Source organism: Drosophila melanogaster, chromosome 3L (genome assembly GCF_000001215.4).
Source record: "Drosophila melanogaster chromosome 3L".
Taxonomy (NCBI): Eukaryota; Metazoa; Arthropoda; class Insecta; order Diptera; family Drosophilidae; genus Drosophila; species Drosophila melanogaster.
Genome location: NT_037436.4, coordinates 22,706,073 through 22,978,309, shown reverse-complemented (window position 1 = coordinate 22,978,309; position 272,237 = coordinate 22,706,073). Strand labels below are relative to the sequence as shown.

At 42.0% G+C, this 272,237-nt stretch overlaps 32 protein-coding genes, 7 long non-coding RNA genes and 9 other non-coding genes across 102 annotated transcripts, besides 63 other annotated features; 19 read left to right on the top strand and 29 right to left on the bottom strand.

The window, feature by feature from the left end:
• Positions 1-895: 895 nt before the first annotated feature.
• Positions 896-1,131: a mobile genetic element.
• A 51-nt stretch (positions 1,132-1,182) lies between these two features.
• Positions 1,183-1,357: a mobile genetic element.
• An 8-nt stretch (positions 1,358-1,365) lies between these two features.
• Positions 1,366-1,678: a mobile genetic element.
• Positions 1,679-2,043: 365 nt separating this feature from the next.
• Positions 2,044-2,176: a mobile genetic element.
• Positions 2,177-4,213: 2,037 nt separating this feature from the next.
• Positions 4,214-4,346: a mobile genetic element.
• A 182-nt stretch (positions 4,347-4,528) lies between these two features.
• Positions 4,529-4,657: a mobile genetic element.
• An 89-nt stretch (positions 4,658-4,746) lies between these two features.
• Positions 4,747-4,823: a mobile genetic element.
• Positions 4,824-5,581: 758 nt separating this feature from the next.
• Positions 5,582-5,643: a mobile genetic element.
• A 90-nt stretch (positions 5,644-5,733) lies between these two features.
• Positions 5,734-5,794: a mobile genetic element.
• Positions 5,795-6,826: 1,032 nt separating this feature from the next.
• Positions 6,827-6,913: a mobile genetic element.
• A 2,444-nt stretch (positions 6,914-9,357) lies between these two features.
• Positions 9,358-9,565: a mobile genetic element.
• A 584-nt stretch (positions 9,566-10,149) lies between these two features.
• Positions 10,150-10,277: a mobile genetic element.
• A 1,767-nt stretch (positions 10,278-12,044) lies between these two features.
• Positions 12,045-12,528: a mobile genetic element.
• A 2,581-nt stretch (positions 12,529-15,109) lies between these two features.
• Positions 15,110-15,246: a mobile genetic element.
• A 1,395-nt stretch (positions 15,247-16,641) lies between these two features.
• lncRNA:CR45758 (long non-coding RNA:CR45758) lies at positions 16,642-17,380 on the bottom strand. Its single transcript, NR_125053.1, has one exon. It is a non-coding gene; the product is annotated as a long non-coding RNA:CR45758 (long non-coding RNA).
• A 3,040-nt stretch (positions 17,381-20,420) lies between these two features.
• Positions 20,421-20,709: a mobile genetic element.
• Positions 20,710-22,559: 1,850 nt separating this feature from the next.
• Positions 22,560-22,624: a mobile genetic element.
• A 383-nt stretch (positions 22,625-23,007) lies between these two features.
• Positions 23,008-23,889, top strand: CG32461 (uncharacterized protein). Its single transcript, NM_168981.3, has one exon. It carries the CDS (start codon positions 23,025-23,027, stop codon positions 23,781-23,783), a length of 759 nt encoding a protein of 252 aa, NP_730770.1. The 5' UTR covers positions 23,008-23,024; the 3' UTR covers positions 23,784-23,889.
• Positions 23,890-24,069: 180 nt separating this feature from the next.
• Positions 24,070-24,470: a mobile genetic element.
• A 1,591-nt stretch (positions 24,471-26,061) lies between these two features.
• Positions 26,062-32,653, bottom strand: Mes2 (Mesoderm-expressed 2). Of its 2 annotated transcripts, none has more exons than NM_168979.4 (3): positions 32,370-32,653; positions 31,740-32,040; positions 26,062-27,778 (listed from the first exon to the last, which is right to left on the bottom strand). In NM_168979.4, exons 1-3 carry the CDS (start codon positions 32,521-32,523, stop codon positions 26,920-26,922), a joined length of 1,314 nt encoding a protein of 437 aa, NP_730768.1. In that variant the 5' UTR covers positions 32,524-32,653; the 3' UTR covers positions 26,062-26,919. The 2 variants fall into 2 exon arrangements, with proteins under 2 accessions (NP_730768.1, NP_730769.2); NM_168980.2 differs by lacking the exon at positions 32,370-32,653 and adding an exon at positions 32,126-32,315.
• A 449-nt stretch (positions 32,654-33,102) lies between these two features.
• mir-9388 (mir-9388 stem loop) lies at positions 33,103-33,194 on the bottom strand. Its single transcript, NR_144679.1, has one exon. It is a non-coding gene; the product is annotated as a mir-9388 precursor RNA (primary transcript).
• Positions 33,195-33,591: 397 nt separating this feature from the next.
• Positions 33,592-33,652: a mobile genetic element.
• A 4-nt stretch (positions 33,653-33,656) lies between these two features.
• Positions 33,657-33,937: a mobile genetic element.
• Positions 33,938-33,991: 54 nt separating this feature from the next.
• Positions 33,992-34,231: a mobile genetic element.
• A 972-nt stretch (positions 34,232-35,203) lies between these two features.
• Positions 35,204-35,278: a mobile genetic element.
• Positions 35,279-35,327: 49 nt separating this feature from the next.
• Positions 35,328-35,535: a mobile genetic element.
• A 524-nt stretch (positions 35,536-36,059) lies between these two features.
• Positions 36,060-36,289: a mobile genetic element.
• A 1,852-nt stretch (positions 36,290-38,141) lies between these two features.
• Positions 38,142-38,232: a mobile genetic element.
• Positions 38,233-38,473: 241 nt separating this feature from the next.
• Positions 38,474-39,387: a mobile genetic element.
• Positions 39,388-39,910: a mobile genetic element.
• A 5,131-nt stretch (positions 39,911-45,041) lies between these two features.
• Positions 45,042-45,516: a mobile genetic element.
• Positions 45,517-45,550: 34 nt separating this feature from the next.
• Positions 45,551-45,734: a mobile genetic element.
• Positions 45,735-54,777: 9,043 nt separating this feature from the next.
• On the bottom strand, positions 54,778-67,819 carry CG12768 (uncharacterized protein). 4 transcript variants are annotated; one of them, NM_001275302.1, is made up of 5 exons: positions 67,738-67,819; positions 66,555-66,720; positions 66,077-66,476; positions 64,011-65,046; positions 54,778-54,948 (listed from the first exon to the last, which is right to left on the bottom strand). In NM_001275302.1, exons 3-4 carry the CDS (start codon positions 66,382-66,384, stop codon positions 64,065-64,067), a joined length of 1,290 nt encoding a protein of 429 aa, NP_001262231.1. In that variant the 5' UTR covers positions 66,385-66,476; positions 66,555-66,720; positions 67,738-67,819; the 3' UTR covers positions 54,778-54,948; positions 64,011-64,064. The 4 variants fall into 4 exon arrangements, with proteins under 4 accessions (NP_001262231.1, NP_649431.1, NP_001262229.1 ...); NM_141174.3 differs by lacking the exon at positions 66,555-66,720; NM_001275300.1 differs by lacking the exons at positions 54,778-54,948; positions 66,555-66,720 and having other exon boundaries at positions 63,552-65,046; positions 67,755-67,819.
• Positions 62,011-62,508: a mobile genetic element.
• Positions 65,626-65,965: a mobile genetic element.
• Positions 67,820-68,622: 803 nt separating the features above from the next.
• Positions 68,623-68,992, bottom strand: lncRNA:CR45661 (long non-coding RNA:CR45661). Its single transcript, NR_125052.1, has one exon. It is a non-coding gene; the product is annotated as a long non-coding RNA:CR45661 (long non-coding RNA).
• Positions 68,993-69,695: 703 nt separating this feature from the next.
• Positions 69,696-69,759: a mobile genetic element.
• Positions 69,760-71,941: 2,182 nt separating this feature from the next.
• Positions 71,942-72,336: a mobile genetic element.
• Positions 72,337-72,615: 279 nt separating this feature from the next.
• Positions 72,616-72,825: a mobile genetic element.
• Positions 72,826-72,839: 14 nt separating this feature from the next.
• On the bottom strand, positions 72,840-76,398 carry BoYb (Brother of Yb). The gene has a single exon (NM_141173.2). It carries the CDS (start codon positions 76,304-76,306, stop codon positions 73,127-73,129), a length of 3,180 nt encoding a protein of 1,059 aa, NP_649430.1. The 5' UTR covers positions 76,307-76,398; the 3' UTR covers positions 72,840-73,126.
• Positions 76,399-78,047: 1,649 nt separating this feature from the next.
• Positions 78,048-79,566, bottom strand: CG11131 (uncharacterized protein). Of its 2 annotated transcripts, none has more exons than NM_001275299.1 (2): positions 79,040-79,566; positions 78,048-78,899 (listed from the first exon to the last, which is right to left on the bottom strand). In NM_001275299.1, the coding sequence occupies exons 1-2, from the start codon at positions 79,040-79,042 to the stop codon at positions 78,213-78,215; spliced, it is 690 nt and encodes a 229-aa protein (NP_001262228.1). In that variant the 5' UTR covers positions 79,043-79,566; the 3' UTR covers positions 78,048-78,212. The 2 variants fall into 2 exon arrangements, with proteins under 2 accessions (NP_001262228.1, NP_649429.1); NM_141172.3 differs by having other exon boundaries at positions 79,040-79,136.
• A 163-nt stretch (positions 79,567-79,729) lies between these two features.
• On the top strand, positions 79,730-80,119 carry lncRNA:CR44689 (long non-coding RNA:CR44689). The gene has a single exon (NR_125051.1). It is a non-coding gene; the product is annotated as a long non-coding RNA:CR44689 (long non-coding RNA).
• Positions 80,120-81,690: 1,571 nt separating this feature from the next.
• Positions 81,691-82,183, bottom strand: lncRNA:CR44688 (long non-coding RNA:CR44688). Its single transcript, NR_125050.1, has one exon. It is a non-coding gene; the product is annotated as a long non-coding RNA:CR44688 (long non-coding RNA).
• A 2,305-nt stretch (positions 82,184-84,488) lies between these two features.
• Positions 84,489-97,265, bottom strand: slif (slimfast). 3 transcript variants are annotated; one of them, NM_168977.2, is made up of 3 exons: positions 96,912-97,265; positions 85,815-86,945; positions 84,489-85,747 (listed from the first exon to the last, which is right to left on the bottom strand). In NM_168977.2, the coding sequence occupies exons 2-3, from the start codon at positions 86,941-86,943 to the stop codon at positions 85,062-85,064; spliced, it is 1,815 nt and encodes a 604-aa protein (NP_730764.1). In that variant the 5' UTR covers positions 86,944-86,945; positions 96,912-97,265; the 3' UTR covers positions 84,489-85,061. The 3 variants fall into 3 exon arrangements, with proteins under 3 accessions (NP_730764.1, NP_649428.1, NP_730765.1); NM_141171.3 differs by lacking the exon at positions 96,912-97,265 and adding an exon at positions 92,873-93,135; NM_168978.2 differs by lacking the exon at positions 96,912-97,265 and adding an exon at positions 88,915-89,047.
• Positions 87,499-87,723: a mobile genetic element.
• Positions 93,292-93,510: a mobile genetic element.
• Positions 93,572-93,725: a mobile genetic element.
• Positions 94,781-94,867: a mobile genetic element.
• An 81-nt stretch (positions 97,266-97,346) lies between the features above and the next one.
• Ssl1 (Suppressor of stem-loop mutation) lies at positions 97,347-99,221 on the bottom strand. Of its 2 annotated transcripts, NM_141170.3 has the most exons (4): positions 99,162-99,221; positions 98,880-99,104; positions 98,485-98,826; positions 97,347-98,432 (listed from the first exon to the last, which is right to left on the bottom strand). In NM_141170.3, exons 2-4 carry the CDS (start codon positions 98,942-98,944, stop codon positions 97,523-97,525), a joined length of 1,317 nt encoding a protein of 438 aa, NP_649427.1. In that variant the 5' UTR covers positions 98,945-99,104; positions 99,162-99,221; the 3' UTR covers positions 97,347-97,522. The 2 variants fall into 2 exon arrangements, with proteins under 2 accessions (NP_649427.1, NP_001262227.1); NM_001275298.1 differs by lacking the exon at positions 99,162-99,221 and having other exon boundaries at positions 98,880-99,064.
• asRNA:CR45970 (antisense RNA:CR45970) lies at positions 97,911-99,051 on the top strand. The gene has a single exon (NR_133314.1).
• Positions 99,222-99,325: 104 nt separating the features above from the next.
• Chro (Chromator) lies at positions 99,326-104,608 on the top strand. Of its 5 annotated transcripts, NM_001275297.1 has the most exons (7): positions 99,542-99,676; positions 100,085-100,159; positions 100,292-100,373; positions 100,435-100,860; positions 100,922-101,853; positions 101,920-103,186; positions 103,611-104,608. In NM_001275297.1, the coding sequence occupies exons 3-7, from the start codon at positions 100,316-100,318 to the stop codon at positions 103,706-103,708; spliced, it is 2,781 nt and encodes a 926-aa protein (NP_001262226.1). In that variant the 5' UTR covers positions 99,542-99,676; positions 100,085-100,159; positions 100,292-100,315; the 3' UTR covers positions 103,709-104,608. The 5 variants fall into 5 exon arrangements, with proteins under 5 accessions (NP_001287150.1, NP_001262226.1, NP_730763.2 ...); NM_001300221.1 differs by lacking the exon at positions 100,085-100,159 and having other exon boundaries at positions 99,326-99,676; NM_168976.2 differs by lacking the exon at positions 100,085-100,159 and having other exon boundaries at positions 99,542-99,607.
• Positions 103,241-103,385: a mobile genetic element.
• asRNA:CR45968 (antisense RNA:CR45968) lies at positions 104,587-105,930 on the top strand. The gene has a single exon (NR_133313.1).
• Positions 104,608-106,110, bottom strand: CG11109 (uncharacterized protein). 2 transcript variants are annotated; one of them, NM_168974.2, is made up of 2 exons: positions 105,964-106,110; positions 104,608-105,875 (listed from the first exon to the last, which is right to left on the bottom strand). In NM_168974.2, the coding sequence occupies exons 1-2, from the start codon at positions 106,027-106,029 to the stop codon at positions 104,622-104,624; spliced, it is 1,320 nt and encodes a 439-aa protein (NP_730761.1). In that variant the 5' UTR covers positions 106,030-106,110; the 3' UTR covers positions 104,608-104,621. The 2 variants fall into 2 exon arrangements, with proteins under 2 accessions (NP_730761.1, NP_649425.1); NM_141168.3 differs by having other exon boundaries at positions 104,608-106,052.
• Arf1 (ADP ribosylation factor 1) lies at positions 106,079-109,930 on the top strand. 8 transcript variants are annotated; one of them, NM_001104197.3, is made up of 6 exons: positions 106,258-106,386; positions 108,016-108,095; positions 108,160-108,468; positions 108,536-108,645; positions 108,839-108,964; positions 109,064-109,802. In NM_001104197.3, exons 3-6 carry the CDS (start codon positions 108,321-108,323, stop codon positions 109,226-109,228), a joined length of 549 nt encoding a protein of 182 aa, NP_001097667.1. In that variant the 5' UTR covers positions 106,258-106,386; positions 108,016-108,095; positions 108,160-108,320; the 3' UTR covers positions 109,229-109,802. The 8 variants fall into 8 exon arrangements, with proteins under 8 accessions (NP_001097668.2, NP_001097667.1, NP_730759.1 ...); NM_001104198.2 differs by lacking the exons at positions 106,258-106,386; positions 108,016-108,095 and adding an exon at positions 106,079-106,253; NM_168972.5 differs by lacking the exon at positions 108,016-108,095 and having other exon boundaries at positions 108,245-108,468; positions 109,064-109,930.
• Positions 106,203-106,497, bottom strand: asRNA:CR45969 (antisense RNA:CR45969). Its single transcript, NR_133312.1, has one exon.
• Positions 108,688-108,765, top strand: snoRNA:Me28S-G764. Its single transcript, NR_001980.1, has one exon. It is a non-coding gene; the product is annotated as a snoRNA:Me28S-G764 (small nucleolar RNA).
• Positions 109,931-110,066: 136 nt separating the features above from the next.
• EMC4 (ER membrane protein complex subunit 4) lies at positions 110,067-111,135 on the top strand. 2 transcript variants are annotated; one of them, NM_001316459.1, is made up of 3 exons: positions 110,067-110,213; positions 110,274-110,403; positions 110,456-111,135. In NM_001316459.1, the coding sequence occupies exons 1-3, from the start codon at positions 110,158-110,160 to the stop codon at positions 110,768-110,770; spliced, it is 501 nt and encodes a 166-aa protein (NP_001303388.1). In that variant the 5' UTR covers positions 110,067-110,157; the 3' UTR covers positions 110,771-111,135. The 2 variants fall into 2 exon arrangements, with proteins under 2 accessions (NP_001303388.1, NP_649424.1); NM_141167.3 differs by having other exon boundaries at positions 110,456-110,822.
• Positions 110,775-113,710, bottom strand: CG33170 (uncharacterized protein). Of its 3 annotated transcripts, none has more exons than NM_001144528.2 (4): positions 113,385-113,710; positions 112,486-112,539; positions 112,350-112,432; positions 110,775-110,910 (listed from the first exon to the last, which is right to left on the bottom strand). In NM_001144528.2, the coding sequence occupies exons 1-4, from the start codon at positions 113,397-113,399 to the stop codon at positions 110,847-110,849; spliced, it is 216 nt and encodes a 71-aa protein (NP_001138000.1). In that variant the 5' UTR covers positions 113,400-113,710; the 3' UTR covers positions 110,775-110,846.
• Positions 111,198-112,271: a mobile genetic element.
• A 103-nt stretch (positions 113,711-113,813) lies between the features above and the next one.
• CG33169 (uncharacterized protein) lies at positions 113,814-114,446 on the bottom strand. 2 transcript variants are annotated; one of them, NM_176390.1, is made up of 1 exon: positions 113,814-114,446. In NM_176390.1, exon 1 carries the CDS (start codon positions 114,325-114,327, stop codon positions 114,151-114,153), a length of 177 nt encoding a protein of 58 aa, NP_788568.1. In that variant the 5' UTR covers positions 114,328-114,446; the 3' UTR covers positions 113,814-114,150. The 2 variants fall into 2 exon arrangements, with proteins under 2 accessions (NP_788568.1, NP_001137999.1); NM_001144527.1 differs by having other exon boundaries at positions 114,051-114,446.
• A 2,373-nt stretch (positions 114,447-116,819) lies between these two features.
• On the bottom strand, positions 116,820-117,523 carry CG13239 (uncharacterized protein; the record flags this gene model as incomplete). The annotated part of the gene is made up of 1 exon (NM_141165.2): positions 116,820-117,523. One exon carries the CDS (start codon positions 117,521-117,523, stop codon positions 117,065-117,067), a length of 459 nt encoding a protein of 152 aa, NP_649422.1. The 3' UTR covers positions 116,820-117,064.
• Positions 116,857-116,919: a mobile genetic element.
• Positions 117,524-122,250: 4,727 nt separating the features above from the next.
• On the top strand, positions 122,251-123,727 carry CG32459 (uncharacterized protein). Its single transcript, NM_168968.2, has 3 exons — positions 122,251-122,518; positions 122,572-122,763; positions 122,812-123,727. Exons 1-3 carry the CDS (start codon positions 122,315-122,317, stop codon positions 123,481-123,483), a joined length of 1,068 nt encoding a protein of 355 aa, NP_730752.1. The 5' UTR covers positions 122,251-122,314; the 3' UTR covers positions 123,484-123,727.
• A 148-nt stretch (positions 123,728-123,875) lies between these two features.
• On the bottom strand, positions 123,876-128,199 carry asRNA:CR43426 (antisense RNA:CR43426). 2 transcript variants are annotated; one of them, NR_048314.2, is made up of 2 exons: positions 127,938-128,199; positions 123,876-125,899 (listed from the first exon to the last, which is right to left on the bottom strand). The 2 variants fall into 2 exon arrangements; NR_048315.1 differs by lacking the exon at positions 127,938-128,199 and adding an exon at positions 126,116-126,169 and having other exon boundaries at positions 124,542-125,899.
• Positions 123,911-124,119: a mobile genetic element.
• CG32462 (uncharacterized protein) lies at positions 124,798-126,040 on the top strand. Its single transcript, NM_168966.2, has one exon. It carries the CDS (start codon positions 125,062-125,064, stop codon positions 125,914-125,916), a length of 855 nt encoding a protein of 284 aa, NP_730750.1. The 5' UTR covers positions 124,798-125,061; the 3' UTR covers positions 125,917-126,040.
• Positions 128,200-129,663: 1,464 nt separating the features above from the next.
• Positions 129,664-129,694: a mobile genetic element.
• Positions 129,695-130,513: 819 nt separating this feature from the next.
• Positions 130,514-130,585, top strand: tRNA:Glu-CTC-2-3 (transfer RNA:Glutamic acid-CTC 2-3). Its single transcript has one exon. It is a non-coding gene; the product is annotated as a tRNA-Glu (tRNA).
• A 2,510-nt stretch (positions 130,586-133,095) lies between these two features.
• Positions 133,096-133,532: a mobile genetic element.
• A 1,431-nt stretch (positions 133,533-134,963) lies between these two features.
• On the bottom strand, positions 134,964-135,046 carry tRNA:Leu-CAG-1-8 (transfer RNA:Leucine-CAG 1-8). Its single transcript has one exon. It is a non-coding gene; the product is annotated as a tRNA-Leu (tRNA).
• Positions 135,047-137,007: 1,961 nt separating this feature from the next.
• Positions 137,008-138,017, bottom strand: lncRNA:CR45659 (long non-coding RNA:CR45659). Of its 2 annotated transcripts, none has more exons than NR_125048.1 (1): positions 137,008-138,017. It is a non-coding gene; the product is annotated as a long non-coding RNA:CR45659 (long non-coding RNA). The 2 variants fall into 2 exon arrangements; NR_125049.1 differs by having other exon boundaries at positions 137,008-137,412.
• A 2,122-nt stretch (positions 138,018-140,139) lies between these two features.
• CG11226 (uncharacterized protein) lies at positions 140,140-141,242 on the bottom strand. Its single transcript, NM_141163.2, has one exon. The coding sequence runs from the start codon at positions 141,162-141,164 to the stop codon at positions 140,574-140,576; it is 591 nt and encodes a 196-aa protein (NP_649420.2). The 5' UTR covers positions 141,165-141,242; the 3' UTR covers positions 140,140-140,573.
• CG45428 (uncharacterized protein) lies at positions 141,240-141,755 on the top strand. The gene has a single exon (NM_001300220.1). The coding sequence runs from the start codon at positions 141,288-141,290 to the stop codon at positions 141,573-141,575; it is 288 nt and encodes a 95-aa protein (NP_001287149.1). The 5' UTR covers positions 141,240-141,287; the 3' UTR covers positions 141,576-141,755.
• Positions 141,756-143,115: 1,360 nt separating this feature from the next.
• Positions 143,116-189,077, top strand: jim. Of its 7 annotated transcripts, none has more exons than NM_143699.4 (7): positions 143,116-143,141; positions 144,511-146,373; positions 176,569-177,460; positions 177,526-178,369; positions 178,862-179,059; positions 179,120-179,508; positions 179,832-189,077. In NM_143699.4, the coding sequence occupies exons 3-7, from the start codon at positions 176,996-176,998 to the stop codon at positions 180,396-180,398; spliced, it is 2,463 nt and encodes an 820-aa protein (NP_651956.1). In that variant the 5' UTR covers positions 143,116-143,141; positions 144,511-146,373; positions 176,569-176,995; the 3' UTR covers positions 180,399-189,077. The 7 variants fall into 7 exon arrangements, with proteins under 7 accessions (NP_651956.1, NP_001262221.1, NP_001262223.1 ...); NM_001275292.1 differs by having other exon boundaries at positions 179,832-182,333; NM_001275294.1 differs by lacking the exon at positions 143,116-143,141 and having other exon boundaries at positions 144,922-146,373; positions 177,526-178,285; positions 179,832-182,333.
• Positions 158,234-158,557: a mobile genetic element.
• Positions 158,672-166,040: a mobile genetic element.
• Positions 166,080-166,394: a mobile genetic element.
• Positions 166,936-174,543: a mobile genetic element.
• Positions 189,063-189,871, bottom strand: CG14448 (uncharacterized protein). The gene has a single exon (NM_141161.3). The coding sequence runs from the start codon at positions 189,787-189,789 to the stop codon at positions 189,172-189,174; it is 618 nt and encodes a 205-aa protein (NP_649418.1). The 5' UTR covers positions 189,790-189,871; the 3' UTR covers positions 189,063-189,171.
• Positions 189,872-190,204: 333 nt separating this feature from the next.
• Positions 190,205-190,236: a mobile genetic element.
• Positions 190,237-190,678: 442 nt separating this feature from the next.
• SPoCk (Secretory Pathway Calcium atpase) lies at positions 190,679-228,866 on the bottom strand (the record flags this gene model as incomplete). 8 transcript variants are annotated; one of them, NM_001275291.1, is made up of 6 exons in its annotated part: positions 193,075-194,522; positions 194,575-194,890; positions 195,072-195,245; positions 199,486-201,199; positions 217,501-217,521; positions 218,070-218,333. In NM_001275291.1, 6 exons carry the CDS (start codon positions 218,331-218,333, stop codon positions 193,823-193,825), a joined length of 3,189 nt encoding a protein of 1,062 aa, NP_001262220.1. In that variant the 3' UTR covers positions 193,075-193,822. The 8 variants fall into 7 exon arrangements, with proteins under 8 accessions (NP_730742.1, NP_001262220.1, NP_001246887.1 ...); NM_168961.5 differs by lacking the exons at positions 195,072-195,245; positions 217,501-217,521; positions 218,070-218,333 and adding exons at positions 190,679-193,050; positions 228,318-228,866 and having other exon boundaries at positions 193,558-194,522; NM_001259958.2 differs by lacking the exons at positions 195,072-195,245; positions 217,501-217,521; positions 218,070-218,333 and adding exons at positions 203,173-203,572; positions 204,594-204,774.
• Positions 191,780-191,914: a mobile genetic element.
• Positions 197,672-198,201: a mobile genetic element.
• Positions 211,496-216,864: a mobile genetic element.
• Positions 216,996-217,431: a mobile genetic element.
• Positions 219,164-219,286: a mobile genetic element.
• lncRNA:CR45961 (long non-coding RNA:CR45961) lies at positions 220,982-221,514 on the bottom strand. Its single transcript, NR_133311.1, has one exon. It is a non-coding gene; the product is annotated as a long non-coding RNA:CR45961 (long non-coding RNA).
• Positions 222,055-222,094: a mobile genetic element.
• Positions 226,580-234,739: a mobile genetic element.
• Positions 229,696-236,517, bottom strand: CG7369 (uncharacterized protein). Its single transcript, NM_141158.4, has 5 exons — positions 235,759-236,517; positions 231,424-232,924; positions 231,211-231,354; positions 230,947-231,149; positions 229,696-230,878 (listed from the first exon to the last, which is right to left on the bottom strand). The coding sequence occupies exons 2-5, from the start codon at positions 232,831-232,833 to the stop codon at positions 230,593-230,595; spliced, it is 2,043 nt and encodes a 680-aa protein (NP_649415.2). The 5' UTR covers positions 232,834-232,924; positions 235,759-236,517; the 3' UTR covers positions 229,696-230,592.
• Positions 233,331-233,395: a mobile genetic element.
• Positions 235,239-235,355: a mobile genetic element.
• A 404-nt stretch (positions 236,518-236,921) lies between the features above and the next one.
• Positions 236,922-239,708, top strand: l(3)04053 (lethal (3) 04053). The gene is made up of 4 exons (NM_141157.4): positions 236,922-237,791; positions 237,858-238,654; positions 238,848-239,038; positions 239,098-239,708. Exons 1-4 carry the CDS (start codon positions 237,134-237,136, stop codon positions 239,207-239,209), a joined length of 1,758 nt encoding a protein of 585 aa, NP_649414.1. The 5' UTR covers positions 236,922-237,133; the 3' UTR covers positions 239,210-239,708.
• Positions 238,876-239,602, bottom strand: asRNA:CR45163 (antisense RNA:CR45163). Its single transcript, NR_125047.1, has 3 exons — positions 239,460-239,602; positions 239,079-239,226; positions 238,876-239,022 (listed from the first exon to the last, which is right to left on the bottom strand).
• Positions 239,709-239,889: 181 nt separating the features above from the next.
• CG11241 (uncharacterized protein) lies at positions 239,890-246,297 on the top strand. Of its 3 annotated transcripts, none has more exons than NM_001316460.1 (4): positions 239,890-240,062; positions 241,544-241,868; positions 242,327-243,401; positions 244,722-246,297. In NM_001316460.1, exons 1-4 carry the CDS (start codon positions 240,041-240,043, stop codon positions 244,854-244,856), a joined length of 1,557 nt encoding a protein of 518 aa, NP_001303389.1. In that variant the 5' UTR covers positions 239,890-240,040; the 3' UTR covers positions 244,857-246,297. The 3 variants fall into 3 exon arrangements, with proteins under 3 accessions (NP_001303389.1, NP_730741.2, NP_649413.3); NM_168960.4 differs by having other exon boundaries at positions 244,722-245,158; NM_141156.4 differs by lacking the exon at positions 244,722-246,297 and adding an exon at positions 243,574-243,874.
• Positions 240,818-240,870: a mobile genetic element.
• Positions 244,864-250,199, bottom strand: CG11367 (uncharacterized protein). The gene is made up of 4 exons (NM_141155.4): positions 249,217-250,199; positions 246,170-246,293; positions 245,568-245,729; positions 244,864-245,390 (listed from the first exon to the last, which is right to left on the bottom strand). The coding sequence occupies exons 1-4, from the start codon at positions 249,897-249,899 to the stop codon at positions 245,271-245,273; spliced, it is 1,089 nt and encodes a 362-aa protein (NP_649412.1). The 5' UTR covers positions 249,900-250,199; the 3' UTR covers positions 244,864-245,270.
• Positions 246,710-248,544, bottom strand: CG32454 (uncharacterized protein). Its single transcript, NM_168959.2, has one exon. It carries the CDS (start codon positions 248,499-248,501, stop codon positions 246,897-246,899), a length of 1,605 nt encoding a protein of 534 aa, NP_730740.1. The 5' UTR covers positions 248,502-248,544; the 3' UTR covers positions 246,710-246,896.
• A 321-nt stretch (positions 250,200-250,520) lies between the features above and the next one.
• CG14450 (uncharacterized protein) lies at positions 250,521-252,076 on the top strand. Of its 2 annotated transcripts, none has more exons than NM_141154.4 (2): positions 250,521-250,778; positions 250,833-252,076. In NM_141154.4, exons 1-2 carry the CDS (start codon positions 250,594-250,596, stop codon positions 251,764-251,766), a joined length of 1,119 nt encoding a protein of 372 aa, NP_649411.1. In that variant the 5' UTR covers positions 250,521-250,593; the 3' UTR covers positions 251,767-252,076. The 2 variants fall into 2 exon arrangements, with proteins under 2 accessions (NP_649411.1, NP_001262219.1); NM_001275290.1 differs by having other exon boundaries at positions 250,521-250,782.
• On the bottom strand, positions 252,076-257,107 carry mael (maelstrom). 4 transcript variants are annotated; one of them, NM_001316461.1, is made up of 5 exons: positions 256,835-257,107; positions 253,625-254,117; positions 253,381-253,570; positions 252,768-253,324; positions 252,076-252,705 (listed from the first exon to the last, which is right to left on the bottom strand). In NM_001316461.1, the coding sequence occupies exons 2-5, from the start codon at positions 253,742-253,744 to the stop codon at positions 252,193-252,195; spliced, it is 1,380 nt and encodes a 459-aa protein (NP_001303390.1). In that variant the 5' UTR covers positions 253,745-254,117; positions 256,835-257,107; the 3' UTR covers positions 252,076-252,192. The 4 variants fall into 4 exon arrangements, with proteins under 4 accessions (NP_001303390.1, NP_524217.1, NP_788566.1 ...); NM_079493.4 differs by lacking the exon at positions 256,835-257,107 and having other exon boundaries at positions 253,625-253,826; positions 253,898-254,077; NM_176388.3 differs by lacking the exon at positions 256,835-257,107 and having other exon boundaries at positions 253,381-253,579; positions 253,625-254,077.
• Positions 254,628-255,408: a mobile genetic element.
• Positions 254,739-255,151: a mobile genetic element.
• Positions 255,889-256,064: a mobile genetic element.
• On the top strand, positions 256,219-257,080 carry CG14451 (uncharacterized protein). The gene has a single exon (NM_141153.2). It carries the CDS (start codon positions 256,269-256,271, stop codon positions 257,061-257,063), a length of 795 nt encoding a protein of 264 aa, NP_649410.1. The 5' UTR covers positions 256,219-256,268; the 3' UTR covers positions 257,064-257,080.
• Positions 257,108-257,211: 104 nt separating the features above from the next.
• Positions 257,212-257,791: a mobile genetic element.
• An 11-nt stretch (positions 257,792-257,802) lies between these two features.
• Positions 257,803-258,291: a mobile genetic element.
• A 75-nt stretch (positions 258,292-258,366) lies between these two features.
• CG32452 (uncharacterized protein) lies at positions 258,367-260,582 on the bottom strand. 3 transcript variants are annotated; one of them, NM_001300219.1, is made up of 2 exons: positions 260,422-260,582; positions 258,367-260,335 (listed from the first exon to the last, which is right to left on the bottom strand). In NM_001300219.1, exon 2 carries the CDS (start codon positions 260,330-260,332, stop codon positions 258,608-258,610), a length of 1,725 nt encoding a protein of 574 aa, NP_001287148.1. In that variant the 5' UTR covers positions 260,333-260,335; positions 260,422-260,582; the 3' UTR covers positions 258,367-258,607. The 3 variants fall into 3 exon arrangements, with proteins under 3 accessions (NP_001287148.1, NP_730737.1, NP_730736.1); NM_168957.3 differs by having other exon boundaries at positions 258,565-260,335; NM_168956.3 differs by having other exon boundaries at positions 258,565-260,582.
• A 150-nt stretch (positions 260,583-260,732) lies between these two features.
• ArfGAP3 (ADP-ribosylation factor GTPase activating protein 3) lies at positions 260,733-263,997 on the top strand. Of its 7 annotated transcripts, none has more exons than NM_141152.1 (7): positions 260,733-260,819; positions 260,947-261,339; positions 261,418-261,741; positions 261,896-262,012; positions 262,108-262,254; positions 262,312-263,155; positions 263,221-263,997. In NM_141152.1, exons 2-7 carry the CDS (start codon positions 261,259-261,261, stop codon positions 263,364-263,366), a joined length of 1,659 nt encoding a protein of 552 aa, NP_649409.1. In that variant the 5' UTR covers positions 260,733-260,819; positions 260,947-261,258; the 3' UTR covers positions 263,367-263,997. The 7 variants fall into 7 exon arrangements, with proteins under 7 accessions (NP_649409.1, NP_001097663.1, NP_001097664.2 ...); NM_001104193.2 differs by having other exon boundaries at positions 260,961-261,339; positions 263,221-263,902; NM_001104194.2 differs by lacking the exon at positions 260,733-260,819 and having other exon boundaries at positions 261,034-261,116; positions 261,244-261,339; positions 262,105-262,254; positions 263,221-263,902.
• A 652-nt stretch (positions 263,998-264,649) lies between these two features.
• Positions 264,650-266,155, bottom strand: CG11370 (uncharacterized protein). Of its 2 annotated transcripts, none has more exons than NM_141151.3 (3): positions 265,927-266,155; positions 265,638-265,808; positions 264,650-265,572 (listed from the first exon to the last, which is right to left on the bottom strand). In NM_141151.3, exons 1-3 carry the CDS (start codon positions 266,003-266,005, stop codon positions 264,782-264,784), a joined length of 1,041 nt encoding a protein of 346 aa, NP_649408.1. In that variant the 5' UTR covers positions 266,006-266,155; the 3' UTR covers positions 264,650-264,781. The 2 variants fall into 2 exon arrangements, with proteins under 2 accessions (NP_649408.1, NP_001262215.1); NM_001275286.1 differs by having other exon boundaries at positions 264,650-265,557.
• A 2,236-nt stretch (positions 266,156-268,391) lies between these two features.
• lncRNA:CR46227 (long non-coding RNA:CR46227) lies at positions 268,392-269,374 on the top strand. The gene is made up of 3 exons (NR_133310.1): positions 268,392-268,591; positions 268,648-268,800; positions 268,864-269,374. It is a non-coding gene; the product is annotated as a long non-coding RNA:CR46227 (long non-coding RNA).
• Positions 269,375-272,237: the final 2,863 nt, after the last annotated feature.

The following is a 272,237-nucleotide window of genomic DNA, read 5'->3' as shown; positions in this document are numbered from 1 at the left end:
TCTTACTCAATTAATTAATAAATACATATTTACATAACAAAATAATGCTCATATTTTCAAGATTTTTATAGAAATTTGACTAGTGTTACTGGGCAACTCGCAATCAAGTCTGCTAAGTAACAATATTTATAAATATAGTTTGTCTACTTTTTAATTTGATCTTTATTACCAGCATACCATCAAAATACATAATTTTGTTTCATTTTGATTGATAACATAAATATTAAACTATATTCTTTCTGGGTCTATTTCATTACATTATTGCACTTACACGCGACTAATTTGATTACATTGTACTATAATCGATCTTACTTGTAAGAAAATTTCTTTAATTCGATTACAATTATTTATATTATATTTAATATTATTTAATATACCCAAAAGGTGTGCGAAATTTAAATAACTGCAACCTTGCATATGCATCAAATAAAAAATATAACTTTTTCTTAATGTAGAAGAGACAGTACTGCATAGCTTTAATTTTCTTTTTAGGCCAAAAAAGTTGTCAAATTACTAGTTCGCCAATAGGTTCGTGACGAAAAGGGCGTAGGCCAGGGCTAAGGATAAAAGGTCGACAAGTTGCGCTCTAGACACGCGATGGCTTGTACCGCAAGCGTAATCCCTAAATCATATTTAAAACAGCAGGCAAGTTGAGCTCCCTGAAGGAATCCAGTTAATTACACTGTGCGGCATTGCTTACATAAGTACACGAGTAGGAAATTTTGAAAACTGATGAAACTGTCTTAAAGCGTGGGCGTTACGGTTTTGGTCATTTTTTAGGTATAAGGAGGGTAGTGGGCAGTGTTTTTGGTAAACCGACCGAAACTGACAAATTATTCAAATTATTATTATAAATATTCAAAAGTCTGAAAAATTTCAAAAGTGTGGCCCAAGAAAATCTGGGCGGTTTTTGGGCATTAGAGTGGCCGTGTCAAACATTTTTTTGTCAAATCAATAGAAATTTAAAATCTAATAAAAACATGAAAATATACCCAAACATTTTTCGAAAGTCTGATCGTAACAGTAAAAGTGGGCGTGGCAACATAGGTCAATAAACTTTCGCTACGTCTATGTCTCTCGAATCTGAATGCTTAAACTTAAACTCAACCTTCTGGCTTTTATAGTTCCTGACAGACAGACAAATCAATTTTTTTTTCAAATGTAGGATTAATTAGTCATTCATTGTGGCTTCGCGATTGAGCTGACAGATGCACTTTTGTGAATTGTAGAGCATATGTTGCCGCTCAAGGGAGAGGTGAAGATGTACGCAGACGAGAGGAGGTCAGTGTGAAGGTCGAACTGCAGTAGGTGTTTGAAATACCGGTAGTAGCAGAGGCTGGAATTTCACTTTTCCGGCATTTTACTGCACTCGAGCAGGTACCATGACAGGCTGGAGCGCCACAGAAATCGGCTGGCCAGCGCTATTAACAGACCACGCCCACCAAGGAGGCTCAACAGAAGGCAACCGAGGGATCTCATTTCCCGATCTCCTTTGGCGAGGGTCAGCAGAAGCTGAAACCTATTTGATTTATGTGTTTGTTCTGTACTGTATTATTATTGTAAACTAAAAAAAGCTAACTATAGTTAGCCATCGCTCCCAAATGGGCAGAAATAATAGAAACGAAGGACACAAAGGGGCTCCAAGATTTCCCCGTATGCCTTAAAAAATAAATTTAATTATAATTTAAAAAAAAAAAATCATTCGATTTTGATCAAGTAAAGCATTTCGACGGCGTCCATGGCTAGCCTGGTAATCATATTGTAGCATACTTATTGGGCGAGGTGCACAGCCTCCTGTGCACCTGTGAACAGGTGAGCTTTATGATCAGGTATTCCCCTTCGCAATCTGTCGACCGAAGGGCAACATTAAAAATTAATTTCAAGCAGAGAGTGGGTGGGGAGAAATAAAGGACATGGGTAGATGCTTGCGAGCCCGCATCTAGCTCGTATATTAAAGTTCGTTCACTAAAGGAGACAAATCTGCTGTTTTCTAAGTTTCTTTTTTTAATTTCAGAAGCGTACTTTAACAGCTTGTCAGCCAATGTCGCCATATCCACTCTGGCGTTCACAAAAAACTGCCACGCACACACTTAAAAAAATTTGTTTATTTCTTTTCATATTTTTATTAGTCTTGTAAATTTCTATCGATTTGCCAAAAAACTTTTTGCCACGCCCTCTCTTCAGCCATTCCATGCATTGCCAAACACATTTTCCATTCCCAGTTCATCCAGTGGATTCGTTCAATTCAATTTGACCCCCTATTGCTTGCTTTCTCACCTGCGTGTTTTGTGGAAATTTAAATTTAATAATCTTACGTAAATAATTTCAATTGGTGTTCAACCCCTTAAAAATTTTGTATTTCTCACTGGCAACATGTGTATGTATGTCTATGGAACAGCACTTTAATAACTTCCACAAGATTGCATCAAAGGCAGCGATGTACACTGGTAGATTATAAATTATAAAAGCAAAGAAATAAGGGATAAGGAAAAATTAAGTCCGTGATTTACGGTGGAATCAATTATTAAAATTCAGCAGTCGAGGTTTGATAAGCTTAGATTGCACGTATGTTTAAGGATCTGAAAATTAGATAAATTCCGAAAGGAAGAAATCAAGGTTGACGACCCAGAGTTGGTATGATGTGACTGCTGCTTTCTGCCTTATTTCCTACAGCCTAAGTTCGTACCCATCCGTTTAAAAGCCCCTACCATAATCTTATTTCGTGCAAATCCGTTAAAGCAATGCCACATAATTTTTAAACGCCAAGCCGTGCAACAAAAATTGCACGTCCCCTGAATTCCGGCACACATTTTCCTTATTCCGAGAATTGGGGAGTCCTGAATATAAATAAACAAGTGGGAGGAAGGCAAGGGCTGATGTATTCAACATACACATATACAACATACATACATATGTAAGTAAAATTTCACACTACGTGCGTACAAAGCGATCAGAAATTATATAGATGCCGGAAGACTACCTCAAAACACTCGAAGCGACGGCGAACATTATCAAAATGCTAAGTTCTTAGTTGGGTTCTTAGTTGCCAACGCAGGGATGGAATTCGTCTGGGGCAAAATCTAAAAAAATGATTGTCAATCGCAATTTAATGTTCATAGTAATAAGTACTGCCTCGTGTGTTCTCCTTCGATATGTAGTCGCATTGCATTTAACATGTAACCATTCCCGTCTTCCGTTTTATTTATTTATGTGTATTATCTTAAGAAATAAGCTGCAGAGCTTCTTTGAACGAGTGATTTCTGTATATACTTAAGCATTTGTTTTAATTGATTGATTGTCTGTCGTGAGTCAATTTTATGCACCAAAATCAATTTGAACATTATCATACGAGTCGAAAGGGGAGATAGTATGCCGGCAGCTGAGTCCTTTCCTTTCCTTGCATCGGCAATCCAATTGCCGGTGATACTTTGGTGCAGACCTCTGAAATGTTTTTTGAGAACAGACTCGGTGTGCTGATTGCATTTCTAAGATTTCGAACATACAGGCGACTATTTTTTAAAACTTGTATACATATTTAATTATTCTTTTGCCCAGCTGGCAGATACATTAAATCATTGATCATTTAAAAGTTTGTTTTATCGACCTAGTCCTTTGCGGGGTATTTTTAAAGCCATTTTTTCTTTTTCTCGTAGTATTGTCTTTTCTTTTAAACTTTTCCACTCTCAGGACTGTGCTTCCATCAAAGTAAACACAAGCTAGACAGAAGTTTAATTTTTGTGGTTACTGTGGTTCTTGTTTCTGGTTCCGTTTTAGTTTCCGTTCCGAAAACTTGCGGCGTATTTAATTTTGTAAATAGCTCAAAATGGCAACAGGATATTGATGCAGCGCGCTCTCACCTATTGTCCCGGGTCAGCACGGTGTCTCTTGTACGGGTATCCAGATAAAAGTGGGGAGTTTCTTCCATGCGGAACTTTTCCTTAAGGCGTCGCAAATGAAGAAAACTTTGTCCAGGCACACACATACTTCGATACTAAGTAAACTGCCCAGAATTGTAATCGCAAAGAAATGTCTTTTCCACTTATTGCCGAAAGGTGCTGCTTGGAAATAAAAAGCCAAAACGAAATTTGTGTGCCAGCAAGGATGAGATGAATGCGTTGAAGCAGCTACTTGCACCCTTTTCCGATGTCTTCGGATCCCTTTGTTGATGTATGTAACATCTCTTTTCATTTGTGGCACGTCTTCTTCCCATTGATATTTTCTTGATCAGGATCAATAAGCCAGATCGACTGGCCATTTCCGTCTGTCCGTATGAACGATTCGATAAGAGAATCTATTAAAGCTAGAGAGTTGAGATTAAACATGAAGATTCCAGAGGCATAGACGCAGCGTAAGTTTCTTTCTAAATGTTTCCATGCCCAATCAAAAGCCCACAAACCGCCAAAAATTTTTAAATTTTTTTCATTATTCCCCCATTTCTACGGATATTCCAAAAAATATTAATATATTATTATATATAAATAATTACATTTTCCGTTCACACCTCCAGCTGAATAACAGAGGCGAGTCGGGGAACTCGAGGCGTTCATATGGTCATGGTCAGATCGACTCGCCTATTGACCCTGATCAAGAATTTATATACTTTATATGGACGAAAACGCTCCTTCAACTTGTTATATGCTTTTCAACGAATGTAGTATACCCCTTTATTTTGTCTACGAGTAACGTATAAGAATAATTCAAAATATCTTAGATAACCGTAACTCAAAAGTACTGAAATAAAAACAGGAGAGAGTCCTATAGTCGAGTTCACATACCCATTACTGATGTAGTGGAACTACGAACTTCAACATTTTTCTGGGATAAATTAAAAAAAATTAAAAATAGTTCAAAAGTGTGGGCATGACCGTTTTAGGTGTGTTGTACTCGTGGAGTAAAACGGTAGGCAAGGGAGACCGCTTAGTACAACTCTTGGTCCACCATACGAGTACGCTTATATACAAACAGCACAGAACACAATCTCCAAAGCAGACACAAATAAATAACTATAGACGCGCTTTAAAATATGCCTGCTCAAGCCTCCTTGAATCCTCGACCTCCTGCTCAGCCCACCTGGCACCCACCAGCACTTCCGTTCTGTTCAAGGGCGCCACGGTTAAGTGCCGATAATTGCTCACCTCTGGGCGGCCCGGCGAACTATGTTGGGAACTCACAGCTGGCGACGGACATCCCCCAATGTCCCACAACATCTCCAAGCACCAACGTAATCAAATGACATCGCCTGGCGTTTTGTGGGGTGCATTCACGCTGACAGCAAATGCAAGTACCAGCCGCGTATATCAAGGCTTCCTTTGAAACCTGTCTTCATAACCTGTAGTACCGGACGACACTATTAGACATACTCTAACTGGCTTCATCGAACATGACCAGCATGTAACTGACCCTAAGGTAAACGATTATTGAACCACCAAAAAAAAAGTACCCACAAACCAGAACAGGGCAACGATCTGAAGGTCTAAGTTTTATTGGCAATAGAGCTCCCCGACTACAGGATACCCGCTATTCAGCTAGTGGATGTGGTAACGACAAATTTAAAGTTTCCAACAACTTGAAAAAAAAAACCAAGAGAGAACCCTGTAGTCGAGTTCCTTGTCTATCATATGTATATCCGTTACTTCGTTAGTGAAATATCGATTAAAATAGGCAAGAAAAATCATAAAACGAACCAAAGTCAAGCAAAATTTGTGTACCCGTTACTCGTAAGGTAAGAGGCTATACTAGAATCGTTGAAAAGTATGTAACAGGAAGAAGGATGCGTTTGTGACCGTATAAAGTACAATATGACGAGTATTCGGTGCTCATTAAAGTTAATAATCACACTAACATGTTTCGCTTAATATAAATAATATAATAAACAATTATAATAATATAATAATATAAATACAACAAAACAATTATTAAACGGAACCCTCATCAACTACAAAACCTAGAGAGTTGCGATTGAACATGCAGCAAATGTCATCTATAGAAATTAGAATTGTCAGATGATAAAACGAGATCCACGACTATCAAAAATCCAATACTCAGTTATTGGAGGTGCAAACGAAAATTGTAACAATTTTTGGCATTCGATAAAAATGGGGAAAACAAAAATAAAATGTAAAAGTGATAAAAAATGTACTCTTCGCATTATCAGGTTAGCGCCCGTTGAGTAAAAATCATTGATGTGAGATATTTAGAAATTTGTTTCATTCAAACGTTGAATAAGTCTTTAAATGAAAAGTTTATTTTGGATGAAGTTTTGTGTCTATAGATTTTTATTTAAAAAAAAAAAAGAAAAACAATCCAAATTCAAAATCAATTTCAAAATTGGGTCTTCAGGATAACGATTCATTTCGAAAAAATTCAGTTTTTAATACATAGTTTTAATCTATTGCGTTAATTTTTGGTGTTAAAAACTGCAATTCACAGGGGCCACGATAGGATACTGAACCAGACTGTGAAAGCGATCCAAAATGTGCTCCTCTTTACGCAAATCAGGATAGTAATGACTACAGCCGTCTGGTTACTCCAGATAATTTTCTTCTCTCCCGAAAACACAACTCAGAAGTGTTTTTTTCAGCTTTTAGTGTTATAATATTTAGCTTTCTTAATCACCCTTTGAATCAATGATTTACTCGGGTTTTTTCTCGAATTTTGTCAGACGAGTCGGGGGAATTGCAAGGTATTCGGCGATTGGACGTATACATAGTTTTTCCATATAGTTATAGTTTATAGTTTTTTCCATAAGTTTACTTGTATTTAATAAAATTGGCTACAGTTTTGCGATGCCTACCGGTGACGCCCAGGTATGCTTATATAGCAACTTTCAAGAATATACATACATATATGCTTTATATGATCGAAACCATTTCCTGATACGTGTTACATACTTTTCAACGAATAAAAGGGTATACTCTTTTATTCTACGAATATCGAATATAATACTATGACACCTTTAGCAATACAAACTATTAATACCCTTTCCAATAAACCTGTGTTACTGGGACCCATATCACTAGTACGAATTCGTTTAGTTTAGCCCATTCGAAACTGAAAATTCTAACATTCTGCATTTATCTAAGAAAAATGTATAAAATGCATGTGCTGGTTTAAAAACAGCGATTTACGCCAGAAAAATAACTTTAAAGGCCCACGACGAAATCTGAAGGACCGATGAACGGAAGTAGCCGTGCCCACACACAAAATTGATTTTTGGGCAGCTTACTTGTTGTTTATGGATTGTAACCAAGCCAGAACTTTCCACCTTAAACTCTGCACATTTTCCCCTGATTAAAAAAGAAACATTATAATTCACTTTTTAGTGGTGGCTGGCAAGACATGGATTTTTATTGCCGACATATGCAATATATTCGGTTGGCAGCCAGGAGAATTTAAGATGAAAATCTGATTGACTGCATGGACATGTGATAGTAGCACATAATTAGAGATTCATTACGGACCTTTAAAATATATATAATAAATGAGACAGAGACTAGACCTTCATTGCATTTCGGCATTTTTAGAATAATTTAAATTATTTTATTAAAAATAAAAAAATTTTTTTTTTAAATAAAAGTTGTGCCAGTCAAAGTGTACATTTTGAAAAAAATATTTGCATATATGCATAAATGTATTAGTTGGCATAGCGTCGTTACATAACATTCTAAAATGAAGTATAACAAATTTATATGAGTTGGGAATATTTTTATGACATCTGTCATAAGATTTAAATTTGGGATAACATTTTTTAGGTAATACTTCCAGGCTCACAAAGTTTTTAAACGGCTCTCGGCGTTTTTAACCCTGTCGTGCTTACCAAATTTGTATTGCCAGTTTGATTCACAAGGTTGCCACGCCCAAACCGTCCAAAGGTATCTCGCCCTCACTTCGGTTTTCCCGAATTCTATCGATATGCCAAAAATATTTTGACCACGCTCTAACAGCACCAAACCGCAAATCTCGGTGCCGATTTATATCACTATGCCAATGCCAACATATCGTTATCTTCCTAGCACTCCAAGTTTTTTATTTAAGTTAAATCAAAATAAAAAAGCTTGATTTGCTTTTGTATTCGTTTTATTATCTCGATTGCCACACTTTTCATCACCCCTTGACGATAATTTCTCACACTCTCCCATCTATTTAGTTTATATGATAAATTCTTACGAATTAGATTACCTGAGCATGCCCGATTATATAGGTCTCCTTGACTGCCTTGAAAATGAAATCAAAACAGTCTCGCAAGTGTTTAATAAACTTAAGTATGTATGTGCAATAGCCGAGTAAGGGGTATCTGATGGTGGGAACACTGCGAATTTCGTTCCGTTTTTATAGTATTTGTAGGTAATTAAAGGATTCACTTTTCGTCACTCAGGGAGGAACTAAAAGTTCTTGAACGTTTTTACAGGAAGTAGCTTGCCTCTTACATAAAGGATATTATTTGAATTATTATCTGAATTGTATTCCTCTCTGGCGCAAGGCAAAGCCAATTTGAAGAAAAATGGTTTATGTTCTAATTTAAGCGATTTGCAAGATTCACGTGACCATGTTTTATAGCCACCTTCGGAGGCGTACTCATGCCTCCCTTCGACCATTAGTGTGATCATCGTAAAATGAGTAATTGCCTAGCGTGTTTCGACATTCAGCATTTATGGCCTTTTCTTCCTTCCACTTTTTCACACAATCCCTTAAGCAGTTCCGTCGTCAACACCTTAATGAGCTTTGTGTGTGCGAGCTTCCATTTTGATATGTGCAGCATTTTTACGTTTAATCATTTTTGGTCACTTGCCTTCGTTGTTTTTATTACTTTCACATTCAACCTCGCTCGAGAACCAGCCTGAATAGAAGAACAAAAAAGCAGTCGCAAAAAACACAGTTGTGACTAGTAAAAATTTGGCATTTTACAACCCACACATTTGCTGAGAGTTTCGCTTAGTCCCGTTTCCGTACTGTTCTTTGCGCAGTTCTCAATACTAGTCGTTATTTTGTCGCGCTAAGAAGCAAGTTTTCTGCTTTAATGGCTAATAAACATATTTTTGACATATTTTATAACATTTGAAAGTAACCTGGTATTAAATCTTCTTCCTAAGATGCATATTAAACTTACAACAATAAAAATTTTAATTACCTAAGACAGTGGAAGTGTTGGAAGACCTTTCAAATTTTTGTGGGCATAGTGAGAGGAACTGGAAAGAAGAATACCAAAATCAAAAAGTGTTTTTGGCATATCGATAGAAATGTGCACGACAAATAGAAAAAGTCTAAGAATATTGAAGTAAGCCAATTGGTATTTATAATAATGTCATCTTCAGCAATAAAAGCATCAACATATTCCTAATCGCCGGTAATCGTTATTTTTTATACCCGTTACTCGCTGAGTTATGGGGTATACTAGATTCGTTGAAAAGTATGTAAGAGGCAGAAGGAAGCGTTGTCGACTATATAAAGTATACATATTCTTGATCAATATCCATAGGCGATTCGATTTGGCCCTTTCCGTCTGCCTGTATGAACATCGAGATTTTAGGAACTATAAAAGCTAGCAGGTTGGGATTCAGCATACAGATTCTAGAGACCAAAAACGGAGGAGGTCCAAAAGTGTTTTTCGTAAATAAGGCTATTTAATTTAATAACTTAAATGGTCAAAGTGCAGTGAAAAAGAAATTGCGAAAATCAGAACTAAAACTGTGAAATGGCTTTTCCTGGCTTCAAAACAAGCAATTGCAAATAAAAAATGTTTTTTTTTCACGTTGTTTGATTTTGACAAAAAAAATTTCCGTTTTTGAGCAGCAAGAAATGAAGAATTCCGATGGCAAAACGATAGCATATATTTTGCGAAAACCAGAGCACCTAAGGACGAAATCGAACGATTCTGCCCACATCGAAATTGAAAAAAAAAATTACGATTAACGGAGCATGCCTCAAAATAGCAGGATGAGTCATGAAGGTCTTAAACAGCTAAGGATGCTCTATTTAAATTAGTTATATACTTTTTTATTATACTTAGCTATTTTGTATACATTATCCTTGATATTACTGGCCTAACGTACCTTTTTAATACTATGTTTAAAACTTTTGGCTTAATTTCATATAATGTTTTCTTCAGCTTTTTATCTACTTAAGTATATTAACGAGTTTATAATAAAAACTAGAGAGGATGCTATAGTCGAGTTCCCCGACTATCAGATCCCGTTACTCAGCTAGTGTGAATGCGAACGTGAAATTTCATAATTTTTTCTGGGATATCAATAGATATTGGGGAATACAATGAGAAAAAATTTAAAAATTGTTCAAAGGTGTGGGTGTCACCGTTTGGGCGGCGTTAGGGCGTTAGGGCCTTTAGTATACCTTTTTACTATACTAGTAAGGGGTATAATAACATTTTTTTTAATATTATAATTGTGTCTTGATATGGTCACCTTAGTGTTACAATTTTGCTGCCAAAAATTTGATGTTATTGAGTTTAGTAAGTAGAGCTTAGAGCTCTGTGTAGTGTAGTGAAGTATATCTTAAGACAGCGGGTATTGAAGTTTTACTATTGTTTTTTTTTGGGTGGAGAAAATGACTGAAAGCAGATAAAACAAACAAAATCGAAACCACAAATAAACAGAGGGTGGCAGGAGAAGTCCGCACAATTCGTCCAACCTAGCCGTGACTCCGCCCTTCAATTGCTGCTCATTGAACATTCACCCACTCACATGTCTATGGGCTGGGACTTCCGAGAATGGGTCTTTGACAGAGTCACGTCATCGTCGGCGGTGAAAGGACAGCATCCTCCATGCTTTCCTGTCTCAGCCTGTCCCGTCGATACTCAAATATTTTTCGTTGACAGATTTCACAATTTTCCACTTTCATACCTTTTTGGCTGTTAGCCATAGCCAAAGACACAAGGAAAGCCTTTTACTTATTGCTCAATCATGCTATCGCAGCTCCCTGCCTTTGCTAGGTTAACTTCAGTAAGGCTGCCACATTTGTTTAGTGGCCAAATCGAAAAATTCAATGGGATCTGAATGTTGGCTTAGAACAATTGATGTGTAAACTTTCATTAGATTTGTAAAGTGTGGTTCGGAAGAACAAGGAACCTTTCACAGTTTTCTTTCTTTCAGTCTAACTCGAACGGTTATTTTCCGAATGGATTTGTAACTAATATCTGCTATGACAGAAATATGTTTTTATAAGACTACTTAATATATACTCATATATGCGAATGTCAATGCTCACGCAGGTACCCTTAAAATTTCAGAAGTAATAATGAATGTTGAAAAGCAAAAAATGGTCTGGTGACAGTGTGCGTAAGTCTGCCAAATCTAAGAAGTGCACATCAAAGGCATAAGCTTCGAATATCAATGAAAATCGCACATTAGCAAACCTACGATTCCTATGTATATTACTGGAATCATGTTTAGAGCTATTCGCCTGTCAATCAATCGCCTATTGCTTTCGAATGGTAAAGTGTGCGAGCTCCTTATAATTTTCCAGCTCGGAAGAACTTGCAATTTACTTAGGCGCATATTTTACCAACAGCCTACCGCCTGGCGTCTTCACTCGAGCCAAAAAGTGTCTAATAGCGTATTTTCTATACAAATTGCAGACCGTAGGGGTGGCCTTAATTGTGGCGAACGAGTTTGTGCTAGCTTTGGTGGGGAGCCAGAATTGCATGTAACGTAGGTCCTCCTGTTAGTCTGATCCGGTGCCACGCCCGCAACCACTACCTTTTACCACTCAAAGCGATGTCTGACATGCCAAAAGTTTAAGCTGTTTTACCAAGTTTTTTCCTCGAGTTTGGTTTCGTGCTAATGTATCTCTTGTTGCTGTCGATGTCGTTGTTGCCCGACTGACTGTTGTTTCTGGCCCGTTTGGCCAGGGGTTAATTGAAGAGCAAACGCCCACGAAATTTATACCGTGAAATAGCAGTGAATTTTAAAATGCTTTGAGTCTGCGGGTAGGACAGAAGCATCAACAGCGCAGCGCCGCGCACTTGTAATTTATTGCGTGAAACAGAAAATCGATTGAGCTACTTTAAAGTTGGTTGTTAAAAGCAACATAGAATGCCATAAGCGAGATCCCCGACTATCAGATACCCGTTACTCAGCTAGTGGAAGTCAGAAAGCGAAATCTCAGAATGTCTCTGGCATATCGAAAGATATTGGAGAATATAATGTGAAAAATTGGGCGGTTTGTGGGCGTTAGATCTTGGTAAGAGGATAGCAATTAACAAGACTAATAAAAATATGAAAAAATATAATATTTTGCAAAATTGTGGGCGTGGCAATTTTAGCATGACTAATAAAAATATACAAACAAATAACAAAACATATGTTTGGGCGTGGCAGTTATGTCAGGTTTGTGGGCGTCAGAGTTGACAGACTTGCACTGCGTCTATGTCTCTAGAGCATAAATTCTTAATCTCAACCTTCTAGATTTTATAGTTTCTATATACCTTATATGGTCAGAAACGCTTCCTTCTACCTGTTACATACTTTTCAACGAATCTAGTATACCCAATTATTCTACGAGTAACGGATATAATAAAGTCCGTGCCAGCACAGCCAAGCTAACAAAGTTTCAAATACAAATGTATATGGGCAAAAGAATAGCAACGTCTCCCAACCAAGCCTAAGCTTCAAAACGAAAAAATAAAGAGCGTACAGATAGAATAATCATTTTAACGTACATTCGTAGGAATAAGCCCTACGTACATATATGACAACCGGAAGGAGCCAGGCTCATGAATAAAATATACGACACTAGCAAAACGGTGGGTGAGGTGGGCGGAGAATGCGGTTCTTGGAGGCGTGCTGCAATTGCCATTGTCGTTTAAATGTTCATCAAAAGGCCGTAAGAAATGTTTTTATTTTCACCGACACTGCATCCGGACCAAGACACATCGGCACTCCGACATATGCATATTTAAGTGCAGTTGCATTCTCCATACGCCTTGTCTTAGAAACGTTTCCAGGAAGTCCGAGAAAAACTAGAAATCTTTATCTGTATGCATCCCCGTAGAAATACGCCGGTCTCGTAAGCTTATCCATTGTATTTGCGTATAATTCCCGCATGTCATCCCATCCCGCATTTACACTGTGTCCACCCACCAACTCCTCTTTCCGGTTCCGCGCCGAACGAGCCAGCGCAAACTAGGAATAGCAGGAATTCGTGTTATCTCCGGCCAGACGAACTTCGCATACCCTGGTTTTCGAAGAATTACTGTCGCTATGGCCAATATAAGCAACACGCAGATAAACAAAGGTCCAAATACCGTCCGATTGGTCTTAAAAAAGTTGTAAATTTGTTTCAATTCTATTCACTTGTGTTGATATCTGATATTCTTTTTTTTACAGAAAGCCTTCCTTGAGGAAATGTTCAATGTACTTTTGTTTGGGGAATCTGCTGTATTTTCTTTTTACCGTAGGCTTTCGGGGAAAAGCGGAAATATTTTCGCTATTTGCGGCTTACTCAGGAGGGTGAGTGGCACGTTAGTAGCATAGAAAGCGTTATTCGCTGTTCATGCAGGATATGTAATATGTACTAGGTGACTAAGCAGCGAAGGGAAGGATGTAGAAAACAATTACACTGTCTGCCCTCAATCGAATTTCCTTTTTCGCACTTCTCCGGGTTAAGCCAACGCCATAAATTAATAATTGTCAATTCGACACAACAAAGAAACATCCTGTATGAATGTATGAATACTGTTAATTATTAATGCTATTGAGCATCGTATCAACGTATCTGCTTAATAAATTAATTATGTGAGTCCTTCGGAAGAAATCCTTTGATGATTTCTCACTCGCCTTAACCAAATGAATATCTGTCATGTAATTAAAATTAGTTATTCGCGAATTTTCCGTATTTACAATTACAGATAATTCTGTTCCATTATTGACACAGTAAGAACTGCAGTAAATTTTAAAAAGCTCCATGATCATTCATATAGAGAAAAATGGTGGATGTTCGCTGGGAGAAATTGTGTAGAAAGAAAAAAATTTTTACGCTTATAGAATTGGGCAATAAAAATTTGTGAATTTTTCCAAAATGTTTTAAATTATTTGGCGAATACTCAAAAGTAAAAAATGAGTTCCTAGCTATTTCGGGTGCGGGAAGATGACGGGTTTCATTTTCATTTTTAGCATGAAACTGTACATATACCAGACAACCGGGCTCACCCAACCAACAGGAAAAATGATAAAGGGAGCGTAGAGGCCTGAAGATGCCACAATGGTTATTTTTATTACAGGCTGCGGAAACCCAGGCAAGCAAAAACTGATAGATGATGAGTGCAGAATTCGGCTAGAGAGCTTCCGCTGGCCATCAAGTTGGCCATAATGCTGGGAAAAATCGGAACGAGCTGTAAATACTGTAAATACTGCGCTGGTAGTCGTATATTGTGGCACAATGCAACCGCATCCCATTGGAGACCTACGCCCTCCCAGACCAGGCCATTAATAATACGCTTACGCGCTTTTGTTTCCGAACCCTTTTGTATCTGCGATGCGGGATCAGCTACCAAGCAAGGCAGTGCGCAGTGCGACGGAGATCTAGGATCTGATCTATTCGTTTGGATATGGAAACAAAGCGTCCAGAGAGTTGTACATTTAAAGACTATTTTCTCACTTTTTGGAACGAGAACATAATTTTTTAAATTCATTTGATACACTAATCGACAAGAAAACATATAAAAAAGGCATGCGGCCCTTAGTCGCCTGATAATGAGCTACTTTAATAAAACATTGCAAATGTACTTAAATGTCTTAAATGTCCTTAAGTTTAAGTTATGGATTCGTAATTCTACTCCTGGTCATAATTTAATTAATTGTGGTCCTTATTTAAATTTGTAACTCATTTTTTTGTGTGTATCCACTACCAACGCCATGCGGGGAGTGTTCTTAAAAACGGACCGCGTCAGTCTGGTGTCCTGTCACGATGCCGACGTCATGCAAACGTTAAGGTACGCTTTATAGACGGGCAACATGGAAATATGTCTGTATTCATACTGCGGTCTGTTTCAAATTACATTACCCACTTACAATTCCAAACAGGAGGCATTTTAAATTTCAAAATCAATAACCAAAATAATATATATTGTATATTTTACTCGTAGAGTAAAAGGGTATACTATATTCGTTGAAAAGTATGTAGCAGGCAGAAGCGTTTCCGGCTATATAAAGTATATATATATATATATTTTCGATCAGGATAAATAGCCGATTCGATTTGGCCCTGTCCGTCTGTCTGTATGAACGTCGAGATGAACGTCAGAAATTGTTGGATATTCATAATTCTATTAATCTCTTAAATTTCTATCGATTTGCCAAAGATTGTTTTGCCACGCCCACTCTAACGCAATAAAGCCACCAAACCATAGCATTCTCTCTTGTTTTTTTGTGTTATTTCATTCGTCGTGACCTTGTCTCAGGAATAAGCAGCATGAAAGCTGGAGTTTTTATCTGTAGTTTATTTTTTTTAATATCGTTTAAAAAGTAGTTCAATTTATATATGTACATCTGCACTAACTAACAAATTTTGAAACTAATATTTTTATGTGCACGGCTAAATTGATTTGGCTATTGATCTACGTGTTTCATTGTAACACTGTAGTTCTCTATAGTTTCCGAAATCTTTTACACGACTGAACCGACTATACCCTTTGCTGCCAGAGGATTGGGAATGATGAATTTATGAAGAACATATCCAAGTGAATTTTTTTCTCGTATATTTGCTTTGTTAAAACGCTTCAAACAATACAGAAACGAATACCTTTTAAACATTGTTAATAAAGATGCCGTTTGGGTCTGTAAAAATTATTAAAACAAAATTTAAGGTAAACCAGATGAATTCATCGACATTTTTCCTTTTTTCCTTTTAAACCAAAGCGGCAATACTCATCCTTTCCTGATCCTTACTTTCAGTCACGCTAGTTTTTCGTTCTTCAATTTTCTTCTTTTAGGACATACAAAGCATCTGCAGTTTGTTGCCTCCGCCTTTGTTTCCCTCTTGTCGCTTCTGCTTGTACTAGGGGCTGGAATCTTTCCCATCGCTTTTCCTTTCTGCCGGGCGCTTTTCCACTTCAGCAAGAAGCTATTCTTTGGTGGCACTTATACGGCACCTCAATTCGCACTTCACCTGAAGAGGAGGCGCCCTTCTCCAGCTCCAAGGGTCCAAAAGACAATCGATGGCTTACACAAAACATGAATTTCGGAAGCCTCGACAATTAAAAAAGGCTCCGCCAATCTTAATTCGAGTTCTTCTCTCGCCTACTCTTCCGACAGAGCCTGTTTCTTATTTGTGTTTAATTAAAATTCCATTTGTATTGTTCCGCACATTGTGCATTCGTAATCGTATATTTTCAAGAATTTGTACTGTTTTTTGCTTGCTGATTGGCATTCGACTGGCGGCCGAAATAAGTTGCTAAACTTTTTTGCAACTGTCTTTGAATTGCACTGTAAAATGATATGGATTTCCATCATCTTTATACGCCGTACTAGAAATCGGAAGTTTATAATTTTTATTGACCATTATTGCTTTGAATGCTTACATCATAATGGCCAGACCATTGGTTAATACTCCGCTTACATTACTCACATTATTAAAATTTCCATTAATAAGTAAACAAAATAATTTTTAAGATTGGCACTTACCTGTCTTGAATTAATCGTCTTTTTCTGGTTTCTCAAGTTTGCAGCTGCTCTGAGGCCATCAGCTTCTGTTTAATGTTTTAATACTGAGACCCATATCGGTGTTTACAATAATAATTTCCAGAGTGGATTTTACTAGAATTCACTTCGAGAAATATCAAGGCTTAATAATTCACACCCTTCCTACGATTATAAACCCATTACCATCACTCAGAACTATTATTATCCAACAGAATCTGATGGGCTTCCGCCCAAAGTTCAGGCACGTGCACAACTTTTCAACTTAAAAAGAAATCTTACTGCGAGTCTTACTTGCCCAAGTAATGTTTTTACTCTGGTTTACAAAAAAATTTGGAAAACATTTTCTTTTCCTATCCCTTAAAGATTCCGAGTAATCCTCCCGATGCGAAGCTTGCAAAGCTCTACAGCCTCCCTACGGCCATCAAGCCCTAATACATTTCCTAAAAATTTTAACTTTCTGTCTTGTTGGGTACATTTGCATTTATTTAGGAAGTGGACGCGAAACACGCTGCACAAATGGCAATTGGCAAGCACCGAGCGAAACCGAAACGAAAACCGGATGCGGGCACGCGTACAGATTCGGCTACATGGTCGGTCCGCACTCCGAGCCGGGTTTTAGCGCGTGCGAAGGACTCTGGTCCGTATATTTACGTTTTCCACTATTTCTGGACTGCAGTTTCCGCTTTTACCACGAGCGAACTCAGCGTCTGAAAGGTCCGTTTGCAACTGAACGCAACGGCGGACGAAAACTGCACAGCTCTTTAACAGCGGCCGTCGGGAATCAGATTCGAGTCCTCCGTCGAAATCGGGCAAAAGTCATCGCAGTAGTCTTCCAATGGAATCCGACTGACCGAAGTATACTGACAAAGGTGGAGAAACAGGAGGAATAGCTACCGGGTCCACTTATCTGAACGAATCGGCAGACTATTTCTTAGTTTTACCTTCCTCTCTACATATTTGGATTGCATAAACCATTAGAAATTGTCCCAAAAACGTGAACGTGGGAAGGTTCCGGCAAAAATGGAATGCACCGAAAAGTGCGCTTTAGGAGAGTACTAAAGCCTGCTCCGCTCTCTTTCCGCTCTTCTGTACACGCGAGCCGACTGGAAAATTTGGAAAGCCGTGGGCACGCAATACACTCTAAACAAAGAGCAGAGTGCTGAGCGCTCTTAGTGCACTCTTGAATAGAACGCTATAAACTAAGCGAGCCAACTTCCAGTTAAAGAGTCCGCTATAAAGCTTTTATCTGAGAGTTTGGTTTGGCAGCCGCTTTCCTTCCTTACTGTGTCGCTCCTAGATATGTGCTCCACATTTCGAAGCCACAAACTGCTGACAGCTGACGTTATTCCTTCGGCAGGCCGCGCAACGCGATTTATGGCCGCAGTTATCGCGGACGCAGCGGATGGCTAGTTGGAGCTCCAGTCCAGAGCAGCATCCAGAGACTGCTTCAGTAATGCTAATATCTGATTTTAAAAACCTTTGTTGGTTTAAAGCTAGGCGGAAACGATCACAATTCTATTGGACGTAATTTTAAAGGCCAGAAACACTAAAATCCAGTACTTCATGTTAGAGTTTTGCCAATAAATGCTATGTTAAGTTTTGATTTATAATTTAATTGTATGTATTTGTATATTCTGATATTTTATCGTACGAATGTACGTTTAATTCCGTTTACCTATGTATTACAATGTAAATGAACAAAGAATATAAAACTGATAACAACTTTTGTGTTGAAATATAAATTTCCGGTTAAGTTTTTAAATGTTCTCATTCGGCATTTAACTGATATGTCGGGGTGCAAACATATGTATATATTTAATAAAGTCGATGCAAAGTAATTTGTTATACATTTCCCACCGTTTGTTTGAATAACTTCAATTATATGACCAGAGGTAGTTCGCATAAGCGTAGTATCAGCATAGTATCAGTATATATTAAATATCTATAGTTAAATTTAAAAATAAAAATAAAACTTTAGAGCAGTTCCAACCAAAAAGGTGAAAAAACGAACATTTCCTTTCCATTGAAGGTATATTAACAAAAAAATGATAGTAAGCCAAGATTGCATTTGAAAACAGCTTTTCTTATATTCCATGTATAATATATAATTTTTTAGTTAAACTCAAGTTTATTTCTTGTTCTTTAAGAAAAAAATTATTTAAGGATTTAAAATTTATAAAAGCCCAATACAATTTTCATTTGAAATTTCATTTGAAAATTTTGTAAAACTCTTGTCTTAACAGTATTAGAACTGTTTCACATTAAAAATTGTATGGCTATATGTTAATTTTTTTAAAGTGGCTTACAGTTTTAGTTTTATAATACCTTTTGAGTGATGTATCAGTCGATGTGACCGGACGTTTACAGGTGACTTAGAATTATTCGCCTTGTGCGCTACATGTCACCAGTGAAATAGAGCGTACAAAAATCAAATAAGCCCATCGAAGAACAAGACTAGCGCACAACAGAAGGCCCCTTCTTTCACACAAATCTCATATACAATACATATGTAGTATTCCTGTTCATCCGCTTACAACTAATGCAACGCGACATTTGCTGCTCAGAACCGCGGATGGAGTCCGGAAACAGCAAATCAATTGCTCGCAACAATGCAAAATCTTTTGGATACATGAATTTGGTTAGTATGTTTTACTATGGCGCCCTGGGGGGCTACTTCGATGTGCAAACATGAAAATAAACGTAAGGGCTTCGGAAAAAACGGTTGGGTTATGAGGCACTAGGTATTGATTACAACAGACAATTTTTCCTCTTGTCGCTCAGTTTGTGTACGAATGTTGCATGCCACAATCTGGCTGGCACAGTCCAGAAACAATATAGATTTTCTATTAGTGTCCGGAGCATCCGGTTAAGTTGGATATAACGTCAGCTCCAGCACTTCGATAACCTTACAATCGCAAGTAACTTACGCATATTAACGAATACTGCTCATATTTATGTTCTTCGTTGCGTAACCGTGATAAGTATGTACATCTTTAAAAAGGACTACATTTACCAATTTTTATGTCGATATGTATCATTTGATATTTATCTCCAGCCGTCCAACCACATATATGTACATACTATATACCAAAATAGGTGTTTGGTGTTTAGGAGTTTCTAAAGTTTAAACCTTTTAAAAGTTTAAAAGTTTAATGTCTTAAAATTTACAAATATAAATTGAATATTTACATACACTTTACATATCACTTTGAAATTAATAAACCTTTAGAAATAGATGGCGAATACCGATAACCTACGGTGGCGCCTCCAGTCAAAAAGCCACCTAGTTTTGGATATTAATTCGGGTCTTCGATCTTTTCCATGTCTCGTATGTAGTAAAAATTAACTTAACTTATCCTTTCTTTTCTCACGGACCCAATCATAAACAGTAATAGTAAATCCGTAGACAAATTCGACATGCCAATAGCACTATTGCCGGAATCGAATAAAGACACCGACGATTCTTTGAGCCATCTGCATGATTCAGGTATCGACGTTATAGGGGAACAAAGAACGTGTACTAGCATTCAGACTCGTGGATCACCCCAGTTTCAGTTTAGAACTCAGCCTAAATCCCAGATTCTTAGCCTTCACTGTTTGTCTATCGCATATGTATATATCTATCTATGCTTCTATTAACACAGTTCTAGATTCTAGAGACTTGCAGCGCAAGTTTGATGACCCATGTTGCCACGCCCACAAACAGCCCAAAATTTGAAGAATTTGTTGATATTTTTTTTATATTTTTCTTAGTTTTTTAAACTTTTTGCCAGGCCCTTTCTTTCTCCAACAAACCGCCCAAAACTTCAACGACGACACTTTTGAAAAATGTTCCGATTTTTCTTCGTTTTATTGTTTGCCTTTCCAATTTCTATCGGTAAACCCAAAACACTTTGGCCACGCTCTCCATATACCTACAAAACGGCCACACCCACACTTTTAAATAATCTTTACAATTTTTATTATTTTATTCCACAATATCTATCGATATAACAGAAAAATTAAGAAATTTCGCGTTCGCATTTCCACTATCTAAATAACGTCGGGGAAGTCGACTTGTTTAATTTGGCATGCACTAAATATTATAATAAGTTCAAGAAAATGCTTAACGAAATGCAAATCTGGGGCAACACTTCCTGTGCAACCTATCATTATCTACAAAAGTATATATTTAACGCGATTCTTTCCTTAAGATCCTCGGCATGATATTCGATAAGCGACACACATTTAAACGACATTGTAATGAACTTCGCATAAATCTCAATAGCAGACTAAAAATTTTTAAATTCTTAATATCTAAGCTTCACTCATCCTCACCACAACACTTATTACAAGATGCTATCCAAAATTGAATCATACCCCCCTAGCACAGAATTGGTGCATTTCCAACGACCCCAACCAAAAGCTTCCTGCCTGAACTCAGCTCATTTTCTCAACGAACTCAACGATCCTTCAGAAGGACTTCCAAATTGCCCTGAACACCGATGTAAATTCGAACTCTAATCTTGGAAATTACGTTCCTCGACCATCGACACTACACTAGACGATTTTTAAAATCAAGAACGCCTACTTCAACAATGTTTAGCTACCCATAAATACGCCGATCGGAAATGGTTTTACACGAACGTCTCAAAGTCCGACACATCAACTACCTTTGTAGTAGTAGACTACTCCCCACTACTTCTCTCTTTTCACCGCCGAAGCAGTAGCCAATCGATTAAATTGACTCTTGAACTTAAGAAAGACATATCATCTGCAGTGACAGTCTGTCCACCCTGCAAGAAATCTAAAACCTCTACTACAACAACAAACTTTAATGTGAATTTAGTCACCTGTGCACAAAAAATATTAGCAAAATTAAGCTATTACGGGCCCCACGGTATAGGAATCAATGGAAACGAGTTAGTCGACAAAGCCGCAAAGCTAGCCGGTCGCGCCGTGCCCTACAATTATACCTGGAGTGCAACAGGACAGCTGGAAAAAACATCAAAAAGATATTGCCCGACATCGAATTGGAAAACTGATATAAACAATTCAGCAACAGAATCGTGCAACAGATGGGAATTTGCCATTCTTACTCGTCTAAAAACCGGACCCACACACTTTACACGGAAGGACATTCTCAACGGCGAAAGGCGACCAAGCTATATATTAGATATTATATATATTATATTATATAATTTAATAATATATCAACGTCGAAAGGCGACCAAGCTATATATTAGATATTATATATATTATATTATATACTAGATAAATGCAGACACCATCATAACCTAAGAACATATCTTTTCGGTCCCACCCCGCCCTCAAATATATTAGTTAGCCTAACATCAAATAATCTTAACCAAATATTATCTTTCTTAAACAAATGTTAGGTTATACACCAAATTTAACACAACCACCGATTTAATAGTAAGTCGAGTCGATGGCCACAGTAGCTAGTTATTCCTTTCTTTAGTTATTAATTATTATATACAAAATTTTTTTATGTAATACAATTTTAATACCCGTTACTCCTAGAGTAAAAGGGTACAGTAGATTCGTTAAAAATATGTAACAGGTAGAAGGAAGCGTTTCCGAATAAATATAATGTATATATATTCTTGATCAGGATCTGTCCGTCTGTCTGTCCGTCCGTATGAACGTCGAGATCTCAGGAACTATATGAGAGAGACATAGACGCAAAGCAAGTTTGTTGCCACGCCCACTCTAACGCCCTAAAACCGCCCAAAACTGCCACGCTTTTTAAAAATGTTTGGGTTGTTTTTCATAAATTTATTAGTCTTGTAAGTTTCTACCGATTTTTCTACTTTTTACCACGACCATTCTTACGTCCACAAACCGACCAAAATCGCCACGTCAAACTCCAATGTTCCCAAAAAATTATGAAATTTCTCGTTCATATTTCCACTCGCTGCGTAACGGGTATCTTCTAGTCGGGGAAGTCGTCTATAGCATTCCCTCTTTTTTAGTACATCTTTACCATGGACCGTCATGTTTTTGAGCACGGCTGTTTGTCGACCGTATAAGCGATGTGATCTCGGAACTTTAAAAGCTTGAAAGTTAGGACTAAGCATGCATATTTAACAGACGAAGACACAGCCCAAATTTCTTTCTGAAGATTGTCATTTCCATTCTGAGCTCTACTCTAAAAATATTAAATAAATAAATACTAAATGCGTACTGTTGTCAATGCTGTTAGAGACACTAGTAACATGCTACATCATAATACTATTATAAAATTGATATACGGAATACGTTCAGTAAGTATTCTACTCATTCATTCACTGTCAAAATAAAATTGCTTATATATTTCCTTAGCTTTATTCGAAAATATAAAGTGTCAATTTTCAGGAGTCTGCACAGATCATGGGTAGTATTAATAGTGAAGAGCAAAATGTCGCTGTATCCGGATGGACAAAATCCAATTCACCGGAATTAATTGAAGAGGAGCGACTTTACACCGAACTTGACTCGGAAGGTCGGATGATAAGCAGGACTATGACGCCATATGAGTGTCAGCTCGAAGGCGAAGTGGAGCAGTTGCAAGAGGCGCTTTTCAAAATCTCGTCCCATTATGCCAAAGTTCAGTTCGGACTGCGGCAAATATCCTTGGCTTCAGGTTCCGAGAGGGAAAATCTGTTAAAAGATTTGGAGCGATTAATAGCAAAAGGACTAGATGCGACTGGTCCCATACGGGGCGAAAAATTCTCCATGCCAGCCAAACTTCGCGTGAAGCAAGACAAGATTCTTTGCCAACTGCGTGGAAGTCTCGGAGACTTGGTCGGTGCAACTGGAGTTGGCTTTCACGCAAATCATTACCCGGCCACAAACAGATCTCTTAAGATTTATACAGGTGCTTCCAATAAGACTCCCCGCAGCAAAGGCGTCGGCCAGGATTGTGGTATAAGCCGAAGATGCATTGGTCATGCAAAGGAAGAAAGCAAACCTGCCACTGGATACATGAAACGCACCTGTGGTGATTTAAGTACGGAAAGCAAGATACACCTTTACCATACCAAGTCAGCCACTTATTCGAAGATTCGCGGTAATAGTAAAACAACGGAAGATGGAAAAACTCGTACAAACAATAATTATTTGGAGCTGTTAAAGTCGAATTTAATTTAAAAAAGATCAATAACAGCGTGTAATATTCACACATGAGAAGACAGCGATTTTAAAAACTGAAAAGTTAAATTTATATTTATTACCAAATAAAAAATGCTTAATACGTAATTATTGCGTTTTATTATTAAGATTTTACACTTTTTTTACACTGTAAGCCAAATAGAAACAAAAAGGAGTATGGTATAGTCGAGATTCCCGATTCAAAATTGTGGCCATTTTGTGTGTGTTAGAAGGGGCGTGGCCCAAGTGTACCAATAGAAAATGGCAAGACAAACAAAAAGCCGAAAAAAAAATTAAAGCAATTTATAAAGTGTGGGCGTGGAAGTTTTGAAAGGTTTGTACGCGTAAGAGTGGACATGGCAAAAAGTTTATTGGCAAATCAAAAATTATTAACATAAATAAAAAAACTTCAAAACATTTTCAAAAAGTGACATGTAAAAGGGGCATTACAGTTTTTGCCGGCTTGTGGCCGTTCGAGTGGCCATTGCAAAATTTGGAAATAAGCTTGCGCTGTCTCTGAAAACAGCATGTCTAATCTAAACTCAATAGATTTATGAGATCGCAACGATCATACAGACCGACATGGCCAGTTCGAATCGTCTATTGATCCTGACCAAGAATATATATTCATTATATAGTTAGAAACGCTTCCTTCTGCCAGTTACTTACTTTTCGAAGTGTCTAGTATATCCTTTTACTCCAAGAGTAACGCATACAATTTTCTTACGACACGTCGGTGGCATCGGTTATTAACTGTAATAAAAAAGTTTAATTGGAAATTTGTAAGACGGTACCATTCGTGTAATTTATAGGGTAGACCTTAAAGAAGTTTATGTTTATTTTTACAAAAAGAGAATAATAATGCAAATAACAAAGTATATCACACGATACTTCTGCAACCCGACGATTATGTACTATGCTGATGTTGATGAAGCCTAGCACCAGTTTTTCTATTTTCTAAATTTCTTTATTATAGCAATTTGCTATAGATGTCAAATGTTGATAAAACATATGTCAAAATTGTTAAATAGAAGTAAACGTTTCATAGAAGAGGCGATTTAGTAATTGTAATTTGTGTGGTTTTTGAAAATATATTAACGTGTCCTGAGTATTGTTATTCACCGATATGGTTCTAAGCCATTTCATAACTTCCACTGGGTATACCATGTCAGAAGTTTGCAGTGAAAGATAGTAGTATATATGTACATATGTTATATTCGTAATAAGTATCAAAAAGTATCTGCCAGTCTGCTGCAGAAACTGGTCTTGGCTTTAAAGCTTTCTACAAACAACTTTTATAAAAGTATTTTCTATTTCAGGCAGTATATATGTATGTAAGTTGCAACGGGCCGGATCCGAGAACTATATTGCTGATATATAGTTGACATACTCGGTCCAATTTTAAGTTCCAGTTTAACGAAAATGTTGGCTCTTTAAAATTGTAAACAGCCGGCCACGGTCATTGAACCCGCTTCTTTTAGCAACAGAGGTGCTAACGCAGGCAGCATCCCTTAGGGGCACTGCATTACGGCCTTCAATGAATTCATTCAGCTATTATTGCGTTGAAAAACCAGTTTTGGGCTGCGTCGAGGCTAGGGCTGAGTTTTGGCATCTTCTGCGCATGCGCAACGCTCTTTTTGGGTTTAAGGGTTTGAGGTAGCTAGATACCTTGGCCAGGCCGAATCTCTTGATAGGGGTTGCTTACCGTAGGTTTCGATGTGGCTATGTATTTATCTTAATAAATTTTTCGGTCATATGCAGCGATACCCAGGCTCGATTCGCCGTTTTTTTTGGCTAGGCTTACCCACATCTGCCTGCCATGGTATTTATACGTTGTTGTAGTCTTTTGTTCCTTTGTTCTTCGCCTATACGTCCTCTGTATTAATGAATTGGAATTCCTGCAGTCTTACTTGAGCAGAATTGGCAGGATGCTATATGGATGTGTTACAGGCCCAATGTGAGTGCTTTCCATTGTCGTAGGGCTGTTGTTGCTATTTGAGTATCATATTCAAATTTTGTTTAGTTTAGGAGCTTTAAGTATGTAGATTTACACCGAAACCAACAAGAGGAAAAAAATCCCCTTTCGCATTATTAATAATTTGTATACCTTTGCAGAAGGTACATTGATTTTAGTCAGATATTTGCCACACAGTAAAGGGGGCATTTGCAACCGTAAAAGTTATAAATGCTCCATCAATGTGAACTGCCTAGTCTATAAAGCTAGTCAGTCGTGAATGCCATAGCAATAATCGCAAGAATAAAATGGATAACAAAGTTTCCTGATTTGGTATCGATATAAAATATTTATTCCTGACTATAAATAATTTCGGATTTAAATTAATAAAAATCGGCTGATTATGTTCATGTTCGGTAGACACGTTTGATTTTTTTATATTTAAAGGTACTTTATTACTCAATATCCACCGAAAAACGGAAAACTTTTTCAAAATTTTTGATTTAAATTGGGCTGAATGGCCAAAACATTGTCTGCGTACATCGATAGCAAAGCATTACTGCCAAAGATGGTGTTTTATTCAAAAACGACAAATTGTTAAAGCTGTTCTCATTTAGTGTTCAGATATTGTTAATATTCATATCGCTGTATATGAAACTATGAGTAATATGCTCGCTTTTTTAAGTTAAAAACTTTTCTTTTCTAATTTCTACGTTTTCAACTTAACAAGAAGTTATATTATATATAGGCGATATAATCTGGGTAAAATAAAAGGTTATATAAAGAATTGTTTCATGTGATGAGACGTTGGCATGAGTATGAACTACAGTTGATCGACTTAAAACGAAATTAACATTTAAAGCTTAATTAATCTATGTTTCTTATTTTGCTATTTCTTGGTTTACGTCTTTGTGTTGTCTTTTCGTTGAGTTTGGTTCATTTTTGTTAATAGGAGCGAAAAAATTAGAGAATGTTTTAGAAAATCATTCATATTTGATTGATCCTTTTGGTATGGCACAGATTTGGCATTGGCAAGTAAATTTGTATTTCTTTAGGAAAGTAATATATAATGGCAAGAAAATTCAGTTATAAGTGCTCTGAGCAGCAACATCATTCCATTATGTACTTTTTTTTGGCTACTATAATTACACCCGTACACTTAGCGCTCTTCTCCTCCGCTGTCTATTTCGTGGACCCTTCGCACTGCTGCACTTGAACCAGTAAGAGAAGAATGCGATTCATTAAATTGTCCGCGTCCGAGTCCTCCATGCTGTTTAGCTTGGCTGAAATAAAGCCGCAGAACTTGGAGTTCAAAACCTCACGTACAGTTTGTGGGGGCGGCAGATCCAACCCTCCGCTTGCGACGCCCTGTTGCTGCCGGAGATGGCGGTGCTGTTGCAGCATTTGTTCTTCGTAGTCGTCACCATCGATAACCGCATCGCCGTGACCGTTTCCTTCCTCCAAAACATCTTGATCGACGTTACGGCGAAGCTTGCGGGACATGACCACATCGTCCACACCAACATTGGGGCTACCGCGTGAGTTGGAATCCAGAATCAGAGGATAAGGGAAATCTGCATCGATGGCATCCAACTCCTCCACTACGTCGGATGCGTGGGCGATATCTTCGTCCCCGCTGCGTATCGAGCTGTCGTCCATGTCTTCATAGCTGTGATGCTGTGCCCTTTGCTCGTTTCTCGTTGAGCTCACCCGACTGTCGTTGTGAGCCTGGTGAGCGGGCAGAGGAAGTGGCCCGCCGCCGGAGCTACTCCCACTTGTGCTACTTCCGGCCCCACCGCCCACCGAGAGATCCAGCTCCGGCTTCACATAGTAGTCGCAATAGTAGTGATCGTCGCTTACATTGAGCGAGGAGCACTTTGAGAGATTTAACACTGAGGCGGACTCGTTAAAGGAATTGGACAGCTTCAGGGTCATTGCCTTTCCCCCTGCAGCCAAGCTGTTACTGTTGTTGTTGTTGTTGTTGTTATTGTTAATATGGCCATAGGTTGTCAGGCTTAGATCGGTTGCATGCGAAGCGCCCCTATAATAGAAAGAACATATGTTAGAAGACTAAATTATTTCACATTTTAACGGGTTTAAGGTTGGGTTTTACTTTTGCGTCATATTCAATATTCATATTCGCAGCAAGTCTGCGGTATTTTTTTATTTTGTATTGATGTTAAGTTGAATACTAATAAAAATTTGATGAAGGAGGTTGTTTAAAAGGGCATACAAAAAGATTAATAAATTTATTAAATACAATAACATATAACCGTGACTAGTGGTTATGTACATTGTTTTTAATACACTTTAAGAACCGCCTACGTTCTTAAATTAAAAGTAGAAAGAATACTTTTCTTTGTCTCTCACACATCATTTATAGTATAACAGATTTTCTTTCTCTTATCTTAAATTATATTAATTACAATAAATAAAAAAATATTAAATAATGCTGGCAATAATCATTTGCAAAACGTTGGGCAAAAAATTAGAAATAGAATAGTCTGAAAGACAAATCAATAAGTTCGTAAAACTTTGCTAGGTTGTCATCAACTAATTAGCTTTGTTTTATGCCGACGGACATTGCGATCGGATAGTGACCCTGATAAGGAAAGCATGTTCGTATTAATTGTGAGTTCGAAAACACACAAAAATATAATTGTATTAGCCTTATAGAGTTCATATGTTTCCTGTGACTCAACGATTCATATCCCCATTTTGAAATCTTGTCTGTTTAAGGCAATAACACAAGAAATGCATAAACATAAATGTCTTTCAGTGTAGTATCGCTTCCTGTCTCTCTCCTTACGCGTCTCAAGTTTCAAGAGCATTTTCACAGGCAATGCAGCTGCCTGGGCCGGGTGCTCAAAGAACATCTGAACGTGGCTATTTTGGGCCTCCCCCATACCTATAGTTATTTGCCGAATGCAAAGACCTGGCCTAGTGGTAGGCACGGGCATGGGCGACCTAGAAGACAGCCTTATCACCGCAATCGGCTGCAGGTAGTTGACAATTGTAAAATTTGAAAACTGATACTCGCTCGCCAGCCAAGACCAAAAAACTCGCAGGACTAATCGAGTCGAAATACATTTTCACATGTTCCACAATCGGGAATGGCTTTATTTACTTCATTATTTTGACTTGGTTTCTTTTCGGGGTTTGAATCGCTCAGCTTATCATTATTTGCTTCCGCTCTTGCTTAGGTCCCAAGCCGTTTTCCGAGATTGTTTATGGGTTTTTGTGGTTTGAATTCGTTTTCTAAAATCTCTATCACCTGCACTTGGAAACAAATCTATGAATATTAATATAATAATAACATAATTAAATATTCCAATGGTCCGAATGAGATTTTAGATTTTTGCAGACCTAGAACTTTTTATTATGATTTATTAGGCAAGAACTAGCTCCATGCAAAGGCATTTAAAGGTACGAGAATCAAAAGGCAAGCACGGACTACCGCCCACTTTTCTTCTTCCGTGACGCATTGGCTAAAGCATTTCAATGCGAAATACGGCGGACAGTGATTTCAGGGCGTGGGGCGAGATTCGGATTGTGGGGATGACGGACAGCCAAACAATTTCAGCAATTTCGCAGCACATTTGCTTATTAAATCATAAGCGTGACACAGACAGAGCCCAGCAGAACTTTCACACCCAAGTGGCCTCGTGTGTGTGAGGGTGAGGGTACGAGAGCCCCCCATTAAGAGAGGACTGAACGACGAAAGCATGTGGGCCAGGGCAGCCTGAAAGAGGCGTCCAGACCCCGACTCTGGGTCTCAGCAACCCCTTGGCCGGGACGCGGCCGATGCGGCTGGCTAATGGTCGTGGGCATATTTTTAACCCTGGCCGAAGTCAGACCAAGCTATTCGTTCAATTACTCAGCTCACCCATACAGCGATCTTTACGAGTGTTCGGTGCTCATGTCATACACACACAGGCAGAACCTCGCTCATTTTCCCTTACCAGCCCCTTTCTCGCTCACGAGCTACCAGTCTTTCCCAACTTGGTCCACTCGCAATCCGTATTCTTCGGTGCTGATTGTCATTTTCGTAGTGCTCTCATTAATTTATCGCTCTCTCGGCGCCTTCCCATAGTCCCCACCCCTCTCGCAAGCACTATTCGATGGACTTGGTCTTGCGTTTGCAGCTTCCCTCAATTTCGTTTTTGGTTCAAGCAGCGACGATGCTGCGACGTTGTATAATATTCGCCGCTTGGCGAGATCTGTGTTATGGCTATGGCTGTGGCTATAGCTGCGGCTATAGCTCCGGCTCAAGCGCTGCCCGACTGGCCGGGCCCGTTGAGCTGTCTGTTATCAGCTCACAATAATAAAAATTTAAATATATACACACACCATGGGTGAGTGTGCGCGGGCATGTGTCGGGGCCGTCGACTGCTTGTTGCCCATGTGGGTACAGTCAATTGAAAGGAAATGGCCTTATTTCATATAAATATGTACATAAAGTACACACACTCACACACACACACACACCCGCAGCTCGAGCACGGCTCCATATGAGCCAGAACATTGGACGGGGCAGACTCTCGACTGAGACCATTTGCGGGTCTCTGGCCCGGTCATTCCTTTGTTCGGATTGGTTTTTTCCACATTACCGCTCCTTAGTGTCCATATGCCCCCTTGCCTTGTTTTTGCTATTCTTTTTCGCTGGGCAGATGTTTTCTCAGACACGGTGCTGAGATTTGCTCGAATTGTTGGGCGTTTATGCAAATCGACTGGGCTAAGGGATGAGTTTTGTACGAAGGCTCGAATGGAAGTGGAATTTCGTAGTTACGGTTCGAATAACTTTATGCTAAACTTATCACATGTTTTTTATGTGACAATTGTATGTATTGTCTATTCGATCTGAACATATTTCCGAATTCTCAATTTATTTAAATTGTCAGATCTTTACGAAGTCCGTGATTCTATGATTTTTGAAATAAATTTATTGACATATTTTGTCCAACATTAGATCTAAGCCATGACTCACAAACTCATACACTTCTCAGTGTACATAAGCTGAAGTGGCTACTCGCATAAAATGATAAGATTCTTGGAATTTCCTGCAATAATTATTTTTGATTGAGCCAAGCTAAACAACATTGTTCGCTTGACTGACTACTGACAAGCACACATATTTTTAGGGGGGCAGATTCGGAAAAACCTCTTTCAGACACAGGACTGGAAAGCATACAATACCTTCGACCAATGTAAATGATCGTTGGAAAGGTGAGTCACATTATTATTGTGTATAAGTTAGCTAGTCTTCAAACTGATGCATGTATTTGTTTCGCATGAATCAATCCGTGTATGACCAAAACAGAAGACCAATCTAAACCGAAAACTGTTATTCACGACTCAAGCCAAACTTTGACCGTTGTTCGATGGTTGTATGGTTAGTGACGGCTTATCAAACTCATTGTAATATAAGTAGCCAAATGTACTCCTGACACAAATAATGTTCAGAGTGTAAGACGATATTATTGAAGAACTGTAGTCGTAAGGGAGCATTACTTTTGAGAAATAACGGTTCCACTTTTAGATTTGTTTTGGTATCGATCTCCAAAAAGCAGAGGATAAGAATAAGTACGTTAATTAAGATCATTTTGGGAAAGGTAAATATTGCCTAGAAAGATTAAAAGAAAACTTGGAAATAAGTGCAATACGTTCTGTAATAATTATTCGTTGATATAGAATTTCATGTACTTTACTATTCGATTATAAGAATGACTCGTATTTCTGTCAAATTTTAAATTTAAGCGCTCTTCTCTCGTGTTCTATTATTGCTTTTGCTTTTGTAAAGCCATTTGGATGAAGATCATTTTTAGTGACATGATTTGTGGTGTGGCAATAATGGGTCAAGCAGAGAATGCAAAATTCATAACGGGCTCTATATTACTGGTCAACCCCAGGAGTCGATATTGGCATGAAACTTCCTTGACGGTTTTAAATTTAAGAGAATCACCTGGTCACCAGTTCACTAAAATACTATTCCTTATACTTACTTTCGTTCTCTGATGACATCGCGCAGGAAATCCATGGCCTCATAGAGACTCCACTTGGGCTTGAAGCCATTGCCCATTAGCTTGACGTGGGCGAGTTCACGGCGGTAGGATTCCCTCAAGGACTTGAAGGCCCGTGCAACGCGACGCCCGGGAGCGTTGAACTCGCGGCCTATGTGCTCCCAGGCTCGGTTCTTTTCTTCTTCGGCGCCCTTGAAATTCGGGAGACGGGAGTCCCAGAGAATTGGATTGTCGTGCACCATTTGGATGAGCTTCAGCTTGTCGGAGGCGTTGCGCCGAACCACTGTTGGGACACAAAAATGAATGCAAATAATATAAGTCCTCGAGTCTCGACAGTCGAATATTTTAAGAAAGCACGGTACAGGCACCTCAAAACTTCTATAAGTCGAACTTTTTTAACCCAAATGTACATACATACGTATGTACGTATATGTATGTACATTGCACATAGGGTGAACCGAACTATTTGAATAGGCAATGAAGAGATAAAATAAATTCTACTGCTTGTTCGACGTATCGACTTTCGACTGCATTTTGCATAAAAATTGTACATATATACATATGTATGTACGTATGTTTGCATGAATGTGGGGAATAAATCTGTGTACGCACATTTCTTTATCTTCTGAGAGGGCATGGCAGTTGCGGCGGCCAGGGGGTGGGGCTCCAACTTGGGCTTCATGTCAAGAGCGATTGCCGCGGCGGCAGCACTCATGTCCTGCAGCGAGTGGGTGGCGGTGGGCAAACAGCCGCTCACGGGCGCCATCAGAATGTTCTGGAGGATTTGAAGGCTTGAACTGGCCAGGGCTCCACAGTACTCTTTAGTTCGGACGCGATCGCGGTCGGCTGATAACGGGGCTGCTACCCTCTCACGACCAAGTTTAAACGGCAACTAAAAACCAAGACCAGAAAATAACAACCACCGCGGCAAGCGGGCTGCGCTCAGCCGTCGTCGACGCCGAGCCGGCAGCGCAGTTGGCAGCAAGCCCGCATTCAGAGCCAAAAAATCACGCGCATTCGACATCGACATGAGAGCCAGCTATAGCTCTTTGCGCTCTCTGTCTCTCTCCGGCCGTGGCTCGCTGCCACCGTTCCCGTTATCTGATCCAGACATATAGGTCTAAAGCGCTCTCCGGGCGCTGCCTAGAGCGCGACTCGCCGGATGGAAACCCCGTTTAATCGCAATCACAAGCCACAGAAAGTAAAAGCAAGCGAAAAGCGGCGTCGCACACACACACACACACAACAGGGAGAACGCGCAGAACGAAACAACAGAAAATGTGTGTAATACAAAAATCCGTTGACGCGTTCGCATTTGGTTTTAGCAGAGGAATTGTCGAGCGTTCGTACGTACTTGCATACATATGTATGTATGTACTACATGAATGTACCATATACACATGTATGTACATACATACATACGTACCAAAATACTTGGATAGCGTTTCTTGGCAGAATACGCTGCACTTCGGCCATATCAGCTTCAATTAATATAGGGGGGTCGATTCCCGTATCGGAACAATTTCGAGGAATTTAAAGAATTCATGACTATGTACATATGTACATACATTTATTGTAAATCTCCAACGCATTAAGGTTTTAGACTAACATAATAATTATAAGTTTACTGGAGTACACACATACATATAATCTTGATCTGTCCGCCTGTCCGTTCGCATGCAAGTTAGTGCGTTCGCAAGCCTATCCAGACGCCATGAAACCGTTTATTGGCCAGGTATCCTGCTCTCAGTTGTGAAAAGGGATTTGATTTTCATTTCATTTTGTTATATAAATGTAAATTTCCATCGAAATGACAAAAAAAATCTCAAAATTCGCTGAGTAACGGGTATCTGATAGTCGAAAGTAATCGACTATTGTTCTCTCTTGTTTTAAATAAATAAGAAGAGAGAACGCACGAGTTCCCCGAATATCAAATACCTTTTACTCAGCTAGTGGAAGTGAGAACGCGAAATTTCATAATTTTTTAGGACCATCGATAGATATTGGACAAGAAGAAATGGGAGGTTTGTGGTCGTTAGAGTGGGCGTGGCATAAAGTTTTTGTAGCAAATCGATAGAATTTTACAATACTAATAAAAATGTGAAAAAAAGATATAACATATTTTTCAAATGTGTGTCCGTGACAGGTTTCTGCGGCTTACGGTCGATAGTGGGTGTGGCATAATCGATAAAAATTTATAATTAAAAAAGATGAAAAAATATCAAAACTTTTTTAAAAGTTTTTTTGCAAAACCATACACATTTGCAAGACTAATAAAACTATGAAAGAATATCAAAACAGTTTTCAAAAGTGTGGGCGTGACAGTTTTGCCCGACTTGTGGGCGTGGAAGCAAACTGGCTCTGTGTCTATGTTTCTAGAATCTGTATGCATAATCTTGACCTTCTAGTTCTTATAGCTCCTGAGATTTCGACGTTCAACGGACGGACAGGCTATTGATCCTGATCAATAATATGAATACTTTCTATCTGTTAAATACTTTTTAACGAATCTAATATACTCTTTTATACTACGAGTAACGAGTATAATTACTGGAAGATAAATAATTTTGTGTAGAATTTACGATATAAGAGCACAAATTTGTTGTTAAATGTAAAGAGGGCTAAATATACTCATCGGACGATCTGATTCCATCAATGGCTGGCTGCTTGACTTAAAGATTTATAATTTTTTTCCAGGGGGCCTGGCCATAGCTTAAGCAATGAATAGTTGAAGAAGGGTGGGTTAGTGTTCTACCACAGTGTGTTTTTGTGGACTCCGCCCGTGGCTGGCTTCGTTCGCTGCAGTTGTAGAGTCGAAGTTCAGTTCATTATCGTATTTCCCCGTTTATAGAATTTACAAATGAACATTTGGATCACACATGTTGGTCTTGCCAAGGAGTGACAGGGAGGCACCGAGAGTGTTAGAGTGAGAATGCGTTTGAGCGAATGCGTGTGTGTGAGTGGCAGCACAGATAAGACCGTCCGAGGTTGTCTATTTTGTCCCCCGATCATTTAAGCCGCTGAAATCCAGTAACTGCAATCGACAACCGCGTCGGTAGGGAAGCAAATGGCGAACAGAGAGCCAGAGAAAAATGAAAACGCTTTGTCTGTACGTAATTTATGCCTAATGAACTATTTCCGGCCAAGTGTCAATTAATGTATTCTGTTTTGGGACAACAACAAGCAGCACAACGTGCCCGCACAAACGTTGTCACGATCATTTTTCTGGCAAAACTCTGCGATCTCCGCCCTATATCAGATTCCCCACCCTCCTTACCAAGGCAATAGCTTGCTTCCGCTGCTGTCTTCTCTTATCCACAGCTACATGCATATGTATCTGGCCAGATCTGAAGATTGCCTGAGCTATTGGACCGTTTGTTCACAGAGCGCAAGGGTATACAAGGTTAGTTTATCCACAATTTACTTACATACACACAAACTTGACATAGACCTGATATCTGGATTCCATCAAATCGAAATAGACGAAAGGAATAGACGAAAGAAATATAACATAATTCTCAGATTCGGGCGTTATAGTGGTCGTGGAAACATGAGTCAACAAACTTGCGCTGCGTCTATATCTCTGGAATCTCTAAGCTTAATCTCAACCAACTTCCAACTTTTATAGTACCTGAGATCTCGACGTTCATACGGACGGACAGACGAACGGACAGGCCAGATAAACTCGGCTATTGATCCTGATCAAGAATATTTATACACCGTATATGGTCGGAAACAATTAATTCTGCATGTTACATACTTTTCAACGAATCTTGTATACCTATTTACTCTACTTGCTGTCTCTCATAGGTCTTAACTTTGATTTTACAGACTAGCTTGCATTCAATTTATGGACCCCCGAAGAGACTATGTTTACATATAGAATTTAGATCTATTTCGAAAATTTCTTACATAAAAATTGAGAATTCTAAAACAACTAGTTATTTTTAAGCTTATTAGGTAAAAAATTAGATTTTAAATTGGATTATGTTGAAAATAAGTGCATCTTAAGCCTTCGTGATATGAATACTACATTGGCTTAAGTACATTTTCTATCGGGGATTTCTCAACGAACATTGAAAAACTGACACTCAAAACAAAAGCCTGGGACGGAAAAAAAAGATGTCCAACGATCGTCTTCTGAGGAACTTAAGCTCGGTTAGCCGATTCAAAACTGCTAAAGATATAAGATTCGAGTCGACACCAAGGTCTGCAAGATTAGATTAGATTGTGGCCTCAGTAGTTAAAATAGTTTCGAAAATGTTATTCATTGAGCTTTTTGTTGAAAATACAGAGGATCTAGTCTTGTCCGTATGAAGGCATCGATCTCAGGAACTATGAAAGCTAGAGAACTTCAACTAGGCATGCAGAGCACGCCTACACTTTTGAAACATGTTTCGATTTGTTTCGTTTTATTATATTTTTTCCCAATTTCTATCGATATGTCAAATAAATGTTTAAATTACTCTCTAGCTGAGTAAAGGGCATATGATAGTCGAGGAACTCGACTATAGCTTTCTCTCTTGTTAAAAAGGGTTTCCATGGTAACTTTTTGCACCTTGTGGCGAAAATCTTTTTGGCACACAAGAACAAACCCTCAGATGTACGGAGGGACGAATATGGCAAGATTATAGTTTTTAATTTTATCTTAAAATTTAACCTATATTAAGTTTTATAGGACAATACGCTACTCAACTGTAAAAAAAGTTTGCCTGCACTTACTTTTTAAAGTATTTGTTGATATTGTACATATTGTGGTTAACGGCCTATCTTTCGCCTCGGGTCACTTATCAGAATGTGTAATCGATATTTAATGCAAATAATGTATTGGCTGTAAGTAGAAAGCTGATAAATATTGACTCAGGTCAAAATGTCAGAAGAGAGAGAATTTTTCAAGGTATGAGCATTAATACGTAATAAAATGAACGATGGTAACTGTATTATCTTCGTCTTAGTAACCATTCGATAAGACCGAAATCAAACCCCAAATCGGGCGTATTTCAGAAACGAGCCTCACCCAAATCGACTCAAACCGGCCATAAAATTAATAAACGCTATCAAGCGCTTGAGTTTTCTGATGGGGGATCGTGAAGTGTCAACAGCATGTGAAGCAATCCAGACCATTTTGAGATCAATTTTAACCAAATTTTTCTAATGAACCAATAGACTGAGACGCCGCAAATAACAGCGGCATAGATACCGAAATTCCCAAGGGGGCAGGAATACACATTCGGCTTGGACCCCTGACAATTCAAGCAAAACGAGCCCAAAGCCAATACCAAATCTGAATTCAAGTCGAGACTGAATCGATATCTGAATTGAAGCTGATCGGACTCGGGCGAAAAGTCAGTTGCCGTAAAATACTTTGTTGTTATTGCAGCCCGCTCGGCAGAATATTTAAATTTTGACCCAACCCCATTCCAATGTGTGTCGTAATATTCAGCTGTGTGCGCCTTTCAGTTTCAGTCTGGTCGAGCGCTGAATTTCATTCTTTTTTTGACTGCTTCCTTTTAACAGTCTCTTGGGGTCAATACAATCGCATATCTTTGAACAACCAATGAAGTCTTGATCAACGACGAGGCAGTGTCGGCAGTGCAAGGAGGGACACTATAATCGCGTGCACTTGCTACCAGTCAGTTCGTTACTCACTTACTCAATTTTAAAGCAAGTCTAATTCCTCAACTATTTGATACCCGTTACTGTTCTTAAGATCGCTCGCTATATAAAGGCTAGCAAATAACAAATCAGCTGTTTTACACAAGGGCTACGGCTAATTCATTTATTGCTTGCGATCATTTAACGTGGTAGGTCTTAAAATACTAATTCTGTGGGCGTTAGAATGGGCGATCAAATATTTTTGCCATATCAATAGAAACTACCAATACGAATTGGTAAATAATAAAAATACAATACGCGCTGCAAAAATGTGCCAAAGAAAGCAACACGCGGTGACATTAGATGCTAATATCATGTCAATCCAATTTTAAGATTTTGGCACCTACATAAATGGCTATATTAAACAAAGAACCGTTTACACATTTATGCGTGAAATACTTAAGCTACAAATACTTAGGACATACATAATATGGGCGCCAGATGGATTTTGCGTCATGATCTTCATTGTTTGAAACAATGAAGAATAATGCCTTAAGATATAGATGGCGTCATGTGATATTCTACATAAAAATTTACACAAATATGTATTTATCACTGCGAAAGACAGTTTCTATTTATTAAAATAATAGAGAAACAACGGAAGTGTGTTTCGCGAATTCTTTCAATATGTTTTAAAACAAACTAGACTTTAACGACCTTTGTTTGTTGTTTTGTTGTTCTTATATACCATCTTTGTTTGTTGCTGAAACGACTTTTACTATATAAAACAAGGGAGAGTTCTATAGTCGAGAGTCCTGGACTCAGCTAGTGGGAGTGCAAATAAGAAAGTTCAACATTCTTTTTGGCATATCGATGGATATTAGTAAGAAAGACATTAAATATGGGCGTTAGAGTGGGACATACTCGTACATACATACCGGGTTTAACAGTTGAAATATTATAATTAACACCTTCGCCTCCTTGCCTCCTAAATGATTTCCATATATGAATTTCTTTATGGTGGTTGTACAGATTCGACAATATAGGGACTAATTTGGGGGATTAGGGATTAATTTGCTTCCCAAAAATGGGATACTCGTTACAAACGTAAAATAGCAGTTAATCCGATCTGGATAGTATTCAAAAGAGGTACCGTGATAACGTACTAAACTTAAATGGCTCCAAGTGTAAAGTTATGACCTTTTGTCGTGTCAACCCAATACACACGACTTACACTCTAAGTGGATGCCCTTTGGACAGAATAACACGGGTTGATTTTCTTGGTGTTCTTCTGGACCCTAAACTAAAATTTTCTGACCATATTTCGGCTATTGTCAATATGGCCAGGGGTGTGCTTGGCTTTGTAAAAATGTGGTCTAAGGAATTTGATGATCCTTCTTTGACTAAAACCTTATTTATTTCTCTAGTCTGTCCGATTCTTGAGCATGGATCACCTGTTCGGAGTCCACAATACGCAGTCCACTCGGAGCGCATTGAATCGGTCAAAAAAAAACTTCTTACTTTTTGCCTTGCGGCGCATAAATTGGGATGCAAACCGTATATTACCTCCATATTCCAGTAGCCTACTTTTAAATAATTTACCCTTCCTAGCTAACCGTAAAACGATGCTTGTAACAGTCTGTACAACTGTTGGAACAACTTATTCGTGGAGAAGTTGACAGTCTCGACTTGATTAGCCGGCTTAACTTCTCGGTTCCAAGTAGATTCACTAGAAACTATATACCCCTTATCTTAAATCATTGTAGATCTAACTATGAGTTGCATGACCCTTACAGAGTATTATGTTCTGACTATTATAGACTTTATCCTATTATCTGTAATCTTGACTCTCTGCCGCTCTTAAAGCAAGAGATTTTAACTTTTTTTAATCCATAATTAGATCCTACTAACAATAATATTTATTAGAGTTTTTACATTATATTCATTTCCTCGCTTCTGTTTTCTTTTCTGTATCGCGTCTATCTTCTCGCGAATCGAGTCGTTCCTCGGTCGGTTGTGCGGGAGGTGTGTTCGTCTGTCCCTCTGTCCGTCTGTCCATCTGTCCGTATGAACGTTTGGATCTGAGGAACTATAAAAGCTAAAAGTTGATATTAAGAATGCAGATTTTAGAGACATAGACGCAGAGCAAAGTTGTTAACCCATGTCGCCACGGCCACTCTTACGCCCATAAACCGTACAAAACACACACACATACATTTATGAAGGATTTTTGGATATATTTTTATAATTTTATTAGTCTTATAAGTTTCTATCGATTTTCAAAATAAAAAACTTTTTGCCGACTGTAACGCCCTAAAACGTCTTAAGCCGTGCGAAACTGTCACGCCCCCACACTTTCTTCGTTATAGTGTTTGTTTATACTGCTTGTTTGCCCCGTCTCTTCTTTCACTGTTAAGCAATTTTTAAATATTTACTCATTTTATTCTCAATATCTATCGATACCCCAGATAAATAATGAAATTTCGCGTGTGCATTCCCACTAGCTGAGTAACGGGCATCTGTTAGTCGGGGAACTCGACTATAGCATTCTCTCTTTTGTAATTTATTTTAGACTTATTTAGAATTTATTATTCACTTGCTTATGTGCAAGTGAAGTCGACCCCGAGGGCTTCTAAAGTTCAGAATCTAAACACAACTGGAACTATATTAGTATGATAGTCCGCGGTGGCAGCGGAACATGCTTATTTTTTCCTAGAAGATTATCTTAAAATAAAAATACGAAAAAAGAAGACAGCTCATGTAGCCACTCAGTTTCTGGCCACCCTTCTCGCCCGTCCTTCTGTTTTTGTCGCTGCAGTTCGTCCCTTCGGTCAACTTGCCTGGATTATGACAGTCGGGTTAACATAGCTAGGAACATAGAATGAAAACAACTCTGTTCTTCTTGCCATATTTTTAATATCATAGATAATTGAATAAATTTAAAATTCATAATTACTTAATTTGTAAGTCTCTTTCCTATTCTATAGTATTTTATGTAAGAATGTATGTATGTAAAGAAAACGTTTCAACGTACACTACAATAAGTATTAGGTGCAGCATAATTTCGTACCCTTATGCCGTCCTTTAGAGAATAAGAATGCAACAATTTAATTAACAATTTAAAGCTACACTCGGACTACCAAAACAAAGACTGAAAGCCAACGCCACCGCCACCGCGGTGCTGATGACGACGCAAAAGTCAAACTGGGTGGTATGGTGAAGTGGTGTTAGCCAGCAGCAAGGAAGCGGAAGGGAATGGGCGCGTTGTTAGATGCAAGTGAAGGACCCTCCGCTCGAGGAAAAGCTGTCATGTTCTGAGCAGGCAACAGACAACAGACAACGGACTGCAACAACAACTTATCACTCAACAATCGGAGGCAGGCCGAAGAGCATGAAGGACCACCCCTAGCCAACTGAGGAAACTGGCAAGTAATTACAAGAGAACATGCCAAGAAGGCGCCCTCTCATGTGATAGGAATTGGGACGAAATGGGAGCCTAGGCCAGGGCGGAACAGGTCTATTGCGGTTACCATCGCCGCTTGTATGCGGAATTGTTAGCTGAAGCAGCGAGGAGAAATCAAAATTTCTTGGCCTCCGTTGGGTTAGCATGCGAGGACTGCTTCCATCCTAAGATACATATATGTATATACATGTGTTACGTCATATATAGCGGAATTTATGCCAGTGACCAACTCACAAAAACAAGAGCTCACTCCTTCTGGCCGAGATGTTGTTGCGGCTGCTGTTGTGGTTCCTGACATCTAAACCCGACTGTCATAATCAAGGCAAATTGCCCGCGGGGACGAACTGCAGCGGCAAAAACAGAAGGAAGGCCGAGCATGTTGAACAGGAACTGGGTGGCAGCATGTGTCGACTGCTGCTTTCGTACTTTTAAATTGGGGGAAGCTTCTTAGAGAAAAAGCAGCCTGTTCCGCTGTCTCAGCGAACTAGTTTCCTAGTCAGAGCTAAAGTTCATTTCCAATGCCCTCGGGGTGGACTTCACCTGCACATGAGCTGTTGCCCATATATCCCTGCCACGCAGCATCAATCCAAAGTAATTCCGCGTTGTCACTCCCTTGAGAAAGTTGCCAGCCACGAGGACAAGAAGCTTACCTCGGGGAATCCATTTGGTCGCGTTATTGTTGTGGCTATGGAAAAGGTAAACGAATTCGGAGCCAAAGACCTTGAACTGCAATGGAACACACACTCTTACCAACGATTGCTTTGGCTCTCCATGTGCTTTATAAGTTTTCTCCCTGTTCTGCTTTCCTTTTGCTGGGCGTCCTGTTGCCTCACTTTTTTCACGGTCGCTCGGTCTTTCTCATGATTTTTTGTTACAACCCGCCAAAGTAAACGCCCGGAGTGCAATCTAATTAAGTGAAGTGTGGTGGTTGGACGATGGGACGGAACGATGAACTAAATTTACCCCGATCTCAGTTTTTGCCAGACTCCGAGCTTAGTATGTATGTTGCTTGGATGCGACTCGGGTCGCCGCAAGAGATTTGCTTTGCTTCTAGATTGTAACTTTTCCATTCTTGTCTTGGCTTTTATCCCGATCTTGTTGGTAACTCGGTTTGTCTACTATATATCGATGCGTTTGTTTCTGTTTCTGTTGCGGCTTGTTCGAACAACCTTTAAATTGGCTAAATGGTTTTCCTCTTGCTTAACGCAAGCTACTATATGTATCTTCTTGCCCCTATCACGCCACGCCCATCGAAACGCATGCAATTTATACAGCATGTTTATTTACCGCAAATTGTTATAAATCGAATTTTAAGTAGGAAAAAAGTGCTTGCCATGGTGGAAAAAGCAAATAAAAATGCGTGTAAAAATATGATAAATTACGCATACGCCATGTCTGCGTATGCAAGTGTGGGCGATTGAGTCTGCTTTTAATTGCCATTTTTATCAGCATTTTGGTCGATGAAGTTCGCAGTATTGCCATCATGGTAATGCCATATATGTGTGAAATGCCTCTGTGGGTTTCCTGACCAGCTTTGTTCAAAAATATTCTTTCTTTAGTTGCCAGGACCAGGGCCAGGACCTTTATGGTTGGTGCATTACAACTATTGAAATCTTTAAGCAGTTTACGCGTTGTAATCGGATGATAGCCACCAAATAAACTAAAGCTTTGGTGGAACAAGATATATGGCCACCGCAAAAGTTTGTAGTGGCTGCATCTCTTTGCTATAAATTATAGAAATAATCATGAATGGCAAGGCCGAGCAATCCGCCCTGCCTGCGTAGGATTTACTACTCAGTTTTGGCCTTGCAATCAACAACGACGAATTAAATCCAGCTTTCCTCAGTCCGGTCTTTTCTGTCGGAAACTTCACACCCGAAACTTTTTTGCTTTGGCAGCCATAAATTGTAAATTTAATGTGCCCAAAGTGGCTTCCTCAATTCCCCCCAAACAAAAAAAAAAAAAAAACGACCAAGCGCACTGGAAAACACGGCTTAATTTGCTCGCCGCCAGTCATTGAGCTGTCAACATTATATTGGCTTTCTATACAAGTGGTCTATACTCTGTCCGAGACCTGTTCTGTTAACGGAATAAAAACACTTGCGTATCCAGCAAGATCCTCCTCCCTCGGGTCAATGGTCAGGGCAGTTTGGAACTTACAATCGAAAACCATACTCCTGCCATTCAGCACCTACATGAAATATATTAGAAATCTTCGTAGTCTGGCCGGGCGAGGAATAAGTTCTTTAGAAAGTTATCACGCTGTTGACGCCAGAACCTGAAAATCAGAGGCATCTTTAAAATTGAGTGAGGCAGCCACAAGCTGGCAAACTTTCAACCCTACGCTTTTGCTGGTCGGCGTCCAACTGTTCGAGTTGCAACAGCAAATTGACATATGGCCACCAAAGTTGAGCTGGGCCCTCAAAACTTTCGAAACTTGCCGCCTTCCAGTTGTCAATGCTGATTTTTTCCGCTTGCTTCTTGCCTGCTTTGCTTATGGTAGTGGTCAGAAGAACACTTTGATCAACTCTCCGGCCGGGTAAATGCCAATCTCTGCTGCTCCAATGTCCCTCAGCGTAAACTTTAAAGCCAACACGAGCGGCAAATGTTCGGAGAAATGAGATTCGTGCTTTAAATTAAATTACACATCTTAGCACGTTAGTTGGGGATTACTTATCACAGCAAGTGCCTGTTACCAGAACGCAGGGTTTCCAGCTGCGACCGCTTGACTGCTTCCTCTGAATGGGAACCGCATCATTTCAGTCCGTTTCTGTGATCATTGGAAATAGCGGACTTGGATGATTCTCTCCTTTGATTGGTTTTATCGCGCGGAAAGGAGTATCTTCAAATGCTGCTTTTAAATCGACGGATTCTACGACTGGACGGGGTTAGGAAGCGCTCGGCCAGACACGGATGAATTCGAGCAAATCGCATCGCAAAAAAAAGGAAATTTGTAGCCCACGAGACGGCAAATGCTTTGACGTGGTTTATACTGATTAGTCTGGTGAATTGGCTTAAAACGCGTGGTTAACACTTGCAAAGAGCGAAATGCAGAATTGCCTGCCTGCGAAGCGATGTTAAGAACCCACCGAACGCAACTACCAGCTCCCTTGAAATCTAACGGCAGAACCGGAATGGTGGGTGCCGTTTGACGGGATGCGAGTATGGTGCTCCCTTGCTTACTGTATTGGCATCGCATTGCTAATTGGTGGTTTTGTATTTGCAGCTTGCAATGCCTTTGTAAGTTCGGGTGGCCCAATCACAGGTCACCGACCGACGATGGGGAATAGATTCCAGCCGCCATTCCCAATCCAATCAAAAAAACGACAGTCTTGGCGCGAAGGCACATTTAGATAAACGTCGGCACTAATGATGATTGGCAACTGTTAAAATGATTAGAGGGTGCACAAGTGTTGATGTGCCGGCGGCCCTGGCAGTGCAGTGTGAACATGTGCAGGACGCAGTGAAACGGAGGTGTTGCTCCTGTTAGGTGCAGCTCCTCTGCGTGTGAACATTTAAAAGTTTTGCCCAAAAGTGAGGAAAACAGCGAGAACGCGGTGGGGGGTTAGCCCTTTTAATGAATGGGATTTTTGTGGGCGAAAAGTAATTAGGAAACGATGCACTCAGGTGAAACTAAAACAAAAAGCTACATATATAATTAGTTTAGCTTTGCCCTTTAACTTTAAACTTTTACTGTACGAGTATTGCATAAAAAATTAAATTTGTAGAGAAAGAATGGACTTTAGGCCGCGATCGAAGATTTAGTAGCATACGCATACGTCTTTTTCCAAGCTCTTATTTTGAAGTCAGATATACAGATACATTTAAGACATCAACAACAACAAGGCCGCAGAGGTAAAACCAATTACTAACATTATTATTATTATTATAATTATTATTATTATAATTATTATTATTATAATTATTATTATTATAATTATTATTATTATAATTATTATTATTATAATTATTATTATTATAATTATTATTATTATAATTATTATTATTATAATTAATATAATAATTATAATTATTATTATTATAATTATTATTATTATTATTATTATTATAATTATTATTATTACTATTTTTTTTATTATTATTATTATTATATTATTATTATTAATATAATAATAATTATTATTATTATTATTCCTATTACTCGTTAAGAAAAGGGTATATTACATTCGTTAAAAAAGAGGTAACAGCTAGAGCATACCATTCCAAGCATATAAATTATATATTTTCCTAATTAGGACCAATAGGCGAAACAATCGGGGCCTGTCCGTATGAACTTCTTAATTTAATAACTATAAAAGCTAAAACGTTTTAAAAATGTTTTCATATTTGTCCATATTTTTATTGGTCTTGTAAATTTCTATCGATTTGCCAAAAAACTTTTTCACGCCCACTCTAACTCCCACAAAATGCCCAAGCCTACCATGCCCACAACTTTGAAAATGGATTTGATATTTATTTATTGGTCCTGTAAATTTCCATCGACTTTCCAAAAAACGTTTTGCTACGCCCACTCTAATGGCCACTAACAGCCCAAAGCTGCCACGCCCACACTTATGTAGAATGTTTTGATTTTTCTTCGTTTTATTGTTTGTCTTCTAATTTCTATTGGTATACCAAGAACACTCCCTTCTTACACCACAAAACCGGCCAAAACAGTGACGCCCACGCTTTTAAACAATTTTTAAACCCGTTACTCGTAGAGTAAAAGCGAAAACACTCTAACGCCCACAAACCGCACAAAACTGCCACGCCCACACTTTTGAACCATTTTTCGATATTTTTTCATAATTTTATTAGTCCTGTAAATTTCTATCGTCTTGCCACAAAAATGTTTTCCTAACGCCCTAAAGCCGCCGAACCGGTGACGCCCACACTTTGGAACAATTTGTAAATTTTTTCTAGCTAGAAGTGTACCAATTTACTTCTGAATCTGTTTTGCGGGAGAAATTTTCAATTAATATGCGCGCAGTTGCGATAGAGCAGGGGTGCAAGTGCTGCCGCCACCAGAGTGTTTGCATTTTTCGCATAGAAATTTGTTGCTCGGCAAGCCCCGAAACTCGCCCCACGATAAAGCTCCAAGCATGCCCGATAGATATGTTTCCGGTTCAGGTTTATGTTTTCGTTTCCTTTTTTTATAGACGGGACTACACACGCAACATTTCATATTCAAGTGTAAATTGCATTGCAGTTGCAGCAGCGACGGAAATTTTGAGAGATTTTGCATTTTTATTGCAAAAATGAAAGAAGAGTGTGGCCTCCATTGCGATCTCTAGGAAGCTTCATAGAAGATAGGGGCGACCGTGTTGTGCCAGGTGGCGCCATTGTGTCGCCATACGAGTATATGGTGATGGAGCTCCGAAAGTTGTTTGCTACATTTGACAGTCCCACCAGCAGGCATCATTCATCTATCCGACTATGCTTCCATCCGCTCTGTCGTTGGGCACCCCTTTTTTCGGAGACACTTGATAATTTACAATTCAAAATTCGCGGAATCTTCCTAAGTTCTCCTCTTGCCGCTTTGCAGCGAAATTATTTGTCAGCTGTTAGGGGTTGCAAAGTGGCCTCAGTGCTCTAGCCCAAGTAACAAAAGTTCAGAGACATTACTTAGACTAAGCGTTCTAAGACGGACTTAATTACCGCAGAAGAGAATACTCTCGTGTTTCACTTATCTTTTCAACAAGTTAATAGTAAGTACTAATCTTCAACGTAATGCGACAAAATAACCACTATATATCAATGTAACTTTAACCCCGACTATGGAAAAAGATTATGTGAATACATAACGGGACAGATTGATTAAAACCAATTACTGCTCCAGCAATCAATTTGAACTCTTTGCACTTTTATGACATTCGAGTCTGAAGCAGTGCCGCATATTTGGTTGTAGTAGGTCATTGAGGGGACCACAATCGATAATATGATAGACTTATAATAAAACTTAAATTTTAGAAAGTTTATTCAATTTACATTGAATTATTTAGATATTTTGAGAAATTTGAAGAAAAATGTTTACTTTAATATTACTTTATTTGTTCAATATATTTATTCTATCTTTAAAAATTGACAATTTAAGCCAACAAAATCTGATTTCTCCGATGAATTAATATTTTCCCGCCTATCGTAGATAGGATGCTGCAGACGAGGTCGTCGACAATGTCCGTTGTACAGCATATAAAAGCGTAAATATAAACGATTCTAGAAGGTCCTTTTTACAAAAATGTTTTAAAAAAAAGGAGTAGTTCGAGCATCTAAATGAGCTCCCTACGCCAAATTTATTTGTTTCGCGTACATCCGACCTATGGGTTGCACTTTTCAGAGGCATTCATAATTTCCACACAATTGGCTTAGCTCGTAGAACTCTTCCCCTCCTCCATTTCGCAACCCACATGATACACGTACTAACTTCATGATTTATGCAGTGCACTCCCAACGATATCGATACTGGGAAAAATATGTAGGCAGCACTTTTATTTTCTGTTAATTTACATGCACATGCTGTAATCGTAAAACATAAAAATGTTGTGTTATAAAAGGTGGAGATATGAAGGAGGCTATAAAGCACTCGAGCAGAAAGACATTACTATCTTCAAGAAGAATTGTGACAAGATTCATGGACAGGCTTTCAGGCTTTAAAGCAATGATCGTTTAAACCCTATTATCAGTCGTCATTAAGTGGCTCCACTGTGGATGTGAATTGGCAAAACATCGAAAAAACCCGGCGAAAATAATACAACAATTTGTTTTATTGATGACAATTTCTATCTGCCACTCGACCGTTTTTGTGCATACAAAATCAGTTCGACATCTGCATCAGCATCACTCTCATCAATACAGAACCAAAAGTATCCCAACAACTGACAACAATGGCGGACCGCGCACATATGGCCAAGCATTTCAATTGCATTATGAAGCCAAATTCGGTGAACAACCCACAAAAACCATTTTTAGCTTGGGGAAGGACAACAAGTCAACTTACTGGCAGCCACCGGAAGGGATACTCTTTTTAGCCAGGACCAGGCCAAATCAGCGAGGCTTCAGGCGGCCATCTGAAAGCAAATGCAGCTTTGCACAAATTGCAGTGCATGGGACATCGTTCGTTCACATGGTCATGTATATTTTGGGCACAATAATTCGTGGAAGCTCTTTGAAGCGATGGTTTCACAGCCATTGTTGAAATTTACAATTGCGATTCATCAAAAATAGATTAGGTTTTCATTGCAACAATGCATATGCATATCCATGGTGATACAAGGACACATGAACCACGGACTTTGTTTCCACTTGCTGCAGCCGAGCAAGAATAGTGCACTTATTTGTGATCAAACAATGTTTATTATAAAACAAGTATGCAGCATCATTGAACTCTTGGGCAGCAACAATTTTGATCCCCCTAATGGCTCCACCACGTTTTTTATGGTATAGGTCGTTTGGGCGAGCTTTAATATCCAACCGGAGCAAGAACACCAAAGAGCAGTGAAATAAAATAAAAGGGGAAAACTTTGAACTTTAAATATATTTTTTTGACTTTGCCATTGCCTTGGAAAAGTTCTTAAATAATATAGAATATGAAAAGGCAAAAAAAAGCGCTGTTAGCTGAGATGCTAGCTGAGGTGCCCGAAAAGCCGGAGATGTAAGCGGCAGCAACTAGCACTCCAGTGTGCAGCGGAAAATTTGGTGAAATAATGGGCCAGAAGCCTTGGCATTAACTTGGCTTAAGCGGGTACCAGGCGCAGTCATCCAGATTCGAGTGTGTATGCGATGTGTGTGTGTGTGAAAGTGCATCAAATTTAAGAACCCTGCCCCGGCTTGTTGGCAAGTTTTAGCAACAGTTTCTGAAGGGAATATGTCAAGAAGGATGGTGCATCCTCGACTCTGTTGCATTATGAATGTCGCATAATTTAAGCGCATTCACTGCAGCACAAAGAGGCGTACGAAGTTTGCCCGAACTCAAGAGGGGCATCTTACGCTTTAAGGCCCGTGCTGTCGCATCTCGTAACGACTCCTCGGACCCGGCATTTGGCAACTCAACTTGCCACTTGTATGGTCGACGCTTCGAAGACCCATCTGGCGAAGGACTTTCCTCCTCTTGGACGGGTGCAACTAGAAGCCTGCTGCTCATCGACAAACTTTGCCATCTCAGGCCGCCGCAAGTGTGTTGCGTGCGTGCCGTGTCCTCTTCCGGTCAATCGCTTTGTAATGTCCTGGGCACTTGACCTGCAACTCGGGGCTTAAGTGCTGGAATTGAGTCCCCAAAACGTGCCCAGCGGCAGGATATTACGTGCATAAGTGAGTGGTGACGGGAAGATGTTACAGCGTGAAGGCGCCGGATCGCGTGCGATCATAATGTGCCTGTGATTTGACTGGTCCTCCAAGAGTGGAGCATGCATATCCTGCACTCTGCCACTATAAGTGCCGTATTGGCCCACCATCGCAATCAATCGCAGATGTGAGCGCCGCTTGGACGCCGCATCTTAAAGTACCCCGCCACCTGGACGACTAACCATCTGCCACACCCTCTCCGATTTTAAGGACTGACACTTTTTCCTTCAGTTTTACGCGCTGTTGAAAGTCATGGGAAAAGAGGAAAACAACGCACCCAGGACGCACGTCGCAGTTTCATTCTCAGATTCAGCTGCCTAGCTAGGCATCTTTGAATTCCTGCATCCTTGACTGCCTCTGTTTGGTGCACGTGCTACACGTAAAACTTAAGAATGCCGCACCATCAGCTGCAAGCAACTTGCCTGCTCCCGCACGCCATGCTGCACCAACTGCAACTGTTGCTATCGATACCAGTTGCCATCGAAGGCGACGTCCTAGGGCACTCCCATCGCACACTCTACACGATGGGGCTTTTCAGCCTTATCGGGCCATTTGCGATGCCAGGTGGCTCCTTGAGATTTCCAAGCCAAATTTCGAAACTTATCGAAGCAGCTCCACTAGCGACCCACTCAGACCAGGCGAGCTGCGAGCTGCGAGCTGGAAATTGGCAGTGAATCGCGTTGCAAAGGGCATTCGCGCTGCCTTGTTTGTTCGCTCGCAGTTCATTTTCCACCTTGGCTGGTTGGCACAAGTGGCCCGAGTGCAGCCTGAGCGACGGCACTTGCGTTTTTGCGCTTTGCGTTTTGCGATTTTGCATGGAGCACTTGCACAGGCTGCCATCGTAATTTACCAACTATATCCGCCCTGCTGCCTGCCGCATGTTGCCTCTACCTGCTACCTGCACCAATACCCGGCCGAATTACAATGGATGCAGCGCTGCTAGCAAGGAGCCACCTCCGCTGGCGGGAACCGGATACGGAAGCGTGCCGTAAAAGTGGCATATTTGCCGCATCCTGTTGACAATAGCTGGTCCATGGCAGCGGCACACAGCCTTTGCCCGTGCTGCGGCTGCAAACAGTACGCGATTTTTTTCAACTTCATGCGAACTGTGCCCTCGGTGCTCCGTGCTGGGTTTTGCAATCCTCGTCTTCGTTAGCCAGGGATTACTGCCCCAGTGTACTGATGAGTTAATTTAAGGGTAAGGTACATGTTTTTTTTAATATCCTATTACGAACATAACATGGAAAAATAACAGCAATGATGATTTACAATACTAGTAACTAGTTCTCTAGTCCCTCTTGTCGAAAGGTCTCCTGGATGACACCTCTTCAGTCTTCGCCTGGTCATGGGGTTAGCTAGTGAAGCCGCTAGGTACTATGTATGAATTAACTGAATGAATTAACTGCCATTAATAACGAGGCCAAATCAGATCGTAACACAAACTCTCAGGAGACTCGGCCTAATAAATATGCCTAATTGAATTAACTGCCCCTTAGATTGAGGAGCCAAGACCTAGGGAGCTAAACAAAAACAGGAACAACGGTAGAATTGGTGTCGTAAATTTCCCAAGTAAAAGGCGTTGAGGGGCGGGGCAAAGCTGGCGCACAATTAAAACAACAATAAGTGGGCAGACAAACGGTTAAGATCCCAAAAAGACAGGTGTGACCAACCTTAAAGAGGTAGACACCTGGTTGCTGGGCGGTGGGTGGTGGGTGGTTTTTTGTGGGTGGCGAGTGGTAAGTCGTGTGAGGACGCGCCAACTTTATTATCTGGCAACGGCTGGCTGTCGGCACTTCATCAACTGCCGGTGGCATTTCTCAAGCATCTCCCCGACTTTCTCCTTTGCTCACTTGGTTGTTGTTGTGCTGCTCTGCTTATTGTTATTTTTGAGGGCGAGGAAAATGTGGCCTTGGTGCCCAACCTCATCCGCCCCATAACCCCCCATAACCTGCTAGGCAGGGGGATTGGGCTCCATGTATTGGCTCCAGAGGGGCCTGTGAGAAGGCGAGGAAAATGATTATTTATAAACTGTTGATTTCACCTCTCTCGCAAGACAGAGAACACCTAGCAGCGGGGGCATGCCTCCTTTGTTCTTTGAGCAAAGTTACCGCCGCCAAAGGGCCAACTTCCCGCCCCAGCTGCCGCCCGTGCCGCCCCTCCATTGTGCCCAACCTTTTGTCTGATAGTTGGAAAACATTTTGCACGCTTTTGGCATCTAACAGGGAAATTATTGCGCCTGCTCTGCCTTGACAGTTGGAGTGCACTGTGCCCAGCTACTCTGCAGCTGGTGAAAGGCGGGCAGATAGATGTGCTCGCATTTTTAATTAAATTTAGACTGCTCCAGCTGCACAAATAAATGGATGCGCGCAGGAGGCGGGAAGTGAACTTCCAGTTTTTCCTGGCGAACACTTTTTTCGTTTCAATAAACAATTTTTATTGCCCCATCGCAAATTAGTCGACTGCTTTTGGGCGTGGTCTATACTTTGCCATTGCAACAGTTTTCTTTTTCAGTTCTTCTGCGGTTCCTGGAATTTTTTCCTAATGGGCTTCGCTTGATTGAGGCTGAAACTCCAGCAAATAATATTATTTCAGCAGAACTCTCAGCTAAGGAATAGCGCTCATCGTGGGGCAATGTCCGTCCTATCCCATTATCTACTCCAAAGGCCCATGAAATGTATGTATGTTTTATTTGAATTTCCAAATTGAATGTGCTGCAGTCCTCGGGGCCGTACATGAACATCCATAATGAAATTGTGTAGAAGCCGAACGACGACGCAAAAAGGAGTCGCAGAATCCGAACGAGATGGACACCCACTTGCCCTTCGGTCATAGCTCTGTCACGTGCCAGCAGTCTGCCAATGGCCCAACTGCCGCTTATTCCGCCTAGGAAGTGCATGCATTCGGGTTCGGAAGGAGTTCCGGGCAGCCCAGGTCCAGCTCCAGGTCGAGCTCCTTTTCCGGTTGGTGGGACAGGCCTACAGCAGCCATCCTTGCGATGTCAGTTCTGTTTGCATTTTCCGCATGAAATTGACGTTTCATTTGTTATAATATGCATCGAGGCAACGTTTCAATACTCATAAATATTTAACAGGCATTCATATGTTGGGCGAAACGTTGGAGGAGCCAGCCACAGGCACGCTTGCATCGAGAGCCATTCGATATCTCGCGTCGAGAGAATATCGGGATACGCGGTGCCTGGATGTCGAGCATGGTAAAGCGGGGAATGGCTGCTGGACCCCGGACTGGGTTCCGGCTGGCAGGCGGCTGTAAGTGTATGTGCACGCTAGAGTCGTAAAAATGCCAGTGCCGTCAAAAGGCTTCCCCAGACGAAACTTATGCGTTGGACATGGGCGTTGACACATGCAACAACAGAAATAATATCAAAAGCGGGGCTAAAAACAGGAAAGGATGCGCAAATGTGTCGCGTCGCAGATACCCCAAAAAAAAAAACAATATATTACTCCAAAAATATTTTAGGGCATGATAAGACCATTCCATGAATGCCAATAACAACGCATATCTCCATGGCGGTAATTTGTTTTGTTTGCAATATAAAAAATAATCATTTTCAAATTGTATATTAATTAAAAATAAATGAAGGAAGCAGACCTCAACTACTGGATCATTTAAATTTACTTTGATTCAGTTTTATCTTCCTAATGACGGCCTTTTTTCTGCATTCGAAGTCTATTATACCCTTGGATTTGGTGGTTCCGGGTAGAGCAAGACGACCGCCACATCCACCAGCCGGCAATCCAGCTCGTTCACCGGCTGCAGTCAAGTGCATCAATTATTTATTTAAATAATACTTGACTGTGGAGCTGGACCGCTGCTCGTCCTTCCCTTTAATTTGACTGTTTCGAACCAATTGGAACGAAGGGATATTAAAGCACGACCTCTTAAAGTCTACCAAAGCGCACACGCAATGTTCGCTTTCTGTTAAATCAAAACAATCAGCACTAATTGGAATTTTAAAAGTTCATAAAAAAGCCGCTCACATGTACACGAAGTGTAGACGCCGCTGTTGACCCAAAAACCTATTGAAGGTAGCGTTATGGCATTGCCAAAGCTTGTGGCAGTCGTCGGTGGATGGGGGGATGGGCACACCCATTTGCAGTGGATTAGCACGAATCTTTAAAACCCACCAACTTTTTGTGAATTAGTGAAATAGTAAAAGAAAGCGGCAGCTTCACACATATATATCTATGTTAGTTCCAAAGGCTCAATAGATCCCCATCTGCCCCGACGCTGTAGCGAGGCATCGACCTTTGCTTCGGGTGGCAAGTTTCAACATGGAGCGGGTCGTGCTGTGCTACTGATGAAGTATTTTTTGCAGGTGGCGGGGCATCTGCGAGTGGCATTCATACATCCACAGATACGAGCTCGCATTTAAAAACTATCAGGGTGTGTGTTTCATTTCACTTACGAGCTGCTCTGCACTCCGATCTGTTCGTGCCGCTTTTCGTCTTCTCTTCAGGATAATACTAATTTTACACCACTAATTACACTTTTTCAACAGCCTTTCCCACCCCGACACTATTCCGTAATTATGCGGAGTGAGTTTTGCTACTTAACTCTGCTGGGAAATATCGTTATACAAATTAGACCAACCAAGGGCTGTTTGGGTTGCACTGCTGTACAGCTAAAGTTGCAGCAGTCCTTCAGTCCGGATTTCCAAATGGATCCAAGCCGAAGCCTTAAGTGCACACTAAAAATGCTGTATTAGGCATGCCGACTTTTGCGCAAAATGAAGTTACCTTCTCCTGGCATTCAAGGATAGCAAATTATTAGTCTCACGTAACACATCGGAGATGCCGAATCAATTCGAATCCATTGGAAGATATGTCGGCAATTTGCCGTCCTCAGTACGCTGAGAACATGGTGCATGTGGAAACTATGGGGGCCAGTTGCTCATCAGCCACAGAACGACCTTTCCGACGAGGTACATCCGCAAAACAAGTGAGAAAAACTTTTCTATGCCACACGTAACAGTTTTGAGCTCGCCCCAGTTGCACCAAAAGCCCTTAGGCCCGATAGCAAAAGTCGCGCGGGCAAATGGAAAAAGTTGGTGGGTTTTAAAGATTGAAAATAAGCTGACACGGTCCCAGGAACCTAAGATTAAGCAGCAAGCCGAAGACGGCAGAAGGAAAATTGGGAGCCGGAGCATAAAAGCAAGAAAGAGGCAGTACACCGCCGTAATAATCGCTTTAATAACAATTAAAACGAGACTGCAATCATTTCGCCATATTGTTGTTATTGTTTTCGCCATTAAGATGAATAGCTACCCATCCATCCAGACACTTCAGCAGACAGACGGGACTGGCCAGAAGAACGGCCAGCGGGCACGGATCAGGACGAACAGAGAGGTGTGTTCAAGGGAGAGCCGGTCAAGGCGCGAAAGTAGAATGGTACTATAATGCTAATGACGTTTAATCGCTTTTTGGTTGAAGACTCTAGGGAGCAGCTTAATTTGCATAAAGTTCAACCGTTTAGTGGCCAGGTGAGTCGAACTTTCCCGACCTTCCACTCACTTAAAACCATAAAAGCTGGCGGACTGCCAGCCTACTCTGGCTGAGAATCCAGAACGGGAGAATGGATATTAAATTAGTAAATGTAAGACTTGAGTTCGGAATGATACAATTTTATTGGTCGCATTTTTGTAACTTGTTTGATTTAAAGACTTATCCATAGACTATCATACGCCTTAGAGAGATGCTTAAATGGCAAATTGAACAGACTTGATTTGTGCACCTTAGTATGCTATCTAACACGATGTCGCCTTGGTGATGGGAGCTGCAAAGAGACAAGAACGTGATATATTAAACTATTAAACCGGACATTATTTAGGTAGTTCAGAATGGAGTTGAATGGCTCACAAAGTTACTCCGTGTTATAGCCCTTTACCCATCGCAAAGACCCCAATTAACAATTCCCATTATGGGCAATAAATCAATTTTTACGACCATTTCGCCTAATTAAAAAGCCTCCGAAAATATTAGCAGTAAAAGTTTATGACCACACTCGGAAAGCTCCAGTCCCTCTGTCAAAAATGCTGCAGAATGTAGCAGGCAATTAGGCGCCGTATAAAAACGAGGACTAGGAGGAAATGACACAGAATGAAAAGCAAATATTATTCTGGGGACAGATGAGAGTAGAAAAAGAATGAGCATGAAAACTGGCAAAGATTAAGGGTAGGTGCAAATGGCGAAATTGCATTGAATTTGGGGGGCTTCAAACTTGTGGGGGTAGCGGAATGGGAGACATTGAAACGCACCTGTTTCGGCATCAAGACCCTTTTGACCCCGCTCATCCCGCCCGGCGAAGATAAGGCCAAACGTCTAATGAAGTGGAGCGAAGTGGGGTCCTAACCGCTTGACACGTTGTTAACTTTGAGTCTACAACAATGCAGGATGGCAAAAAATGTGCAAAGACAAGCGGAGCCAGGGGGACGGAATAACAGAATATCCTGCTCCTTGACGTGTATGTGTACTCGGCAAAAAGAGACCTGCAGCTTGGGAGCAGGGAACAGGATGGGCTGGTAAAGGACAGTGTGGATTTTACGCATTGCTAAATAAGCTATTTGCAAAATGTCGAAGCCAATAACATAACAAATGACAAAGTGGCTTCCCCAGCCGCACCAACAACAACCACTTTGCGGTGAGAAACGATCGGGTTGCCAGCGCTTTGAGGAGTAAGAAATTGCAACTAATGAAAATTAAAGGTGTGACTTTAGCTTGTGAGGAGAGCGAGTGTAAAAGGTTTTTTAGTTGGCAAAATATTTGGATTTTGCCCTCTTGGAAACCATAAAACAACCTTCGAAAAGTACCTTCCAAATGGCCATAGATATTTAAAGTAAATAGAGGGTAAATAGGAAGAGCCTAACTTAGACTTTTCGCAGACCAGCCAGCACGAAAATTTTGCTCATCCATCCTTTAGAGGGCCCTTGTTGTCAATGAAAAGCCATTTGTCTTCCCAACCTTGTCCATCGTTTGATGCTCTCATTGCAAAAGTCTCATTAATTGGCTGGAAACCGCAAAGCGCAGGACCATAACATGTCAGAGGCATAATGGACAAGCTCCAGGCTTAAAGCGTACTTTAAATAATAAAGCTAAGCACCTGGGAGGCCACTTCTTCGCTAGGCTGCTCATTTCTGAAGCGAGGACTACGTGAACACAACCGCAAAACATCAAACTGCAGGGTTGGAGAAAGGGATTCACTGGAGCTGGACCAGACTTCGAGGTTGGAGGCTAAACGCAAAAGCGTATAATTTACATCACACCTCAGGGGGAAGGGCATTTGGCTGGTATATGGGCCATCCAGGCGGGGGGCGTGACCCACACCTTCTGCCAGGAGGCTGAAAATGGTGATCACCGTCATGACAATGGAGGCGATGAGGATGATAAGTGAAACGGGTGGGGGTGACTACGGCATTGACAGCTGGGAGCGTCTGTTTATGAATACAACGTTGGCAGGAACGGAAAGGGGATACAGTGGAGCTGAACGCATAATTGGTGTTGGACATCTTGGACAGAGTTATGTGAAAATGCAAGGAGGGGGCATGAGGTCAGGGCGTGGAGCAGACGTGCCGGAAATCAACTTAACACAACCGCAAAAGCACAATCCATTTTGGCCAGCAACAGCAGCGACCACATCCTCAGACCCCTGCACTCTTTTTGTTTGTTGGTATTTTTGGATAATTGGTATGTCCATTTCGGGGACCTTTGCGAGTCCGTCGACGTGTGTCAGCGTTAATCCCTGGCTGGACATTAAATTGTTGCCTTGGCTCTCACAGATGCACTTAATGACGCTCTGGTGCATCTCAAATCCTTCAACCGACCCCAGTATCCACTGTTATGGTGCCATTTTGTTTGCTCTTTGTTTTCATGCATTTGTATTCCGATAGCTTTTTGTCCAGAATTTCCTAAACCGGAACTGCAGCTGTTGGCCCTTTTGGAGGTCAAGTTGTTCCCGGCGGTATCGTAATGATGTGGTAATGTGTCCCACTGACCGTTGGCAACTCAGCGCCTTCTGGCTGGGCTTCCGGTTTGCCGACCTGAGACCTGCTCTGGAAAATAATAATAAATTTCTTGTGCTGACCAAGAGACGTGTGAATATACAAAGTGAATCTGCGGTTGCCATTCCAGCGTGGGAAAATAAGAACACCACCGATTTGAGGTTTTAGCGGCGCCCTGACCCATGATCAGGGAATGTGTCCAGCTGGATGAAACGCTCCCGAACGAAGTCTTCAGTAACACGGCTAAAATATTTCCCTCCCGGAAAGCTCTTCTTATCTCTTCTAATCAAAATTAGTTTTGGTTAGTTAAAGATGCTTATACTGATTATACTGATAGCAAGACCCTTTACTCTACGAGCAACGGGTATAAAACCCGTCTACTAAGCTGCCCAATTTTTTTCTGTTAGCTATTAATCAAAGCAAATAGCTGCAGGAGAAAACTAATATTTAATTACCACTCACCCACCACGGCAAAAACAAGTATTTCCGACAAGAGCTCTTTTCAAATTTGCATTGCCTATCGCAGAAAGGATAGCTCGAGCGCTCGGCACATAAGCAGTGAACCAGTGGCCCTCCCACAACATGCTCCTTTCGCTCCCTGTTGCTCGATTCTTAAGAGTCGGTGCAAACCTGTAGGCACAGCCTGCTCCGTGTGCTGTCAACATGTTTCGTGGTGATTTGTGGGCCAGATTGCCGAGCTTTAGAGCTGAAGAGTTTAACAGTCGAAGTCTGCGTTATTGTTGAACATTTTGATTAAGTAGAGAGACAAATTGTTCTGGCAGCTAATGTAATTAGTCTATTTTCCCCTCGCAGTTCCTACTAGTTAGTGGTAAATAGTTGCGAAACTCCGAATAAGCCATCTTCCAAGTCAATGACAGTTAGGATTGCCGTCGCTCCCATTTGAGGCGCAGTACACTTGGGTGACGATTAAAGTAAAAAGTTTAATCTGTAGGTGTGAGAAGAAAGTATATATAGTAAAATCATTTCTATCGATCTAAAGATGTGGGTATTTTCAGAGAGAAATTATAGTAAAGCTCTAAATATATACGAGCCCTAATAATATTTATACGTATATGTAAAGATAGCAAGTTCGACAGTCAAAATATTACCATCAAAATAAAAGGTGTCATTATCCCAGGAAACAAGAACAGAACAACAATTTTGGAAAATTGTTTTTCATTTTTGGAAAATGATCCATTCTTCGCTGGCATAACTAGACAAGTAAAATCAATAAAGATTTCCTAGAATTATAACAAATATGAAGAAATATTTGTTGTTGCCTTTCCTTTTAAATTAAATTTTCCGTTGTTCCAAAGGCAGCCATATATTGAAACGCTTAAAAGAGAAGCAAAATGTGTGCCTTCATTAGTAACTGTAGGTCTAATTAAAATCGGCAGGTATGCACATTTCCATTTAGTCTCTGGGCATTTAACTAAGTTTCAATCTTTAGTTTTATTTTTTAGCTTATTAGCACATGCTTTGCACTCGAAACTTTGCAGCCAGCGCGGCAAAGTAAGACCTGCGCAGCCCCTTGATTGTCAAAGCACCGTCAAGGAGACAAGTTTAAGCCCTAATGATAATATTTTGAGAAAAACTTAAGCAACAGAGGCGGGTAAACTTCGCTGCAAATCCATGAGGCAATCAAAATTATTAATTTAAAGTATTACGTTGCCGCTTGGCTAGGCAAATGCGAAAGGTAAATCCCAGCGATTATTTTGGCTTCGCCCTTTGTGCAATCTGGCGCCAGCTGGCGTCGATTTTATGCCCGATTGATATGCAAGATAATCCTGGGGAATCTAATGCGTCCTGCAGTATCTGAAGTGGGCCGAAACGGGGTGGAACGCGGGCCGGACAATAACTAGATGGAGATGTGACACAGATAGGGCCACTGCAGAGTTTTATGATTTCAGTCAGCGCACGTCGAGCTGGAGTCAGTTCCTGTTCCTTTGACATGTCCTGCGACCATTAATACCAAGGAGCCTCGGGGCATCGGTGTCCAAGACGGGTCGTGAGTGACTTGGCGTTTCCGCTTGCTCTTCCGCTACCTCTCAAATTAACTGCTCTCTCCTGCCGGCTGGCAAATTTCCAATCGCAGACGAAACCAGTTCGCAGTCAGCAGCCAGCAGGCACCAAGCACCAGGCAGCAGCGGAAGCTTGGGCACGGCGCCTCCTGCACTGGTGCTCATTAAAAATACAGCACTGGCAAGAGACGGAGCCAGTCCCAGACTGTCCCCAAGCCTCCCACTTCCAGCCTTCTATCAATGTATCAGCTTATTGCATAAAATGCCATATTAATGGCTGTCAATATCGATACTGCTCATAGTTATAGCCATCGACATGTGCTCTGGCGCAGGCATTGTCACCGGCTCGGCAACCTTCTGGCCACGTTCCCTACATACCAGCATTGTTGTACACTGAGTACTTGGATTTCCCAATTTCCCAGGACCAACGGGTATTCCGGACCGGTCCGGGCGTCTGACACACAGAGGAAGTTGCCAGCCAATAAATTATGTATGTAAATTCGATGGTGATGGACCTGGGAGAACAATGAGTGAAATATTGGGTATGCATGAACGTACGAATAAATATGGGGTATCTGACATTCGATCACTATTACGAACTTCCTGAACGCCGCTGCTTCTGTTGCTATATATATGTCGGATTTGCTTCGTGCTTGTTCTTGTGCATATGCTCGTGATGACTACATCTGGAAACTGTAGTTTCGGCCGCCATTGCTAATGCTATTGCTATTGGCTCTGCGGCTTGGCCTGATTGTCCCGTTTTTGTCGCCTTTTCAATTTGGGCGTGGCCGTGCAAGAGATTCAAAGATATAATAATGTTGATTGGCGTATGTATTTTATTAGATGATGGAAGCGACTCGACCGGAATGAAATGCATTCAATCACTGCAGAAATTCGTTTGATGGGCTTGCAACATATACGTACGTATTATATTCGTATTACACATGTAAGTCTTGCCATGTTTGGTTCGGTTTCGGATTCCATAATTTGTCAATTGGAGTTTACTCTTCCATCTTAATGAATTAGTTTTGCCACTTCATCGGAAACGTGTATCTCGAAAGGACCAGCAGTGGCGAGCTCACCTCAGTGTTTATCCATAGCAAGCCACAAAACATTAGTACACCAAAATCATTGTACAACCGAAAATTCACATCCCCGACACCAGCAGGTAAACAGAAGGGGGGAAGTGTTAAAGTCAATATGAAAACACGGGCAAATCCCTAAAATAAAACCAACAAAACTTGCTCTTTATGTTTCGGAAAAGCGTAAAGCGGGAGAAAGATGCCTGCATATTAACCAAATAAATGCATTTTGATTATACAAACAGTGGCAAACTTTGGGCTCCGCTCGAAGGGGGGAATGGGCGTAGGATTTTGTTCACATCCTCCAACCTCCCTCCACACACACACACATGCGCTTGGGCTTTTACGCCCATCACTTCGCACTGCGTGGCATGCCCCTTCGAAAAAAACTGATTTCGAAAGTTACGATCCTAAGCCGCCGTTTGCACCCCTGCCCCGCCCAGTGGCTGGAAAATCCATTAAACTTTTACGACTATTGTAAACATTAACTTGCATATGCATTTTATGTGTAAAGGGGAACGCGCGCCGCAGGGTATGCAATACTTTTTAGCGCTGCCGTTTAAAACTTGCCACATTGACTAGGTCGCCGCGCTACTCTATGGCTCAGTGGATGGGTTCGGAGGAGCTGGAGGAGCTTGAGAAGCTGTAGGAGGCATGGATTCGTATATCAGCTTCCTCAGACATTGTAACCAACAGAGAATTGATTTTTGAGCGGAAATTCAAAGGGGACGGTGGAAGTGAGAGCAGTGCTTGGGAAATTTGGCAGGCTGGCACTTGAATGCCAGAACTCAGCCTGCCAGCCTGGACGCAGACAAAGATCCATTTAGGAGTCGCTTCTTGGTATCTAGTCAAGGAAATTGTACGGGTATTTACTGCGAAATTCGCAGGGCTGTGATAAACGTGCGTGGAATGGCAGGGACGAGTTGCATGTGGGGGCAATCTGGTTGGGATGTCAGTTTTGTTAAATTTATCGATCCCCTAAAAAATACTTCCAAAATGGGAGCTTCGGCAGCTGGTGGCGATACTGCTACAGCAGCCCGTTTAACGCTCATTTTGGATCAAAAGTATCTTTTTAGCCTGTCGTGCCATCAGCTGTATCCATAAAACTATAATTTATGGCAAATTTATAATGTTGTAAGTGCCAACAAACTTGCTGTAACTATCCATAAAAGGTCGGACATGCCACCCACAGTGACAGCAAATGTCTGCACCGCTCCCAACCAAAGCCCCCCTTGCTCGTAAAGAGACTTGGCCAAATCGTAGATAAGAGTGGGAAAACGGGCTTTGAATGCAGAAGGGTGCTCGCGCGTACTGTCCTGGGGTAGGGAAAAGTGGTCTGAAGCCGCAATGCCATCCAAAGGGCACACACCAAAGGCGTCGCACCATAAATACTACAAAATCGTAAATACACAGGCCCCATGACTGCGACGCTTTGAAGTGCCGAGTGCTAAACCATTCACACAGTTGGAGTTACTAGATACAGATACGGATGCAGATACAGTTGAGGGCAGATGCGTTGATCCTGCAGTCTGAATTAGCAACAACGCTTTCCTTGCAAAACCCATTTAGGAATGTAAAGGCCTATAACATGTAATGGCTGGCTATTTATTTACTCTGAAAATCACGTGAAATGCATTGCTTATTGAGATACTCAATAAAAATCAATGCTTATCAAAACTTTGGTTTAGCAATCCTCTAATGTGCACCCAGAGTGTTTCACTGCCCCATAATAAATAATAAAGAATGCTATAGTCCACTTTCCCGACTATCAGATACCCGTTACTCAGCTAGTGAAAATGAGAACGCGAATTTTTACAATATTTTTGGGGCGTGACCGTTATCTGCGTTTTGTAGGTGAAAGGAGGGGCGTGGAAAAAGTTATTTTGCAATTCAATAAGAAAATTAAAAAGTGAAGAAAATATAAAAAAAATGGCAAAAGTGTAGGCGTGGCAGTTTTGGGCGGTATGTGGGCGTTAGAATAGGGGCAATAAGTTTGTTGATAAATTGTCAGAAATTTACAAGAGTAATACAAATATCAAAATATTAAAATATTTTTCAAAAGTCAACCTTCTGGCTTTTATAGTTCCTGAGATCTCTACTTTCATACGGACAGGGCCAGATCGACTCGGCTATTGATCCTTATCAAGAATATATATTCTTTATAACCTTCCTTCTACCTGTTACATACTTTTCAACTAGAATGTATACCCTTTTACTCTTCGTGTAACGGGTATAACCAAGACTCGTGAACGGGTAAATGTGACCGTACCCAAGTCCAAATATAAGTCCAAAGGCAACGCTTGGAGCTGTATGCGAAAAAACTGGACCCTTTTTGTTTTAATTCTGATTTTTGGCTCATTGTACGCAGTGTGTCCGCTCCTCGGCCTCTGGGAAATTGATGGATGGGGATTGCCATTTACCATGGTCCTAGGCATTTTATTTATGCGTAAAATGCTCTCAAATCTCCAAACTTGCATCGTTCTGTGCCATTCTGGGCAGCAGTCCGTGTGTCTGTGAGTCAGTGTGAATGTCTGGGGCCCACTTCAGCGTCCGGAAATTAAAACTTTTTTATGGTCCTGGTATTTGCTGTGTAAATTAAACTCAAAATTTAAGTATGTGTGTGTTGCTGAATAAATTGGTCAGAGCAATAAATTTGTACAGCGAGCCACGATGTTCAAGAATTTCCGGCGCAAGCACCAAACACACAACATATTGCAATTAATAAGAACACTCTTTTCCCAAGAGGAAACAAGCTTAACAATGTTAAATGCGGTAACAAACTTATTTATAATTTTATAAAGTTTGTTACCTTAAAATATTAAAGTAATCATAGATCATTACTCAGCTAGTGGAAATTACAAGAAAGTAACACTACGTTTTATATTTTGTATGAATAGGTTGGCAATCTGGAGAACTAGTAAATTTCATTTTCAATTTAAAAACAAGAACGTAAGCTAGCTTCGTCAAGCCATTGAAGTATGCAAACACTCGTACAAATATGGTAACAAATGGACAATATGATTTCATTTCCAATATTTTGAAACATTTTCTATGGCAGAAATATTCAATAGTCAATGTGTTGTATATGAAAAGATAAATCGATAAGTCCACCAAAAAGTGATAACAAAATTAACAATGTAATGTGTAAGAAGGACATAGTAGGTCAATTTTCATATTAAAAAGGAATATCGGTAGATATTGGAGAAACAAATTGGAAACTAATGGGAATATTTATGCAGATAGCTTTAAGGTTAACAGTTAACTGATAACGCCGAAGTTCATATTTTTACTTTATTTATTAAAGAAAAGGCTGTTTTTAAAATTAATTTTTATAAACATCGTAATGAGTTTGTTATATTAAACTTTAAAACCAGATGTAAGTCCTTCTATTGCCAGTTTGTATTTCAGTTGGAACGGGATTGGACAACTATATTACATAGCCACAATATGAGCTTTTGAAATACACAACTGTACTTCCCTTAGTTTTCGGTATGATCCATATTTTTAACAATATATTGGTATAACTTGATCGAAATCGGACGACTTTATAATATAGCTGCAGTAGGCGAAGTCAAAAAATTATTTGCAAATCATAGAAAAGAAATCAAAGTGTTCTTTTCTTATTCGGTAGTCATCCGTAATTTGTAAAGCATCAGCTTGCCGAGGCAATCTTACTTACACGCTTTTATTTGATAGCTGATTGTGTAAGATGGCATTTCCATATTTGAATGCACTTACCTTACGCAACTCTAAATTCAATAATTTTAGAGGCGACATCGGTCCCCGCTTTTCTCACTTCTCTGCAATTAGCAGAAGCATCTTGTTCATCAGCTCATTAGCTACAGTCTCATGCAAAGTGTTCAATCTGGCGGCCAGAAAGTCACCGAATTTCATGTAGAGCAGTTCTCTGGAGGTAGGCACGTGTCGCGCCTGAGTGTGGGCTCTACCCATACCCCTTCCGCAGTCGCCACCGTCACCGATATAAATGCTTCCGACCGAAAGTCTGCCGTCGGCACCCATCGTCTCCGACTGGCCGACGATTGGTGAGCAGCGTCCGGTCACGTCGTCGTCCTCGTCGAAGTCGTCCAGATCCTCCTCCAGGTCCCCGGCGTCGGTGTCAATAAGCTCGTTGTTGGCATTGATGATCAAATGGGGCGGCGACGTAGCGTACGATGATGAGTTTTTGGGCGTGGGCAGCTGCAGACGCGCTTTAAGTTGCTGTTTGGTCTGCGGACGAATTGTGGCCAGCTTCTTCCTTGTCGCCTCTGGTCCATTTCCGGTCATCACTTCTTCCGGACAACCCCCTGCCGGAGAACACGGCTCGTCCTTTATATAGATGGAGGGCGAAGAGCTGCATGAGCGCGAGCTGGACAGCACCTGGGCGGGCGAGGTTTGTGCTAAGGGCGCGGGTGTGGCATTGGTAAGGGAAGTGGGTAAAGATTGTTTCTGCAGGGAAGTCAGCGTCACGTCCGGTTGCAACTGTAAGGCTTGGAGATGCTGGGCCTGCTGCTGCAGAGCCACCGGCAACTGGCTGAGGGTGAGACTTAGACTGGGAATAGTCACTGGCAGACTACTCTTTGGTTCGGGCTGCAGCTGGGGCTGATTGTTCGGGTTGTTGGGGTCGCTAGGAGCAAAGTACTGATATTCGTCTAGGGCCGCACTGCTGCTGTTGTTGTTGCTGCTATTGCGGCTTACGCAGTTGTTGTTATTGTTGCTGCTGCCTGTGGCTACTGGTGCTGAATCCAAAGAGCCGTGCTTGATGCGCTCGCGAGATCTAAAAAGCAAAAGTTGTAATTAGCTTTTTTGGAAAGCGGGTGCTTGCCTCAAGGTTAGCAGATAGGTGCTATGATGCAGATCCGCAGGCATGCATTTCATTCTTGCCTGTTGGTCAGTTCTGGACCGACCACATGAAACAAATTCAAAGTTTTAATAGAATTTCTATGTATACCCTTCCTAAATGCTTAAATTTAGATTTGACTTGCACACAATCCTTGTGAATTATCTAGACATTTATATTCTTATCTGCGTCATTGTTCTTATTCGGTAGACAACAGTTATTTTCTTTAACTAGTTTTTATTTGATTTGATTTCAGTAAAATCAATGTAAATTTATTGTAACCGAGGAAGGTGACTTGCGTATTATTTTGAGAACTATCTCGACATTTATATTCCCAATCCCTTACACTAATCATTCTTCTTATAACAATAAAAACTTAAAAATCGCGTAAAATCAAAATCTAAATGTTGAATATGTAAATATGTTTAGGCTTTTAAGTGACGGTGATTATTTCGCGGTCACCTCTCTCCGAATTTGCTCAAACAACTTTTTCAGTGATTATAATCGGAACACAATTGCTGTAGTCGAAAACCCGACTATCACATACCCGTTACTCAGCTAGTGCGAACGCGAAATTCTATAATTTTCCTTGCTTGTCGATAGATATTGGGGAATTAAAATTGTTGTGAGCGGTTTGAATTTTTCAGAAGAGGCGTAGCCAAAGTGTTTTTGGTATATCGGTAAGATAAAAAAAATGAAACCAAGAAAAATGAAAACATTTTTCAAAAGTGTGGTATTTTATAGTTCCTGAGCTCGAGGCTTGGCTATTGATCCTGTTCAGAAATATATATATGTACCTTATATGGTCGAAAACGCTTCCTTTTACCTGTTACACACTTTTCAACGAATTTAGTAAACCCTTTTTCCAAAGACACTAGAACAAATAACTGGAATGTCCAAAATCCCTTAAACGGGATCTACATATATCATAAGGTAGTATTTTAGGGCAGGTCAAACGTCGTCTTACTTGCGTTCCCGAATGACCTCCTTGAGGAAGGCCATGGCATCGTAGTATTCCCACTTGGACTTGAAGCGCGTGGTGCCCAGCATCTTTTCGTGGTTCAGCTCGCGGCGGAAGATCTCGCGGAGCGAAGTAAACGTGCGCTGCACCCGCTCGCCATTAACGTTGAAGAGCCGCCCCAACTCGTTCCATTTGATGGCTTTTCGCTTGTCCGAACGCTTGTAGTGTGGCAGGCGGCAGTCCCAGAGGATTGGGTTGAGTCGCACGAGCTCGATGAGTCGGCGCTTCTCGATGTTGTGGCGGGAAAAGGCCATGCTCCTCCGCTCTCTGCTCTTTCAGTCGCTGTTGGCCGAAATGCAACTACCAAAAAGGCCACTGCGCATGTCCTGTGTCGCCGGATGCTGCGCTGCAAAGTAAGTATAGAAATGAGGTGAGAAAATCGTTAAAGTTGCTTGTGCTGATGGTCGCCATGTTCGTTGCATACTTTTCGGCGTATTTCTCGGGTGGGTGCTTAGGGGTTCAAAAGTGTTGACACACGCACCCACGCACCTTGGGTGCAATGACCCCAGCAGGAGGGGTGTTTTTGTTTTCGAAATCGCATACGCACAGTTAAATACAATTGATTTTCGGGAGTATGGGTCCCACTGAAACTGAGACAACAGAGGGGACAAATCAAATACGGGAAATCTGCTTATAGCAGACCCTACAAACCCCAACCCCCACCTCCCCCATCAATTAATGTATGTATTCCACTTTCCCATAAGAGGCTGTTAGTTAAACAATAATCGAATACTGTAAACATTGGCATTCTGAGAGGCTGACTCGGCAGGAAAGTATTTACATACGATTTCGTGTGCCGATCGAGGAATTTCAGCTGCTACTGTTGGTCTGCGACCGATCTGATTGTGGAGGGAACAAGACTACACAAGGATTGGTATTGGTAGGACGCCTCCTTCTCTTTGGCTGCAGCTTGAACTCATTTGCAGTGCACAGCACGCCACACACTCACTAATGGGAACACACTGGGGTCTATAAATAAACGCATGTGCTCTTTTTGGTTATTGCCACCAATTGCTTGTGATACCAACATTATTCACATTGTTCGCTCGGAATTCCTTAGATGTTCTGGTTGTTTGTCGCTTGTACTCAAAGTCGTCTGACGCCTGGAATGGAACTAAAACCTTTTGCTCACAGTTTTGTTTACTGCTGCTGATTCGCTGTTGCGTCGCTCCGGCTTCTCTTTATTAACAATATGAGCAGCAAAGTCGGGGAATTTATTTCAATTTATTTCAATTAACAACAAATGCGGCCGTTGGTGCTTTGCCATGCGGCGTAGTTGCTGCCACTTATTGGGGATGCTGTTGTTATGTGTTGTGTTGCGAGTTGCTCGAGGGCCTTGCCACAACTATTGGCTGCCACAGATTCAGATACAGATACAGATGTTCGGCAACACGGCAAAATAACCACACTCATACACGCGCCCGGCCCTGTTGTCAGTGTGAAATCGCGTATATGTATACACACATTGCCTATGCGGACAGCCGAGAGAGACGAAAACATCAAAAAACAACACGAATAGCGAACTTTGACGAAAATCTGCAGCCAAACGGGCAGCTAACTTGCGATTACTACTAGTGAACCTGTCACTATTTGGTACATCCACTTGCCACTTTTCACTTGTCACCTCTCGCTTGGCCGTTCGTTGGCTTGGCAGCTTCCTTTTAGAGAGTGCGCCGCTGCTCTCCTCGACGATTGTCACAACTGCACAGCAAACCAACTTAGTTTTCTTGCAAATTGGCGCAGCAGCACAAAGAGAGCCGGAGAGAAAGTGAGCGAATGGCGCTTTTCTTTTCTGCTCCGCTCCAGAGCGCAAAGCACGGGAGAGAGAATGAGAGCAGAGGATGCTATTGTTGTTGTTGCAGTGCCGCCTACGCTGGTGTAAACAATCGGAGGCTGCCAATCCTATGCTATTACACTACACAACAAAAGAAATTGGCATAGTGAGGGAGCCTAGAGGGCTGCGTGAATAATGTAATTATAAACTCAACTTTTTGTGTGTGTGTGGAGTGATACGAAAAGATATTTACTTGGTATCTATTTAGGACTATATTAGACATATCCTCCACTCAAACGGGACGCATTTTAAAATAAATAAAATGAAATTTAATAAAAAAATGTATATTATAGGAAACCTTTAAAGCCGTCTTCTTTAAAACACCTTGGTGGAGTACCGGTAAAATATTAGCCATCTATCTATTCATCGAAATCATTACATAAATGGCATTATATATATTCTGTTTATCTATTCTAAAATATATAACTGATAGCTGAAGAAATAGCTGAAGTTTGGAAATGTTCTAGTCACAGTGTTTCAAACTTTGTTAGGCAGTGTTATTTTCGCTGTGAAAAATATTTATCGCCGTTGCGGTTCCGTTTGTGGCAGTGACACGTTATCGCCGAGCCGTGCCCAGTGATTAATCCAAGAGTGATAGCACTAAGTGGCTTGTGAGCGCTATTTGCTTACCACCAGCCGGATAAATAATGAACGGATTGCACCCAGGATTGGCAGCACCCGGCAATGAGCGCAGTCTCCGCAAAGCAACAATTGTACGCTGAGCTGTAGCTGAAGCAACAGCTTGAGCATGAGAGTTCCGAGAGAGCAAGGGATGAAGTCGAGGTCGAGTTTTGGTAGCAAGCTGAGCTGTGGCACAGGAATGAGCGAGGGAGGAGGCAAGGGGCACAGAGGACGAACTGCGGATTAACAATGGTAGCCACTCGCTCTGCTCGCGCGCCATTCGGCATTCGGCATCTATCATCCCATTTGGCTGCACTGCTGGTGCGGATATTTAACAATGCGAACAAGCACAAACAAAAAGGCTGCGCACACACACACGCGCGCTGGCAAATATTCAATTTGCCACTGCTGCAATCAACTTTATTGCCCGCTGTTGCTGTTGCTCTTGTTTACTCGTTGTTGTCTCCCGCTTGGTCATCTAAAAAATAAGCTTTAAGAATGAACTCGTATTTATCAATCGCACCAACACAGCCATCCGTGTTTTCGCTCTCCCTTTCCTTTTTCAGCAGAACGCAGCATACCGCTTTGTCTGATTCTGATTCGACTTATCAGTATGCGTTCTCGGCGCTGATGAATCTGCAGTTGAGTCGAACGCGGTCCACAGCTTAAATTAAATCCATTACTGCAATGTAATCCGTGGTACACAAATATTTTCGGATAGGCAACAGCATGTCACGGGCGTGTCAGATTGGGATAAAATCAGCTGAGTAGGGCGACTTCGGTTCCGTTAGGGGCCAGGGAAAATTGCCTATTATTTTACGTAGTAAGAACATTCATATTGTTCTATTGATATATGTATTTGCGATTTAAGTTTAGTTTTTCAATTCACAAAAAAAACTTATAAATGTGATTCCAAGTTGTTGTGCCATCCCGGAACAGTACAAACCATTAGAAAAAATTGACCAACTTTTTTACACGACGCTTTAATGGTGTTTCCATTGCACTATGGGAAATTTACCCACTTTTTGTGCACAAAATTAACACCTTTATAAAGGAGATATTAAGATATATTAAGATAATTATACTCGTTACTCGTAGAGTAAAAGGGTATACTAGATTCGTTGAAAAGTATGTAATAGGCAGAATGAAGCGTTTCCAACCATATAAAGTATATTTTCGAGTATCGATTTTTGCCACGCCCACTCTAAAACCCTAACGTACAAAACAGCCATGCCTATATAATTTTATTAGTCTTGAAAATTTCTATTGATTTGCTAAAAAACCTTTTGCCACGCCCACTCTAACGCCCTAAAACCTACAAATCGACCAAAACGGTCACAATTTTTAAATTGTCCTCCTTTTATTCCCCAATATCTATCGATATCCCAGATATGTTCGAGGATTCACTTTTCACCCAAGTGAAGCAATTTTGGTAGTATTATGTTTGATCTTTGTGCCACAGCATTTTGGTTTGAATTCTGGTTTTCTGGATCCATGTGTTTGGAGGGCGATGCAATCGTCTAGGATGTGGGAAATTGATTTCGGTACGTATTGCATTGACGGTTGATTGGCTGGGAGAATCGATGCTCATGGGTCAGTCTGGTGTGTCCTACGTAGCCTCACGATTTTTGTGATATCTCTTTTCTTCTCTTCTCTTCTGGGTACATAATAGTTTTTACAGTGTTTGGTATCATCGGTAATGTTTTCGATAATTTGGGGTTATAGATTGGTAGGTATCAGGGAGATGAATTCCTAATCTAATTGGTTTTGTCATGTTGGCCTTTTTTTTATAAATATTTATATCGGTGCCATTATAATTTCTGACGGTTAATAGGGTTGTTGCATTGTCTTTGATGCCGATATGACTGGACATCCATAGAATTTTGAATTTAGGAACATGTTTAATGCTGATCGTTATAGAATGGTGTATTGTTTATCTTATTAATTGCTTCTATTGTGAACATGGAGTGGGAGCATATGCATCTTTTCCCTCTATTCTTTTTTTAACGTTATTTTTATTGCTTCTAAGATGGCGATGACTTCCGATGAGAATAATAAGGAGTATCTTGGGAGGACAGCTTGTTTCAGTGTCTCGCCTTTTGTAGTTATTGCAAATTCTACTATTTCCTTGTTTCGAGACCCATCTATTCATAGTAGAGTATAGTTGTTGTTCTTAAGTTGATTCTTGATTTTTAAAAATGGTTTATTGTAGGGTTTCCTTGTTTGTGTTTTCTTTATTTTTAGTCTGCATTATTAGGTGTCTATTAACTGAATGTCGAAAACCCCGGGGTGGGTTGGAGAATTTATGTTTATGAGGTAGAGCGATGGAGTATTTATTTTTTATTTATTTATACGAACCTTAAAAAATAACAAGAGAGAAAAGAAAGAAAGGTATCTGTTATACCAGTTGGAAAGAAGCTTACACCACATAGGCGTCAAGAAAATTTGCATTCCTAATTATACATAACTGTTACATTTTTTTCAACGAACCAAGTATACACCACGAGTACGGGGTATATAAACCAGCATAAAGAGCATTATTGCAAACGGGCTCCTGTGTTTTCCGATTCATTTGGCTAAGCGTCAATGGTATGTCTCACCAGTCCAGTGTAGATTAGCCAGCGCAAGACGATGAAGATATTTCTTTAAATGGATTTTTAATGGAACCAAAAGGCAAATTGATAGCGGTGGGAGCAGAAAATGGGAAAGTCGGCGAGAAAATCTCAGACAAAGCAGATAACCAACAAACTGTGAGCCCCTACTACCGATATGCGACCTCCATCTGTTCTCCAAGCACCCGGCGCCCCTGGAATGCTCTTTTTTTAACGTATCGGCTTACGAGGCGGACGGACTCAAGCCGCTTTTGCCTTAAGTACTTCACCTCAATTTGCCTGTCTCGGCTTTGAATTGCCTTGTCGCAAACGCAAATGGCAAATGCTATATGCTAAATTTAAGCAGAGCCCCGACCTGGGTCAAGCTGCTGGTCGGTTGTGCCCAGTTCAGGTGCAGCCATAATTTTAAATTTTTCATAAGCTTGCGCTTGAAAAGTTTCCGCTTGGGAAAAAGTTTCTACATCTGGGTTTCTGCGTGTTTGACTTTGGCTGCGCCTAAGTGCTCCAGGAGCTGCTGTTTTTTATCCAATCGCTGCTAATTGGACCTGCCAAAAGAGCTGGGATAATGAAATAAATTTCTGGAGCTTGCCGTCCACTAAAATATTGAGCAAACATCAAAGAAAAACTGTTTTTCAGGAGGTATTGGTCGCAGCAAGTTATCAGTATCACTTGGTATTCGGATGAAACTATCTTAACTTCCACATTATAGCTGTCTTTAATTCGTCCTGCAACATAATTTGTTTAACTCTTGTGTTCCGAAGGACTATCCGACAATCTCTAACAAACCTCCTTGGTTTAATAAAGAGTTGACACACCTAAGAAATGTAATGTCTAGACTTTATACAAAACTTCAAAGCACCGGTTCTCAGTCTATTCTTTCTAAATATATAAGTGCTCGCTTAAATTTTACCGTGCTTAATGCTCAGTGCTACAGGAATTATTTAAACCATTGTAAGTTTCAGTTCGCACAAAATCTGAAAAGTTTTTTATTTTCGTTAGCACTAAACGCAAAAGCGGTAAAATCGAATCAGGAAATAGTCGATTTGCTTGCCAAGTTTTTTCAATCATTCCAAACAAGGAATCTTTAAATTGTCAGCCAGCCCTATCTTTTTGATAATGTTATCACTCCTCATTTGCAGATCGAAAATCCTGAAAAAATCTACCTTTCTTTGTGCTAATACTAACTATATCGATAAAGATCTTTGAAAACTATATTGTATATACCCTTGCGGGTTAGTCAAAGGTCACGAAATTTCATGTTTTCTGGAATACAGGTGAATAAAATAAGAAAAAATTTAAAAAGTGTTCAAAGGTGTGGGCGTGGAAGCTTAGGGCGGTTTGTGCGCTTAAGATTGGGCGTGGCAAAAAGTTGTCGCAATTTGTGGGCGTGGCAACATGGGGCAGCAAGATAGCACTGGCTTATGTCTTATGGCTCTAGAATCAAACTTCTAGTTTTCTAGCTAAGATCTTGACGTTCATACGGACGGACAGGACCGGATCGACTCGGCTGTTGTTCCTGATCAGGAATATATATATCATAGATGTTCGGAAACGTTTCCTTCTACCTATTACATACTTTTCAACGAATCTAGTGAACCCTGTTACTCTACGAGTTACGGGTTAAAAAAAGACAGTTTTGATTAAATTAAACGTTTGAAACCAGTTTTTTATTTCAAGATTTTTTCTGAAGCGTTGCCAAAACATTTTACAGGTTTTAATACTCAAGAGCACACGATTTTTTCTAGTTTATTATTCCTTTCATGCTATTTACCTTTTCCTTATATATAGTTTACCTGAGTCAAAAGACCATTTTAGGAAATATATATTTGTGTGATTGTTTTGAACAGTCTCAACCTTATATTTCTTCGTGGCCCCATGAAAAGAACAATAGTTGTAAATGTATAAATGGCTTTTCTTTTTAGTTTCTGATTATAAGTCCCATATTTTATGGCAGTCTGGACGCTCAATCCCTTCCACATTCACTTCTTCGTCCTCACTGGTCTCGCGCTTTTCCTGTCCCTCGAAATTTCGTTTCACATAATTCATATCCTCCAGGAAACGAACCAATCGATTCTGTGTCTCCTGTAGTTGTTTATCAACCTTATCGAACAAATCGTGATTGGGCTTTAGAAATCGATACTCTCTGAATGCCAATGGATCGATAAGGGCCAGCAGCTTTTTGACACTTATGTACACAGTCCGTCCGCGGATGTTATGACTCATTGAGCTGTATGGAAATCTGAGGGTCATAATAAACTGCAGAATTAAATCTGAGGATTTGGAGATTGCCCTAAAGAACAACTGTGCTCCGAGCAGTAGCGCCTTGTAGTCATGGTCATCTTCTGGCAGAAACACCTGAAACTCTAAGGTAGTCATGGTCTGATAGTAGGTCACGGACGGTCTCGCTACATTGTTAGGAAGTAGTAGTAATGCAGTCTTCTCCTGAGTATGGTCAGGTGTAGCATCCTCGTTTGTCATAATTTTATGGAATTCAACTGACTCGCTGAGCACATGGTCAGGATGCTTTGCCGGTTTACTTTCATCTTCCAGCTGTAAAGAGGCGCAATTCATGATACACTCATACAGTTGGGAAAATCTGTCTTCATTGGATTGAGGGATGTCAGATTCGTTGGATTGGTGTGGTATTTCCGGGGTTTCATATCGTCTTTCTTGCAGTTCCTGATGCAGCTGATTCTCCTTGACCGACTCGTGAGCCATATTGGCTAGTCGCAGACACCTACCGCTTAAAGGCGGCTGACTCTGCAGCTTGGCCGGTTGATCTGTCATCTTACCTTTCATTTTTTCATGTGGTTTGCTATTTGCTTTTTCCTTGGAATCCTGAACGTTCTCATCTATATCGTCTTCTATTATCACCTCCGCAAAAAATTCCCGGATCATTTCGGCAGCATTCTCACTTCTTTTGACTAAGGTTGCTTCAACAAGACGCCTTGCTAGGCTTAGGTGCCGCACATGCGCCTTAAATTGGTCCGCATACATTATGGCTACCAGATCCTGGACAAACAAAGTTCCTGCGGCGACGAAAAGTATTTTGGCCTGCAGGAAGTGATCTTTTGGAAGTTGGGTCAGAATTAAATTTACATTGCGAATATTTTCTTCAGTCCAGCTGCGCTCGCCGAAATAAGGCACCCAGCCTGGAAGGCGCAGATCGCAGGCCAACGGAGCCTCCTGCTGCAACGCCTCCGGACACTCAAACAGTTTTCCACAGTTCGTAGAGAAGATCCGCGTGTCAACGTCTAGGGCCTGGAGTTTCACTGTCAAATCGGATTGAACTATGTTCGTGTTTTTTATAGCCGCCACCTTCAGGACGCGAACACGCTCCTTGGTAAATGTGGTGTGGTACATACAAATTGCTCCGGCAACAGGTGGCCAGTAGCGTCGGGGCTCCTTGATCTGCGTCAACTGCATGCGGAACTCCTGTACAGCCGAATATTCCATCATCCGCCACGTGCCTTTGGGCGGTAGATGTTCAAGTAGGCGAACGCAAAAATGTGTCGGCGAGTAAACCTTGACTAGCTGAACCTTGACATCTCCAGACGCGGGCAAGTAATCAGGCCTCCTGTCGATATGGGACAGGCGATGACGACTCTCGCAAACAGGATCGTAGCACTTGCCCAGCACTAGGATTTGATCGCACAACTGATGCTGGTCGTTTCTGGCTTTTCCCAACTCCTGCCGTATTCGTTTGGCCACCTCAACTAAGCGGTGGTCCACTTTTTGGTGCAGCTGAAGAAAGTCTACGAGACGCGGCAATTGACGGTGATTGTTATCGTCAAGGAGCACCAGAGAATACAGTGGCTTCTTCACAATGCTCGCTGTAGGTTTCACCATATTGCAAAGATTGTCGGATATTTTGAGGTGCCTTAACTTAAACTTGCTCCACGAGTGACTCATACTGTGATGAATTATGGTGTGCGCATCTCGAATGTCCAGCTCCGGACAATTGTCTGTGCACAGCAAAATAACACCGTTGCTTCTTGCCTGCCAGCTATGGACCTGCTGCCTAACCTCCAGGTCTGCAGTCTGGTAGTAAGGTAGGCAACTGTAGTGTTGAACTTCCAAAGCTGCCACGAGGCATTGCATGTCCCCGTCATCGCTGCAGAAAATAACCGTTCGGAACTCCTCGGGGGAACACTGCTGCAGCATTTGGACCACTGCGTTGGCCTTAGCTTCTGAGCGCATTATGGAGATTCGTATACGTGTTCCGCCGTAAAGGGCAGCCTCCAGTATATCGCCGAATACAAGAGCCGGTTTATCGTTGACAGCTCTTAATTTGGACATCAGCGTGTGACAATATGACTTCGAAACCATTACCACTTGGGGAGAGTGTGACAGGGGGAGGATCTCCTGCAGCACCTGCTGAACGTCCTGTAGCTGCTCCCTGGACATCAGGTCCACGTCGTCGTACACTAGGAACTGCAGGCACGGAAATCGCATTAGGCCAGGAGCTTCTTGCCAAAACCATACCAGCTGAGCAGGAGTGGCCACCAGGCAACCAACTCCGTTCAAAAGCTTGAGGAAGAACTGTGAACTTTTCGTGGAGGAAACATTGAGTGCCAATGTAACGGAGTCATTCTTATGCGCCTTGCGCAGCAGGGCTAGACACATCGCGCTGACCTGGTGAACGCGTCGCAGATCCGGTACGAGGATCAATGCTATGGGGCCATAGCGATCCGGTTGAGAGATATCGTGCTCCACATCCTCGCACTGACCTGTGAAATCCATTAGAGCTCTGGAAACAGCATGGCAAACAGGTGGTATATAAGCAAAAGTGCGACCACTGGCCGGAGACCCCACAATCATCGCCCCGTGCCCAGATCCTCCGGCCAAGTGTGGCCATGTGTAGCTTTGCAGTCGGAGCAACCGGTTTAGGCCCAAGTTTCTCATGGTTTCCAGGATGTCCGGCAGAAGAGAAACCTCCGCAAATCGACGAACCGGACGCAACTGGCAGTTTGCATGGGCCACCGCATATTCGGAGCAGTTCGTGGCCACCAGAGGTCGATTGGCATTCTGGCCGCTATACGAGTCGCCAACTTCGTAGACTGAGTCTCTGCTGCTCTGCCAGGTCTTTTCATCGCTAATTTTTATCATTTTTCTTAGCAATGGGATATTACAGAAAATATAAATGCACTTTTTAAGTTCTTGAAAAGTCCGAAATCAGCTGAGATTCGATAATTTATCGATAAGAGTTTGTTCGCCATTTCAGTCGTCGGCTACAGTAAGCCTCTGATGCATTAGTGAGTGGATCGGTTTTATAGGTTAAAAGTATGTAAATTTACTTATATAAATTTTAACGCAAAAACATGAGAGTCATCATGCCGATAAAAAATACTTGTATCAAAGAGTATTTTAATACCTGATGTAATACATCCAAATCATCTGGATGGATTGGCGTCATTTCATTTTAATTACCATGTTAATTATTTTTTTGATCGGTATCAAATGTCGTTTCGACAGAAAGTATTCTGGCAATTTTAAAGCTATCTGTATAAATAAATGAAGATAATGCAACACATAGTTTCGTTGTTTTTGATCGGAAAGAGTTTTCAGAAACATGTAATTTCTGAATAAGTCTATAAGCTAAGCACTTTTCTTTTTTTAATTTGTTTTTGTTGTCCAGTGTAATATATCTGATCGGCAACAGTGCGGATGAGTAGTACAATTTTGAACCGCTCAAGCTACGTTACTATTCAAAATGTAACATATGTTAATGTTTGTGTTAATATCATAGATTACGAATTATGGTCAGTTACATTTCTTACATTTGAAATGGTATTGCCCATTAGATATTTTTATACTAAAATATAAATAATATATATAACTAATGACATATTTAATAAATAAAAACCATTTAACCATGTGCGCTCCAGACAGCTTTGTGCGTCGCATACTCTTCCCTTCACATGCACTTCACAACGAATATTTTATTCGTATTAATAACGGATATTAAAATCAGGGTGTCACAAAAAACACCTATGGCCTTAAAGACGATTGGTAGAAAAACAAGCAAATAATGTGTCGGTATCATGAAATCTTTAATTGGCTTTAAACCGGGTGCTTGATTTGAACAACTTTTTCTGTGACATAGGTCACAGAGGTTTTGATAGCACCGTGTCCGAATGCTCCCCTTCAACAATCCGCTGGGACGGAAGCTCATTTTGATATCTTACTGGATCTGAACCCGTTGATAACCTTTTTGGCCTGAGCCAGCTAGCAAAAGTCAGGCGCTCAATTACGAAACTTTGTGTTTGGAGAGCAAAAAATGTTTTATTTACTCTTTTGCAGCTGCTTTCGGTCCTCCCCTAGCTCAGTGGACCACCAGCCAAGAACCCAGCACATCGTTCCAGGAGCAAGGCCGCTACAATATTGTAATTTGGCTGGCAGCCCGCAAAGCCAAGCAAAGAAAACAAAGAAATCAGGGAAAAATCAACTTTGTGCAAATAAATGCAAAATAATATTACGAAAAGTTGACCGTAAAAAGATGCCCAGTCCCAGGCCCAGTCGAGCAGGAGACGAGATGTCGGCGAACTCAAAGTGCCTACTCCTGCCGCTCCGGCTGCTCCTTGTGCTTCCAAAAAGGCGCACTTAATTTAAAAATAGAATTTTGCCCTCTTGGCGAGGAGGGCCAACCGTTTTTCCGCTTGCATTTTGCCCTTTACTTACTTGGCCATTGATTGCGATTCCATTTCGCCCATTGGCTTGAGCTCCTAGCCGAGCCGTTTTTTACATTTGAATATTATTATTTAATGTGCAATTTGGGGAGTATGCTAATGTTGATACCATTCTTGTGGCTCTAAGCTGGAAATATGTTAGAGAACTTCACTGATTTTTTGTGAATAAATTTTATTATTCCATATGCTGTGACAACTGAGTGAATAAGTATTAGGAAGGGCCAAAAGAAGAAGTCAGTCGATTGGACGAGGCCCGTTCGACTTTACTTCTTGAGTGTACTTTCAGGATCAATTTGGTTCAATGTGCCCAGGTTCGGATCGGAGGCCTAGTGGCGGTAGCGGTAACGCAGACGGCGCACAGTCTTGTAGCGGTAGCCGTCCTTGGCCAACTCAGTGCCCTCCTCAGCGGACTTTGGCTCGGCCTCGGCGGCAGCGGGGGCGGCAGCGGCAGCCTCAGCGGGGGGCAGGTACTCTCCGTTGGGTGCGGACTCGGCAGCAGCCTCTTCGGCGACAGCCTCGCGGCGGTGGCGGCGGAACTTGAGACGGCGCACTGTCTTGTACTTGTAGCCATCATCACCAAGAATGGTTTTTAGCTCGGGAGCAAGCTCAACCTGCACGGGTGGGAGGTACTCGCCGCTGGGCTCAGCGATTTCGGAGACGTCGCGGCGGTGGCGAGCACGGAACTTAAGCTTGCGCACCGTTTTGTACCGGTAGCCGTCGTCGGCAACCTTGGTGTCACCAATGGCGGCGGCATCTACTGGCGGCAGATATTCCTGGCTAGGTGCGTTTTCCACGGGAGGAAGGTATTCCTGGTTAGGCACCTCGCGGCGGTGGCGCAGCTTCAGCCGGCGCACGGTCCTGTACTTATATCCGTTCTCCGAAAGCTGGGCGGCCTCCGCCTCGCCGACGGGAGGCAGGTACTCGGAGGAAGGCTCCAGTGCAGCAGCGGGATCAGCAGATTGGGCTGCCGCAAAGGCCACTAGGCAGATGGCAAGGACGGCGGTGAAGAGTTTCTGCGCAATAAAAATGTTAACGACAAATGTAAATTTGGGAAAACTGATTTGCTAAATTGCTAAATTGCAATATGAGCATTGCCTTTAAATTTTCTTTAGAAATTATTATTGGATTGGAGGACGGGCGAGCTGAAACATACCATTTTGAAGCTATAGTTCTGTTCTGCAGTTGATTAACGAACTATTCGAGCTAACTGAAGGTGTTGCTGTGTCGCTAGTATTGAACCCAATGATGTCTTGTTCCATATCGTCCGCGTCTTTATAGCCGGCCTTTGGCAGGCCTGCTGGACTACAGTTTCCATTACCAATCTAGATGGTAGGCGGAACTCAGCCGAGATGAAATCATACCCGCCGAGTCGAGTGCTCATCAAACCCAACAACGAACTTATTAACCACTTGGTCGATGACAGCGACTCTGGTCTTTGCTTGCCGGATTTGTCGATCCGCATTCGACCACGCACTTGAGCACAATTATTTTTGGAACTGGTCTGCGAAGTGAAGTGTATCGTCCATTCGTGCCGTGCGTCGGCGATGCTTCGTGTAAGTGCTTGATGGAGCTAATGTGGAAGAGCCTTGCGATAGCCAAGATCTGGTTATGTATGAGTTTTTAGCATGATATCGCAGGGTGCCCCACCAGCCGACCACTCCACACGCCAGCCACTCCAAAAGTTCTACTCCAGTTTAAAAGAAAATATCGACAAAGCTCTTGAAAGCTGACCTTGAAAACGATTTGCAGATTCGCTTCACGATCTTCAGGTACAAATCATCAATGTTTCGCTCGATCAAAGAATCGTGCTGCTCATTATAGCACCAAATAGCGACAGAATCTTCGTAAAAGTGCACCGTTTCTATTTTTGTGCTCCCCACTCGGCGCTTTTGGCCACTGTTCAACTATCAACACGATTATGTAGCTCCTGCGGCACCTGCGGCACCTGCGAAATGGATGGTTGCATCTATCGAACACCAAGCGATGGGCCATATGATTCCGAATGGCACTCGACAAACACAGACAAAAGGCAAATAAAGTCGATGACAGCGACAATCGGCAGTAATAATAATAAGCAACTGCGCCAGAATTTATGCATTGTCCCGTCGTCAGCCGCATCCCAATTATAGGATTGCTTTATGAAACGACTGCCAAAGTGGTAGGGGTCATTTGCCAATGGGCCAGCAGGACGCATGACACCGTTGAGGGATGTGTTTTGCATTAAAATTAAATTAAATGGATGCTGCTGTGTTATTGGCCCTGTGGATACTATCATTGTTGGAACAATTGCCGCAGCAACTGCATTTTTAATAGGAATCGAGAATGTGGCGGTGGCCTCTCGACTTTTTTACTTTTTTTTTTATTCATTTTGTTCGTGTTAAAAACTCGTTTTTACGATTTGCCTGAACATCACCTAACAGAATAGAAAAGAATCAGATTCCCTAGCATCTTAAGGATGTGTGCACCTTCCCTCAATCGAAGTTGGCCGGAAGCGTCGATATCTGCCCGTCGCATTACCTTGCCGTGCGTCGACTTGTTTACCGTTTCGGCAATCTGCTGGAGTGAAAGGGCTTAAAGGACACTAGTGTGCACTCGCCGTGCCTTTGACATCGCCAACGTTGCCATGATAATGTGTCATTATATTAAAAGCTTTGCAAACACGCCCCCTACCGTCCACGGGCTGCGCAACCTCTGGTTCTCCGCCTAGCCACGCCCCCTTATCGCACATCACCGCCCAACACTGAACCCACCAAAGAACCGTCTGTGCTGAAAATTTCATTAGCGCTTATACTTTGTGGCTGTGCTGTGCTTGCTCATAAAACTAAGATGCCATTGGGAATTGGCCGCTGGTTTGCGAGCCTGTTTGTGCGCCTCCTTCACATTCAGCCAGCAAAGTAGGCAATTAATTTGTTAATTGGCTGCAATACCGTTAGTCAAATTGATGGCAATTGACGAACGGGGACGAGGCCGAGCTGCAGAGCGATCTATTTCCGGAGCAAATTGAGTTTTCTCACTGTGACGCACCACCTATCCCCCCCTACCCCTGCATCGGACTAATTTGGACAGCTGAGTGGATTTGGGACAGTCGCAGGCAACATTGGCAACATTGTGTGAATTGTGATTGAGGGCCGAAGATGCGAAATTTGATTTGCATTAGGCGCCATCCGTCCGTCCACAGGCATCTGGGGAGCACAGCTATCTCGATATTTGGCTAAATCTGCTTTACAGCCCATTTAAACATGCATGCACATGCATGTTTGTATGTACATACATATGTATGTATAACATGTATAACCCCTTTAATAGCGCCGTTATTTTTCGTTTTGCAAGCGCAATCTCTCCACCTTTCCTTTGGACCACGGTATGTGCAATCCAAATTTTATGCATACTTTGTGGCCCTAAGCGGCGCGCATTGTTTTTATGCTCGCCGTTTTATTCGTGTCGTTGGTATTTTTGTCTTTGTCCAAAGGCCATTTAATGGGCTTTTGATCTTTTCATTACGGCCATCAAAAACACAAACACACCAGCTCCTGCGCCACCCAACCACCTGCCCCATTGGCCACGCCCCATTCCGATGATTTGATTTGCACAAAGGCCGAATGCGATTTCACGGCCATGTGGGCTGTCCACGTATCTGAAATAATCAAGAGGTGCGAGCCGTGCAACAGTGCGTATTATGAATTTGTTTAAACGGCTCGCTGCGACAACGATTTGGGCCGGAAGTGAAATGCACTTTAACCGTATCTCACGTGTGCGTGTGTGTGCGTGCTCCTACTGTGCATAAATAAATACATAGGTGCGTTTACATGGTGCGTTTATTTAGTGGATGGGCTCTTTTCCGATGACACACGTAAAATGCAATTAGTTTGAGCATCTGGAAAATGTTAATTGAAAATATATGTACGCCTTGCAATCAGTCCGCTCGGATTATCATTATCCTCCTATTATTTCCAGTGTGCGGGTGCGCGAGTTTCGAGCACTCGAGTCCATAAATTCCATGTCCTTGCGGGCAGCACCTGTCATCGTGGTCGGTTCCACCCTTATCCGGAGTGTCATCATTACGACCTTTTTTCGCCCGCTTAGCGTATGCTGAATACGTCCGCTTAATTCACAAAATCGCCAGTTGGCCAACCACTCCGCCCACCCGACAGGCGTTTTTGGCCTTCCTGTCGCGGTTGATGTCAAACAATATTTATATACTAGCCGCTTTCGCTCTTCGCATTCGCATAATGCGCGGATTATTTTCTTAATTGATGTCGATCGCCTATTATGTGCACAAGCCCCAGCTGCCAGCGAACTGCCAATGAATGCGAAATTCAAATTTAAAAAGTGCACCGCACTGTGGCTGTGGAAAATTTATTCGCGCTAAAAGTTAATTTGATTTTGCCGACCGCATGTACATTTTGAACTATTTGACTTTGACAAAATTGCGCATTCAAATTGCATTGGCCAGAAGGGAGGGGCGGCTGGGCGGCGTTGGGCGGCGAATGAAGTAACCAGAATCATTAGCAATTTCGGTTTTTATTCTATTTTGCAAATTGAAAATTTGTATTAATTGGTCTGCGGAGTGCCGGATAGAACATAGAACATAGAACATAGAACATATAACATGGAATAGGCCCATTTACAATGAGTAAAAAGCAAATGAGCCCCAGCATAAATGGCAATCTGAGGGCCTTCTGTAATTGAAAAGAAATTAATAATGGCAGGGCTTTGGTGCTCCGATGCTCCTAAATCGCTCTATTGTGCTATAGGTTCATGAAGAATACATGCAACTCAATATCCGGTCGACTCCAGCGGCCCGCCTCGCTTCCTGCTACATTTTACAGGATTAAGCACTTAGCAGTAATTTTACGCACGCATTTTAAATGAATTATGCATTATTTATAAATAAATAAAATGCTCACGCACCGAAAGCTTTGCCAATGATGTGCAGAAGTCCACTCCCCCGGCTCGCTGCCCCGGAGCCCATGGGGCCGTTCGCCAGGATGCTGGGGATGTTGGTGCTGAAAGCCGCAGGACGAACATGTTGCGCTTAAAATACTTAGCTAATTTTTCGCTAATATTTACCAGGTGCACTGATGCCGAGGCTCCATCCCTCAGCCCCGCCTCCCTCCCCATTCATGCTCGTTGTTTGTTGTGCTGTCGCTTTTGCTGTTGCTGTTGCTGTCTCTGGTCGTTCGGACATAACAAATATTTAAACGTATTTAATTAAAACTCACAAATGAAACCACAAACGTAGAGTGCGCGCAATAAGCGCCTAAAATGGCTGGAGCTCCTCCCCTCCCTCACCCATCGAACTATGGCCAGTGGCCATCTGAGGCATTTATTGTTTATTTATCTACCTAGCGCTGCATCGCAACGGATACTTTTAGGCCGACATTTTATTTGAGCCCCATCGCAGAGCAAATTGCGTTGCATACTGGGAGGGGCTGCGGCGAATGTGAATCGATAAAATGAAAATTGCATCCGCAAGGCCGGCAGAATGTGGCCATTTAATACCGCTATCCACTCGCAGCATTTACACCCGTCAGATACGAATCTGCCATGTAAAATGTGCCAATCTCGGATAGATACACAATGTTTACACTCTTGTTGAGGCTTTGGGGCGAAGAACGTTCCACGTTCCATGCCTAATGGGTGGGTCGCTGGAACGATCTGATCGTATCTGACTGGGCTTTAAGCATACTTTAAGGCAGTTTCTGGCGGCTTCATTGAAAGTGGGAAAGAAATGCGCCGAGGGCTTATGCTCACCAATGCTCACATAGCAGCGTGTGAAAAACTGCATTTTTCCGCATATGTGCGCAGCAAAGACACAAAAGTCAAATTACACTCCTCTCCGCAATATCCTTTTTTTGCCGTCCGCCTGCCATTCCCTGCCGCCACGTAAGCATTTGATATGCTTTTAAAGTGCATAAATTAGTGCTAGGGCGAGATTGAAATAGAAGGGGCTAAGGCGAAGTCCGGACAAAACAATTGTATTTTCTCAGTGGACGCCTTTGTGGACCATCCGGCGATGGCAATCCTCCATTTGGCATATTCAGGACCCGTCCCATTCATTCATATGTGCTACGATGTGTGTGTGTGTGTGTGTGTGTGTGTGTGTGTGTGTGTGTGTGTGTGTGTGTGTGTGTGTGTGTGTGTTTGTTTGCAATATCCAAGCAACTTTTATCTGGCTTTTTGGCTCTGCGCTGCGATTTTTTCGACCCGCCCCGACTATTTACTCTTGAAGTTTCCCAGGGCTTAGATATTTGTGAGGAGTGGAGAAAGCGGAGGAGGAGAAGAGCGTCGGAGGCCAGATTCTTTGCCATTTAACTAAGCCGGTTAGCAAACAGAGTGGGTCCTGGACTTGGTTCGGGACTCTACGCCACACCCAGTCCTAGTTGCCAAAAAGAACAAATAAATACGTTCGGAAGGGGCTGCTCAAGCCCATGGAGAAGTTTTAGTTCTGTCGCTGAGGCCTGCAAAGTTGCAAAGAATGGAGCTCTAGTCCGTGGATAAATATTTATGAACCCCATATCTCATTCCGGTTTCGGGTCGCAAGGATTTGTCTGTGGTGGCTGGGTTCACATCTCAATTAAATATACCAAACACGTTATGTTGAACATTATTGCATTTTTAATAATCAAGAAGGGACAAAATTCGTTTCTCTTTTGGCTAATAATAACAAATGTGGGCGGGAGGCTTAGCAGCTAAAGAGCTTAAACACTAAATGCGGCTACGCGGGGCGATGACACACATAATATGATACAATTCCATTTACATAACGATAGTAATTGTGACAAACATACAAATATGCGACCAATATTAATCTATATATAGGTATATTTACAAATATCACAACAAACGGGGCATTGCGGCGGAATCGTTTGGGCTGATTAAAATTGGATTGTTGAAATGGGGATAAAACATTAAAATGGTAAAATAGAGTTTGCTCTGAGCTCCCTCTAGAAGTCCTGAGGCGCACAGAAATAACAGATCCCCAGGGCCGGAACAACAAAGCCGACCCATGGCAGATCCATTTAATTTCCATGCGCAATCTATTCATCTCTCTCACATAAACGTGCTAGCTAAGAAGGCAGAGGAGTCTTGTTACTATTCAGAAGAAGATGCAAAGGTGAACGAAGTTTAAGCTGTAGAAAAGGTTTACAGTACGCGGCTAGAAGAGCTGGCCCTTACAGCTTCTCGGAGAACTCGTAGGGTCGACCCCCATTTTCGACCTTGTAGTCCGGCTCGAAGCCGGGATTCACGTGCTGTCCCTGGTTCTGCAGAGCGCTTGCCGCCACCTCGGCGTGACTGCGGCTCCTACTTATCTGCGTGGAGTTCCGCATGCCGTAACAGAAGTAAATCACGTAGCCGATCACGATCCAGATGAGGAAGCGGATCCATGTGTTCAGGTCCAGCTGAAACATCAGGTACAAATTCGCAAAGACGCTGAGGCACGGCACGAACGGCACTAGCGGCACCTTGAACGTGAGCTCAATGGTCGACACCGGCTGCATGCCGATCACAACGCAGATGAGGATTAGCACAGCGCCCACCAAGCTGAGCGCCACAATTCCGCCGGTGCTGTCCAGGTCGAAGACTTTCTGGAGGGAGCACCAGACCAGGCAAAAGATGGCGAACACCACAATGCCGACTTTGGTGATGGACGAGGTCATAGAATTGGGCTCCCGGAAGGAGTTGCCGTTGAAGAATTGCCGGAAAACATTCGGTGCCTTGACAGACACCAGCTTGGTCATCTCCTCGTCCTGGTAGCGCAGCACTAGCACGCAAATTGCCACGATGGTGTATGCTAACAGGGTTCCGATGGACATCATGTCCACAAGCTGGTCCAGGTTAAAGAGCATGGCCATTATGGCTGAGAAAGGGATGGACGTAGAGTCATAAATAAGGGGACAGAGGACACTTTCTGACAGCGTACTTACACGCAAAGATTCCAGACACAATGGTGGCCAGGAGCGGGGTCTTCGTGTAGCTGTTCACTGTGGACAGCCTCTTGAACAATATGCCGTCCTTGCCCATGGCGTAGAGGATGCGAGGCAGTGGGAACATGGCGCCCAACAAACTAGTGCAGAGCGCAAACACAGCACCTATGGTCACAATCCACTTGATGGTGTACCACTCGACGGAATCGAAAGCGTGAGGAAAAGGTGCATCCTTGTCCTGTTTGTAGTAGGGCAGCATCATAGTCAGCACCGTGGACACTCCAAAGTAGGATAGGAAGATTATGATCAGCGACACCACGATAGAGAGCGGAATGTTGCGCTTTGGGTTGATGGCCTCCTCGCCCGTGGTGGCGATGCAGTCGAACCCCACGAAGCCGTAGAAGCATTTGGCAGCTCCGGCCATCACTCCAGCAATGCCGAACGGCATGAAGCCTCCCGTGCCAAAGCCCTCGGGAACATCTTTCTTCGGGATGCGCCAATTGTCGACGTTGGCGTTCATGGCGCCAGCCACCAGGACGATAGCGATCGTAACCAGATTGACTGTGGTGAAGATGTTGTTCAGGAAGCTTGACTCTTTGGCGCCAAAGGCGAGGATGGCCGCCAGGAGCAGCACCATGCCGAAGGACAAAAAATCGGGGTAGTCACCCAGAAAGTCGACGTCGATGTGCATCGACTCATTCAATGCCTTCGACATGTTGTTGTTGATCAGAGAGTCGAAATATCCGCTCAGGCCGCGCGCAACTGAGGCTGTGCCAATCACATACTCCAGAATGAGATTCCATCCTATGGTGAAGGCGACGAACTCTCCAATGGTCACGTAGCTGTATACGTAGGCGCTTCCCGCCTTGGGCACTCGCGCGGCGAACTCCGCATAGCAGATCCCCGCGAAGGCAGACGCGATGGCCGCAATCAGGAAGGAAATGGTCACCGCTGGCCCGGCAATATTGAAGGCCACCTGACCAGCCAGCACATAGACTCCCAGTCCCAAAGTACTGCCCACTCCCAAAGCCGTCAGATCGAAAAGGTTCAGCACTCGCGCCAACTGGGACTCGCCTTCGTTCACGTCCTCCGTCTTGCGACGCGTCAATGCCTTCCAGAGATTGGTCATGGCTGGGAAGAATAAGATCGGTTAATGACATATTTGTTTAACATCTAACCGTGTTAGATAATTAAATCTAATCATAATAACATACTTATGTTATTGGTCGTCATACTAAGGTCCTAAATTAATCAGAACAATTATTATATCAGTCCACTCGATAAGAAAACAGTTGCGTAAGCTGATCAATAGAACAGACAGGAAACCAAATTTAATTTCTTATTCAAGCTTGCTGTTGGTTATCATTTGTTTTTGTTTGGCTATGTCCGGATTGGATTGAGTTATTCATCAGTCTAAACTGGTCCGGCAATGTACGATGACTGGTGATTTTGGTTTATGAATGCTTGTTGCGATTGCCATTGAAATGTGGATATTTGATGAATTATTTGATTGCAAAACCAGTATTAGTATACAGTAAACAAATATTGGCAGAATTCCAAAATTACCGTAAGAAAATAATAAGAAATATGTATGAAAGCGGAATCTAGCATTCACTTGAAACTCTCAAAGCTTAGCAGTCATCAAATCATTGATTAATTTTAATTTTCATAATGAATATTAGAATCTGTATGCTGAATCTCAGCCTCCTGGCTTTTATATTGTAGTTCCTGTGGTTCGTACATATCTCGACGTTCAGACGGACAGACGGAAAGGGCTAGATCGACTCAGTTATTGATCTTGATCCAGAATATATAGACTTTATATAGTCGGAAACGCTTTCTTGTGCCTGTTACATACTTTTCAACGAATCTAGTATACCCTTTTACTCTACGAGTAAGGGGTATAAAAAGTAAAGTTGATCGACACTCGAGTACATTTTAGGGTCGATAAATCTTTTGCCATTATTGCCGTTTAAATGTATAGTCTATGAGTCATAGAACGCCATCTGTATTTAAAAATGGATTTGTTGTTGAATTTGCTAAAACAAAAATGTCTTTATCTCGAATACATCAGATGCGCCAGTAACTAATGTTTGCAAGAGCAGTTAGTTCTTGTGTTTGCCTTCTGTCAGCTCATGACTTGTATTCGGGAATCCCAGTAATAATCATATTATTTACAACATAATTGCAGTATTCGGTCTAATAATCTGCCCGCGCTATAAGTAATTTGACATTATTTGGCTTAGCCCAACCCCACCGGCCGATAAGCCGCTTAGGGGCCAGTGAAGCACGCGCCAGGCTTTATCTTATCGGGCAGAGTTCAATGTAGGAATCTCAGATTAGCTGGCGAAATCGCTGTAAAAGCGAGGACCAATGTCGAGGAGCTCAAGAGACGGCAGATTGGATCGCTTGGATTTCGAGGGTGCCAAGCGAAAGTCGGCCTTGATTCTTCCGAGGATCGATAAGCTTTCGCTGGTGCCGTTTCAAAGTGCGAGTACTCACAAACCGTCAGATCGGAGTGGTTACAAGTTTGTAGCCAATGCTCGCACTGATATCGATAACCTGTTTTCACTGAGTTATCTACTAGCTGAACTGGGCTGTTAAAACAAAAGTGAATCCCTGAATGTATTGCACTGTATGAAACTCTCAACATTCTAATGGATAAAAATCTGGTGGTCGATAGAACAGCGCTTGGAGTGCCGAGGCAACCTAGACAATAAAATTGAATCGTATCTATACCAAATTAAGAGTTGTCTACAACCAGAAGGCAATCTTCAAACACGGAATTTTTAGCGTTGGTGTTGATTTTTTGTAGTCTTTCTCTGTTTTTACAATTCTTGCTCATTATTTTGAGGATTGCCTTGATCCAAAAGCTCACGTTGTTTTGGATGGCAATTATAAATTACACAATTTTATTGGCTCGCCATTAAGTTTACGATCATTCTCTTTGCTTTCAGACGGATTGGGGATTAGGCCGAATGATAACAAATCTTGGAACGAACAGCCGCCAGCTATCGAGACACCGAGTTCTTTCACTCTTCAGGTAGCATAGTCCTGGCCAATACCCTAGTGGATAAGTTTGGTCCTGAAATACACATACTTTTTACTTTTTATTCGTCCGCCGGCTCGAGTCGAAAGTCCCCGTTTCACTTCAGTCACGTTTAACTTCTCAGAAGGCCAACAAAATAACTGCCGATCAAGTAACCGCGCGCGACGCTCTCCAAAATGCTTCTGATCGTCGTGCGCTGCTGGCGGATCGGTTAAAGCTTTGGTTTCGCATTTGGCCGACGCGTCGCCTGATTGCTAACAACTTTTTCCCAGCGAAACGAAAGCCGTGTCGCCCTGGATTTCCGGTTCAATCCGATTCGTGACCGAGGGCAATATAACATTTATTTTCGGGCCGGTAGGACTGACCGAGGCTCGGGCTCAGCCGTACAGACATGTTGTATTGGGACAACAACTCCCAATTACATAAATATTTAATATGTATATGTCGCCTTAATGCGGGTGTTAGCAGCTCCACCTGCTTTGCCGGCCTGACGTCACCGCGATAAGCTGTTTTCCACCGTCGCTCGTGCCATTGATAAGCCAGTTTCGAGCGACCATTGTCGGCCACATATTTGTGTGGCTTGCAGGACGGCTAGTGTGAACAGTCTCACCGCACCGCCCCACCTCCCCCGAGGGTCTATCGAGTGTCTATCGGCACGTTGGTACGCCGAAAAATGCGAGTAAAGCGAGCTTCGCCCCCGTTAGCCATGAAATTTTTGACGTAGGCGCGGCGTAAACACTATACAGCCAAGTCGCATTAAACGCATACCAATGAATGTTGGCGAACGCCTGCCATCCGACCTTGACCCCGTTGGGCGCCGTTATCTTGACCTGCAATTCCGAGCCCGAACATCGAAATGCACTAAATGTTCTAAAAACACCTGCCAGCTGCTCTGCTCGATAGGGAAACACATTTGGCTTACGAAAACTTTTCACTCATCACGCAGCTCAGTTATTTTCCACACCTTGACTTGGACTTGGACGAGACGGCTCTTCTGAGCTCTCCCAATCGCCAATCACAACAAATTCACCAAGCGAGCTGCCACTGCCGCTGGTTCTCCGATTTCAAATTTCAAGCGGCGGCTACAGACCCATGACCAATGACTTGTCAAAATACTTCTCGCCCGCGAAGCCTGGCCCAAACTGAGACGAGACCGGCTCTCCAAGTGGCAGAGGGGGTGGCAGGGGCCAGTCAAACTCGAAAAACAAATTACGAAGCCCCCAACACCTTAAAATCTCGTTAGTCAGTCCATAGTCCAGATGTAGACCTACTTCTTTGCAACGTGAATCGCAGTGAGACATGGACATGGACTCCAACCGCCAAGCCGCGATTACATCTGCGCCAGTGCACCTGTGCGGTGGCGGCGAATAAATGAACAGTGAAGTCCCAACGTCTCTATTTGATGTGTCATTAACGGCCATCTCGTGGCAGTACCACTCTTCTCTCAGTGCTCGTCGAGACATTTTGACGTCAGATGGTTGTGTTGTGACGTCACTGGTGTGCACAATAAATGACAGCCCGGAGATGGGGTAATTGATCACTAATTTGATTCGTTCGCCTGCAAATATTTGATCAATTCATTGACCATAGTTAAGCATTTTCACACCTTCGCCAGACGCCGTGGCCCGTGTGTAGGGTACTTGGTGGTGGCTCCAGCCAACGTCACCACTACGTGGCCAAAACGGAGCAGTCGGGTGGCGATATCGGCGGGATTGTGGCATGCCAAATCGGTTTATGATCCGCACAATATATTTGCCTTCTAATTTATGAGACCCCAACTGCGGCCTAGCATTTACGATTCCGGCTCGATTGCCCTCCACCAGCCAACTTTTCAGAGCACTCGACTGGCTCGTTTCAATGAAAACTCCATAAACACTTCCTTTGACACTTCTTGCCTTTATGGTCCTCAATTGGTTAAAGGATTGTAAATATCTTCTCAATTTTATTTCATCTCACCTTTTCATTAGATGGGATCAGAGCATTTTTATAACGTTTCCCAGACGGTCAATAAAAATTAGTCAAATTGTATAATCCCGCGGGTTCTGGAGCACACAAGCATATGTACGTTATCTTTCCCAGCGGACCAACGTTGGCAGATTAATCGCTCGAGAATTTTTGGCCTGCGAAAATCCGTGGGGCGAGAAGAGGCGCCCATGCGTTGGCTTAGTGCAAAGTCGGCCTCTGTCGTGTCGGCGGTGCTATATAATTTCATTCGCCTAATATCTGATGCAATTAAAGTAGGCCCTCATCCATTTGGCAAGACTCGCGATAAGAGATAACTGCACTGGAGCAAGCAATTCCCATATTGTATTTGGCCACTTGGCCGCGACTCGTGAGTTCGCCCGATAAGAGATAACAGAAAGGGAGAGAGTTGTGCCCACTCCTCGGCATACTATCTGCAACACTATCTGACACGGCCTTTATCAATCCCTGAGGCCACCCTCACAGCTCCAAGGAAATAAGAATAGACAATGTATGAGCCCATCCCTTGGTCTGATATTCCTGTCAATCGTGCTTCATACGAAGTGTCTACATGACTGTCTTGCGTAAAAAAAGATTAGGGCAAATACTTTGTCAGAATTTGTTTTCCATTATCAACAGTTTTCAAGCTCACAGGCTGCATTGACACTTGTGAATGAACAAAAGGTAGAAAATGAGCTTGAATTTGATCGATTGGCTGTTTGTGCGATTTATGTGTCAATACCTTTAGACGTTATTACCGGGCAAGTGCCGTCTAGGCCGCGATGGATGTTTATCTCTTTGCGCCGAGAAAGCATTTACCACCCAAGATCCCAAGGCGTCTAATTACGTTACAGTCACCGAACTTTATGCATTTTCGCTTGTTTCAGAAAGTTTTAAACAGCATTTCGCATCTTGCATACTCCATATCTTAACTATTTTTCATTAGCCTACGTGGGCGCTCGGTATGTTGGGAGTTAACCTGCCTATACCAATGGGGTTTGTTTCAATACGCCTTGTTGAGTGCTCAGTGTTGCTTGCAAATTGTTTGTGACTTTGACGCTGCCTTTTTCGTCGAGCGGGAGGAGTTTTCTTAACTTGACATTCGCGGAGCCAGTTGGAACTGCAAAATGGTGAGCTGAAAAGCAAGTCATATGGAATGCATAGGGGAAAGAACATGCACATTCGCGTACAAATTCAAAAGGGGTGAGTCACAGCCATCTAAGTCCGGACCAAAGCCTATTTTTTTTATCTCTGCGAATCCCCGATTACAACGTAATCTCTTTCTTTTCATATACCTGCTTGTGGCGTACTTTAAGTCCTTTAAAATGATACAGAAAAATTTATAGTAAGTCAGCTAAGATTGCCTGTTGAAATTAACGATTAAAATCTGATTTCGGGGGCAACAACAAATCACTCCTGTGCCTGAACAGATTATTTTATCAGCTACGGTTGCCAAGTGCCGTTTACCGTCTTAATTATCGCTGATAATCGATACGACCGATGCGGAGTCGTAAATTATCAGATCACGGGAAAATAGCCCTTCAACCCGGTGTTGGGCTACTTAAAGTACGGATCATCATGGCCAGAGCTGCGCTAGTGAAGTCATCGCTGATAGCCTTCGATGTACCCAGTGATGACGACCTTTTACCCACATAAAAATTAAATACTTTTGCTCTGTGATTCCAAAATCTAAACAAGCTTATTCAATCCTAATTTAATGTACTCTTCAAGTAACGGGTATAAAAGTTAACGTAATTTTAAAACCCTTATTTCCTACATAATTCTTATTTATTTTAATGGGGCTGTAGACTGCAATAGTTAAAAATATGCACAAATATTAACAAATCTTTGCATTTTCGGTGTCGCAATTACTGTATATTGCACACATACATATGTACTTGTATATGTAAGCCACTTCAAGGGTACAACAATGATGTCATGTGGGCCAACGCTTTGCGGAATACAAAAACAAAAAGAAAGTTCCAGAGGTAATAAAAATTCAGAATGCCGAAAAAAGCAGTCTACTGCTCTCCAAAACCGGAATTACCGTAGTTTAAGTAAAAGTTTCTGGGTTTCAGGTTCGATAGGTTATAACTTTTGCGTGAGATGTGGTAGTGCGGATTGAAATTACAGCAATCGACAGTCAAACGAGACTTTATTAATAGCGCTTTCCGTAAATCATTCGCGCTTTATTTTGCATACACGCCTGCGATCGCGACAAGCCACAAAAACAGAAATTAACTGAACTCTCATTCACGCGCTCTTCGCGAAATGTATTAAGCCCAATCTGAGACGAAGCAAACTGCAGTCAAATTACCTGAGCCGCACTTGGTTTTAGCGAGCAGCGCAAAGAGGAATCCGATAAAGAGGAGGTCTGACGATCCGCGCAGAAACTAACGGGACAACTCAGTCTGTAATATTAGATTTCCCGCTGAAGAATCGAACAGCCCATTTCCATCTTGTAATACCCGTTACTTGTCGAGTGAAAGGGTATACTCGATTTGTTGCAAAGTATGTAACTGGCAGAAGGAAGCGTTTCCGACTATTTAAAGTATGTATATATATACTTGATCAGGATCAATAGCCGAATCAACCTGACCGTGTTCGTATGAACGTCGACATCTCAGGAAATATAAAAGCTAGAAGGTTGAGATTGAGCATACAGATTCTTGAGACAAAGACGCAGCGCAAGATTTTTGACAATATTGCCACGCCCACTCTTACGCCCCCTAGTGTTTCTCTAAAATCTTTATGCTAAATCCCAACTTTCTAGCTAGTGTAGTTCTGAGATCTTGACGTTCATACGGACGGACGGAAGTACAGGCGGACGGAAAGGGCCAGTTCGACTCGGCTATTGATCCTGATCAAGATTACATATATACATACATATATGTACATATTGTTGTGTTGTTGTTATAAACAACAATTACGGCTTCTGCATTGGTCTTTTGAACGTTTCCTATGGCACCTATAAGAATACACTAAAATTCAAGAATAAATTACGTGTTGTTACAGAACGGTTGAGTTCAGAATCAAAACAATTTCTGATCAAAGACAACGAAGGTACATTTTTTTTTAAAATTTATTTTTCAATAGTTCATTTACCAGCTGTGCGATTTTGTACTACCCTTTTACTCTAAGAGTAAGGGGTAAAATAACTTTATATTAATATTAATATTTAATATTACTTCTTAACATCTTGATTATCGGATATAGACAGCAAGAACATGAAAAATACATATGTATGTATTTATGTACGTTTGTACAAAATATTTTAATTCTGCGAATTGATTTTATATTTGTTTTAATGTGCTAATAGGCGCTAACACAAGCCACTTTATGCAAAACAAGGGTGTAAAAATGTAAGTAAATTCTGACAATTTATTCCTTTATTCAATTGGCATAGCAATAACTTATGTATGTACGTCTACGAGACGCATCTTTTAAATAGGAGGTTTTCCCGAGTATTTCGTTTTCCCCACGCTCCGTGAAAAGCAGGTTAAGGCTGTTACGTGCCGCTGCATACTGCAAGCGGACAAGTCTACTGCTCACACTTTGATTGAGCTGAATTCAGGTAAAAAAAAGCTTTGTCAAGCCGATGCTTATATACCCTTGCTGGAGTTTATATACCCTAAACAGATGAAATACTTAAGGCGACGAATCTGGTATATTAAATTAAATATAATTAATATAATTAAATTAAATATAAATTAAATATCCTATGACAGCTATAAGGGTATACTAAATTTCAAAAATAAATTAGGTGTTATCAGACAACAACAGTTCGTATAAAGAATCAAAAAAGTCTCTGAGAAATAACAACGAAGTTACATTTTTTTTTTAAATTTATTTTTTGTTAGATCCTTTACCAGCTATGTGATATAGTAGTCCCGGACCAGTTCCATTTCCGATTTATAGAAAAAAAGAAGATGTTTCATGTAGCTTCCAAAACCAGGGACTGATTGACTTACAGACGAAGATGGGCATATCGACTCGACTGTTGATACTGATCAATAATATATATGTATGTATATATTTATATCGCTGCTCTACTGACTTTTAACAGAAGTCAGTATACCCTCTGCAAGGGCATGCAAGCCCCTCGAGGGGCGTGGCGAGGCTAGTCTTTCACGCCGTCCAACGCCCAGCGATTTGCATTCGCCATATTTCAAATTAGCAATTCAACATTTATAATTAAAAGTTGTGCAAACATTTTGAGGCATTTATTGCATAATTGCGTTCGGAGGTGTGTGGGTGAAAAAAACCGAGTTTACCGACATTAATCGGTGGGTTTTTGTTAAATCCTTGTTTTTATACAATTAATTAATATCCATGTGGGTTTGGGTGGCGAAAGGGGGTGGGGAAATAGGATTATCATTTTCATTTTAATTGCCCGGAAGTCATTTGTTGATGTAGTTGATGTTGCTGAAGGAGGAGTTCTTGTTGAGGTTTATTTTCAAAGCAGCTGAAAAACAAATAGAATGGATAATTTCTATTTGTTTGTAAAGTTAATGCATCCGCAAGCAAATAAAAATTCTCCCACCGACTGCGCTCTAATTTAATTATGAAGCGATATAGTTATTTAAATCTGATAATAAACGCTCCCCTTCATTTTCGACACTCGTGTCATTCATTTAGCAACAATTAAATTTAAACCAGCACGATATGGGCTCGACCCCAGAAGCTCGAAGGAGGTGCCTCCCAACGAAATAAACACAATGCCAATGTGGAGCTTCCCGTCCTCCGATTTGCGCTTCCGTCTGGGCGGCTTGATTTGGATTTATCACTTCACTTTTATTGCGCTCAAAGTCGACTCGGAAACATCAAATTTTAAACAGCGATGGCAAATTACAAGCCATTCAAAGCAATTTCAACCGACTTCTGAACAATGCAAATAACTCTACCAATCAATGAGTTGCGTTGCCTGCACGAGAAATAACTTACTGATTAGAAAGTGATTAGCCGCACAGAACTTTTTCGTATCAAAGGCGACCTAGTCCCTCAAATTTCAGTTAGTCATTCTCGGGCAGCGTTGAATAAATTAGCGAAGCAATTTTGCCTGCATTGGCTGGACTGGACCAGGACGCGAACTCTTTACTCCTTCAACTACATACATATGTACTATATGTACATATGTACATATATATGTACACACAAATGAAAATACAATTAAGAGCGACATTTATTATCTGATTCATTCCACTTTCACATATAATTATCACCAGATTTGTGATTGTGATTTCGCGCTTTTGTGCGGGGTGCGATGCGGAAGCGTCTTTATATTGCTCAAATGCATACGGGTAAATTAATGAAAGCTGGCATGGGTTAGTCGCTGGGCTAGTCAGTAATTAACGAGAGAGACTAGTCGTGCTATTTGCGTCTAAAACAACTTTAATTGACGGATATTATTCTGACTGCTGTTGCCCAGATGGTCTCTGAAGGTCAAGTTCTTAGTTAACGAATTCTATGACAGACTTTAGAACCAATAGTAACAAAGAAATAGAAATTGTATACCTTAAAACACATATGGGCTTATAAATGATCGCGAATGTTAGACTCAAGCGCTAATAATATGTGGATCCAATTCGGACAGTTTATAAAATATCTTTTATTTCATCGCCATTGCTTGTTCGCTATTCAAGAGATATATGGAGTTATATAAAATTACTACGAGTACGTCTTGTTCCGCTGGGAATTATAAAGTTACAATGTATAACAGTATATAAAGTATTTACATTCTTGATTACCGATCTAGCCATACATAGCCGTACATATCTTAAAGCCCGCACGGCTCGCTTTGTTGATTTTTTATCCTATTGCATTTTGCCGCAAGTTACATACCATTTGAACCTATTATTTACAAGCTACATTTAGACCAATTTATATATACAAATTAAAAGCTTTTATTTATGTTTTATTATCTATTATTGATGCCATTTGCTCGCATCTTTTAGAAACCGCATAAAGAATTTGTATTGTAACTCTAAAATCAAAAAGCATAAGTCTAATAGTTATCTTTTTAAAAAAATTTAGAAACTTTAAAAACAACCAATTATTAATAACAATAACACAATATATGTACATACATTTTTGATTTTTATGGTAGACCTTCGGAATGCTTATGAATCTTCAATTAAATGTTGAACTTTATAAGGTAATAGACAGTTGTGGCGGTTTAGCTGGCCTCTAACTGGTTTAATACTAGTTTAAAGCAGCGTCATTGATCTTCATAAATTGTTTATGGTGTCACAGAGCAGTATATCCACGTCACATCGGTCTCCCACTGAACAAAAGTTCTGGCTCTTCAAAATTCACAACACCAACGCGGGTTAACATCTATAAAGCTAAAGTTCCAACGAGAACACCTGTGGGTGCCGAGAGCTTTTGGATTGAATCGCAACTAAACCCGACCGAATGCGGCAAACGCTGATGATGAACTCAAGCGAGCTCTAGACAAAAGTGCGCCAAGTTCGCATGAAGCGGCACAGAGAGCCTATGACCAAGTAATTAGCAATACAATTGAGAGGGTCTCACACAACGGCCATAATAATGCTACGCTCGCCTTCACAATTATTAAGCATAAAACCAGATTTTAATTGATACAACTCATAACCACCGTTTCGAAACGAACTGTATTTTGTTTGCCCCAAATGCGTAGTTATGTGGAAGTTCGAAATATCTATCTATAGAAAGTCAGTTACATCCCACACTGGCCGCGCTGCTTTGAGGGCCCTGGGTGTGCATCAACCTGGTCAGACTTGGAACTTTGCTGGTAAACCAGACCGTCTACGCCGGGAATGGTGTTGCATCCCACGCAGGCGTGCAATGTGTCGTGAATGAAGATGTCGCAGTCAACGCAGAAGAACTGCTTGCAGAAACCGCATCTGAAGACGACTTTATCGGCGACCTTGTCAACGCCTTGCCCAAGAGCTTTGGCGCAGCCGTAACATTCCCTGACATCGCTGGTGAGGTCGGATGACGAAGCAGGCATCGCCTCAAACGGCAGTTCCTCAAAATTTGGCACCGGGAAAAGGTGGTGGTAGGAACGCGCCAAGTGCGGCGCGGAGACCAGGGTGAGGCCGCAAGACTGGCACTCCACGGGCAGCTCGCAGTACTTGCTGTTGCATTGCGGGCAGTGGTGGCCAGTAGTGGTCAGTTCACTGGGCTCCTCCAAGTTCTCTATGTGGCACATGCACATGGACAATGGCGCGTCCTTGCCCTCAACTTCATTCTTTGTGTGCGGGAAGCCCATGCGAATAAGCGAGTTGTGCTGAGTCTTAGCGGCGGGCGGTGGATCTACCTGAGACATGAGTTGATCCCGAAAATGTGCATCATCCAAAACAGCCCCGAAGGTGCCCATTGTTTGCTGAGTGAGGTAGCGGGCCACGTGAATCTCAGCGGACAGGGAAATAACCGAGCAGCGTATGCCCTCCTTTTTTAACTCGTCGATGGTGAGGTTAATATCGACAGGATCACATGTGGTGAGCGAGCCCATGATAATGACGATCTCTCGGGAGGCGTGCGACGGCACCACCTTAAGCGATTTTAGGGCCAGATCTAGGCCATTTTGCAGCGAAGGCTCGCTGGTCAAGGACACGTTAGCCAAGCTAAACAAAAAGGGGATATAAATGGAGAACGCTGGTTTGATTCGGTTCTTACCTCTCTAGCGCTTTGAGGTGCACGCGCGAAGTGCCGGTAAGTTCGGTCACCTTCTCCGCTCGCTTAGCTTTTAGCGCTATGAGTCCTAATTGGCTGATGGGGTTCTGATCGAAGAACTCCTCGATAAACAGCTCCAGCAGCTTGACGGTGCACCGCAGTCGTGTGGGTTTCAAATCAGGCACGCTCATGGACTCAGAGCAATCGAGCACAACGAACATGTGGCGCATCATGCCCAGGCGGTTCTGCTTGGACTTTTGAGCCTGCCTCTGGCGTTTGGCCTTCTGAATGATCTCTGCAATGGCTCCATCCAGCATCCCATCCTCGTCGTCCTTGATGGCCTCCCTAATAGGATTAAAAGTAAGTGCGGGCTTACATTGTCACGCACACCATCGCACCATGTCTTTTCATAGCCCGTTTCCCAGCGGTACTCCTTCTGGTCCTCTTGCTCATCGTCGGCCATACTTGCAGTCCTGATGCACTACCAAGTCAAATCAAGAAAGAAAAGCAATTAACGCTAAATAAAATGCGCCGGCTAATGTAACAGTGTGTACACACAGGGCCTACGTTAAATACAATACACTGGGTGGCAACCCTGGGTAAGTATTTATATCAATAAATATCTACAAAAGAATGACATAATAAAATGAAATAATAAAAAATAATTTCGAATTTCTTACCTAATATGAACAAAAAAAGTACAATATTATTATTATTGCGCCCAAAGTTGCCACATCAATAAATATACCCACCACGACGCGTAATTGGCTAACTAAGTGCACCGCCACACGGGCGAACTGAAAAGGGCGCTACACCCTAAGTTTGGGCACTTAAAACCGTGCAAGCATTGAAACCCGCGTTTTATATCATATACTATATTCGAAAAAACCTTCGAAATCTTAAAATTTACTGGACTGCAGTTAGTTTAAAGCTATCGACAGGCAATACACTCCCAGTAATATTAGGATTTAAATAGCTTAGCACAGAAGAGCATTCTAAGGTCCGCACAGCCGGAACCAAATCATCTCTGGACAATTTCCGTGCAGCCGAATTTCGCTTTTGGCATTCAGAGTTCGCGCGTACAACTGTGAGCAGCAGTGGAGCTGCTCGTGTTGAAAAATCGGGAGTCAGTTAAATTAAAATAACCGTTTGAAACAACATTCAGTTTGATATTTATCCAAAATTGTTTATGAAGGTGTGTACCAAAGTGTTCTAGAGAAATCTTTTAATTTAATGATATGTGGAATAGGCTTATTTGCAATCATACCTGGCCTATATCTAGTGCCTGCAAGGTTTAGCGGGCAAAATGAAATTGTGAACTTTGATATTATTTAAACTATATGTAATCCTTTTTTTTAAATGAAAACAAATAGGATCGAACCATAGGGTTTTATTTATTTTAATTTTTAGCTGTGTTGAAGTTCAAATGCATTTGTAACAGATAAGTTTAAGTAACTAATAAAGTCGCATTACGCATAGTTCGTGCTTTTCTGTGTTTTATTATATTATATATCTACAACAGTGCGGCAGGCTCGTTCTTTTCATAATGTACTTAGTGTTTTTTTTCGGCTGCCTAAGCGCCGCTGCATTTTGCCCATTGCAGATGTACATATGCTTGAACTCACCATATCGGACACACACCGCAGACAGCGACCGTTCGCGTTGCCACCTGGTTCAAGTTAGCACAAACACACCACGGCACTGTACTTTTTCTTCGCCGTTTACCAATATTTCAAAACCAAGCAATAACAAATAATAAGACTCCATTCAGCACTATTTTTAAGTCACACTTTAAATGCTCTCTTCAAAGGCTTGGGCGCTGGAGTCGTGAATAATGTTGGCACAGGAGATTTCACCTACGGAAATCGGCAAACACGCAAACATTATAAGAGGTGAGTGACTAAAAACATTGGTAAATAATTTTTATTGTTAATTTTGTGTTCTGCCCTGCAGCTGCACAGGAGGAATTGGCAAACATGGACGTTCTTGTATGTGGACGATGTCTCCGGGCCTACAACTTCGTGGAAGAGTTTCAGGCCCACAAAGAGGACGCCTGCGAAAAGGAAAATGCAAATTTGAAGGAATCGCTCGATCCCAAGCCCACCATCTGGGCTTTTACGCTATGGAAAGCTACTCAGCTGCACTCGCGCAAGGACGCGTCCGGCAGCTCGTGGGCCTTGTACCAGCATTGGGTAAAACTAGACGATAGCGTCCGCGAGCCGTGGATTGTGGCTGGGAAGACCATACAGTCATTCGGCAAAATTGCACACGGACAACTCCAGGACATGCCTGTGCGAATAACAAAGACTGTGGTCAATCCAAACAATAACAACACATCAAATAGCAACAACAACAACACGAGCGTCTCCCCTACCAGAAGTAATACAAAACATTCTAAATAAAAGTCACACTTGTTATTAAACTATATTTAAATCAACAGAATCACCAACCGGTAAGCTGCCTACGTTAGCCAATCAACTAAAGGATACAGAAAACGAAAGACCCAAGTCCAAGCCGAGTACACCAACGCCTTCCTCAGTTCCCTCTGCCGGAGCCGTGAAGCCGAACAACCGCATAGCCATTAGGATCGATTCCAAGACAGATCAGCGCACCGAAGAGCCAGTGGAAAAGATTGTCGCTAAGCGCTTCAATCCGCGCCGTAAGACCCACGAGTATTTGGTTAAGTGGGTTGATCGCTCGCATCATGAAAACACCTGGGAGGTGATGGCCAATCTCGAGCGTGTGCCATACTTTTTGCAGATGTTCGAAAAGCAATTGGCACGCCAAAAACTTACTAGGGAGAAGGGTCTGGATGCTCTGAAGCGCATGCAGTCATCAGGGACAAACGCAAAGTCAGATACTGCCGCCCCACACAGCCCACTTCCGGCGTCGTCGCAGGTATCGCCGTCTTCTCGGCCATCTCGAACTTCCAAGACCAAGGCTATGGATGCCTTTAAGCAGTGGGTCAATGAAACCGTTGCCGGAGATGGATCCTCCTCGCCTTCCTCGGCAAACGAAGATGAATCCTCCACGGAACAGGAATGGCCACCATCTTCTGGAGCGATCAAGCGAAAGCTGAACAATACAGACTCAAGTTTAGAGGGGAGCGGGTTAAACGACTCGATGGACCTAGAGGACCTTGAAGAGGATCTTCCGTCCCATACCGTGAAGCGTCTAAAAAACGGAGGAAGCTCCGTGCAGTTGAACAAGCCACGGATTCAGTCCACGGAAAAGCAGCAGACTAAAATTAACGGCAATTCCACCGTGGTATCGCCCCTAACGGAACAAAAAATGGGTGAAATCATCTATACTGAGGATAGCACGAGCTCCGGCATGTTTCGCAAGCCCGAGATGCCAAACACAATAAATTTGGTATTACGAAATAATGCTATTTCTACGCAGCAGCCAATTAATAACAATGATCTTAATTCGTTGCAGAAAAAGGAGAAACCAGAGTGTCCCGTGCGGTATCTTTCGCGCTCCGAGGTGGGCAGCAGCACAAGAGGCGTTTTTCGGGTTGAAAATTCCGAGGCACCGGCACCCGTTTCGCCTGCACCCGTTCCGCAAAAAGTGATCGCTGCGCCGCCCGCCGCAGGCATAGCCAAGCGTTTGCCAATGGCTCGTCCTGCGCATTCGGGCGCTAACTCGCCCATCACTGTGGGCCAGCGACAACACGCGCTTCGAACTCCCGGCCACGGCCCTGTAACAGCAGCACTTCATCGCCGTCCTGGAGTGGGTGGTGCATCCCATGTGCGTCAAAACTTGCAGCAGGCGCCCGGCCGGGCTCACCCGGGTGGTCGAGTCCTTGCACGAGCCGGTGTCGGAACTCCGCAACATCGCCAACAAGTACAAACTCCTCAGGGTGCCAAGGCAGTTACGCCAGAGCAAAAGATTTTACAGCTGTCAAAGTCAGGGGACTTGAAAGTTACGCGTAAAGTAGTGACCCGGGAAGAGTTGTTGGCTCAGCGCTCTGCCCAGGCACGCCAGCGACAGGCTCTGTCTCAGCAGCAGTCCAGTCAACAACAGAAAGCGACTCCTGCCCGGCAAAGAATAGTTTCCAAGTCAACAATCCAGCCAACGCCCCTGCAAATGGAATTGGAGGAGGAGATTCATCAGCACCAAGCTCAGTTGTGTCCAATCACCGGCAAGCTTATTGGTCAGGAGGAGACCCAACTGCAAATGGAGCAGGAGCAACAGCAGGAGCAACAACGAGAGCAGCTAGAAGCCGCGGCACAGGCCCTTCTGGGCAGCGATCAACAAGTTCTTACCAACGAGGACGGCTCGGCCTTGCTGGTGCGAGGAGAGGACGGCACTGTTTACCAGGTAGCGGGAAAAAATGCGGAGGGACAAACTATTCTCGTTACGCAGGGCCCGGATGGAGAACAGCAATTTGCGTACGTGGCAGCCGCAGAGGGAGAAGACCAGGATGTTCTTTCTCTGGACCACGCAGTGGCCGAAGCCGTTCAAGCCGGTGAACAGGTCGAGTCTCACGGCGTCGGAGCAGCTACGGCGGACGGTGAACAGATTCTCGTGTCCATGACAGAAGAGGAGTTGGCGCAACACCAGGTGCTTCAACAAGCGGAGGCTTCTGCCGCTGGAACGGGAACGCCACCCACAGCTCAGATCCATATCACGACGTCAGACAGCGATGGCACGGAATCCCAGATACCAGCGGAGGTGGTACAGGCAGATTTGCCTTCACCGGGTAAGTCGTGTTTTTCATAAAAATTTGACAAGGCCAGCTTCTTGTGTTGGCTTTTATATCCGTTACTCGTAGAGTAATAATAAAAGTTCATAACAGGTAGAAGGAAGCTTTTTGAAGATATAAAGTATATATTTTCTATTTATAATCAGGATCAATAAGCGAGCAGATCTAGCGTTGTCTGTCTGTATGAACGTAGAGAACTGAATGATTAAGCAGGGATATATATTCGCAGCGCAAGTGCGTTTGTTTCTCGAGGGGTAGATACTATCAGATGATAGTCGATAGCATTTTCTTGCTTTTCTTCTTGCAGAACTATACATTGGGTAGCTTTTTTATAAATCGGAATTGCATAGAAAATTATAGCAATATTTAGGGGATTATTCTTCAAAAACTAACTACTTGTTCATTTTCTGTTTTTTTTCAGGAGGTACACGTCGCGTTGTTTTGTTGCTTCAGGATGGAACCTTCATGATGACTGAGATGCACGAAGATCAGTTTAAGACGCTCAACATCCCAACGTAAAATCATGTTAATAGTATCCGTACATATAATTAGGCTTAGTTCTTAAGACTATTATATTGAAAGAACCTGACGTTGGTGGGTTCTTCCCATTTCCACTTTTGTTTGGTCCTAGCCAATCCATTCTCTTGGCCATAAGTATGCACCAGCACTGACTGAGAGCCGTGTTTGGCGAGTAGTGAATATTATTCTGGCGAAAGCATACCGGGAACCAGAACGCTAAACGTCTAGCGAAACAATAATGCTGCGCCGGGGAAACAAAAGGCATCGAACGATGAAATAAATTATGCGAATACCTTATTTAAAACATTATTTTATCGTGGGAGTCAAGCAGTTTTACGATAATTATCACTGCAGTCAAGGTGAGAGATTCCGCCAGCGTTAAAAGCCTTCATCGATGTTCTCATCATATTTAGTAATTTCCTCAAGCACAAACAAAACATGCATTTATCGGGGTCCCATCAATGATTGGTAATATTTTTGACTTCCTTTTAACTTACAACTCGTAAAATCATTAAGTAAATCTTTGTCGTAGAAAGTTTTAAAGTTCCCGAAATGCATAATTTTGCTTTTAACAAGAATCGTTAAATAACAATGACGGACTTAGATTTAAGTAAAATTACATTAGTTATGAATTGTAAATTATTTAAGTTCTTTTTAACTCGAAAACAAAAAGATAACATTATGTATCTCCATTAAGATAGCACAAGCAGCTATGGGAGAGCAAAGCCTAAATGTTATCAGACTGCATTTTTCAAATGCTTTTCTAAGCGTAGGGTTGAAATTTTCTTGATCAAATACCACTAGCGTAGGTCTCACTTATATCACTCATAAGCCGGCTTACTTTTGCAAATCAAAACGAATGTTTAAATTATCGAGCCCAATAAACAAAAAATTTCAGTGAAGTTGAATTTATTTATATTTTCTGAAACTTCGCAATAAAAAAGCCCACAGTGTCCGCATTTGCTCCGCTTGGACCGAAGCGCTGCAACAGACGAGATTTACATGCCTCGAAACCGGGAAGCGGAAGTCCGGGACCGCCCCACCGGGGAGTGGCATCTGTTAGCCGCAGCTCGACAAATTTTCTTAGTGCCCAGGCCACAAGACATTCGCACTCATCCTCGGTGACGGTGCACGTGCTATATACAAGGATGCCGCCAGGACGAACGAGCTGCACTGCCTGTTCAAATAGCCGGCGCTGAATATGGGGATATGAGGACAAGACCTTAACCTGTTTAATGCTGCAGGACAACTGTGGCCGGTTGCCCAGCCCACTGCAGGGTGCATCGAGCAAGATTCGGTCAAAGCTTTCACATGGAAACGGAGGCCCAGTGAATTCTCCCACGGGTGCAGATGGAGCGTCCGCTGCCACTGCCTCGGTGGAGTTAAAAACATGCGCCGTTATGCTTTTGTAGTGTCCCAATTTGGGCAGCATGCTGCGGACGCGACTGGCCGAATTGTCTAGGGCCACCACAGATCCCCGATCGCCCATCAACTCGGCTATGTGGCTTGTTTTGTTACCCGGAGCGGCACACATGTCCAGTATGCGCTCGCCGGGCTGCGGATCCAGGACACGGACGCAAACAATAGAAGGCAGGTTTTGCAACAGGCCGTCTTCGCTGCTTAGATCCCCCAGCGTGGGCACTCCGCTGACGTTGGACTGCATTTCCACGGCCACTCCAGAGGCGGGCTTCTCCGCGTTGTTGAACAGCTGATACCGCTGCATTAACACCTTGCCTGTACCCAGGAAAACCTTATTTGGGCTTTCGTACCGCTTGACCGTCCCGCGCTTGCATTTTCCATCCAGATCTGCGTAGACATTGACGAGTTCCTCCCGCTCAGTGTTTGACTCCATAGCTAAAACACCGGGGGCGTATATGTGGGCGCCTCGCAGTAGTGCAGCTCCGCAGTTAGTGTCAACCACTACCTCCTTGAGCTCGGAGTCGGCCACAGCTTTGGTGAGCTGTGAGTCCAGCGGATCAATGCACAACATCTCGGGTAGGTTTGGCAAGCAGTAAATCCTTGGAGATTTTACACCGTAGCGAATGGCGAGTTTTTCTTCTAACTTTTTCCGAAAGTCGTCAACGGAACACCTAAGAGTGTTCACCCTGTAAGTGGTGACTTTGGGAGTAAGGCACAGCCATTCCAACAGCGGAGCAAGTGCAGCAGACTTGACAAAACCAGGAATTAACAGTTAATAAAATTTGCAAGCCAGTTTTTGTTGTAAATACGTATTTGTGCACATTGAAAGTACATACATTCACTTTAAGGATATCGGCTTCCAGCAACGGGTTCACCAAAAATGGTGTTTTTGGGTAAAACATATTAACATTTAACTTAGTTCAAATCACCTGGATAGTGAACTTTATCGAGTGAGCATTGTGCGACAATGATGAATCGATTAATCCAAATCGTTGGCAACTCTAGCCGAGGTGGCGGAGAAGAGACGTGGCAGCATTTCCCGAGTTTTCACCACGGGACTACACAACATCGGCATCCCGCTCTAGCTCATGCGCTGCGCCCATCTCTATCGGCAACGTTTATGTTGGTGAGTTTGCAGTTTTTTCAACAGCAAGTGTATTCTCGGTCAAGTTTTATTTTGCTCTGTGATTTTAGACATTTCCAAGCAGAAGTTTTTAAAATTTCCGCTCCTAGCCGTGTGCATTTGATTCAATTAGTTGGTGCGTATGCGTTTTCAGTCGAAAAAGGGGGTGGTATGTCAAGGCAGAGATACTTTTCTTGATTTTAAGAAGTTCCGCAGTAATGTAGATGTTCGTGTGAGTGTTTAGTGTGGGCTATCCACGAACACTCGCGCAACGTACGCGGCTGTGGTGAATAGTGGAAGTATTAGTATTGGAAGCCGCACGAATTAATCGTCGGTGCTTTGTTTATAGCATTATCGTAACAGGAGACAAGGACAAGCTCTCCTTTAATTACAAAAGTGATAGCTAAATTATATAATTGGGAACATTTTACAATCTCTGTTCGGCAGACAATAGTGACTTGTGCTCATCGACTATCGGTAGCGGATGCTATCGATACATTTCTCTCCATTATCTTTCTATTCGCAATTCGGTGTGTGGTGTGTTTGGCAGCATAGAAAATTCAATCAAAGAAAAGTCCACGAAAAAAGGCAGAATAATCGGTAAATGGACGTGTAAAGTGTCACTGAGCTAAAAGGATCTCAGTTAAAAGAAGTCCAAGTAACTTCGGACCGGTCTCTGTATTCTTGTAAAAACAAGGGACGGCGGCAGCCGCATTTCACCAACCCATAAGAAAAACAGCGTACGTCACTCACACAGACGCAGGCAACCACGTATAAAGTTCAAAGTTGTCTGATCCCGATCCGAAAGTGGGCTTAGTTGCGAAATGTCTGAACATGGGGCGTGGGCTGGCGAAGCGTTCATCTTCGAGCAGTGACGCCCTCCGCCTGGAGCTTCTATTTAAACGCATTAAAGGCAGCAAAGGCAGGGCGGCTCAACGCAGTTGGCAACCCTGGCGCCTGCGGGTGTATGCGTGAGTGTGCGGTGGTGGGCTGCCTCGCTTCCCTCAGCGCTAAATTAAAAGCTGCTACGTGTAGTTTTCGATTTCGGCTGCTTCCAAGCCAACTATCGTCAGCTGGCATCAGCATCTTCTCAGTAACGTGGAGCACCTATCTTTGCGCACTACCGGTCCGGAGAAGAAGTCTCTGGGGTGTTAGTTCCCTGTAACAAACTTAGGTTTTTGGATATCCGATTGCTGTCAAACGAAAGGTTTCCGTATGTTTCGCTGGCAACCTTTTTTCTTTTTGTGTTCGTGCGAAACGGGCTTGCTCATTGCGTTCCTCCATTTTAACATGAATTGCTTAGCCATCGGTTGCAGCCTGCTCGGTTGCAGGGCTCAAAAGGCGGCAGCGGTGACTCACTGTAGAGTTTGGGAGCTTCCCCTCCGCCCAGCAAGTTCGCCGAAAACTGCAAGTTACCTGGCCTTATCATTCACGCACTTCTCAGCCCGCACGTTTCTTGCGTACTCTGTGTAAAGTGGGTGGAGGACGTTGGAAGGGAGGCGCTGAGCGCCGACAGCCGTCATGGTTCTATACTAAAAATCGATATCTTATCAGCAGCCGCTAGCGGGGCAAACACTAAAAGCAAGCGACTCGTGTTTCATACATCCTCCATTTCGCGTTGTATTTAAGTGTGGAATTAATTACATAAACAAATTTTCTGTTTTTCTCATGCTGACGCATTGAAGACGTCCTTATTACAATAAACAAAAACGAATTTCGTTTCTTTTTCCGGTTTTTCCGCTCTTCCGGTTTTTGTATGACTCAGAGTGGGTAAGCGCCATTCAACACGTAAGCGCGATCATAAGTGAAACAAACACCAGAGGAGCTTCGGCGCATCCGTCCTTTGTGATAGCTCTTCCTACCACGAAAAATTCTCGCCTACAACTGTCTATTTTTGGACTCTTCACAGATTCTCCCACTCCATGCACACAAGTGTGCAGTTTGCATATTCTGATCGGTATAGCAACTCGGATTTGAACTTGTCATAATTCCAGCCAGCAGACAGCGAGCAGGCCAACCAGAGATCCAACTTCCTACGACTACCGAGCATCCGAAAGACAAACAGCAGCCATGGGAAACGTATTCGCGAACTTATTCAAAGGCCTATTCGGCAAAAAGGAAATGAGGATATTGATGGTCGGTTTGGATGCCGCTGGTAAAACCACAATTCTGTACAAACTCAAATTAGGCGAAATTGTTACAACGATACCTACCATTGGTAAGTATCTTATTAGCACCTTTAATGTATCTTGTCCAAATCTAATATCTAATGGTTGTCCCCCTAGGTTTCAATGTGGAGACTGTAGAATACAAGAATATTAGCTTTACAGTGTGGGATGTGGGTGGCCAAGACAAAATTCGTCCCCTGTGGAGGCACTACTTCCAGAATACACAAGTAAGTGTGATTTCAGCTTTTCCACAGATTCCAGAAAATTCTATATGATGTTAACAGCTTGTAATGATTATGCATTGTGATTATTCAAGTTTATTTTGTTTCAAGACGGGACTGACTATATTATCTTAGAGATCTATCTCCTACGATTCAAGCCAGGACAATTGGAATAAAGTTTTCATTTGAATCGTTACAGGGTCTTATCTTCGTCGTGGACAGCAATGACCGAGAGCGTATCGGTGAGGCGAGAGAGGAGTTGATGCGCATGCTGGCAGAGGACGAGCTGAGGGATGCAGTCTTACTAATCTTCGCAAACAAACAGGTAGGTCCAAGCAAAGGTTGTCGTTATCAGTAGCCAGTTGCTCGGTCCTTATATTGTCATACTAATATTGCACCTCGCTCTTTTCTGGGATCATTTTAGGATCTGCCAAATGCAATGAACGCGGCCGAAATCACCGACAAGCTCGGCTTGCACTCACTCAGAAACCGCAACTGGTACATCCAGGCGACGTGTGCAACTAGCGGTGATGGGCTGTACGAGGGACTCGACTGGCTGTCCAACCAATTGAAGAACGCTAATCGCTAATTAAACACTAAAATTAAAGCAACAATATGAATACAACTAACTCTGATTTCAAGCGAGCCGAAGCAGTTAACCAGCAACCAGAACCATAGAAAGAGCGGCTGAAGGACATCCAACATCCAGCGGTAAACGGTGGAAATCGACATCAGAAGGAATTTTCACAAAACAGCAGCAGCGGCACCAACACCAACAACAAGAGCAGCAGATCTTCGCATAACTTAAAGGGCTCCGCATGTCCGTATTTCCAAACAAGAAACTGAAATTGTTTATTGAATTGCAAAAACATAACCTTTCAAGCAGCATATAAAGAACGCTATAATATAATTTAAATTCGTATACATAATTATTGGATGTTTAAAAGCAAATCGAGTAAAAGAAAAGCCCAACCAATCACACAAGAAAGGAAACTATAGTATATGGTATAAAAATGTCTTTTTTAAGTTATTTTTGTCCTCTCCCTACCCCTCATCAAAATATATATTTCTTTTTAATTTTATAATATTAAAGTAATATTAATGAGAAAAAACTGTAATTGTAATTGCTCTTTAAAAATACAACAAATACCATTTTAATTTTTAACCCTTCTGTTTCTTGTTGTCGCTTGGTCACGCAAAATCCATTAAAAATCACGCATATATATAAGACCATATTAAAAAGGAAAGTACTACTTAAAAGGTAATTTGAAATAAAATTTAAATATTAATGAAAACTACTGCGCTGTTCGATTTTTGCACATGCGTTTCAAAAAGTCCGCGCAAAATCGTAACTGCCTATCGATACCCTGGTGCCATACACATCAGTTGCCTATCGAATTGTCTACACTACAATAATTTCGGAATTTAACGTTGAACAACACTCAGCGACCAATTGTCAGAAAAAATCGTCATTTTGTTTTATAAATTGGCAAAAGATTAAATAAAAGAAAGCACAGCATGTCCGCCAAGCAAAACCCAAAAAAGTTAAAGTGGGCGCTGGACTTTAACGGGAGGTAAGGATTGCTAGCCTGCGCGGTGACTCAAGTTCTTACCACTTTTGCTTTTTCCTGCAGCAAAAATGCTGATATTCCTTCGCCGCTGGGCTACAATCCATCTGCTTTGGTGAACCAGAGTGAAGTGGTGCGCGACCAGCGCCTGGTCATCAAGAAGTCGTGGGACCTTGCCCTGGGACCTCTTAAGAACGTGAGTAGCAGCCCTTTGGAAAGACCCGTGCTTAACCTTTGGATTCCCTCAGATTCCCATGAATCTATTCATCATGTACATGTCAGGAAACTCGATTTCCATTTTTCCCATCATGATGGTCGGCATGATGCTGATCCGGCCTATCAAGGCCATCTTCACCACCCAGGTGACTTCCAAAATGGCGGAGGGGGCCCAGGGAACTGGCCAGCGCATCGTCTACTTCCTGGGCAACCTAGCAAACGTGGCTTTGGCCCTCTACAAGTGCCAGAGCATGGGGCTCCTCCCCACCCACGCCTCCGATTGGTTGGCATTTGTCCAGCCTCAGACACGCCTGGAATATTACGGCGGAGGAATTTCGTTTGTCTAGTTTTACACATATAGATTCTCTTTATTTGATCATAGATAAATTGGTTTAAACTAAAATTGTGGTCTTATTCCGCCAGTCAGTCGTCTAGTATCTTCTTGGCCTCCTTTTTGATGTCATCCACTAGTTTCTCGCCGGGCGATCTGTTAAAGAAAATAGTAAAATAATTAAGATACAGAATGATAATATGATCTTATTTAGCATTGATTTCGTCATGGTTGCACCTGGCAACAAATTTTTATTCGGAAAAGCCATCATTCACCACAGTAGAAAGATATCATCACGACTTCGCACGCATTTTTTCAGCACTTTGTCCTATTTTCAGAATTTGTAAAACAAGCGCGTGGAAAGCTTAATATAAGATATCGAAAAAAAATCCAGGTTTAGTTGACAAGTTCGACTTATAAAATTTTTACAATTTTAATTACAAAGGCATTTGACAGAGTGTGGCTCGATGGACTTTTGTTTAAAATAATCAAGCTGTTGCCCCAAAACACACATAAGCTACTGAAGTCATACCTATATAACAGAGTGTTTGCAATAAGATGCGATACAAGCACTTCACGCGATTGCGCAATCGAAGCTGGAGTGCCGCAAGGCAGTGTACTGGGTCCAATCTTATACACCCTGTATACGGCGGATTTCCCCATAGACTACAATCTAACAACCTCCACGTTCGCTGATGATACCGCGATACTCAGTCGCTCGAAATGCCCAATAAAAGCCACGGCACTCCTATCCCGACACTTAACATCTGTAGAACGATGGCTTGCCGACTGGAGAATTTCAATAAATGTTCAAAAATGCAAGCAGGTTACCTTTACCTTAAACAAACAAACATGCCCACCACTGGTCTTGAATAACATATGCATTCCACAAGCCGACGAGGTAACATATCTGGGAGTTCATCTGGACAGGCGGCTCACTTGGCGCAAACATATAGAAGCCAAATCGAAACATCTTAAACTTAAAGCAAGGAACCTCCACTGGCTCATAAATGCTCGCTCTCCACTTAGTCTGGAGTTCAAAGCTCTTCTATACAACTCCGTCTTAAAACCTATCTGGACTTATGGCTCCGAGCTGTGGGGCAACGCATCCAGAAGTAACATAGACATTATTCAGCGAGCACAGTCAAGAATTCTGAGAATTATCACTGGAGCGCCGTGGTACCTTCGAAACGAAAACATACACAGAGACCTAAAAATCAAATTAGTAATCGAAGTAATAGCTGAGAAAAAAACGAAGTATAACGAAAAGCTGACCACCCATACAAATCCCCTCGCAAGAAAACTAATCCGAGTATGCAGTCAAAGCCGGCTGCACCGCAACGACCTCCCAGCCCAGCAATAAACTTATTAGGGCATTAATGAAAAAAAAAAAAACTATCACTAAGTGAAAGTTAATTAAGTTAGATTAAGATTTGAACACTTATTGTTAGTCTCTTAACACAAAGGGAAGATTCAATAAATAATAAAAAAAATTATAAAAAAAAAAAAAAAAAAAATTACAAAGGTCGCTCTATGACTTTTTTGAATTTAGTGAAGGTAACGTTATCCTTGTACGAAACTACCAAGGCTGTTACTTGTTCTTGGTTTGATCCATTAGTTCTTTGAGTTTCTCGTTGAAACGCTGCATCAACTTCTGGGGATCATCCACTCGGGGGACCTAAAAAAGCCACTGTATTAGGAGCAAGAACAAATGTGGGTTAGGTGGCTTACCTCATAGTTCTGTGAGACATAGATTCCCGTATACACCCCGGCGCCAAAAGTTAACTGGAATGGAGAAAGGAGGATTATTAGAGTGGGTTGTGAAAATCTTCCTGAAGATGTCTATTTCGCATGCTGACCGTCGAGAAACATATTACTCGCTTGAAAGTCCAAAAGCGTTTTTTGGGACAGCACGGCAATGGCTGGCGAACTTCCGGTGGGCAAGTTTTCGCAGAGCGACTCTGCCCGCCAGTTTTGAGCCTCAAAACCTGCGCCCCAAGTCCAAGCAGTTTCATTTTAACTTCCAGTCTATATAAACGATCAATTTGGTGAGGCCTGTGTTGTTTTTCAAAGAGTCCGAATCTGTTTACTCATGGCTTGAGCGGTCATGGTCGACATAATTTCCAACGACTAGGTGATTATTTTATTTTTGTGGATATTTGAATTTGTGAGGCCTTATATAACGTTGAACCAAAAGTCACTTATGTATGTATTCAAACAGCGCACACTGGGAAGTAAACTCAAATTGAACCAATTTTGGAATCTATTTAACTGGTGTTTTGGCGCACTTTCTACCGTTTTACCAATCCACTCTTGTTTTATCCGAGCAAGAATATTTTGAATTTTGCTTAAACTTTTAATACTATTTTTTTATTTGTTGAAGTTAGATATTGGGAAGGTATTTTCAAATGTATTACATTTTGTCATTTATATTAATCATTAATATTTAATCAAATAATTGGTTTTGATTTTGAACCCCTAGACAACACATTTCACCACTGTGCAGGGGCGCGTCATCGCCGCGAAAAGCAACACAACCACAAAAACCACAGAAAAGTTGTATCTCGTATCTGATATGATTTCAGGTGTGAATCATAAACTTAAAAACATCAGGAAACCGGAAAACTTACCAGAAACTTGAGCATAGTGGAATAGTTAAAGGAGCCTTTGTCACCCGCAGCCGCCAGCGTGAGAGTCTTAGCAAAAGTGAGAGAATGTGAAAAAGAAACGTCAAACGACGCTGCTTCGGCGCTTCGTCTGCAGCTGCTCGGAATCTGAAAACAGCTGACTGGCCCACTGCGATTTGTGTTTGTATGGTTAGGTAATCGTATTTGGCTGACTCTGATAACTATGGAGTTAAGTTACTGCCTTTCGAGCACTGAACTTTTACTTCAATTTATGTACATGCATATGCATATGTATTAACAATTATTAGTTTGCGGTCACCGACGACGAGCTCCTCGGTGGACGGGCGTAAGTGAAACTGAAACAAGGGCAATCGCAATTAAAAACTGAACGCAAAACGGCCAAAAATAAAACATGTTGGTGGATGCCGCCTTCTCTAATATACATATGCACATATTTACATATTGAAGTGCCTCTGCTACGGTTTTTACCGTTTCCTAGTGCCCTTTTTTAATCAACCGCCAAAGCGCTAGACGGTTTTCAACACTACCACCAACGACCGTAATTCGGATACATTTTGTCCCCAAATCTCAAATTCCCAGGAACTGCACTTGAACAGCAGGGTGTTGTTCGTGTCATGGAAAATCCACTTTATGTAAAACATGCTTTTTGGATGGACGAACTGTGATTTAATTGTACTATTAAGGCTATATGTCTTTACAACGATTCAATTGCACTGACCACGACTATAAACTACATTTTATGACTACATTAGGCCAAGACCGCGGGGCGGGTCTTCAAGTAGACGAACAGCACCAGAAAGACCGCCAAAACGCCGAGCGCCGGCAGCACCACGGTGCGGATCTTCGCCTGGGTCTCCAGGTTGTCCAGCTTGCGCTCCTTCTTCTGTTTGCGCGTCTCCTTCACCTTTCCCTTCAGCTGGCGCATCTTTATCACTGATAGTTTTTGCGATAGTTCCTTTAATCTGGTGACGTGTAACACTCGTCGGAATGTGTGTGCGTGGAGCAACAAAACAGAGAGCTGGCCTTCTTTCGTTCAACAAGTTGTTTCTGGGCCAAAGAAGAAGAAGAAACGTTCGACTGGGCTGGCTAAAAGCAGGCAGCTTTTGACTGTCGACAGTGCTGCTTATTTCATGCAGTTTCTGGTCGGGTTACTCTGATGACACGTCCGGCCGACTAGTGTTGAACAATGTCTCTGGGACGGAAGCGCGCGTTTAAAAAAGTCTTTATAATTAAATAACGCATTTCATAAGTTAGAAAGCCATCAATTAACCTGGGGCTGTATTTGCCTCCATCTGAACATAAAAATGTCGTAGCAAGTTGTACAAAATTCACTTGCCAGTCAATAGTGAATACTTTATTTACCCAAACAAAATATAAAATAAATATAGTTTAAAAGAAAATAAAGCCGACTGAATAAATTTTTGACTGCAGGCGAAAGTCAAAAACGTATATGCATATATGTGAGTATAGACGTTGTCCAAAGATAACGAAACAACGATACATTACAATAAATATTACAAAATTCTTGCAACGAATAAAATCTCACTCGAATTTAGTCAGATTAAAAGTAAATCGTAGTCAAAATATTTGAATGTTTTTCTATCTGCTTCAGAGGTATTTTTTTATACCAAGCATCGAAAATTCGAAAGAGTACCTTTTACTAGTAATTGAAAGTTTTCTATTATTCAAAAATGATATTTATACATTATTATAGCTATTGGTTTTGGGTTGGTTTTTGTCAATGCTGCACAGCTTCTGTTCTTCCTCAGGCGGTACTAAACGGAGGCGGAGAGAACCGCGTTTCAATTTTGCTTTGTATTGACCGCTGGCATGGCGCTGCGGAAGAATCTAACCCATATTTTTCTTTAACTGGCCTGCCGCCCCTTTAAGCCCTTTAACTGCACCCGAGGCCGTCGAAACAAGATACGCCAGCAACTGTTGCACCTTCACCTCTGAATGCGATTTCGAAAATGTTTGAGCAGTTCGCAATACTCCCAGGGGTCGGGTCTATGCCACGCAGTCACTGCTTGGGCTTCTGCCGCGAGTGCTGGACACTATGGATATTGTGGACACCGGACGTGCTGGATAAGCTGGCCGCTGCACACTTGATGAAGCAATAACAATGCAGACCGCTGGCCGGCAACCGTGGCCGAGTGGCCAATCAGTCGGGACGCACTGCCAAGTTTGTGCATTGGTAATGAAGCCTGGCGAGCCAACGCACATTTCGGCATCTAATTTTGCCCATTACCATAAACGGCAACCCGATCAGTTTGGACACGGATTATTGGCAACTATTTAGCCGGCCCCTAAAGGCCTAGACCTGCCAGCCCGGGCGAGTCCTCACGTTACATACAGATTGGCCTCAATGCGCACGCGGCTGTCCGAAAGTCGTGTTCCCGTCCAGGTCCAATCTTAGTTTCCTGGTTCTGGCCAGCGCTTACACGACCATCATACACGGCCTGTTCGTTAGCTCGCTGGCCAGCTATGTGTGATGGCCAGTCCGCTGATTGGCCAGGCCGCCGTCCGTCAGCCCGGTCCACCTGTCCGTCCTTGGGGCCGGGAGACCAACTCTTAGCTAAACCCCTTGTTTTGATTGCCAACTCGTAAAATGATGGATTACCGAGTTGGGATTTATTTCTTGTTACGGTCATAATAGATTATCGTTGCTCACTCATTGTCAGAGCTGCCCCCCCCCCCCCCCCCGAGCCACCTCTATCTAAACGGCAAGCAGCCAGAATTGCTGTCTTCGGAGGATTTGGCGTTTTGATGGAGCATGGCTTCGTCGAATGGCCTCCGATCGCACTATTCGAATGATCAAACGAACAATTAAACGCAAGTACCACAGGCAACTTAGAAGTAATTTTAGTGGTAGCACTTCTTAATTTACAAACAAGCTAGGATCGAAGTTAAAATGTAATACGCAATGCACTTCTAACCATCTGGCCTATGTTCAGGATACGAGTAGGATTTGTTAACAAATAGCCGAGGGTTGTCATGCTACGCAAATAACAAATGTACTCATTCTAAGCCACTCATATGTTGAAAGTTTTCTTCAATAAACCACAATATATTTGATGTGAATTTCGAACTAGACATTGATCATTGATCATTTATTTCTCGAATTTGCCAACACTAGGTAATCACTAATCACTGTGTAATTCTTGTATTTTGAACACCAAAATATAAGTAACGAAATGGGAAAAACATCAATAAGGGGCATTCAGATTCTTTCGTAAGCAGTTAGCTATTTTATTTGGGCCCAAATGGAGTTTTTTAGAGCGAATAACAAAAACTAGATCGAAAACATTCTTGATCAGGATGGTAAATTATGTTATACAACAGAAACACATATCAACGGGAGATAAGATAAATGTACCAATTAAAGAAAAATTGAAACACTTGTATTGTATATTGTATATTGTATATTGTATATTTATTGTTATTACTCTGAAACAACCTGAATCTTATCGCTCTTATAATTTCAGATATGTCGACGTTCATACGGACAGATGGACATATGTATGTTTGGACATATGTATGGGATTACTGTCTGTGTGGAACAGGTCAGGTTTAACAATTAAAGTTATATAAGTTAACTAAGACGTTATAAATCCTTTTTTAATGTATTCTGTATCTTTATCTGTATCTGTATCTGTTCGTGTCTATCCAAAATAGGCTTGGTAGTACTGCGACGCAGCTACATATGGTGCAGCCTGCTGTGGGCCACCGATGAACTTGGCGAAAGTTGATGGCTGGACGAATCCCACGGCTTCGGCCGGATAGTATGCGATGGTGGGAGTTACCGGTAATGCTGGCCCTGGAGCAGGAACTAGGCGTGGCACAGAAACTGTCTTTGGTTGCGTCACCTCCACCTCCTCGGCGGCGTCGTCGAGATCCTCCTGCGCTTCACTGTTGGCCACAAGGCGAGCGGATTTCGGTTGCTGGTCGGTTGCCGGAAGGCCAAACTGTCTAGAGGGCTTAAAGCCGGCTGCTGGATACAGGGCCGATTTCTGCTGATCCGCTGGGCGAAGACGCTGCGTGGCCACGCCCACATCTGCCCGCGCGAGACTGAGGAGAAGCAAACCGGCGAGAAGACAGACAACAGTCGAGCTGAGCGCCATTGCGATGAATATGTGGCGTTGGGGCGGCGGGGCCCGATTTTATACAAACTGCTTAAGATTCGGACAGTGCGTCCCACCCAAAAAAAAAAATTGTTGACATTGACCCGAAAAGCAAAGCAAAGGCCGAAGCTCAAATCAATCACCTAATGCACCTTTCCAGCAGTGCATTTGGCGCTCCATCAATATGCAGCCACTGTTCAAATGCTCGACCGAATGCGGTCGCCAATTGTTTCGGTCATTTCCAGTGACCGGTGGTCAGTGGCCAGTGGCCAGTAGCCAGTGTCCAGTGTCCAGTGGTCAGTAACCAGGTGATTATGCAGATGGAGGTGGTAGCAGTTCAGTCACGTCCGCGCGCGACACCGTAAATTAAGCCATCTGCTCCGGCGTGCGGATGGGATGGGGAACTTGACTTAGTGCACATATCGCTCCGTGCGGTCTGCCGCTGGAAAATTGTTTTAGATCACATGGTCCGGCCCGCAAGACAGTGGGCCACTTGTCTGGATCAGCGAACGCTAATCAATACAAAGCGCCTTCATTTGGTCCCGTGCCAGGAGTACACTCCTCCGGACCATGTCGCATAAATTCGCCATAAGTTAGACTCTCCTCCGACGAACGGCGATGAAAAATGTCCCATAAATTCGCGCAAAATGCCTACTGCTGGCTGCTCGAGTTGTCTAGCCCAATATTTACAGCAATTTCAATAAAAATGCAGCAGCTAATTGATGTAATTAATTTATTAAATTACATTTGCCACTTTTTGCCGCCGCCTGCTGCCTGAATGGTTGCCTGCCGGTTTTCTCGATCTCCGTGCCCATCCCGTCACCGTCCACGTCCCGACTCAACGGGAGGCATCCACAAATGGACAGAAGTTGGTAGTTGGCAGTCAGTTTATGGGCCAGAGAAACTACGTTTGGTGTGAGCAAACGAGAGATGTGGCGCTATTAGCATGTGCTGGCCATCTGCGGTCGGGAGGCTTCTGGCGAAGCCGTGTAAACTGTACTTCGTTTCGATTAACGTTGTGCCATTGTTAATTGGCGAAACTCGCAACCCGAAATTGCTTTTCCAGAGCATTTCTATGCGTCATCCCAGCGACGATGGCCATCGATGGGTGCGAATTTGTGGTAAATTCCAACCTGGCTCGCGTGCCTGGGATGGTGGTCCCAGCCGCATACATCCGGGATCATATGCTGAATGGGAACGCCGTCGAATACGATTTACATAATTCACAGGACTGCGTGTAGCAGCATGGAATGCTATTATATATTTGGTCAAAAACTTTTACATTGATCTAATATATTTCAGTCAATAAGAAAAATGTTTGAAAAGCTTTTCTTGGAAATCCAGCAGATTTCACATCCATGCAAAAACTGGTCGTCATATTTCAAGGCAATCGGAGGCCACTTCAGCGTCACGCATGCGCCTGTGTCCCAGCTTCAGATTCAGTCTTCTGCCCAAGCTCATACCCATCCTCATCTCATCTCCATCTCCATCTACATTCCCATCTCCATCTACATTCCCATTCCCATTTGTGTGGATACTGCAGCTCTGAATTGATGCGCCCGGTGCACTCACAATTAATATTCGGCCTGGCCGAGGAGATGGCAGCTGGGAGTTTGGAGCTGGTAGCTGGTAGCCGGGCCAGAGATTTCTCTAATGCCCGCCCGGTTTTCAGGCGCTATCACTTGATTTATTTTCCTTTTTAGTGTCTTTTATTTTATGATTTATGCAGCCAGCATTCGAGCGGAGCACTCGGGGTGTAGTATTGTGGCCCTGCACTGTGCGGCACTGAGCTCACGGCGGTCATCCTATCGGCTGCCTGCACTTGGGCTGCCCGTCACGTTCCTGGCGAACGACGATCTGCTGACTCAGGATCGCCATCTCCCTGCCAGTGGCCAAGTAGGCAAGTGGACAAGTGGACAAGTGGCAGAAATAGACAAAGGCGGCGTTAACGACAATTGCGCACTAATTATCGCCTCATGCGATGAACAGGGGATCGGGACTGGGACTGGGTCTTGGACTGGGACGGGGGGACTCTGAAAAGCATTCCTGGCGGGCGTGAATTGAATTCCCTGCATGACGGCCGCGACGAGGCCGATGGAGATGAATGGTCTGCTCGAGGATTGCCACCTGTCCGGTGTTCGATCCATCGCGATGGTCACTGGTAACTACTTCATTTATTGTAGAAGCGAATGCCTTCGCGCTGCAGTCGGCCGGGTCGCGGTTTGATTTATGGCGCTGGAAATTAAAGTTGCGCACACTTCTCCGTGAGTTGCAGGAATGCAGCCCGCTCATTAGCCGGACAATGCGTTGCTATTTGGGTTAGGTGCAGGGATTTTTGCCCGTCATGGTTGCCAACGGCGCTGGTCAACGCGGAAGCGCTGTTCTAGGGTAATTGCATTGGCCCATACTGCAACCATTCAAGATCGTTATCAAATAGCGCCAGAAGAGCGGTGGGGAATAGAGTCACAGTGCCAGGGTCTAAAACACAGGTAAATGGCACGGTGTAAGGTGTCAGTCATCACCACCGACACAACTATCAGTGGAGAAGACCACACAAGTCCAAGCTCCGATTCCTAAGCCGATCACTAATAGGGACCCGTCTTCGGAAACAATCTTGGAACACGCATCTTTTCAATTAGCCAACATGCAACAGTTGGTGGTGGCTCGGAATTCTAAGGTAAATACATGTAAGTGGCTTAATAACTGCATTCCCCACACGACAAAGCCCCACATTGGATTAGCTCCAAATCAGCTGGCAAATCAGCTGCCATTCAGTGGTGCGCAACTGCCGTGCCTTTCTGGGAGGACCCACTGGGTTGGGCCAGTCCTAATTAGCCACTTGCCAGAAGATCAATGAAGCTTTGTCATTGGCCACGTGTCCGTCGTCGGTGGTGTGTTAACTGGAGTGTGCCACCATCCCGACGTTTTGTATTCTGAAACCCAAGGCAGGATTTGGGCGGCATTCGACCCTTTTTTCCGGTTGGTGCCACATCATTTGCATTTGGCTGTAGTGGTTACTTAACAGCGCGTGGATCTGTTTGGTGTTGGTTGCAGTTGCTCTTTTCAGTCCATGTCGCCAAGTTCCATTTTATATGCAGCAGAGACAAATCCTCAAGTGGCGAAGGCGTCACTAGAATCTGCATGCTTAAGGGTTAAGTGATCCCAATCAGGAGAGTACTTCCTGCTACCTGTTATGTACATATCAACGAATCTTGTATACCCTTTTATATACCCTAAAATATACCGTATACATGTTACACGTTATAATTGATAAGAGCTATGCGTTCTATGCTTTAAATCCTTTTGATTAGGCAATGCGTTTCGCAATATGGAACACTATGAAAGAAGGTTTTTTTTAGTTTACTGAACTCAACTCGACATTAGTCTATAAGCTTCGACCAACCAAGATTCTTTGCCCCAGGCCAAGTGTTCGGGGTTTCCATTAAATTTAGTTGCATGAGAAATGTACGCTCGAACTTTCCACAAAATAATTTCTCCTTACTGCATCAGATTGGCAGGTTCATGACACCACGTGGGCAACACAGCAACATTTGGCGACAGCGAGACAACATCGGGTTTTGGCCAAGCTGGTGCAACGGCAACAGGTTGCCGCTGTGCCCGATATCAAATTTCAAGTTCGGTTGGCCAATTGGCGTTCGAAACGAAACCGAGTGAAGAAAAAGGACGCCAAATAAAAAGAAACGCCTTGTTGAATAGCCAAGCCACCTAGTCTGTGACTATCGTCCACATTCTGGCAATCAAACGAGCTAAGTCTATAAGAAGGCGGCGAAACTTAACGTTTGCACTCTGCAGAATACATATTTATTTACTCAAATATTTATGATTTGAGTTTAAATTTGTATTCCAACAGGAAGGAATGCCAACTCTTGTAAAGGGAACTTATCTCTAAAGCCGACGATTACGTGTATCCTTTCCCGAAAGAGCGGGAGATAGATTCTGGAACAGAGTTGGGTTGAGTTGGACTCTTCAATCCGTGTAATTGGATATATGATGGCTCGCAGAACTCGGGAGATTTGTAACTAATAACAATGTTTTATGCTTCCGAAAACAAACCTCGCTGTGTAAATACCCTTTTTGTAAGATTCGGCCAATAAATGGAAGTATTGGTCGAGAGATTTAGATGTGGTTTTGACCTGCTAGATAGTTTCCTCTCAGTCCACGAGTAACGTAACTAAAAGTCGAAGCGATCCAGAATAGTTTTTCTTCTTGTTCATTTGTAGAATATAGGTTACACCTCAGCAAAGACTGTTGCACCTCAGCAAAGACTGTTGCATGCCACATAAGAGACGTTTTCGTCAAAGCAAACCATCACATGGGAGGTTGCCGGCAAGCGGCACTTATCATTTATAAAGAAGAAACGGTAGGGCAGCGCAAACGCAGCGAACTTAATGGACTGTAATTACGACTGGCAGTTGAACAGGGAGCTGTGGTTGCTTGTCTGCTGAGCGCTGTAGAATATTAAGACCTAAATTTGCGTGTGCAAAATTTACGACGTGTTTACGATGCCTCAAATTATTGGTTGCACTAATGCGTTACAGAAACGCAAAGTTAATTTCCGCTCTCTGTTCTCCAGGACTGGTTATCACGATCGCAGCCGCGGTTGCACCCCTTTCTACTTCAATGAAATGAATTAAAGGAAGGAGACTCTGTGTCGACTGTCAGAGCAAAAGATTTCGAGTCAAGTAATTTAGCAGGAATTAACATATTTAAAATTTGCCGTGATAGGTTTCTACTTATCCAAGCATTGGTAATTTGGAAATTTTCGGTTAAATGGAACTGGAACGCGAACTGCCCACCGACGACGCCTCCGTGGAGTTGGATGTGTCCGAACCATGGGGTGATGTGAGATCGTCAGATAGCCAGCTTACCCTGAAGCAGAGTGAGAGCCAGGAGACGATAAGACCATTTGGGTATGAGTTAGCTGATCCATCCGAGCTTAGCTCCTACGACATTCACCTGGGTCTTCTAGTAGAGGTTAGTATGGCCACCACGGACGCTCGGTAGTTAACAAAAGTCTGACCCCGCAGAAGGGTTTAATTGACATTAACTCATTGGACAAGCCCTCGAACGAGGACCTTACAGACTATCCGGACTATCCGGGTCTTTTGTCCAGGTCGGCGGATCGTAGTGGAATTGCTGAGATAGTCAAAGAAATGCGAAACGAATTCATGGACAAGCTGACCTCTAAGGCTAAGAGCTTCAAAGAAATCCTGATTAAGGTAAGAGTTTCTAGCACCATTTCATATTCCTCAATGCTACGCTTTCAGAAAGGCTTAATGGAGCCAAAGGACGAAAATCCTGCTATGCAGAAGAATGACTCTGAGAATAAAGCAAAGACCAAAGACGATTCTCAGATTCCAGATCGTAAGAACAAAGCGGGAAAACCTCTAGGAGAAGGCGACGTCAGACGAAATGGTGAACTCGCCCTGCTCATCAATGAAATCAATCAGTTTACTTCTGGCATGGAGCAAGATCCGGACACTGCGGACTGGGCTCGGTTCCGGGCCAACCTGCTGAAAATACATAAGTACTATGTGAGCGTCAATGAGCCGGAAGGAAAAGGCCAAGAACGACCAAACAGCCAAATCGGCGCTGTCAGCGTTTTAGAACCATCAGACATCAGCGGACCGAAGGAAGACCTCAGCAGTCGGGCCCAGTACCTCCGTAAAAATCTCCGGGGTCTCGAATGCAAAATGCTTACCCTGGACCACTCCGTTGATATCTTTAGCGACAAGTTCCATCGTAGTCTGGTCACTAAAGAGCATGTGGAGCGGGAAATGGTGTCGATTGCACTGGTGCGCGATAAAATCGGACGACGCCTAAATCAGATGGAAGTGGAATTTCGCAGGGCCAAGGAGGATTTATTTGATCGGGGCAGGAACCCAAAAAACCAAAGCTATATCGCTTATTCAAAGAATAATCCTGATTGTGGAGCTTGATTAATATGGTTTTTATGAGAGTTAGCTATAGATTATTAGATAGGGCTAACAACTTTTCGGAGTAATAATGATAATTATTGTAATAATAATAATTATAGTAATAATAATAATTGTTATTTAAATACATAACTTTTCCGACCCAATAAGCATTTGGTATGTGAAATTAATTAGTTTTTAATAGGCCGATATCATACAAATTATAAGCATTCCTTGTATAAGAAAATATAAAATAGCAGCAAATTGTATATGCCGACAACTTTTTTTTAATATTAATAAATTCATTCAATTTAAGTTTTGACTTTTATTAAGTTTATTAAAAAACAAGCAACTTTTCAATTCAATTTTTTTAACTTGTTATTTAGCTAGAGGGAGTACAATTTCAACATTTGTTTGAATAATAAGACACTCTAAAACCGGCCATAATTTTATTAGTATTGTAAATTTCTATTGATTTGCCAAAAAAAAACTTTTTGCTACGCCTACTCTAACGCCCTAATGCCGCCGAATCGGTCACGCCCACACTTTGGAAATTTTTTAAACCTTTTTCTGATGAAATTTCGCGTTCGCATTCACACTAGTTGAGTAACAGGTATCTGATAGTCGGGGAACTCGACTATGGCTTTCTTTCTTGTTTTGTTTGTTGACCAGCTTTTGAAAATGAAAATTTAATTTTAAAATTAATTAATTATTAAAATTAGTAGATAGGCATATTTATATTAAATTTAGTATTAAAAGAGAGTTTTGTAAAAATATTGTTCGCAAAGTGACCGAACAACGCTCAATAAGTAATGTACATAACATTACCATTGCTATGAATACATTTTGTTTTGAGTACCAAAAAAAGGAATATTTGAAAATCCTTCTAATAAGCGTCTAATCAATTCGGACTATTTGTAATATGATTAGTAATGAGCTAGAAATGTCGCCATTCTGATTGCTAGACAATGGATTTGCTGCTTGCATATTATTTCTCTATCGCACTATTTGATTGGTATCTGATAGTCACAGCAGTATACTGCGAATGCACGCCCACTCTAAATCTGAAGAGGCATTCTTGAGATATTCTTGACAGTACAAATTTATTTAGTCATCTTAAGAAACCCAAAAAGTTGTGTGAAACTGCGGCAAGGTGGCGTTCGTATAAAATCCAGGGAAGAGCCGCGTTCCTACTCGCATGTCTCCATTTCCCTAACACTCCACTCCATTAAGCTGATTAACCAGTATATGATAGCCGCATAACTCAAATCTACTTTTTGTAGGTATTTCTAACAAATGTTCCTTAGAAGTCAATTTCTTTAATCGTTAGTTGCTACGGTAGGCTCTGTCTTTAAGTTCAGTTCAAAATTTTCGTCCGTTAAGCACTTCCAACACCTTACATTTTTTCGTGACATAAGGAGGGTACTGGGGAGTCCTTCCGAAATGTCCTGCTTATTTCGCTGCCCTTTATGCCCTTATAGTTCACAGTCGCCTTGCATTTATCGTCCATAATGCGGCGCATGCGCACCCACAACTTTGTGCGAGACATCCTAGTTTCGGAGGGTCCTCCGACGCTAACGCCGAGGTTTTACATCTTGCCCGATGGAAACAGGTGGCACCTGGAAAATGTGGAAACTGTGGAAAATTTGCAGCGAGGAGTGTGCCAGTACCGGCGGCATATTAAGGCGGCTGGGGCAGACTGCTTTGCTGTCAGCGCGGAGCGAGTCAATGACCTGGCTGACGCCGTCCAACTGTCTGCCGATCTGGAGCCAGCGGCTGGGCCGCAACTGCGTCGCTGCTCGGAGCCAGAACTTCGACGTGGAGCTGACGGGACGACTCTGGTCGCTGTCGGGCGGACTGCATCCGAGGGCTCCTTGGTTCGACCGGAAGGTGCGTGGGCATCAAACGCTCGGATGCTGCGTGGTGGCCTGTTGTGTGGCCAGTACATTCCGCCACCTTGGCGAGTGGAGCGGAAAGCTGCTGGACGCCATCGTGGTTAATGGAAACCGCTACTTCCGCGCCAGCGTGGAGCAGAGCGAGCGTTGGGACCTTCATTCGGGTGTGGACGATGCCAGGTGCAACTTGAGCTGGTGGCCTTCGGGCTCCCCAGCCAGTAGAGAAATGAGTTCGCTAGAGGGCCTCAACTACTTCTTCACGCGCTTTCAGTTTGGCCTGCTGGAGTGCCAGGAGCGTCGCTTCTCCTTCGGGCACAGCTCCAGCCGCGATGGTGGCTACTTCCTGTTCGACTGTTCCGCGTGGGCCGAAGCCCTATTCCCGGACGACATGGGCGCCTTCTACGTGATGCTGGCCAAGCATTTGCAGATGCTACTCTACTGCGTGGTGGTCACGCTCAATGTGCGGCGCCGAAATGTCGAGTTCCGGCTTTATAACGTGGACGTGGCCCGATTGCCCGGTGATGCCCGAAAATGCAGTTGCGAATCTGAAGGCGAAAAATGATAAGCCTTAGTTATCTGACCCATTTTGATTTTATTATAGCCATGCTGACAATATAATTTGATCGAAAGTTCGCCAGGAAGCAGTATACGAATTCTGTGCGACAAATAAGAGGTACCCCTTAAACAATTTCTTAGGTTGTTAGTTTTATTTCAATCGATTTAATTAAGCCCTGCTCATCTTGTATTAACCGCGAACTTACGGAATAAGGTTTCGAAGGGAATCTCCTGCAACTCTAGAGATTTCTCCACGCCCCACTGTGTGCCCAAGCAGCCAACTGACTCAGAAAACCAGTTCCGTTTCAAAACCAAAACAAAGGAGTTTCTCGTTCTCTTTTTGCCAGTCGCGGAAAGTTAAAAATAAAACACAAATAATAAATAAAAGTAAAACCTGTCCACTACGCAAATATGCAAAACATTGCACGGAAACTGAATCAGGCTGAGAAGTACGAGAGCGAAAATAAACGCAAACGAGCAAATAAAGCAGGAATGGCACGAACTGTGAGGCCAAATAAAACAAAACTGCATTCCGAAAACTCAGTCAAATGCAAAAACGCCAGTGAGGCGGCGCGCAGCACGAGACAACTCAGAACTTCTAAAAAAGGGCAGCTCAACCAAGTTGAGTAGCAAAGTGAGCGAAAATCGACCAAAACGAAATCCGGTTTCGTTTTCAACCAGCGCAGAACGGAGCGGTTCGGAAGAGGGAATGGGTGGTGAGAGGTCGGGATCGGGTTCGGGTCCGGGGACGTCCCTTTGTTGTGTAGCCTTTACTATGTATGTATTTATTGCTTCGTTTTGCTTTCCGCAGATGCAGAAAATGCAAGGGAGCGGGAGTGGCAGTGGGAGTGGGAGTGGTAGTAGCTAGGCAAGGCAAAAACCTCCTGCCAGGATGGATTGCCCGGGAGACGAACTTGAAATTTAGATTTCGAGAGCAGCCACCAGCGATGCAGGCGTCGCAGCCGCAGCGCAGTGGGCAGTGGGCAGCGAAGAGCGCAATTTGGGGAGCTCTCTCCTGCAGGTATGCGCCCTGCAGAAGTGTTGGTGAGAGCAGGAGAGTGTGGGCTTGGGAGAGTATTATCGATTTTCGTTGCTTTTCAGGCTGGCAAAAAATCGCATGCGATTTAGTGTGAGCAATCGTGGATGCCTTTACATATTGATACCAAGAAGTTTTTATTGAAAACGTACTAATCACACATCATATTCCTATTTGGAATTATAGCCCGGGGCAAACAATTCCATATCGAAACTGAAATGTAAGAAAGCCAAAGTCATAACTTCAAACTGCATGCAAATGTCAAGCGACCAAAGTTCGAGGTCATTGCATCACAAAAAACCATTGCTAACTGTTGCGGGCATTGCAGTGAAGTGGGGGAGTGGGAGGAGGAGACCAGAATTGACAATAATTTATATTTGATAATTGAAACCGTCAGAAAAAGGTTCAGCAAGAAACTTCTTAAAAATTACAGGAGGATTTTGAACAAGGATTTGGAGAGATTTTTATTAATTTAGAGAGCCAAAGATATAGATGCTATAATGCAAGCAAGAGGAAATGTGACAGAGATTTGGGGCTTAAAGGTATATTTGGCACATATTTATTCAATAACAAGAATATTAAAGAATCGGCGCCTATAGGGTACATTTTAGAATAGCTTGCTAAATTTACATTTCATTTCTCAATAAACAGATAGTGTTGCATACATTATTGATTGAGATTGATTAAGATTGTGAATACAAATTTTTCAAGAATCTTTTTTAAATACTAAAGAAATAAGAGGATGCATATCTTTTCCCCTTTTACAAGAAAAATATTTTAAAATTTGTTGGCAAATCGATAGAAATTACAAAATAATGCGTCTGCATGGCAGTTTTGAGCGGTTTGTGGGCGTTAGAGTGTGTGGTGTGTGGGTGTGGCAACGTTCACATACTTCCTAATGAATTAAGCATACACTATGATTGATGATTTTTGAAATGTTTTTTCTGTACTTTTAATTTTCGTATACATCTAAACTATATCGATATACTTGCTTGCTTTTGTTAGATCTCGCATTCCCTCGGAAGATTAGATATTTGCTTCTGATGACGCGTGGCCTCAAGCTGTTCCCTGGCGGCCTTGATACGGGTGTGTTCCCAGATGGTCGTAATGCCGTGTCTAAACAGTGCGGTGTCCAGTTCCTGGAAATGCTCAGCGATAGCATTGAGGCGCTTCCTAACTATTGTAAGGTTATGTAATGTCGCCTCAATGCTGACTCCTGTTCTTTTCAAACCGGAAACACTACGCTCTGTTTCTTGCGGATTCATTTTTGTTTTTGCCTGTATTAATGAAATGTCAAATATGTCGGGACTTACTGGGGCTTACAAATATTTAAAAAGTACGCTGCTAATAATGTAGATCACTACCTAAACACTACCATAAACTTCTATTGAATTGTGGAAAGCTAGTATTAGGTTACATTTGAAGACAAAGAAAAAACAATGGAGAATGTTATAAGTTCCCACAGTTTCATATACCGCGATCGGAATATTTCACTTATTTTCTGGCATATTGATAGAAAAAATTAATAATTGTTGTAAAGCGTGGGCGTGACCGTTTTGGGCTTTTTGTAGGTGTTAGGAGGGGCCAAAGTGCTTTTGATATACCGATAGAAATTGTCAAGACATACAATAAAACGAAGAAAAATCAAAACATTTTCACAAAAGGTTTGTAGGCGTTAGAGTGGGAGTGGCAAAATTGTTATGTAGAATTTGTTTCACAGTGATCGTGTAATTATTAAAGGAGACCTTTTTAAAGAATTAAAGTAGGGACAGAGCGCAGAATAAAATTTTGTATCTTTTCTATTAGTGAAATATTATGTCATCATGAATATGACATAATATGAATATGACATGAATTTTATATACAAGTAAATTATGATAGGAACTAACATATCAGAATGTAAAACGAATCATTTCAAAAAGCGTTATTACATACTATATAACCGACTGCCAACATCTTGGATCTTAATTAGAAGCGGATATGCCCGAAGAAAATGTTATTGATCAGCTGTCTACGAAGAATTGACAAGACAGCGACCGGAGGGGTTTTTAGCGACAACATTGCAGGGTAATTAAAATTAATTTTTGCAAATATCTCAGGCATCATCGAAAAGTGAGCAGCGCCAGCCAGCCACGATCAATGACTTTTTAGCGAGTTGGCTATGGATGTTGTGGCCGTGGTCTCTACTCGGTCAGTTGGCGGCAGAGAAATCTAGTTTTCCCAGTTCGGTCCCGTAATGATAAATGGTGTCTGGTTAGCGCAGCGCCAAAAGAGAAACAAGTTCACTTGCCTGAAGACAGCCCAAAAGCCGTCTCCAGTACTCGGCCTTCTGCGGGAAAGTCTGATAATTCTGCGGGCCTGCGAGTTGGTGAGTCAAGTTGTGTGTTGTATTTCAATTAGAGTAGAGTCGTCCTATACCCCAATTAGCAACAAAGTAACTGGCAATGTGTGTTTTCGCTGGTATCATTCAAATTTATGGTCTGGTCCTACACACATACCACATGCGAGCACTAAAGGTTTCTCTACGATAGAGCTCATGAAACACGGACCATTTGAGGTTTATTTATTATAAATTAAGCGAAATAAAATTTAAAAAATGAATAATTCAAAAATTTAACAAGCTATCATATTTTTTATAAATCTTAAAACTAGCATATCATTCTTTAAAATCGTATACTTCGTTTTCATATGCTATTTGCACTGTTTTTAAATTAAAACAAGAGAGAATGCTATAGTCGACTTCCCCTACCAAGGAAAGGCGATCGCAAAATTTCATCAGTTTTCTGGGGGAAAAAATTTTAAAATTATTTAAAGGAGGGATGTGGCCAGAGTGTTTTTGGCATATCGATAAAAATTGGCAAGGCAAACAATAAAGGAAAGAAAAGTCTAAATATTTTTGAAAAGGTTTTAGGGGTTTAATAGTCCAAAAATCTTTAACGAATCAAGACCGAAAAATGTGAAGATATTTTATGTTACAATTGCATCGATGATGTAATCCTCGTTAGCCCTTACAGTGGAAACGGCTGCAGCTTTTCACCATCGTGCGCCCCCACACCTGACGACCTTTCCATGAGCACCGTGCTGCTCTTTTAATAAATGAAAATGTTTTTAATTAATATACTTCAATATGTCGAGTGGGGCACACAGCCAGCGCCAAACAGGTTCAACCCCTCTGCGATCTGTAGCTAAATCCTACCCCCACGTCACTACCCACTTCCCCTCCCTTTTCGGCAGCCATCCTTTCTTGTGTTTCGTTGCAATTTGCTTTGCATGTGGCGCTCGGTCTTTATTGTTGTAGCGTTCAAGTCCACGGGCTACATTTTCATACATACTTTATGAGCACAAAAAGATTGCGACGTTTAAGTATGTGCATCCGTATGTGCTGAAATAAGAAGTCCCTCGGTTAAAAGTCCAATCGCGGCAGGGTTTCAAGACGGTATTCTTAATAACCTTGTTAAACGGCGTCCGAATCTAATCTCGCGCGCACGAGTCACCCTGTAGTTGAATTTCTATTTATAGCACGGCTGAGTGTGGCTCATGTTGCTAGTTTATACACATATATTTCAACTCCCATATTGTCTAGTGGTTAGGATACCCGGCTCTCACCCGGGAGGCCCGGGTTCAATTCCCGGTATGGGAAGTGTGAAATGATTTTTTGCAGCTGATGGCCACCAAATTTTTTTGTTTTGCAAAGACTTCAAGCAAAGGCACTAGAATAATTATAAATATAATAATAATAATAAGAATAATAATAATTATTCTAGTGTCTTTGCTTCAAGAGTATGCCCAGAATACCATCTCAGTGGTGGGAGCATTCAGCATTTCAGCTATGTAATTAAGCTTTCGGACCATTTCGTCCACTGCCTGCCATTATCTTGATTCATGTGTGATACATGCATCAATGTCCATTTCGTCTATATCCATATTCCATATCCATATTCATCTGCTGCTTGTCGTTTGGTCCGTCCGAAAGTCGGGCGGGCTGCCTGGCTCGGAGCTTCTGCCGGTTTCTGTCATCTGATGAATGATTTCCCGAATGAGCTTCATCGCCAACTCTCGATGGCCATCGGCAATGGGAAGCGCAATGATATGGCCAGAAGTTGAAGAGTGGGCAAGTTGACGGACTCTGCCGCGTCCATTGATTGCTTTAGATGCAGCACAGCTCTCCCTCCCCGAAGTGCGCTCCACGTGCATTGATTAATCAGTGTATGTAAACTATGAGCCTGGAGAAAAGTTTTCGGATGCCATATAGACGCAGCCACGTGTATTTCCCCATTAGGCCTCGGCACTCCCAAGGAACACCCTTTGAGGACAGACCGCAAACTTCAGCACAGAAATGGCCATTCATTTGCAATTTTAATCGAGGGGGGCGTGGCCGCGAACAAGGCATTGCAATATTATTTAAAAATGCACAATTCTCTTGTTGCGGATATTGCACCTGACTGTGCACGCAGGATGTGTTCATGCTGCATGCATGTCCAGGGGACGTGCATCCCAAATTGGCAATCGCCTGTGTGCGGTTGAATTGCTGACAACACATCGAACAAGGTCCATCCAACATGCACCATGCACCATCCACCCTCCACTCCGAAGTCTCCACATCCGCCAACCACCCAGGTTGGATGCAGCTGACAACCGGCTTCCAACTTCATTAGACGTTTTTCCGAGCGGTCCGGGGAAAGGCGTCTCCTCCGGGGAGCATATGCCCGGCATCAGGAGAAGCGCTTGTCGGCCGAACCCTTTTGGGTGCATTCAAGGATGAGGCTCTGGCCGTGGATCAGGCCTCGGTCTGTTGCATCCACAATGCACACGGCTAGGGAGTGGGCCGAAGGGGTGGGTATTATGTCCGTGCACATTTGCATTTTTTATGTTTACTCCATATACATATGTATGCATGCTGAAGTGGGGAGGTGGTCGTACATATACATATATACATATATACGTATGTATGTGCACCGCAACATGGGGATGCCTGCTATCTTCTCTTTCGCACTTGGAACTCTGCACACATGCCGCCTCTTTTTCGCAACGAAAATCGATAGCAACGAAATTTAAAATGCACTCAACTGTTTCCTTTGTTTTGTTTGCTCATCCTGCCGAATCCTGCTGCAATACGCAAGCCAAGTTTGAATGCATGCACGCGGAGTAGAGTCCTTTATCGCCCTCGAAGGGGTATCTCGGATGAGATAACGGACGCAGCCAAGCACTTGCATTTAAAAGTGCTCTAATTCAAAACGGAAAGGGAAGTTAAGTGGGCAGCACATATGTATCCTTAGTCTTCCATACGAGTATCTGATGCTCGTCAACATATTCCCTGCAGGTCATTTCCGGTTCGACTTTTGAAACATTTCATTACTTCATATATGTCTTGTTTCAATCAGACATAACTACGAAAATGTTAAGTGTAAATGCCTTTTGAATATATATATATATATATATATATATGTATATATATATATTTCTTATTTCAAGGTGTTTAACACGGAATTTACTTAATTCATATATATATATATATATATATATATATATATATATGTATATATGTATATATATATATATATTTCTTAATTCAAGGTGTTTAACACGGAATTTACTTAATTCAGGGCTCTAAAATAATGTCTTGTTTCAATCAGACATAACTACGAAAATGTTAAGTGTAAATGCCTTTTGAGTGTATTATAATACACTATTATATTATAATATGTAATATTAATTTAATATGTCATATTACTTATGTAACTCTACTAGTTAAGCCGCCATCTTCTAGATTTAATAGTTACCAAGATATATATGAAGGATATTAAAGATTGGCTGCGATAGCTGTCTAGATCAAGGAATTGTATAGTTTATATGGTTGGAAACGTTTCTTTCTACTTGTCTAGTCTATCGACTATTTTATACCCGTTACACAGGTAATGGTACTTATAGGAAGATATATAATTTGGTTGGAATAGCGATAGCAATTCGCAAAAAAAAATTAGGAACATTTTTTTATTTCGCATATCTATAGAAACTGGGAAGACGACAGTATAATATCCAATTTTTTGTGAGTGGTGGCGTGAAAGCTTTTATGGACTTTGTGGGTCTTAAATGGGATGAGGTTGGTTCAGTTTTGGTGGACGTGGCGATACAAATTTACAAGACAAAAATAAGAGAGAATGCTATAGTCGAGTTCCCCGACTCGAGTTTTCCGTGATACCCGTAACTCAGCTAGTGTGAATGCGAACGCGAAATTTCATAATTTTTCTGGGATATCGATAGATATTGAAAATGAGAATAAAGTTAAAACCGGTTTGGCGGCTTTAGGGCGTTAGAGTGGGTGTGGAAAAGTTTTTTGGCAAATCGATAGAATTTTACACTAGTAATAAAAATATGAAAAACATTTTTCAAAAGTTTGATCGTGACAGTTATGTATGTGTGTTTTGTAGGCGTTAGAGTGGGGGTGGCAACATGCGTCCACAATGCGTCTTTGTCTCTAGAATCTGTATGCTTGATCTCAACCTTCTACCTTTTATAGTTCCTGAGATCTCGACGTTCATACGGACATGGCCAGATCGACTCGGCTGTTGATCCTGTTCAAAAATATATTTTTCAACTAATCTATTATACACTTTTACCCTACGAAGGTATAGACCGTTATAAATATAATAAATAAAGTCAAGAATCAAGAACTTTTACTCTACAACTAAGGGGTATAATTAAATAACACGTTATGGAATACAAGTACATTTTTGCATTGGAAAATAAACCTTTTAAAGACGATAGAATTTGAGGAAATTGGTAAATAATTTTTGTGGTGAGTATTTGCTTATGTTTTTTTTTTTAAATTTTGTGGACAAAGAAAAAAGCAGCGAGGTGTACAAACTATGTATAAGAAAATTTGGTATAACGTTGAGTAAAAAAAATGGAACAGTGATAATATGTGTCTGGACAAGAAAACGAATTGCCCCTCAAGTTCTAAAGCAGCAATTGTTTTTCTTCAATTGTTTCAGAGAATTCCAAATATTATCTTAGATTTCTGGACAGAGTACATCCTTGTTAAGTTCATTATGTATCTTAACTGAAATTTATCCAGACAGAAGGACAGTAAATTTGGCGGGTTACTCACTCGTCGATAATCCAATTACGGGGTCATATTATCCATTAGCTATCAGGCACTGCTCATCGAGGTGCAGTGCGATTGCAGCCAATTGGTTTCGCTGCCAGGCTGCAGCTGCAGTGCTGGGATTGGCAATAGATGTTGGCGACTAACGAACAATTAATTGAATATAACATTCAATTATTTTTTAAAAAGCATTGAATCGCCAAAAAAAGGTCTGGTTCGGTCCTGCTGAGGATGCGGGTGTGATGAGGATGAGGGTGTGGGTCCGCTGGTGGCCGTAAACTGCATTGCATAAACACTGTAGTCTACATATGTACATATGTACTACATAGCTGGGTGCACGTACCATTTTATGTATAAGGCCCTGCATATGCTCCACCATGTCCGCGGCTATCCCTCCCACTCGTGCGCTGCCCTGACCTGTACATGACGCACTTTAGGCCTACAGCCTGGACCCATTCCGCCCCTGGTCCACCGCCCCAGTGGCTGTCTCTGTCGCTCTCGCAGGCCCAGCCTCTTCCCAGGCACTTCCCCTGCACTGCCGCTCAGCAAGAGGAGGTGGGACGGAGTATTAATGAAAATTTCGTACAACGAATTCGCATCATTAAAAAAACGAAGGCTCGAAAATCGCATATGTGAAACTTGCCAGGGGTTTTTAAGGGTTGAAAGTGGTTTGTTTAATAAAAACATTTGGAAAAGCTGTATAAAAATCAATTCGGTCTGTGGGCTCTTTTTTGCTGTGGTGGCAACAATGCGTGTATATAAAAGGCAGCAAAAAGCGGCGAGTTTGTGTTGTATTTCCATGTAAAAAGTTTTTTTTTTTGTTGCATTATTTCGACCGGAGCAGCGACGATATGCGTTGAAAAATACATTAACCAAGACAAAATAAAACCACGCAAAGCCAAAAAAAAATTTTTGTCAGAAGTGGGATTCGAACCCACGCCTACAGAGTAGACTGCGACCTGAACGCAGCGCCTTAGACCACTCGGCCATCCTGACACCTGAATGTTGACATCCCAGTGACCGTTATGGACAGCTCGATTACTCCCCTTTTTGGGGAAAAATTAAAGTGGTCGCAGGGAAAAACGAAAAATAAATTCCATTATATATATATTTTTACATTGATGAATTACTCACATACTTGCCTCAAAGTTCATTTTCGAAAAGAAAAAGGTCCCATCTTTGCATTATGCTATTAAATACGGAAGAGATTCTATACAGAACCGATGAAAGATGCTCAAATGCAGCCAAACAGCAAGTTGCGTATTTGCAATTAGCCAGTTAGCGGAATATGTTAGCCCTAAATGCGGTACTACGAGGACCCTACATTGTGGGTATTTACTCAATTATTGTAGCTGTCATGATTGGACAATCATATATTGCAACACAATGTGGCAAAATACCAACCACTTATTATAATTCACCCCACCTCCGATTAATCAGCCCAGCCACATTTTATTATTGTGTAGACATGTATCGCAATATATATGTACATAGGTACTTCCGGTTTATGTACTACCAGATTGCGAACTCAGTGTGAATTGTCGTGCATCGAGGGCTAGGATCCTCGGATGAGCTTTTTACTAATATCCCATTTTTTAATCGTTTACATAGCACACGCACTTATACAGACACATCTCATTTACCAGCCGTATATTACCAACTCGTATGTGAGTCGCACTTCCGCGAGGCTGTGGAGTGGGCGGTACTGGTTTGGGATACGCAACATGACAATAAATAGCATAAAATGGCAAAAAATTCGAAATAAAAGTGCTGTACACGGCAGAAAACAACGAGCGCGAATATAATGCGTTGCTGCCGATGGGCGGTTGCAGATGGCCCGCCCCTTCTGGGGTTGCATTTTGGTTGGTCGGCGGGTCTGCGTGACTGCAGCTGAAAAAACGGGCAAAAATTAATAATAAATTGTATTATAATTTCTTTTTTATGGCGGACTGGACGGGTTGCAGTGACAAGTCCTTTACGAATATCATTTATAGGGAGAAATCAGCACGCTAAAATTAAGTATTATCTGTTCCGGTACAATAATATAGGTACAATAATATTTATTAACGTTCGAACAAAACACGATTTATTATCATTATCATATATGTATATTCATATTCATCATTATCATTATCTAGATGAATCTGTGTATAAATTAATCTGTACCCTCAGATAGTTTTCTTATGATAACTAATATATATTCATCGGAGATCGATGCTCAGCGAGGCTTGGATCATCCTGTAGGACATCCATCGATGAGCTAACTCCAGGTCCAGATCAAACTGTAAATGATTGGAGCCGAGTGAAAAAGTAATGAATACACTTTTTGGTGTTCAAACGCACCTAAAAAAGAGTTAAAAACAGAGCAGCGAATGAAATGGCAGGCGGAGACGTGGTAGGAGATCGACATCGCGGAATCCACCGGACAATGGTTGGGTTCACAGTGGCTGGGGACAGGGTGTGGCTAGGAAAAGGGACTGGGTGTGGAATGCATTAATGCACTGCTGCTGCTGCTGTCGCAGTCCACGCAGGCTGCAGTGGCTGATTATGTTGATGACGATGCGCAAACATCAAAATAATCGAATAAATTAAAACGCCCGAAAAGGGAAGCACACAAAATCGAATCGACACCCAGTGGGCGGTGGCAAATAAGCTGGGGTGGTCGCAATTCGCATTAATGGGGTTGCTAATTATTGACGTTTGCGGCCCGAGCCCCGTTCCCGGATTCCCTGATTTCTGTTCACCAAGCGCCAAGCCCCAAACCCCTTCTCAGAACCCCATCCACCATTCCGGCCCACTTTTGTGGCTTGGCGCCCAGTGTGTCGACGACTCTCATAATGAGTTTTTTCTGGCTGCATTTTTGTTGCTGGGGCTGCGACAAATGCGGCTGTGCGTCGAGTCTGGGCAAAATCAGTTTCGAAAATGCTTTGTCAACAGCAACACACATTCAAAATTTTCGGTTTAGTCGCATAAGTTTTATTTTGCCTGAGTTAGTAGCACTTTACAACTTTGGCTCGCCACTTGATTCTCCTGATTTCCTGCCAAAAGGGAAAGTCCCCTCAACATGAGTGAGTGTGTATGTGTGTGCGTGTGTGTCTGCGCGCCAGTGGGTGTCCAGTCTAAGTCTAAGCGCAGCCCCCAAAAGCCCAGTGAGCAGCATCCGCCCCACCGAGTGGGGGATGCGTGTTGTGTTTTGATGTAGATTATGCAAATACTACCCGTGTTTCAGCCCTAAACCGCACAGGGTGCCCCTCCACCGCCCACCACCTGCCTGCCTATTGCTCTATTACGCTGGCGTCGGCGTTGTCGCTGTTGTTGTCGTTGTCGTTGCGGCTGGTGCTTGCGGTTTTGTTTTTGCCGCTAGTTAGCTGCGCTGGCCGACGCATCTGATTAACAAAATTAGTTTAGAAAACTCCGCTCTCGCGTTCGAAACAAACAAATATTGTTCGCTTTTTCGACAAAAAATAAAATGATTGCGAGTTATTCTTAGTGTCGGAATGACATAAACAGAAGTGTTTGCCGTCCGCTCTTATTCGGATTCGGATTGCTGGGAGTGCAAAACAAAGTATTTAAGCCATGGTATATATACGATTAAAATGTATTTAGATTTGACTTAGTGCAAAAAAACAATGTGTAACTCCATTAGTGAACTTCTCGTATTGGAAGCTACCTTGGAATTTACTATGAAGAGTGTTTTATCCTGAGGCCTGTTAATAGTTTCAAGTAGATAAACTGCAATGTATCTTTAAATCGCGGCTGGCGAAAAGGAAGTTTCTGCATCCTTTGAAAGTCCTTGAAAGTTCGCCTGAATTTTCATTAGGACTGTGTGCTTGCTCGCCTGTGTTCCCGACCTCGAAGAGTTTTGTTAACCCTTTTGTGATCTATTTTCTAGCTGCGGCATCGGGCATCGTTTCTGTGTCGCGAGAAGAAGAGGCGACTCCCGACGCGACGAAGACTGTTCTTGAATGAAAGTCAAAGTAAAAACGGCCAAACGGCAAAACAACAAAAACCTAAACAAAATACAAAACGACACACGAAGCGAAAGGCGCGTGGGTCGGAGGGGTCGCAGGGAACTGACAGCTAAAAAGCGCGCCGGAGAGCGCCAAACTTTGATAAGGCTAAAGCAAAACAAAACGGAGGGCTTGTGGGCAAAAACGGGGGCCTGTCGCCGGGAAAAACAAACAAGACGCGCGATCCGTTCGGCTTTCCGTCCCAAGAAGACCAAAAGGACTACAAGGCGAAGAGGAATGGAGCACGAGAAGGAGAGCAACTCGAGGGGACGGACGGCAGTGGGCGGAACTGGGTGGCAGTGGGTGGTGGGGGGTATTGCTCAGGTGCCTTACCGGGTTGAATGCACGCCACGCCAGAGTGAGACGGCCGATTGACGTTGCATTCTCGCGACATTGCCGCTCTTTCCCTTCCTTTCAATCTCTCTCTCTCTCCTTGCGCATGCGCAAAGTTCCCAATCCGTTGATGCGGAGAGGGGGGAATGGCCAGGCGGGGGTCGTATGTAATGCAGGGGATGCGGGGGTGTGGTGGCTGTTGCTTCCAGGTGCAATTTATTTATTTATTTCGATTCATTTCCGCTTTTGTGTGGGACTAAATGAAAACTCATTTCCCTTTGATGTGTGCTCCGCTCCTCATTCACTTTTCCTCGGACTCTGGCCGAGCGAGATGGTCATAGCCAGCCGAGGCAGAGAAAGCGAGAGGGATCGAGTGGTCGTCGCTCCCTATTGCTCTCTCTGTTTTTGGGTGCTGCTGCGCGATAATGAAAAAGTGTAATGCACCAAAAAGTGACATAAGGCTGTAAATTAAGCAACAACAACGACAGCGACAACGGGCTTAAACTCTGCCCTGTACATATGTGCCGTGATATACTTGCATACATAAAAATGTGTGCGGTACATAGGTGAGGCAATATATGTGCATATAATCGGTTATTTACAGTTATCTGCATATCCTGTCGAGAGCCAGCCACTGCCGTGGGTGTTGCTGGTTGGGATTGGGTGGCATTGGGTGGTATTGGGTGGCGCTGGGTGGCATTGAGTGGCACCAGCTTTTATCCCTGGGCAGCCTACGTCCGAACGAAGCTTTTTGGGTCCAACTCCTTTATGATTTCCCATCAAATTAAGTCTTTTCACTGCAAATTACAAAAATGGTAATTGGGCGTCTATGTGCCCACATCCCCATCTGGCTCTTATTAAATTCCTGTCCCTGCTAGTCGTCGAATTTTGTCAGGAAATCTGCTTAGGGCCGCAGAATAAAATGTCACCTGACGTGTCTCGTATAATTTTTATTCTTAAGCAATAGATTAAATGGTTTGACAAAGTAAGTATCTTTTAGATACATGCTTAACAGCTGTACTTGCACAACTTTGTATAATTGAGAAAGTATGCATGGTCCGATCAAGTAAGCCATCTATAGTAATTCCGAATACAAAATAGGAGATGTGGCTGCCCCAAAGATGCACAATACTTGCTAATGTTAATTTAGAAGGCCATGAGGGTAGCCCCACGGTCTGCTCTGCCTGCCAATTTCATTTTTATTGGGTTCTATTTCTCTTGTTGCTCTTTCTGTTGGCGCTGGGGGCATATGCTTCGCAGGGAGCGGGCCGGCACAAATTTACATAGCCAAAGTCGACAAAGTCACAAAAAACAACAGCGAACGAAACCGGCTTGCCAGCTCACACACGAACAAAACTCACCCACATATGCAGTCCCCACACAAGATAACAGAGCCAACAACAAAAACAGCCGAATACAACAGAAACCGGCTTTTTGTGTGACCTAATATTCGAGCTAACTACTTTGCCAAAAGGCGAACAGAATTCGCACTGGTGAAGTGAGTTCACTATTCGCTCGCGATAAGATTAGACCATATCATAAGGGGGTGGGGCGGAAAGGGCACCTTATCGCCAGATAGGCCACAAAAGCACAGAGCTGTCGCCGTGGCAATATCTTAGCCAGTTCCACAAGGAGGCAACAAAAACACGGGGCATTTGCCGCGTGCTCTTCCATTGTCCCGACGTGGGACCCTGCGAGATGTACAGATACCTAAAACAACAATGGCCAGTTGCCGGAGCAACAACTATTTGATGTTTGCTTTTATTTGGATTATGTATACGCCGTGTGTGACTTTGCGATGGTGATGACGCTGATGAGGTACCGTAGTGCCAGAGGGGGAGGTCGAACTCGAAATCGGAATCTGAGTGCGAACGTGAATGTGAATGTAAATTTGAATCTGAATCTAAATCTAAATCGCGGAGGGAGAGTGGAAGCTTTCAGCGTTCGCTCGCATTCGACTTTTTGCGCCGGCAAAAAAACTAAGCAGCCGGCAAATGTTTTTGTGCACACTCTCCGACCGCCCTGGCTCCCCCGCCCCTTTCCGACTCGGGTTCGGACTCTCTCTGCACTTGACGTGCCCTCTCGCCAGAGTGCTCTAGTGTTTTACATTGTTGTCGTTAGTATTGGCGCCAAACGAGAGTACCAATTGTCGGCATTGCGGCGTTGCCATACTTCACGGCTTAGATGGGGAGGTTGCCTCGCTTTGTGAAAGAACCTGGTGGCGCGGAAGGCAGCTGAGATTTTTTCAAAGACTCCATTCGTCCACCCGTCCGCACTAGATCGCTCCCCCCCTCACACTCCCCGTACTCCACGCACCGCACATATCCTTCGCAGTCGCATTCGTGGAATTCTTCGTCTTCCTCGGAGTCCACGTCCAGTTGGCCGCCCGCCATTAGAGCCAGCTCGAAGTTACCCTGTCTCCGCCGACTGTCCATGTCCAGAAGAATTTCTCCGTCCGCTCCGATTTCCATGTCACTGACCTCATAGACGTAGTCGTCCTCACTTAGCACATCCAGATGCACGAGTCCGCCAAACATGGTGAGATGGGAAATACGACAGGAAGGGTTCGTATTTTTGGCAGAGGTCATGATCGTATTATCCCGGGCAAGTCCAACGCTCTGAGTCCGATTCCTTCCTGGCAGGTGTCGCGGTCTGAAGATGGGAGTCCGCCTATACAGCTTCAGCAGGAGCGTAAGGGCTTTGTTTCTCGCCATGAGCAGCAGCTGCCCCATCCATGGCTGCTTGCGACTGATCAGAAAAGAGGCTCTCATAGCCGGACTAGTTGACTGGAACAGTGTTTCGTGTTTTTCTGTATAATTCAAAGTTCTAGCTCCCTGAGTTGTCAAATAAACGTCTCACTTAAATACAGTGTAGTAAATCAGTAGAGAAACACGATGAGTAAATCCAAATCTGAGATGTTTCGCTCCTCGGACAGTAGTTGCAAGGAGAAAGCCGCTCAAGTAGCTAACCTAAGGCTTTGCGGAAAGCCAAGCTATGTCGTGTGCCGAGGAAAGATGTCCCCAGACCTTACGGAAATTAATACGACCGACATCAGACAGCCGTACGACGTTGCACTCCGGCAAGATGTTCAAGACATTATAAAGCACCAACTGAATATAATTAATCTGGTGGATGGTGTGTACAGGAACATCGCTGGTTCGAAGGATAAGATAACAAGGTAGCCACCAAGTGGTGTGGGCTTTGTCGAAAATTCCCAGTTAAGCTTAAATTGATCAGAGTGACTGTCGCAATCCAAGCTTCATACATCCATCCATTCCAGCTAATGCATTTGTGTACCCGCAACATTTGTTGTTTTACTGCGTTTTAATTGGCATTATCATTTTGTTTTTATAAATATTTATAAGTGAACACTTTTGTTTGTCTACTGATAGCACCGGCTAGAACGGAGCCCCCATTGCAGAAGCGCAAAAACAACGTCGGCTGATTAAGCCAGCGCAGCCGATAGAGATAAGTCTATATGTATATAGCCTTTGGCATATGTTTCCTAACTCTACCAACCATTGAATACAAGCTTTTCACAAAAACCCAAGCAGGAAAATGCTTATTATCCTTCGATATTTTGTAGCTAGCTTTGGACACTGCTCCAATTGTCATAATAAGAATTCTAAAATAATTTAAGCGATCGTATATTGAAGCGAAAATGTATTAGGATTATGAAACCCTCTTAAATGTGTCTGAATGAGAGCCAAACCCATTGCCAGGCGCTACGTTTCAAGGCAGTGATAAGTGCCTAGTTTAGGGGTCCTGAGTAACCCGCGTTCGCTGTTAAGGCTTTAAGTTCGAGACTTAAATTTGGCGCGTCAAAGCCCTGCTTCCTCCACCGACGCTGGTGGCTGCGACTGATTTACCCACTTCTAAGCTCGGCCAGTTTCCAAATCGTAACACTTTCACGCGCTGCCGCCAAAAGCAACCACATCGCCAGACGGCCAGCCGAGGGATTCGAGCAGGGGAGGGTTAGGCCAAGCCCCCCTGGGGGCCAGACGCGCCCCTTGCCCACCCATGGCCGGGCATACCCCTTGCAGAAACTCAGAAAGGGGCAACAAAGCCTCAGCTGCAAAGGCACGCGACGCAAGGCCGCAGTCGCAGCGACGCGCGCGTCGACCGCGGGACTCATGTGAGTCGCGAGACACGAGTGCCTGTGGGCTCAGATGTAGATACACCACATCTATATCCAGATCCACACATGCCTCCCCGTTAAGTTGCTTTTTGTGAACTTTTTCCGTCGCTGTGGATGCTTTTTGTTGTTTGCTCTGCCCCCCTCCTCTCGTCATTCGCTATGTCTGTCTCTCACACATACACGGGCAGAGTCTTGAGTAGCGCTCTCGCAGCACTTGTTTCTCTCACAGTTCGGCTCTCTGGGGGGCTGGGGTTTGGGCGGGTGGTGGCTTATGGTTATGGGATGGGGCGCAGTTCTCGTTCTCGTCGTCTCTTTGCGTTCGCTTCGTTCGATTTTCGCTACGCTGTTGTTGTCCGAGCGAGAGTCCGTAAAAAGCTTTGTGCGGCAACCGCCACTTCCTCGCACTGCCACCGCCGTCAGTCCCCTACCCGCTGAAGAAAATTTATTCAGTTTCTTTTTGACTCTCTCAGCTCTCGCGGCTCCTGATGCTGCCGACGGCGACGCCAGCTGCGACCGCGACTGCGACTGCGGCTTGGCCATCGCCGCTTTCATGGGTTCTTGAGCGTATGCAAAAGATTTTTGCACATATTCATCTTTTTGGCCGTTTTCGGTGCGTTTCGCGGAGCTCTGCGGCTCTTGGAGTGTTCGCGCGAATTTTCAGCATTTTTGCGCGCCCAAAGAAATTGTATTTCCCGTGCTTCTGTTCTGGCTCTGGGACTCTGACCGAATCTTTTGCGATCTGGGTGAAACCCAGCGTCCGGGGGATGGCCGTTTCTAAATTCTTCGACTTAGAATTCGGATATAATTCGGCATATAGAGGCATCTATAACTTGAACATTCCTTACTTTCTTCAGTCTGGAGAACGGAGAACACAACTCGAAGGCTCTATAACATGAACTTCTGTCGTGACATTTAGTGGTTCGAGCTACGAAAGTTTGACTGTACACGCTTTTCGTGGCTCACAAAGATTGCGAATCCCAAGCTGCGTGTGGTTCTGTGAGATCTAAAGTGCCCGTAAAGCTTGGCGTAGGACCATTCTCATCTGAAGTGAAGTGAATAGTGCTTAAGCAAGCAACATTGTCAGTTGGAGTTGTTGCTCTAACCATTGTGTTTGCTTCTGGAAAGTTGCAGTAATCTGCCAAATGCACAGCAACACCCTTCCATACTTTCGCTATCTGACGCATCTGCGGATATTGTCTCTCCCCGATGCGATTCAACAATTCCTGTCCACCTATTTGGAACTTTGTGTTTCAGTGTTTGGCGGGTGGAATTGGCGGTGCCGGCGGTCGAACCACTTACCCACAGTTCTTCATGGCAAAAAGCGAACTCTGTGTACTTGTGTGGGCTGTATCGCTACCCATTAATCTTCCCCGCACACAGTGCAGTTGCCGTCGCCCAATTTTAATTCGCTGGCCTGTGTACCTGGCGTTGCCGCAGCTTTCTCGGCTGTTTTGTTGTCTGCATAAGATCGTATCGCTGTCGCCTGTTTTGCTTAGTTTGATGGAGTTTGCTTTGTTTTCCGCACCCGATTTCATCGTCTGGCGGCGTTTTGAACTTGAAAGTTTTGTTGTTCCCTTAGTTTTCCCGTATTTTCAGCTTTCCGGTGTTGTCCTTGCGCCCTCTCTCCGGTTCTCTTCGCGTGGCTCTCTTTGAGGTCCTCTCCGATGTTTAGACAATGCGTGCCCCCATACAAAGCACTGTTACCTAGAGTTAGAAATAGGGGAGCACTAGGTGGGTGGTTGCACGGGTGTTTGTGCGTGCCAATAGATTTGTTTTTATCTGTGCCATGTGTTGATTGTGTTTGGGCAACATCCAGAGGTAGCATCCCAGAGCCAAGAACCTGGTGGCACGATTAACTTAGTTTTCTTTGGCTGCACTGCAAAATAGTTTACTATATTTGTAGTTTTTATACGCCGCTGACAGTTTCTGGATACCACTTTCAGACATGGTCACTAATCGAACGTACTTTCTATTTGCAGGTGCTTTTTGACTGTTTGGAACATTTTTAAACATTACGTTAAAACGTTGTTGATACTTACCGAAATATTGTTTTGTTTAACAAATAATAATATAACCACTATAATAATGTCAGTATAATACAAAACGAACGGAACGAAGATCAGAGCATATTATAATACAAATGTTATAAAATAAAAAGCGACAACGATAAAAAATTATTTGCCATCAGTTAACTTTTTATTTCAAACATTCTTATTAAAAAATAACTAAATGATTTGAATATAATTTACGCCATCAATTTTACGACATAAATTATAGCAACAACAACAAAAGAAAATAGTACAACAAAATAAAGTTATCTTTCAGTTGTATGAAAAAACAAAAAGTGATTTTTAGTTAGTTTCTCAAAATTTAACAAACAAAATTCACAACAAAATTTGGAATACAACAACTACAAACACCGCAACAACAACAACAACAACAACAATAACAGCAACAATTACAACCACTGCAACAACCAACCAACCGAGAACAACTTCAAAATCAAGAAAATAAAAAGAAAAAATAATACGAGCAAAGTTAATAATAACGAAAACTGTAACCATAATAAAGAGCCTAATTGAACGAAATAAACCGAAAAATAATCAAAGCCCAACAAATAACGAATAACACAACCAAAAGGAAACAACCAGGCAAACAAATCAAAGCAAACAAACGAAAATAGACACACGAAATAGCCAAAAAAAAACCCAACAAAACCTAACAAGAAATAGCAACAGCAGGAGAACAAGCAGCCGAAACAAACGAAAATAGCAATCGAAGCCACTCAAAACCAATCGAAACAGAATCAGAATCACAACCAGAAATAGCCTTAAACCCGCCTCCAAGCCAACACAACAGCAGAATTCAAAAGATATAACCGATAACTAAATCCGATAACAGAATAACAAATAGAAAATAGAGCAACGAAACAGAAACAGGAAAAGAAAATGCAACAGCAAAAGTGACAACTGAAATTCAAAACCAAAAGCCAACAAAAAAAATAATACAAAAACGGAAATAGCCAAAATTTGTTAAATTTATTTTGTGTGTTTTTTAACGGGAAAAAGCAAAACAGCAACTAAAACATAACGGTAATAAAAAAAAGCCAAAAACATTTGTCGTTAAACAAATTGAACTCTTGCGTTACCTTATTTACATATTCGCCTTAGTCCTTAAACTTTGCGTTCGTCAAAAAAGCGGTCGAGAAAATGTTCTGAAAAAGTCTTGAATAAATCGAGCTGAATAACAAACACTTTATAAACTTTGAGAGGTGAAGCAAACGAAATAAAGAAGAAAGCGGCGAAACCCATTTCGCGAGTGGAGGAGAGCAGCAAACTGTAGAAACAGTTTTGTGCCAAAGTTGCGCAATCACAAGTGTAAATTTGTGTATGTGTGTGTGTGGAACGCGTCAGTGCTAGGAGCTCACGTTGTACCCAGGAGAAGATACATAAATCGGATCGAAGAACATCTCTATACAATATCAATATATATCCATATACAAATTATCTAAAATTGTTCATATCGTGGCAAAAGCCAAGTATGATATAAAGGCATGTAAAATCCGTTTTCGAAAGCATTTCGTACTTACAAGAAATTAATATAACACTAGTAGTGAGAAAATGATAAACAAAAACCAAATAAAATTCCATTCAGATAGGAGGAACGATCTAGGCTAAACATCAAATTATATAACTATAACAATAAAACACAAGTTTTTGACGATCTTAACAGTATAGAGGAAGAGTAATTCCGGTAAAAGCCAACAATCCCCACACACCCATCCCATAGGCATCGTAGCAAAAGAAACCTTTCGAAGGGAATCAGTTTTGCCTGTCAATTTGGTGAGTACATTTTGAATTCCATCCTGTTACGCTTAAGTTTCCGCAAAAATTACTCGGATAAACATAACAAACATAAATAACTACAAATTGCAGCCAGAACTGGATTAGGAAATTTCACAAAATATATAAGCTTGAGTTGAAATGAGTTGAGTAGGATTTTACGGATTTTATAGGATATGTGGGATCAATATTTTCTATTTATCTATAAAATATGAACTTTGAGAAACTGTAATACGCTTTTTTAATACACATAGTCGCTTTAATGAACATAAAAACGGTCAACTATCAAAAAGCCTGTGTCGATTTTGAATCTATTTTACATGTGCTTAACAAATATATTCAGTATTCATAATCTACTGTTTTTTGTACATACGTATTACTCTTAAGTTGGTCACATTAAGATATTCTGGTTTCTTGGTTTCTTTATGCAATTTTACTGCGAACTTAACAATATCTTATCGTGCGAGTTACACAAGCAATAGTTCTAGATATACGTTAAGAAAATATTCAATATATAACTCAAAACGACAATAATTAATATAAGAGATCCTCTGGGACAAATCCCACATGCTCAATTGTGTAGGTGTCCACTACATATGCATGTATGTATGTATGTATGTATACATATTTACACATGTATCTATATGAGGTCTATGTGCAGCTTTCCGTGCTCATCTACATGCAAATTTCACTTACGCGCAAAAAATTAATTATTAAAAAATGCGCGACGGGCACCCGAGGACCACGAGACCGAGATACAGCTCCATTTCCGCCCACCCCCCAGTCCATTCAAAGCTGTGTGTGTTGGTTTTGGTGTTGGGTGGTCCATCGGCAATCGAAATACAAAGGTCGAAAGGATGAGCGCTAGCAGCAGCAGCAGCAACAGCAAAAAAGCAACCATTACACGTATTTTAAATGAATTGAAATAAAATTCGTGTACAAAAACGGTCGTAAGTGTGTGCATGTGGCCGTTGAAGTACAGTTGACTCCACACATTTTTAACTGAAAATAGCAGGCAAGCACCCTTCGCAGCGACCGCGGCAGAGGCGTGGGCAGTGTGTGTAAGGGGGGGTGGGGCTGGGGTGTTGATGGGGAGCCCCGAAAGGGGTTGACCGGCCGAACGGTCAGTTGCCGAGCGACCTTCCGCACGAGGATGTGCAAAAGGGACGGTGAGTGTCTGCGTCTGCCATTCGCCATACCGCCAGGTGGGGGGGGGGGCCCCACCTACGCCCCTTCCTTTTCCCACCAGCAAGTAGCTGCACTTTTTAATGTGCTGAAGCTGACGATGCGTCGCCCAAAAGAGCGCAATTATATTTCCGCTCTCTATCCCAGTGATTTTGTATTTGTTGCTGTACATATGTACAGCTGCGTACGTGTGTCATTAATGACAAGTTTAATTTACATTCGCTTCTTTTTTTCGCTTCTTTTTTCTTCTTCTTTTTTCGCTGTTGCAAACTGGTGCTGCGCTTGCAGTTGGCCACGGTGGAGCCGCCCGCCCAGAATACCACAAACGAAGCGAACCAGCCAAGCAACCCACCGCCCACCAAACCCGCTGAACCGAGCGCAAATTGCATTTTTCGGTTGCATTCTTTTCCATGCCATTTCACTTAATTTTATTGCAGCTGCTGCGTATATTTTTCTGTCTCTGCGCGTTTTTTGCCATGTCATTGAATGTAGTTTCTATAGTCTAGAGCAAACGTGACATGTCATTAAGGGGGGGGCGGGGGCGGGGGCGATGGCAGCTCGGGTTTTTGTTTATAACATCAGAATTAATTGTAAGTCGGCGGTGTTCTTTTGCACCGCCGAAGGTTTCTTCTGCCGCCTAAGCCGAGGTGATCATGAGTCTCGTCTTGGTTGGACCTGATTCATATACTTATGTATAATCCTGTCACACGTGAGTCCTTCACGTGCATTGGCAAAAACGTTCGCTCCATTTCAGCCAGCTCTAATTATCCCCTCAACTTGTTCAAGAGCGCTCTATGAATATTCAAAACAAACATTCCGCTTGACACATCCAAATCCATGCGAATCAGCCTCAGCTGCCACGCAAGCGAAAGTCGTGAAAGGCAGCAACTAGAACGGCTATATTGGTGCCAAATTCCAAGAGGAGGACAGCAGATTAGAGCTCCCATGAGCGGAGGCGGGATGGTCCGGTGCCTCTCCACCTAATTGGGATGGAGGGCCTTCGCCGGCCTTGGCTGGGTGGCAGAGTGGGTGCTTAGTTACAAAGATACTTAGATACATGGATGGCTGGATGAAAAGATGAATGTATGCATGCATTCACTTAGAGCAACTGGGACGGAAGTTTGGTTTCCAAAAAGCTTTTGGAGTATTCAAGGAGTTCCTCACAAGCTGTTTATTGACTGAGTCCGTATTTACCGAGAAGGATTTATAAAGAGGCTCCGCGTTGATAAAAACCAGGCAGAGAAACCCTTCACTCTCCCCTCCCACCATAAACCACGTCCACGCCGACGAGCACACTCTCAGGTTAAACAACAGAAGATGGAAAAACTTATTTCTTGTTTGCCTTATTTTATTTAAAATAAACGACACAAAATATGGCGGGGTCGAGGGTTGGCCAATGCATGTCAACAGCCTATCGCGAGGCAGCACGGGGCGTATGCGTAATATTTTCATACGCCCGTACTGAGATCGCCCGGTCGTCTTTCTCCGAACGGGTGGCTGGGGACGGGGACGGGGACGGGAACGGGGCTGGGATTGGGATTGGAATTGGCGTTTCCTGGCAGGGTGGGCCAATATGGAAGTGGGGGTGGGATGGGTGCTGCCATTATTCACACGGCGTTGTTGTCGTTAGTTGCCATGCAATAAACATTTCGCCATCGTACAGAGGTTCGGGGGAGCAGGCTTGGAGCGTAGTTCGGATAGTTGCAATGGCTTAAAAGAGAAGAGAATAAATGAGGCTTTTAAGCTACTAATATCAGGTCGAAGCCACAACGCTCTTTGTATTAGGGAGCCAAGCGAGTTGAATCCAGATATGAAATGGAGTTTGATTATTTAGTTATCACCTAACACGGTGTAGGCAAGGGAATTCTTTCAATTATGTGCTGTCAAAAATAAAACGCCATTCCCTTCATGTATTCATATTCCTTCAAATTCATACTGATTCGTCACACTTTTGTGTTTTTCACTGTGCTCTGAAATTTCGAGTGCTCGCACAGGAACACTGTTATTCTTCCCGTCTACGTAAAAATGAAAACAGTGCAAAAGAGCTCGGGGCATGGAGCATTGCTCCGAGGACAATGCAGACAGACTCTAACCAACTGCAAACGTTAACAAGCAGACTGCCGATCAAAGGGGTGTTGCGGGTGCGCAGGAAAGGCAGCTTTAAATGCAGAGGAGACTTTGTTTGTTATTTACGGTCGGAAGTGGGTTGCATTGCGGTCTTCGATGGGACCGCAAATTTGGCTATAATTTAGATCAGCTAATTGATGTACTTGAGACCAGAATGTGGCATAATTTCACATTTCTAGCCTCTTCCGATGTCTGGATCTTGTTTGCATGTTTTCCATTTAAACTATCTTTTGTCTGGTTTCGGTCTGAAAAAACTTTTCCGCCCGTAAAAAACTTGGTTCTCGGAGCAGGGCAAAATTTAACGAATGGAAGACTCAATCCGTATCCCGCAGTTTTTACTTTTAAGGAAATCTAACAAGGCAGAAAATACGATAAAGTTTATTAATAAAGGCGAGTTTTCAAAAGCAGTGCCTGTGTAGGAGAAATACACAAAACAAGAATATGTATATGCATATATTGCAGGCTCAAACAAATACTCAACATGCCTAGTTGACTTTGAATTTGACACACTCCCCGAAACGGCCCTTAAAAGTTGCCAGACGTAAAAATGCGCATACGCCCCGTTTACACAGCTTCACTATATACAGCCACTAGAGCGAAGAGAACTATGTCAAAACTTACTTGTCCTCAACGATATTTTTGGCACAACATCCGAAAGTGTTTCCGCTTTGGGTGTAGAAGTGGCAGCGGAAGGGAAACTGAGTTCATGGAAATGTCTTAAACACTGGGAAGAAAGGTGCATTAGTATTTTGAAATTCCAGTGAAACCAGATAGCGAGAGTCGGCATAAAAAGTGTGCGACCCCTGGTCTCAACTAATCCTATTACTTACAAAAAAGCCATTAAACGGTAAGACCCATGAGTCGGTCTGTTGAAGTGCGGTAGAGTAGGAGCCGGGGACTAAAGGGTAGCTAGTAGCTACCGTTTTGTGCGTTGAGAGGCTTTCGTTGGGTGCGTGCGGATTTTCACACTTTACGCATGGACTGATTGGCGGACCAACTTACGACAAAGTAACCTGGGCGGAGTGCTGCATTTATTGGCACCTGCCAAATGTACTTGTGGCTGTTGAGGCGACCCTTTTCTTGACTTCTTGCGGCACCTAAGCTATTGGCCATTCGCTGCTTTCCTAGATTTGAACATATTTCGCTAAATTGCATTTTCGCAGTCATTTAAGGTAATTGCATTAGACTCGTTTGACATGTTGCTTTGGGTCCAAAGCGGCGTGAGGCACAGTGGTAGTGGGAGGGGAAACACCCATGGAAAAATATGAGCTATTCCAGACCTCATGGCAAATAAATGAGGGGGTGTATAAAGACAACTGAATTTTATTGAAATACGAAACCAAAGCCAAGCTGTGATAAACTGTAGTGGGAACTCAATTGCAAAATAAACAAGTTAAAATAATTATGTGTATGAATCCCAAATGCGTACACCTTCAACGTACATTTAGGTTTTTATCTTGATTTTCATTTTTTATGCGTGCAAATATAATAAGAATATTTTAAGCTGCCTCACAAACTTCAAGCAAAAGCTATACTCGCCCTTGAGAGCCCTTTAACTAATGGTTGAAAATGGCATTATAATCAATAATAACAGAACTGTGGGTTCTCCTTCACTCCAGTCCTTTTACAGACTCAATTTGATTTACTTCAAAATGGTTGCGAATTCCGCAGCGCTCCTTCCGACGCTTCTGTTTATCAAGTCGGAAAGGTAAACAAAATCAAATCGATAGGTTACTGAACCAAAAGGCACGGCGAAAAGATTCGCAAAGCAAAACAACTGAATGCACTGGCAAACGAAGAGATGAAGTGTAGCAGGAATCTTGGCAACAATGCAATAAAAACTGCTAAATTTAAACTACACACTGCACACCAGATGCACAAACAGAGAGAAAAGAGCAAGAAAAGCGCATCTGAGAGATACAATTATATCTGTCGTTTATTCTTGGCCATCTCAAGGAAAGTTGCCATCTTGGGCTTTGGGCATTTTTCGTTTTCTCTCGTAATGACATTTTGAATGCATTTTTTCGAGCAGCATAAAAAATAACTTGTAATATTTCGTGTTTTTCGATTTCTGCAGCGATGCAAAAACCTTAAAATAGAGCAAAAAGCAATCGAAAGTAAATAACCAACAAAAAATACAAAATACACGATGTCAGCACCGAATACGTATGTACTTATAAATGTATCGCAGGAAGGGGTGCTCGATTTTTTTCTGTTGTTTATAGAGAAAACAAAAAGAGCGCTGTTTATTTATACAATAATGCATACACATCATACAATGCTTTACTTTTTATGTGAACACGCCCCTTCTTCGCTCCCTCCCCCTCAACGCCACACCTGTCAGTCGCAGTCGGTGGGAAGCCGCTTTTAACCAGGAAAGCTGCGAAATCCAATGAGTATTGCAATTTCTGGAACGATATGTGCCTGCAATCTGAATCTGGAGGATCGTTGGTTAAGTTCGAAATTGGAAGTGCCAATTGGTCAGCAGGTCCTAAGGTTTATCCGGTTTTGCGAGGGCATCATCCGGTCGAATGGGTTAAAATAAGTAACTTAAAGCGTAATCCTTTAGATACGTATGCATATTTGGAAATTTTTTTTGTTTATGTAAGTTACCTTAATATCCGGACATTATATCCGGATATTATATTCTAATGATTATATATCAATTGACTTCTTCATAGGAAATAGGTTATTAGTATAAGCATGACAAATATTTTAATCTTACGCCATCCACTGCCAAAAGTTCATTTGTAGTAAAACGTGATTTCGGAAGGGGTCGGGAAAATAGGATATTTTAGTTTCGAAATTAGGATGACCAACTAACTACAAGCTGGAGCGACACATTTTACTGGAAATTCCATCAAAATTTAGTAATGGGAAGATATCAGCACAATTTTTAGATTGTACTTTTCCAATTAGTATGCTTTTTCTTTTAAACCATATAGGTTTTTTGAGATTTGTTATGCAATTTTTTATTTTTTGTGCTATTACGTTCGGTATATGTATATGATTTATGATATATTTATGTATATGATCTTTCCTAGCGCGCTTCGTTACTACGTTGACTGCAGTCCTTAGTGTCGTGGTATATCAGGGCCACCGATTCCTAGGGTAGAGTAATATGTATATTCTATAGGTATATTTTCGTATAGGTGAAATTCAATTTGTGGGCACAAGAATCTATAGTGGGAACAAAAATTATTAAAGATTCCATGCATAGTACATACATAGATATGTAGATCAAGTCCAAGCACATTTCAAGCTTAGAAAGCAAAGCTGATCCTGAATAATTTTTTGTAACTGAGTAAAATGTGTAACACTTGCGTTAATTGCAGCCCCACCTAATAAGAACATATATATGCTGTTGGTTAGAGTGAGTCTTTAGTGCATCAAGTTCGAAATTTTTAGAAATTGTGGCGGCATAGAAGGACTGCGACGCCGGCTGCGACTGCGGCTTCGCTGCTCCAACACTTGGAATATGACAATAGAGCTGAAGAGCGAGCTTTTCGAGAGACTGCACTAACACCAAGGCGGTTGTGTAAGACGCGCGGAACCCACACTCACGCAGGCTCACTCGCCGGCAAAAAGTTGAAAAAATTCGCGAATGTTTTGGCTAAAAAAGCTTAGAGAGGCTCTCCGAGATGGGCCCCTGTCCTCTCACGGTTGGCGACTCCCATTCTAAATACGCGCTCTGCTCCCGCACACTCAAACAGGCACATGAATAGGCACAGAGGCAGTAAAAGAGAAAGAGTAAGAGGAAAGACACCGACACACAACGCCAGCAGACGAGAAGTCGTTCAGACGACGAGGCATCGCTGAGAGGCGAGTCAAGTTGAGTCGCGTTGAGTCTCGTTTCGGGTTCGGACTCAGAGTCGCGTTGGCTTCGCGTTCGGTTTGTTATTTTTTGGCATTTTGTTCGATTTTTCGTGCCGACATCTAATAAAAAAGCTGTACACAGAGTACGTGCATGTGCGGAGGTCTCTCCCGTCGAGAACTTGTGAAGCAGCCATCAAAAATAACTAAAAATGTCGTCGGCCAGCGACATAAACCGAAATAAAACGCAAAAGTGCACCGAAAACAATCGCCAGGAGGGCAAGTGTTGAATAAACATCACTTAATTTACGTGCAGTACAACACTGCGTATACGCAACGTCGCCCTCAGAGGGGGAAATGAAAAGAGGAAGCAGAAAGCTGACGGTCCAAGGCGCAAACAGAAGTGTGATGAAGAACCGCCAAATTAGAAGTGTACAGGCCATTTGGAATTGCAACAAAAGCCACTGAGCATATTCGCAATCAATTTCGCGATCGTCTGCAGTTTGCTATTTGCAACATAGCAACTGAAACTGCAACTGCAGCTGCGTATCTGTGTGTATCTGCCACACTGCTGCACTAGTAGATGTATCTATGCGAATTTCGGCTCGTTTCGGGGGTGTCTGTGTGAGCACGTGCGTCTGTGTGCGCTGCGACCTGCGCCTGTGTTCGCGGCCCGTTGCAATTTGCAATTTTTCGCCTCTAACTCCTCTGGCTCCCTCGTTCCGAGCTTCGACAAGTCGTGCCATTGCCTGCCGCAATCAGCATTTTGAGGTTAGTGTCTTTATACCCTGTATACATACTAATACAGTCGTTGGGTCACAAATACACTCACCGTCACAGTATGTCAAACCCCCAGAGGAACTGGATGAATTTTGGGTGCTCTTAGCCAAGGGCACGAGCTTAGATGCAGTGAGCGGAACTTGAAAACTGACTCTTCATGTGAGAGGCGACGGAACTCCGAAGATCCTGGCCCGCTCTATTAAATTATTAATATTGGAGACGCCAAGCAATTATCATTGTCCAGATGGGACAAGCAGTTTCACAACCTGATTTCGGTAGCCGAACCACAAAAAAAGAAAACAAAAAAGCAGAGCTTGCGAAAATTGAATGAAAACTTACTAAAAGTTTAAAGATGCACAACTAGAAATGTTTGCGCGTAAATCATGTTGACGAATGCAAAGGAAATTCGCCGGGTGTAGGAATGAAGGGGGCACACACCAAACACAAAACGGCACTAATGAGCAGAGAAGCCCAAAGCAGAAGCGCAAAACTAAAGGCAAGAGCAACAACAAAAATTGCCACAAATCATTTGCAATTTTTATTTGCTTTTTTGCTCTCCGATTTTTTGCGAAATTCTCCCTGGGGCTGAATTCATTTATATTTTTGGTGCCTGGGTTGCGCCAGTGTGTGAGCAGTGTTGGTGGGGGGTATTGGGGGCGGTCCAAAAGAGTAGCACATTTGTGTGTGTGTGTTTCCGCGAGTGTGTGCGAATGTCAGGCCATAAAAGAATATGATGAATTATAAGCAAAAACGGTTTTCGCACAAAAACTAAAATCCACAAAATGTTTAGCAATAAAACAAGCAAAATCACTTAATTGTATGTTCGTGTGTGTCTGTCTTGGTTGTAGTTTTTTTGTAGTCTTTTCGTTTTTCGGCTTGTGTATCTAACAGATGTGTACATCTCCAACTCCTAATGCATGTGTGGCGTGCTGTGAAACTCAGATCTGCGATGATTTCGTTGCCGGTTGAATGTCGGTTGTCACACAACAGAGCTGCTCTGTTGGGCGCCAATTAAATGCATGAGTATTTGCCCCAGTGGAGGTATTGCATTGCGGATCTCCACTTACCCTTTTGAGGGCTGTAAGCTAACACGGGATATTAATCCACATTGGAAAACTCCCATAGCATTTGGAGCGCTTATCTGAATTGCTATGTTCAATTATTTTGGTGTGCAAAAAAAAACAAAGCTACGCAGATAACCTAAAGCTGCTAAGTTTTTTTTGCACAACGCTCTCCAAAACAAAAAAAAAGACAAAAATGCCCATTCTGCTGTTTTCGTGAGTCACTTTTTGCTTTATTTTTCTTTTTGTCTTTATTTACTCTCGCATCTGTATACCTGTCGCTGTAGTTACGTGCTCCCGCTCTCAATTTGCTCTCTCCCCCGCATTTCCCGCACCAACACATCGCCGATGTGGATCTCTCTCTTCGTCATTTCTGTGTGTGTGTGAAGGTATCGCTGGCAAAGCGGCAGAGCTTTTGTACATTGAATTAGATAGCTGCACAAATTACGCTAAAATGCTTTGCCGCTCATTTTTGGTGGCTGTTGGTGCAGCAACAAGCGTTAAACTTTTGACAATTTGTGTACTCTACTTAATTCTGTTCATTGCCTTAACCTTGAAGTAGTTTCAATTTTGGGATTTGGAACAAAGGTTTTCTATTGTAAATACATACATGCATGTATATACATACGCAAACGCCTATTGGGAACGCTTTAATTAAATATGAGAATTTTAAAGCGAATATAGATTTTCATACCGTAAAGATTAGAAAAAAGGGGAAACAAAACATATCATTTCATAAATTTGTGAAGGAAAATCTATAAAGTTTAAAGCTTTTCACTTCACAAATATTTCCAGTTCTAATTAATGATGAAATCACGATTGCAGAGTGAAGTACTAAAGCGTCTTTCTAACTACAATTTTTTTCACAGTTTTTTATTTAATTGTAACTATTTAATTAAAGTCATTTTTACTAACCCACTTGCTTTCATCTAATTTTTGCATCGTCCGGTGAATCTAGCGTTTCCGGATCCCAAAGTTTCCTTACTAAGAGCAGACAAATTTAGTCTTTTGATTCGTCGGCTTATTAATAATATGAACTTGTTTATTTAGTCAAATACTCATAACCCTAATATACTAGAATTGTTAAAAAGTATGTAACAGGTAAACGGACCCTATAGGTCACTAGTCTAGTCGATCTGTCAATGCCTGTCCAATTTCTATATATGCGTATAATAAGTGTGTAGCCAAGCCAAACGAGATGCAGTCTCAGCGCGTAATGGGAGCAAAACTGGGCGGGCGATTGCGGCCAAACTCCACCTTCTTCACACCTGACGGCCTAAGCTCAAGACACACGCTGCAGCAAACGCTAAGTTACACGACACCGGATATTCACCCTGCACAATAGTGCAATGCACATGACGGAGACACGAGCGCAACACTGCAAGCTTCTCCATTGGCAATTATCTGCGGCGCCATTGGCTGCCTCGCTGTTGGACGCCATTGAAATATAAATAGAAACTGAAATATCATTCTCCCCTTTAAGCGGGCCACGACTTGTGGGTGGGGCAGCTGCTGCAGCTGGAGACGGTCTCTTTAACAACTTTCACTTACAGCGTAGCCTGAGCCAGAAATTTCGCTGGCGAAAAGGTGTCGAAAAATGGAGAACACAAGTACTTACTGTCGATCATCAACACCATCGAACTTTCCTGATATAAAGATGCACAAGTCAAACTAGATTTATTTGGTTTACAAAGTTAAAATACATCTAAAACGAATATGTAAGGACTTGAATTGGAGGTCATGAAGTATTTTCATTGGTTCTGAATAGCTAATTATAATCAGAATACTTTAAACAAATCTACTTAAATGTTATGCACATGGGATTTCGGGTTGTGTAAGTAAAAACATTTTTTAGATCACAAAAAGGTCAGCGTCAGTAGTAGTCATTTCAATTTCAGAGATATCATACTATCATGCCACATTTTCTAGGAATTTGTCATCAACTCTTTAAAAAGGGATACTAATGGCTGTATTCTATTACTATATGTAACATTTCTCATTTATTTATTGTACGCTGTATGCTTATATTGTAAAACTAAGATACAATGTCTTAGTCCATCACGCAGTGTCGGTACGTGACATGTCGAACGTGACATATGTTGATCTATTCAAATTTGCGCCTGAACTTCATTAACCAGTTGAGCAGTACGAGTTATTCATATTATGAAGATATTAGACAAAAACATGTTCATTAGAATGGGCGGCTCAAGTGGTAATATAATTAAAACATTACCTTAAACATTACATTAAAGTTGCATCTCAAACCCTGAGCGCTATACAGGCACCATACCATACATTTGAGCTTTATCCATGTAACTTATTCAGGCAAAAGTCCTTGATAAATTACAGATCCAGAAAAAGCAACGCTATCTTCAAGACCTTTTTTATCAGTAGAGAGCCGCTTGTAAGGAAGGGGAAGTGGGTGAAAGAGAATTCCGCCAACAAAACAAACAGTGCGAGTTACAGATAGTGTGACGCGGAATCGAAATGAAAGGCGACCTGGGACGACAACGAACGCATAAATTGCAGATGCTGTTGCTCCGCCAATGGAGCGCAACAATTCACAAATAGCAGCGGCGCGGCGGTAAATGCGAATATGTGTGCACATACTTGTGCATCACATGCATTTGACGCGAACTGCAATCGCTGGAGAACGCAGTCCGACTGCCTTTTAGTCCCTGAGTGTACGTACGATCATCGCGAGTTCAAGGTAGCCATGGTTCTGTTTGCGTCGCCTCCACTCGATAGCCGATTTGCAATGGTCGGTTTTCCGATTCCCGGTTGGGACTCCTCCACATGAAGTTGGGGTTAAGAGGTGCGTGTTCAATCGATGCATTGCATTCTTCAGTAGCTTTTAATTGTCTTTCGGAAGAGTAAATACGCAAAATAAAATATTCAAAACAACAGAGAATGCTGTAGTCGAGTTCCCCTATTATCAAATTATCGTTACTCAACTGGGAACGTGAAATTTCATAATTTTTTTTTTTGGCATATCGATAGATTTTCGGGAATAAAATGAGAAGAAATTAAAAAATTGGTTAAAAGTTTTGGACGGCTTATAGGCGTTAGAAGTACCGGTAAAAATTTGCCAGACAAACATTAAAACGCGTTGTGGGCGTGGCTAAAAGTTTTTTGGCAAATAGAGATAAATTTACGACATTACTAAAAATATGAAAAAATATCAAAACATTTTTCAAAGGTTTTGCGTGGCAGTTTTGGTCAGTTCGTTGGCTTGGCAACATGAGTCAAAAAACTTGAGCTGCGTCTATGTCTATTTACAATCACAATATAATACATATACAACAAAAAATATATATAATATATATATATATAATTACAACTTCGCGGTTTGTTGGTTTATAAAAAAAAGTATTTTTATTGATCAAAAACTTAAGCGAATGTCGGAGACAAATTCACGTCTTACACAATTGAAGTATGAATAAAATCTAAATCTAATTTGCAAAGCGAACGCTTAGCAAACCTTTGGCTGAGCTTATTTACTTCTTCATATTGAGCGTACATAGGCTCTCATTTATGTTTACGTTAATTAGGCGCTCTCTTGAGTGGATTGCGCATGGATATAGATCAGCCGAGTTTGAGCTACGTGGAAAGTTTTGACCCTTAAAGCTGTGTTAGCAGTTTTGACCCTCTGGTGGGAGTCGCGAATGCGGCTGCGGATGTTTATGTCTGTTGGATTGGGTGCCTTCTTGAGTGGATCACTCATGGGTACTGATCAGCCGAGAACTTGAGCTGCGTAAGCGGTTTTGACCCTTTGGTGGGAATAACTGATTCGGCAGCGGATGTTAATGTTTACATTAGGGTAGGCTGGATTTGTTATTGTCACCAGAATTTGGGTTCTTATTGGATACATGATTTTATGACTTATATCCTAAGGCATTCTATGATTTTGTGTATGGCTGTTCCTATGTGGTTATGTATGTGTGTGTGTAAGTATATGTGGTCTTATACTATGGCACATATGCTACTTCCCCATCCTTTAAATTTAGCCTGTCCTCAGGCGGATATTCTAGGATACAATACAGGATTAGTATCAAATACTGTATTTATATTTTCTGTTGTTGTGTTATTTTGTTGTTCTATTTGTTGTGGATTCTCTTTTTTATATTTAACAATTAGTTTTTTAGGAATGCCTTTATATTTATAAATAAAATATAGTATAAGTGTAAGTATTATAATAGCAAGTATAGTTAATGTAATAATTTGTAATGTGTTGTATGTATTAGTGTGTTCTTTAATTATTTCTTTAGCATTTAGATATGATAATGGTTCTAATTTTGTTACATTGTTATTGATATAGACCGTTTGTGTGTAGTCTAGAGTTGTGCTTGTAATTAATATGTTTTCTATTTGAACAGAACAATTAAAAGCTTTTATTATATTGTCTCCTTCTATTATAATTTCTCTATTAATTATACAGTTTTGATTTAATACAATTTTTGATAATTTCCAAGTTAAAATTATGTTTGGTTCTACATAAGTTATTCCAATATTGTTATGTGTTTTTGAATATCTGCATTCTGTTGGTATTTGATTTAATATTCCTGTAATACATTTGTTTATTATTGGTTTTCCTGAGTTTTGTTTGTAAACTTGATTATCTTGAATATAATATTTATCATTTACATTTTCTATAAGTATATTATTATCTTTGTCTGGATATGGTACGATGTTAAAAAGTGCAGTTTTTATAATGTCTCTAGGAATATGGGAAATAATAAGTATTTCATTTGCATCTGATTTTAACCAAGTAGAAGTTTTTATATTTAGCAATTTTTCGGAATTTACATGTGATAATGGATCATGTCTTAATAATTTGGGATTAAAAATACCAAGTCTTGTTAATTGCATACCAAGTTCTATATCTTCAATGTATTCGGTAAACTGTTGTAAGTTAAATACTAAAAGTTCTAGTCTTCTGTCACCTTCACTTATTGCGCTTAAATGGTTGATTACTTCAATGCCTCTATTGACTACTTCTATAACTTCATTCAATTCATTAATTTGAATACTATGTTGAGAAAGATCGTATATTTTTTGTTCTAATTCTTCTTTGTCATTTTGATCTAAAGTGCCAAAAAGGTATTTATATGCGGTACCTATAATATTTATTAAACCACGTTTATTGCGTTTTATTATTCTTATTCCATTCATTTCTCTGTCTAATTTTTCAGTTAAATATTGGATTTGGGCTATAGTACCATATTCTTCAGCTTGTTTAATTAAATTTGCAAAAGTTTGTTCGGTCTTTGTTAAGTTTACGGACAAATAGTGATATTCATAGTTTATAGGTATATTAATTGATCCTGTTTTAAATATAAGATATCCATTTTTAGCTTGTATCGGGTTCACCTCTAGGCTTTGACCACGGACGGCACGGATGAAACATATTATAAGTGTTATTATGAATAACTGTTTAATCGGACCCCACTTGATTTTCGGGAGTTGAGCTGGAATTGTATTTACTTTTATTAATTCTTTTTTGTTTTTTAAATTTAGATTTATAATGTTCAACTTTTCTTCCTCTATTTGTTTCTTCGTAATGTTTCTCATCTATTTGTTCTACGTGTCCTGTTTTCTTAAATGGGTTAGTTGTTTTACTTTTTACCAATGGTGCTTGTTTATATCTAGTATCTACTTCATAGCTATGTCTATCTTTATTCAACTTATCTATTTTTGATTGTTTCTCTTTTTGGGTGTCATATGCAGGTGTTCCTGCGTAAAGGAAAATATCAGCTGGTGTTCTCCCAGTTGTATTGTGTTTAGTTTTGTGGTTATATACATAGAGAATAGTTTCAAATTGTGTTATCTTATTTTCTGGGTCGGACTCACTATTAATGATTCTTAACTTTTCATTGACTGTTTTATGGAATCTTTCAATGTCAGAAATTCCATTTTTACTTGTTGTGATATTTATATTCACATTCTCGGACCTAAGCCATAAATGTAACGCGGAACATATAAAAGCTGAATCTTTATCGGCCTTTATTTCGGACGGTTTTCCCATTTCATTGAAAATTTTAAGAAGAGCTCTTTTTGCTTCCAGCCAGTCTCTACTACTGACTTCAATCAAAGCGGCATATTTTGAATAAATGTCAATGCATGACAGGAACGTTTTATTATTGATTAAATAAAAATCTATAACATATTTTTCTCTGGGATTAAAAGTTTCTGGTGTTAACTCATATCTTAGTTTAGTATCTCTATGTTCTGTTTTGGATATGTTACATACTTCGCATTCATTAATAATGTTCTGTATTAACTTTTGGTAGTCTGGGTAATAATATTTTTCTTTAAAAAGGTTAGTTTGTTTCTCTATTCCTGGGTGTAAAAGTTCTCTGTGACTTTTTATAATTATTTCTTTAAATTCGGAATATGTTTCAATGTCTTTTAATTTGATGTTTGATTTCATAACTTTAGTTATGTTATTCGGACTGACAATTTCTATGTAAGCGTTTTGAAATGTAAGGAAATCTATTTCGTTATGAAAGAAAATTACGCTTCTTTTGGTACATAAGTATTCTTTAATTAATTCCTTGGCATGGACATTTGTCATTTCTATGTAATGAATTTTAATTTTTGTTTTATGAAAGTATCTTTTAGTTTCTACGTTATTATTATCGTCTTTTATAAATTCTATCTGCCTGTTGTAGTAATTAATTGGTCTTTCCGTTAAGGAAATATAAGATTGGTTATCTTCTTGAGCACTGTGAATAGTAGCTTGTGTTGGTAACGAAATGTTACTGGAGGTTTCTCCTAGGAAGTTTTCTTCAATTTTTACTCTCGATAGAGCATCTGCTACATGGTTTTCTTTACCAGGGAGATATTTGATATGATAGTCAAATTCATTTAATTTGATTTTCCATCTCTGAAGTTTCATGTTTGGCTCTTTAATTGAATCAAGCCAAACTAATGGCCTGTGATCACTATGGATCTCGAATTTTCTACCAAATAAATAGGACCTGAAGTATTTAGTGGCCCAAACAATAGCAAGGAGTTCCTTTTCTATTGCGGAATAATTAACTTCATGTTCGTTCAGAGTTCTGCTAGCATAGCATATAGGTTTATGCTCTTGCGATAATACCGCGCCTATAGCAAAATTGCTAGCATCAGTAGTTAGTGAAAAAGACTTTTTAAAATCTGGGTGTATTAATATGGGATCGGACGTTATTAACACTTTTAATTTTTCAAAAGCTAAGTAATAGTCTGAATCTTTGATATTTATAATTGAGCCCTTTTTTAGTCGTAATGTCATTGGTTTTGCTATTTTAGCGAAGTTTGGAATAAATTTGCGGTAAAAACCGCAAAGACCAAGAAATGATTTTATTTCCTTAGTGGACTTTGGTATAGGGAAATTCACTACGGCTTTAATTTTTGCGGGATTTGGTTTAATACCATCTGTTGTAATTATGTGCCCTAGGAATTCAGTTTCCTTTTTTAGGAATTCGCATTTATCTAGCTGTAATTTTAAATTTGCTTCTCTGAGCTTTAAGAATACCTTTCGCAAAGACATTATGTGTTCTTCCAATGAAGTGGAATACACAATTATGTCATCCATATATACGAGACAGTTTTTGTATATTAAATCTGCTAAGAGATTATTCATGCAACGTTGAAAAGTTGCGGGTGCATTTTTTAAACCAAATGGCATTCGAGTATATTCAAAATGACCATTTTTGGTTGAAAAAGCTGTCTTCGCTATAGAATTTTCATCCATTTGTATTTGATGAAAACCTTTTGCGAGGTCAATGGTTGTAAAGTATTGGCAATTTCCAAGCTTATCCAATATTTCATCCATTACTGGTATTGGGTATTTGTCATCAACGGTTATTTCGTTGAGGTTGCGATAGTCAATGACTATGCGAAATTTCGATTTTCCCGATGCATCTGGCTTTTTGGGTACTACCCAAACAGGAGAGCAATATGGAGAATTCGATTTTCTTATGATTCCTTGTCGAATCATGTCTTTCATTTGGTTTTCGACTTCTTCGTCGAAGCTTTGTGGGTATTTATATGGACGTCTGTAAATTGGGTCTTCGTGTTTAGTTGTTATGACATGTTTAGTTGTACTTGTGAAGGTCAAATTTTCACCTTCTTTGTACTGTATGTCACTAAACTCGTATAGGACACTGCTGAGGGCTTTCCTCTCTTCATCGTTTAGATGATCAAGTCGAAATTCATTTGTTTCATTGAGTTCGTTGTCAATTACATAATTGACATACTCAATATTTGGGGAATCTAATAAGTTTTCTTTTAAACTCTCTTTAGGTGTTTCCTCTTCTTCGTTAATATCTTCAAGTCGCAATTTAAATGTGTATTTATTTAAAGTGACTGTATTGGATGTATAGCATATAGTTGCTTTGGAATCTTCCAAATATTCCCTGCCTAACAAAATGTCGTATTTTTCTGAGAATTTATGTAAATAAAATGTTTGCTTTGTCGGACATAATTTACTAGGTTTTAATGTAATTTTGGATTTTAAAATAATTTGACCGTTTATTGTATGTACATCTAATGGAGCTTTTGAGTTGATCGGACAATTGAAAAAATTTTTGCTCATCAAATTTATTGATGAACCTGTGTCAATCAAACATTTGAGTTTGATATCGTTCATAGTTATTTGTATGAAGGGGTATGTTCTTCTTCTACTTCTGATTCCGATCCCGAGGCAAGTTGATGAAAATTTTCACTGGTATCCATTTTAGACTGACCACTGGAACTTTCACGCTGCCTTTTTTGGGGCTGGTTAGTAGTAGAATAAGATGTGGGTTTTTGAAAATTTAGAGCGTTTTGCGCTCTACCTTGTTCTAACTTTTGTTTGAACTCATTGTATGTCGCTTGGTTGCTTTCAACTTTTTTTGAATTATTACTTGCATAATTATTTCGATTTTGACTTTGCTGTGCTTGAATATAATAAGGTTTTATACCTTGGTCATTATTATTTCCTTTATTCTTCTGAGAACCATTATTTTTACTACTGCTTTGTAGTGTAGATGGACTGTTTAATTTGGCTTTAGCTTTTTCTGTATTTAATACAATTGTATCGTAAAGGCCTTCCCTTTGTGCTACTTGTCTTAATAATGTTGTTGTTGTAATATCATATCTTGCTAATGTCATGAACATTCTGTCTGGAATTCTTTTATAAATTACATCTTTAATAGTATTAGCCATTGCGGCGGTATAAAGAGTTGTATTTGTGTAATTATTTTCTAATGATAATTTACTTGAAATTTCGAACATCTTATTTTCTAGTTCTTCTACAAACTTACGAATACTACCACTCCAGTAGGTGTTGTAAAGTCTTCTTAGCAACTCTTCGTATGGGATTTGGGTTTTAAATTCATCAATGAGGACTGATCGTAGTTCAGCCCAAGTGTTGCACTGTTGTAGCTGGGATACTTCTTGTGCATGTTGGGACAGCTGCCTCTCGATGGCACTGTAGAGTACACTATGTTGCCTCTTGTCTGTTGTCGGGTATAGGGACATCACGAAGTCCACACGTCTCACAAATGATGCCAGTTCTCTTGTGGAACCGTCAAATGTTGAGATGTGACGAATCTGGCCCAAAGCCTGATTCAAATGTAATTCAGATAGAATCATAATTTGTTCGCTGGGTTGTGCCATGTTGTTGGCTATAGTTGATTTTTCTTTGAATCACTTGGTAGATTGATACCGGGGTTTTATTTTATTTATTTAAAATTCGCACACCTTTGTAGCAGTCCAATCAATGCTAGATGGGCTACACAACACTGACCTGGTAACAGTCACACCTTTTATTTATTTTGGTGGGTCACACTTTAATGGTCACTTGCAGTTTTTTAATTTATATTTGTATTAATAGTATCCAACATCGAGAGTTAGATAACTGTTCACAAATATTTTGTCACATAAGTTCTTTTGCGGATCTGCTTTGTATGAACTGAAGCACAAGCGAAACTTTGTTCGTCACGAGTTGCGCTTTATTAATCTCGAACTAATCTATTAGCTCTAAGAGATTATGTTCACACGCGGATCCTACCGACTGCGCCAATTACAACTTCGCGGTTTGTTGGTTTATAAAAAAAAGTATTTTTATTGATCAAAAACTTAAGCGAATGTCGGAGACAAATTCACGTCTTACACAATTGAAGTATGAATAAAATCTAAATCTAATTTGCAAAGCGAACGCTTAGCAAACCTTTGGCTGAGCTTATTTACTTCTTCATATTGAGCGTACATAGGCTCTCATTTATGTTTACGTTAATTAGGCGCTCTCTTGAGTGGATTGCGCATGGATATAGATCAGCCGAGTTTGAGCTACGTGGAAAGTTTTGACCCTTAAAGCTGTGTTAGCAGTTTTGACCCTCTGGTGGGAGTCGCGAATGCGGCTGCGGATGTTTATGTCTGTTGGATTGGGTGCCTTCTTGAGTGGATCACTCATGGGTACTGATCAGCCGAGAACTTGAGCTGCGTAAGCGGTTTTGACCCTTTGGTGGGAATAACTGATTCGGCAGCGGATGTTAATGTTTACATTAGGGTAGGCTGGATTTGTTATTGTCACCAGAATTTGGGTTCTTATTGGATACATGATTTTATGACTTATATCCTAAGGCATTCTATGATTTTGTGTATGGCTGTTCCTATGTGGTTATGTATGTGTGTGTGTAAGTATATGTGGTCTTATACTATGGCACATATGCTACTATATATATATCTATCTATATATGTCTATATATATATATTTCCTGTCTTTTTGAATGGGTTAGTCGTTTTTGATCTAACTAGAGGGGATTCTTTGAAGTTTGTGTGTCTTTAAAGTCGTGTCTATTTTCATTAAGTTTGTCAATTTTGATTACTTTATTTTGTTGAGTGTTATAGGAAGGGGTTCCCGCAAAAAATGCCTGCTGGGGTTCGACCAGTTGTGTTGTGTTTTGTTTTGTGATTGCAAATGTTAAGTATTTTTTCAAATTTTGTGAATTGGTTTTTAGGCCCATTTTCGGTTGTTATTATTCTTAATTTTTCATTAACGGTTTTAGGAAACCGCTCAATGCCAGAAATATATATATGTATATATATGTATATATATGTATATATATGTATATATATGTATATATATGTATATATATGTATATATATGTATATATATGTATATATATGTATATATATGTATATATATGTATATATATGTATATATATGTATATATATGTATATATATGTATATATATGTATATATATGTATATATATGTATATATATGTATATATATGTATATATATGTATATATATGTATATATATGTATATATATGTATATATATGTATATATATGTATATATATGTATATATATGTATATATATGTATATATATGTATATATATGTATATATATGTATATATATGTATATATATGTATATATATGTATATATATGTATATATATGTATATATATGTATATATATGTATATATATGTATATATATGTATATATATGTATATATATGTATATATATGTATATATATGTATATATATGTATATATATGTATATATATGTATATATATGTATATATATGTATATATATGTATATATATGTATATATATGTAAGTTAACGCAAGTTCCACTTGCATCAGGGTTCTCGGCACTCGCTGCCGCATACCTCACCTTGATATGACAACCAACATGCTGTGGTTCTCCAAATAATAGTCAAGATAGTTAAGAGGGTTCGAGTTTACGATTAGCTTTATTTTAAGATTCAGTTCGCGATCTGCTAGCGGTTCCGTTATGTGTCCGTTCGACACTGGGGCCTCTTCTCCCGCCCCGCTGCTTTTATATCCGCTTCCCCCGTTGACCCCTCACCCTGAGTGCGACCAACGGCACTTGTTCCGAATGCACACATACACAAACATGTTCCTAGACAGGCCCCGAGTCGCCTGCTGACGGGGCCCGAAAACACGAGAGCCGAGCGCTGGTGAGTCCTGACGAAGAGCGCAAGAAGAGGGTTCTTAACTTACACGAACATGTTACTAGACAGGCCCCGAGTCGCCTGCTGACGGGGCCCGAAAACACGAGAGCCGAGCGCTGGTGAGTCCTGACGAAGAGCGCAAGAAGAGGGTTCTTAACTCCTCCCCCCTCAAGATCTGCGTCCCGCAGATTAGTGAGCCTTGTTCAGCTCGGTTTGGCCCAATGCTTCTAAGTTTGCGGCAATCTCGCGGACATCGGGCATGCCTTTGGTGGACATCAGCTTCTTCCATAGGAAATAAAAGCCTAGGAATATGCAGATTGCGAGTGCCGCCTCGGTGAGAAGAGAGGCTAGTAGCTCACTCGCCATGTTGGACATCTTTTCCAAATTCTTCATGCTCACGTCGTGGACGTATTCCAGAGAAAGTTGAAAGTTGCTGGCCGTTATGTGGCTCAACACGGCCGGCATCGCCATTAGATGACTGACCGAGTAACTGGAATAGTTTTGACCGTTGACCATTATCGTCTCATTGTCGAATTGGATGATAAAGGAGCCGATCAGGTCGTAGTTCTCTGCAGCCGTTCTTAGAGTTCCGTTGAAGTTGGTCAGGAGGAGCATTCCATCGTCGACTTGCTTAACCACTCGTTGGTTACCTCAGTAGCCGAGGGATACAGCTAGCCTCCTCCAGTTTTTGCAGTTCCTCGAAGCCGTCGCTTGCGCGGCCAAGACGGCGTTCCAATCAGCAGCATCTGGAGATCCAGCTACCCATTTCCAAGCCGACCCCAGCCAGTCCAGTGAGCGGGATTTGCGCCGCATGCAGAAATCGCGCTTACAAAAAGACAATTCGTAAATATCTGGTCGTCTAAGTTGTTCTAAGACTACGTAGTGTGTGGGGGTACGGTACATTTTGTGTACTTATATTTTTATTTTTTTATATTTCTTATTTCTTATTTCTTATAATCTGTATTTTTTTATATTATTTTTTTTATAGTTTTTTTTTGTATTTCTTAACTCATTTTTTTTTTTTTTTTTTTTTTTTTTTTTTTTTTTTTTTTTTTTTTATTAATGTTTTTTTTATATAGGGTATGCATGGGTGGAATATTTCATTAGCTGCCACAACGTACTTTTATTACTTTCGTTATTCTTTTTCGCGTTTCTTTTTTAAATGTGAAAGCCACGTCTCAATTTCTTAGATCAGATTTGTGGAAAATTTTTCCTGATCTGGTTTTAACTGTTACCTTGTTGTCTTCCTGTACCTTTTCGCATCTGAACCTCGCTTTTTCCTTTGTTTTTATTTGCTTATTTGCAACAAAAACTTCATCTCCCGGCCCATAAGACTTTGGCTCGTCCCTATTTTTATTCCGAGCCATATTACCTCTAATTTGCTTATACTCAATTAAGCCCTTGATGTCCTCTAAAGTCTGCCGCCGGAAATCTGTCAGACCCTGATAGTTTACCCTTGACGAGCGGTCGAAAAAAACGTCTGCTGGTTTTCGATTCGTTACCGAGTGAACGGAAGTGTTGTAGCGGTCCACTGCTATGTGTACCAGCTCAACGGGTTTGAAGGTAGGGAGCTCATCTTTAAGGCAACGATAAATTTCTAGGAACGTAGAGTGGAATCTCTCGACTTGACCATTTACTTCGCTCTTCTGGGTTGGAGCATAATACAGATCGATATCTAGAGACCGAAGATAGTTGAGCACTGTGGGGCATAACAACCCTCGCTCGTTATCCGAAACCAAGACCTTAGGGGCGGTGAAGTAATGTAGGGCCTCCACCAAAGTTTCTCGCAAATGCACAGATGCTTTTGACTGCAGATGGAAAAGTTTGGCAAACTTGCTAAATTTGTCAATACAACTTAGGTATAACCTTTTTTCGAGCGCAAAAATGTCGATGTGAAGTATTTCACATGGGTAGTTAGGAATTGGCGTAGGTTGTAGGTTTGGTTTGTTAGGGTGTCTCTCGTACTTGTAGAGTTTGCAACACTGACATGAGGAAGTTTGCAGACGGATCGTACTGGACATTCGCGGGAAATAATATTTTTCTAAAAGTTGGAGACGAATCTCCGTAGGGCCCCTATGTGCTCTACGGTGTTCTTTTTCAATTATTTCACAAATTTCCTCTGCGCCAGACACGTCCGCCACTAGGCGCTGCGTTATCCGAATTTTGTATAAAAGAAAATTCGCTAAGCAGATGGACTGAAAGCGTTGCAAATGTGCTTCCGGGATTTTGACGCCGTTAATTATTACAGGTCGTAGACACGATTGTAACGAGTTGGTTAAATCGGCAAGTGATCCGTCTTTGAGAGGAATCAGATGGCGAGTATAACCTGGGAACGGGTGCTCGCATAAGTATTTTGACCTGGTTGTGTCAAAAATGAGTTGATTCTTGAAAACGTTGATTGGAGATTCAACGTGGGGAATCAATCGTGAACTGTCATGTAAAGCGCTATGGGCAGTAGCCAAAGACTGCATGTCATCCTCGGGATTAGCATCTAAATCGGTGCTCAACTGGTTAAGCTGAGGCGGAATGCGTGAAAGCGCGTCAGCCACCACATTAGATTTCCCAGGCTTGTAGATGAGTTCGCAGTTGTATTCCTCTATACGAGCCTTCCAGCGTTTTAGCTTCGCATTGAAATTTCTGTTGCCTAGGGCAAACGTTAGAGGTTGATGGTCAGTATATACTTTAATAGTACCAGCGCCATATAAGTAAGCCCGAAGATTGTCCAATGACCAAATTATCGCGAGCATTTCCTTTTCGATAGTAGCGTAGTTTTCCTCCGTCTTATTTAATGAACGGGAAATGTACGCTATCGGCCTATCTCTACCCTGGTCGTCCTGTGAGAGGACAGCTCCGATGGCCCAGTTAGAAGCGTCCGTGGTTAGATGGAAAGGTTTAGTGAAACATGGGAACGCCAGTATTTCAGAAGAACAGAGAATTGATTTTAAATCATTAAAAGACTGTAGGGCCGTCTCGTCTAATGTAATTGGCACTTTGCTTGATTGTGAAGACTTTATATTAGCGTACAATCCACGCGTCAAGTTTGTAAGGGGCTTTGCTACCTTCGCATAGTCCCGAATGAACTTCCTGTAGTACGAGGTCATGCCTAGAAATCTTTTTAACTCCTTAACAGAGGTCGGAGGAGGCATTTCGCTAATCGCTCTGACCTTTTTCGGATCTGCCTTAATGCCATCGGCCGTGACGATATATCCTAAAAATTCTACCTGCGTGTCTAAAAAATGCGACTTCTCAAGGTTCACTTGGAGGTTAGCTTTTGATAAACTCGCTAATACCAATCGGAGATTTTTCCAGTGTGTGTCATAATCTTCACTGAAGACGATGATATCGTCAATATAAACGTAGCAGACCTTGCCAACATGCTCGCGCAAAATATCATCGATCATTCTTTGGAAGATTGCAGGTGCATTCTTCAAACCGAATGGTAGACGGAGGAACTCGTACTTTCCATTTAGAGTAGAGAAAGCTGTCTTTGGAATGTCGCTTTCCTTCATGTGGATTTGATGGAATCCAGAAGTCAAATCTAGGGTGGTAAAGTATTTGGCATTGCCAAGGCTGGCTAGCGTAGCGTTTATATCTGGGATGGGGTAAGTGTCGGGTATGGTGACGGTATTTAACCGCTTGAAATCGACTACCATGCGATATTGTTTTTCTCCGTTTGGTTTAGGTTTCTTCGGGACTATCCAGATAGGGGAATTGTAAGGGCTATTAGAGGGTCGAATTATACCGTCCTGCAGCAGTTCATCGATTTGACGTTCGACTTCTCCGCGCATGTTGACTGGGTAAGGATAACTTTTAGCATAGATCGGGTCTTGTGTGTTTGTCCGGATTTCAGCCTTGACGGCCGTCTCCACGGACATTCCAGATAAGGGGGGCTCGAAGATGCGGGGAAATTCCCCGAGAAGGGAATTCAAAATTTCTTGTGTACCATCTGGGTGTTCGGCGGCGAGTAGCGGGTTAACGTTTATTGAAGCTCTCGCCAAAAGAGGGATTTTAATTCCTGGGGTTATTATCAAACAATTGTTTTTCCTATCCACTATGGCTTTTAAGTCTTTGAGAGTATCGTCGCCAATGATACCATCAAAGGAATGTAAATTCGGTAGTACGAAAAAGGTAATATCCGAGTCGTTCCCTAGTGGTTTGAAGAATTTACCAACTAGGCGGTGCGTTATCATGATGTTACCCGCAGCGGACAGTACGGAGAAGGGTTTACGGACTGTGGTACACCCGGCTGCAAGTCTTCGGCTAATAAAGTTTTTGTTCGCCCCCGTGTCGATCAAAAACTTCAGCCTTTCTCCCCTCTCCGTAGCATACTCTAAGTACGGTACACTGGAGAGGCGTTGGTCATAAAATTTGCCCCTCCCTCAGTCTCAAGGTTATGTGGAGCATCTGTAACTCCTTCCACGTTTTTCTGCGGAGGATAATTGTTGCTTCTCTCGACAGCTTGAGACTCGTCATCATAGTAACCCTCGTGTGAACGTCCTTGGTTATCTCCACTAGCCGCCGGGGCTAGCGGGGGTGGTGCCAATTCCATGTGGTACAATCTTTGTGCCTTTTGGAATGGGTTGTTTCCTTCGGACATTCTCTTAATACCGGAGCCTTCTTCCTGGCGACCACTGTATCCTGATTGGTAAGATTGACCCGACCGATTGGATTCCATTTTTATGGCCTGTCTAGGACCCTGAGTTCTGTAGGAGTTTTGCGAAAATCTGCCTGAACCAGGAGAAAAAGGGGTTCGGAACGGTGGCCTGGCCTGATGTTGATATGGGCCTGCGAATCTTGGGGCACCTGACGGTTGATAGTTCTGAGCTGTGAAATTTCTTGACATTACATTCTGCAATCCCATACAAAAAGAGTAAGCCTCTGGTAGATTCTTCGGGCTGCGGACAAGTAAGTATTTGGAACAATCTCTCCCCACTCCTCGGATAAAAACATCCAAAGCCTTGTCTCTATAGGTTTCTATCAAAGCGTTGACTACTTCACGAGGGTGGTTTCTGGCCTTCAAGTTATTTAAGATCAACGAGAGATGGCCATTAACGTCCATATAGAACCTATCTAGTGGTCTAGAACCTTGGCACATAGCGCCAAGCTCATGCTCAAGCGTACGTAAGTCTCGTTTGTCTGCGTAATGCAGCGCCAAGACTCGTTTTATGTCGTCCCAATCGTCGTCTTGGACGCCATAGGCCGCCAAGGCCATGTCGGCGTGTCCCCTTATTTTCTGTCTAATATGCAAGACAATTGCCCTATACAGGGGTCTGGTTTTAATCAAGTCATATTCGGTCAGTATTGACTGTGCCCTGTTTATCCAAGACAGGTAAGCCTCCTGCCGTCCTTCGAACGCCTGCAGTTCTTTGACGCAGTCAGGGAGGACCGATATCTCTCTCAGCTCATACTCGGTGCGTGCGCGCACCAGGGGTTGCGGTTGGTCGACCGTAGGGTCAGCGTTCCCGCGCTCCTGTTCTAAAATAGCCAACCTATCATTATTTTTCTTAATATCTTCCTTAATGCCTGTCACCACGTTGGTCAGGGCATTGAGGGACTCGCTAAGAGCACGCAGGGTCTCTTCCATTTTGATTTTTAGTTTGCGTTGGAAAGATGCAGGAAGCTTTCAAGGCAACAGAATTCGTTATTACTTTACGGAAATGTGAGACAACGGTTTTAACCCGATAAAAAAGAATATCTGTTCTTCTTTGCTTTTTCTTTATTTCTCTAGATTTAGCAAATATGGCAATAAAGTTTAATGAAATATTTCACTCACCCTTGTATGCTCTTTATTAGTTTTCGTCGTTTAGGTTGTACCCCTACAGCATGAATATTCTATTGGGATAAGTAAAAAAAGGTGAATTAGTGTATTGTAGAGAATTTTTATTCATTTCGTTTCGGGAAATTGGGGAAATTGTACTATACTTGTTTTCCTTTGAATTGTGGTGTTGTGCATGTGTTTATACAATTTTTGTGCGCTATTCCATTTTGCAATATTTTTTCCTTGCGTGCGTGCTGTTACAGTTTTTTATTGATGACCTCTAATTTATTTCGGCACTGGGCACGGTGGTTCCGTAGTATCCCTTTTGGCTGGTTGCCTACTAAGGTACGGCCGCCACACAACTTGTTGGGCGGTTTTTTTTGGGTGCATTCCACACCACTTAACGTATCCAACAAGCTGCCACACACCACCTTATCACTCTGGGCGCTCATATTACTCGTACTGCCGCAGGTAAACTGCTGCAATGGTTAATTATTGGTTTATTATACACAATCTTTTGCACTCGCGAATTGGCAAGGAGAGAAAAAAAAAATTTTCCCACAAGCCGTACCGCCGCAGTGGGTTGATCGTGTTTTAATTATGTTATAGGTATCGTACAACTTTTGCGCTCGGCATGGGCGACGTGGCGTCCTCCGGTAGCGGGTCGTTGTTTTATTAATTTAAATTAGGTCTTGGCGCAACATAGGTTTACATTTTTATTTTAGAAATTTTACACCTTTTATTGAATTATGCAATATTTGTTGCGCCCCGGGATGGGCGTAGTTCCCCCCGGCAGCGGGTAATTGCTATTTTATCATTTTATACACAGCTCACGCAGCACTTCTTTTTCATTTATGGATTTCAGATCTTAATCTGACTTATGCACACCACCACTATTTTTACGCACAAATTTCCACAATTTTTTCGTATCACTTTTATCGGCCGGACATTGCCGGTCCCTGTTCGGGCGCCAGTTAACGCAAGTTCCACTTGCATCAGGGTTCTCGGCACTCGCTGCCGCATACCTCACCTTGATATGACAACCAACATGCTGTGGTTCTCCAAATAATAGTCAAGATAGTTAAGAGGGTTCGAGTTTACGATTAGCTTTATTTTAAGATTCAGTTCGCGATCTGCTAGCGGTTCCGTTATGTGTCCGTTCGACACTGGGGCCTCTTCTCCCGCCCCGCTGCTTTTATATCCGCTTCCCCCGTTGACCCCTCACCCTGAGTGCGACCAACGGCACTTGTTCCGAATGCACACATACACAAACATGTTCCTAGACAGGCCCCGAGTCGCCTGCTGACGGGGCCCGAAAACACGAGAGCCGAGCGCTGGTGAGTCCTGACGAAGAGCGCAAGAAGAGGGTTCTTAACTTACACGAACATGTTACTAGACAGGCCCCGAGTCGCCTGCTGACGGGGCCCGAAAACACGAGAGCCGAGCGCTGGTGAGTCCTGACGAAGAGCGCAAGAAGAGGGTTCTTAACTTGTATATATATGTATATATATGTATATATATGTATATATATGTATATATATGTATATATGAAGACGAATGAAGACGTTAAGACGTAAGGCCCACAATCTAGCTCCCTTTGTTGTTGTTTGATTGTTCCCATAAAGCTGCTTTGTAATGCACTGCTGGTCTTAGGTTAGAGGCACCATCCTTTTTTTTAAAACAAAATCAATTATTCATTTCCATGCTTGTTCTAATTGTCCAAAATGCTTTTCTTATCAAAGTTCGAATCATGTTCGAAAAAAATTCTCATGCTAACATTCAAAGATTCTAGAAATTCTTTGGCAATTTGACAATTAGACGCAGCTTAAATTTCTTTGTATTGTGTAGACAAGTGTAAACTTTTGGTATTGACGAAATATTAAAAAAAGGGAGAAAAAATGGGTAAAGCTGCTGTTATGAGCTTATTGGAACGTCAAAAAGTAGACTTCCTACACTCGCAAGGATTGTCCCATCGAAACATTGCCAAACAGATAAATCGCAGCTCCAGAACTGTTGACAGATATTTGAAGGATTCAGAGGCATATGGGAATAACTTTAAAAGAAAAAAAAAAACACTATCAAAGCAAGCAGAACGCCATATTGTTAGAATTGCTTCGAATTCTACTAAATCTGCTGCTAAGATCAAGGAATTCGCCGATCACGATTTGCGGAAAGATGAGCTATATTTAAGTCGCCACCATAGACAAGAAGGGGGAATAATGGTGTGGGGTGCTATCACATTTTATGGGACAATTGTCTTGATTTTTATCGATCAAAAGATGAACGACGATCGCTTCAAAACAATGTTGGAGTCCGTATTTCCAAAATTAAAATATCTCTTTGGACCAATTCCTTGGATTTTTTAACAAGACAATGCTCCCATTCATAGTTCTCGATTAGAAAAGTCTTTTATTTCAAGTGAAAACGTTAATATCATGACCTGGCCACCATATCCTCCAGGTCTTAACGTAATTGAAATTCGACTAGCTTGAATAAAATGTTAGAAAAACACAATTTGGTTAAATATTTATAATCATTTAAATATTATATTAATAGTATCATTAAATAAGAAATGTTTTTGCATATCCACTTTTTTTCTAAGCTTAAGTAGTAGTTTCGACCTATGCTACCTGCAATAGAAATAAAGTTTCATGCAGATTTCAATAAAACTAAAGGAGACTGGCTTAGTAGAAAATTTTTGAAATCATTGATTGAGTTTTGAAGTCTTTCCCTAACGATGCATAAATCGTTTTTGGTTTTACCCATGTTAGTCCCCAGTTGGTACTGGATTTCCTCTAGCGACCTAATATTAAGGAAATAAGTTTATTTGGCTATAGAACATTCAAACAAACACTCATATGGAATGTCCCAAATGGGGCATGGTGGATGTGGATCAGTGAACAGGCACCATCCGGGCCTTGGGGGTATGTGTGTATGTCTGTGCCCTAACCGCGTCTCCGAATTGCCTGTGTTGTGCGAGGCGCACGCTCTACAAGACCTTGATCCCGCATTAAAAAGTTGGCACGTCGTCGTCATCGTCGTTAAACAACAAAAATAACGCGGCACAAAGATAAAACCGAACCGAAACCAAAAACGAAAGGCAGCAGAGCCAAGGAGACAAGTGAGTCAAGACAGACCGGCAAGGCACGACAACAAAGAAGAAAACATGTGGACAGTCGCTTTGTGGGTCGCCAGGCGGTACTGGGGGAATTTTAATGGCGGGAGGAACTCGCCTGGCTCTCATGCGGTGTCCATTTATGCGCCACTCCTCCCAATCATCCGTTGATGATCTTCATTGTTTTTAATTTGCCAGACATTTTTGCTAATGTCGTCGGACTTTTCACTTTTTGTGGGTTTGAAGCAAAGTTGGGATTTGGATGGATGTGTTTTGCATGCCGACCGTCCTCATAGCGAGATACGATTAGTTGAGTTTTCTATTGGCTTTTAATGGGGACTGTTGAACTATTGAACCAACCAACTCGATACATCCTTGAATAATAACCTCTTATCTTTCAGTTGAACCAAAGGAAAATCGCATCAATTAAAGCATCTTTAAAACCAATTGTAAGCCAACAAAGGAGAGGGTGACATTTTATTTAAAAGAAAAAAGCAAACGTAACGGTTTTCGGTGAGCGAAAGAGCCAACTACACGAAGAAGTTTATAAACGTAAATAAATAAATGAAACAAATAAGAAGAAAGGAATTTAAAATTTAATCAACATGAAAAGAAACAAATAACCAGCAGAGACCACAGTGGCGATAAGCCCAGCACAGCTAAGAGAGCCAAGAAGCCCATTTATAATGTGCATCAAAAGTCAATAAAAGGACACTTTGAAATTGCTTAAAACGTCATAAGAGTCAAAGGCCATAACAAATAAAAGCCCGAGAGAGCAGAAGGAGCCCTTCCTTGAACACTTACCAATTGAACAGGGAACCAGCAGCAATGGCCATCAACTTTTCGGCTTCCTTTGCGGCTTGCATAGCAGCCGGGCTAAAGGTGCCGCGCCAGATAATGTACTGCATCACTCAGGACACGGGCCAGCCATACGTGCTCTATAAGGACTCGCAGGACGCTGAACGGAACCCCGGTGCCATAGGTGCCACTCCCGCCCAGTGGGGCAGCGAGATGTACCCCAACATCCAGCAACAGGCCCAGCAGCACCTAACTGCCCAGCAGCAGCAACAGCAGCAGCAGCAGAACGCGGCGCAAGCAGCGGCCCAGGCGGCAGCTGTGGCAGCGGCAGCGGGACAGCCGCAAAGTCCGCCGGGGGGCGGACAGGAGGCCCGCGACAACGGCAGCGGTGATGGCCGCCAGCAGCAGGTGTCGCCCTCCTCGAGTCCGTACCCTTCGGTCCAGCAGCAGCAGAGGGCAAACGGGGCAGGCGACGAGGACCCCATGAACCACCAGGTGAGCTTTTCTTCGAGTTCCAGTTTTGAGGAGCGCACCGACTAAGTCCTTTCAACTTCTTACAGCTCGCCAACCAGCAGAACCCCGCTCCCAATCAAAACCAAAGCAGCAATGACCCCCAGCATTCGGGCTCCAACGCGGGCGAATCAGGCAACCCGCATGTCCAGCAGAACGGCGGACCGCAAAATGACCCCGGCAACAGTTTTCGAACACCGGACTATTATGACCCCCGCCACGCGGCACCGCAAGGGGGGATGCTGGCACCGCCTGGCTTCCCACCGCTTCACTATCTTAACAAGGGCGTTTTGCCAATGGAACAGTCTGGCGGTGGCGGCGGGGCCGGGGGTGGAGAAGCCTACGCGCTTCCCGAAATGCTGCCGGCTCAGCAAAACGGTCAGCAGAACGCCGGTCCAGCGAACACCAATGCCAACGAAGGCGGTGCGGGAGCCAACGGGAGCGGAGGTGTAGGCGGTGCGACGGGAGCGAGCGTGGGAGTGGGATCGGTGGGCGTGACGAGCGGCGGAAGGACGGGCAACGGACCAGGACGCCCGCACAAGAACAAGCCACACAGCGACCTGCGGCTCTTCAAGTGCCTCACCTGCGGCAAGGACTTCAAGCAGAAGAGCACGTTGCTGCAGCACGACCGCATCCACACGGACGCACGACCCTTCCCGTGCTCCGAGTGCGGCAAACGCTTTCGCCAGCAGTCGCACCTTACACAGCATTTGCGCATCCACGCCAACGAAAAGCCCTTCACCTGCCCATACTGCTCGCGCAGTTTTCGGCAGCGCGCCATTCTCAACCAGCACATACGCATCCATTCGGGTGAGAAGCCCTTCGCCTGCCCCGAGTGCGGCAAGCACTTTCGCCAGAAAGCCATCCTCAATCAGCATGTGCGCACCCACCAAGGCGAGCGACAGATACAGATAACTTACATACCGATGCAGATGCAGATACAGATTCGAATAGTTTATCAGATAGGAATAGTGCTAGATCAGACCCCGGTTAGCCAGCTGGTCCACAAGCTTGGCTTATCTCATCCCTTTTGGCAACCGATTTCCCTGCAAAATTCTGTTCTCTCTGCCATGGAGCGAACTTTTGGTCGAATATCGAAATTGTCCCTATTAAAATACCTATTTGGCTCGCGGACTGGCTGAGCGCAAAGACGGAAAGACGGAGGCAACTTGCTTAATAATTTAAGTAAGGCGATCGAGGATGCAACATTTCCATCGCCTCAGCCAATCGGCAGCCAAAAAAAATTCCGTTATTAAGTTGAAAGCTAGGCAGTTCTTTCGAAAATTTGTATCTCGGCTGCGCGCCAAGTTTAAGCGCTGCTAACAGTAGCCTCTTTCGCTTGATTACTTCCATGTGACACTGCGGATCAACACGTCCCATAAACAGACGTCTCGCCACACCTTATTTTCAAAAACGGGCCGCACCCGACCCTGTGGCCCTCGGATGTACCCTTCCCTGGCGAGGACAACGACACTAAGGGCGATATCGCCGGCACGGGCGGCGGCTACCACGACGAGGACTCCCAGGGAACGCCGGATGGCAGCGGTGGCATGCACTACCCCTCTTACTTCAAGGACGGCAAGGGTGAGTACTTCTGTGAGGCGTGTTTGGAGGCGGCTACCTTCTAATCAGATCCTCGTACAGGCCAAAAGATACTGCCCGAGGTGCTGCAGCATATCGGCGTGAGACCGGCAAACATGCCGCTCTACGTGCGGTGCCCCATCTGCGACAAGGAGTTTAAGCAGAAGACGACGCTGTTGCAACACGGCTGCATCCACATCGAGTCGCGGCCGTACCCCTGCCCGGAGTGCGGAAAACGTTTCCGGCAGCAGTCGCATCTTACGCAGCACCTGCGCATTCACACTAACGAGAAGCCCTTTGGCTGCATGTACTGTCCGCGATTCTTCCGCCAGCGGACCATCCTCAATCAGCACTTGCGTATCCACACCGGCGAGAAGCCGTACAAGTGTGGTCAGTGCGGCAAGGACTTCCGTCAGAAGGCCATCCTGGACCAGCACACGCGCACCCACCAGGTAGTTGTAGCCTGGCCTCAGCCCGCGTAGGCTCTATTTCTCAAAATCAATTTAAATTGTGAACTTTAATTTCTAATGTCAAAGCAGTAGGCCTCGGTAACCATTGTTAGAAAGTCCTAATGCTTATAGACATGTACATATGTCAAATCTTATTCGCAGATTATTTTATAAATTATTTAATAAATTTATTAGCTAGCCACTTCTGAGATCGTACTGAAATTTCACAGTGCTCTTGATTGATCTTATCATGAAATTGAGAAATCGTTCCTGAACTATCTACCCTAGTCTGAGCTCTAATCTATCAATTTATTTTCACCAAGCAGGGCGATCGTCCATTCTGTTGTCCTATGCCCAACTGTCGTCGGCGCTTTGCTACGGAGAATGAGGTTACCAAGCACATCGACAACCACATGAACCCCAACACCACTAAGGTGCGCCGACAGCAACAGCAGCAGCACCAACAACAGCAACAGCAACAGCAGCAGCAGCAGCAGCAGCAACAGCAGCAGAATAACAACGCTGTCGCCCAGGTGGCCAATCACCTGATGAACGACGCCAAGAGCCTGGCGGCCCAACAGTTCCTCAACAACAACAATCCCTCGGCAGTGGACAACAAGGCCAACATCCTTCCGGTGCGCAGTATAGCATCCAACGCTGCGGCAGCCGCTGTTGTCCAGCAGTCCGTAGTAAAGAACGAGCTCTATTTTCCGCAGTGCTACGGACCACCCTTCCAGCATCCCTTTCAGGCACAGCAGCAGCAGGCCCAACAGCCCAGCGTGGCCCACGCAAACGGAGGACCCACTCCACCCGTAACCGTAACGGTGGCCAACTCTGTGGCATCCGGCGTGGTGGTTCAGCAGAATGCTTCTGCCTCTGTGGTAGCCCAGTGACATCCCACCACTGCAGCAACTGGGGCACAACAACAGCAGCCATCGGCGCCGCAGCAGCAGCACCATCCGCCGCCACCTCCGCCCACGTCGACCGCGCATCACATTGCATCAGCGGCCGCCGCTGTCACCGCGGTCACGCCCTCATCCGCCCACGCCTCACCAGTTGCGGCGCCACAGACTGTGACGCTCTCGATCACGCTGCCGCCGCCACCGGCCTCCCATACGGTCCATCCGGGTCACCCGGGTCATCCGGGTCATCCGGGCGTGGCTAACGGGGCAGCGCCTCCGCCACCAACTCTATCACACGCGATTCCCATTCATCCACACATACACTCGATATTCGGATCTCTATGATGTCATCAGTAGGAGAGACAGGAGCCGGAGGCAGGAATTCAAAGTTAATAAACACAAACTATTCACCATACTTCATAGGTTCGATTAGTTCTTTAGTATTAGACGCAAAACAAATTCTCCTAGTTTTTAAAACTAATCTTAAAATCACAAAACACAGTTTGGTAATGGCAAACGAACGAACCGAGAGGAGCTGAACAGAACGCAAACAGGACGAGTACTAGTCTTTTTGAAAAGGACTCTAAACTTCTTTAATATAAACCATGAACATAAAATGCAAATGGTCAATGTGTAAGAGAAGTAATGAGCAGAATGAAGGAGAGAAACGAGAGCCAAAACACAACGTTATACGATTTCTATTTGTTTTAGCACCCCAACAACTTTTAAGACTAAAAATACATCAAATATTTATACACACAAAAACACACGGACACTTTAGTACAGGCAAATTTCGTAACCCTTAATTTTGGATACAATTAATCGAGGATATACCACTTAGGCGTAATACTAGGATAGCTCCGATACAATGAGTATGAACATGTGACGTGATAGATAGGGCAGCTATTTGTGGCGAAGGCAGAAGGGGCAGAGCAAAAGGTTGATGGCAAAGAATAGGATGGGGAACGCAGACGTTGGCGCTGAGTAATTTGATTTTTGAAGCAGCATCAAAATTTGAGTTATATATACTTCAGATATGTTGATGTATTGGAGTTTTTGTTTAATGCGCATGGTTGATCGATTTACGCTTGGCTCAGCCAAGGGGATTAGCCAATGGGCCACCAAACTCTTATTAGAAATTTCTTTTTCATTTCAATTGATATGTGATTTTTAAAGTGTATAAATGAATACTGGAATGCAATTTAATGATACGATAAATCAAGTATAAGTTATGAAACCTTAAGTACATTGACTTAGGATTCATTTGTTGTCTTCCCCAACTAATTATGTGTAATTTATGTTGAGTTTTTATTTAGTTATTAGGCACGCATACGTTTAACCCAAATATGTCCACACTTTTGCACACACAAGGCAGACAAAAGAAATCAGCTGGAACATCTTGTTTATCAAGCAGGCAAATTCGAATGTGACTCTTCAGGTGCCATACACAAACATAAACAATAGTCAAAAGATTATGGATAATCGCGTATCAATCCTCCAACTTATACTCAGTATAATCTACCGTAATGATGACCACCCGATCCCCACCATCTAAGTTCTTCCCCTGCCAACTGTGTGGATATAATCGACAAATTTAGTTTCTTAACAAATTTTCCAATGTACCGTCAAAGCATTTATAACTGTTATTGATATTTTAGAATATGTTTCCTAAAAAGTATACATATTTTATGTATATGTAGAAAACACCGTGGAAGATAAGAAATTATATTCAGTTAGTCGTTTCACTTTATCAAGTATCTACTCATTATTTCATAAATTTAATAATTAGTCAATTAAGTTTCTAATGCAATCAAAGTAAGTGCTCCGAATACGGTTTGTTTTCACTGTTTTAAATTTAAAGTTTATGAATTATGTTTGGATATTTTATTTAAATTTTTTCAATAAAACAATTATATGATTTATCAGATTTTATTTTGCATTATGTTTTCAAGTATCCTTTGATTTTATCCTTACCAAAGTCTGTTTCTTATGATTCCCCTCTCCAAATGGGGCAACTCAGACAATTCTGGCATTATACAACACTACGAATTTTCGGCTTGGGCAGGCGTCTGGTTTTTGTGATACGAGTGTCGCTGCAAAAGTTTCGGCAACAATGGTTTATTCAAAATTGTACATAGAATGTTTTGGCAAAAATTAAATGTAACTCTACAAGCAAAAGTTTTATTAAAAGTTTGAATGAATTGTTTGACATTGTAAAATATTAAATTACGCCTACGGTTACGGTAAATTTAGTCAAAATTTTAAAATCACTTTTTAGGCACATTAAAATTGCACATCTAAATCAAAATTGAGAGCGGATCACGACGAATAATCCAAAAATATTGCATGCTCCGTCACAGGCAACCAACATCCAAAAATTGATATGGTACCCAATATGGTGGCTTTTATTGGAATTAGACAAAAGGGACTTGATCAGAATGATCTGATCAGCATGATTTGCTATAAAAACACAAAGTTTATCATTAAGCTCTAGCAAACCTTTAGGCCTTTTAGACAAAATTTTATTAATCCTTTCGGCTTTAAAAAATCGAAAATGTAAAATCGATAATAACATACGACGAAAACACACATGAACCCTTTGGCTTTAAATCAAAATTATGTTTAGTTTTAGTTAAAAAAAAAACAAATGAAAATGTTTATGAGAACGTTTATATCAAAGAAAATTATGGCAAATTATGCTATAATTCCAATAAAAGCAAAATTTAGACTGAATGTCGCTGTGATAAATGCAAATTAAAAACAAACCTAAACGTAAAACTTTTGTACATTTTAGGCATTAACACAAAATTAAAAGCATACTCCTAATCAAAAAAAATCATAAATTTAGGCGCAACAAAATCTAGCATAAAGACAGAGACTAAGAACAAAATTTTAAATGCTCCAAAATCATTTTGCAGAACATACTGGGAAATACAAATTGTCCTACCATGTTCTGCAAACACTTATAGTTTTCCAATTACCTATTATTTAATATACTTTGAATTTTGTTTACATTACTAGTTTGATTAAGTATTGTTTATTTAATTTGATAGTTGCTAACCAAACTGAATAGCAAACATGAGTTATAAGAAAGCTGCACAATGTAGTACACCAGCTGCTTCAGTGGAATTTTGCTCTTAGAAGTCTTCTAAGAAGCATCAGTAAGTGAAGACAAGACCGTAGATCACACCGGCCGTGACATTGAAAACATAGAAACTGCATTCTAAGGTACATATGTACAAATGTGCATTTATGAGAACGTAACAGTTGAGATGGGGAAACATTTGGGATGACTCAAGCCTAGAGTGACAAAGGGGCTACGACGTGACTAACCGGATAGACCAGACCGAAACAGAACCATAATAATGTAAAACCCGGACAAACCATCGGAGGATATAAATGCTGCAGATAATTACTGATAAAGAAATAGGAAAACCAATCAAAGTTACACGCATACCTAACAAAAAACAATAGCCCAATTTAAATAACCAAGAGTACAAATACAAGTAATTTTTATAGCAGAAATTTTAATTGCAGTTTCAAAGAGCCATAATAAGTATACATAAGTAACGAGTAACCATATTGCAAACCCAAGAAACACAATCACACAAGGTAACAGAGGCATGAAAAAATACATATTAAACTTGGCACATCAAAATCGACAAAGAAAAATCAGACTTGACAAAAGTAAAATTATCTAGAATCTGCGTTTCGATACGAAATCATGACACCCCGAAAATCCAAAACAAAAAACTAAAGTGAAGAACATAAGAAAAATCCTTTCTTCTTAAAATTGAAAACAAATTATAATACCGATGAATAATATATGAAAATGTCAAAATAATATTTGAGAATATTTCAGAAGTGATTACATTTCCGGCTTACATTTCCGACTCAGAATATACATAGCTCAATACCAGAGACAAGCAATATTAATAGAAAATGCCCACAACCAACATACAAACATCAATGAAGCAAACTCGAAACAGAAAATATTAGGGATAAAGGGCAGTGTAATCTAAGGAAAACTCAGCCCTTCGCCCTAAGATTTCCAGAAGCGAATGCATTATAATTGAGTACAGCCGCTTTCTGCAATAGTGATAATAGTTTTTAAGTCAACCACCAAGCATAAAAGCAACCAACAAACAAAATATAAATCAAGAGATCAGCTAACAGAAGAGATTATTAAAAAATAGATAAATACACATTGAAATAGCAACGGTAAGAATTAAAATAAAAACTGAGTCATTATAATGACGATGATTCTGAATGATAACAATTTGAAATGATAATATTTGATAGCACACAAAAACCCATTCAACATCTGTTTGATTTGATTTGAGATTGTAAAGATTGTAAACACCCAGCTTACGGATTGAATTCCAGTTACAGAAATATTTTTAGTTCAATTACCAAAAATTCGAAAGGGAAGCGATTACCGAATAAAGAAATGGATTGATGTCACTCAAACTAATGAATAAAATAAAACAAATTCAAAGCAAAAGCAAAAATAGTTTCAAAAAACGAAGAAAATAGAGTATAGCATATGTAAAACCCTAAACTCTTAAATTATATGTATGGTGTATTATATTTTTTAAACTATTTAAGGCATACTCTCTATATATATATACGATATATCTACTTATATTTAACGTAACCCCTTAAAGTTTGTGACAGCAGCTAGCTGCGTATATAGGAGGAACTACAGACTTTTATTGAATTGAACGCCAGTTAAAAACTAATACAAGATCACAGAAATTCAAACACATCTTGTTTTTGGCTTATAAGCACCCCAAAAGTGAATTGAAATGACGAAATGAAATCCAAAACAAAACAACAATAGCCTCGTTAGTTGTTAATTCCGCCTATGGCGTTATTGATAAAAACTCTATATTGAAATTATTGCAAATATCTGATCGATCAAGGCATAGAAACTGTACTGGGTCCAGTGTATATCAGAGTGTCCTAAAAGTGGTGACAAAATTACCTTTTCTACCATTCAAGCTGTAAGAATCAAGAGAAGAAGACACAATCTAATCCTATAGGGAAGACTTCTGAGCTTACAATTCGAGCGAAGTTCAGTTTGAATCTCTGCGGAACCAAATTATAATTAATCGCCTTCAATTTTTTAGTCAATGGCCCAAACTCATTCTATGCCTATGAGTACGTTCATTTTTTGCAATAGACACCATGTGCCCATAGAACAAGTAATTTATTGCAGACAGAAATCAAATAATTTATTTATATTATATACGAAGTTGTTTTTGCAACAGGAACGAACCACAAGCCGAAAGAAATAGTACCGAAAATATTTTACAGAATTTTTACAAGAAACCGACAAACCAACAAGTAAATACAGCTCTTAAATAAATAGAAAATCACAATATCAGCAAACACAAGCATAGAGGTACTAAAATAAACCAATCAGACAGCTTACAACTGAAAAAAAACAGCAAAAAAAAAATAGTAAAAGTCGACGAAAACGCCGAAAAAACAAACTAAAAGGAGAACATATAGTAACATTTACTTACAGACATTAAAGTATATTCCATTAAGTGTTAAGTAAAGTATTCAAATGAAAAACTCATTTTAAAACGTGCGCTTGCCTGTGAGCGAAGCAAAGATATCCAATCATCACAAGCGATGATTTACGATAAGTTCAATAACCCGATGGATGGATCAGATCAGATTAGATTAGATCAGATTAGATCAGATCAGATTCTGATCTGAAGAACGAACCGAACACAATTTGTTATGTTGGAATTACTTTTATATATACGTTTGTAATTACTATGAACGATTGACAGGGACTACAATTTAATAACTACCATAGAAATAATAACTGAGCAGTGTCAATAGAAACAAATTTTATTTATGCATATAACAATGTCCGCCTCGAAAGCGAGCAGGAAAGCACTTATTATTAATTGTAACTCAACTGAAACTGTACATAAGCAACCACAAACTGCAACTGCAAATGCAATAGTACCAACGTAAGTAAATCAATTATTTCACTAATTTCGCTAACATATAGCTAATGCACCAAGAAAACGAAGAACAGATATGCCCGATCACCAAAGGAACGCTGAGCCGTTCAGCTGAATGAGATAGGTACGATCGAGTTTCATGAATTTACGCTATGAGTTTAATCAGCTGAAAAAAACATATCCCATGCAGAACTACTGACCACTGCTACCATAGCCGATTACGTTTTTGTGACACATCCAAAACAAACTTTAATTTGTTTTTATCAGAAAGTGAGAATTTCATTGCGGACTAACAGCAAACGTTTTAATCGAAAATCAAAGCCATCAGCCGAATCAAAACCAAAATAGAATCAAACAAAGCAATAGTGATATTATACTACCAGGATCAGGACGAGTACCTGCCCTGGGCCAGCCAATAGCCAATAGCCTGATACAAGTAAATAACAATAAACCGAACAAATCTTTTCATTTACAAGATATACAACAAATGCAACGGATACCGCAGCAGCAACCATAGTACAATAAAAACACTTTTTTCTTACCGACCGACTTTTATACAACCGACAGGAGCAAAAAACCCAATTGAGCATTCTAATAGCAAAGCAGCAGCGGGATGATCCTCATGAGGTTGAGGATAGAGGTGATGATGAGATGGATAGATAGCAAGATACAAAGCAGATTGAACCGAATCAAAAATAGCGACAGAGGCGATTTTAAGTATACAACAAGCATAAGGCAAGAACAAGCAAGCTAACTACCTATATACATATATTTTTTAAAGAGGCAAATGCAAAAACCGAGAGCAGAAGTAACAATAGCTAAAAGTTGTTAAGCAATTTCATATTTGAATTTGTATCATTTTGAATCGATTAAATGTAAAAACCAAGTTATACATATATAAATAAAAACCAACGCAGTGAAAATCAAAACAAACGAATGAAAAACATTTTTATATTACAAGAAACAAACTAGAAGAACAAAAATCTCACTTTCCTGGTAAAAATTGAATTAATTGGTACAAAAATAATAAAAACAGATTGCACCAAAACAATAAAACTGGCTTACCGATATCAATAACAACACACGATGTATACACTTTGTTCGCGTTTTGTATAATCTTCAGTGTTAATTTTTTAATCTAAACCAATCCTAGTTTGATAGTTCAATTGTTGATTTAGTTTTACACTTACAACTACAATAACCGGGAAACAAAAACGAATAGGATTTTACATAGGAAAGAACACCCCTGGCAACTATTTCGAATATTAAAATCATCTTCATTTCGGCTGAATCAAAAATGAGGTTCGTAACATACCACTTATTAATTTGCATAATAATAAATGTTTCTCTAAACTATTCAGAAAACATATTCTACATAACAATCTAGAGAGAAAAATAAAACGAAATTATTGCAAACCTTACGAAGAAAAGTTTTGGGACAAAAACTTGCTTTCAAGCGACAACCGATGTCTTTAGATATCAAAATCTGAAAAAGAAATGGTGACTTAACCACTGGCATTGAATAAAAAATACAAGAAACATGTCTTGCGCAAATTATAAATGCATTGATGTATACCTTCTCGGCGATATTCCAAATAAAATTCTCGGAACAACACTAATCTCGGTCATTGCAAAATTGATTGCATAAAACAATGTATACTCAAGTCTTGGCAACTATTTAAAAAAAAATTCACGTTTAATTCCATTTTTCGGAGCAACCAAAAACAAAAATTAAATTTAAGCCAATGTATAAGCATCATTTTTTACATAAAAATTAGGTAATACTACAAGTAAATACTCTAGGACTTAAAAATAAGCAAAAATTAAATGAAAGAAAAGAGGACATCCAAAAAGCGATAAGCAACTTTGAGTATGAACGAAACGTAAAAGGTTAGATGAAAAGCGAATAGTGAATAAACAAAATTCACCGTCATGAAAATAAAAACTACTAAATCCAAAAAAAAGGTCAAATTCAAAATTATAATTGTTATAAGCAAATAAAAACACACTATATATCCAGACAATTCATTACACCAGCCAAACTATAAGTAATCCCTTAGATTACGCATACCAAAAAGAAACACCATGGGACACGCAACTACCACCAAATCACACACCAACATTCTCCACCACACACACACTCAGACCCACACAACTTCCATTGGTTTAGATTTTAAGCATCATTTTAAACTTAATCGTCAGCCAAAAAAAAAAAAAAAAACAGAAAAATACAAAAAGAATCCTATCATGGCAGTCCAAAATTAATCGAACTCACAAAAGAATAAATAAGATTTTAAGGCAAGCAAATATTACCGCGTCAAAAATTAATATTTAAGCAAGTAAACTTATGCAAAATCTTGCGTCGTCTAGTTTAATGTCGTAAAATTTTACTTTTTGTAACAATTAATTAACATTTAAATATATATTCTGTACCAAGCAAAAGAAATGGTAAACGCAAAAGTATTGTAAACATCTATTGAATTACTAATTTCGAAAAGAAAGAAGAAACCAATTTTTCAATAGCTCACCAAATATGAAAATGGAAAAACCAATGCTACGGCGAGTGCAACAAAAAAAAAATCAAAGAATTTCTGGCATCCAAAATATAGAACTACTAAAATACGAACCCATATTATTATACAAGAAAATGATTTGAAATAAATTGAGTCTTGTAATATAGAGGAACTAGTTTCTTTGGGAAGACGGTTGCAATTTTTTTGGTAAGGAAATTTGTAGATTCTTATACACAATCTAAGGAGAAAATATAGTTCTGGCTGCTAGCACGTCAAGTCAAACTTAACGACTCCGTCGTAGTCTGGACCAAATTCAAAGATTGGCTTTTTTTCCCACGGTCGGTTAAAGCTCGCGGAGTAGGTGGTCTGCATGTTACTGATCTCGTCCAGCATTTTCTCGCACTTGAACCGAAAGAGGTAATTGTGTGTCTTCGTAAGATTTCCGAAGGCTTGCAGTCTGTCCACGTCCAGCGGCTGCTTCGGAGGACCGTTTTTGTCCTTTTCGCCACTCGCGTGTATAAGACGCAGTCGAGGAATTTCCTGGAACTCCAGGGTATTGGTGGTAGTGAAGTTCCTCTTGAGTAGCTCATCGTCCACCAGGTTCAAGCTAGATCGCCTATTCCTTATAAAGTTCTTGTAAGCCAATTTGCGATGATCCACAAACAAGGGTACTGCCTCGGCGCCAACGAAGGGTGCAGTAGTGTAGGTGTCGTGGCAGAGCGACCTATGGAGCTCGCAACCACTCACACGGAGTCCTGGCAGGATGGCATTGCTCTGCTCCTCGACTGCGTAGCGGCGCTCCGCCCAGTTGCCAATCAGCACCTCCTTGCCGAAAGGCGTCGAGGCCATGTCGTCCGCCAGGGACTTTTGGCTTTTGTTCATCCTTAGCCAATATGAAAAAAATGTTACTACTAAATGTACACGGTCGATTAGTTCAAAAATTAAAACTACATTAAAAGTCTTGGCCTTCTTAGCTTACCACTAATTTTGGATTTGGTACTTTGGAAAGACAAATCTAACCCAATCAAAATTAAAGAGAGAGGAAGATAGAAAAAAAACATTATTAGTTATTATTAGTTATGCGTTACTCAACTAGTGATGATATGAAGATATCCCAAAAATAAACAACAGAAGACTCTTTTCGAGATTGCTCAGTTGGGCAATATATACATATGTACATTATGGAGTCGAAAGCACTTCCTTCTACTGTTTCTACTTATCTACTTCTCTTCTTTTCTCTTTTTTTCTTTTCTCTTCTCTTCTCTTCTTTTCTCTTCTCTTCTCTTCTTATCAACTCTTCGCAACTATCACATACCCGTTACTCAGCTACCTGTTACACACTTTACTTTACGAGTAACAGGTCTACAAATTGTGAAAAAAAAACTAAACTAGGATTTCATAAATATTATTTTTAATTAATATTTTGGTTGTCCGATTTTGATTAAATTAAAACTGCTTTAAAACTGATGGCTTTGCGCTATATGGGCAGGCTACTCGACTTGGTACTTTATATGGTCGCAGAACTTCCGACTAAAAAGTTTAATTTTAAATTTCTTAATACCTTTGCAAAATTTAAAGTACGTTTCTTCAGCTACAGCAGCGATGGGATGGCATGCTTGCCCCCGCAAATTTTAACAAATGCGCTTTTGACATTACAAATAATGCCAAAACTGACACATTTACCGAAACCACCACCAGTTTTATTTTTTATTGAAAAGGCCCTCAACACCATTTTAAAAAAAATATTAAAGACAATGACCTCCAAAATACTGTACTACATAAAGTTTATTATATTCGGTAAATACATACTTGTTTCACGATATTCCGCAGATTAATATTAAATGTATGGTTGCCATTGGAAAATTCATTTTATGCCTAAGATCTTGTCCCAATATTGTTAAACTTATAAAATGATATACACTTGTAGAGGATAGATTTAGTAAAACAAAACGATGATGGTTCAATTTACTTTATGCCATTTCTCATGGTTCTTATTATTCTCGAAGTATTTATGAATGTATTTTGAATTACTCTTGGTATTTATCTATATTTTATAGCTTAAGTTTAATAGCACAGATAGTTATAGTTAATTTTTATAGGTTAAGCGTTTTTAAAAATGGATTTTAAGAACTCGTACCATTGTCATCAATTGTACATTTCTTTGCACCAAACTAAACTATTTTAGTAAATGGTGAATTTAGGCAACATATTTTTCGGAGCTCTTAAACTAGGCGGTCTAGTTAGACATTTAAACTTACATATATATTAATAGACGATCAATAATATTTCTGTGGTTAAGAATTCGTTTAGTACCATCATTCATTATAAGTCGAATTTCGGACTTTGCTTACACATAACATTGAGTAGAGTTCAGTTTAAATTCCATAATGTATACCTGCTTTGGCTAACATATTTATTTAATTTGGTGCATTTTATTTAATCCTCCAGACATTCATATTTTTTATTCTATATTGATACCCTTATTTTTCTAATTATTGTTACCATTGTGGATGAGACGTGACTGAACGTGTGTGGGCCTGTGTGTCTCTGGTTTTCTGCTTATGTACTTTTAGTGAGCTTTTATGCGCTGATATCATTATGAACCTTCAATTGCTTGATCTGTTGAACGAGCTCTCATCAATTACTTTTCCATGTTTTTCTTCTTTTTTTTTTGTATTTTTAAGTTTTTTCATTTTTTTTTTTTTGCCATGATATGAGTGCGTTTTTGTTGAGCGTAAGCTGATCTTAATGTGTGTGATCAAATGAAGTATTTAACGATTGGTCCTTTAAATGCGATCTGCAGGGTGCGCATAAATTGCTATAACCAAGTTGAAATTTTGTGAAAAATGTTGAATACAAGCTCATTCAAATAAAAAAATGAAAACGCTAAAGTCCAATATCTCGACTATAAATACCCGTTACTCGACTAGTGGGAGTGCCAGGGAAGTATTTCAAAATTGTTTTTAATTATCGATAAAATTTATAAAAAAAAATATCAAAATTAAAAAAAAAAACTTGGATATATCATTGGGAATTGACAAGACTTATAACTTAAAAATATAAAATCATTTCTAGAAAATGAAGCCGTGGCAGTTATGGGCCGCGCTTGTGGTGGTCTGGAAAATTACATGCCTAACCTCTAGCTTTTATAGCTGCCAAGATTTCTACATTTATACGGATAGACATACGGACGGACAGAGTGAGCAACAATATATATTCTTTGATAGGGTTTACATTTCTACGAATACAGAATTGCCTTTTACTTTTTTAATAACGGGTATAAAAACATGGACAAATTGTGATATGCTTCCAGTGCAACAGTGAACTCTGAGTTGGTATGATATGAATTTTATGTCAATGATATTTAAGTTAATTTATAAGGGGTACCCAAGTATTGGTAATCTATAGAATTTGTTTATTTTTTCAAAATTCATTAATTTTTTATTGAGATGTATACTTTTGACTACAATCTGGATAAGCTTTAGTTGTAAATTTCTTTTGCCGTTTAGTAATCTATTGCATCAAAGTTCAATTTAAACAACAAACAACAGAATAGTACAAAGAACCATGCTTTCCTATGAATTTATTTTTTATTTAAGTATATGAGCGAAAATTTCTTTACATTCGAGTAAACGCGGTGCTGATTGCTTCGTATTTCTCATTTGCTTCGTGCATTACTTCGTTTTGGTAAGCCCATTAATCATGAACTTAATTATCAAAGCATCACATCAACGCCCACAAAGTATGCTGAAATTATAGCATTTTTGATTACATACAAAAATCTTTTGTTGATCTGAACTCTCCTTTTAAAGTTGATTTGGGATGAGTTCGTCAAAAATTGTTTTATTTTGATAGCACGCTAGAGTTTTGATTTGCCTCAATTTTACACAAATTGAATGCTTGCTTTCAAATACCGAATAAATTATTTATCAATAATACCAAAAAAAAGCCATGTTTTACGTTACTACGCCTCGCTTAGCTTTGTCCATTTCATGCCTTTTTTGTCTCGCATCCGTTTTATTTTTATGTATGTTGACTGTGACCCAGTGGTAATGCACTTTCCCGGTGAACATACTCGGATTATAGTAAGTGGTCACTTGTTTATAATCCGGTTGCTTCTCTGTGGGGAAGAACGAGTAGGATCTATGAAAATCAAAATCATAAATTAATTGTTACAATTTCTTTACAGTTTAAGTTTTATTTTTCAAAATTGAAATAATTTGTTCCACAAGTTGAGATGCAAATAAACATAAATTAAAAATTTGCATTCTGCACACTAGTGGTATGATCTGGTTTATGTGCTTAAAATAATATCACATTAAACAGTTTTTGCCGACATTGTAGATTATTAAACACTTCATATTGACTCAAATTGCGCGGTGAGCATTAGAAACTAGAGAAGCACTTAGAGATAAAATGAAAATAAAAGTTAAATAAAAAAAGCTTTGCAGCCCATTGTAGAACAAATAAATTGTATGCGCTTAACGATTTCGTTTATATATGTGAGCATGTTTGAATAAATGGATCACAAAAAATAATAGTACTACACAGGGTATTTAGATAATAAACACATTAAAATAAAACCAAACTCTTTGCCATTTATAAAACAATGCAAAAATTAAAGCGCACAGAACAAACCTGGAAGCTTACTTCAAATCTATGAAAATCCCTGCTGTGCAATCTGGTTGAAAACCCACAATAACAATTAAATCATTCTTAATTGGTCAAGTCAAATGTAAAATTAAACACACACATCCTTGGTCCGTCGCTCTTATTTTCGGCTTTTCTTTCGAACTGCACTTCTCCGCGCTCCTCGCTTGTTTTGGCATAGTTTTACTTTTTTAATGGATTTTTTTGTTAGTTATTTAATTTACTCGGTTTTGGGGTGCAAATCTTCTCTAGCGCTTGCGTTTTGTCATACAAAATCCAGCTCGGAGCGGGTGCTGTACATCTTGCGCTCCATGGTACGCTCGAACCATTTCTTTATCTCTGAAACAACCAGCACAGATGAGGTTAGGGAGACCAGGAAGAATATGTCATACGGCGTAAGAGCTTCCGTCTGGAAAACCATTTGCAGCGGCGGAAAGTAGACAACGAGCATTTGACCAATGATCGAAAAAGCGACGGCCAGCAAGAACATTCGATTGGTAGTGAGTCCGATGGTAAAGACACTCTTTGTCTGCGAGCGGCAAGACAGGGCGTTAAACATGTCGAAAAACACGAAACAAGTAAAGGTCATCGTTGTGTCCCGTTTGGTCTTTCCCAGCGTCCCGTCGGCCATTTCGCGCTGGAACACCCACAGCGTGCCCAGTACAATTATACTGGCACTAAGCAGAACGTTCACCACCACTGACTTTGTGATCATTGGCTGTTTCACGTTCCGTGGTTTCTGTTTGAGCACATCGTGGTCGACGGGCTCCACGCCCAGAGACTGTGCGGGCGGACCGTCCATTATGATGTTGATCCACAAAATCTGCATGGCATTTAGCGGGTTAGCAATGTCCATCAGAGTGGCCAGGGCAATCAGGGCCAGGGCAGCTATTGATGTGCTAAGCTGAAAGCGCACGAAGTTTCGAATGTTGTAGAATATGCCCTTGCCCTCCTCGATGGCGGCGCTGCATGAAAAGAAAGTTAGGCAAAACTCAACTGATTAAGTAATCCGCTTACATTATGGTGTGGAAATCATCATTGACCAGGATCATATCAGCCGCCTCCTTACACACATCTGTCCCGTTCTTTCCCATGGCTATGCCGATGTCCGCCTTCTTCAGGGCCACTCCGTCGTTCACCCCGTCGCCCGTCATGCCGACTATGTTGCCACTGCGCTGCAAGGACTTGACTATCTCCAGTTTGTGGCGTGGCGATACGCGGTAGAATACGCTCACGTTGTTGGCTACCTTGTCCAGTTGGTGCTCGTTCATTTGATCCATTTCCTGACCGGAAAGCGTCTGGTGATGGATTGTATCGATACCGATGAGATTCGCTGAGGAGTTAAAAAGAAATCTTGTTAAAAGCGCAGACTAATGCAGAGTTAATACGGAGTGCATAAACAAAACAAAACTGTGTTAGGGCAGACTGTAGAGGTGAGCGAACATGACTCACAAATTACGAAACACTTCCCTTTGTCCTTGAACCCAGTTCTAATGACTGGCACCACTTCTTACCTGTCACTAAAGGCAGGCCCTGTTGTGCCAAGGCAGTCAAGTAAATCTCTTTCATTGCATTTTCCAAGCAATTTGTCGAGCAACAGGCTGAAGCGCTGCAAAGTGGTACCCCTCCTGCCGTTGGCCAGGCAGGAATCGCGTGTGTCGGCACAGCTTGAAGCCGTCGACTTGGATCTTAATCCCAGAAGAGTTCAAAAACAATTGTTAATTTGTTGGGTATGCAGGCAGCGAGTTGTTTGCTCCTCGAAAATTCAATTGAAGCCCAAGCAATAAAGTTGAAAAACTTAAGAAGGAACGACCTACTTCCCCACACCCTTTATGCCAATACCATTTCCCGCCTCCATTCCTTTTGCACTCGAGCGCATATATGAAGTGCGCTCAATGGGTGGCAGCTGTAGGAGACAGGAACAACAATAGCATCAGCAGAACTTCTGCGAAAAGTCGCACCGCCATTTTTCATTATGGCGCCGGCGTATTTGTCCTGCCCAGAACCGAGCTCCTTGCCTTTCCCATCCCAGTGCTTGTCGTGTTTGTGCAAAATTTTATCCAGAGTGCACTGAAGTAAATAATAACAATCTGTAACAAAAGCAACAGGGTGTGCCCAACGCAAAGATGCGCGGTAAAATGAGCAAAGGGATGCGTAATTAAAACGCATTCAGCGACTTGAATCCCATTCGCCCGTCTCCCAACAATTAAAAGCAGACCGCCGCCGTCCTGAGGTGGCCAGGAGGTAGCCGTCTTCTCACCATTTTCCCCTTTTTCAATTCTCCGCAGGACTGTTTAAAACTTGCAGGAGCAGTTTGTCTCCTGGTCTCTTTACATCCTTTTGCCCTAATGCCCGAGCCGTAAAGGAGTCGGTAGCATGCAGACCGCGCCTTGGTGCCTTTCAAAGTGCGTCCTTATCTTCTCCATATTGTGTTTCACTGGACTGGTAAAATAAGTATAGCAACGCAATTGTTATTCTTTATACTAGTCTCTCAGCCATATCCGTCTGCATTAAGCATCGAAAATTTTGCCAGTTTATAGGAGCAATAGATATGACAAGGTTTGGTCTTACATTGCCTTACAGTGCATTCACACACATTGCCTTTGATTTACGTTAATGCCATATGAAACGTAAGTAGATACATTTTAAACAAATACGATCATGTGGATTTTCGTTCTTACAGGTTTTGTAAAATCAAAATAAATCACCTCTCGGTGGGCTAAAACAGTTATAAAGGTACATAACATTTTCCATAACTTCAGCATCTGTTTTAAAATTTTTTCTTGTACCCTTGCAATCATTTCAATGCCTTGCATAAATCCCTTTAGTTTCTATTACTCGCTCAGATCGGACAAGGACAACAGAATAACAAAATACGGGCCATAAATAACAATGCATTATAAAATATATCAATTCAGGTACATTGATGTAGAACTGCATCAATGTACCTTTCCATGTTTACCTGACGAATACGTCAAGGCAAACTGTGATCCCTATACAATATCTAATTTATATTATTAACTCGGTGACTACGCCACTCGGAAGCATTTATAAGTAACTTCAACCTCGGAAAGTAGCAGAACTCAGACTAATATGAATAAATAATAAAACAATGCATAATTATAGCGCCGGACTCTGTACTCGAACCTTGACTGAACAATACCTGCCGACATTGAAACCGACTTGGATAAGCTATAGACAATGACTAATGAGATAATGTTAAATGAGATTATTAATAGGATATAGTATGCTTTGTGAAAGCAAATAGAGCCCCATTTCGGGTTCTTTTCTGGAGTCTACCTTTACATAGGTGTTTTAAGTAAAAGTGAGGTTGTGAATAGCATAAAATACTAACTATAGATAGAGAGTGCAAGCATTAAGAATGTTGATACAAAAAGCGCAGCATAACCGCAACCGCGATTGACAGAATCGTGGGTGCAACCGGATGCAAAAGTTGCTGCAAAGTTTATGAAAATTTCAAGCGCATAAAATTGTGCAACAAGCTTTTTGTTCACCCTTTAACAGCCATCCACAAGAAAACTTCTCACGGCATTGGGATGAAAAGGGGTTCGGAGTAGAGTTGGAGCCAAAATCAAAGCGAAATTGTGTCCAATATTTTGATAAAACAAGCATGCACTCCCGAGTAAATACACTAGCCCATATTTGGTAGCTTAAGCCATCGTATGGCTCACGAAACAGTACGAAGTTTTCTTTGTCAGAGTCGTTTGCATTTTTACTTCCACATATGTATAGTTTTTGGAAGCTGGAGGAGCAAATTCTCCAAATCACTCCAAATTGTTCAGCGAGTTTTTATACGTGACGACTTCATTCGGCTGCTTGCAGACTGTGTTTCCATGAAAATGGCCATTATAAGTACTGGGTGAAAAAAACACGCAATCAACATGCAGGGTTATTTCCCTGAGTCCATACTGCACTTTCAAACGCACTTCGCTAATTGCGAGGAAGTTTGCAATGCTATGGAAATTTAGACTGATTAATGCGAGCATACACACGATTACAAATATGTTTTACCTTGTTTTAAAGGAAAATAAGATTCAAAATGAATAAATGAAATGAATGGTCTGCATTCATGAAAATGTATAATGCAATGCATAATGCTATAGTTGAGTTCCTCGACTATTAGATACCCGTTACCCAGCTAGTGTGAATGCGAACGCGAAATTTCATCATTTTTCTGGGATATCGATAGATATTGGGGAATAAAATGAGAAAAAATTAATAATATGAAAACATTTTGCAAAAGTGTGGGCGTGGTAGTTTTGGGCGGTTAGAGTGGACGTGGCAAAAATTTGTTTGGCTAATTGATAGAAATTTACAAGACTAATAAAATTATGAAAAAATATCGAAAAATGGTTAAAAATGTGGGCGTGGCAGTTTTGGGCGGTTTTAGAACATTAGAGTGGGCGTGGTAGCATGGGTTAACAAATTTGCGCTGCATCTTTATCTCTTAAATCTGTATGCTTCATCTTCTAGCTCTTATTTTTCCTGAGATCTCGACGTTCATACGGACAAACGGTCATAGCCAGATCGACTCGGCTTTTAATCGTAATCAAGAATATATATACTTTATATGGTCGGAAACGCTTTCTTCTACCTGTTACATACTTTTCAACCAATCTAGTATACCTCTTAATCTACGAGTAACGGTTAGCGAGCAAATCGATGTATATGAAGGGTACCAAACATAATTTGGCTTTGTTTGATTTTAAAATAGATTTATACGTACATACATTATATTGTATATTATACAATATATTTATACGTGATTATTGGTTTCTGAAGGCTCTAATTGGACAATGGTGTGGATAATATTCCAGCTCCAAGGATTTCTTAAAAACCACAGTCCTTTTTAAAAGTCATATATAAAGTCAGACTAAAACCGTTTCTGAGCTATATCTGAATAGATTGTGAAAAGTAAAAAAACATGTTCCATTTAGTTACTAAACAACACAGCTTGCACGATGACAGGGGACAGAAACAGACAAGAAAAGTAAATGGCAAAGCAATGGAAGTGATTCAATATTGAAGCTTCAATCAAGCTTCAATATATCAAAAACAAAAATGTAAGAGACAGGGACAAAGTCCTGCCCGCCGCAGATGCGCATATGATGGCTAGGATGCAGACGATGCTGGGTCTGTGATAAGTTCAGGGGAATGCGGAGATGAGGTCCACAGTTAATTATTTCTGACTGCTGACGACGACGTCGATGCTCTCTCCTATTATTTTCTGTTTTGCAAGCTATTTGATATGGAACGCCCCTTTTTGCCAAGGAACCCCAATAGAACAGCTACCTAGGGTTGGTTTTCTTTTTAGCTTTTCCATTTTGACGGTTTCTTTTGTGCTCTGTACGCGCTAGCTTTTGCAATTTGGCAAACTAGCTGTGTATTTGTGAGCTTTTCGGGCAGGAAAAATATTTTGTAAATTACCCAATACCTTACGAGATGACTTACGATGTTTCAACTAGAGCTTTGGGTGCATACCTTCAGAAATTAACTCACACTTATGTAAATGATTTAAGGAAAATATCCCAAAAAAAAACTTCTTCAGGCAAAAAGCTGGCGTGTCTAGCCACCGGCTCATATTCAATTAATTCAGTTTACAATGAAGTAGACCACACTCCCTTGAGCAGAGGTCCTCATACACTCCCGTATCCTCGATTATGTGCGAATTCTCATCAAATACAAAATTGGTTTGTTAGGGGAATGTTGAGAGCCTAGGACATGTTTGTTTACAAAATAAAGTTTCGCCTAGCTCAAGACAATAGATATAAACAAGAATTTTTGCGAGCAAAAATCTGCTTTTGACTTGAACTTATATAATTTATCCCGCATACAAATTTATTAAATGCGACTAAATGAGAGCACAAATTTAAAAAACCTATCTAACGAAAGATCTTAATTACTTACCAATGGCCAAGGCCGTTTCCTGGGCATCTCCAGTCACCATTTTAACACGCACTCCGCTCTGCATCAACATTTCAATAGACTCTCGAACAAGGGGCCTTGGTGGGTCAGTGATGCCGACTAGGCCGCAGTAGATCAGATCTTGCATGGACCGGCCCTTTGCCAGGGCCAACACGCGAAGGCCCTTGCGCCCGATCTCGTACGCCTCGGCTAGGAACTCTGCCTCGTTCTGCTTGGTAAGTGGTACCGTCTGGGTACCAAACTGATACTTGGTGCACTGCGGTAACAGGGTCTCTAGAGCCCCCTTGGCGAAGAAAATCTCTTCCTTGTTGTTGTTGTACTTGTGGATGCACTTTACAGCCATCATCTTCTGCTCCGAGCTGAAGGGATACTCCTGGATGCGAACGTAGTTCTCAGCTGTGGCGTACATTCCGTTCTTCATGGCTACCGCCACAAGGGCTCCTTCAGTGGGTTGTCCTAGGAGGGTGCCATTTTGTATGTAAGCGTTATTGCAGACCGCCCCGATTTCAAGGAGGTTTGTAATATTGGTCTTAGCCATCTCCACGTTGTTGCAATGCCGTATGTGGATTTCACCCTGATCATTGTAACCGGCACCGGTAACGTCCGCCATGTATCCGTCGGAAGTGATGATGATCGTGGCCGTCATCTCGTTCTTGGTCAAAGTTCCGGTCTTATCAGAGCAGATAACGTTAACGCAGCCCAAAGTCTCAACAGTAGGCAGCTTTTTAACGATTGAATTTCGTTTAGCCATCCGCATTACGCCAAGCGCTAGAGTCACAGTTACCACGATAGGAAGGCCCTCGGGGATGGCCGCAACGGCCAGTGAAACGCTGATATTGAACATTTCCGAAAGCGGCTTACCTTGTAGCCAGCCCAGCAGCATGATGACACCGATAATCAGGAAGGAGTAGAAGCTCAACTGAGCGCCTAGAATGTCCATCGACTTCTGCAGTGGCGTCTTCGGAGCCTCCTCTGCCTGCATCATTTTGAAGACCTCACCGAACTCACTGCGCTCCCCAGTGCTGACAACTATGCCCTTCCCGTTGCCACATCGCACCAGAGTGCCCATGAAGGCAATGTTCTTCATGTTGCTGTGGTCCTTTACGTTCGTATTGTTAAGCAAAACATCAGTAATTTTGCGCGCCGGCTCTGTTTCGCCGGTAAAACTGCTCTCGTCGATAGATAGGTCCACAGCTTCGAAAAGACGCACGTCGGCCGGCACCCGGTCGCCCACGTTGAGGTGCACTATGTCCCCGGGAACCAGTTCGCGTGCCAGGAATGTGTCTAGACGACCTTCCCGCAGGCAGTGGCATTCAGGGGGCACCAGCTTCTTAAGCTCCTCCAGACTCTTCTCGGAGCGGTACTCCTGGATAAAGGCCACCGTGACCACAATTAGGATGGCAATGGTTATGCTCACGGCGTCGTCAAACTGCTTCATGATTACGGACACCAGAGCAGAACCAAGAAGCAGCAGAATTAGCGGGTTCCTAAACTGCTCAATGTACTTTTTCCATGTCGGATCCTCCGCCACGAGCAGCAGCTCGTTATGCCCGATGATCTTGGCACGATACTTGGCCTCTGTCCATTTGAGGCCGGTACGCACGTCGACCTGCAGTCGTCCGGCGACCTCGGAGGCACTGTGGGTCGATGATTCCGAGGTGGACAACAGCATTTCAGGTGTGAGGGTAAGGCCCGTCTGCGGAAAGAAAATAGGACTATTAAATACTTAACAAAAAAATATTTAAAATGTAATTGCTTAATTTAAAAGAAACTCCCAACGTGAAAGGACCCACTTTCGACCACCAATTTTGGGCAGCGAATTATAGCAATTTCTATTTATTTTTGTCATGAAAATCAGTAGCCAACAACATGCTGTTATCACAACTATACATGTAAGTTCGTTTGACATCAGAATTTTTTTAAATCTTAATATCAATTTTGAAACATTATTAAACCATCCATCAAACTTCCATAAAAAAGCACCGCCCAACGAGGAAAAAACTAGAGGCAATCGCATCTTCAACATACTAAAATTTGATATCAAGTTCTGTGACGAAATTTTTTTTAATGCGATTATAAATACACCATCTAAAGTTCACTCATATGGAACTTTTTCAAAATAGCGTTAACATAGATAATTAAGATAGTTTAAGAATAGTTAGTCCGAGTAATAGAAACTGCTTTTGTTCCTTGATAACTTTAAAAAATAATTCATAGTAATGCATGCAATGCATAATAACCCCTTAACCAAATAAATCTACTTATAGCTTTTTTCCCGCAAAAGAGGTTTAAGAAGTGGTAGAAGTAGCGTTTTTGTGTTGACCTATATAAGCTACATCCAAAATAGAATGTGTTTTGCTATTTTTACACAGCTTGTGCATCATTTAAATAAAAAACTGATAATTTTCCCCTTAGCAATGTATAAAACAGCGTTTCTGACCATATAAGGCACATAAATTCTTGATCAGGATCAATAGTTGATCTGGCTATTTCCGTATGTCTATCCATCCGTATGAACATTATCCATAAATCTTTTAATTTTCCCTGCCATTTCTTACTATATTCTAGAAAATGGTATATTTATTTTGCAACACAGTAAAGGAGATATTTGCGACCATCTAAAGTATCTATATGCTTGATCAGTGTCAACATCATAGTCGTTTTAGTCCTGTCCATCTGTTTGTCCGTCAGGGCGTAGAAGCAAACTAGTATTTCATTAATTAAAGCTTTGCATTCAGATACAACATAGAACAGCCGGAAAAATTATTATAAATAATAGAAAAGAAGTTCATTTTGATCAGAATCCTCTCCTGCATGCAAACCGTTTCTTTAGTATATAAATTCTGCAAGGCTATATACACGTTTTCCGAAACTATCTTCTTTCCTTTTCATTGTCCCTCCAGTTTTTTATTTTGGATGTGTATTCGGATACGGAATACCACACCTCGCTAAGACTTCATGCTTTTTGAAAGTTAAATTTGTGAAGTGGAACTTAAAAGCAGCACTGGTTTAAAAAAAAAAAACTATGAAAAATAGTTGCGAAACGTGATTGGCATATTAGATGAGAAGCTTTCGCGATCAAACATTTGGTGCCCAAAAATCTAATGGGAAATGGTTGAATACCGTCAAAAGTCAATAGTTAGTAGCTCCCGCGTTAGCCGTATATCTAAGCCAGTTAATCGCTTAGTACTAGCAGTACCTGCCCAGGAAACCGGATAGACCTCACGTGGTGGAAGGGGGATAAGCATTACAAAAGCCACACTTAGCTAATTTGCACCCAGGGCTCGGGCTATAAACTTAAACAAATCGGGTTAGATTAGCAATGCAAAGTTTTAAACAGAACTTCAACTACGACTGTTTGAATTCCCCGTTTCAAGCTGCAGCAGCCTTTACACTTTTAAATGGGAGACTTATAATACTTAAAAGCCTCTGTACCTGTTCCTCAATGAAAATACTTATAGTGCGCCTAGCTCTAAGCATCTTTCACGGCTTCTGGAAGAAGAGGATCTCGAAGTCATAAGTACTAGACATTAGACAGATACTAGACAGTACAGACATACGCCAAAGGACCGATGAACATATACCTAAAAAAAACCGCCACCTCCAACCCAAACATATGTGCTCACAAATGGAAATAGGTACATATACAAGTTAGTGGGGACCACTTACGTCAGAGGCATTGATGACTATCATTTTGGTGGAACAGAGAAAGCGGCGGCGATGGGACGAATTCTTATTATTAGCGCGGGAGTAGATACCTTCCGACCCTCTCGCCACTCCGCATTCGGGATGCACGCCAATCGATTCTGGGCCAGGTGGGAGCGTGTTCTACCTGCTCGGTCACGAACGAGGTGGAATCATGAATACTAAAGTTTGCCTGCCACAAATACCCCTCCGCACATGATACGTGAGCTTAGATCGTCGGTGGAGCTTTGTGAAACGAATGGTTCCGGGACTACAGCCGTGGAGATCGCCCAGTTCCGCGACACCTAGTGGCAGTTCTCATTGTCAGCAATCGCTGCCTGTTTTTAGTACTCTCAAGCGGCTGAAAAGCGTTCGGTCGGCGAATCTGATAAGGAAATATTAAATCGAAAATCGCAGTCAAGCGACGTGGGTCATTGACAGCACTCGGTGGCCCTCTTCGCTTTATTTGATTTTTGGAAAGAACTCTAAAAGACGTCAAAAGGCTGAGCATACAAACGCATACATATGTATGTATGTAAGTTTTGCTATGGAGCCAACTCAGCTCCAGGCGAATAATAATTACACAGTGGATACTCGTAAAGAGTAAAATGGTCTCAATACATAAATTTTCGTTGCAAAGAGAAGGTTAAGAAAATAAATGTCAAATAACTAATATGCACATGTAGATGTTAACTAATTAATTTGAGATTAAAAAATACCATTCGTTCACTAAGATTTCTGAAACACCGACCATTAATAGCGTTCTTCTTGTTAAACTACGTCTTAACCAGTTTTCACTGCAAGTGGCATTGAAAGAAGACGGGAATTCATTCAGCAGAACTGCCGGAGAGACTCTTGGAATGTCCGACGCCGCCTGACGAAGAATTCTGAAGAGTTGCGGGCTAGTTTCTTCAGCCCGTTAGAAAATCGATAACGTGGTCCAGACTATGCGCTGCATACGTATGTATGTACACATGTGACTGACTGCCACCGGCCAAGAAGAGATGCTATTGCACTACAGAAATGCTATTGCGCTAGACACTTTCTCCGGAACACGGGAACGAGATGTGGGATCGCACGGAGTAACTTCTGATTGCTGCGTCGGAAGTTCGAAACACGACTAAACAAGCAGTTATCGGGGCAGGTTGTTAGCAAAATGAATTGATTGAATTGCGAACCGGGAGATGGGAGGATCGGGGTGCGGTGGAATTGAGTGGGTGGGAGCGACAACGGCAACAATGACAACAACGGAGATGTGGACAGGTGAGAGACGGCAGCAGAATAGGAAAAACAGGCGACAATCACGTTACAACAACAACAGCGGCACAAACAGTTCCCGAGAGTGCGGGAGAGGGACGCAACACTACTAACAGTGGGCGCATGCAGCACCGTTTCTTTCGACTCACGCGACAGCTTGCAGGGGGGCGCGGAAGGCTTAATTAAATGTGTCACATGGAGCACAGACTGTTTTGATTCACAAAAAAAGATATCGCCTTATTTCACTTATATGCTCCCCGTTTTCTTGTCGGTAGACACGCGCAACGCAGCAAAAATGACGAATGCGATCGAGCGACGTGTACAGACTGAGAAGCGTGCGAATGCGAGAGCGGGAGGGCGCCACTAACAGCACTGTGTGTGCTGTTGCGACGCAAGCCCAAAGTCGCGAGAGCAGCCTCGATGCAGCTGATCTCCAATTAGAATCCATTCCCTGTTATTGTTATTGCTGGATTCACCTATGCTGTGTGTGGGTGTGGGTCAAGTTTAGATTGGAGTCTGCGATTTGAACGAAAACACTACCAAATGAGAAACATTCTAACATGATTATCACATCTCTTAATGTTTCTATTTTTGAATGTTATTTTACAGAACTGCTCTGCTTCATTATTTTAAAATAATATTATTTGAATAAAAACTAAAAGGACATGGACGGCTGTTAATGCAGATAACGATACGGAAATAAATATTTTCCTCTTTGCGTTCCGCACCTATTGCAATATAATTGATCAAATTGATAATATAAGAATGCACTTCAAATATGATGCTAGTGGGATTAATGGGATGATCTCACTCGGGTGACCTGCACTTATTGGCGGTTTCGCTTACAATTGTTTCGCCACTGCTAATTACTCAATTACATGGATGCGCTATCTGCAGCGATCGCTTTTTTTGGGAAAGTCTGGTCATTGTGTCGCCGCCACGCCGACTATTTTCATATGCAAATGTCTACGCGGCAGCATGTGAAATTTCCTGATCGCTCGCCCATTAGCACCCTTACAATGTGCAATGTATAATGTACAACGAACATTCGCGTCGCATTTCCAGAGGCCTCCGCTACGCTTGACTTACTCGGCATTGCATAAGCAGTTATAGGCGAGGACGATTAGGTGATTCCAGCAATGATTCTGATTATGCAAGCCATTTTCAATATTTAAATGAGTATTTTTGGAAATATAAAGTTAAGACGTTCATTACTCACATCTCTTTAAAAATTGGGATAATGCCTGGAATGCCTGGAATGCGTACATTTCGTTTAATCTCTTACATCCAAGTATGCTGTCATTTTTTCAAACTTATATCGTATCGTACAAGTTCGAATATTTTTATGTAGCTCTTTTGCTTGCTGCAGCAGAGGCAGCGAGTTTTTCAGATAACTTGATGACCTTTTTTCGCCGCTATGGGCGAAAGCAACGGTTGACTAATGATGGTGCGATGACAGCCGACCACAGGGCCGTCGACAAGAAACCTCTAGAGTATTACTGCGTTTTCTGGGCCAGTTGGCAGTCGCTATTAATTTACGTTGCCTGCCTGGAAGGACACAAGCTGCTCACCAGGGAAGGGACATAGCTTTTTGAGAGGTTTGAAGCTCACTCGATGATTGCACCAACTTCCTAGAACCAATTACCTGTTAGTTACGGTTAAATACCATACATTACAATTCTAATCGATACCCGCATTCGCGGCACTAGAATTTTGTGGACTTCCTCAGTACAGCTAGCTATTGGCGTCGCACTGTATTGAGATTCACGACCAAGGGAAGTTTTGGGCTAAAGAAAAATCCATTAAAAAAGTGTATTTAAAGGGCCATCAAGGATTTCATTTCCTGGAGACTCTGTGTTGAGAACATTCCTCATTTATAGAAAATTGGCACGCATACTATTTCAATCAAGCGCTCCAAACTTTAACTCTGTGCTTTGAGGCAATACTATTCTCTTCAAGTCCGTGGCATGACATATAGCTATTTCACAGAACTTTGCAGGCAATTATTCCTCAATAAATTGTTGTCAGATATCAAATGGGTCGTCCCATTCCCAGACGTGGCTACGCAGATACACAATACTTTCAGTTATAAGTTTTACAGATTGACTCAAAAACTGACCACTAGACGAGACGCATTCATCATCGCAATCCAATAGCTCAGCTGGCCAGACGACTACGACGACGATGAGAAGCAGTGGATGCAGTTGGGGGCGTTGCCAAGCCACGTAACGCGAAGCGGAGGTCCCAAGCTGTGCGTTACTTAACGGTCGGGAGTAGGACTCCCCGTACGTAAAAAATGGGTAGCAAGTGCGACCATTATTCTTGCCCTCCGTGCTGGAGGTCTTGGGTCACTGGTTAGTTTGCATAGCAAATGCCTCATGGAAAAACGAGCTCCCGCAGAGGACGAGGATTCTAACGAGCTCGCCGGATGTGGATGCGAACGGAAAAATGCGGAGTGCCCAGAAATGTCAAGCTAAGTGGCGGGAAGAAGGGAGTTTCTATGGGGAGATGATCAAAAGTTCGAGTACTGAAATTTTATTCGCCATTCAATATTCGGATGGGAGGCGCCACCTTGGCCGCTAATGATGAGCAAATAGTCTCGTTAAAGATGCCAGTGCAAATGCAAATGCGAAGTGCCATAAAGATAGTGCCAAAGATATGAAAACTTGATCGAACGCACGATGAGAGGTTGAGTTTCGTTTAATGACTTGAAGTAACGCATCGAATCGATTCCACTCGCGAATTTATCACATGTGACTCCGGCACAGGCCATTAAAAGTTGGAGCAAGTTGAGGGCCGCTCTAATGCATACAGTGAACCGACCGCACGACCTTAGTGTGGAGTGGCCTACTACTGCCGTCTCGGCCACATGGTTTATGGCTTGTAAGCGGCTTAGCCTAATGGCTTCGACCGGGAACATTGTTTACGTCGAAGGTCCTGCGGCGGCGCCCCAACATTTTATGCATCATTTGGTGCAGCCCAGCGGTTAATGTCGGCAAACTTAAACTTGGCTCAGTCGAATCAATCTCAGTCTCAGTCCGGCGAGCCGAGCCGATTCGAGCCAAGACAAACAAATGCGGAGAATTTGATTTGCAATCCAATCTAGGTAACGACGCTGCCAACATCGCTGCCACCCATGCGGATGGCTTATTCGTAGCGAGCATGGAATCTCCTTAATGGAACCCTTAAAAATATGCAGGCTGTCACTTTTGGCCCCGAAACAGAAATCCTATTAAAAGCGAAGGAAGGAAGGCAAGTGGTAGGGAAGGCATAAAGTTGGGACTCCAAAGTAAGAGGGCTGTTCTTCTTCTGCATCTGCACCTTTTAGGTTGCACAGTGAGCTTAAGAAGCCCCATTCATTTGTTATAACTCGAAGCACTCCTTCTCGTCTCATTGGGTTACATTACTTTGGGCAGAAAGTGCCCTAGAATTTGATGCGACCACAAGGTTCAATACATTGCGACATACAGTGGCAGCAGAAATAGATTGAACTGGATCTTATCTTAGAATTTGCATGTATTTCAGCAGCGCGTTGCAGCTAATGCAAATTGGGATACGTTTATACGTTATGGGAAAGAATAAATCTTGAATGACACAAATATTTGCAACACGCATGGTTTTCCTCTCTCGAATATCTGCGTTTCACCGAAAGTAACAACAGAACAACAAAAAAATCCTACAGAAGCTCCTTCGCGGAGGCGAATGGGGTGGCAGGACCATTACAGTAGTTTGCCACGCCTGCAGCAGAATGACAGCTTGGGGAGAACTCCCCACTTTGACAATTGAGAGCCGGAACGAGATAAAAAAGGCAGACGAGCAGGATGAGTTAGCAGTTAGCAGGAACTACGAAAAGGGGGATCCCCCATCTTGTCCCGGAGTCGCATTCTCGGAGTGCACAGACGACGGTTCACAGTGACAAGGGCAGGCGTCGCATGCAAATAGGAGGTGACACCCACTCCACCAACCGAAACACACAACTTCGAGAGTTTCGCCCCGCCCATGCGTTAAAATAATGCAATCAAAAACACTGCAAAAACTGTTTTCCTAGCTCTCCAGAAAATCAGGCATCGTAGCTACATATATGTTATATGTGTATACCATATACCGTACCGTACGCATTAAGTAAAAACTATGTATTCCCCCAATTAAACAATTTCTTTGCAGGTTAGATATGCGACTATGCGCATACCACTTAAAATGGTCATAGCTATCATTGGAAACAACTGATTGTACTTGCAAGGTAGCCACGACGATTCTCAACCCTTTTTCTTCAACTTTTTCAGAATGCGTCTCCGGGGAAGGACATTTCACAGGACTATCACAGCGCTGAAAACAAAGCAAGACGGGGAAAAAATGGAGATGCGAACGGAGATATAGTTGCAATCTCTCGGTGCGTGTGCACTCGGTGTTGTCTGTTGTTGGCTTCATTGGTTCCACGCTTTCAAGCAACACGAACTGCCTCGGGAGTGGTCGCCCTGAAATTAATTTTCTTCTAGGTGGAGTAGTTTGCTCTATCCCAGAATGTATAGCATCTGGTGACACATCTGCGCCGCAGGAAAGCCAGCAGCTCCTTGTCGTCCTGCGTGATAATCAGCGCAAAGCCATCAAATGAGTAATTGCACTTTTTCCAATACTAGGGCCTTAATGAGGCAATGGTGCAAGGAACTTTCCCTAAAAACGGAACTGACAAGTATCGACGAAAACTGCCAGTAGTAAATACTCAAACAGAAAATCTAATTAATTAAACTACATTCAAGTTCATCCACAGACAATAGAACGTTCCGAAAAGTTCGAGAAAACTTTTAGTTTTTAAACATGTTTGGGTAAACAATAACTTGGTTGCATCTCACTTTACGTAAAGTATACGCCCCGTTTTTGCAATAAACTGCAACTTTTCACTAGAGGAGCTCCAAGCTGAGCGAACTCAGTGTTTAATAACAGCGAAATACTGCATAAAATGCAAACATTTAATATTGTAAAAATCGGATATAGCAAATATGATGAAATTGTAAATTTTCTTCCGCCTTTTAACTGACATTCGCAAGTTAAATTTATGCAAAGCATGCGCTGATAATTTACATAAAATTGAGTGGCTATAAGGCCGGCGAACTGCCGTTTTTGCAACATTCGTTCTACATGCATATGGGATGCGAATCGGACATCCCTTTTGTGACCACGTACTAAATGATAATATATGCACTTTAAAAGGCCACAATCTTCAAAACGACGGGTGCCTACCTTTGTTCTATGCTAGCTTAGTTGAAGAGGACCATTGCAACTACAGAAAAATATTCTTTTGAATTTGGGATTTTGAAATTGTTCCCTAGATAAGGAACTCGACATAACGTTCTGTCTTCGTCCATAAGTTTGAAAAAACCTACATAGACTTCGGAAAGGTCTTATAGTCGTGGGAATCGAATGTAGTGGTCTCTTATGTTGTTTTTTTTCGCAAATAATTTCATTTCCGTCGTTTCAATCAATTGTGCACTTTTGCAGGCGGGACTTGGATGGTCCATTGAGTTTCATTTTACAATTAGTAAAATCAACAACAAAAAAACATGAAACAAATGATTTTGTGCACACTATATTTAATCCTATTCAGAGCTAACACACACTAAAAACCACCACAACTATTTGATAGGTTTGGTTTTGTGGCTATAGATAATATAATAATAATAATAATAATAATAATAATAAGTGTTTAATACTTTTGTAGTCTGCCGACTTTCGGATACACGAGCTAATTTCTAACTAAAGAGTGAAATCTAGATGTTTGTATTTTTTTGTTGTATAGTTCAGCCAGATCTTTTATTAAATATTAATTACGTGTGCAATTGCAGAACACAAATACTTATTTACTTTTAATTGCGTCAAGCGCCACGAGCGGACACGCTTAGTGCACACAACGTGGCTGATGGTCAATAAATAATCCGCGACGGAAAAAACTAAATTAACTTAAATGTAATTGCAAAAGTCCACGTATACCAAATTTATCGACCGGAGTCTGTCTAATTAGTTGGAAAAAATATCTTTTGATAAAAAGTGCAATCAGAATAATTATCTTTCGACAGTTTCAATAGTTCGCTTTGGACTTAAAATGAACTAGGAGAGAGCACACAATCGTAATTAAATAAATCCAAGTCGAGGCGGACTAAATAAATTCTATAGATAATCACGCTGCTCAATGAGTGGCATAATATAAGAGCAAGTACTAAATTGAAGATCCAGGTCAACGAAGTGCACCTAGAAACGAAGTTGAAAAATTAATTTTTCTCCGTTCTGAATGAGGTAAGCGGAAGAACGGCCCCTGTAAACTGTAATTTCGAGCCACTTACATCATCTGGAACAAGTTTGCAACTCCATAAAGTTCGTTCCCACGTCTCGACAACGCCATTCATCCAAACCAACGAAAGCCGTTAAGTGCCTCCCAGAATCTTACTGGTTCCAAGCAGTCGCCAAGACCACCATTAGGGGAGAAAGGCGGAAAAGCCGCAAAAAGTAATATGCCAGAAGGGGGAGGGATCACGGGCGAGGAGTTTCGCATCGCGTTGGGAAAAGTGTTGATTTAAGGCAAAGCTCCTAACAGGCGTATTTAAACAAAAGCCCCGCCCGGCTGAACCGAAATCAATATTGATGTTCGTTCGATTGAGGCAATCTGAGGTGGGAGGTACTCTAGTTAAGGGGGGAAACCAGGTAGGTACATATCAAGTAACGAACGTAACTAAGTTACTTTAGAGCTGCTGATTCGGCAGCCACCATGGTGAATTTTCCTTCTATTTCTAAGATAGTGTATCTGCATTCACATGCCTCATTAGCACGACTGATGAAATCTGGGGTTCCATTCCAGAGTAGGAGAATCCTGTACAGATACCCAATGTACATTGAAACAATTAGCAAACTAGTCAAAAAAGTCAATGTCTTGCCAATCGCTATTTAAAAGTAAAAGCATTTCGTCACAACCTCTGACATTTTTTACATCGTCAAATGCTCTGAATTCTGACAATTGAACGCTTTGGGGTACCCTTATAAGTGCTGGTCAATTGCAAATATTTTTATTTATTTTATTTAACAAAATTAAATATAGTATACAATACTAAACCTAATTAAATTTAATGAGTACTAGCTACGGGGGCCTTCGACTCGAGACTTATGGGTTAATTGCTTTATATAATAAACTTAGCTTTTTGGACAAATTTGTAAATTTTTGAGATATTTTCACAGGATGGGATACTTAAACAATTCGAGAGACTATGTGTACCAAATAAGTGAGATCTAATTGAGTGCAATTGACTGCAGGCGTTGAGAATATGGTCAACGGTGAGCTCGTCCCCGCATAGTTGGCATGTTGGTCGCGCCGATCTCGTCAGTAAGTGTTGATGTGTGGATTGGGTGTGCCCGATGCGTAGACGGATAAAGGTCGCGCATTCCCGTTTATGTACGTTCGTTGGTGGCTTGAACATGATGCAATTCGGATTGATAGACTGGTACCTGTGCATGAAGAGTGCCCATTCGGAGAGTTTCCTTTCTTTGAGGTATAACTTGATTCGACTTTTTAGGTCCTTGGAGTTAAACGGAGTGAACAGGATTGATGGTGTAAGCCTCATCTCTTGGGCGGCTTTGTCAGCAAGTTCATTCCCATGAATACCTTGATGACTGGGAACCCAGAGTAAGGTGATTTTTTTTGGGTGAGAACTTAGAATGTGCCTAACTTCTTGTGTTGTGGGGTCATTATGGTTCCAGTTGCGTATAGCGGAAAGAGAGGAGAGGCTGTCTGTGCAGATAACAGATTTTCCAGCGTTTTTGGAAGCGAATTGGCATGCTTTGAGAATGGCGAAAGCTTCGGCTGTAAATATGGAGTTGTAGGACGGAAGCCTACCTCCTGCAATTATTTTACGGTTAGAGTCAACGACCGCAAAAGTAGTTGCGCCGGTGACTTTAGAACCATCGGTGTAGATCCAGTTTTTCACACCAAGATCTTCTTGTGCGCTCATAAAACGTTTTTGGTATTCTAGGCGACCTGTATCCTTTTTGGCAGCATTGTATATTTGAAGGTTTATGTTAGGCTGTTTGGAACCCCAAAGTGCTGGCGATTTGAAGGGCCTCCTGGGCTTAGGCAGGGGAAGGTCAAGTAGCTTGATGTAGTTGGCGCAACGTCTTAGGGTGGATATGCACTTGAATTTCCGTTTTTGTTTAAATATGGCTCCGAAGTCTTTGGTTAGCAGGCAGTTTGACGTGGTGTACAGCTTCGGGATAAGCATCAATGTAGTTTCTTCTACGCGTGATTGGATACTCGGGAGACCCGATTCTGCCAATGTGCACGCTACTGGAGATGTGGGAAATGCGTGAATGGCGCGACGGACCGCTCCGTGATATGGGACTTGTAGCTTTTTTAAGTGTGATTTAGCACACCAACCGAAGATTGGCAGTCCGTAGTCAATTTTAGATAGCATTAAAGCGCGCGTAATATCTATGAGAGTCTTAATATGTATGTAAGAATATTTAGATGATAGAAATTTAATAATGTTAAATCTAGTTTCCAGTTGTTTTCTTAGAGTCTGACAGTGCTGTTTAAAAAGTAGTTTGGAGTCGAAGGTTATCCCCAAGATTTTTAAAAAATTTACATCTTTTATTGTGCGGCTGTTAAAGACAATGTCGGAAAGGTTGCAACGTTGTTTCCGACAGATATGTAAAGTTTGGCATTTTTCAATGGCAAGAGAGGCCCCAGAGGTTGCTCCCCACGAGTTAATTTCTTGCAATATTTCTAAGAATTTTTCTCTAACTGTGTTAATATTTTTTATTTTAGTAAAGATTATTGCGTCGTCTGCGTATAGTGAGATGTAAATATCTTTATGCCGAGTTACAATGTCATTTATGTCTTCAATAGCTATCATAAATAAAACCACCGAAAGTGGCGAACCCTGCGGGATTCCATTGTGTAAAATGTGGGAGTTCGATGTGACATTGTTTATTCGAACCCTGAAGGACCGATTGGTCATGAAGGCTTTAATAAGGTTATAAAGCCTAGGACCAATGCCCCAGCGCTCGAGTCTGCAAAGTACGGCGTGAATCCCCACGCGATCGAAGGCTCTTTCAAAATCCGTCGCCAAGATAGAGACGTGATTTTTGGTCGAAAGAGCGTTCGACGCGAAGTGTTGGATACGCAATAACGCGTCCATCGTGCTATGATTACTTTTAAAGGCAACTTGATTATGGGAAATTAGGTTGTGGCGTTTAATGAACCAGGTAAGTCTTTGTGCTATTATTTTTTCTAGTGTTTTTCCCAGACAGGATAACAGAGAGATTGGACGGTAGCTGTTAATATCGGAAGGGGGTTTGTTAGGTTTTGATATAGGGATAATGATAGCCGATCTCCATGTATGTGGGTATTTTCCAGTGGTTAATATTTGATTAAAAATGTCTAAAAGTTTTGTTTTTAGGTGGGGAGATAGGTTTTTGAGCATAGGGTATGATACTCTGTCAGCCCCAGGGCTTTTCCCTTTTGCTTTTGCTACTGAATTTTCTATTTCGAGCAATGTGAAATTGGAATCTAAGGATGTAGCCGATGGGGAAAGTGAGTCGATGGCATAGGGCTCTGAAAGATACCGATTTTTTACTCGTATATATTCTGCTGAAAAATTTTGGTCAGAAGAGTATTTAGACCAAGATAAGGCAAACTCTTCGGCGATATCAAATGATCCAGTTAGGGTACCCGAGTTGGATTTGATATATTTGAACGGAGTGGGAGGGATGCCGGCTAGGCGTTTTATATCTGACCAGACCTTTTTTGTGGAGGATACTGGGGAGATTTTGGAAGTAAATTTTTCAAGGGAGTTACGCTTGGCCGAAAGTACAGCTTTTTTGAAAAGCGCGTTTGCTTTTTTGTATCGGATAAGGTTTGTATCATTCGTATTGGCTTTGTAGGACGAGAACAAGCGTTGCTTTTGGTCCCTAAGCTGTTGAAGGTTAGCGTTCCACCATGGCACCTTGGCTTTGTGGATCACCCTTTTCGTTTGGGGAATGCTATAGTTTGCAGCTGAACGTATGACTTTCGTCATTTGTGCGACTTGCTGATTTAGGCAACCGACCGTCCAATATGCTGCTGATTTTTCGCAACTTTCGTTAAAGCGTTTCCAGTTCGCTTGGTCTGTCTTGTATTTAGGCAGGGGTAAAGTGTTATCGGGACGGGTAGGTGTGTTTATGTGGATGGTTATGGGAAAGTGGTCACTTCCATGGAGATTATCTGATATAGACCAGCTGCACATATGGGCTATCTGTGGAGATATCAGTGAGATATCAATGTGGGTGAACGTATTGTGAGTTGAAAGGTGAGTCGGGGAACCGTCGTTAAGAACAATTAGGCTGTTTTCAAGAATTACGGTTTCAATTTTTTTACCCCTTGTATTTGTGCGAGGTGAACCCCATAAAGGACTCCATGAGTTAAGATCACCCAGGAGTATTGTGGATCCGTTAAGATTTTGAAGAATTTCTGATATGTCAGAAGATGAAAAAATTTGACTTGGTGGGATGTACGCATTAACAATATTAATGACCTGTTCAAAATTAAGCTGCAGTGCGGAGCAGAGTATGCTGGAGTTAATGTTACGGTATGTATGTGGGACATTCCTTTTAATAAGAACACCAATGCCTTGTTTGGCTGAGGTGTTATAAGAAAAATTGTGGAAGTAACCACTATATTCTTTGGGGCAAATAAAATTTGTAGAATTACATGGAAGGTTGGTTTCCTGCAAAAATACAATATCGGGTGCATGGTCTTTTATGAGTAGTGTCAGTTCGTTGTAATTATTAAAAATGCCGTGGATGTTCCATTGTAATATAGTAATTGTCATGATTAAAAATTTTTTTTTTTTTATTTATTGTTTTTTGTTGGACTGTTATTAATTTGTGGTGTGTGTATATGAAGGTAAGGGTGAGAGGATCAGGACTAGGAATCGGGATCGTCCATAGTGTCTGAGTCTGTTGTGTTGATTTTTGTTTGTAGATTTGAGGTTTGTGAAGCAATTGATTCGTTTGAGTTGGATCTTGAGGTCATTAACGTATTGTTGTCGTCGTTGTAGGTTTGTCCTAATAGAGCGTTTGCTTCCGCCCTAAGGGAGCGAGATCGTTCGATGCATGTTTTTTTTAGGTAAGAGAAATCAGTTTTGTCAGAGGTGCTTGGGGAGGAAGTAAGATTCTCTTCGAGATTCAAAGAGTTCGTCCGAGAAGTGGGATACGTTGGTGAGAGCGGAGCTGGTACTTTTGTCGAGCTGGTGGGCAAGTCGGTGTTTGTAATCGTGTTAGGGTTTCGGGATTTTTTGACAAGCATCACGGATGATGTGCTTTGGTTTGCGACGGTCGAGTAGGTAAGCGTGGGGTTATTTGTTGTGTTTTGTTGTTGTTTTAGTATAGTGCGAGCTTCATGGAAACTGCATTTTTTGCTTGTTTTGATGTGGAGCAGTTGTTTTTGTGTTTGGTATTGTGGGCATTCGGGTGAGGAGGCTGGATGTTGGCCGGTGCAGTTTGCACAGAAAATGCGAGTGCATGGCACGGGAAGGTGGGGAGCGAGATTGCATGATACACAGGCAGGTGGGTTTTTGCAGTGCTTTGATGTGTGTCCTAATAATTGACAAGACTTACATCTCATCGGGTTGGGTATATATTCTGACACCTTAACTGTGTGCCAGGAAACCGTTAGTTTACTGGGAAGAGTGAAACGGTCGAACGTTACGAGAACTTTTCCAAAAGGTTTGGGGGTGCCGTCGATCATTTTGGTAAATTTAAATACGCTGTGTACATTTTGTGATTTTAGTTCCTCAACAATTTCGTTTTCTGGAATGTTAATAAGACAGGGAGCGTAAATGGTGCCTTTGACAAAGTTAAGAGTGTTGTGGAGCTTGCACTCGATATCGCATAAGCCAGGTAAAGAAGTCACTTTGATAAATTTGTCACTAATTTCCCTGGAGTTAACCAGCAAGAGAAGGTTACCATCCCGAAGATTAGAGATGGATGTAATGTCTTTGCTGATATACTTAAGGGCTCTATGGACAGCAAAGCAGTTGTAGTCGGATATGGTTTTCGGAGAGTTTTTTGATGAGACCACTAAATATCTCGGATTTTTGCACTGCGTTTCAGGGAGGTCTGGGAAATCAACTTGTAATTTTTGATAGGGTCTTTTTTTCTTAGCTTTGGGGCTAACGCTGAGACTGGCAAAGCGATTATCCCCCAAATTGAGTGGCCCGGGGGCCATGGTTAATAAATTTATGGATATTGAATGTTTTTGATTTGCACGTACGCGTTGATAAGAAGATCAAGAAGATAAGATGATAAATATCAATGTAACGGCGATGGTAATTACGCGATAAGCAAAGCTCACACAATTGGAAAGACACAGACGTCCGCACTCGAAGAGAGATAGTCGGTGACGTTGCAAATATACACCAGTACTTTAGCTACATTATTTTGGTGTAAAGACTTATGGACTTGGTAATCGTAGAAGTACTGTCGACATTTTTCTAACTATTTAATTTTGGCTATGCATCCTTGGATCCTTAAGATTATACCCGTTACTCGTAAAGTAAAAGGGTATACTAGCTTCGTTGAAAAGTATGTAACAAGCAGAAGGAAGCGTTTTCGACTATATATAGTATATATATATTCCTGATCAATAGCTGAGTCAAACTGGCCATGTTCATCTTACCAGGATGGTTTAGATTAGGCATACAGATTTAAGTTTGTTGATCCATATTGCAACGCCCACAGTCTTGCCAAGTTCTACCGGTATACCAAAAACACTTTGGCCACGCCCCTTCTCACACCTACAAAACGCCCAAAACGGTCACGCCCACACTTTTAAACAATTTTTAAATTTTTTCTTTTATTCTCCAATATCTATCGATACTTCAGAAATATGATGAAATTTCGTGTTCGCATTTCCACTAGTTGAGTAACGGGTATCTGATAGTCGGGGAACTCGAATTTAGCAACTTCTCTTGATTTTCATCTGTGTGGTGTTAATTAGTTTTTGTGTGAATTTTAATTACGACAGTTAAGCCTGAGAGCCTGAATAATGTTTCCATTTTGCTTTGTTGTTGTATACACGTGAAAAGTGTGATGCTTAGAATTAAGAGGAAACTCAAGTTTTACATACATACCTGAAAAGGTAAAAGACGGAAAAGGTGATAGATAAATTATAACAAATGGCCTTATGAGAAGGTCTTTTTACTTTAATAATAATTATTATAAAAAGTAGTTGTATTAGGAATTAGTCACCTAAAAAAGGTAGCATTGCAGACATCAGCCACATAATGTAATCTTTTTTCACATTTTGTTCAATATAACCTTTTAAACATCGTACACAAATCCCACCCAAATTATTTATTAATTAAAGCGATTCCAAAACATATATACTTTAGAAGAACAAGAGTTTCTGCCCCTTGCATTATGAATTTCGTCATAATAATAATAAGTATTAAAATTGTTATGCCCAAGTTATGCGGAGACACGTCCCAGTGAGAATGGGGAGAATTGGTCGAGGAACTTGAATTCCCTGAACAAATACGCGTACATAGCAAAGTAACCCCGTCATATCTCATCACTATAGTCAAAACATATTTTTCATCACCTCTCACCTGATCCACATTGTCCTCATCCGGCTCTTTGCAATCCTTCATGTCTGCTACTTTGCCCGGCTTCACATTTTGCGGAACAGCCCTTGAGTCCTTGACGTGGCTGATGGTCCTCTGTGGGTTAGGCTTACTGTCGACGCCCTTGATCTTGGAACGGCGATTGCGTACGCCACTCGAGGTTGTTGGGCTTTCAATCAGGACCGTGGAGCCAGGACTTGCCGGCGAGGTCCTACGCTTGGACGTCAAGGGCTTTGGAGTTTTGGACATTCGGGCGAATTTGTACTGAAGTAAGACTCAATGAAGCAGAGGGCGCCGCCTCGTAAAGAGCAATGAACTGCCCTTCCATTTACGTTAATACCCTACGCGTGTCCTTCTCTTGATAAGGTCCATAGAGTTACCCATCTCGGGACATAAGTAATCTAATTATCGGCCCACCGGGGTGGGAACCTTAAAGTGTCGCCATATGGAAAACACCTTCTTCTCTTCATTCTGCGTAAAGTTTGAACAGTAAGTACTGGGCAGCAAACCACTCTGGAGCTAAACTATTCCCAGAGCCAGATTTTAAATCGTTTATTTTCGACAAACCGAATCAAAATCAAATGGAAACTGCAACGAACAAGCGCTCTTTACGTATGGTAAAAAATTCAATTTAAAAAACACCTGTCAATTGACTCGATTTACGTAACTGGAGGGTGGTCACAAAGTCCTCAGTACAACAATCTAATATGCGCAGGATAAGTTATTTATTGAGCCTTGAGAGTCGCGGAGGGTGGATTGGGTGGATAATAGTTGGGCGCAATGGCCAGTCAGAGATATGCGGTCGTTGGCTGCAAAGCCGCAGGGCGTTGGGGCTTAAGACAACCAGAGGTATGACCATTAAGTTTCCCGTTTGTAAGTGACAAGCAATAATGGACTTGATTTAGGGGTTACCACACATGAGAAATTCATATGTGAGAGTAGTGTTGATTTATAGTGTTTTAAATTAAGAATCAGGCATCTTAAAGCTTATAATTATGTACTAGTATGAAATAAATAACACACCATAACCATAAACGTACGAAATAAATTGTTCTAGTAATTTCCAGTCTCTGTTTTAAAAAAAGAGAGAATGCTATAACGAATTCCCCGACTATCAGATACCCGTTACTCAGCTAGTCCAAGTGGGACCGAGAATTATCAACATTTTCAGGAATATCGGTATAAATTGGGGGAAAAAATTATTATTTGAATGCTCTAAGGTGTGAGTGGTTTAAAATATTAGGTAACTGCAAGGGTATATAAGCATCGGCTTGCCAAAGTTAGCTTCCCTTCTTGCCTTTATACGAAGCATTTTCAAAAAATAATTCCGCGACCGAGCCGACTTTGTTCTTGACCAATATATGTGTCCTAAAATGGTCAGGGGTTAAGCACCTGAACTGGGAGTTTCCCATAAAAATCTATTCACAACTAGCAGGGAGTTGGTTTCCAGGAAAAGTTTTAAATTCGAATTTGGAGGTGAAAGACAAAGCGAAATCATAAACAGGCATCTCTCCTTTCACGAAGTGCCAAATAAAAAGTTTTTCAATTTAGATTTATAAACCAACATAACGTAGGTAATTGCCGCACAAAGTTGCCTGGCGTGTTTAAATAAAAGTGAAGCGGGAGATGTAGCGCCCAGTCCTCTGCGCCTCGAAGGAAAAGTGCTTCCCGTGCTCGAGGATCCAAAACATTTCAGCGGAATTGCAGTGCATATAATTTTCGCTGTTGCGTTTTAAAGCAGCCGCTGCCTGATACACCAAGAGCAATGCCCGTCTTCATGGCAGTCTCTCTAACACAAAACTCCTAGCTAGATATTCTGATCGTGGCCAGCCAGCACCCCTTCCACACAGGACCTACCGAATTTGTATCTGTTGGGGCACTGAGTGCGGTTACCCGCTGACAGACATTAGCACAGCTTATACATACCTCCGGCACCCAGCTCCGCTCCACTATCTCCCCCTGCGTCTAATGCATCTGAAAATTGCGAAAACTTCTGGCAGAAGGACCGCCGGAGATGGGGAAGGGGTAGGTGCACTGTGTATATCTGTATCTGTATCTGGCAGATACGAGCTACAGTTATTTTTATAAACTTCTCGCTTTCGCCTCTCCCGATGTCCGTTTATCTGGCTGTGGACCCGGGGCAGACAATGTAGATTTAGCCAGTCCAATGGTTAACGTTTACCACACACGAATTTCCAACACTGAAGAGTGCAGCCACTACTTTAAGGTGAATTTCCAGTCGCTCGTGGACAAAATCCGTGTATATTGTATGGTTTATCCCCCACCCGAAAAGAATGTGAGGTATGTAACAAGTAGCTGCAGTATTTGGACGTACATATTGGTACACATGAAATATAATATCCCTCGATATCTGCCGCATGTTGCCAAGCATCTTCATAAAAGTGCGCGTCAGAATTAAATGGCTTCACAATTAAATTGCTCATGTAATCTATGAGGCTAGAGCGCTCGGGAGCTCCTGAAAGGCTTGTCAAACATTACCTGTTAGGTGGATCGATTTCCACCTCCGCCACACGAGGCTTTTGCTTTTGACGCAGACACCAGATCCAGACGACACATACTCGTATCAACAATCCGACAGAGAAGCCTGGGAAGCTGCTGCGTCAGCCAAAAATGATATATTGTAGACTGGATGCAGGGACAGCGCTTTCAGTAAATATGTTCTCATGTCGCTTTAATTGTTTTTACAGGCTGCACCCCGCCCTGATGTTTTTCAATTTCAACTTTTCTGCACTTTACAATACATTTTGCAAAAGTTGGTCTAATAACTAAACATAATATTAAATGCTAAAAAATACTCCTAACCATTCATGTACGAGAAGTGAGTATAACAATCCAAGCTCAAAATGTATATAGGTTTCCTTTTTTTTTTTTTTGGTCAATCCAAAAACTAGTTTCACTATCTTCTCAGCTAAGGACTCACATACAACGTTTCATAAGGAATGTACGGCTTCTTTAGTCTGAGTGCATAATCATTTTTTGTTCCCAAGCGTTTCCAATAAAAAGCGTTTTCGGGTTCCTGTTCTCCTGTGACTGCTAGGGGTGTCGGTCAAAGACTCTAGAATATTCTACACTAGTTATTCTAGTGTCTTTTGTGTCGCTAGTGGTGGACGAAACTTTACATTGCACAAGCGGCAGTCATCGTCAAGCGATCCCATTTAGCTGGGCCGCGTCCTGCCGCCTCATCATACTCGTAAATTCCAGGGCGTTCTACACGTTTCATACATGTGTTTCGGGCTCTGTTTGTGCAACATTCGTCTCCATTATCTCGAATCCTTCTTACATCCGCTCTATAAAATCGGGAGAGGGAAGGTACACTCTCGGCACTTGGGATTAGCCGTCAAGGACCGAAAAAGTTTGCAATCAAGGGGCAGAGTTTGTAATGCGAAGATTAAAGTAGTCGCACCAACACCACCAAATGGCGCTGGCCAGCACAGACTTGCCCATAATGCATTTGGGGTAATTAAAATGGATAGCTAATGAAAATGTTCGAAAGCAAACTGAACGAAATTTTAAACTGTCATCATCAGAATGACAATCATCGGTAGGAAATGTTCGATTTAGCTCCCTCTCATCGGCAAAAAACTGTCGTTGTCAACCACCCAAAAAATTATCAGCGGAAGTGCAGAATGTTTGACTTTCGTGCGTGCTTGTTTTGCATATGGAGCTGAGCGGGATGTTGGAGGAATCCGACAAAGGGATTTGGCAAGGATGGGTGACTAACCCAGTATAAGTGTCAACGAACAATGCTGGCCAAAACCGTGCAAGCGTATTGAAGCTTAGTGCTCTATAGGCCTGGTTTGCGACTGTGGCTCTTCCATTCCGTTTCTCGCTTTCTGCTTTGTTTTCCAATACTTTTTGCCTGCCAGATGACAACGCACAATATTTCAAAAGAAGAGGTACTTGAATGATTTCCCTGACTGAGTTTTTATCGTTATAACATCTAAAAAACAAGAGAAAATGCTTTAGTCGAGTTCCCCGACTATCAGATATTTTCAACATTTTTAATGAATATCTGTAGAAATTGGGGAACAAAAATTAATTTTAATGCTCTAAGGTGTGGACGGGATGTTTTGTCTTGCTTATCTTCTTGGCACTTGCACTAAATTGGAATTGGAATAAATTTATATTGCCAAAACCACATAGATCATGCCCACAAAACCGGGTTTCAGTTTTTTTTAATAACTATGAAGGCAGCGATTGCTCAAATAAAACTTATAAAAAAGTGGACATCACATGTCTTTCATAGACGGCAGAAGTAATTTGTGTGCTATTAGAGAACTGGACACAAATGGTTCCCTAGGCAATGGACGAGAAAGCTTGGGGAAAGGGGCTATAAGAAGTAATCGATATACGAAATCCATATTTTGGCGCTGGGTATGTGCTTAAGCCTTTGTCAAGACATGAAGTGGGATGACCAACAAAGGTTGTCAGGAACTTCGAAAAGTACAGACATATAAAGAAGGGAAAGGATTTGCGTAAGTCATTTGTGTGGGTAGAATAAAGGAATGCTTGAATACTTCAATTCATAAAACAAGAAAATAAGACGAAAATATGAGAACAACCTTTTCTTCCCCTCCTTTGGGGCACTTCTGACTCCTTCTATCACACTGAGAATTTTTCAAGGTTAATAGAATATTTAACTTTCAAGAAAATTAAATGCAAGAAATAGGCAATAATGTGTTGCAGTATAAATAGAAATATTGAATTTAAGAAAACTGGAGCCTGTTTAAATCGATTTTGACCTTTTAAATCCTCAGGCAGGAGTCCATTTGCACAAACGCTGAAAGTTGTCCTTAGATGGGAACTGTGAATGTAACACCCTGAATGAATGCTTTTCATGTGCGTCACTTACTAGTGTGTGAAAGGCACTATCGAAAGCAGCAGGGCCCGTCAATGCTCAACTTGTTACTATGAGATGTATCCAAAGTGACAGCTGTCACCTATCTCAGAACGATTTTTTACCGGAGATACTCGTATTCCGAGTTCATGAACAGTTTTGATGGCAAAAGTCCCCTCAATACTATTTAGCTTTGGATACGACGAATTTAAATATGGCAATATAAGTATGTTTATATCGTAATATTTTTAATCGTTTATCACAATCAAATTTATCTGTAAATATAGATGAAATATGAATCCCTGGTGATCTGCCTTCAGACCGCCTTTAATAAGTGATTAAATATATTCTATTAGCTCTTGATGAGCTCTTTCAGTAATGCTTTTTTCTGCTTGTTTTAACAAGGTGATTCACACAGTTTTAGGAAGGCTGAGAGAAATGGAATACTTTCTTTTGTCTACTACGACGCATCTTGAAAATTATAAAGCTGTCAATAGTAAAATGTGTACTGACAATGTTGCCTTCCAAATGGTACTTGCAGCCACGCCCGGTCTAGCGCCCTCCCCAAAAAAAGTTCAGCTGTCATTTGCTGCCTGTAGCTTCTGAGGAGCTGTCCGGATCAAAAAAACCGTAATATCTGGATACTTATAACTTAAAGAAACTGCCATAAAAAATGAAATGCATAGCAGTGAAACAATCAACCATTCAAAATGGTTTAGGGCTTTTTCATTAGCCTATTTGAGTAAAGAAGAACAGGGTTCTAAAATGTGTTTATTTTGTGTATACATACACAAATATAAATTGAGGAATTGATAAATACGGGCATAGATAGATATTTAAATGTCTAAACATTGATACAGACAAATGTATTTTTTTCGAATAGTTAAGTGGTTCTTTTAAATCGTTCGCTTGTTAAATCGTTTTTTATATATACTTTTGTCGAATTCAATGTTGATTATAAATGACCAACCTACAGTAATTAGGCGTTGATTTTTTAATTGCCTACGGCAATTTCCCTCCCTTATCATCATATTTTGACTTCTGTGTGGTCCTTAAATTGACAATATTACATGTTTACCAGCCAAAGGGAAAGCCAGGAGCAGAGTGGATGCGACAAGTAAAAGGGAAGTGATATCGCTATAGATAAGTACTTGACTATCACGAGTAACGGGTATAAAAACCAGATGCACCTAGAGCTTTCAGTTGCTTAGCTTATGCAGAGTCTGTATGTCATATGATGTGGAGCAAGTCAACTCAACTAAATCTTCCTTATTTTAGGGAGCGTGTAAATGATTTATAATATTTTTAAATCCGACTTTGCTTTCGGTCTAGCTGTACCCCGTTACTCGAATAGAAAAAGGGTATACTGGTTTCATTGAAAAGCATTGAACAGGTAAAAGGATGCGTTCCCGGCCCTACAAGGTATAAAAGTTCTTGATCAGATTCATTGGCTGAAATCTGGGGAGCTATAAAAGCTAAAAAGTTGAGAATATTTTTTTGATTACAAACCGCTGTTACAGCCATAATTTTAATATATTATTGAATTTTTTTTATATTTTCTTGTCATCTCTTCCGATATGCTATGCAGCGGGTAAGTAACGGGTATCTGATAGTCGACTAGTCTGATCAATCTTGAATTGGAGCCCTTTCCGCTTATGTTGTTATGCTAATGCGTTCTCGTCGAAGTCAATGCTTCTTCGGGCGTTCCATGGCCTTTCATCTCAGTGCACCGCTAGGTGGCCTTCATCCAATATAATTTCCCTGAAAACGCCTTTTAACCGGATGCCGCTCCAAGCAAGGACCCTCTTAGCTATTTTCTACGAATTTTCAAAGAAGCGACGACAACCGAAGGGGGAAAAACATGGAGCGACTCTGGGTAGGAAAGGAAGCCAACCAACAGTTAGTGGCTTTGTGCTTTCTGGAATTTTTGCACGCAATTAATTCAATTTGTAAACTTTTTTGGGTTCTACAACATTTTTGTGGGTAAATAAAAAAGCCTTGAATGATTCAGGTTTTGGCTACTTAGAATTTGGAAAGAGATGCTGATTTGTAGCGAATACAATTACCAAACGCCCATTGAGATGTAAATGCAGACAATTTGATTGCTTTGCCATAAATCGCAGATCATACAAACCTGCATGTGTACATATGTTTTGCTATATGCCACCTGTTTTAAACTGCATTAACACTGTAGATAGCAGTTGATGAGCCGTTGAAAAGACGATTTTGGGATATTTTTAAAATTTAAAATGTTCTTTTTTTGTTTTTTTTTTTTTTTGATGATTTTAGGGTTTTGAAATAATTTATTTTGTATCTGAGCTTTTTAAAGTTAAAATCTTTAAATAAAGCTTAGTTCGAAAATATGTTTTACTCGCGACTTTTACATGAAAGCGTTTTGTGTGTTCAAGTTGCGATCATTATTTGTTTTTAAGAAATGTTGTTGCTTAATTATAAATCAACGCAAATTAGCGCCTGCATTTACGGCAACAATTGCACCACATAGACAGCCCAATATGTTAAAGGAAACTTTGAATCGTCGCCGCAGGATGCGACGGAGCTTCCTTGCATTCCTCTCTATGCGCAGCAATTAAAAGTGCAATTATATTTACGAAAGCGAATCCGGAATACAGCTAAAATCCAGTTGTAACGTAAACAGGTTTAACCAGAGAAAACGCTTTAGTCCAGGCCGCGACTATTAGGCTTTTGGTTTGTAGATCAATAAAATAATAATTTTCCAAGCAATATGGATGTTTTTGGTCACACCAATTTACTCTACAAGTTATGGGAGTCAAAATCCAAATCATGATAAGAATCCTCACAATTTCGTTGCAGATTTAATACAACTATATAGATCACTTGTTCAATGTTTTCCATTCCATTCCAAGGGGTGCTTGTTTCATGCCTCGATTCTTGCGTAGTTGGAATACAATAGTTGTAATCTAACGCTTTATTTGTCCATGTGGTCCTTAAATTTCTGTGAAAACTCTGTAGACTCGCCTACTTTCTAGCTCCGCGTCGCCTCCGCCTTTCCTTTCAGCAAAGCCCGCTCGGGGCAACGACAATGCATAATAATGCATTTGTGTTTTATGATTATAATAAATGCTCTTAAACGCTGCCCATCATTTTGCCAGCTTCCATTTTAGCTGGAAGTCTGGGATAAAAGGAAAAGCGGAACTCGCATTGTAAGCGGCAGGATGATAAATTTCCTTGTCCGTGCTATAAATTCATTTGTACCACAGCACTTTATCATAAATTTGCATGTCGCAAAAGCAGCCGGAATAATAGTCAGTCAGTAATTCTCCTAGGGAACGCCTGTGCTTAGCTGCAAGGGATTTTTCGCAAGCCGACCCAAACGAATTTTATCAAAAATAATTTGACGCAATTTTAATTTTTGCTTACAATACGTGTTTAATTACGTTTTCACGCCCATTTTACCTCGACTTGAGGTACTGCTAATTGGGAAAGAAAAACTAGATGGCACGATGTAGTCAGACTTACATAGATAAATGATCAAATATTTGGGTAATGGTAAGCAGAATATATATAGACATATCTTAGTGATTAGCAGCTGTATAATAGAAGAGTTACATTGAGATAAACGCGTGCTTAATTAGCAATGACAAAAAATATAAATTCCAGCTCAAAGAAGCCCGGTTCGGAAAAATCCAATTTTTGAAATTTAAAAGCTGGAATCCTTTGTCCATGATTGCCCACCAATTAGTTTTTTTGCCCAGTTCCAGTTTTTGAGATATGAATTTTCGAAAAAGTTCGAAAATGTTCGAAAATCAAAAATTTCGCTTTTTTCATTTTTTTTTAATCGCAATAACATCGTTTGCCAACGTTTGCCCACCCTTTAGAATTTTGAAAAAATTTATACTTTAGAAAATATAAGGCTTTTAAGTTTACCTCGGTCTAATCAGAGAGTAAATCGTTTGCCCATCTCTTAAAACCAAATATTATCAACAAAAAACGTTTTCCCAACCATTATTATTAGTTTTTATCGTTTGCCCACCCTTAAAAAAACCTTTAACAAACATTTTTTTTTTCGATTGCCCACAATTAAAATACAACCAATTTCGTTAGCCCACCTCTTTAAAATAAAAATGTTCAGTAAAAAACGTTTGCCCATCCTTTATAATCCATCCTTTATTAAGCCCATCCTAATATAATCTAGCGGAGCAAAAGTGTCTACTATTGCATGCATTTTCTGCAACTTTCTCGAACAGAACCAAATTAAAACACAATTATTCTCATTTTAATATTCTATCAAAATGCGCTCAAAAAAACAAGAGAGAAGACTGTAGTCGAGCTCCTCGAATATCAGATAAAAATTGATTCTGCATGATTGATTCAATCTCAACTTTCTAGCTTTAAAAGTTCATGAAATCTCGCCGTTCATACGGACGGGCATAATGGGACATAGTCATATCGACTTGGCTATTCATCCTGGTCAAGAATATATACTTTAAGTGTTCGGGAACTCTACCTTCTACCTTTTACATACTTTTCAAGGAGTCTAGTATGGTTGGTAATTCCAAGAGTAGTATGTATAGAAACGAGCCCCGAAAATAAAAACGATTTCGAAATCGGGTGTTAATGTCCGAAAAGGGCTTTAAACACGGTTTTCTTAGGAATTTGCCGAGTCCCAGGCGAACTAATTAAATTTAGCTTACTAATATATAATATATGTATATTTATAATATACAACGCCACCAAGTCAGCACTTCTCGACACAATTAACTATGCTTTTTATCGTCGACAAAGGGGACAGGACAGGGTTATGATTGACACGGGTCTGACGCATTACTGATTGCAAATGCGTGGGTAGTACAGTCGGCCCCGTGCCACGTTAAATATTAACAAGGTAAACGGGGGCGAACTATGGATTTTTCAATTGATTTTTCAAGTCTTTCTAGGACGCCGACCTACGTGGTCTACTTGATGGCTTGCCAAGCCAAAACAGTTCTCGGAGTGTGTCAACACAAATTCCATTAATATCAGAGCTCATTAGCATTAAAGCAAATTTCCGCCGAAGATATCCCCCTTGTCCGTCGTACCCATCGGCAAGGCCCTTTTCAAGTGCCGTGCCCACTCGCCGATTAAAAGTCAACAGGGATTTACGGGAAAACCTTTGCCAGCGGCACTCGGGGTTGTCACAAGCGCCAGAATATTCCCTTTGTTGCTTATCGATTTTTCCGCTCTTTGTTTTGTTTTGCTACGCCGCGCAATCCGCAACATTTTTCTTGCGCCTAGGAATCTCCGCCAGCCACAAGTTGCAGGCGCCGAAGAAGCCCGAATCCCAAATCCCGAATCCCCAACAATAATTTGATGTAGTCGTTCTCCTCCTTCCATTGTTGCTGCTGATCATAACTTACCTCGACGATGCTGTCGCTGCCTAGTCCGCAGATCTTGCTCTTGGGCAGAATCTGCTTCTGCTCCAGCTGGTTCTTTAGCTGCTTGCACTGCTGGTGCTGCTGATGATGCTGCCTGTGTGCCGCCACTGCCTCCGCCGCCGTGGGAGCTAGTCGAAGGCCTCCGCCGCCGGGGGCGATAATGACCTCGTCGTCGTCGTCCTCGTCCAGGCCCAGAGACGCGGGCACGTTCACACTGAGCGCGGCCACATCCGTGTCCGCAGCCGGGTCTAGTTCTACGTCGATGTCGGCTGCCGTATCCGGCAGCAGGTCCAAATCACTGTGGAAACTCAGATCGAGGTCTTGGGGCAATTTGACGTACTTATTGTGATTTTTCATTGTTCCTGCCTGGCATGAGTCATGTGGCCGCGGCCGCGCGAGGATTACGAGAGCGGGAGGCCGCAAATCAAAACAAAAATAATCACACGAGCACAATCGATTTTTCCGCCTCGATTCACCGCGTCAACAACGGCCCGGAAGATGGCACATCGTCAGGCTTTCGAATGGAAGTGCGTGCTCGGTCGCATCCAACACGTTCGCAGGCAGCTTTAGTGTGGCCACGATTGGGCCGAGGCAATATACCACCCGGCTGGAATGTACTAAGCGGGTATCCTTAAAAATACCACTCTGTTTGGTCACTGGCGGAAAGGAGTATTTTACTGTAGAAGGACGAGTCCATTGCACCGTTTCCTTACTTTTACTTTACATTACTTTGCAATGTGCCTTCCAAGCTGCGTGTTGAAAAACTTGACTGCTGGGAGTGAAGATTATTTTTATTTCTCAAAATTATGTAATATATTAAAAAACAAACTAAGGCAATGGTCTATTTGAGTTCCTTTACTATCAAAATTTCCGAATTTTGTTTGGCAAATTGGCATCACAAATAATAAAATCAAAACATTTTTTTTTTTCAAATTGAGAATTTGTCAACTTTTCGATTTGTGAGCATTACAGTGGCCGTGATCACACGTTGCCAATATGTACATATATAGCATATCAACAGAAATCCGAGGTTTATACGGACAAATAATAGATTCCTCTGAAACAAAGTGTTTCTTTTTCAAATATTTTGTAAACTGTAAACTGCGAATCGGTGCTAATTTCAAAATATTTAAACGGAGCATCGCATTGTTGTTGTAGCTGTTGTTGTCCAAAAACCAGATTTGGTTATCCGAAAAGTGATTTTATTACATTCGTTTTACGTATAGTAAAAATGTACGTTAGACACGTACAGTGCACCATTTATGATAACTATATTATAACAAAATGCATGGCCTTTAAATAACTTACTTCTTACCTTCTCTTGAATAATCCCTAAAAAAAAAGAAAGGTATCGAGATTTGTTTTGGGAACTGGTTCTGTTCATATCGTTTATTCGAAAGCTGTTTTTATCATTAAAGGTGTGTTTAGTCCCGTTATAATTAATATCAATAATGAATTCATCCACAATATTGCAAAATCTTGCAACTACATTGTTAAAAATCAAATTCTTATTAAGAAAAAGCATTTTTCAAGCACAAGGTGTACTTCTCCTTCTGTTTTTTCTTACTTGTTCTGTTGGTTTCCTTAAACGAAAGTATTAATGGCCTGCGACTGATAGTAGGCCCATATATGTTGCTGATGCAAAAAGCCTCGAGACAGAATCAGAATGAAATCCGTTAGAATGTACCCGGATGTAATTACGGAATATCAAAAAGATTTCATTTAGCTATAAAATTGTATACATAAATATAAATACTGGTCACGTACGGATATCGCGTACTCATGTAGCTTTGTCAGATTGGTTTTCATCATAATTATATTAAAATGAATTATGATAAACCAAATATTTTGCGCTAATAACTAAATTAGTTGCATTAGCTGTTAGCCGTGTACGGCCTTAAGTACATTCTTTCATTATTCCCATCCTCCCAATGGTCTAATTAAATAAATAAAATTACTGGCAACGTCTCGCAGCAAAAAGACTTGAAGCCGCCCGTCAATACAAATTTGGAACAGGAACACAAAGATAACGGAAATAATTGAAAACAAAAATGATTGACAAATTATTACTTGGCGACCCCAGCTTCAGAAGCTCTTCTTTCGGAGTAAGGGGTTAAGGAGGGCTTGAGGCTTGATACCCCGGTGAACTCCTTGGTTCATTAAACTTAGGCTAAAATATCCCCGGTCTTACGGCTTAGTAGAAAAAATAATCATGGCAAGCGCTTAAGCGTAGCTTAATCTACACCCTGTATTGGGGTTACTGCGACTGTTGATGCTGATCTTGCAGCTGCTGTAGCAGTTGTTGCTTCGTCTCCGCCTTTACGGTCCTGTAGCGGTCCTTCTCCTCCGTGTTCTCCGGTGGCTCACACTCGAAGGATGCCATGGAAAGAGTGTTCTCATTGAGTACTGCGCTGTTTTGAAGATAGGCTATGACGTTGGGAAGCCTCTCAAACGGACAGTTTACTTTCTTCCATTCATTAAACTCCATTACTTGTTTGGCCAGCTGGGAGCATTTTTCGAAGTTGATATGATTGTTCGGCAGCCTGTTTAAAATATCGGCAATATGTCGATAAGCAAATAACTCAAAAAGAGCATTACTAGACCCACTTACCGGTTGGAACATCCCTCGTTCAGAAAATACAAATCCTTAACAAATAAACTAAAGAATGGAATGATTATGCGTTCGCGTTCCTCAGTAGCGCCCTCTGAGCGCCACATCGCAGCTTTGAGCGTAGAGCGATAGCTGTTGAAGTTCGATGTTGGATCCATTTGATGTTCCAGCACAGAGAACTTTGCCGATTGCACTTTGGCCCACTAAGTATTAAAATCACAATTAATCAAATCCGTTATAAATTTAACATTCCACCCAACTCACCGTCTTCTTCAGTCTGCCTATGGGTGCCAGATTTAGACCTGCTATTATGGCCATCAGACTATTAAAGTTGCCAATATTGAAGCACTCGCGGGCTGTTTCTATCCAATATTCTATGATGCGAACACGCTGCTTTTTTTTAGGGTACTGCAAAAGGACACATTGAATTTAATATATTTTTATGATCCGTTGATGAAAATTCTACTGTTTACCCACCTTGACTATCTCGCTTGCCGTCAAGTAACTGAGCCGATTGAACCACTGCACATACGATTCCAGGTTACGAGTCTTTTTCATGTCGTTCAACGAACCACCTCCACCTCCACTACACTTGCTGTTGTTGGCCTCCCTACTTCCATCCTTGGCCTGCTGTTGATAATCCTTTGCAAAGGCCTGGACAAATTCCTCTGGGCCAATGTGCGACAAGCGCTCCAGCTCGATGGCCGTAAGCTGGTGGGCCAAATGTGCACAGCTCGGACACATGTCCATGATGCCAAACACATCGTCCGGCTGGGGTGTTGTGGAGATCGAGTTAGATGTGGAGGCAGATGAGGTGTGACCACTAGATGATGAATTAGAGGTGCCGCTGGCAGATCCACCGCCGCCACTAGCTCCGTTAGCATGTGAAGAGCTACCCAAAAAGGTCTGAAAGGCATTGTGCAAGTGATTGTGGTGCCCGTGGTGGTGGTGGTGCTGCTGTTGCTGACTCTGTGCCTCCTCCGAGCTGATAGTCTGCAAAAACTCCTCATACTGCTCTAGCGTCGTAAGGCGAGACACTAGCAGCTGCAAGATTCGCGATACTTGCTTTCCCAGCGAATTATCAATGTAGACGCACTTCCTTGCCAGGATGCGAACTTGCTGCATAAGCCGTTCATCTCTAAAGTCGTAAGGGAAGATCTCTATCCATTCTGACAGGAGTCTGATGCAGTGTTGGGCAGAGCGCTGAGTGTTCGTCCGCTGTTGAAGACGTGGTTCTAGCTCCGAACTGTGTGAGGCGGCCGCCGCACTTCCTTTCCGCTGTGTTAGCGGTGAAGCTGAGTTGATGCTGACCATCATTGTGCGACCGGGCCCCTGACCTGCATCGTCCACTACATCTCCGCCGGTGCCCACATCCTGCTGCTGATGCTCCCAGGTCTGTGAGATCTGCGCCAATAGCTCGTGGGGGCGCACAAAGAGCCTGGCGCTTAGAAGAAAAGCGAAAATAAATCCTTCATCTGGATAATATTCGTGGGTGGGGACCATGTGGGCAATAAGCGATTGCAGCGGGCCTGAGTGCAATCGTCCTTCGCTGTAGACAAGGAAATCTTCCCTAGCCTCCTGGCCCAGGATCCGGCTTTGTGCCGCCCCATAGCTGAGCAACTTTTCCGGAGGTTTTTCCAACAACGCGATACGGCGAAGGGCGGACAACGACTCGTGGGCGTGGCAGGCGCTATTGCTCCTCTGGGTCTTCAGGTCTGGCAGTGTTTTGTGAGTAATTGACGTAGTCGTGGCACTTGATGCCCCAGTCCCAGGAACCCCCACTATGGTCCTCTCATGCCCCTTCAGATTAAGGTTAATGGTGGCGCTGCCGGTGCTGCCGCTGCGGCCATTGGTGGCACTGCTAAGTCCACCGTTACTTGACGACATCAGGACGCTGTCCAATCCAAGGCTAGCGTATCTAAGCCTGCAGGCCTGTGATCAATGCCCGGTACTTGGAGAACATTCGAGCGGAGATCTACTGCAATAAAATACCAGAAAGAAAAAATTAGTATTGTTCGAGGAAATGCAGAGGTTATATGTTTGGACTATTTGATTAGTTTGCTTTCTATCACAGAAAGAAAAATGTGCAATAATTGCTAAAGACCCCACATTAAGAGCATTTGTAACGATTTCAAAAAAGATAATCGATTTTTGAAAAGTATGCTAGAAAAGGAGAAAAAAATCTTTAATAGGTGGAATTATTATTTAAAATTAAAATTCTAGTAAATATAATAAACGGAAACGATAAATAGAGAAATACAATGTCCATCAAGTATAAATAAAACATCTTTTGTATGGTATCGGTTTTAACATTTGGTGAATTTTTCCATAAAAATATTAAAATGAAGGAATAAAGTGAGATCAGATTCATTGGCCGTGTTGAATGTGCGTATGAACCTTGTAATCTCGGGAACAATAAAAACTTGAATCTTTACATTAAGCTTGCAGATGCGCAAAAACCCTTTCCAGTGCCAATAAAAATATTTATAATTTGTATATTTAATATAAATTTAGAATTGAATATAAAAAATGTTAAACTAAAACTAATGCTTGTATACAGTTTTGTTAAAAAAGCTACGTTTATTTATTACGATAGTTCTAATTTTAACGAAGGAATGCGCATTGTGCTAAAAAATTTCCTTCTTCGGGTGAATTTGGTTTGAGTTTTTGGTCTCGTCATTAGCTCAAAGAAGCTGGGCAAACCAGTGGGCAAACGAAAAAAACAAATTTTAAAGGGTGGGCAAACGAAATAATTTATTTTTAAAGGGTGGGCAAACGTTAAAAATGAATTTTAAAGGATGGGCAAACGAAATTATTTAGTTTTAAAAGGTGGGCAATCGAAATTATTTAGTTTTAAGAGTGGGCAAACGAAAAAAACAAATTTTAAAGGGTGGGCAAACGAAATAATTTATTTTTAAAGGGTGGGCAAACGTTAAAAATGAATTTTAAAGGATGGGCAAACGAAATTATTTAGTTTTAAAAGGTGGGCAATCGAAATTATTTAGTTTTAAGAGTGGGCAAACGAAAAAAACAAATTTTAAAGGGTGGGCAAACGAAATAATTTATTTTTAAAGGGTGGGCAAACGTTAAAAATGAATTTTAAAGGATGGGCAAACGAAATTATTTAGTTTTAAAAGGTGGGCAATCGAAATTATTTAGTTTTAAGAGTGGGCAAACGAAAAAAACAAATTTTAATGGGTGGGCAAACGAAATAATTTATTTTTAAAGGGTGGGCAAACGTTAAAAATGAATTTTGAAGGATGGGCAAACGAAATTATTTAGTTTTAAATGGTGGGCAAACGTTTTTTTTTGGAAATTTTTATTTTAAAGAGGTGGGCTAACGAAATTGGGTGTATTTTAAATGTGGGCAATCGAAAAAAAATTTTTGTTAAAGGTTTTTTAAAGGGTGGGCAAACGATAAAAACTAATAATAATGGTTGGGCAAACGTTTTTTGTTGATAATATTTGGTTTTAAGAGATGGGCAAACGATTTACTCTCTGATTAGACCGAGGTAAACTTAAAAGCCTTATATTTTCTAAAGTATAAATTTTTTCAAAATTCTAAAGGGTGGGCAAACGTGGGCAAACGATGTTATTGCGATTTAAAAAAAAAAATTTTGAAAAAAGCGAAATTTTTGATTTTCGAAAATTTTCGAACTTTTTCGAAAATTCATATCTCAGAAACTGGACGTGGGCAAAAAAAACTAATTGGTGGGCAAACATGGGCAAAAAATGGGCAAACGATTCCAGCTTTCAAATTTCAAAAATTCGATTTTTCCAGCTTCTTTGAGCTATAATCACCAGCTACAACTAACTCAGCCAAAAGGCAAATTAACGTCTATATTTATAACGTTTTAGAGTATATGTACATGGCCAACAAAACAGCAGCAACAACAACAAACAAGTGAAATGCACTGCCCATAAAAGCTTAAAGCAACAACAACTGCAAAAGCAATAAGAACAACAACAGCTCACAATAATTTGTATACAAAACGGAGCAAGAAGAAGAAAAAGCAGAGGCAGCAATGACAGACGAGAAACGCTAAGGCCTGGCGCACAGTGGAGTGCAAACTCTAAAATATTGGTATTCAGTTTTATGACATCTTTAATCTTATTTTTGCTTAAAAAAACATGAACGTTGATTTTTCCTAGAGGGGCTTCCTACTTTGATGTTATACTTATTTTCATCGAATTTATCCAAATGTTCAAAGGGTATACTTGATTCGTTTGGAAAAGTTTGTAACCGTGTTTCCGACCTACCTATATTGTAAATAAATTTTTGATCATTTTCGTCTGTCCGTCCGTATTAATGTCGAGACCTTAGGAAATATAAATGGTGCAAAGCAATAGCTGAAGTGAAGGATATTTGGTTGTCTAGAAACTAGACTCTAGCATTCTCTCTTTTTAAACTTTAAAGGAAAACTATTACTATTTTATTGCAAAATGGTATCCAGGAAGGCATTTTATTTGGACCATAATATGATACGAGAGATTTATAAACTAACATGAGGCGTTGTAGTTTGTATAAATAAAAATAGTTGGAATAAAAGGAACGCTTACTCGACTGAGAATCGATTCTCGAATTTTGATCACCTTTTTATTTTAAGTTCTACTGTGCAAGGTAAAAGAAACTCAACGGCCGACGCGTGTGGAAATGCAGGGGAAAAGCCAAGAGGCCAGCAAAGAAGTCAACCGGGGTAAAACGGAGAGAGGACGAGAGAGTCGATAAATGGGGCCGTGGCCAAAGAATAGCTGTTTTTTCCAATCGGATTTGGAAGAATGTCTAATTAGAACGGACTCCAAGGCACTTACCTGTAGCAGCCCCCAGGCCTGCTGCAATGGCACCTGACAGGAGTCTTTCGATCGGTGGCTTCGCTCCCAGGATTTGGGGCAGGACGAGGAACACGCCCCCAAATAAGCTGCTCTCCCGGCAGCGCTGCAGCGAAATCAGGACAGTCGAAAGTGGAACACACGCCGTTGTTGTTTTTGCTGGAGCGGGAGGGGTGTTCCGATGGGCGGGCGGTTTTGTTTGTGTGTGTGCTTGCACGGCAATTCACAATACGCCAAGTTTCAGCGCACCACCTTCGCACTGACACTCACACTATGACGCACGCAGATGCAGGCTCACATGGACGCACCCTCACCCCCACGGCAGAGGAGCGGCAGAGCGGTTGCATATGGACACCAAAAATTAAGAACTCGGCAGACAATCACCGTTTTTCGAGAGCCTCGGCGCAATTAATTTGCCACACAAAATGCACTGCGACGCTTTTTTCTCGGCCATGTACGCGTCTGAACTTGTCTGTGTGTATGGTGTATACAATGTATGTACAAGAGCACCGACCGGTTTGTTTGCTACGCAGAGTTTTCTTTTCACAACTGCGGGACAAGAACACCCTCGAATAACGTGGAGCCTGACCTCGTTAGAAAACAGTGTATCCCACATTTAATGTTAAATATGGAAATGCAACGCCAGTTGCGTGATTTCTGCAATCCTTTCGCTTTTATTGCATTAAAAATGCGCAGCGAGCCGAACGTCGCGTTTTGTTTACTATGGCTGGACTGACCGCGTTTACAAGCACTGGCCGCGGGGCTATTAACAATACTGGATATGCCATTGCGAATTGATAGGGGTGCTCAATGGTTTTCTCACTGAGCCGAACTCTCTATCGATAATGTAATAACTCGATAGTTCGTTCATTTCAGATCTGGAGAATTGCACCAGCTGTTCTTCGTATCAGTATCAGTTCCGATTGGAAGCTAGGCTAAATTAAAACGGTAGTGCACTGTTTATTAATTATTAATTACAAAATAACTGTTCATTAAAGGGCATTAAATGATATAAATTATTATAATATGGTTTTTCCGGGCTTCCCCCGCTTTAAATATATGTAGTTTCCTCTGCTGCAATCGATAACTTGTGCTGCATCCCTCAGCCAGTGTTGCAAGCCTCTGCACAGCTGCCCACGACTTACGAGCACTGCAGATATAGCCCCAAGTGAAAAGTCGCTGGGAAAAATGGGATGCAAAAATAACTGAGAGTCAGGAGAGAACGCGACCACAAGAGGCAGTGAAACAGCACGGGCTACAGACAGTAGGACAAACAAACCGCCCAGCTTGGCCGACACGTATAAAGGCAACCGGCAACAAGAAGGGCCAACCGCTCTCTGTCCGCGTTTACAATTAAATGGCAAATGGAAGTGCGACCGAAGCGGCGGCCACGGCCAATCCGCAGCAGAGGATTCCACAAGCCGCACAGCAAGCGCTTCTTACCGAGACGACAATGGGCTCAAAAGATTGCGCGCCGGCCGCTTTGGGGGTAAACGATCTCGTGGCGGACGTGTGTATGAACGGCCGCGGAGCGGACTTCCCCAGCATACGGACCACAACGTCCACGGGAGGAGCGGGACCAGCAGCAGCTTCCTCGTCATCGTTCTCCTTTAAACATTTTCTAAGCAGTACCGGAACGGTGACTGCCCCGACTAGCACGGTGACCTCGGCTGCCGTGCAAACGTCAACGGGTGCCCGACCTAAGGTACCTCAGTCAGCCTCTGTCTCCCATATGCAGCCGCCTGATGTGAACGGCAGCAGTGCATCCTCTAGAATGAAGCGATCCCCGCGCTTCAGTAGTTTTGACTCGCAGGCGAGTCTGGCGGAGTACGCATCATGTGGGGGAGGCACATCCAGTAGCAGCGGCGGGTCGCAATCTCAGCACCGCTTGAGGCCGGATCATCGGCTGGGTCACGATGCTGTTCAGGACGCTCTGGATAACGATGATGACGACCATGTGGCTCTGGCTCAGGTGCGCAACACAAACAGGCATTACGATGAAAGAATAGACGACGGTAAGTTTGAAATACGATTCCAACTTGTGCCTTTAACTCCCATTCACTCTCCGCCTTCATGGGCAGATATTTTTCCATCCGCTTCCAACCAGCAACCTGCCGTTGGCTCGCGCTACGTGCCACGCTCGTACTCCAACTACGATATGCCTCCCCATTTGCCAGGCCCTTCGTCATCGCCCCGTCGTCGGCCGACTGGAAACCGCGACCAACGCCCCACCAGACTTGTGCTGTCTGCCGGCCCCAAGATGAAGCTTGACCTGCCCCTGGATACATGCAATGTAGCTGGCGGCGGAGCCGGTGGTAGTGCTGCTGCAGCATCAGCCCTGCCAGACTTCGTGCAGGATCACTTGCCGGATGCTTGGTGCGCCGGTCAGGATGCTCTGAGCTCTCCGCCAAACTCCCCTCTGGTTGGAGCTGAAGCGTCGAGCGGAGCAGTAGGGCTTCTGCCGTCCTCTCTCGCACCCAGATGTTCCAGTGCTGCCGCCCTCCCCGGTCCAACTGGCGAACCAACCGCCGGCTCTACCGTCAAAATGCTGCCCGACTTTCTGTCCGACGGTTCCATAATTCACTCGTCTCAGCGACTAGCTGACGTAGCTATCGGGCTGCCCTCCAACCCTATTGACTCGCCTCCCCAGGAGGCGGAAGGTACGTTGCAACTGTCGACACTGAGACAGGAGAACGAACGTCTACAGCGGGAGCTGCAGGAAGCTCGTGCGGAACTTAATCTCCAGACCAGACGGGCCAGCGAGTTTGAGCAGCAGCTTCTGCAACTGTCAGAGACGTCGCGGCGCCGGGAGGCCCTAGCCACGACGACCAATACGCAAACCACGCAACACCTAAGGCGACAGCTGGCTCAACTAGAGGTGGGTGTCACGATCGGTAGGGTAATGCCCGAAAGTTGAAATGCCTTGATCTCATATTACTATGGCAAATGGCATTGTAACATTCTGGAAGAATTATCATCATGCTGCGTTTTGTTAAAATATTTTATTTAAACCCGCAAATTTCGGGAAATATTCAAGCAATAATGTCAAATTGAAAATTCGTACTTTTTAGGCGGAACTTCGCTCTCTAAGAGGAAGTTCTGGAAGTTCTGATTGCGCAACAGGAGGAGTTCCAGTGGCGACACCTGGTAGAGACAGTGAAGCCTCCACCAGCAGCGGGATTAGCGCAGAACGACCGTCCAGAACACAGCATTTGTCTAGGGATTTGCTGCGCGCCGCCGACACCGCTGAACAGAATCTGAGGTAAGAGTAACGAAGAGTAATGAGTAACGAACATGCTTACTTTTATTCATTCCTTGCAGGCAATTGCTAACTGGCGTCGAAAATCTGCGACAGATGGCAGCTAGCCTAGAGCAACCGGCCCAGCCAACAGCAGCGCCCAGAAGTCCCGATCTGTACACTGACTTTAACTGATCTCCCCGGGATGGAGGCTTTAAAGTGGACGTTATATACGAAGATAGGTTATTGTTTTCTGTGTAAACACTGTATCCCACGACTTCGCATTGAGCTTGTTTTTAGATGACCCCGCAAACATTTTATGTTTCCGTATTATCTGTTGCATTGGGTTATATTTGGTGGGAAAATTAAGGGAGGGATGGGCAATGTGAGAATCAAAGCGCAAACTCGTGATGTTGGTTGATAAAGCAAAATATATAATTCATACTTGATAAATCGATATAGCATATTGAAGGACCTAACTATCGACGGCTAGTGGAAATTACACTGCAATGTTAAATGCCAGCCACTCCAGAAAAACGGCGAATCTGATCCGGGACAGGACGTCCCGCACAGCGATTGAAAAGAAGAGCAAATGCGATATATTTTTTGTTAAGAACAAAGGATTACCTAAGCACTTCAGTAGTTTGTGCTTCAGTACGTAGCAAGCAAGAATTGAAATAAATTATTATGAGACAACAAACTGGTTTACCTACTGTCCCAAACACCTCCAAGCGTTACCAAAACAGTTCCCACTTGGGAGAACGAGAGTGCTTATCCGCGGCCTTGACTTTGCTCTCCAATCTGACAACAGAGACCAAAGCTCTCCGTTGATCGAGCTTTCTCCGCCGTCACTGGAATCGCAATCGTGCCCGCCTATCAGTTGCTTCACCTCCGCCGTTACTAGTGGACGACTGTCCTCGCGAAAAACACGTGCCACACAGTTGATTCGAGTTCAAAAAGTGCATCCAAACCAGAAAAGTTTACATAGAAAGTGATAGGAGCGTAGAAAAGAATCCGAAACCAAAAATGATATCCAAGCGAGTGTTAGGTAAGTTTTCCCCATTTTGGCCTCTTTTGTTGTAATTCATTTACATTACAGCTGAAAAGAAAAATCGCCTGACTCTGATGGAAACTAGAATCTTATATAGTTACTTGCCACTATTTAAGAATCTGTGGACATAGCATACGCAGTGTAAAAGTAATTTAAACGCCACGTTCGGTCAAATTTAGTGTTTGTTCAGATAAGGGTGATAAGAGTTTTTACTTTGACAGGTTGCTGGCAGTCCAAAGCTAGTCCCAATCTCACTAGGTTTTAAAGTGGCCTAGGCTGTTGGCAGGGGGCCAGTTCTTATCAGTTGAATTGTGTAGATCTGCTCAGTCTTAATAAACAATCCAGTTGTGGTCCCAATTGCGCATCAGAAGCATTTGAATACAGGCAATTGGAGAACACTTCCCACGGCCAATGACCTTTTTACGAATTGTGCATAGTTCAGAACTCGAACCTCACGTGGGCAAGAGCAGCACACTTTTCTGATTAAATAAATACGCCGGGCAAACACAAGTTTACTAGGAAATTGCGTTCTAGTTCAATTTATGCCAATATCAACAGTTGTGAAAATAGACATGTTGTATACATACGACTGATCTTTAATCTTGAAATTTACTAACTACTTTTGTGATGTTTCAGATAAAAAAAATTTTCAATCCTACCTTAACTAAATTAAATTATGTGTTTAAGATATGTGGTGTTTCTTTCTTAACTTTGGTAACAGATGCAGGAGTTTCAGGATTTGAGTATTATACAAGAGAGAATGCTATTTTCGAGGTCCCCGACTATCAGATACCCGTTTCTCTGCGATACCGATAGAAATTGGGGAGTACAATGAGAAAAAATTGTTTAACGTTACTTTACGTGTAAAGGGTATAAAAACGGAACTGGTGGTTTCGGAAGGGTTGCATTTCTCAGATAAGTAATTTTTTTTACGTTGTTATCTGAAAGTTTAGTGTCTAACCCAAGTTTGGAAACTTCATATATTAGACACGAATGTTATATTTTTTGAAAAGTCGATGCTGAAAAAGTGTTGTGTGCTTTTTAATTCGTTCCCTTTGGATTGAGTTCTCCTTCGTAATAAATATTAAATAGGTAGTAAATGATTTTCTTGCATGAAAATTTAAGCTCAAGGGCATAGATCGTTGCTCTGAGCACAACATTCAAATGAGAACGGTTAAAAGTCTTGTTTCTTTTGCTTGCGACAAATGTGTTTTTTAGGAGTATCTTAGCTTTCGAATCGTATCAAACATTGATCGAACACCAAGTGCTTAATTAACAGTCAAAAGTACAAGCAAAGCAAACGATTTCCTCGAATGTTAGATACTCCTTTCTCAGTTGGTAAAGCGAAAGAAAACATTACTATCTGGTATTTGGTATGGATTAATATTGATCTAAACAATACCAGTAAAAGGCTAATGAGCCAGCTTTCAATAAAAACGGTATTCATTTTTGAACATTTTTCTCCTTTTGCCTAACAGCTCAGACCCGGCAGCTCCTTCCCAGGTCCTCGGTCCGTAGGAGCTCCAGCTCATCGGTGCACTCAAAGGCAGCCCCCGCCATGATAGCACAGATGCAGGGCGAGATGCCCGACTGCAACCACCGCCCGGCGGCCTACGAGGGCTCCACCTACGAGCAGATTCTCAAGACCCGACGCAACCACCTGACACCGAATCTGCTGGCCCACTTCAAAAAGCCACTTGTGATCCACGCTGGCCACATGCAGTGGCTGTACGATCATGAGGGCCGGCGCTACCTGGACATGTTTGGTGGAATCGTTACTGTGTCCGTTGGACATTGTCACCCGTAAGCAGGAGGGAAAATTATTAGGCTTTACGCAAATAAGGAAATGATATGAATTTAAATGATAAATACATATTTATTATTTGATAAGAAAAAGAGGATTTTTAAAATGTTTTAAAAATGAGATTTAAGTGTGATTTAATTCGGTTTAAGCAAATACCGAATTGTCGTTTTATTTTCGATTCAAGAAATAGGACATTACAATGGAGGGCAAAACTGATAATGCCAACTTTTGTGCAATTTAATATTATTTAATTACTTACCTCTTTTTATGGGGCCATTAAAACATAGATGCTCTGTTGTAAAATAAAAATAAATATACATGGACTAAGTCTCGTTAGGTTATCTTCAAAAATTAAGTTAACTTTAGTGAAGCATTTTTTAAACTACCGCACATTGTAATGGTTTTTTTATTGCTCCTTTTCTCTAAGAATGTAATGGCATATTTTGTTCATTTCTAGAAAGGTTAACCAGGCGCTCAGCGAGCAGACTGCCAAACTGTGGCACACGACAAACATCTACATGCACCCCAAGATCCACGAGTATGCCGAGCGATTGGTGGCCAAGTTCCCAGGAGACCTCAAGAGCGTGTGCTTTGTGAACTCCGGTTCGGAGGCCAACGATCTTGCTATGTTAATGGCGCGCCTTTACACAGGCAACCAGGATATCCTTTCCTTGCGCAACTGCTACCACGGAATGTCCCCCTACACCATGGGCCTCACGGCACACTCCACCTGGCGCTTTCCACTGCCCGGGGTGAACAGCGGACTTGTGCACGTGATGAACCCCGATCCGTACCAGGGCATTTGGGGCGGCTCAAACTGCCGGGACTCCCCTGTGCAGACCACCCGCAAATGCCAGTGCACCGTAGGCTGCCAGGCCGGTGACGCCTACTATAATGAGCTGGAGGAGACCTTCAAGTATTCCCTGCCGCGCGGCAAGGTGGCTGCTATGTTTGCAGAGTCAATCCAGGGGGTCGGCGGAACGGTTCAGTTCCCAAAAGGGTACCTCAAGCGGGCAGCAGCTCTGGTCAGAGCTAATGGAGGACTCTTTGTGGCCGACGAGGTTCAGACTGGCTTCGGGCGAACCGGTGAGCACTTCTGGGGCTTCGAGAGCCACGACTATGTCCCCGACATAGTCACCATGGCCAAGGGCATTGGGAACGGCTTCCCACTGGCAGCCGTTGTCACCACGCCAGAGATCGCGGCATCCCTGAGCCAGGCCCTGCATTTTAACACTTACGGGGGGAACCCGATGGCCAGTGCCGTGGGCATTGCCGTGCTGGACGTGATCGAGGAGGAGCAACTGCAGCGCAACTCCCTTGAAGTGGGCACGTACTTCCTCAAAGGTCTGGCTGAATTGCAGCAGCGCTTCGAGATTATTGGCGACGTGCGGGGAAAAGGCCTGATGATCGGCGTCGAGCTGGTGGGCAATCGTGAAAAGCGTACCCCTCTGGCTACGCCCCACGTCCTGGACATCTGGGAGAAGTGCAAGGACCAAGGAGTGCTCCTTGGACGCGGCGGTCTTCATGGAAACGTAAGTGAGCCTTCTTGAGGGATAAGTTCATCCTCATTTGGGCTCGTTTGTCTTCGTACTGCACGTCCGACTAACAAAAATTCGTGTTCGTTGAAGAGTCTCCACCGAGAACGACTCTTTGATCATCTTCTCCTGTTTCTACGTGTGCATCATTTCCCTTCCATTTCCACAGGTTCTGCGCATTAAGCCTCCCATGTGCATCACGCTGGCTGATGCCAAGTTCGCCGTGGATGTGCTGGCCCTGGCCATCACGGAGACTCTACCCGAGAATAACTAATGAAGATTGGAGAAGACGAGTACACATACACGGGAGAGCGTTTGTAGGATGGTCTCAGCTGCATTTATTAACTATCTAAGCTATCTAAGCAGATCTCTAAGTAGTTACTCCTAACAAAGACTTATGGACCTCTAAATCGTCAACTGTTCAATATTTAAAAGAATTGGTTTTTATACATTAAATTGTTGAAGATCCCACAAGACTAGTATATGTTACTGCGTTTCCCAAATGGGCGGGGCAAATCACCCCAGAAAATCCACAGTCTACTGCTAGCCAGATTACCTTGCATCTTTGCCATTACCATCTGTGGGAGTGAAGTAGTTCCATATTGATCCCTCAAACGCTCTTGTCAAACTTACACATAACTCACTCTTGGATTCTCTAAAACCTCGATTGCACACGTGTACACTTTTATGATTCAAGTTGATATTTGCACATGAAAAAAAAAAATAATCCTCAGCACTTCGATTCCAAATTGTAATTTACTTGGCAACCCTAAGCTCGGAATATGGCTATAATCTACGATCAGCATACGCACCATTCTAAATGTACTCACCCACTTATCTTAAAAATCGGTATAACCATTTATTTATATAGAAATCAGAAGACATTCCCAAGCTCTATCTTTTTGAAAATGCAAATTCTAGCATCTTGGACGGTTCGAAAAGGATAAATTATTGGTAGCAGGATATACATATAAAATTTTGACACAACATAAGCATTAAATACAAAATGACTGAAAGTATGCACTACATATATAGCACGTATTAAACGTGTAAAAATTGGGTACCAATGTAGATTTTCAAAAGTTTAAGCGCACGAACATTATTTGACAATTACCTTACAAGTTATTCCTAAAGCACAATCTTTTAGAACAACAATTGTTGTTTCAGTTTTAAATTTAGTACCTGGCCTTGACCAGTAAAAAGATCCCATGAAATGTAAAATTTCCAGATTACATTTTTTGATGCTACACTGTAGGACGGAGGGTCATTAATATAATAATAATTTTCGCATTATTTGAAGTTTCCTCTTCTCTTCAGGTGCTGAGCATGAGACCGCCACTGTGTCTTTGTGCCGAAGACGTGGAATTTGCCCTGGAGACACTGGAGGAAGCGTTTAAATTTCATATGAGCAAGAGCCCTCGCAGTTGGAGAAACAGCACAATGATGATGTAGAAAAGTTGTACTTTAGAGCTCATTTATTTGCTTATTCGCTTACAAACTAATAATTGAACAACATTATAGAGCAGCATTATGACCAACAATCGAGTCTTCGAGCTAGCGGTCTTTGAGCGAGGCTTTGACTTATTTATAAATGTACATCTCAGGAATTCTTAGAAGTAATGTGTGATGTGAAGCATGACACACCCTCATACAGTTTTAGGGAACGAGTGTGATTTGAATCCGTATCTGCTAAGGCTAGCTTAATGTTTGGTTTCAATGGCATTGCCTTGAGCATAAATAAATAAAACAACTCGAAAACCGCCTTAGTTTGAACTAGGTAATGCAAAAACGCAGTCTTCTGTTAAAGTCCAGGAGATTCTCTTTGGCTGGGGGTCCTGTAGGACTCCGTTCCCCAAGTGGCTCCTGTTAAACTTGTACGTCGGGATGCTTGCCCTCGTTATTGTAATCAGCGCTCAGCAACGTCTCAGACAGCTCCTTTCTGGCCTTCTGCAATACCCAGAACATCAAGGCCACGCCGCAAATTACCTTAAAGACACAAAAGACACATTGTGGATTAAATAACTTAAGATAAAACAAGATAATTAAACAAAGAGCTTGTGGACTTATTAAACAGCAATAATGAAGCAATTCAAATGTACAAACTCAAAAACTATTAGGCATATGATCTAAGAAGAGGTCAATTGCGATCCAAAGCGAACATACCTCAAACAGGAAGCTGATATACCCCGTCAGTTTGGTATCGTTATCACTGAGCACTTCATGCATGGACCTTAGCGTGGAACCCAAGTAAACATTGATGGTTTGGGCTGGCAGCAAACCAATCAGCGTGGCCACATGGTAGTCTCTTGTGTTGATGGAACTGATCTGTGAAAATAATAGTGTGATATAGAAACTAAATGGTTTAAGCGTGCCATGATTTAGCACCTAATTTTTAAGGAAAACTGGTTTTTGTTCAGTTTAACTGCATAGAAACTTGACGAATATGCACATATATTAGGTATACAACGTAACCGTCTCTGTATTATTCGTATAATTAGCTATTTAAATATTGCAGTATAAATAATTATTCATATAGATTCACAAAGCTTTGCAAAATTTTATTTACATGTCAGTGTGACGAATATTTGGTCCATTTTCAATTTGTTCCATTTAATTTTACGTTCGAATTCTTAAAGTTAATAAATAAAATTCTTGAAGTGACAAATTGGCAAACAATAAGAGAATATCTAGATATTTCGAACTCGCCCTTTTCTGAACAACAAGTTCAAGAATAACAATAGATCTGACAAAATCTAGTCACTTACTCCGAATATCACATTCTGCACTCCGAAGGGAATGGGGGTAAGTCGGGTAAAGAGAACGACTCGAAATGCCTTTGGGCCAGAAATGACGCGAAGAATGGCTCGTCCCGTATCATTCTTGATCAGCCTGCAAATAGATGCAATCGAACGGGTCTCATCACTTAATTTATTAAGTATACATATGTACATATATACATAATTACACCCAACTACTGACTCTAATTGAGTTTATCCAACAATCAGGAAATGATTATTGGGGCTATCAGCCAGTTCCACCGTTCGTCGATGAAACAGTTTACGCTCCCTCATAAAAATTGGTAGGCATTGATTTCATGCTATCACACAAATAACCTTTAATTAGGTGTGCCTATTTGGTAAATGTGATGTTAAATAAATGTGTTATTTTTAAAGAAAATTCATAAGCCTCTGTAATTGATTAATTATGTCCGCTGGGTATTGGAACCTAGTTTAGTAATTGTCGGAAATTAAAAGCTTGCTGCTATCAGGCGCGACAAATGTCTGATAAGGAGATCAAAACCGACTGAGCGTTAAAGGGGGATTTACCCAATGAGGCGGGTTTTAATTGCAAACGGGTTTAATGACAAATGAGCGTTTAGTACCTATATACAAAACATACAACACATTTATATGTACCGGCGATGTGGATACGCGATATCGATTTTGCGGAATAACTGCCCTTATCAGATATTCCTTGGGCAAATGTATTTGCTCAGTCGCCGTCACCGTGGCTTTGCAATTGTCGTGTGTCACAAGATCCACTTTGATCACCGTCATTCCGCAATCTATGCGATCTGGTTCGGCTTGCAGGTAGACAGACTTCTATGTCCTGGGGCTCGCTGGGGCAGGCGGCGGTAAGTAGATCCACGGAGTAATCATCCCGGACGTGCAGGGTGTCGCCAAGCTGACAAAGAATGCCCCGGAACTCGGGGTAGGCCTGGCAGCAGTCATCGGGAATAGAGATTGACAGCCGCAGCGACATCACGTTTCCGGGAGCGAAGGGATAGTCAAGGAGTCTGCGACTGGTGTCTCGCTTTCCCAGACCCACGTGCGAGACCACGACTGGGGAGCAGTTGTACTTGCGAGCCAACTCCACTGTCTCGGCTGCACTGCTGACACCCTTAGGCAACACGCGGAGCTCCCTTAGGTGCCGAGCCAGAAGGATTAAATAGGCGGCGTGCAGTTCCAGAGGTGTGCGGACGGCACCCTCACATCCTGCGTACTGTATCAACGAGCACAGATCCCGACGCATGTCCAACAGCGCACCATAAATCATTTTCTGGGGCGGCGTGAATCGCCCCGAGCTGGGCCAGCATCTGGCCAGTCCCCCCTCGTAGCCTCCGTACTGACATCCAGCGTCCATCTGCCACAGCCCATTGCCATCCAATCCGCACGAAGTTTTTGTCACGTCGGGACGAGCGTGGCGCAAACGGCACTTGTAGTCAAATGAAGCGGCCAGCTCCTGAGGAATCTGATGATGCTGTGCGATTACCTCCGCCATGGAGTCCGCAGCGGTGGCGTTAGCCCGACGCAGGGCTCTCAGCTCCCGCGAGGTCTTGACGGTGCGTGTGTACTGGAGGATGTATCGGGGATTGCCCATAGGAATCTTGGCTTCATTAGCCACCTCTTGCACTATACAACTGACAGGACTCGATGGGTCGTAGAAGTGCCATAGCTCGGGCGAGTGATCCCTTAACAGCCAGAGTAAACTTTTCTTAAGCATTGCGAGGGGCAGAACGTCGTCCACGTAGTGCATATGGCTAAAAATGGTGGACAGCTGGGAGTCCACATCCTGGGAAAGAAAGAGCAACGCGCCAGTATTTCGCTTTCGGCTGCGGGTGAGAACCAATGCTGCCCCTGGTCTCAAGCAGTCGCAAAGATAGAGGAAGTCAGGCCTCTGCCGAAAGGGGTAACTCCGAGCTGAGTCAGCTCCGGCCACCACAAGAACGTGCGAAAATATGCGGTTTTTCCTGTGCGGCTCTTTGAATGCGTCCTTCGCGTGCATATAAGAATTAAGGTCGTCCAGGGACATTTTTCGGTGCAGATCAATTTCATCCGGCAGGAGAACTCCGTCGGGCCGTGGATCGCTGCGCAGGTACTCGGACATTGTGGCGAACTGTCCGCCAGGGGCATCGCAGGAGAACTTCTCGATCAGGTCGGGCACTGAGAGCGGGCGGATCCTCTTGGTAAGCTCGGAGGGCCAGACCGTTGGCAGCACCAGAAGCACATCACTCCTATCCGGTGGGGCCACTACGGAACAACCGCGACGCACCTCTTGCCAGGCATAATACTTAAAATTTCGAAGAAACCGCAGCATTGGAGAATACAAAAAGCACACAGAGCAATGGGTAATATAAGGGCTAGATACAAGAAAGCGAGACTTATGGAAGATAGGGTTCCCTGATCGCAATAAATTTAAATATGTACTACTCGTAAAATGGGCATATGGACTCTGTAGCACTTGTCAATACAAAGATCAGTTTTCCGCTTAAAAGTATTAAAAATATTAACGTTTTGTGCGTGACCACTGTTTCTTGATTATTGGAGAGATGAATTTATTATTTAAAAACTGAAATATTTTTTAAGAAGTGTAGAACAGGTTACTGCGTTTGTGATCGCGGCAATGACTTAAAACCAAATTGCGCGGATTAGTTTGTTAAATCACAACAGACAAACGGACAAATGGAATCGGTTGGAGATCTTTATCAAGGATACATAGACACAATTAATTATTTTCAACGGAGTGTACCTACAAGAGCAAAGCGCATGACTTTAGAAGATAGTACACCTAATTTTCAACAGTTGGGGATTTGTATGCGTAGTATTTAACACTACTCAACGAACAGATAAATAAACTCTGTATTTTCAACGGAGCTTCGATTTTTAGCTTTTTAAATTTTACGCTTTATGCCGCTTATGACGTGTAAAAGTGCACAAATTAGTTTCTGGAATATCGAAGCAGTTTTAAACTAAAGACGCATAAATATATGATTTTAAGAAGTCGATGAAGTGTCACCAGACGCGCAACTCACCTTTGGACGGGAATGCGGTGCCGGCAGCTGCGAATGGTGGCATGGGCCACGGCTATGCCGATATTGGCGCCCAGGATCACGGTGACCCAACCGCGCAGGCAGCCGAACAGGTAACCGGCGGTGATGAGCAGAACGAAGTAGCCCACCACCACGGGGAAGCTGACAAGAGCGAAGAGCCCCATGTAGACGGCAAATGTTATCCAGGCGTTCTGCATTTCGATCCAAAAGAGCAATTGGCGAGCATAGTCCCGCGTCGCCCATCCGATGAAGACGAGGGCGCCTAGAATGGTGGCGGGCACTAAGCAGCCCAGGTACCAGTTGCGGGTGAGAAAGCTGTGGGCTCGTCCCCAACACGAGTTGCGCTTCCGGTTGTGTAGCACAGAGGTGGTGGCGGAGGAGCGGGTAGCTCTCCGACTGGCTAGAAACGGGTCACATTCGCTGTCCTCCGACGTGTCCGGTGTGCGCTGGGCGGCGAAGAGAGCTTCGGAGTTGCCGGCAGCCCCCACAATGCTGTCTGGTGGATCCACCTCCACGGCGTTGGAACAGCTGGCCTGGATCAGCTGAGGGAAGGCGGGTGCGGTGGAGGCGGGCACTGGCTTCTGCATGATGCAGTTGGTATCATTGTTGTTCGAATAGCCGTACGTGGTTTTGTTTTTATAGTTGTTGTTATTGTTGCATGACATGACCAGGATTTTCTTTTGGCCACAGCTCTGCCTTTCTCCGTTTTCTTTTCCACTTGTCGCTGTGAAATTTCACTTTTATGCACCCACATTCGCGCAAATACAGAGTTCTGAGTTTACGGTCGCATGTGTGTGCTTTGTGTCACATATGGCAAGGCAACCGAGTCCCAGAAACCGTTGTTGTTATTGTCTTAATTCAATTAAAATTACGAATTGTATTTATTGTTTATATATGTGCCACAGCCGCTCAACAATCGACGTACGACTGCCCACTCGACGTTGACGTTCCGACTGGAACTTCGAGTTCCCGCAGCGAGAGTGAAAGAGAATGTGAGAGGACAGAGAGCGTGCAGTGCTGCGATTTTAGCATTTTTCTTTAGCCATACTATACGGACTGCTCCAGTTTCTTCTTCTTTAAAAATTAATTAATAATGTGATTTATATTATATTTATAAATTATTTCCTTTGTAGTTTTACCTAAAATGTATAATGATTGCTGTGTGAAATACATGCCTTTTCTCTCATCTTTTTCACTTAACAATTAGTTGCTATAAATTGTTTGTAGCCGTCGATGGTGTAGCATTGTATATCGATTAATTAGAAAAACTGAAAAAATGAGCTTGGTCCCACTAACCGAACAGCTGTATAGACGATATCAAATTAAGTAACAACAAATATAAATCATATACTGGAAAATATGTTGTGCCGGCGATCATTGTTGGGCGTAACGACAAAATGCCTAAGACTTTCGTCCACGCAGCAACACAGATCGGGTCAGCCGGAATGTGACCAAGCCATCGGCCTCTTGCCCGCCTACTCGGATGCAGATCGTTTGAAGATCTTGAAGACGATTAATGAAAGCAGCATGAATCAGATAGCCAAGTAGGTAGCCACTCCTGCACTTTGCCTTGCACAAATACTGATTATCCCGCCCAGCTACGACATAACCAAGGCAAGGGCAACCAAGCTGCAAAACTGGAAGAACCGTCACGGACCGCTGCAGGAACTCAGCGACATCCTGTATGTGGAGGGATTCGGACTGAAGGTGACCACCAAGTTCTTTAAGAGTCTGCTTGCGCCGCCGAGCAGTGGGAGCGCACAAGTAGGGGAAAATAGACCAAAGACTGCACGAGTCGCGCCCTTTATAACACCGGCCATGGACGAGGGACAGCGTTCACGTATTGTATCTGCTGTAGGGGTGCGCATCGGAGTGACCAGTGTAAGCTGGGCGCGATTAAAGATCGGAAGCAACGAAGCTCCCTGTCTGCTCACGCACTGGCAGCACCATGAGCTGAACGACAAGAAGCTGCATTTGTCAGAACTTTCCCGCCGATGCCTCTATGTATCTCACCAGATACCCGTGGCCGATTGCTACGTCATGGAGAGTCCACAAATGGCCCAGGCCAGCAGCAACCCAGGGAGCATCGATCAACAGAACGTGAACATCCAGAAGGCCCAGGTTTCCGCAATCATGAGCTTCTCCTTGATGGCCCGATCAGATGGCGACGAGAACAAGACGAACAACGTCTACTACATGCGACGTTTTCTCTCAGCCCGACTATTTAATCACATGGTGGGTACTGAGCGCGTGTCGTCCGAGGATACGATATTGGCCATGATGCGAACCCATTACAACGTGGAACATCAGATCCCCGAAACAGAGCCCCCGTTGAAGCTGCACAAACAGATCGACTTTCCCGCTGACCTACGCCTCGAATTCTCACAACAAGAGCGCTACCAGCGCGAGCTTCTAGGCCAGGCACTTCTCCTCAGCTTAGCCTTTACTCGTCTCGTGCTTCAGCAAGATCCGCAAAGCATTGCATCTGTATCTCGCAACTCTAAAAACTCCTCTCCAAGTCGAGCCACTTAAAAAGCTACAAGTGTAAGAATATGAACTCGACTCTTTTTGGCCTTTGCACTTTGTATTATAATGACCCGTTGAACAATTTTATGCACAATATTTAACAGGGGTTTTAATAGGAGCAGTTTCTAATGGCACAACTGCATTTCCATGGAATACCATAAACATAGATTATTTTGAGCTTGGCCCCACTTAGCTAATTAGAATTTGTCGCCATCAAAAATATCATGTCTTTCTTTCATTACTGCCCACATATTAGGTCTTAAAAATATTTATTTAGCAGAACTAAAATAAATAAATACTTGATGCTGGCCCTGTCCGTTTGAACGAATTTATTTTTAAATACAAGTAATAGTATTTGTACAGTTTAATGCGATAAGAAAATTATCTATAAGGAATCATTGTTTCTTAGTCCAATTGATAGACCAAAGTGGCTTATTTTTTAAGTTTCCCATCAGCGCCGTTTACGGAGAAGTCGTTGTCTGAAACCTTCCGAATTAAACGCGAGTGCGTCGGTAAGTTCCTAGCGTTCCATTCCCGCTGAGCACTAGCGGCGATACCGTGATGCTTACTAGAATTACGCATGCCGAGGCTGGGGAATTCAGAAACTTCGTTTAAATTTGCGGCAAAGGAAGTGTGGTCTATGGGCTTGTAGGAGCTTGATGCGACGGAAAGTCGACTGCTAGAAAGCGAACAAGCTTCGGGTTGGCTTTCCTTCTTGACCCCAGATCCGGGAAGCGAATAAAAAGAGTCGAAGGAGGACTCGTGGTCGAGTGAGGAGGCGTACGAGCTTATGATAAGGTAGTTGGGTTTTGTTTGGGCAGGTATGTGCTTTCCGGGTTGGACGGTTATGGCCAGGTCTCCGCACATAAAATCAGTGAAGGTATACGCCCATCTAGTCACCATACTCTGGGTACAGTACTTGGTTCGATCATTATCCTCGTGGTACTGCAAAAGTAATCAGGAAGGAAGTCAACTAGGGGTTATCAGAATTGGGAACAGAATCTTACCTGACACGCAATCCCTGCGGTAAACTCGAAAAAGTCTTTCTTAAAAAAAGCATCCGTCGCGAATTTGTTGATTTTCTCGTCATTCAAATCAGCGACATTCATGACCTCCTTCTTCAATATGAATAGCAAGTACTGGATATCAAACACCTGGATTTTTTCGCCCCCGTCCCTGAAGTCATCATCGCACTCCAAATAGCGGAAGCATGACTTCACCATGGTAATATTTTCGGCGGGTGTAAAGACTACTAGGGTCTTGCCTTTTCCCTGGCATTTGGATAAGTAGTCAACAATGTTGCGGTACAGCTTGGTCATGTTCTTCTCCCCCAGCGCGTTGGGCGGCAGCGGCAGGTCGTGAGTGGTTGAAGAGTGAAGCAGGGCATCGCTACCTTGCCCAAAAATGATCTGACCGGGGTCAATCATGGTGCTGTAGATGGATCGGATTCCCTCCTTCAACGAATATTCGCATGCCGCAAACTCGGCGGGCACATAGACGTCGGTGGTCAAGGCTTTAGTGAAGTAGTTGAAGGCAACGAAGACAAACTTGGCATTCTCCAGATCTGCGGCAGCGATTGGAGTTAGTCGAATCCAAATGTCTTCGAAATGTGTGACTTACCATGGGACATCTTGGCGTTTAGCACGAGGCGCTCGATGGTACGTTTCATGTCCATCAAGCTCTCGGTGGCCTCCCTTTGGGCCTTGTCCACCTGGCCGTGGCCGTTGGAACTTTCCCTTTTGGCGCGTTGCGCCACATTTGCGTCCTTGCCGCCTGAGTTGTACGGACCACGCTGCTGGGTGTTCATTTTCTGAAAAGGCTTCATTTATTACAGGGTAGATCCGCAGCATCGACCAAAACTTACCTCCCATATGGTGCCGCAGTGGGAAACAGCCTGCGCCAGCGTCATGCGTCGGCCCTCGGCGTTCCGGTTTCTCCACTCGTTTACGAACATCATAAACCCACTATGCTTCTTAGGAGCCATCTTTACGGGCGTGGCAAGAAGAAGGTCGGTATTTTTGACGGGTAAGGGTAGGTGTTGAGCGCGTGTGCGAGCGAGGTAGCGACTAAAGGCGGTAACCAATGAACAGCACGAGCAATTTATATGAATGTTGTTTGTATGTACGTCTGACCCTACAGAAATGGTTACTTCGGAATGTCGCGGGTGGCTTCTCTTCTGGCTTCTCTCACGCACGATTGACTTCTCTTCCAATGATCTGGTCTGTGGAATATATCACACAATTCTAATGAAGTGAAGCAGTTGTTTTGTCAGACGTCGATTCCGCTGACACTTCAAATATCTATTATTGACTGTTTTGGCGTTGCTGAGCACTAGTATCATTCCAGAACTATCGATTCTGGAATGGAATAAGAGTTTGTAAATTTATAATTAATTTATATTTATAATATAATAATTTATATTTCATAAAAATGGTTTAATCAAACCTAATAGCATAATCATCTATCGTCATGCTTTGTAATCGTATGAATAAACTGCACTTGCAGTTAAAAGCAGCCTAATTAAAGATAATACTGCTTATTTATAAATCAAATGGTCGACCATCGAAAACTAAAAATTTTTTAAATCGAAATTCTCTTTCGTAAAACTACAGTGTAAACAGTTGAGTCGAAAAATTGTACATATGTATGTATATCCACCCACAAAGTCGATGTGCTTTAGGTCTATGAAAAATTCTTTCTTGGAAATGGTTTGTTTAATGGTAAAGTAATAATATTGTTTGTATGTATGAACGATTTGTCTGAATCGGTAAATTCATGCTGAATATGAAAATGGTTTGGTCATCACACCGTTTTTGGTTAAAATGTTGTTGTTAAAATGATAAGCATAATCATTTAGAAAGAACTTATTATACCCGTTAACCGTAGAGTAAAAGGGTATACTAGATTCGTTGAAATGTACATATGTAAAAGACAGAAGGAAGCGTTTCCGATATACAGTAAAATATATACATATATATAGTAAAATTAGTTGTTATATTTTTTATTTGAGTCGAATAAATGCCCCGTCAGTTGACTAAGGACAACGCTAAGAAATAAAAAATGATCGGAGAAATAGTTTTAACGTTTTAGTTTTTTTAAGAGTAAAAATCAAATGCAAATTGAATTGAGAGAACCCTCATTATTTGAACAATATTTGTATCTCGGGAGAGCCTCGCTCTTGGGTTCTTAAGATAAGGAGAAGGTTCAAAGAGAGCAGTCAAATCGGCTTATGTCAGGTTTTAGGATGTTTACAAGAACGGCTGAGTGCCGCTGCCAAAGAATTCTTTATTAGAAACGGATGCTGCGCAGCTGGGATACATTATGGAAAATCAATTAAGTGCAATACTGTTTTAATTGAAGTGGCCGGTTTGGACCACCCGAATACGTCACTATATGTATATATTCATGATCAGCATCAATAGCCGAGTCGATCTGGCTGTGTCCTTCTGTCCGTATGAACGCCGAGATCTCAGGAACTATTAAAGGTAGAAGGTTAAGATTAAGCATACAGATTTTAGAGACAAAGATGCAGCGCAAGTTTGTTAACCCATTTTGCCAAGCCCACTCTAGCGCTCACAAGCCGCATAAAACTGTCACGATCGCACTTTTAATAAATGTGTTGATATATCATCACATTTTTAATAGTCTAGAATTCGTCCAGTAAAAGTTATACTAGATTCTTTCAAAAGGTACAAGCAATTAAGATTAAGATCTCTTGGGCCGCCTGTCTCTCAGTAAGAAATGTCTAGAATTCAGGAAGTAGAAGGTGGATATAAAGTATTCTGCTCTTAATTTTTGTTTAGGAGCAAGAGGGCGGAGAACTCTACAGCCATCAGCTGTTTTTACGCATCCAGTGACAACCGACAAGTGCATCTGTGCACATTTTACAATAGAAAGGTCGCATATTTTTATTTATTTTATAAATATTAACTTTTAACTATGTATGTTTGTATTATTTTTACAAAATATATTTTTAAATATGTATTTTCTCATTTTGTTAAATTTATGTTTTAAATTACAAAACTAATAATTATAGTTCTAGATAGCAACTTTATTTATAAGTTGAAATATTGATGAAATTAATGTTAATGCTTTAAAAAGTATTGCTCACAGTGCCCTGTTGAAATTTTGCAAAAAAATTGCCAAAAACTCCAAATATGTAGAATATGTATGTAAATTTTCTTGAATGAAAATTTATTTCGGGCCGAAAATCGTCTTCTAGCACAAGTACGCACACATATACAATTTCTCGTTTGTATGGTCAATGTATGGCCGTCACGCATCTTTTTATTCTAATGTATTTGGTCCTACGTCATTAGGAATAGCTTAATTAAAAAATTGATCAATTATGCACTCTAAAATTTAGAATATTGAGGCATTACCAATCAAATGGCTATACCTAAGATATTTCAATTTACCATAAGGGCCTTGCACAAATTTACCCAACACTGTCGATAGCTCGGCGCCATATCAGATAAGTTTTACTATGGAAATAGGAGAGCGTGGAAATGGAGAACAGGAGGTGCACCGTCGTTGCCGTGGGTGACCTTGTGGATGAGCTTGGCTTCTGTTGCGAGTGGTGTGGCAAGGTGTACAAGAGTCTTGTCCGCTACCACAACCACATTGTATGCACCCACAAGTTACCTGTTCCGGATCACCAGTTGGTCAACTGCTTCCACTGTCCACGCAGCGATTGCAGATTCCACAAGCATGGACCCGGAGTACAGAATTTTCGGCAAATTGGAAGGCTCCGCCGCCACTACCAGGAGAAGCACATGACAGGACACCTTACGTGCGAGTACTGCCAGAAGCAGTTTCAACTGAAGTCAGCGCTGGTGGCCCACAGATGTCGGCTGAGGCATCCAGCCATCAGGGATAGTCAGTCCGCCATCACTTTGGGGAGGCATGTGTGCAAAAAAGGCTACACGCATCTGGGCGCCCTACAACGGCGCCTCACCTGCTGCCAGCATGGAACACCAAATACTCCGACGGAGGACCAGAAGGATATAAGGGACACGGTGTGTCTGCAATGCAACAAGGAATATGTTGACACCCATCGCTGTTGTGTACGAACCGAGCGAAGCTTTCAGTCTGACCGTCTCATCTTCAGAAAGTCTAGTCAGGAGACCCACGGTAAATCCAGGTACCTGCAGGCGGAAGACTGGCGCTTTCTGTTTGAAATGGAGCAGCTTGTCCGCGGCATTGACGACGGGCTTGTGCGGGACCCTTTGTTGCTCACGGAACTCGCCTCTCTGGTGCCGGTGCTTCAGCAAATCCAGGATTCTGATTTAGAAATAAAGTGACATTATTTGTAACGACCAAATATAACCAAATTGTTGTTATTTGCTGCTCAACACTTAAGCTTAGTGTTGTCTAACAGTTTCATTGCTGGCTGTATGTCCATCGTTACGAACTAAAGGTTTGTTATCCCCTTTACTCGTAGAGTAATAGCAAAGACACTAGAATAACAAGATGCGTAACGCCATACGATTTTTTGGCACACAATTTTTTGGCCGTGGCTCTAGAGGTGGCTCCAGGCTCTCTCGAATTTTTGTTAGAGAGCGAGAGAGCGAAGAGCGCTACAGCGAACCGCTCTTTTCTACGCATACAGTGATAGCAGACAACTTTATGTGTGCACACGTATGCTCGTATGCACGTATGATTTTAACAAACAAATTTAAACAGCTTTAAAATTATAATAAGAAGGGCGCGAATTTTTAAAAATTATTTTATTTCATCATATTGCTACGAAATTGGCAAAAAACTACCCTAATATGTACAATGTAAATTCATTTCTTTGATCAGAATTGATTTCGGCCCGAAAATCGTCTTCTAGCACAACACGCACACATATACGCGTTCTCGTCTCTTGTTTTTACTCACACAAGCAAGCAAATTCTATTTTTAGATTTCTTATGTTCTCAGCGTGAGCGAGCAGAAAGAGAGCAATTTTGGCCGTCACCAAAAAAGTGGCTGCATAGTGCCAAACCAATGTATGGCCGTTACGCATCTTGTTATTCTAGTGTCTTTGGTAATAGGGTATACTGGATTCGTTGAATAGTATGTAACAGGCAGAAGGAAGCGTTTCCGAACATATAAAGTATATTTATTCTTGATCTGGATCAATAGCCGAGTCGATCTGGCCACGTTCGTCTGCCCGTCGAGATCTCAGGAACTACATATTAAAGCTGGATGGTTGAAATTCAGCATACAGATTCTAGAAAGACGCAGCGCAAGTTTGTTGACCCATGTTGCCACGCTCTAACTCCCAACGGCCTCGTCTACATTTTTGAAAATTTGTTCATAATTTTAAAAGTCTTGTAAATTTCTATCGATTTGCCAAATAACTTTTTGCCGCGCCCACTCTCACGACCTAAACCGGTCAGGCCGTCGTCACTTTGGAACAATTTTCAAATTTTTTCTCATTTTATTCCCCAGTATCTATCGATATCCCAGAAAAATGATTATTGAAAATTCACACTAGCTGAGCGAATCCTCGACAGAGGAACTCGACTATAGCATTCTTTTTTGTTTTTATCTTAACTACAAAAAATAGCACCACGCTAAACTTGGTACATTCATTGGGCGCACGTTCAATATGAAATTCAGCAATATGTTTTATTTAAATATTTCAAACAGTGCACAGCACAGTGCTGAGGTACTATTAGCTTGTCAGGAAGATCAAGAGCGTGCTCATCCACTGTTCTTACAAGTCGACCGCTTCGTTTTGAATTTTGGTAGGAGAGAAAACAAGAAGGAGCCGTTGGACCGACTTTAGTATGAACACCCAACTATGATGTAAATGTATTGCAAGTAATGATGTTTATTCTTAACCATAGGGAGCCTTTCAGTAGTAACCACTAGGATGGTTATCCTCAGTTAACCCCGTGGGCCACTCGGTGTAGGCATTAAAGGCGGGTTGGTGCGAGTATATTCCCTGGATATGGTGCCGCAGATCGTTGGGCCCTACGTAATAGAGTGAACGCGTGGTGGACAAGCGGTGGCGCACGTCGTACGGCTCCAGCACCGGAAAAGGCTGCCCGAAGAATCCGGTAACGTTGCCGGCATGCGCACTGTACTCCGTATGGGTGTAGTTCGTCTGCCTGTAGAAAATTTGAGGAACAGTTGGGGTAGGAAGCAGGTACTGGATCATCTCCTTTGGATGACTAGTTCGATTATCGTGAAGTGTAACTATCGGAGAAATGGGGCGTGGCGATATTGCGGCCAAAGGTGGCGAGGTGGTATTCCGCTGTTGGGTGTGTGCGGGCTGGGAGCTACTCTTTGAAACTCTGCGAAGGCGAGTATGGGGGCTGTTGGATCGGCTTCTGGAACGTCGGCAAGCCACGGTCTTTAGTGGCCTGTGTTTACTCTTTGATCGCGCCTTGGATGCGCGTCTTGAAAGCTCCTGCTGTGTGATTCTTACAGATTTGGATTTGCTTCTAGAACACTTTCGGAGGGGTTTTCTTGCTGACCGGCACCTGCTCCTCGAACGATCCCCCCTGTAAGCCCTACTTTCTATGCGATGTGCTACCCCATGTTTGATAAGCCTAGAGTTGCTCCTTGACCGATACCGAGAACGGCGTACTGGCGAATTCCGCGACCCAAGCCTCCGTTCAACGCTTGGAGATCTGAGGGATCTGTGACGGTTCCCAGCACAGGGCGACGCATGTCTTGACCCTTTGCCTAGAGAACGATATCGCGAACGACTTCTGTGATCTGGGCTCCGGGACCTCGAGATAAGTTTGCGCCTAGATGGTAGTCTGCTACGCCGCTCTCTTCGGTCCCTAGAGTAGCATCGCTTCCGAGACCTAATGTGTTCTCTAGATGGACTTGATCGCCTTTTGTGGGTGGGCGGACTCGATCTTTGCTTTGGCTCTGTTGGGCTCCTGGACTGGCTCCTTCTTCTGCCTCTGCACCTTGGGATGTGACTGCGACTAACCGATCGTCTTTGTGTGGCACTCTTTTCATTGGATGTGCTGCGGGTGCTTCTTCGATTTATCTTATTCTCCGAGGGGAACTTTCGTTCGACGAAAGCGTCGATACTGCAGCGTTTTAAGCTCTGTTCTGGACAGTTTCGGAACCGCACTAAGGCAATTTCATGTAAATTATTGCCACGAACTGGTTCTTTCTGGTCTTCCCCACTTGAGCCTCCCGGCTCGTATAAAGATCCACTAAAGCTTAGGGGAGAATCGTCAGCATATGGTCTTGATCTCCTGGTGAATAAAGAGGCGTCGTCGGTAAGTGAGATGGAGGGCGCCGGTGGCGTGCCCGCTTCTTCCTCATCCACCTCGGCCTCCTCCTTATCCATAATCTCGCCCTGGTCCCTATATATAATGTTGCTCTGCCTCATATCCAACATATCGGCCAGCTCCTCGTCCAGTATTTCCCCCAGCTCGTCCAGGACTTCCGACAGATCTTCGCATAAGGGCTCGGTCTTAATATAAGCTTCCTGTGGAAATCCATCGTGTTCATTGGTTTCCGAGCTAAGTACTTCTCCATCCTGCACATGTGCTTTCGTGGTGTCTCCGATATCCCGTCTGTGGGCTATGTGCGTGCTGCCCTTGTGGCTCATGGGCTATACATGAGGAATCATATTTCGTTTAGGCAACTGGTGACTTTTCTTCAGAGACGCAACAGGCCGACGCCGGTTGAAATACACACCTTGCGACAATGCTTTTTTTCACTTGTGAGGCCGGAGTCAGAGTTGATACCAATACAAAATTACTGTTTCTGCACTTAGCGTCCTCATACGTTTGCCATACGTTTGAATTAATTGTATTTATTAATTGGTGTTAATATATTCGATAACTGAAGACACTCGATAGCTTGCTCTCAAAATTGCTAAACCATTGAAGCTAGTTGATATACGTTGTCGGATTTTTTAAAAATCATTTTAAACGGCATTCTTACCCAAATAAGAATGGTCACCTGAATGAGTTACCTGTGCAATTTTTGTTGTATTAAGATTTAAGAAACAATAATATTAGTCCTTGCGAACTAGCAAATACAAATTTTTTGTCTTCACTTTTTCTGTTCGTTATTAACAAACAGACAGAATTGTAAGCAACCAACTATTAATTTTTTATTTTTATTTCTTAATTTAGTTGTAAAAACGTTTCTGTAAAATGCGAAAATTAATCGGATAACATTCGCCGATTATAATCGAATTCCCCTAATGAAATGTAGCTATTTAATCCAAGGTAAAACGTGGCATCTCCGAGAACCTGTGCGCTGTCCAGCACTAGTGCGCATAACAGCACTGAGCGAACTAACAGCACGCAGTGGTTCGTTCCGTCGAGTACGACGAAAGGAAAACACGTCCACGTACGTTCTGAAAAGTCGAGCAATTTGGCAAGGTTTGTGTTTGGTATCTAGGGCTTCCCTCGGCCAGCGGAAATCGAAGTCGCGGAGAGCGCCAGAAAGCGCCTCGAAGGCCGTCTACCAACGTCGACCATTACTCGTGTTTCAGTTGAGATATTTCAGTTCGAACCATCCGACATGGCCAGTCCAGCAGCAGGACCCTCCAAGCAGGAGATCGAGTCGGTCTTCAGTCGCCTGCGCGCCCAGCCAGCTAACAAAGTGAGTGGCCTACTTTCGCCAGTTCGCCCTTGGGGTTCTGACTAATGGGGCTCCCTGCTCTCCTTTCCTCATTCGCAGTCCTGCTTCGACTGCGCTGCCAAGGCTCCCACCTGGTCCTCCGTTACCTATGGCATCTTCATTTGCATCGACTGTTCTGCCGTGCACCGCAACTTGGGCGTGCATCTGACCTTCGTGCGCAGCACCAACCTGGACACCAACTGGACCTGGCTCCAGCTCCGCCAGATGCAACTGGGCGGCAACGCGAACGCCGCGCAATTCTTCCGCGCCCACAACTGCAGCACCACCGACGCCCAGGTCAAGTACAACTCGCGGGCGGCCCAGCTTTATAGGGACAAGCTGTGTGCCCAGGCCCAGCAGGCCATGAAGACGCACGGCACAAAGGTGAGTTCAAATCAAACGTTTTGTTCATGCGCATGTACTTTTCTCTTACACTAAAACCAACTAACTGACGATTGCTTTGCTTCACTGCTCCGCCTGCTCCTTTCCTTCCCATGACTCTGTTCCTCCTCCATGTTGTATACTTTGCACCCACCAGCTGCATTTGGAACAGACGGACAAGAGCGAGGGCAACGAAGCCGCTAGGGAGGAGGACTTCTTTGCCCAGTGTGACAATGAGGTGGACTTCAATGTCCAGAACAACAATGTCAGTAAGGTATGGCGCCACTTACACGCAGGGGACCCGCACCATCTTTCGATTTTTCGTTTGTAGACGTTCACTGATCCCTCACACTTATATTGTTTCAGCAGGATCCAAACCCACCCACCGTTGCTCCGGTCATCAGCGTTGAAACGCAACAAGGTGGCGCCCCCAGCGTGAATCTGCTTAATTCCGTGGTGCCGGCAGCAGTGCCGTCGTCCATAGGCGCGCGAAAGGTGCAGCCGAAGAAGGGTGGAGTAGGTGTCAACGCCAGCAGTGTGAAGCACTGGCTAATCGACTTTCCTATCTTTCAGCTGGGTGCTCGCAAAGTGGGCGGTCTTGGAGCCACGAAAGTTAAGACTAACTTCGCAGACATCGAGGCCCGTGCCAACGCGGCTAACGAGATGAAGACATCAGCTGCAGCAGCACCTGTGGTCAAGCCACAGACGGCCGAGGACGAACTAGAGACGGTGGCCAGCATGCGATTGGCATACCAAGAACTCTCCATGCAGAAGACCCGCGAGGAGGCCAAGCTTAAGACCATGGACCCTGCTAAGGCTAAACAGATGGAGCGGCTGGGCATGGGCTTCAACCTGCGAGGCTCCGACATGGCCCACTCCGCTCTCGGCGATATGGAGACTATTCAGCAGTCGGCCGCCCCTAAAGCAAAACTCTCCTTATTGGAAAGCGAGAATTTTTTCACTGACTTTTCCCTATACGGAAATAGTAGCAGCGGTGGAGGAGGAGGAGGATCTAGCGAAAAGCGGGAGAGCTCAGTTGGCGGAACAAGCAAGCTTGATAAGTTTGAACTTGATGCGCTGGGCTACGAGACAATTGAGCCTATTGGGGGTAGCCACAGCAATATCACGTCCATGTTTTCTCGCAGCAATGACTATGACAAACCCAAAACGTCGGCGCCCGTTAAGAAGAATAGTGGTTCATCGCAAACCCACACCAAAGGAGGAACGAGCACAGATCCCGTGATCGCCCAGCAAAAGTTCGGCAACTCCAAGGGTTTCGGCTCCGACCAGTACTTCGCCAGCGAACAGTCTTCGGCCGATGTAAGCGCAAGCTTGAACCGCTTCCAGGGATCGCGAGCCATATCTTCGTCGGACTATTTTGGGGACGGCTCCCCTGGTGGCACTGGGGGCAATAGGGGTGAGTGAAAGAAGGCGCTCTAGACTAGACCCCTTCAGTGGGATTTATTTATTATTATGTTACAGCATCTTCGGTCAACTTCAGTGCACCGGACCTGGATGTGGAAAGCGTAAAAGAAAGCGTACGCCAGGGTGTACACAAAGTGGCCGGCCGTCTGAGCAACCTGGCCAATGATGTGATGACCTCGTGGCAAGACAAGTACGGTTACTGATATCAGCGAAACACCCATGGTGACCCGCAAAGCAGCGCTGGCATGAGAAGCAGCAGCAGCGTCATCAGAGAGCAGTCTAGTAATAACGTTTTTATATATTAGCTGTCGCGATTATGCAGAAAGTTTTCAAGGACTCCAAGCCGATAGCCACGTAGTCTTGTTACAGAGGAGCAACCACTTCACATGCCTCATATCGTTCTTGTATACACAAATAGCAGAAACAGAAGAATCTAAAACAAAATTGAAGCGGTAGAGCCAGCTGTACAATACGCGTAGTGTCTTTTAAATATACATAAATACACCATTCAGATTAAGAATGTAACCATGTGCATTAAGTCTGTGCACTTTTTTCTAAGTTCGATTGTTTTACTTTGTTTTTATCCATTGCAGACTATATGTGCACCTATGTTTTGAAATTACAATTTGCATTTCGGCTGGGCAGCTTTTAATTTTTTCCGTTTATCATCAACTTAAGCAAAGAGTGTGACATAAATAAACTAACTGCATAGCAAACATTCCTGTGTTGAGGAGTATAGAAAATATCATTTTAAATTTAACTTGAACGTTATAACGTCGGCATTTAACTGGATTGAAAAAGTTATGAATATATAAATACAACTATTTAGAGCATATAAAACCGTTTAAAAGTAATTTTGGTAATTGTGACCTGATTTTCACTGGGTTTTGTCCACATATGACAGCATTCTTAGATGTTATAGGCGTACGCTTTCAACTACTCCATCTATTTGAAAATTATGACTTATTGAAGCGCTCTCTTTTCGCCCATACAAAGTTTTAGAAACAAAAGAATTTTATATACCGCTTGTAACAGAAGTGTTTATAAAATGCCTTTTTGCCAAGAAAAAAACATCGCGGATATTATAAAACATTAATATTAGATAAACAAAAAAATTTTACAAAGTAACATTTAAAAAAAAGCGTTTACCTTTGCCAAAAACTAAATATTTATTCCTTTTCCTCAACTTGCAGCAGATCATTCGAATAAGTTGATTGAAATTGATAATATTCTTTCAATGGGCTAATTATATATTCTTGTATGTTAAGGACTGTCAAAATCAGTCTATAACTTTACACGGTGCTAGAAAATTAAGATTGTATATTACCATGAATTGGTAATTAATGAATGAAACCACCGCTAGGTGGCGTTATCGCTGCAAAGGAGATAGTTCACTTATAACTTACAATTTACTATAAGCTGTTTCAATTAGATGTGATGACTAGTCAGTCAATCCATGATATTCTATGATATTCTTCCGAAATTTAAAAACATAAAACTTTATTTTATTGCGCTCAAAGATTGACAAATTTGCTAATAATTACAGGAGAATCGTTTTAGACTGATTTGATTCGGGTGCCCTCGCAGTTGCTGGCGCCATCAAGGTGTGGTTCAAGGATTAGTGGCGGAACTTGCTGGGATTGGGGCGGGCTCGGCGGACGGCGGACTCCGGAGAGCCGTATGCGATGGCGTGGCTGGTAGCAGATCCGCCCTCGCCGGTGCTGAAAGAGTTGGCAATGGCAATGGCGCCGCCGTTGGTGCCTCCGAAATCGATTGGGAAAAAGGTGCCAGCGGGCAGAGGGGCGGCGGGCTTCTTGGAGGGCTTGCCGGCAGGAGAAGCAGCCTTCACAGGCTTCTTGTCTGCGGGACGACGGGCGTTGGGCACGCGCACAGGGTTAATGGGTTTTACGGGCACGGACAGCTCCTCCTCGTCCTCCTCAACGTCGTCGGCCACAGCGTTCTCTACTTCCTCCTCGTCTTCAATGGCGGCGGCCTGGGGCTCCTCCTCCTCCTGATCCAGCTCGACGATCACCTTCTTCTTGGCGGGCAGGTAGCGGTTCGCTGGCACCACGGCGGCCACTGGAGCAATGGGAGCGGGGGCTGGAAGCTCGGCCTCGGCAACGGGCAGGGGAACTGATTCCTCCTCAGCAGCAGAGCCGACGGAGGCTTCCTCGGCGGCGAAGTTGAAGTCTCGTGGAACCTTAGCGGCGTCGTCTGCGGCCTCGGGCTCGGGTTCAGCCTCTGACTCGGCTTGGGGTGCTACGTCGGAATTGGTGGCCACCTGTACAACTGGCGCTTGGTCGGGATAAGCCTCGGCCACGGAGGTTGCGCCGTGGGCTCCGGCGGCTGCGAGGACATCGTCAGCTGGGACTCCCTCGGCGCTAGTATCAGACTCTGCGTGATTGCAATCTTTGGTTAGGAAGGGCGTGGTTAGTGCTGGCGGGGATTGGGAAGCGGACGGGAGGAGTACGTACCCTTCAGGTAGGTTCCGGTGGCTACGGTCTCTCCGGCCACGAGGGCACTGGCTGCCTGGGTGGAACGGGCGTGGGTGCGGCCGGGCTGGACATACTGCATATACATGAAGCGCTGATGGGGTGCGGATCCGTACCACTCTGCTGCTGCGGGCTGCTGGAGGTAGACCATTCCTGGAACGAGGTATTGCCGGTGTTCAGTATGGTGGCGAAGGGATGGAGGGTGGTAGGTGAAGTGATTAGATGGTGATTGTGCTAGCGGAATGTGTAATCCTCTGGGCGGCGAACTCACTTTTCCTGGCGGGCAGGGCATCGCCGCTGGCCACAATGCCGGCGATCAGTAGCAGAGCCACGGCAGCACAGAACTTCATGTCGGACTGAACTTAGTTTTGGAGGGGGCAGAACTAGTGATTTAAATCCTTATAGCGGGGGCGAGGGTCTCGATTGTGGGATACGAAATGGCGCACTGATCACAGCAGGAGCTAAACTTGTCACTGAAGTTTCCACCAAAGAAGTGATGTCTGATCGGGGCAGCGCGTTAGATTTATATACGCGACGAGCCAGGCAACAAGGCCAGCACATCGAGCATAATGAGAGGCTCAAAAAAAATCGGATATACCCATAGACGCGACTGATCCCTGCTTAGTATGCAGCGGGGATCTTCGCGGGAACGTGCGAACCATCCGCCTGACAACTCCGAACGCTGGATGATGACGCGGAGTCCGCACCATCCAAGTGTCGGACGGTCTGTGGATCTCTTCGGGGGTGGCACTGGGCCAAGGGATCGGACCTGGGTCGGATAAATGATCCACGCCGCCGTGGGACACATGTGGGCCATAAAAACGCAATTGGCAATTTAGTTTTATGGTCATTCGAAGACTCCAGAGGCGGGTGGAATTGAGGTTTATGGGTGCGTGTGCGCCTTATCGCCCAGATATAAGAGCGCCGCCTAGAAAATTGAAGTAGACAGCTAAGGCATGCGGTGCATAATCAATCTGAAGGAAAAGGATACCGGCAGTGACTCACCGCATCAATGACGTCAACGAAAGCTTGGAAGAGGCGCCAGAAGCTGCATATTAAATGTCAATTACTGCACATTCCCCCGCTCCAATTCACGGGAAGAAGCGATGGCTCCGATGGCACCATTAATCATACGCACTGCGGCACAGAAGGTCGAAAATGTTTTTTTAATTCGCTAGAATACCTGGTATTTTGGCTTTCAAAATGAAATAATATGACATCTTAAGAATAATTATTGGTATTTGAGTATTTAAAGATGATAATCGGCTTACACTCAAAGAAGTGTGTGTTAACTCTATCAGACGCAATAAATCGGTATGTAAACGAAATTAAATTGCTATTAAAATTATATTTTTCATTTATAATAGTTTCAGAAAGGAATACACAATATATTGAGTGGCGCAATATTGTCTGTAACTAAGTAACTACACAGTATATTATGGATCGCATATTCGAATTACTCATCGAAAGCGATTTTCGAGTTTCTGTTTCTGATATTCGGCACTTCAAAGGTGGCGACATCTGCTCAGTAATCGCAGATTAAGTGGATTATGTGCATATTAATCCGCTGCACTCAATATGTCTCGCTTTTGCTTGCTAAAAAGATTGAATAGCTCAGCAGCCTGAAATATTTATTGCATCCTTATAGTTTAATACGTAAATCGCATAATTGAATCAACAAGATTAATGGAATGAATTATTTGAAATCTTAAAGAAATAATCCAAAGCAGGACCACCCATATGAGAGACTCAAAAACAGCAATTAAAATTCTACCTATTTTCTAGAACGCAAACTCATGATTTTGCGTGCTTCGCATGGCAATGGCCTATATTGAGTTACTTATACGCAATACTTTACTTCGACTGGAGCAAAACAAAAAAAGGGGCAACATTATTTCGAAGTATGGATGCCCTTACAAATGGCTTACTGATTTTTAAGATTTCACCAAGTAAAATTCTAAATGCAAATGTTTGTTGAGTTTTAGCCACAAATTGAATCCAATAAACTCACAAACAGAGGGTGATTAATCAGGATTAAAGGTAAAAACATTTTTCTGAGGACTGCAGATTGTTTTTTAAAAACTTTCCCATACAAATTTGAGCGTTTTTGTTAATGCTTATGAAATTCCTACCAACAAACTGTTCATTTGATTTCATTTGATTCAAACTATTACATACTTTTCATCGTATCTAGTACACCCTTTCACATTTTGAGTAACGGTAATAAAAATGACTTTTCGAAAATTATTTTCTTAAGAAGAGAAAAGGTGCATATATTGTAGAACAACGAGTCACAAGCACTGTAGTTGCTAATGTCTCCAATGAATATTTTAAAATACCCAAAAACGGAAAATGGACCCAGGAAAGGCAAAACAAATAGAAACAAAATAAGACCACTTTAATTTTATATCCTGTTCGACACCTGTTTATAACATACCATCTTTGGCTCTTTATGCAAATTGAGGGATCATCCTCGGTGTGCTGTTTTTACGTTCTATTTAATTTCAGAATTTGGAGCACCAACGACCATTAAACCGAATGTCCGCACCACAAGATAGTGAGATACAATAGCTCAATACAGAAAAACGCGAAGAGTGGTCACAAAAAAACCAACCGCCTAATGTTCGACATTATTGTAGATGTGCGATCAGAATTTCAATGCGCGCTGATTAAAAGCAATTTGGTGTCGTGGGCGAATGGGCGGCTGGGCGGATGCCGAATCTCGGTGGGGTACCTACTTTTATATTCATCGAGAGCGCGGCTTATTATACCTCCTACGGTCCCGCTTCCGCACCGTGCACCACTCAATACATGACTTTTCCGCTCGACTTTCCGCCAATCTGCCCGCAAATTGTATTAAAAGCGTGGCTCCGACACTTAACACTTGGCATGCGGTTTCAGCAGGCCTCCTGTTGTTTCAGACGTGTTGGTAGAAGGTTTCACCCTTGACAATGCAATTAATCAACGCAAATTAAAATGAACCGTATTTCAGGCAGCTCGACATCGCGGTCATCGGGTCCTGCCTCACATACTGGGTTTCATGTCGCGTGGTTGTGGAAGCTTTTCGTTTGACGATCATCGCTGCTGCTCTACACTTTGTGTACATTTCAGAATGGTGCAACACAAGCCATTGTTCTTTAAGGAGGTGATTAGATACATGAAATATACTTCGATGATGACCGCCAGTATGTAAATCACATTACTTCAGACTTTCCAGGTATTTGGATAATAAAGTGGTAGCCGGTAAGAACGCAAAATCAATTTCATTTTTGAAGGCCTGGACCAACCTCTCTGCTGCGGTTATAACCTCTCTTAAGGAACGCGAAGGCTGAAACGGGAATATAAAATAATCAAGCACATTTTAAGCTCAACACCTAACCGTATACGTATATCCTTGCATGTACACTCGTTTTCCCAGGACTGGGCACCACCAGATGTCAGCTGGACTGGGCAGTGATTAAGTACAACTAGCGACGGACACCGGACATGGGACACCAGCTGGCCCAGAAAGCCGCGCTTAGCTTGCCAGGTCTCATTTTTCTCGCAGCTAGTGGCCGAGTTGGCAATTAAAGATATGCACATATATCGGTGTATGGGCGCTGAGGACAAATTCTCTGTATTTTCTGTGAATATAAATTGTAGAAATAGGAAAAAACGTGCAACAGCTGTTTAGCGCTGGCCCAGGATCAGCAATCCAGGGTGGGGCGGCTGTCGCATGCAAACCGGTTGCCATTTTCACTTCTACGACTTTTTCAGAATTTATTTTCACACTCTCGAGGACAACTTTTGCCGGGCCACATGGCCCCTTCGTGTTAAGTCCATCCTGAATCACGGCTCCCTCGTCCGCCTGCTGCTTTTGTGGACCGGGACCTCCTCCATTCGCAGGCGCCTCCTCTAAGTATGTGAGTAGCGCAGAAGCCAAGATGTTGCCATGTTTAGCCTTGTCTGCTGCACTTTAATGGCTTCATATTTCCTGCGAAATTAGAGAAGTTGCTTCTGCTTACATTTGGAGTTGGTCCTGGAACCGGGACTCTGCTTGGCCCCTGGCTCCTGGGTCTTTGTCTAGAGCGAACTTGGCTTTGTTGCAAGTTCTCGCTGCTCATTATGACCGGGACCACGCACACTCCTCGAGTCTACTCCATTAAACTGTAATTTTTGGCAACATTTTGGTTTGCATAAATCTTTGCCCGACTGCAGCCGGTCCTAGTCCACATCCTGCAGGTCTCTGGTGTCCTTGTGGCTCACGCTCGCTCATGTTTCAAGTTTATTAAAAAGTCCTCAACATATTATGGTTACTTAAACTATTAGAATAACAACGACTGACTCCAGCGCTAGAGTTGCTCCGTGTAGAGTGAGAAGTCCTCTGGGGCTCCGCTGCTCGTCCTTTGCCTGGGTCTGGATTACATAGATAATGTGTAAATAATTTGGGTACCAACAATGGGTCCAGTGCTGGAATTATTTCGAGTGCGGACCAAGATATGCATCTACAAGCAGGATGTGGCACCTTTTTCAAAGCCAATCACACTGCCCCATTGTTCTGGTTTTTAACACCGATTTCCATTCCCAACTCCTGATGGGTGGAAGAAACCGCAAATCCGTACGAAGCTCATTACGAAAGTTTTTCCCCCAGCAAGAGTGGGAGGCCCAAGAAAGTGAACCTGATATATAAATCGAGGTGGTTCCGGAAAAGAGGCCGCGTGGCCAGAAGGAGCAGGAGGAGCAGAGTAATCCGGCTGAGAGACGGCCGCATACAAAAACAAAACAACTGCAGTGTGACAAACAATGGGACTCTCGCAATCGGTTTTGTGGCAAGTGTCCTATCCAACTGCTGCTGGCTGTGGCACGTCCCGCCCCTCGGGAAGACCATGTTACCGGACCAGCGATAGAGACCACGGACGGATGGCGTTTGCGCCGCAGGGCAAATAACTTACCTAAAAAAAGCCGCAAATGCCCACAGTTCAAGGCACATCGGGGGGAACCAGTGACCGCCAATGTTTTCCACATGTGGGCGGTGGTCTGACTTGTCAGGTTTTCGGAATTGCATTGTCAAAGTGTCTCCTAGGTGGCATGCAAATATCTTTCAGGAAAAAGGAAACCTGCAACGCAAATAGACTCACTAAATGTATTTATAGTTATTATAATAATTATAATTATAGCTTTAGAAACTAAAAACTTTTTATTGTTTTTCCTTCGTGATTCTTTTTAAAAAATGTTTTGATTTTTTTCATTTAAGTGTTTTCCAATTTATCAGTCGACGCATTCGGCTAAAGAATTATCTCTTGTCAGCTTTTTATTGACTGCCAGAGTATATAAGCTTCGGATTGGCGCAGCTAGCCTTTTTCCTAGGTCAAATTTATTTTCCTACGAATGCCATTTTTGGGTTCGGTAAAGATCAAAGCAACAAAACGAATAAATCGATTGTTAGAAAACTCTTTTAAACTTTCTAGTTCTAAAAAAAAATAAAACGGTATATGTATTTAGTAAGGCGTATAAAATTTGAATGAAACTTAGTTATTTTTTGGGCCATAAGTTACATTTTGACAGGAATATGGAACATCACAACTTTAAAGATATATTATATATAGCTTGATATCATATAGTTGTATCAAAGACACTAGAATAATTCTAGTGTCTTTGGTTGTATCCTGAAGTCCCATTAAGTAAGTATTTTACTTTGAAAGGTATTATTTGACATGTATTTTAGAAGTAGAATATGTAAATCCCATCCGACCAACCTCATCGCTAATTTATTGAACTAAAACAGTTTTTTTTATCCAAGTCTTGTGTATTTTCATTGTGTATGCATAGTATTCGGTTTGGAACACTCTTGTGTGATCATATGAATGTGCCACGATTTAGAAATCTTTTGGAGCTGGAGAGTTGGCATGTGTGTGTTTGGAAATTGCGAGAGAAGAAAAGATGGATGGGGGCTGACACGTCACACTTCTGACCCATGACCCTGTGTTCCTTTTTAAAACGTGCCCCTCATCATCCCAGATATTGCACTTTAGTGTGCCATTAGCCATTTGCCTAGTGTAATGGAGTCAGTGTTTTTGAAGAGCTCCGTAAATATTTTCTAATAAGTTTCGCACTCACATTACGGTCCGTTCGCGATTTCATTATGCTGCAGTCATTGGGCGCAGCTTCTGGTGTCGCGAAAGTTGCAGCTACGTAATTAGCAATTTAGCGATGCAGTGTAATGGAATCCAGTGAGAGTACTTGGGTGGAATTCACTGTGAACCATCCAGCCAACCAACCAACCAACGGGAAGTCGCCAAGATGAGGCGTAAACCCAGCTCGCACTCGACATATGCAAATGGGCATTTTAAATGGACTTATAGTGTTCGCGTTAGCCGCGCTTTTGACTCGAGTTGTGAAATGCGGATGCTGCCCTTAAAGTGTGATGCGAAATTTACTTCTGGGCTATGCTAGGCTAATGTCTTCTTCCTGTACGGCCTGCAAGTGCTAAGTTCCGTAATTAAACGCGCACGGAGCATTGGACGGGATTGTGTTGCACATGCCATTATTGGCCTATGGCCGGCACTAATTGCCCGGTGCAAGTTACGATTATGGCCATGAAGA

What these genes read in the sequence shown, in the direction of transcription:
- CG32461 (NM_168981.3), top strand. Translation starts at nt 23,025, where the DNA reads ATGGGTAGTATTAATAGTGAAGAGCAAAATGTCGCTGTATCCGGATGG.
- Mes2 (NM_168979.4), bottom strand. Translation starts at nt 32,523, where the DNA reads ATGGCGCCCGTGAGCGGCTGTTTGCCCACCGCCACCCACTCGCTGCAG. An exon ending in CTCTCAGAAGATAAAGAAAT is followed by an intron (nt 32,041 to 32,369) that starts GTGCGTACACAG and finishes GTGTCCCAACAG; the next exon opens with TGGTTCGGCGCAACGCCTCC. An exon ending in GATGTCATCAGAGAACGAAA is followed by an intron (nt 27,779 to 31,739) that starts GTAAGTATAAGG and finishes TTTCTATTATAG; the next exon opens with GGGCGCTTCGCATGCAACCG.
- CG12768 (NM_001275302.1), bottom strand. Translation starts at nt 66,384, where the DNA reads ATGGCCTTTTCCCGCCACAACATCGAGAAGCGCCGACTCATCGAGCTC. An exon ending in GAGGTCATTCGGGAACGCAA is followed by an intron (nt 65,047 to 66,076) that starts GTAAGACGACGT and finishes TTTGCTTTTTAG; the next exon opens with ATCTCGCGAGCGCATCAAGC.
- BoYb (NM_141173.2), bottom strand. Translation starts at nt 76,306, where the DNA reads ATGATAAAAATTAGCGATGAAAAGACCTGGCAGAGCAGCAGAGACTCA.
- slif (NM_168977.2), bottom strand. Translation starts at nt 86,943, where the DNA reads ATGACCAATCTCTGGAAGGCATTGACGCGTCGCAAGACGGAGGACGTG. An exon ending in TGTGTCTGGAATCTTTGCGT is followed by an intron (nt 85,748 to 85,814) that starts GTAAGTACGCTG and finishes TCCCTTTCTCAG; the next exon opens with CCATAATGGCCATGCTCTTT.
- Ssl1 (NM_141170.3), bottom strand. Translation starts at nt 98,944, where the DNA reads ATGGCCGACGATGAGCAAGAGGACCAGAAGGAGTACCGCTGGGAAACG. An exon ending in ACGGGCTATGAAAAGACATG is followed by an intron (nt 98,827 to 98,879) that starts GTGCGATGGTGT and finishes TAATCCTATTAG; the next exon opens with GGAGGCCATCAAGGACGACG. An exon ending in CACCTCAAAGCGCTAGAGAG is followed by an intron (nt 98,433 to 98,484) that starts GTAAGAACCGAA and finishes CTTTTTGTTTAG; the next exon opens with CTTGGCTAACGTGTCCTTGA.
- Chro (NM_001300221.1), top strand. Translation starts at nt 100,316, where the DNA reads ATGTTGGCACAGGAGATTTCACCTACGGAAATCGGCAAACACGCAAAC. An exon ending in ACACGCAAACATTATAAGAG is followed by an intron (nt 100,374 to 100,434) that starts GTGAGTGACTAA and finishes TCTGCCCTGCAG; the next exon opens with CTGCACAGGAGGAATTGGCA. An exon ending in GAGCGTCTCCCCTACCAGAA is followed by an intron (nt 100,861 to 100,921) that starts GTAATACAAAAC and finishes TTAAATCAACAG; the next exon opens with AATCACCAACCGGTAAGCTG.
- CG11109 (NM_168974.2), bottom strand. Translation starts at nt 106,029, where the DNA reads ATGTTTTACCCAAAAACACCATTTTTGGTGAACCCGTTGCTGGAAGCC. An exon ending in CCGATATCCTTAAAGTGAAT is followed by an intron (nt 105,876 to 105,963) that starts GTATGTACTTTC and finishes GGTTTTGTCAAG; the next exon opens with TCTGCTGCACTTGCTCCGCT.
- Arf1 (NM_168972.5), top strand. Translation starts at nt 108,321, where the DNA reads ATGGGAAACGTATTCGCGAACTTATTCAAAGGCCTATTCGGCAAAAAG. An exon ending in TACAACGATACCTACCATTG is followed by an intron (nt 108,469 to 108,535) that starts GTAAGTATCTTA and finishes TTGTCCCCCTAG; the next exon opens with GTTTCAATGTGGAGACTGTA. An exon ending in ACTACTTCCAGAATACACAA is followed by an intron (nt 108,646 to 108,838) that starts GTAAGTGTGATT and finishes GAATCGTTACAG; the next exon opens with GGTCTTATCTTCGTCGTGGA.
- EMC4 (NM_001316459.1), top strand. Translation starts at nt 110,158, where the DNA reads ATGTCCGCCAAGCAAAACCCAAAAAAGTTAAAGTGGGCGCTGGACTTT. An exon ending in GCGCTGGACTTTAACGGGAG is followed by an intron (nt 110,214 to 110,273) that starts GTAAGGATTGCT and finishes TTTTTCCTGCAG; the next exon opens with CAAAAATGCTGATATTCCTT. An exon ending in CCCTGGGACCTCTTAAGAAC is followed by an intron (nt 110,404 to 110,455) that starts GTGAGTAGCAGC and finishes GGATTCCCTCAG; the next exon opens with ATTCCCATGAATCTATTCAT.
- CG33170 (NM_001144528.2), bottom strand. An exon ending in ATGTCTCACAGAACTATGAG is followed by an intron (nt 112,433 to 112,485) that starts GTAAGCCACCTA and finishes TGGCTTTTTTAG; the next exon opens with GTCCCCCGAGTGGATGATCC. An exon ending in ATGGATCAAACCAAGAACAA is followed by an intron (nt 110,911 to 112,349) that starts GTAACAGCCTTG and finishes TTTCTTTAACAG; the next exon opens with ATCGCCCGGCGAGAAACTAG.
- CG33169 (NM_176390.1), bottom strand. Translation starts at nt 114,327, where the DNA reads ATGCGCCAGCTGAAGGGAAAGGTGAAGGAGACGCGCAAACAGAAGAAG.
- CG32459 (NM_168968.2), top strand. Translation starts at nt 122,315, where the DNA reads ATGGAACTGGAACGCGAACTGCCCACCGACGACGCCTCCGTGGAGTTG. An exon ending in ACCTGGGTCTTCTAGTAGAG is followed by an intron (nt 122,519 to 122,571) that starts GTTAGTATGGCC and finishes CTGACCCCGCAG; the next exon opens with AAGGGTTTAATTGACATTAA. An exon ending in TCAAAGAAATCCTGATTAAG is followed by an intron (nt 122,764 to 122,811) that starts GTAAGAGTTTCT and finishes CTACGCTTTCAG; the next exon opens with AAAGGCTTAATGGAGCCAAA.
- CG32462 (NM_168966.2), top strand. Translation starts at nt 125,062, where the DNA reads ATGGAAACAGGTGGCACCTGGAAAATGTGGAAACTGTGGAAAATTTGC.
- CG11226 (NM_141163.2), bottom strand. Translation starts at nt 141,164, where the DNA reads ATGAGAGCCTCTTTTCTGATCAGTCGCAAGCAGCCATGGATGGGGCAG.
- CG45428 (NM_001300220.1), top strand. Translation starts at nt 141,288, where the DNA reads ATGAGTAAATCCAAATCTGAGATGTTTCGCTCCTCGGACAGTAGTTGC.
- jim (NM_001259959.2), top strand. Translation starts at nt 176,996, where the DNA reads ATGGCCATCAACTTTTCGGCTTCCTTTGCGGCTTGCATAGCAGCCGGG. An exon ending in AGGACCCCATGAACCACCAG is followed by an intron (nt 177,461 to 177,525) that starts GTGAGCTTTTCT and finishes AACTTCTTACAG; the next exon opens with CTCGCCAACCAGCAGAACCC. An exon ending in TTACTTCAAGGACGGCAAGG is followed by an intron (nt 179,060 to 179,107) that starts GTGAGTACTTCT and finishes CCTTCTAATCAG; the next exon opens with ATCCTCGTACAGGCCAAAAG.
- CG14448 (NM_141161.3), bottom strand. Translation starts at nt 189,789, where the DNA reads ATGAACAAAAGCCAAAAGTCCCTGGCGGACGACATGGCCTCGACGCCT.
- CG7369 (NM_141158.4), bottom strand. Translation starts at nt 232,833, where the DNA reads ATGTCGTCAAGTAACGGTGGACTTAGCAGTGCCACCAATGGCCGCAGC. An exon ending in CGGCAAGCGAGATAGTCAAG is followed by an intron (nt 231,355 to 231,423) that starts GTGGGTAAACAG and finishes GTCCTTTTGCAG; the next exon opens with TACCCTAAAAAAAAGCAGCG. An exon ending in AACGAGGGATGTTCCAACCG is followed by an intron (nt 230,879 to 230,946) that starts GTAAGTGGGTCT and finishes TATTTTAAACAG; the next exon opens with GCTGCCGAACAATCATATCA.
- CG11241 (NM_001316460.1), top strand. Translation starts at nt 240,041, where the DNA reads ATGATATCCAAGCGAGTGTTAG. An exon ending in TCCGTTGGACATTGTCACCC is followed by an intron (nt 241,869 to 242,326) that starts GTAAGCAGGAGG and finishes GTTCATTTCTAG; the next exon opens with AAAGGTTAACCAGGCGCTCA. An exon ending in GCGGCGGTCTTCATGGAAAC is followed by an intron (nt 243,402 to 244,721) that starts GTAAGTGAGCCT and finishes TCTTCTCTTCAG; the next exon opens with GTGCTGAGCATGAGACCGCC.
- CG32454 (NM_168959.2), bottom strand. Translation starts at nt 248,501, where the DNA reads ATGCTGCGGTTTCTTCGAAATTTTAAGTATTATGCCTGGCAAGAGGTG.
- CG11367 (NM_141155.4), bottom strand. Translation starts at nt 249,899, where the DNA reads ATGTCATGCAACAATAACAACAACTATAAAAACAAAACCACGTACGGC. An exon ending in CACCGCATTCCCGTCCAAAG is followed by an intron (nt 246,294 to 249,216) that starts GTGAGTTGCGCG and finishes ATCTATTTGCAG; the next exon opens with GCTGATCAAGAATGATACGG. An exon ending in ATATCAGCTTCCTGTTTGAG is followed by an intron (nt 245,391 to 245,567) that starts GTATGTTCGCTT and finishes TGTGTCTTTAAG; the next exon opens with GTAATTTGCGGCGTGGCCTT.
- CG14450 (NM_141154.4), top strand. Translation starts at nt 250,594, where the DNA reads ATGTTGTGCCGGCGATCATTGTTGGGCGTAACGACAAAATGCCTAAGA. An exon ending in AGCATGAATCAGATAGCCAA is followed by an intron (nt 250,779 to 250,832) that starts GTAGGTAGCCAC and finishes TATCCCGCCCAG; the next exon opens with CTACGACATAACCAAGGCAA.
- mael (NM_176388.3), bottom strand. Translation starts at nt 253,744, where the DNA reads ATGGCTCCTAAGAAGCATAGTGGGTTTATGATGTTCGTAAACGAGTGG. An exon ending in ACTGCGGCACCATATGGGAG is followed by an intron (nt 253,580 to 253,624) that starts GTAAGTTTTGGT and finishes TAATAAATGAAG; the next exon opens with CCTTTTCAGAAAATGAACAC. An exon ending in AAACGCCAAGATGTCCCATG is followed by an intron (nt 253,325 to 253,380) that starts GTAAGTCACACA and finishes TCGCTGCCGCAG; the next exon opens with ATCTGGAGAATGCCAAGTTT.
- CG14451 (NM_141153.2), top strand. Translation starts at nt 256,269, where the DNA reads ATGGAGAACAGGAGGTGCACCGTCGTTGCCGTGGGTGACCTTGTGGAT.
- CG32452 (NM_001300219.1), bottom strand. Translation starts at nt 260,332, where the DNA reads ATGAGCCACAAGGGCAGCACGCACATAGCCCACAGACGGGATATCGGA.
- ArfGAP3 (NM_001104194.2), top strand. Translation starts at nt 261,259, where the DNA reads ATGGCCAGTCCAGCAGCAGGACCCTCCAAGCAGGAGATCGAGTCGGTC. An exon ending in TGAAGACGCACGGCACAAAG is followed by an intron (nt 261,742 to 261,895) that starts GTGAGTTCAAAT and finishes TGCACCCACCAG; the next exon opens with CTGCATTTGGAACAGACGGA. An exon ending in TGCAGCCGAAGAAGGGTGGA is followed by an intron (nt 262,255 to 262,311) that starts GTAGGTGTCAAC and finishes CCTATCTTTCAG; the next exon opens with CTGGGTGCTCGCAAAGTGGG.
- CG11370 (NM_141151.3), bottom strand. Translation starts at nt 266,005, where the DNA reads ATGAAGTTCTGTGCTGCCGTGGCTCTGCTACTGATCGCCGGCATTGTG. An exon ending in TGCCCTGCCCGCCAGGAAAA is followed by an intron (nt 265,809 to 265,926) that starts GTGAGTTCGCCG and finishes ACCTCGTTCCAG; the next exon opens with GAATGGTCTACCTCCAGCAG. An exon ending in CACCGGAACCTACCTGAAGG is followed by an intron (nt 265,573 to 265,637) that starts GTACGTACTCCT and finishes TCCTAACCAAAG; the next exon opens with ATTGCAATCACGCAGAGTCT.